The sequence below is a fragment of the Ranitomeya variabilis genome, chromosome 2 (assembly GCF_051348905.1).
Source record: "Ranitomeya variabilis isolate aRanVar5 chromosome 2, aRanVar5.hap1, whole genome shotgun sequence".
In the NCBI taxonomy this organism is placed as follows: Eukaryota; Metazoa; Chordata; class Amphibia; order Anura; family Dendrobatidae; genus Ranitomeya; species Ranitomeya variabilis.
In genome coordinates this window covers 1,068,394,177-1,068,682,534 of record NC_135233.1, presented here as the reverse complement: position 1 = coordinate 1,068,682,534, position 288,358 = coordinate 1,068,394,177, and the positions used below count along the sequence as shown (strand labels likewise).

At 46.9% G+C, this 288,358-nt stretch overlaps 3 protein-coding genes across 4 annotated transcripts; 2 read left to right on the top strand and 1 right to left on the bottom strand.

The window, feature by feature from the left end:
- The first annotated feature begins 2,859 nt into the window (after positions 1-2,859).
- Positions 2,860-34,825, top strand: ANKRD66 (ankyrin repeat domain 66). Of its 2 annotated transcripts, none has more exons than XM_077293077.1 (4): positions 2,860-3,021; positions 14,292-14,450; positions 27,322-27,550; positions 33,341-34,825. In XM_077293077.1, the coding sequence occupies exons 2-4, from the start codon at positions 14,303-14,305 to the stop codon at positions 33,585-33,587; spliced, it is 624 nt and encodes a 207-aa protein (XP_077149192.1). In that variant the 5' UTR covers positions 2,860-3,021; positions 14,292-14,302; the 3' UTR covers positions 33,588-34,825. The 2 variants fall into 2 exon arrangements, with proteins under 2 accessions (XP_077149192.1, XP_077149191.1); XM_077293076.1 differs by having other exon boundaries at positions 27,319-27,550.
- Positions 34,826-76,664: 41,839 nt separating this feature from the next.
- Positions 76,665-105,151, top strand: MEP1A (meprin A subunit alpha). Its single transcript, XM_077291550.1, has 14 exons — positions 76,665-76,781; positions 78,618-78,642; positions 81,146-81,196; positions 83,682-83,716; positions 86,488-86,566; positions 88,948-89,065; positions 94,003-94,178; positions 94,511-94,732; positions 97,150-97,299; positions 98,115-98,330; positions 98,412-98,885; positions 100,201-100,371; positions 102,043-102,247; positions 104,912-105,151. Exons 1-14 carry the CDS (start codon positions 76,713-76,715, stop codon positions 105,057-105,059), a joined length of 2,139 nt encoding a protein of 712 aa, XP_077147665.1. The 5' UTR covers positions 76,665-76,712; the 3' UTR covers positions 105,060-105,151.
- A 14,340-nt stretch (positions 105,152-119,491) lies between these two features.
- LOC143810203 (adhesion G-protein coupled receptor F3-like) lies at positions 119,492-277,427 on the bottom strand. The gene is made up of 14 exons (XM_077293074.1): positions 277,283-277,427; positions 201,849-202,028; positions 199,858-199,961; positions 177,438-177,496; positions 177,224-177,354; positions 174,864-175,091; positions 167,525-167,746; positions 166,491-166,622; positions 164,585-164,784; positions 163,152-163,334; positions 160,896-162,269; positions 139,654-139,692; positions 123,097-123,132; positions 119,492-119,907 (listed from the first exon to the last, which is right to left on the bottom strand). Exons 1-14 carry the CDS (start codon positions 277,362-277,364, stop codon positions 119,827-119,829), a joined length of 3,051 nt encoding a protein of 1,016 aa, XP_077149189.1. The 5' UTR covers positions 277,365-277,427; the 3' UTR covers positions 119,492-119,826.
- Positions 277,428-288,358: the final 10,931 nt, after the last annotated feature.

Below are 288,358 nucleotides of genomic sequence, written 5' to 3'. Positions count from 1 at the left end.
CACATGATGCTCCACACTGTATAATGACCCCACATGATGCTCAATACTGTATAATGGCCACACATGATGCTCCATACTGTATAATGGCCACACATGATGCTCAATACTGTATAATGGCCATTGGCCATACATGATGCTCCATACTGTATAATGGCCACACATGATGCTCCATACTGTATAATGACCCCACATGATGTTCAATACTGTATAATGGCCCTACATGATGCTCAATACTGTATAATGGCCACACATGATGCTCAATACTGTATAATGGCCCCACAGGATGCTCCATACTGTATAATGGCCACACATGATACTCCATACTGTATAATGGCCACACATGATGCTCCATACTGTATAATGGCCACACATGATGCTCCATACTGTAAAATGACCCCACATGATGTTCAATACTGTATAATGGCCACACATGATGCTCCATACTGTATAATGGCCACACATGATGCTCAATACTGTATAATGGCCACACATGATGCTCCATACTGTATAATTGCCACACATGATGCTCTATACTGTATAATGGCCACACATGATGCTCCATACTGTATAATGGGCACACATGATGCTCAATACTGTATAATGGCCATTGGCCACACATGATGCTCCATACTGTATAATGGCCACACATGATGCTCCATGCTGTATAATGGCCACACATGGTGCTCCATACTGTATAATGACCCCACATGATGTTCAATACTGTATTGTATTGTATTGTATGCATCGCTCATCTCCCTTCCATCCCATATGCATGGCTCATATTCCCCCCTGCTCCTGTATGCATGGCTCATATCCCCCCCTCCTGTATGCATGGCTCATCTCCCTCCCATCCCATATGCATGGCTCATATTCCCCCCTGCTCCTGTATGCATGGCTCATATTCCCCCCCTCCTGTATGCATGGCTCATCTCCCTCCCATCCCATATGCATGGCTCATATTCCCCCCTCCTCCTGTATGCATGGCTCATATTCCCCCCCTCCTGTATGCATGGCTCATATTCCCCCCTCCTGTATGCATGGCTCATATTCCCCCCTCCTGTATGCATGGCTCATATTCCCCCCCTCCTCCTGTATGCATGGCTCATATTCCCCTTCTCCTGTATGCATGGCTCATAATCCCCCCCCTGTATGCATGGCTCATAATTCCCGCCCACCTCTTGTATGCATGGCTCATATTCCACCCCCCCTCCTGTATGCATGGCTCATATTCCCCCCTGTATGCATGGCTCATCTCTCAACCCCCCCGCTCCTGCTCCCGCTCCCATCGTGCATGGCTTGGCTCCCCATCCTCCTTCATCCCCCCGTCCCCTGTTCCCCCGTCCCTCATACTCACCTTTCCCACACCGCACGGCCGCGCCGAACATCCCTCTAGCTCTGTCCCGACTCCCGGCGCAGCACCTTCTTCCTGCGTGAGCGGTCATGTGGTACTGCTCATTAAGGTCATGAATATGCCCATATTCATGACCTTAATGAGTGGTACCACGTGACCGCTCATTCAGGACGAGCTGTGCAGACGCTGAGACCAGGCATCGCTGGAGCAGGGTGAGTATGACGTCTTCAATGAGGGTGGGTGGTAGGCAGGCAGGCGGGCGGGCGGCCGGGGGGGGGCGGTCGGTCAGGAGGTGACCCAGGACTTAAATTAAAAAAACAAAAAAAAACAAACAAACCTTGCTCGGGTGCCCCCCCCCCCCGCATCGTCCCGCCCTAGGCACGTGCCCTCAGGTGCCTAGTGGCAAATACGGCCCTGCTTGTACTGAAGAACAGCTGTTTTAGTTTTTAGCTGTCAAGGTTATGACGGACAATAAACTTTATGCTGTTTTGATATAAAAACTCTGTGCTGGGTTCTATCCAAGCAGCTACCAAAGAGCTGAACCCATGCAATATGTTTTAAGTGAGGTTGACAACGTCTAGTTGGAATGTGGCTGGAAGCATGCAAATTGCAGACTTGCAGTCGCGTGACTGCCTGCTCTCACCGGTAACGCCGGCAAACCATGACATTGCATGGTGTGCACACTGTAAGAACTCAGAAGTCTACAGTCACATAGAGTGACTCCTTTAAGGCCGGGTCCAAATGAACCTATAAAAAAATGTTTTCATTTGTGTGGCAAGCATGTGTCCGTATTTTATATATGATCAGATGCCACTTTTTATGTTAATAATGGCAGTGTGCATGCTGTGATTTTTTTTCACATGGACAGTTGGTGCATGTGGAAGGACTGTCATCTTAACAGCTTTATTGGAGTTACATTGGTCCTAGTGCTAGAGCTTTATAAGGGCCCTTTGCAGTCTAATAGCTCATCATAATGCACAATTCCTCATGCTTTGCGGATGGTAGAGGCCCCCTTACCTTTTGGGCCCATGTTCTGCTGCACAGGTTGTACCAATGGTATATCCGCCCCTTTGGGGCTGTCCGATTTTTACACACAGCACTTGTCTGTATAATGCACTTTCATGACCGAGTCATAAAAAGCAGAATTAGAAAATCACGTCGCTATGCAAAGCAGAACTTGTGGCAATAAAGCCCTGCAGGAAATGCAGAACTGTCTCCATTTTTTTTCAAAGGAAACCCACTTGTGGAGGAGGCAAATAATTTCATAAATTTCCTGCCACTTACAGAATGTTGTCAACCCCCCCTGTCCAGTTACATTTATTAGAGAATTGGGACAGGGATATCATAGACAATATTATGTGAACTGCCAGGAAAAATGTATGCGGATGTATAGACATATTTTAAATGTTTGATCATCCAGGATAATTATCTGATAATCTAGCAATTACCATCTTTCCTTAACATGGAAGTTTATGCAATTGTTTACAGAGATTTCCACAAGAGCAGAGCAGCATTGAGAGGCGGCAGTCACACAATAGGGAGGAGAGAGTTTCCATGGTGGCCTCCAACAACAAAAGACGCCCTCCCTGAACTTCTGTACTGTTCTCCTCTCGTCACTCTGAAAATCTGTGTGGAAACATCATAATGCTTCTCTACAACTGCAGGACACAGTAAGGAACATCTTTCTTTGCAGGTTTTCTGAATCCCTATGCTGCTGTGTCTATAAGTGCTTCTCACTAAATTAGAATATCATCAACAAGTTAATTCATTTCAGTTCTTCAATACAAAAAGTGAAACTCCTATATTCTATAGAGTCATTTCACACAGAGTGATCTATTTCACCTGTTTATTTCTGTTAATGTTGATGATTATGGCTTACAGCCAATGAAAACCCAAAAGTCATTATCTCAGTAAATTAGAATACTTTATAACACCAGCTTGAAAAATGATTTCAAAATCCAAAATGTTGGTCTACTGAAATGTATGTTCAGTAAATGCACTCAATGCTTGGTCGGAGCTCCTTTTGCATCAATTACTGCATCAATGCGGGGTGGCATGGAGGCGATCAGCCTGTGGCACTGCTGAGAGGTTATGGAAGCCCAGGTTGCTTTGATAGCAGCCTTCGGCTCGTCTGCATTGTTGGGTCTGGTGTCTCTCATCTTCCTCTTGACAATACCCCTTACATTCTCTATGGGGTTAAGGTCAGGCGAGTTTGCTGCCAATCAACCACAACGATACTGTTTTTAAGCCAGGTATTGGTACTTTTGGCAGTGTAGACAGGGGCCAAGTCCTCCTGGAGAATGACATTTCCATCTCCAAAAAGCTTGTCGGCAGAGGGAAGCATGAAGTTCTCTAAAATAATGGCTACTCTCCAAAAACACCATGTTGTCCATTATAATTGTGTAGATGATTTTTAGTTATGTGTCCCCAGTGATCTTGTCAGTCAAGCAAGAAATAGGTCACAGCTCAGTCCATCAAATATAAAAAGGTCAGCACATCTTACTGTGTCAAAATGTTTGTATCCAGGTTGGGAACGACTGCTTAAGTGGCACTTAATTGGAAGATGTCAGTGTCAATTAATTCATAGCTAAATTAAAAGAATTCTCCCATGGATAAATATGACTGCAGTGCCCCAGAGTCTGGTGGTTGCAGTAACGTCGCTCTTCCACCAGGGGGAGTGATGGTACGTCTGATTGTACTAAAAGGGTTCACCTTGACAGGTATCACAGTCACACATTACACTTCACACTCCGGCCACCAGGGGGAGCAAAAGGTCCTATCTACTAGGCCACTCCTCACACTTGAGTAAAACTGGGGGTTAGATAGGAAGTTAGGGAGAAAGCAGCCTGGGAGAGTTCCAGGGAGGACCTGTCAGGTGTGGGATCCTGACAGAGGCCTAGCGAGAGAAAGATCGTTACGGAGCCGCGCCTGCACTTCATTGCGGCGGTATCTTAAGAAAGGACAAGAAGCAAAGTATATTGTGGAGAAGTGAGAAACGGGATCACAGCAACAAAGGAGATAATACCGGGAGGAGTCGTGCCCTAAGATCGTGGCAACATCCTTCTGAGGCGTGTAGCCGGTGGCCGAAACACCGAGGCAGTACTGGCTCTACGCGTTACTTCAATCACGGCAGGGCAGTTGACTTTAGGTTGGCTGTCTCACCTTTTCACCTAAGCAGGCAACGGAGGCAAATTGTGGGAGAGGGGTGTCTCTAGGGTCCCTATAAAATAGCTCCAGGCCTACCCCCGTCATACGGGTGCGTCCTATCCAAACTGGGGGACGGAGAGAGAGAACATCAGAAACAGATACAAGAGTTGTGAGGACTATCCCGTGGTGCTCAGCAGGGAGGTACTACAACACACAGGCGCAAGTAGGAAGGCTACTGATTTCCACCTGCAAAGGGAACTCTGGATGTGCCTTCGGACCAGCCGGTCTCAGCAAGCCCTGTTAGCAGTGCTCTGGATTGTGGATGCCGAAGTCTACAGTAAAAGGTAAAGAGACTGCAACCTTGTGTCCTCGTTATTTACCGCAACCTGAACCACCACCACCTACACCTTTAATTGGACGCCCCTTAGCAGGGCCACGGACCGGGTCGGGCCACCGTGACATCCCCAGAACCGAGACAGAGGGACCCGGGAACCGAGTACCCCATTGCCCTGCGTCTGGGGGCGCTCCAAACTTGGCGTCACGAACAGAATCTACTTAAGCCTGAGAATCAGGTCATGTGTGCCTTGGAACTGTGACTGAATTGTGCTTGGATCGTGATTTATTGCAAAGACTGTGTACTGCCATTTGCCGCCAAAATCCGCCATTGCCGCGCCGTGCGGAGCGCGAGGGGAGGGGCCACAGCTTCGTGGGCGGAACCGGCCGCAAAGAGCGCGAAGCGGGAAGACGGGTGCCGTGCTGCCACCTGGAAAGCTGGAAGTGGAAACACAGTGGAGTGCTGACCCCGAAGGGACCCCCTACTTCTACCAGGTTAGCAGAAGCGAGGAGCGGCCATGTCCGACCCGGGAGGGGAGGCAGCGGTGGTCGCAGCCGCAGATGCAGAAGCCCCTCTGGGCCCCGCGGTAGGCGCAGCCGCGGGCCTGGTACCGCCACCGGGTCCCGCAGGGCCTGCCGCTCCCATCAGCCAGCCGGACACTGCCGCAGCTACGTCGGCCATAATGCCCTTCTCCATGCCATACATACCTGGAGCAGCCTGGCTCCCGCGATACTCTGGAGAATCGCATACACTAACTGACTTTAAAGAAGGGATCTGCAGCCTGTTTGAGTTTTATCCCCTGACAGAGCATCAGAAAGTTCACATGATAACGGGCCAACTATTTGGAGCGGCCCTGAGAGAAGTAAAGTCCTGGCCCGCTGCAGATAAGGGAACTGCGCAGCAAGTCTTTGCAAAGCTTAAAACCACCTTTGACACCTGCACCGCCACAGAAATTAAATTGACGTTCTATGGGTGCAAGCAGAGATAGCTTACGGGACTATGCCCTTAATCTCCAAGAGGACTTTGCGGGCCATCAAGCAGAATGATCCAAACGGCATGCAAGATGAGGATAAACTCTTAAAGGAGCGGTTCATCGAGGGGCTCCTGTGCAGTCACCAAAGGGCCCAACTGCACCTCATGGCTATGCAGAACCCTGACCTGACCTTCGCGCAATTTAAAGACAGAGCCATCCAGATGCTCCAGGAGCGACAGCCCAGCCGTGCAGTACTTCCTAGGCGTCAAGCTCTCACGTACCACCAGGAGATGGCATCAGATGCTCCAGTTTCTGCCGAGGCCGATGCCCAGATCCTAGAAGACGATTCCCCTGCCGGACTACGCCTCCAGATGCAGGAGCTGACCAATAGCGTTACTGCCTTAGCCCGGACCGTCCAGTCCCTACAGGAGGCCCCCAAGGAGAAGATCAAGCTGGCTTCCGGGCCGGAGGATGTTCCCTGGCAACGACAGAGGAGAATTCCGCCAACCAGACGCGATCGCTTTCACCAGGACGGACGACCCATCTGCCGCCGCTGCAACCAGGTGGGCCATGTTGCAAGGTACTGTCATTTAAACGAACAACCCCTGGGGCAGAGGGCCAACCCCCAGGAGTAGGACGACCAGGCCCGCAAAATTGGAGAGCCAAATACATTGGAGGACGACCAGTTCTCCCCATTGTGATCGACGGTATCCCCATGAACGCTTTGTTGGACACCGGTTCTCAGGTGACAACTATGCCTTACATCCTTTATAGACATTATTGGGAGGACACCGACATCACTCGTGGCCCCGATGATGATTTCACCATAATAGCCAGTAATGGTCAGCCATTGCCACAAGTGGGGTACAAAGAGGTCACCATTAAAGTGGGATGGGTAGAATTGGAGGCCCAAGGGATTGTAATTGTTGATATTGACTGGCGTGAATGTAACCCCATGATGACCATTGGTACTAATGTCATAGAAAATTGCCTTGCAGAAGTTATTGTCTTGTTACAGCAGGTAGCAGAAACAGCTGGCTACAGTGAGCAACGTGCCCTGCAGAAGGAAATCCAGGCTCTAATGCGGAGACAACAGGTAGAGCTGACTGGTGGTGAAATTGGTCGTGTCACCGTGAGTGATTCAACCCCCATTGCAATACCCCCAGGAGTGAAATGTTAATATGGTGTCGAGCAGCAATAGGCCTCAGGGGTAAAGACTATCAGGCCCTGGTAGAACCCGTATATTCGGATAATAGGCCTACCCTCCTGACCGCCAGGGGAATGGTTGAAGTCCGCAAGGGGAGGGTGCCAGTACGTGTCCTTAACTGTGGAGAGGAAGAGGTCCACCTAACCAAATATGCCACACTTGCCAAACTGTTTACTGTTGGTAATAATGCAGTACAGGCACCAGAACCCTTGGTTCCGTCCAACCAGGCGGAGAACAATGGCTCTGCAGGGCCAACGGTAGATTGGTGTCGGGAATTGCACGTGGGCACTGATTCTACCCCATCACACCAGAAGCAGGGGGCCTACAGGGTGGTTCATGAGTATGAGCGGGTATTCAGCAAGCACCCCCTAGATTTTGGACAGGTAAAAGGGATTCAACATCATATCCCCACAGGAGACCATCCACCTATAAAAGAGAGATGCCGTCCTGTACCCCCAGCTCATTATCAGTGTGCCAAAGACATGAAGGAGGCTGGGGTAGTGAGAGACAATTGTAGCCCCTGGGCAGCTCCATTAGTCCTCGTTAGGAAGAAGGATGGCACAATGAGGATGTGTGTTGATTATAGGCAGCTAAATCGCATTACACATAAGGATGCATACCCGCTACCTAGGATAGAGGAGTCCTTGGCTGTTTTAAAATCTGCTAACTACTTCTCTACCTTGGATCTCACCAGTGGGTACTGGCAGGTTCCCGTGGCAGAGGCGGACAAGGAAAAGACGGCCTTCACGACGCCGATGGGTCTCTGCGAGTTCAACTACATGCCCTTCGGGCTGTGCAACGCCCCGGGAACGTTCCAGAGGATGATGGAGTGCTGTCTGGGACACAAGAACTTTGAAACCGTGCTGCTATATCTGGACGATGTCATTGTCTTCTCCAAGACCTATGAAGACCATCTGAAGCACCTGGCCGAGGTGTTTGAAGCCCTGTCCAACTTTGGCTTAAAGGTGAAACCGTCCAAATGCCATCTGCTAAAACCCAAAGTGCAGTACCTGGGCCATGTGGTGAGTGCTGAAGGAGTGGCCCCAGACCCCGACAAGGTTACTGTGATCAAGGACTGGCCGAAGCCCAGCAACCTCCATGAAGTCCGGCAGTTCCTCGGGTTGGTAGGCTACCACAGGAGATTTATAAAGGGCTTCACCAAGAAAGCCGCGCCATTGCAAGACCTGTTGGTGGGCCAGTCCAAGAAGACCAAGTGTAGGAATACCCCATTTGACTGGAACGATGGACTGGAGGGATCCTTTACTTGTTTAAAGTCGGCGCTAACGGTAGAAGAGGTACTGGCCTACCCTGAATATGACCAACCGTTTGTGCTGTACATGGATGCCAGCAACGTGGGATTGGGAGCCGTGTTGTCCCAGGTCCAGAAAGGCAAGGAGAGGGTAATTGCTTTCGCCAGCAGGAAGCTTCGTCCCACTGAAAGGAACCCTGACAACTATAGTTCCTTTAAGCTGGAGTTCCTCGCCATAGTTTGGGCAGTGACGGAGAGGTTCAAGCACTACCTGGCCTCAGCGAAATTCACCGTCTTCACGGACAATAACCCCCTAACACACCTGGACACAGCAAAACTTGGCGCCTTGGAACAGCGGTGGATGGCCCGGTTGTCCAATTTTGACTTCACCATCAAGTACCGGGCAGGGCACAAGAATGCATTGTCCAGGATGCCCAACTTGCCGGAAACGGGAGAAGACTCGGAAGCACTTGAAGAGATAGAGTTGCCCGCGTTCCATCGCCCCAAGGCCACCCAGTGTTCCCATCATGTGGAGAATAGGCGCAAGAACAAGCAGGACGCCACACTAAATCCCCCACCCCACCACGGATGGGCAGAGACCCAGGACGGTGACCCTGCGGTCCGTCGGGTGAAAGAGCTCCTGACGCAGGCAGGTTTGCATCCCGGCCCAGATGATCCACAAGAGACACGACAACTGTGGAAGGGGAGAGGCAAACTGTTTATTCACGATGGTAAGTTGTGCCGAAGAAGCATCGACCCACGCACTCATGAGTTGGTATGGCAGATAGTAGTCCCACAGCAAGATGCGCCAATGGTTCTGGGAGCGTACCACGATGGGGCAGGACACTTCGGATAGAGGAAGTTGGAGGGTCTACTCCGCGGGAGGTTCTACTGGATTGGTATGAAGAAAGCCATCGAGAAGTGGTGTCGAGAGTGTGACCCATGTTGCCTACGCTGGAAGGACCATGACAGCCAAAGGGCTCCCTTGCAGCCTATCATCACCAAACGGCCGCTTGAGCTGGTCGCGCTAGACCACGTGAAACTAACACCCAGCCGGTCAGGCTATGTCTACGTTCTTACCATCGTGGACCACTACTCTAGGTTCCTGGTAGTTGTGCCGGTCAAAGATCTGACAGCCCGAACGGCTGGCAAAGCCTCCCAGCAGTACTTTTGTAGGCCGCATGGGTCCACGGAGAAGGTGCTGACCGATCAAGGGCCAGCATTCGAGGCGGAGGTATTCCAGGAATTCTGCAGTTTATACGGGTGTAAGAAGATCAGAACAACGCCGTATCACCCACAGACTAACGGGATGTGCGAGAAGATGAACCAAGTGGTAATCGACTTACTGAAGACATTACCTGTGGAAGAACGGAACTTGTGGCCAACCAAGTTGCCTGACTTGGTAGATATGTACAACCACATCCCGGTGAATTCCACCAATTGTACTCCAGCCTACCTCATGCGAGGGAGATCTAGCAAATTACCTGTTGACCTAGACATGGGGGTCCTAATCCCCGAAGACACCTCGCCAAATGCAGATTGGGATACAGAAAGGCAGCAAAGGTACCGCAAAATACAGGAATGCGTGGAAAGAAGTTTAACCCAAGCCCGACAAAAACAAGAAAGGGACTACAACCAGCATGCTCCTGCAATTCCCTTGTCACCCGGTGAGCAAGTGTTCAAATGGAAGAGAAGATTACATAAGCTTGACGATCAATGGGAGGCGGAACCATATACCATCCTGCCATCCGATTTTGACAATACAAAGGTCTGTCTCATCAGCAAAGATGGGGGAGAGACTTCAACGGCAATATCCAGAGACCACCTCAAAATATGCCCTGATAAGTTGAGAGATAGGGAAACAGACCCAGGGACATCTCCGCCCGTGGAAGAGGAGAAGATGATACACACTGTTCTTGGCGATTTTCCCCAGTCTTGGACTCAAATCAATCAGGCCATCGTGGTACCTGTTTTAACGTTTCGCCAGCTGAAGCCGCCGGAACCAAATGTGATGCCGGATCATCCGGAGCCTCAGTCACAGCAGATTCCACCAGAGGATACCATGCCAATAGATGAGCCGGCTGGTTCCCCCTCCGCTATCGGTGAACCTGCCATGCCCACAATTAGTAGCAGCAGTCGTGAGAGCTCCAGTATACCAGTGCTACCCAGACTCACCAGAAGTGTAGCTAGAAGACAGTGCATCACACCAGCGATAGCAAGCACAGCGGGAACTGTTAGGTCATTAGCAACCCCTGCACTGCGGAGGTCTACACGTAGCACCAAGAATCAAACCCCAATTTGCTACAAAACTTGGAAATATTAACGGGTGCTGCTGTTTGGTTAAAAATGTTTGTGTATATATATCTTTGTTACAGATTTAAAATGGACAATGGAGTAATGGACAGTGAATTGCTCCAAAAACTTTCAAAAGGGATCCCTTTGTTTACCCGGGATCCCTGCTGTTTCAAAGTTTGCACCCACTGAACTGGGAATCATGAACTGTGCATGACCAAGATGTTCGCAACGTTCAAGTGTCCTCACCTCCCATAAAGGGAAGCACTGTTATATTTACTTGTTCATAGCATTTAAAAAAATTTGTATGTCTTTTACTAACATGTATTGTTGTTCTTCTTTTCCCAGTCCGGGAGTACTGGATTTAACGGGGGGGGGAGTGCAGCGCCCCAGAGTCTGGTGGTTGCAGTAACGTCGCTCTTCCACCAGGGGGAGTGATGGTACGTCTGATTGTACTAAAAGGGTTCACCTTGACAGGTATCACAGTCACACATTACACTTCACACTCCGGCCACCAGGGGGAGCAAAAGGTCCTATCTACTAGGCCACTCCTCACACTTGGGTAAAACTGGGGGTTAGATAGGAAGTTAGGGAGAAAGCAGCCTGGGAGAGTTCCAGGGAGGACCTGTCAGGTGTGGGATCCTGACAGAGGCCTAGCGAGAGACAGATCGTTACGGAGCCGCGCCTGCACTTCATTGCGGCGGTATCTTAAGAAAGGACAAGAAGCAAAGTATATTGTGGAGAAGTGAGAAACGGGATCACAGCAACAAAGGAGATAATACCGGGAGGAGTCATGCCCTAAGATCGTGGCAACATCCTTCTGAGGCGTGTAGCCGGTGGCCGGAACACCGAGGGAGTACTGGCTCTACGCTTTACTTCAATCACGGCAGGGCAGTTGACTTTAGGTTGGCTGTCTCACCTTTTCACCTAAGCAGGCAACGGAGGCAAATTGTGGGAGAGGGGTGTCTCTAGGGTCCCTATAAAATAGCTCCAGGCCTACCCCCATCATATGGGTGCGTCCTATCCAAACTGGGAGACGGAGAGAGAGAACATCAGAAACAGATACAAGAGTTGTGAGGACTATCCCGTGGTGCTCAGCAGGGAGGTACTACAACACACAGGCGCAAGTAGGAAGGCTACTGATTTCCACCTGCAAAGGGAACTCTGGATGTGACTTCAGACCGGCCGGTCTCAGCAAGCCCTGTTAGCAGTGCTCTGGATTGTGGATGCCGAAGTCTACAGTAAAAGGTAAAGAGACTGCAACCTTGTGTCCTCGTTATTTACCGCAACCTAAACCACCACCAACTACACCTTTAATTGGACGCCCCTTAGCAGGGCCACGGACCGGGTCGGGCCACCGTGACATCCCCAGAACCGAGACAGAGGGACCCGGTACCGAGTACCCCATTGCCCTGCGTCTGGGGGCGCTCCATGACCTTCCTCCTGTCATGACGCCCTCTGCTGTTCTTCTGATTCTGTCTCAGAACGTCCTCCTTATGTGCTTAGCGCAGGTGGTCACACATGCTCAGTATAGTTCAGTCCTAACTTCTAAATTAGCAAAACCTCCCAATCAAGACAGCAGATCTTCTTTTTTTAATTACTCTAGTTGAGAAGTTATCATGTTGTGCAAAATCTAACCGAGAAATATAATATTGATTTACTGTGTAATCCCTATAAGACTGATATTTATCGGCAGATCTCGCAGCCACTAACAATCTAATATGTATGGTTCATTCTTACCTTCCTTGCGCTTGTATTCTTCGGAAAACTCAATTCACTATTCTGGACTCGCTCTATGATGCTTTCTTGACCTCAGTGAAGGTTTTGATCAACCAAATATTTTCTGCTTTACAACCGAAATTCCTGACCATACGTCTGACGATCAGAACCAACAGCCTCATATACACCGGTAATTTAATGTAGACCCCCATGACATACTGTAGGTAATATCTTCTGAAATAGCGCACCGATACCACCGCGGTCCAGAAATTGGAGACATCGGGGTAAGAAGTCTGTACATTTCTTCCCTTGTAAATGTTCCCCGTCACCTGTGTTTAGGAAAGGGTTACCAGCTGTTCACGATTTCACAGGGGTCTGTAAAAATAGGGCGAGTCTATGAATTTTTTTAAACAATTTTGTACAGAATACCATGACTGCAATTTTTATCATTTTACAGATCACAGTAAATGCTCCCAAGGTATTCAGGTTAGTAGTATCAGCTGAAAACTTGTATGTACCAGTAACTTACAGGGAATCTGCCAGCAGGATTTCACCCCCAAACTATTTATATGAGCATGTAGATCTTCCAAAGACAAGTCCAGCAATACCTTTATATGACCAGTCTGTTCCTCTGTTACTGATAAATCAGGGTTTTTAAAGATATTCAAATGAGGTAGAAAAGCTATTTGTAGATCTGAAGCCTTTGTCACTCCAGCTCTATTACCCGCCCAGTGCCACCTTCTCCTGCTAAACTGATGGCTCCAGTTATGTTATTTTTGGACTAGTTGTCCTACAATATATAAAAAATCAAGTTGGAAATTCTGCTGCAGAAATCACAGCAACTCAACCATAAAGTGGAGACCACGTAACATTACAGAACGGGGTCACCGTGCGCTGAGGAGCAGAGGGCAGGAATGTCACTACCGCCCTGCTGACTCCATAACGGCAGAGTCCAGACCTCCTCTTGTATTAACATCAACACAAACGCTGCGCCCCGGCTGGGAACTTCATGGCCGAGCAGCTTCATGCAGCCTTACATTACCAAGCACAATGCCGAGCATCGGATGGAGTGGTGTAAAGCCGCCACCACTGGACTCTGGAGAAAACGTGTTCTGTGCAGTGACGGATCTCACTTCTCTATCTGGCGGCTGATGGAGGAGTCTGGGTTTTGTGAATGTCAGAACGTTACCCCCAACTGCATTGTGCCCACTGTACAGTTTGGTGGAGGAGGGATAATGCTATTGGCTTGTTTTTCAGGGGTCGGCCTCGGCCCTTTTCTTCCAGTGAAATTAAATCTTAATACTTCAGCACAAGACATTGTGGACAATTGTACCTTCTGGCTTTTTGGGAACAGTTTGGAGAAGACCCTTTTCTGTTCCCCAGGACTGTGCCCAGCACACAAGGTCGATAACAGCGTGGTTGGGGGAGTTTGACGGAAGAAGATGAGCGGCTGCACAGAGCCTGGACCTCAACACCACCCAAGGCATTTGGGATGAACTAGAAGGAGACTGTGAGCCCGGCCTCTCTGCAACATCAGGGTCTGACCTCTCAAATGCTCTTTTGGATGAAAGGGCAAAACTTCCCACAAACAAGTCCTAAATCTTGTAGAAATTCTTCCCAGATGAGTGGGACCTGTTATATCTGCAGAGGGGCCGACTACATGTTAATGTCTAAGTATGGGAGGTCAGAAAAGCTTCTGTAGGTGTAATATGGAGGGAGCAAAATTGTTTTGTCAATATAGTGTATTTCTATACATATGGGCAGCGCGGTGGCTCAGTGGTTAGCACTGGAGTCCTGAGTTCAAATCCCACCAAGGACACCATCTGCAGGGAGTTTGTATGTTCTCCCCGTATTTGTGTGGGTTTCCTTCCAGTCCCTGAGGTCATTTAGATTGCGAGTCCCATTGGAGACAGCAATAATAATGTATGTAAAGCGGTGCAGAATATGATAATGCTATATAAGCAATGCATAGTAAAATATAGTAATGTTTATATTAGATTTTTTTCTCTTTGAAACTAGAAATTTACAAGATGGCAGACGTCACTGAGCTCCACCAAGCGGCTGCTCTTGGGGATTATGATTTGGTCTCTGAGATCTTGAAGAAAGGTCTTCATGACCCAAATCACAAAGATATTGACTGGAACGACAGGACCGCACTTCATTGGGCAGCAGCCAAAGGTAGATCCACATTGTACAGCAATCCCAAGCACATTAAGGAAATGTTCCAACATGGAACTTTACCCTAAATCATCATAGGATCCCAATAAAGCCATTTAGGCAGGGCCGGATTTAGACACAGTGGGGCCCTGGATAAAAGTTTAAAGTGGATCCCCAAATGGTCACATATTGCACATCACACAGAAACGTTTCTGCTGTATTTACATGCGCTGAGTTCAGGCTGTTAAACGAGTGTGAGCGACAATATTGAAGTCGTTCAATGCTTGTTTCCTGGCCTCTTTACTCCGGCTGAGGAAAACGATGGGGACAGATAGTCCTCGATACAGTATACTGCAGGTCCCATATAGTACAGATAATATAATGCACTGACCATGGTCCTATATACTGCAGCCCCCCTCAGAGTATACTGTATTCCCCCTCATAGAGTATAATGCAGCCCACCTCAGAGAGTATAATGCAGACTCCCTCAGAGAGTATACTGCAGCCCCCCTCAGAGAGTATAATGCAGCCGCCTCATAAAGTATAATGCAACCCCCTCATAGAGTATAATGCAGCCCACACACAGTATAATGCAGCCCCACTCATAGAGTATAATGCAGCCCCCTCATAGAGGAAAATGCAGGCCCCTCAGAGTATAATGCAGCCCCACACACCCAGTATAATGCAGCACCTCCACACACACAGAATAGTGCAGTCACCTTACACACAGTATAATGCAGCCCTCACACACAGTATAATGCAGCCTCCCACAACCAGTATTGTGCAGCCCCCTCACTCCCACTATAATGCAGCCCCCCAAACACAGTATAGTGCAGCCCCACACACAGTATAATGCAGCCTCCACACATACACAGTATAGTGCAGTCCCCCCACACACAGTATAATGCAGCCCCCCACATGCAGTATAATGCAGCCCCCACACACAATATAGTGCAGTCCCCCTACACAAAGTATAATGAAGCCCCCCACACACAGTATAGTGCAGCCCCCACACAGTATAATGCAGCCTCCCTACATACACAGTATAATGCAGCCCCCACACAGTATAATGCAGCCTCGCCACATACACAGCATAGTTATGCCCCCCACCACACAGTATAATGCAGCCTCCCCACATATACACAGTATAATGTAGGCTCCCCACATACACAGTATAATGCAGCCTCCCCACACACAGTATAATGCAGCCCCACACACATAATGCAGCCTCCCCACATACACAGTATAGTGCAGTCCCTCCACTCACAGTATAATGCAGCCCCCCCACATACAGTATAATGCAGCCCCCCCACACCACACTATAATGCATACACACACATACAATACTTGTCTCTCCTCGTTCCAGTGCTGCTTTAGCTTCTGCAGAGGGTCTCATCAGCTCCACTGCTGGTACACGCTGTCTCAGGCAGAGTGATGGGAGAGGAAGCATCATCTGACGCTCTCTCTCCTCCATCACTGCTCTCAACTGTATCGGTATCTGTGATGCCGATGAGTTGAATGCACGATGTGGGGGCCGGCGCCAGGCCCCTCTTACTCACGAGCCCCATAGAGGCCGTGTGGCATGCCACTGGCTGGGGGCCCCTGAGAAGCTGGGGCCCTAGGCAGCTGCCTGGTCTGCCTGCCCTTCATGTCAGCCCTGCATTTAGGTGACCTCCCCTGATGTTCAGTAGTATGAAAGGAAACTGGTACATGCAATGAGTACAGTACATTGATAGAGAAACCCTCAAAAAATGAATCGCTAGAGGCGAAAAATAATCTGAGAGGGAAAATTATTCTTAATTTTAGCAGCACTAAAGACCCATTCCCTTTTTAACAAGTCATAAAAGTAATCTTTGTTAGGTGATAGTTAAGTAATACTTATTAAAGTAACAGATGTTATGTAGTATTATTACTGTAAGTACTATGTGTATATTTCTATTCTATCCTATTCTAACCTATTCTATTCTATACTGTACACAGAATCTGCCGGCTTTTAATCTATCTATCTATCTATCTATCTATCTATCTATCTATCTATCTATCTATCTATCTATATGTTTTGAAGATTATTTTGTATTAAAATGATGTGTACAATTGTATTTTACAATGCGATTTTAACATGAGCTTTTACATAGAGAGAACTGTTGTATGTAAAACCTCATGTTAAAATCGCATGTCATACGGATGTTCCTTGGAAAAATCGCACGGAAATCGCATTACACTCGCATGACACTCGCATAGCACTCGTCCGTTTTTTCAGTCCAGATATCGGACCGTTTTTTTTCTTGCAAATGGGTATGAGCCCTTAGGCCATGTGCATACGTTCAGGATTTCTTGCAGAAATTTCCTGAAGAAAACCGGAAATTTTCTGCAAGAAATCCGCATTTTTTTTTTGCGTTTTTTTTCGCGTTTTTCTTAGCATTCTGCAAGCGTAATTAGCTTGTAGAATGCTAAAGTTTTCCAAGCGATCTGTAGCATCGCTTGGAAAACTGACTGACAGGTTGGTCACACTTGTCAAACATACTGTTTGACAAGTGTGACCAACTTTTTACTATAGATGCAGCTTATGCAGCATCTATAGTAATAGATAGAATGTTTAAAAATAATTAAAAAAATAAAAAAAATGGTTATACTCACCCAGACATCTCCTCAGCGGCGTCCGTTCCTCTTCCTATAGCTGCTGTGCGCGCAGGACCTTCCATGACGTCGCGGTCATGTGAGCGGTCACGTGAGCGGTCACATGACCGCTCACGACCAATCACAAGACAGTGACGTCATCGGCAGGTCCTTCACCGCACACCAGCTACAGAAACCGAAGCGGCAGCATGCAGCTGAGAGGCGGGAAGACATCGAGGGTGAGTATAGGACTATTTTTTATTTTAATTCTTTTTTTTTTGACCAATTATATGGTGTCCAGTCCGTGGAGGAGAGTCTCCTCTCCTCCACCCTGGGTACCAACCGCACATAATCTACTTACTTCCCGCATGGTGTGCAAAGCCCCGTGCGGGAAGTAAGCAGATCAATGGACTCCTAGGTGTGCGGAATCCCCGCAATTCCGCATTTTTAATGAACATGTTTCTTTTTTTTTCGCGATGCGATTTTTTCGCGAAAAAAATCGCAACATTTGCACAAAAAATGCGGAATACACTGTAAATAATAGGAGGCATATGTTAGCGTTTTTGTTGCGTTTTTATCACGTTTTTATAGCGAAAAAACGCGAAAAAAACGCTAAAAATCCTGAACGTGTGCACATGGCCTTAGTCATAGGATAACTGATGCATAAGTATAACAATCCAACATAAACACATTGTCTAAACAAAAGGACAATTACAATAGGTTAGAACAAAGTCAACGCCTATAAGTTGGAACCTGTGGCTGGACAGGAGAGAGGAACACATGTGATGGTGATAAAATAAATGCAATGCATGCAGTGAAGTGCACATATGATCCATATTATAATGGCCAGGAGTCAAAAGACAAAAAGATTTAAGCAAAAGCATGAAACCATGGAAAGGCACAAAATGTGCACATAATAAAAGCACATCCTATTTTTAGACAAGGAAGAAAAAAAACACTATGACTGGTACTGTTGTAGAAGCTGACACTGTTATGGGTGTACTATGACTGGCACTGTTGTAGAAGCTGACACTGTTATGGGTGCACTATGACTGACACTGTTATAGAATATGACACTGTTATGGGTGCACTATGACTGGCACTGTTGTAGAAGCTGACACTGTTATGGGTGCACTATGACTGGCACTGTTGTAGAAGCTGACACTGTTATGGGTGCACTATGACTGGCACTGTTGTAGAAGCTGACACTGTTATGGGTGCATTATCACTGGCACTGTTGAAGCTGACACTGTTATGGGTGCACTATGACTGGCACTGTTATAGAAGCTGACACTGTTATGGGTGCATTATACTCTATGAGGGGGAATACAGTATACTCTGAGGGGGGCTGCAGTATATAGGACCATGGTCAGTGCATTATATTATCTGTACTATATGGGACCTGCAGTATACTGTATCGAGGACTATCTGTCCCCATCGTTTTCCTCAGCCGGAGTAAAGAGGCCAGGAAACAAGCATTGAACGACTTCAATATTGTCGCTCACACTCGTTTAACAGCCTGAACTCAGCGCATGTAAATACAGCAGAAACGTTTCTGTGTGATGTGCAATATGTGACCATTTGGGGATCCACTTTAAACTTTTATCCAGGGCCCCACTGTGTCTAAATCCGGCCCTGCCTAAATGGCTTTATTAGGATCCTATGATGATTTAGGGTAAAGTTCCATGTTCATAGTGCACCCATAACAGTGTCATATTCTATAACAGTGGCAGTCATAGTGCACCCATAACAGTGTCATATTCTATAACAGTGCCAGTCATAGTGCACCCAAAACAGTGTCAGCTTCTACAACAGTGCCAGTCATAGTGCACCCATAACAGTGTCAGCTTCTACAACAGTGCCAGTCATAGTGCACCCATAACAGTGTCATATTCTATAACAGTGCCAGTCATAGTGCACCCAAAACAGTGTCAGCTTCTACAACAGTGCCAGTCATAGTGCACCCATAAGTGTCATATTCTATAACAGTGCCAGTCATAGTGCACCCAAAACAGTGTCAGCTTCTACAACAGTGCCAGTCATAGTGCACCCATAACAGTGTCAGCTTCTACAACAGTGCCAGTCATAGTGCACCCATAACAGTGTCAGCTTCTACAACAGTGCCAGTCATAGTGCACCCATAACAGTGTCAGCTTCTACAACAGTGCCAGTCATAGTGCACCCATAACAGTGTCATATTCTATAACAGTGCCAGTCATAGTGCACCCATAACAGTGTCATATTCTATAACAGTGCCAGTCATAGTGCACCCATAACAGTGTCAGCTTCTACAACAGTGCCAGTCATAATGCACCCATAACAGTGTTAGCTTCTACAACAGTGCCAGTCATAGTGCATCCATAACAGTGTCAGCTTCTACAACAGTGCCAGTCATAGTGCACCCATAACAGTGTCATATTCTATAACAGTGCCAGTCATAGTGCACCCATAACAGTGTCAGCTTCTACAACAGTCAGTCATAGTGAACCCATAACAGTGTCATATTCTATAACAGTGCCAGTCATAGTGCACCCATAACAGTGTCAGCTTCTACAACAGTGCCAGTCATAGTGCACCCATAACAGTGTCATATTATATATCAGTGCCAGTCATAGTGCACCCATAACAGTGTCATATTCTATAACAGTGCCAGTCATAGTGAACCCATAACAGTGTCATATTCTATATCAGTGCCAGTCATAGTGCACCCATAACAGTGTCATCTTCTATAACAGTGCCAGTCATAGTGCACCCATAACAGTGTCAGCTTCTATATCAGTGCCAGTCATAGTGCACCCATAACAGTGTCATATTCTATAACAGTGCCAGTCATAGTGAACCCATAACAGTGTCATATTCTATATCAGTGCCAGTCATAGTGCACCCATAACAGTGTCATCTTCTATAACAGTGCCAGTCATAGTGCACCCATAACAGTGTCAGCTTCTACAACAGTGCCAGTCATAGTGCACCCATAACAGTGTCATATTCTATAACAGTGCCATTCATAGTGCACCCATAACAGTGTCAGCTTCTACAACAGTGCCAGTCATAGTGCACCCATAACAGTGTCAGCTTCTACAACAGTGCCAGTCATAGTGCACCCATAACAGTGTCAGCTTCTACAACAGTGCCAGTCATAGTGCACCCATAACAGTGTCATATTCTATAACAGTGCCATTCATAGTGCACCCATAACAGTGTCAGCTTCTACAACAGTGCCAGTCATAGTGCACCCATAACAGTGTCAGCTTCTACAACAGTGCCAGTCATAGTGCACCCATAACAGTGTCAGCTTCTACAACAGTGCCAGTCATAGTGCACCCATAACAGTGTCATATTCTATAACAGTTCCAGTCATAGTGCACCCATAACAGTGTCAGCTTCTACAACAGTGCCAGTCATAATGCACCCATAACAGTGTCAGCTTCTACAACAGTGCCAGTCATAGTGCACCCATAACAGTGTCAGCTTCTACAACAGTGCCAGTCATAGTGCACCCATAACAGTGTCATATTCTATAACAGTGCCAGTCATAGTGCACCCATAACAGTGTCAGCTTCTACAACAGTGCCAGTCATAGTGAACCCATAACAGTGTCATATTCTATAACAGTGTCAGTCATAGTGTCCCCATAACAGTGTCATATTCTATAACAGTGCCAGTCATAGTGCACCCATAACAGTGTAAGCTTCTACAACAGTGCCAGTCATAGTGCACACATAACAGTGTCATATTCTATAACAGTGCCATTCATAGTGCACCCATAACAGTGTCAGCTTCTACAACAGTGCCAGTCATAGTGCACCCATAACAGTGTCAGCTTCTACAACAGTGCCAGTCATAGTGCACCCATAACAGTGTCAGCTTCTACAACAGTGCCAGTCATAGTGCACCCATAACAGTGTCATATTCTATAACAGTGCCAGTCATAGTGCACCCATAACAGTGTCAGCTTCTACAACAGTGCCAGTCATAATGCACCCATAACAGTGTCAGCTTCTACAACAGTGCCAGTCATAGGGCACCCATAACAGTGTCAGCTTCTACAACAGTGGCAGTCATAGTGCACCCATAACAGTGTCATATTCTATAACAGTGCCAGTCATAGTGCACCCATAACAGTGTCAGCTTCTACAACAGTGCCAGTCATAGTGAACCCATAACAGTGTCATATTCTATAACAGTGTCAGTCATAGTGTCCCCATAACAGTGTCATATTCTATAACAGTGCCAGTCATAGTGCACCCATAACAGTGTCAGCTTCTACAACAGTGCCAGTCATAGTGCACCCATAACAGTGTCATATTCTATATCAGTGCCAGTCATAGTGCACCCATAACAGTGTCATATTCTATAACAGTGCCAGTCATAGTGAACCCATAACAGTGTCATATTCTATATCAGTGCCAGTCATAGTGCACCCATAACAGTGTCATCTTCTATAACAGTGCCAGTCATAGTGAACCCATAACAGTGTCATATTCTATATCAGTGCCAGTCATAGTGCACCCATAACAGTGTCATATTCTATAACAGTGCCAGTCATAGTGCACCCATAAGTGTCAGCTTCTATAACAGTGCCAGTCATAGTGCACCCATAACAGTGTCATCTTCTATAACAGTGCCAGTCATAGTGAACCCATAACAGTGTCATATTCTATATCAGTGCCAGTCATAGTGCACCCATAACAGTGTCATATTCTATAACAGTGCCAGTCATAGTGCACCCATAAGTGTCAGCTTCTATAACAGTGCCAGTCATAGTGCACCCATAACAGTGTCAGCTTCTATAACAGTGCCAGTCATAGTGCACCCATAACAGTGTCATATTCTATAACAGTGCCAGTCATAGTGCACCCATACCAGCGTCAGCTTCTACAACAGTGCCAGTCATAGTGCACCCATAACAGTGTCAGCTTCTACAACAGTGCCAGTCATAGTGCACCCATAAGTGTCAGCTTCTACAACAGTGCCAGTCATAGTGCACCCATAACAGTGTCAGCTTCTACAACAGTGCCAGTCATAGTGCACCCATAACAGTGTCATATTCTATAACAGTGCCATTCATAGTGCACCCATATCAGTGTCAGCTTCTACAACAGTGCCAGTCATAGTGCACCCATAACAGTGTCAGCTTCTACAACAGTGCCAGTCATAGTGCACCCATAACAGTGTCAGCTTCTACAACAGTGCCAGTCATAGTGCACCCATAACAGTGTCATATTCTATAACAGTGCCAGTCATAGTGCACCCATAACAGTGTCAGCTTCAACAGTGCCAGTCATAATGCACCCATAACAGTGTCAGCTTCTACAACAGTGCCAGTCATAGTGCACCCATAACAGTGTCAGCTTCTACAACAGTGCCAGTCATAGTGCACCCATAACAGTGTCATATTCTATAACAGTGCCAGTCATAGTGCACCCATAACAGTGTCAGCTTCTACAATAGTGCCAGTCATAGTGAACCCATAACAGTGTCATATTCTATAACAGTGTCAGTCATAGTGTCCCCATAACAGTGTCATATTCTATAACTATGACTGGCACTGTTGTAGAAGCTGACACTGTTATGGGTGCACTATGAATGGCACTGTTATAGAATATGACACTGTTATGGGTGCACTATGACTGGCACTGTTGTAGAAGCTGACACTGTTATGGGTGCACTATGACTGGCACTGTTGTAGAAGCTGACACTGTTATGGGTGCACTATGACTGGCACTGTTGTAGAAGCTGACACTGTTATGGGTGCACTATGACTGGCACTGTTGTAGAAGCTGACGCTGGTATGGGTGCACTATGACTGGCACTGTTATAGAATATGACACTGTTATGGGTGCACTATGACTGGCACTGTTATAGAATATGACACTGTTATGGGTGCACTATGACTGGCACTGTTATAGAAGCTGACACTGTTATGGGTGCACTATGACTGGCACTGTTATAGAAGCTGACACTTATGGGTGCACTATGACTGGCACTGTTGTAGAAGCTGACACTGTTATGGGTGCATTATCACTGGCACTGTTGAAGCTGACACTGTTATGGGTTCACTATGACTGGCACTGTTATAGAAGATGACACTGTTATGGGTGCACTATGACTGGCACTGATATAGAATATGACACTGTTATGGGTTCACTATGACTGGCACTGTTATAGAATATGACACTGTTATGGGTGCACTATGACTGGCACTGATATAGAATATGACACTGTTATGGGTGCACTATGACTGGCACTGTTGTAGAAGCTGACACTGTTATGGGTGCACTATGACTGGCACTGTTATAGAATATGACACTGTTATGGGGACACTATGACTGACACTGTTATAGAATATGACACTGTTATGGGTTCACTATGACTGGCACTGTTGTAGAAGCTGACACTGTTATGGGTGCACTATGACTGGCACTGTTATAGAATATGACACTGTTATGGGTGCACTATGACTGCCACTGTTGTAGAAGCTGACACTGTTATGGGTGCCCTATGACTGGCACTGTTGTAGAAGCTGACACTGTTATGGGTGCATTATGACTGGCACTGTTGTAGAAGCTGACACTGTTATGAGTGCACTATGACTGGCACTGTTATAGAATATGACACTGTTATGGGTGCACTATGACTGGCACTGTTGTAGAAGCTGACACTGTTATGGGTGCACTATGACTGGCACTGTTGTAGAAGCTGACACTGTTATGGGTGCACTATGACTGGCACTGTTGTAGAAGCTGACACTGTTATGGGTGCACTATGAATGGCACTGTTATAGAATATGACACTGTTATGTGTGCACTATGACTGGCACTGTTGTAGAAGCTTACACTGTTATGGGTGCACTATGACTGGCACTGTTATAGAATATGACACTGTTATGGGGACACTATGACTGACACTGTTATAGAATATGACACTGTTATGGGTTCACTATGACTGGCACTGTTGTAGAAGCTGACACTGTTATGGGTGCACTATGACTGGCACTGTTATAGAATATGACACTGTTATGGGTGCACTATGACTGGCACTGTTGTAGAAGCTGACACTGTTATGGGTGCACTATGACTGGCACTGTTGTAGAAGCTGACACTGTTATGGGTGCATTATGACTGGCACTGTTGTAGAAGCTGACACTGTTATGGGTGCACTATGACTGGAACTGTTATAGAATATGACACTGTTATGGGTGCACTATGACTGGCACTGTTGTAGAAGCTGACACTGTTATGGGTGCACTATGACTGGCACTGTTGTAGAAGCTGACACTGTTATGGGTGCACTATGAATGGCACTGTTATAGAATATGACACTGTTATGGGTGCACTATGACTGGCACTGTTGTAGAAGCTGACACTGTTATGGGTGCACTATGACTGGCACTGTTGTAGAAGCTGACGCTGGTATGGGTGCACTATGACTGGCACTGTTATAGAATATGACACTGTTATGGGTGCACTATGACTGGCACTGTTATAGAATATGACACTGTTATGGGTGCACTATGACTGGCACTGTTATAGAAGCTGACACTGTTATGGGTGCACTATGACTGGCACTGTTATAGAAGATGACACTGTTATGGGTGCACTATGACTGGCACTGATATAGAATATGACACTGTTATGGGTTCACTATGACTGGCACTGTTATAGAATATGACACTGTTATGGGTGCACTATGACTGGCACTGATATATAATATGACACTGTTATGGGTGCACTATGACTGTGACTGTTGTAGAAGCTGACACTGTTATGGGTGCACTATGACTGGCACTGTTATAGAATATGACACTGTTATGGGTGCACTATGACTGGCACTGTTGTAGAAGCTGACACTGTTATGGATGCACTATGACTGGCACTGTTGTAGAAGTTAACACTGTTATGGGTGCATTATGACTGGCACTGTTGTAGAAGCTGACACTGTTATGGGTGCATTATGACTGGCACTGTTATAGAATATGACACTGTTATGGGTGCACTATGACTGGCACTGTTGTAGAAGCTGACACTGTTATGGGTGCACTATGACTGGCACTGTTGTAGAAGCTGACACTGTTATGGGTGCACTATGACTGGCACTGTTGTAGAAGCTGACACTGTTATGGGTGCACTATGACTGGCACTGTTGTAGAAGCTGACACTGTTTTGGGTGCACTATGACTGGCACTGTTATAGAATATGACACTGTTATGGGTGCACTATGACTGGCACTGTTGTAGAAGCTGACACTGTTTTGGGTGCACTATGACTGGCACTGTTATAGAATATGACACTGTTATGGGTGCACTATGACTGGCACTGTTGTAGAAGCTGACACTGTTTTGGGTGCACTATGACTGGCACTGTTATAGAATATGACACTGTTATGGGTGCACTATGACTGGCACTGTTGTAGAAGCTGACACTGTTATGGGTGCACTATGACTGGCACTGTTGTAGAAGCTGACACTGGTATGGGTGCACTATGACTGGCACTGTTATAGAATATGACACTGTTATGGGTGCACTATGACTGCCACTGTTATAGAATATGACACTGTTATGGGTGCACTATGACTGGCACTGTTATAGAATATGACACTGTTATGGGTGCACTATGACTGCCACTGTTATAGAATATGACACTGTTATGGGTGCACTATGACTGGCACTGTTGTAGAAGCTGACACTGTTATGGGTGCACTGTGGCTGGCATTTGTATGGGGAATTCTGACTGTAATGTTATGGGTACCCCAAAACTGTCGCTGCCATAGGGTACTCTGGTTGGCATAATATTATAGACTGACCAGGAATTGTAGAGATATATCTCAGGTATTTAACCCCTTAACGACCAGAGGTATTTTTGTTTTGGCACTTTCAAATTTTGCTCCCCTTCTTTCCAGAGCCATAACTTTTTTACTTTTTGGTCAATATGGCCATACAATGACTTTTTTTTTTGCGGGACGAGTTATACGTTTGAATGACACCATTGATTTTACCATGTCGTGTACTGGAAAATGGGGAAAAAAATCCAAGTGTGGTAAAATTGCAAAAAAAGTGAAATCCCAGAGTTGTTTTCCAAAGTTTGTTAAAAAAAAGTGTTCCATTTTCCGATACCCATAGCGTCTCCATTTTTCGTGATCTCGGTTTGGTTGAGGGCTTATTTTTTTGCATACCGAGCTGACGTTTTTAATGTTTGTAATGATACCATTTTGGTGCAGATATGATCTTTTGATCGACCGTTATAGCATTTTAATGCAATGTTGCAGTCACTTTTTTTCTCGTTACGCCATTTAGTGATCGGGTTCATTCTTTTTTTATATTGCTAGATTGGGCGATTTTGAATGCGGCGATCACAAATATGTGTATGTTGTAGAAGCTGACACTGTTATGGGTGCACTACTTTTGTTTTATTGTATTATTTTGAATGGGGGGTGATTTTAAAGTTTGTATTATTTTAATATTTTTAAAAACATTTTTTTTTTACTTTTGACATGCTTCAATATTCTCCATAGGAGACTAGAAGCTGCCATAACCCGATTGGCTCTGCCACATACAGGTGGTGATCAGATCACCTGTATGTAGCGAATTGCTCTCTTGCTATGAGCGCCGTCCCCCGGGCGGCGCTCATAGCAATTCAGCAGTGACAACAATAGAGGTCTGCTGGAGACCTCTGGTTGTCATGCTAACACATTGGAGACCCACGGTCATGGTACATGGGCGCCGATGGGCGGGATTTTTGGCACGCTTGCCGGAAGCACGTGTTAAATGCATTTAACTAGTTAACAGCCGCGGGTGGATCACGATTCCACCCGCAGCTGTTAGAGGCAAATGACAGTTGTTCAAAACAGCTGACATGTGTCAGAAAAGATGTGGGCTCGCAGCCGGAGCCCACATCAAAGGGCTCATTTCCACATGCGAGGCTCACATCCGTATCTCGCATGTGGAAACCAAGCTGTGGAGCCGGCACTCCAGAGCGGAGCGTGCGGCCGCATAGGAACACATGGAGCTGCACAGCTCCGCTCCAAAGTGCCGGCGCCAGAGCTTGGTTTCCACATGCGAGATACGGATGTGTGCCTCGCATATGGAAATGAGCCCAAAGGGAGGGACTCCGACATTGGCGTACTATTCAGCCCGATGTCAGAAAGGGGTTCAGGTCAAGGCTGTATATAATTGTTGTGCATGCACCGATTCTACCTTCTCCATGTACCAATTTCTTTAAGGTCCAAGAATCATACATTACATTACCTCTGAATGCCCTTCCTTGCTTCCAGCAGGGCAGTCGGACACAGTGAAGCTATTAGTGGATTATGGGGCCCGGCCCTGTCTGAGGACGGACATCGGATGGACACCTGCACATTTTGCTGCAGAATCAGGAAAGCTAAGCGTCCTCCGTACCCTGCACTCCTTGCACGCACCTATTGATGCCACCGATTTTCATGGAGACTCGCCCAGGAGAATCGCAGAGATTTACGGCCACAAAGACTGTGTCAAGTTTCTGGAGATGTAAGTAAGCACGTCTCCCAGCATGTCTTGGAAACTTATGTTAAAAGGTGACACCTCCTGGACTCCTAGTAAAATAGGCAAGTGTCCTGGAGGCGGCTCTTCTTGCTGTCCTGCTGCTTTACCCATGTGCTTGGGCAGGCAATAATCTTGGGATTGGGTGAGCCCTGGGGTCAGGGGGCATCCTTGTCGGAGGTAACGGATGATGGTTTCTCAGGTAATCTGGGGTTTTGGGCGATGGGCACTACAAATGATGCCAAGGCCTTAGTTATGGGCCTGGCATACATACAGAGGAATGGTATATGAAGGTTTTGTACAAATCACCGTATATGCTGCCATTAACCGTTTGGAGACATCTGCTGTACATGTATGTCGCACCGCTTGTGGGTAACGGGCTCCAGAGCTGCATAACGCGAGTGCTGCCTGGGATACACAGCCGGCACCTGCTGGAATCACAATTGGCTCCATTCCCTTAACGTTTAAATACCACTCTTATGTATGACAGTGGCATTTAACATGTTTCCAAACAGTTATGTCTCCATCACGACCCCTGTCAGCGTATGCGAAGTGAACGCCCCCATGTCCTCCATTTTAGTACTCCAGTGAAGCCCAGCCTGTAGTTGGGCTTCATACGAGATCTTCTATTTTTCAGTACAGTGCAATACTACAGTATATCTGTGTATCATATGGGGCAACCAAGCCATTGCAGGTTTAAGTCCCCGAAGGGGACTAATTAAAAAGGTAAATAAGATTTAAAAAAAAAATATATATATATATATATATATATATATATATATATATATATATATATATATATATATATAAACTCTGCAAAATATAAAAGATGAAATAATCTATCTATCCAAAAACATAAATGTCAAATTGTAAAAAAATCTAAGAAAGTAATATATTTGCTATTGATATGATCTGTCTGGTGTCATATGCCTCCCAAACTGGGCGAAGTAACATGATTAGAGGGACAACTAGTCTGGGGAAACCAACGCCCCACTTATACTGTACAAAGGGCATGTCAGGCAGAGTGTTAACACATGGTGGCGCATTGGGGTAATTGGGGAACCTATCGGGTTCCCTTTAATTACCCGAACTAATAAAAAATCTAACTATTTATATGTCACGGGGAGACTAGGAGAGCGAGAGCTAATAACCCGGGCCCCTGCAGTTTCCCTCGGACTAGGGAAATCCTGACTGACCCTCTACCTAGAGTTTACACTGATGGTGTGCATGTCCAGGCCTCGAACCTCACCCTGTCTCCTGTTCCAACCCTAGGCTGATACCTCCGCCCACCACCCAGTGAAGAGGTAATATTCCAATACCCACAGTTAGCACAGACAAGGATAAAGGAAAATATACACCACGCTGCAGTCACTCAGGAATACACTATAAATGTGCAGGGCAAAATAAATACAAATATAGGAAGGAGTAAATAAGACAGAGGAAAATACACCACCAGCAACGAATCTCCAACAACCAGCTCTCCACTCCAGACCGAGATAACAACGCACAAGACAGAAGCTATAATCGGCGACACCCAATGATCAGGAGAACTATTTAAAGGCAATGGGAATGGCCCAGCTTCCAATCCGAGGATCAGGTAAATTAACCCCGGAACAGCTAGATAAAATCTAGCTGACGCCAATGAGCAAATAGTGGTCAAAAGTGGAATTACCGCTGTCTGTCAGACGACCTGGTCTGAACAGCGTCCGACATGACAGTACCCCGCCTTCTACGAGGGACCCCAGGGCCCTCACGGCTTATAGGACCTGGCTTGTCTGGATGGTGACGATGAAAAAACCTGACCAGCCAATCCGCATGAATGTCCGAGGCTGGTAGCCAGGACCTCTCCTGAGGCCCATAACCACGCCAGTGTACCAAGTACTGTAAAGTGCGAAGCGCTACACGAGAGTCAACCACCTTGGAGACTTCAAACTCCAAATTACCATCCACCAAGACTGGAGGTGGCATAGGCGCCGCGTCCACAGAACCCACCACCTTCTTTAGAAGAGACCTGTGGAACACGTTGTGTATCTTATACACCGTAGGGAGCTCCAATCGGTACGCTACTGGGTTAATGACGGCGGTGACCCTAAATGGACCAATAAACCGTGGACCCAATTTAAAGGACGGTATTTTGAGTCTTATGTTTTTTGTGGATAACCACACCCAGTCATCCACACTCAGGTCCGGACCTGGCACACGCCTACTGTCAGCCACACGTTTGTACCTAGCACCCACACTCAACAGGCGCTGTTTAACTCTCTTCCAGACTGACGACAATTGTGCTCCTAAGTGGTCCTCCTCCGGAACGCCGGAAGAGCCCCTCTGACTCAAAGTACAAAATTGGGGATGTAGCCCGTAAACACAAAAAAACGGAGACTCCCCAGATGACTCCTGACGGTGATTATTGATGGCAAACTCAGCCAAAGGAAGAAAGGTAGACCACTCCTCCTGGTTATCAGAGACAAAGCAGCGTAGGTACTGTTCCAAATTTTGGTTCATACGCTCAGTCTGACCATTTGACTGAGGATGAAGCACTGAAGAATGAGATAACTTGATCCCCAGCCGTGAGCAAAATGCTCTCCAAAATTTTGCCACAAACTGAGACCCCCTATCAGACACGATGTCAGACGGAACCCCATGAAGTCTGACCACCTCCTGCACAAATACCTGAGCCAGAGTCTTAGCGTTAGGCAACGAAGGCAAAGACACAAAGTGCGACATTTTAGAAAACCGATCAACAATCACCAAGATGACCGTGTTCCCAGCTGATGAGGGCAAATCAGTGATGAAATCCATGGAGATTTCCATCCATGGCTTACTAGGTACTTCAAGAGGAAGTAGTGTGCCAACAGGACGGGAGCGAGGCGTCTTAGCCCTAGCGCACGTGGTACAAGCTGACACGTATGAGACCACGTCCTGTCGGATCTTGGGCCACCAAAACCGACGTGACACCAACTCCAAGGTACCTCTAACCCCTGGGTGACCAGCCAGGACAGCATCATGATGCTCCGCCAAAACCTTTAGGCGGAGATGAAGTGGTACAAAAGATTTGTTGATGGGAAGCTCAGATGGTACCTCCTCCTGGGCCTCGGCAATCTCAGCCTCAACCTCGGTAGTGAGAGCCGAAACCACAACACCCTTTTGGAGGATGGGTACTGGATCCTCCCGAGGTTCTCCCCCCGGAAAACACCTGGACAGAGCATCGCCTTAGTGTTTTTAGACCCCGGTCTATAAGTGACAACAAAATTGAACCCCGTGAAAAACAATGCCCAGCGAGCCTGCCTGGGGGACAGACGCTTGGCTGACTCCAAATACAGCAGATTCTTATGATCGGTAATAACAGTTACCTGATGTAACGACCCCTCCAAGAAATGTCGCCATTCCTCAAAGGCCAACTTAATAGCCAACAACTCCCTGTTGCCGATATCGTAGTTACGTTCGGCGGACGACAGTTTCTTGGAGAAATAGGCGCACGGACGTAAATCACTCAAAGATGAGCCTTGAGATAGTACCGCCCCCACACCAACCTCAGACGCATCGACTTCCACAACAAAGGGTTTAGATACGTCTGGCTGCACAAGAATGGGGGCTGAAACAAAACTGTTCTTAAAGGGAACCTATCACCCCGTTTTTTTCGGTATGAGATAAAAATACTGTTAAATATGGCCTGAGCTGTGCATTACAATAGTGTAGTTTGTGGACCCCGATTCCCCACCTATGCTGCCGAAATACGTTACCAAAGTAGTCATTTTCGCCTGTCAATCAGGCTGGTCAGGTCGGATGGGCGTGGCTTCTTCCCCCAGATATTGCGTAGTTTTCCGTTGGTGGCGTAGTGGTGTGCGCATGTCCAACGTCCCCAATCCTGCACGGGGGGGTGAAAATAGCAGCGATGTCCGTTATTCCATTGGTGGTCGGTGGGCGCGGCCATCTTCCTTTGGCCGCGCGTGCGCAGAAGCGGCGCTCTGCTGGCCGCGGCTTCAGGAAAATGGCCGCCGCGATCTCCATCTGCGCACGCGCGGCATCCCGCGGCCATTTTCCTGAAGCCGCGGCCAGCAGAGCGCCGCTTCTGCGCACGCGCGGCCAAAGGAAGATGGCCGCGCCCACCGACCACCAATGGAATAACGGACATCGCTGCTATTTTCACCCCCCCGTGCAGGATTGGGGACCTTGGACATGCGCACACCACTACGCCACCAACGGAAAACTACGCAATATCTGGGGGAAGAAGCCACGCCCATCCGACCTGACCAGCCTGATTGACAGGCGAAAATGACTACTTTGGTAACGTATTTCGGCAGCATAGGTGGGGAATCGGGGTCCACAAACTACACTATTGTAATGCACAGCTCAGGCCCTATTTAACAGTATTTTTATCTCATACCGAAAAAAACGGGGTGATAGGTTCCCTTTAAGAAATTCAAATGCGCGCACAGCAGCCTCAGGCCAAACGGAGAAATTGGTACCATTTTTAGTCATGTCAGTTAGCGGTTTAGCAATGATGGAAAAATCCTTGATAAATTTCCTATAGTAGTTAGAAAACCCAAGGAACCGATGAAGTGCTTTCAGGTTATCAGGACGTTCCCAATGCAGCACCTCCTGCACCTTAGCGGCGTCCATTTTAAAACCAGAAGCGGACACAATATAACCCAAGAAAGGCAACTCTTGAACAGAAAATACACATTTCTCAAGTTTAGCATACATCTTATTCTCTCTGAGAAGCTGTAACACCTGCCTGACATGATCTAAATGAGCCTCACAGTCGCAAGAATATATGAGAATGTCATCTAGGTACACGATAACGAATTTCCCCAAAACATGCGAGAACACATCATTGATGAAATGTTGGAACACTGCAGGTGCGTTTGTCAACCCAAAAGGCATCACCAAATTTTCAAAATGACCCTCAGGGGTATTAAAAGCCGTCTTCCATTCATCACCTTGACGCCCCCCTGAGGTCAAGCTTGGTAAACCACTTAGCACCTGCCACCTGGTTGAACAAATCTGGTATCAGAGGCATAGGGTATGGATCACGAACCGTAATTTGGTTCAACTCCCTGAAATCAAAACACGGGCGTAATCCGCCATCTTTCTTCTTCACAAAGAAGAACCCTGCTGCCACCGGCGAGGATGAAGGCCTGATGTGCCCTTTGCTCAAGCTTATATTGTGCAGTTGAACACCAAAATGGACAACAACCAAAATTTCACCCTCCTGAATTAAAAACAAAAACAAAAGTCGTATGGATCTTAAGACTGACCTTCAACCCGTTGGATCTACTAAAAATTAAATAACCTTATAATGCTCAGAATATGGGACTAAAACTAATTTTTAAAGTCTAACATTTTGATATCACCAAATCCGTACTGACCTGTTTAAGTTACAAGAAGTTTTTTTTTACCCCAATGTTGAAGGTTAAAAACACCTAAATCTAAAAGAAAAAATATTTTTTTTTTCAATTCCATCCCACTTGGAATTTTTTTTTAAATTTTCGGCACCTTATTTGGTAAAATTAATAAATAAAAGGAAAGCTCTTGAAAGGAAAAAAAAAATTTCTGTGTAGCCAGGGGGTTAATATGTCCTGATATGGTAAGGGTAATGTAGCCTTTGGTGCTGTACATAGCTCAACACATCCCCCTGTTGGTGGTATTAGGGTATTGCAGTTTTCAAGTTTGTCTATTGTGTTGTAAATCCTCGCTGTATTTGGCCGATAAATCTAAAAATACATGCAATATTTTGTCTTTTGGAGGTATTTTAATGAATGTGATTTCATTTCGCAGGGCTGAAGTAGAATGCAGAGATTATCGTCTAGCGGCAGCACTGGAAGATAACCCTTTGGATGAGATAGATGAAGATTGGGAGGTTAAGAAGTCAGAGCTTCTAAACTCTCAGCTCAGGACAAAAAATAAACATTTCACAACGAATCAAGAAAAACTTTTCTTAAGGTCAATGATTATCCAGCAAGCGACAGCAAGAAAGTCATTACATTCCTCGTATGTGCGAAGGCAAAGGAAAGCAAAGTCATGAAGGCATCCATTATACTGATACTTGCTACTCTGCTCTTCTCCACCAGGTGGAGACATCGTACAGATATTGTGTCTCAGAACTGTATACATGTTCAGTAGAATCATATACATATAGGACCAGATATAACGGCAACCACTACTGTTATTGTCCTGCCTGCACACCACAGTACATGACGCTTTCTATACACCTTAACATGGATGAAACAGAATTCATCATCTTTCTCCCATCTCTCTCAACAGACCTACCCATCAAAATCAATGGCTGATCTCTCCCCAGTCCTGCAAGCTCTCTGCCTTGGGGTATCCCTTGACTAGGCTCTTTTCTTTAAACCACATTTTCAAGCCCTTTCCATCTCCTGCCGACTATAACTCAAAAATATCTCCCGGATTCATACATTCCTCAACCTAGAATCTGCAAAAACCCTGGTCCATGCCCTCATCATCTCCCGCATTGACTACTGTAACCTCCTGCTCTGTGGCCTCCCCTCTAACACTCTCGCACCCCTCCATTCTCTTCTAAACTCTGCTGCCCGACTAATCCACCTGTCCCCCCGCTATTCCCCGCCTATCAACTCTGTCAATCCCTTCACTGGCTCCCCATTGCCCAGAGACTCCAGTACAAAACCCTAACCATGACGTACAAAGCCATCCACAACCTGTCTCCTCCATACATCTGTGACCTCGTCTCCCGGTACTTTCCTACACGCAACCTCCGATCCTCACAAGTTCTCCTTCTCTACTCCCCTCTTATCTCCTCTTCCCACAATTGCATACAAGATTTCTCTCGCGCATCACCCCTACTCTGGAACTCTCTACCACAACACATCAGACTCTCGCCTACCATCGAAACCTTCAAAGAGAACTTGTACCCCAAGTGTCAGCGTCATTATCATGTACCCTGAGTGTCAGTATAATTATTTTATACCCCAAGTGACCCAGGAACAATGTTTCAACATTGCCATGCCACTCGTTGCTCATGCTTATATGAGCAGCCTGCATGGCCTAAACGTGATCCCATCGCTTGCAGCGTCTGCAGACTTGTCTCCAATCAACTACATGTAGAACTTCATTGGTCGGCAATTACAAAAGAAGCTGCCAGCAGCGGATCTTGATGATTTGCCCAAGTGTATGCAGCAGAACATTCCTCAGTCGACCATTAATAATCTCACTGATTGGAGTCAATGCTGTAAGTGGGCTCATACCCTACGCTGAATAAATCGAGTTGTTTTAAAAATGTTTCCATTTCCCGTTTTATCGTAGCTTCAAGTACATTGATTTTTCACTTATATCCCTAGTAGATGGCCTGTGTATGATGACCACAGAGAGGAGCACTGATATCATCATGTTCCGGGCTTATAAAGTCATAAATTCTCCCTGATGTGTAATTCCCTCAGATTGTGATCTCTCTCCTGCTGCATTATACAGGACACCGTATATTCGGGTCTTTTCTCGCTCATCATTCCCCCCTCCTTCCATGCTGCAATACAACCTGCTGAACTCATGGCTGCGGATCATAGTGCAAACGCCTGTAATAGACCTTAATTATTAACCCTTATGATTTCACACCGGAATTCCAGCTCTGTGTTTTGAACGTAGTGACCTCTCCGGTTTCCTCAGGACGTAAACAGAAAGATAGGTGAAGAACTATGCTTTATAGATTTGTGGGGGTCCTCACCATTCGGTAGCCTCCATGTCAGGCCAGGTTGTGTAGTGTTTCATGTTTAGGTGCAAGTGATGGCATACAATGTATGATGGCCTTCTAGATCAATGACATTCACTGCAGAAGCCGGAGGGCGATGTAAAACGGAATGCCATAAAATGAAGCGTTGGCTTCTAGGTGGTAGAGGTAGGGAGAATAAGCAAATGTAGGGTAAGAGGATGGAGAAGTTTTAGTACCTGCTACGTGTTTTCAGCAGTTTTCATGTTACACACTTGTCCCGGGTATCCCAGGCTCTGTATCCTTCCCCCAGGTCTCTTGCCCTCTGCTGTTCTCCACGTCAAGTTTTTCAAATTGCCCAGAGTGGATCAATGACATCATCTTCCTAAACCTGTTTAAAGAGGTTTTCACAAAGTGAAAGTAATTAATAGATCTTGGAATAATAATAAGTTCCATAATTGGATGCTTAAAAAAAAAATGTTCCTGTGCTGAGATAGTCTTATAAATATGTCCCTGCTGTGTACTGTGTAATGGATGTGTCTGACCGTACAGGAACATGGTCTGATCATATCACAGCTCCTGGGAGGGGAGGAAGCAATAGAGAATGCAGACATTACAGCAGGAGATCACAGCTGATTCTTTTTGTGAAGTTAAACATTCCACTGCCTGTTTTGAAGCAATGTTTTACCTCAAAGAAAGAATGAGTTGTGATCCCGTGCTGTAATGTCTGTATACTCTTTTGTGTCCTCCCCTGCCCAGGACCTGTGGTATGATCAGACCATGTTCCTGCACGGTCAGACGCAGCCATTACACAGTACACAGCAGGAGCACATTTATAAGATTATCTCAGCACAGGAACATTTTTTTTAAAAAAACATCCAATTGAAGAACTTATTATTCCAAGATCTATTGATTAAAATGTTGATTATCTTTGTTGGTGGGAAAACCTCTTGAAGGCTTATTTAGACACCCACCTGTGTCTTGGGATTGAGACTCTAGTCCTACGTTTGGGCTTCTCCACCATTTGTGGTTTTTGTGTTTGTGACTGCATTTATTTCTGCTGGGTTTCATGTTATCGTCCTGTTGCTCCTGAGATTCTGGTGTCTACCAAGTCCATACTGCTCATGTACCTGCCTGCTTTCTGCATAAACGCCCAGGGTTCGTGTGCCCACCCTTACCTAAGGCTTAGGTGAGCCACTTCGACTGGTGAGCCTATCATTTCTATTGTAAAAAAAGCCAATTTTAATACTTTTTCAGGAAAAAGCAGAGCAGGGAACTGTTGCAAAGAATGTCCTTTAGGCCTCTTGCACACTGCCGTCTGCTGTCCAGGGTTGTACTGCGTTGTTGTGACGTATCGACGGACGTCGTGGAAATAGTGAAAAACGAGTGTAACGCATCCAGTGTTTTGACGGATGCGTTACACACGTTGTTGCCTGAATTTCAATGGAGAAATTTCCGGGACGAGAGAGAGGGAGAACTTTTCCCCGGGTTGGAATATGCTTCCAGGCATGCTCAGAAGTAAAAACTGCATCCGTCACTGGATTCCTGCGTTTCACAGTGTGCGCAGGATCCAGTGTCCATAGGCTCCCATTCTGTGGAACGACGTATGCTGCAGGAGGCGTCGGGGAACGTTTTTCCACTGTAGACAAAAAAACGTTTCATGGTACGTTTTTTGGAAAAGACGGGCCGTCAAATTCCGCAGGATCCAGTGCACGACGGACGAAACGTGTGGTCATCCATCGCGATACGTCGCTAATACAAGTCTATGAGATCCTGGAAATTTTTTTGCGGGATCCTGTTTACTCAAAAAACGACGTATTTCGACGGGACTACAAAGACAGAAGTGTGAAAGAGGCCTAAACTTTGGAGGACCGAGCATTAAGAAGTTCCATGCAATGTCACATTTGTCCTGTGACAATGCTGTAGAGGAATTGAACACTTGCAGATAGATTCCAGCACAGATCACAAATGATTGCGGTGATTTTGGTAGTAGGACATCTTGTGATCCACCTTTTTGTTCAGAGACCTTTCAAACATAGTTTTAACTCAAAGCAAACAACAAATACAACTATATAATCATACGGACATCGGTGATCTGATATGTGCAGTGAAGGCTTTATGATGTGAAAGCTCAGATAATAAATGCCTAATTGTAATTTTTCTGATTATTTAGTTTCTTGAAAATATAATTCTCACTAATTACAAATAAAAAAATGTGCCTTGTCATAAACCTCCGCTGGCCAAAGTTCAGATGACGACCGGAAGAGAGAACAGTGATAACAGACTGAAATCAGGAGAGAACAAGACTTTGTCCTGGTCACAATCGTTCTTGGTTTCCTTGCATTAACAGAAGGAGTCTCTTATTCAAGATCTTCATCAATAAACTGGACCCGAGAGGCTGTCGTGAGTCTCTCTCCCTAGAAGATGTTACCAGTCCACGTAGTACACAAAAAGCCCATTAATTGCAATGGGTATCATGTAATACTTTAGTTCCCCGGTGGTGGCGCTATAATAGCATTGAACATTTGTTAAAAGCTGTCCTACAGATAACAGCTGGTCGCTGTAGATCTGATAGCAGCTTATTTTTGAGCGACCCTTGTAATAAAAATGGAATTGACCAATGTGGTCTAACTCTTTTGCATCTTCAAAATCTGGATCACCCCTTGTCCATTTGGATGTCAAAAATATGCTATACTACTCTAACGTCACCTAAAGAGCAGTTTCTGTTTGGATGGACTCGTCATGGAATCTCAAAAAAATCACCGTATGTCAAATAGAGAAGTACCAAAAATTATTGCTGAATCACAGAAAGTACCCAATTTTGGGGGAAATAAACCATATAAAACATATCCTTTAATATTAAATGTTAAAAGCATTGTGCACATATATGTCAAAATACATAATCATGACTCAGATAGCCCAATTAAATGTCTGTATTGTGGAGGGGAAGGAGAGAAAGATTCACCCTAATATTCTACTGTTGTCTCACTGCCTACCAGCGGAGGTTGGCACCCTATTCCGGTGCAGTGACGCACCCACTCGTCAGCAGCTATCCCTCTCTCTCCCTGCATAATCCTGCTGTAGAGTGATAGGGTGCAGAGGACTCAAACAGTATGTTACCATTTGTTATTATTATCAGGTCAACGTGGCACCCTGTTTCTGACATATACACTCACCGGCCACTTTATTAGGTACACCATGCTAGTAACGGGTTGGACCCCCTTTTGCCTTCAGAACTGCCTCAATTCTTCGTGGCATAGATTCAACAAGGTGCTGGAAGCATTCCTCAGAGATTTTGGTCCATATTGACATGATGGCATCACACAGTTGCCGCAGATTTGTCGGCTGCACATCCCAAAGATGCTCCATACAAAGCAGGATGGATCCATGCTTTCATGTTGTTTACGCCAAATTCTGACCCTACCATCCGAATGTCGCAGCAGAAATCGAGACTCATCAGACCAAGCAACGTTTTTCCAATCTTCTACTGTCCAATTTCGATGAGCTTGTACAAATTGTAGCCTCAGTTTCCTGTTCTTAGCTGAAAGGAGTGGTACCCGGTGTGGTCTTCTGCTGCTGTAGCCCATCTGCCTCAAAGTTCGACGCACTGTGCGTTCAGAGATGCTCTTAGGCCTACCTTGGTTGTAACGGGTGGCGATTTGAGTCACTGTTGCCTTTCTATCAGCTCGAACCAGTCTGCCCATTCTCCTCTGACCTCTGGCATCAACAAGGCATTTCCGCCCACAGAACTGCCGCTCACTGGATTTTTTTTCTTTTTCGGACCATTCTCTGTAAACCCTAGAGATGGTTGTGCGTGAAAATCCCAGTAGATCAGCAGTTTCTGAAATACTCAGACCAGCCCTTCTGGCACCAACAACCATGCCACGTTCAAAGGCACTCAAATCACCTTTCTTCCCCATACTGATGCTCGGTTTGAACTGCAGGAGATTGTCTTGACCATGTCTACATGCCTAAATGCACTGAGTTGCCGCCATGTGATTGGCTGATTAGAAATTAAGTGTTAACAAGAAGTTGGACAGGTGTACCTAATAAAGTGGCCAGTGAGTGTATTGTACATGCACTGTATCAGAGAGGGAAGGCTTATACAGCCGAGAAACAGACAAAAATAGTTTCAAAACAGTATAAAAATTGTGGTTATACTACACTCCCTGACTGAAGTTATGTAAATAAAAGCTTATAACCTGACATTAAATTTATCCATTGCTTGTATAAATTATTCTTTTGAATGCTGAAACCCTCCAAAATGTGGTTTAGGTTAAGAAAATAAATTGGCATCAATGCAGAAATACAACACAGAATGGTCAGATTTTGGCAAGACAAAAGTTTTGTCGCCTGGTCATATAATGCACCCAATCCTAGTTTACATCCTCACCTGTGCTCAGTAAATGATCGGTTAATTAGTGTGTGTGTATAAAAAGAAACCCAGTATTCTGCCACCGATATACGTGGATGAGATGTGTCTGAGGGATGTGATCACGAATCTCTGTATAAACAATGGCGGACAGCGTTACTCGCCAACCTGTGCTCCCAGTCTCTAACAGCTGCGCGTGGTGATCCGGAAGGATGATGCAGTGATAAATTCAACAGACTTTATTTACAGTACCTTGATGAGATGAGACGTCAGGGAAGATGAAGGAATGAAGATGAGGTAGGAGTGAGGACTGTAGGTTAGAGCTGTTATAGAAGCACCAGATTAGAGATAATAGAAGCTCCAGGTTAGAGATAATAGAAGCTCCAGGTTAGAGATAATAGAAGCTCCAGGTTGGAGGTAACAAGAGAATCCTTTCTCCAGCCCTGCAGCACATGTGTGTTCCAAGATGGCACAGAGTACAAAAACAGGAAGAGAAGGAAAAAGATAGGAGGAGCTATAGACAGATAGGTATTATGGGAATGTACGATAACAAAATATTACAGTGTAATACAGCAATAACCAGTAGATGGCAGCAAAGTATAACAAATACAATAGATGATAGAACTGAGTATATTACCATTACAAAAATGTCCATGTATGGCTGAAAGTCTATCAGGATAAACTGAACAACACACCCAGCACCCCAGACCTTCACTTGAACTGCAACTTGAGCTCTGACAACATGCCAAAAATCCACCCTGCGACCAAAGCCTGGATTATCAAGAGGCTGAAGACCAGATCCACTGCAGAGGTGGCTGGCACCTTTAATGTGTCTCAGCGTCAAGTACAAAGAATTAAAAAAAGATTTGAAGAGACTGGAGATGTGTTTGACAAGCGCAGGTCCGGCAGACCCCACAAGACAACTGCTCAGGAGGAACGTTTGTTGGTTAGAAAATCCAAAGCAAGCCCCTCTTGCACTGCAGCAGAGCTCCAACAGGCCTGGTCACATCAAGTCCCTATGTCAACTAGAACAGTTTGTAGGATTCTGTCTCAAAATGGCCTCCATGGTCAAATCAGTGTCCAGAAGCCAGTACTAAACAAAAGGCAATAAAAAACCATGTGGCATTTGCAAAGTCCCACAGCCTGCTAAACAGATGGATGCTGGAAAAGTGCCAGAAGTGTTGTGAATTGACCTTTTGGCTCCCTCTTGTGGTCACTAGTGATATTACACTTTGATATTCCTTCCCTTGCTTGGTACCCACCTGGCCTCGTTAGTCCAGGGGTGTCGCTATTTGAACTTCCTGGATTTTCAGTCTGGTGCCTGGCATCGTTGTAATCAGATCCTTCTGTTTGCTCCTATCTGCTGGTCCTGGTTCTATGCAAAATTAAGCTAAGTCCTGCTTTCTTGTTTTTGGTTATTTTCTGTGCTCTTATTTTTGTCCAGCTTGTACTAAATGTGATTCCTGATATTGCTGGAAGCTCTAGGGTGCGGATGTTCTCCCCCCGTGCCGTTAGACGGTTCTTGAATATTCCGCGTGGAGTTTTTTGTGAGGGTTTTCGCTGACCATATAAGTCATCTTCCTATATTCTGCTATTAGTTAGCGGGCCTCTCTTTGCTAAAACCTAGTTCATTTCTTGCGTTTGTCTTTTCTTCTTACCTCACCGTTATTATTTGTTGGGGGCTTGTATCCAACTTTTTGGGGTATTTCATCCGGAGGCAAGAAAGGTCTTTCTTTTCCTTGCTAGGGTTAGTTAGTTCTCCGGCTGGCGCGAGACGTCTAGAATCAACGTAGGTACGTTCCCCGGCTGCTGTTATTTGAGTGCTAGGTTCAGGTATATGGTCAGCCCAGTTACCACTGCCCTATGAGCTGGGTTTTATGTTTGCAGACTTCGCTATTGTCTCTGAGACCCCCTGCCATTGGGGTCATAACAGTATGCCAGGCCATAAGTGAATATTTAATGCATTGCAGAAGTGGGATTATAAGAAAGGAAATTCTGAGTTTTTTTTTTTTTTTCCTTTCTTTCCTCCCCTTTATCTCAGAGTGGCTGGAGCCTTGCTGCAGACATGAATGTCCAGACCTTGATTACTAGTGTGGATCAGCTTGCTGCTCGTGTGCAGAGTATTCAAGATTTTGTTACTAGCAGTCCAATGTCAGAACCTAAAATACCTATTCCGGAATTGTTCTCTGGAGACCGATTTAAATTTAGAAATTTCAGGAATAATTGTAAATTGTTTCTATCTCTGAGACCTCGTTCGTCTGGAGACTCAGCTCAGCAAGTAAAAATTGTTATCTCTTTCTTACGGGGCGACCCTCAGGATTGGGCTTTCTCGTTGGCGTCAGGCGATCCGGCTTTGGCAGATGTTGATGCGTTTTTTCTGGCGCTTGGGTTGCTATACGAGGAGCCCAATCTTGAAATTCAGGCAGAAAAAGCTTTGCTGGCTATCTCTCAGGGCCAGGATGAAGCTGAAGTTTATTGCCAAAAATTTCGGAAATGGTCCGTGCTTACTCAGTGGAATGAGTGTGCTCTGGCTGCAAATTTCAGAAATGGCCTTTCTGAAGCCATTAAGAATGTGATGGTGGGTTTCCCCATTCCTACAAGTCTGAATGATTCCATGGCGTTGGCTATTCAAATTGACCGGCGTTTACGGGAGCGCAAAGTCGCTAATTCCCTGGTGGTGTTGTCTGAACAGACACCTGAGTTATTGCAATGTGATAGAGTTCAGACTAGAATTGAACGGAAAAATCATAGACGTCAGAATGGGTTGTGTTTCTACTGTGGTGATTCTACACATGTTATATCAGCATGCTCTAAACGCTTAACAAAGGTGGTTAGTCCGGTCGCCATTGGTAATTTGCAACCTAAATTTATTTTGCCTGTGACTTTAATTTGCTCATTGTCTTCCTATCCTGTTATGGCGTTTGTGGATTCAGGTGCTGCCCTGAGTCTTATGGATCTGTCGTTTGCCAAGCGCTGTGGTTTTGTTCTGGAGCCTTTGGTTAATCCTATTCCTCTGAGAGGTATTGATGCTACGCCATTGGCGGAAAATAAGCTGCAGTTTTGGACACAGGTGACCATGTGCATGTCTCCTGAACATCGAGAGGTGATTCGTTTTCTTGTTTTGCATAAAATGCATGATTTGGTCGTTTTGGGTCTGCCATGGTTACAAACTCACAATCCAGTCTTGGATTGGAAGGCAATGTCTGTGTCAAGTTGGGGCTGTCAGGGAATTTATTGCGATTCCTCGTCGGTGTCTATTGCTTCCTCCACTCCTTCAGAAGTTCCTGAGTATTTGTCTGATTATCAGGATGTATTCAGCGAGTCCAGGTCCAGTGCTCTTCCTCCTCATAGGGACTGTGACTGCGCTATAGATTTGATTCCAGGTAGTAAGTTTCCTAAGGGAAGATTATTTAATCTGTCTGTACCTGAGCATACCGCAATGCGTTCGTATATTAAGGAGTCTCTGGAGAAGGGACATATTCGTCCATCCTCTTCCCCTCTTGGTGCGGGATTTTTCTTTGTGGCCAAGAAGGACGGATCTTTGAGACCTTGTATAGACTATCGACTTCTGAATAGTGTTGAGCGATACTTTCCGATATCGGAAAGTATCGGTATCGGAAAGTATCGGCCGATACCGTCAAAATATCGGATCTAATCCGATACCGATACCCGATCCCAATGCAAGTCAATGGGACGAAAATATCGGAATTAAAATAAACCCTTTATAAACTTGTAGGTTCATTCTACATGAAGGAAAACAACTAAGAATAATGTAGGATGTATTGGGGGACGTGGCGGAGACATTAAAGGCACAGAGGTTTAGCCCAATGTAATAGAATAGCAGGATTTTGTTTTTTTTATGACGTTCGGCGGTAGAAAGATTTTGACTATGTTATTTTTTTTTTTATTTTGTCAGATATTGATGTTTCACTACTTCCACGCCCTTCACCTTCTTTTTTACTTCTCCCACACTTTCTTCTTCATTATCCTCATCATCAGCTTCTTTGACATCAACTTCTTCACCTTATTCATCTTCTTCTTCATCTTCTACCTATTATTTTTTTGGTTACATTGTTCATATTCTTTTTATTTTACTTTTATCTTCATCATATTCTACTTCTTCATCATATTCTTATTTGTGACAGGCATTCCCGTAGTTGTTATCTATAAAAGTTTGAAGATTACACCTTCCGTTCTGCCTGTCACAAAAGAGTTACATTTGTCCGCGTTCAGTTTGGCCTGCAGCATCAGGCTTTATCCAGGGGCGCCACGAGGAGGAACGGACTCACCCCCATACACTGCTTAGTCTTCTTCTGCTTATAATTTAGATAATATTTTTTGCTCTGATATTTAGTGTTATGCTTAATGTTCTTCTGCTCTTTGTTCTGCAGCCTCTTGTTCTTCTGCTTCTCGGTCTTCCAGGTCATCGTCGTCTCCAGGGTCGTCGTCTCCGGGGTCGTCGTCATCGGGGTGGTCTTCAGGGTCGTCGTCTCCGGGGTCGTCGTCATCGGGGTGGTCTTCAGGGTCATCGTCTCCAGGGTCGTCGTCATCACGGTGGTTGTCGTCTCTGGTGTCGTCGTCATCTTAGGGGTGGTCTTCCGGGTCATCGTGTTTAGTCTCTTGAACTTGGAAATGTAGCAGAAGGTACAAGAAGGCTGAGAAAATGCCGAGAACCAGCTGATGGAACTGGAACTAGGATGGCTACCCGAAGGTCCAAGAGCCAATGGAACTACCGAGGACCAGCTGACGTTACTGGAACCCGGTTACTAAGCAGGAGGTACCCGTGCCTGAAAGCACTACCAAGGACCACCTGACGTTGGTGGAACTCGGATACCCAGAGGGAGGCACCTAAGCCAAAGGCTCTGCCCGGAACCAGCTGACGGTACTGGAACCAGGATGGGGAGCAGAAGGTACAAGAGCAAAAGACACTGCCGAGAACCAGCTGACGGTGCTGGAACCCGGATGGGTAGCCGAAGGTCCAAGAGCCAATGGAACTACCGAGGACCAGCTGACGTTACTGGAACCCGGTTACTAAGCAGGAGGTACCCGTGCCTGAAAGCACTACCAAGGACCACCTGACGTTGGTGGAACTCGGATACCCAGAGGGAGGCACCTAAGCCAAAGGCTCTGCCCAGAACCAGCTGACGGTACTGGAACCAGGATGGGGAGCAGAAGGTACAAGAGCAAGTGTCTGCGTGGCTTTTGCAGGACACGATGCCGGCTGCACAGCAGGGGAACAGCTGGCGGTGCTGAACCCCACTGACACATTGGCTGGTGTTTTTCTCTGTGCAGCAGCAGTACCGGGCCCCAACTGGCGGTGTTAGAGCCCGGGGTCAGCAGGAGGAGGAGATGGAGCAGAGTGTAGGCCGAAGCCTGCACTGGCGGCAGCTTTGGGTCTGTTGTGCCTGCGTGGCAGTTGCAGGACACGTTGCCGGCTGCACAGCAGGGGAACAGCTGGCGGTGCTGAACCCCACTGACACATTGGCTGGTGTTTGGCTCTGTGCAGCTAGCAGTACCGGGCCCCAACTGGCGGTGTTGGAGCCCGGGCTCTGCAGGGGGAGCAGAGTGTAGGCCGAAGCCTACTTGAACCAATTTCAAAGGTAACCTTTAACCCCCCCTCAGGGGTTACAAAGTAGAAGAGCCACAGCTTATGCAGCAGTAGTGCTGCACAAGTCAAAGGTTGCTCTTTTAATTTTGCTCCTTGCACACGCTGAATGAAACACGTATAACATTTAGCCCTTTATACAGTCAAACTGTGTTGAAGGCGCGAGTTCCCTTTGTAATGAGACGCAGCACAGATGTCAAGAATCCCACCTTGGTGCTGGGTGCAGCCTCCTGAGCGTTGTTATTTGCTGTACAGGAGTCTGCGCTGTCGTGTTATCCCCTGGCCTAGCGCTGTTAGCGCTGCCCATCTTCTGACCTCATTTAATGTCGGCCGGTGCGGTTCGCGATGACCATGAATCCCAGCCCCGCAGTGTCTTAACATTGTTAAAACACTGCAGGGCTGGGATTCATGGCCTGGCGCAGCACATATGTTCGCCTCTCGCACTCGGGTCCTTACACCCGCTTCAGACTGTGCGGCGTCAGCTGATCCCTTATCGCATGCCGCGGCCATGAAGCCGCACAGTCTGAAGAAGGCGGAAGGAGATGAGGGACAGGCGAAGTGATGCACCGCTCATGCCCATCAATCACACCCTCGCAGTCCCAAGAAATAAGACACCAAGGGGCGTTGTGTGGGTCAGGGCGGCCGCAGAGGCGCAGGCAGCCAAACAATGATGCCAGAAGACGGGCAGCACTACCAAGGGGGTTGCAGCGTGTCATTACAAAGGAAAGTCACACCACCGGGACGGTTAAATGGTCACACAGAGGACACATTTTAGACGTGTTTTCAGTTTCACATGTGCGAGGAGAATACGTTTATGAGCCACCTTGCACACATGCAGCATTACCGCTGTACAAGGTGGCCTTAAAAACGTACAAACGCCTGGGGGAGGGGGGACAGGTTCCCTTCAATTTCAGTTCTTGTGTCTGCGTGGCTTTTGCAGGACACGATGCCGGCTGCACAGCAGGGGAACAGCTGGCGGTGCTGAACCCCACTGACACATTGGCTGGTGTTTTACTCTGTGCAGCTAGCAGTACCGGGCCTCAACTGGCGGTGTTAGAGCCCGGGGTCAGCAGGAGGAGGAGATGGAGCAAAGTGTAGGCCGAAGCCTGCACTGGCGGCAGCTTTGGGTTTGTTGTGCCTGCGTGGCAGTTGCAGGACACGTTGCCGGCTGCACAGCAGGGGAACAGCTGGCGGTGCTGAACCCCACTGACACATTGGCTGGTGTTTGGCTCTGTGCAGCTAGCAGTACCGGGCCCCAACTGGCGGTGTTGGAGCCCGGGCTCTGCAGGGGGAGCAGAGTGTAGGCCGAAGCCTACTTGAACCATACCTCCCAACCGTCCCGATTTCAGCGTGACAGTCCCGCTTTGGCACCGGGGTCCCGCTGTCCCGCTTCGGGCATTTAAAATCCCGAATTTGCGGCCGCCGGTGAAGCCCCGCCCACTTCCGGGACGTAGAGAGAGCCCGATTAGTACCCGCTGTTCGTTCCGTTCCCTGGGACTGCGTTGTAGCCACGCCCCCTTGAGTTGCCTCACCGCCCGCCTCCGGCTTCCTCCTCAACTATAGACGTGGGCGGACTCTGAGGACAGAGCGGCAGCACCCGGACTGGTTTCTGGCACGGGGGCAGAGTTGTGAGACACTCCGTGTCTGTGTGACCGCGGGAGCAGCGAGCGGATCTCCAGACTGTAAGTGAATGTATGTGTCTCTCCCCCTCTCCATGCAGCGCTGCCCTGCTGCGGTTACAGCAGAGACTCTGACAGCATAGGAGGACTGACAAACTAAACTTTGTCTCCCCATGGTGCGCGCACCCCGCTCCCACTCTCCCCCTGGTACCTGGTGCAGCACCCCTTACATTCTATGGGGGCTGCCACCTGCCTGCGTTACATTCTATGGGGGCTGCCACCTGCCTGCGTTACATTCTATGGGGGCTGCCACCTGCCTGCGTTACATTCTATGGGGGCTGTGCAGCATTATATTCTATGGGGCTGTGCTGTATTACATTCTATGGGGACTGAGCTGTAATGCTGGATACAGCAGTCAGCGGCGCAGCTGGATGACACCATTCAGCGCCGTGGGAGTGGAAGCTGCCGGCTGCTGCGAGGGAGCGCGGTGAAAGGTGTTTGTGTGTACTGATGGAGAAGGCAATGATGGGGGTGGGGTAACCATGTGTGGCCATTATACTATACCCAGCATCGTGTGGGGCCATTATACTGTACAAAGCATCATGTGGCGCCATTATACTGTATGGACCATCACGTGGGGCAAGTATACTGTACGCAGCATCATGTGGGGCCATTATACAGTATGGAGCATAATGTGGCCAATGGCCATTGTACAGTATGGAGCGTCGTGTGTGGCCATATTTTTTTGTTCATAATTATTGTTAACGAAACATTGTGATCAGAAGTGCTAAATGGGTGTGGTTGGGGCGTGGCTAGTTGTGAAATGGGTGTGGCCTAAAATTTGCCGCCGCGCGCTACGCGCGCCGCTGACTTTGTCCCTCTTTCCCTTCCCCTAAAGTTGGGAGGTATGCTTGAACCAATTTCAAAGGTAACCTTTAACCCCCCCTCAGGGGTTACAAAGTAGAAGAGCCACAGCTTATGCAGCAGTAGTGCTGCACAAGTCAAAGGTTGCTCTTTTAATTTCGCTCCTTGCACACGCTGAATGAAACACGTATAACATTTAGCCCTTTATACAGTCAAACTGTGTTGGAGGCGCGAGTTCCCTTTGTAATGAGACGCAGCACAGATGTCAAGAATCCCACCTTGGTGCTGGGTGCAGCCTCCTGAGCGTTGTTATTTGCTGTACAGGAGTCTGCGCTGTCGTGTTATCCCCTGGCCTAGCGCTGTTAGCGCTGCCCATCTTCTGACCTCATTTAATGTCGGCCGGTGCGGTTCGCGATGACCATGAATCCCAGCCCCGCAGTGTCTTAACATTGTTAAAACACTGCGGGGCTGGGATTCATGGCCTGGCGCAGCACATATGTTCGCCTCTCGCACTCGGGTCCTTACACCCGCTTCAGACTGTGCGGCGTCAGCTGATCCCTTATCGCATGCCGCGGCCATGAAGCCGCACAGTCTGAAGAAGGCGGAAGGAGATGAGGGACAGGCGAAGTGATGCACCGCTCATGCCCATCAATCACACCCTCGCAGTCCCAAGAAATAAGACACCGAGGGGCGTTGTGTGGGTCAGGGCGGCCGCAGAGGCGCAGGCAGCCAAACAATGATGCCAGAAGACGGGCAGCGCTACCAAGGGGGTTGCAGCGTGTCATTACAAAGGAAAGTCACACCACCGGGACGGTTAAATGGTCACACAGAGGACACATTTTAGACGTGTTTTCAGTTCCACATGTGCGAGGAGAATACGTTTATGAGCCACCTTGCACACATGCAGCATTACCGCTGTACAAGGTGGCCTTAAAAACGTACAAACGCCTGGGGGAGGGGGGACAGGTTCCCTTCAATTTCAGTTCTTGTGTCTGCGTGGCTTTTGCAGGACACGATGCCGGCTGCACAGCAGGGGAACAGCTGGCGGTGCTGAACCCCACTGACACATTGGCTGGTGTTTTTCTCTGTGCAGCTAGCAGTACCGGGCCCCAACTGGCGGTGTTAGAGCCCGGGGTCAGCAGGAGGAGGAGATGGAGCAGAGTGTAGGCCGAAGCCTGCACTGGCGGCAGCTTTGGGTCTGTTGTGCCTGCGTGGCAGTTGCAGGACACGTTGCCGGCTGCACAGCTGGCGGTGCTGAACCCCACTGACACATTGGCTGGTGTTTGGCTCTGTGCAGCTAGCAGTACCGGGCCCCAACTGGCGGTGTTGGAGCCCGGGCTCTGCAGGGGGAGCAGAGTGTAGGCCGAAGCCTACTTGAACCAATTTCAAAGGTAACCTTTAACCCCCCCTCAGGGGTTACAAAGTAGAAGAGCCACAGCTTATGCAGCAGTAATGCTGCACAAGTCAAAGGTTGCTCTTTTAATTTTGCTCCTTGCACACGCTGAAAGGAACACGAATAACATTTAGGCCCTTACACAGTCAAACTGATTTTGAGGCGTGAGTTCCCTTCGTAAAGAGACGCAGTACAGCTGGCAAAAATGCCACCTTGGTGCTTGGCGCGGCCTCCTGGGCATCGTTATTTGTTGCACAGGAGTCTGCGCTGTCGTGTTATCCCTTAGCCTTGCGCTGTTAGCGCTGCCCATCCTCTGACATCATGTAATGTCGGCCGTTGCGGTTTGCGATGACCATGAATCCCAGCCCCGCAGTGTCTTAACATTGTTAAAACACTGCGGGGCTGGGATTCATGGCCTGGTGCAGTACATATGTTCGCCTCTCGCTTGGGTTCTTACACCCGCTTCAGACTATGCGGCGTCAGCTGATCCCTTATCGCATGCCGCGGCCATGAAGCCGCACAGTCCGAAGAAGGCGGAAGGAGATGAGGGACAGGCGAAGAAATGCACCGTTCATGCCCATCAATCACACCCTCGCAGTCCAAATAAATAAGACACCGAGGGGCGTTGTGTGGGGCAAGGCGGCCGCAGAGGCGCAGGCAGCCAAACAATGATGCCAGAAGACGGGCAGCGCTACCAAGGAGCTTGTTGCGTGTCAATACAAAGGAAAATCACACCTGAGGGACGTTTTAATGGTCGCAGAGGACTCATTTTAGACGTGTTCAGTTCAACATGGGCAAGGAGAATAAGTTTCTGAGCCACCTTGCACACATGCAGCATTACTGTCGTACAAGGTGGCTGTAAAACGTAGAAACACCTGGGGGAGGGGGGACAGGTTTCCTTCAATTCCAGTTCTTGTGTCTGCGTGGCTGTTGCAGGACACGTTGCTGGCTGCACAGCAGGGGAACAGCTGGCGGTGCTGAACCCCACTGACACATTGGCTGGTGTTTTTCTCTGTGCAGCTAGCACATCTGGGCCCCAACTGGCGGTGTTAGAGCCCAGGGTCAGCAGGAGGAGGAGAGGGAGCAGAGTGTAGGCCGAAGCCTGCACTGGAGCAAGTTGAAAGGGAAACTTTAACCCCCCCCCCAGGCGTTTGTAGCTGAAAGAGCCATCGTGTACAGCACTAATGCTGGAAAAGGTAAACTTAGCTCTTTTAATTATGGTCCTTGCACATGCTGAACCTAACACTTATAAAAAGTGTCCCCTCCTACCGTGATACCGTCCGGTAGGTGGAACTTTCCTTTGTGATGTGACGCAGCACAGCCGTCATTCTTACCCCCTTGGCGCCGTGCGCCGCCTCCTCAGCGTTGTTTGAATCAGTCCCGGAGCCTGCGCTGTTAGGTTAGCCCTTGGCCATGCACACATTTTGCGCTGCCCGTCTTCTGACATCATTTGGTGTCAGGCTGGCTGCGCCTGTGCGGCCGCGCTGGCCGAGATCCCACCTCGTACTGTCTTCTGATTTAATCCCACTGGGGGCCTGAGATCCGTGGCCATGCGCAGTGCATATCCTCGCCTCTCACTCCCCTCCCTACGGCTTCTTCAGACTGTGCGGTGTCACGGCCGTGGCATGCTATTAGGGACCAGCTGACACCGCACAGTTTGAAGAAGCCGTAGGGAGATGAGTGAGAGGTGGAGGTTCAGATATGCACTGCGCATGTCCATGGATCTCAGGCCCCCAGTGGGATGAAATCAGAAGACAGTACGAGGCGGGATCTCGGCCAGCGCGGCCGCACAGGCGCAGCCAGCCTGACACCAAATGATGTCAGAAGACGGGCAGCGCAAAATGTGTGCATGGCCAAGGGCTAACCTAACAGCGCAGGCTCCGGGACTGATTCAAACAACGCTGAGGAGGCGGCGCACGGCTCCAAGGGGGTAAGAATGACGGCTGTGCTGCGTCACATCACAAAGGAAAGTTCCACCAACCGTACGGTATCACGGTAGGAGGGGACACTTTTCATAAGTGTTAGGATCAGCATGTGCAAGGAGCACCACGAAAAGAGGCACTTTTTCCCTTTGCATCATTACTGCTGCACAAGGTGGCTCCTTCAGTAACAAACGCCTGGGGGGGGGGGGACAGGTTCCCTTAAATTTAACTTGTCGTGCCTGCGTGGCGGTCGCAGTACACGTTGCCGGCTGCACAGCAGGGGAACAGCTGGCGGTGCTGAACCCCACTAACACATTGGCGAGGTGTTTGGCTCTGTGCGGACAGCACTTCTGGACGGCAACTAGCGGTGTTGGAGCCCAGGGACAGGTGGAGGAGGAGGTGGAGGAGGTAGGAGGGATTGCCACACACACAGCAGGGGAACAGCTGACGTTACTGAACCCCAATAACAGAGGAGGGACTGTTGGGACTGTGCGTACAGCACTACCAGGCAACACTAGCGGTGTTGGAGCCCAGGGAGAGGTGGAGGAGGTGGAGGAGGTAGGAGGGATTGCCACACACACAGCAGGGGAACAGCTGACGTTACTGAACCCCAATAACAGAGGAGGGACTGTTGGGACTGTGCGTACAGCACTACCAGGCAACAACTAGCGGTGTTGGAGCCCAGGGACAGGTGGAGGAGGAGAAGGTGGAGGAGGTAGGAGGGATTGCCACACACACAGCAGGGGAACAGCTGACGTTACTGAACCCCAATAACAGAGGAGCGACTGTTGGGACTGTGCGTACAGCACTACCAGGCAACAACTAGCGGTGTTGGAGCCCAGGGACAGGTGGAGGAGGAGGAGGTGGAGGAGGTAGGAGGGATTGCCACACACACAGCAGGGGAACAGCTGACGTTACTGAACCCCAATAACAGAGGAGCGACTGTTGGGACTGTGCGTACAGCACTACCAGGCAACAACTAGCGGTGTTGGAGCCCAGGGACAGGTGGAGGAGGAGGAGGTGGAGGAGGTAGGAGGGATTGCCACACACACAGCAGGGGAACAGCTGACATTACTGAACCCCAATAACAGAGGAGGGACTGTTGACTGTGCGTACAGCACTACCAGGCAACAACTAGCGGTGTTGGAGCCCAGGGACAGGTGGAGGAGGAGGAGGTGGAGGAGGTAGGAGGGATTGCCACACACACAGCAGGGGAACAGCTGACGTTACTGAACCCCAATAACAGAGGAGGGACTGTTGGGACTGTGCGTACAGCACTACCAGGCAACAACTAGCGGTGTTGGAGCCCAGGGACAGGTGGAGGAGGAGGAGGTGGAGGAGGTAGGAGGGATTGCCACACACACAGCAGGGGAACAGCTGACGTTACTGAACCCCAATCACAGAGGAGCGACTGTTGGGACTGTGCGTACAGCACTACCAGGCAACAACTAGCGGTGTTGGAGCCCAGGGACCGGTGGAGGAGGAGGAGGTGGAGGAGGTAGGAGGGATTGCCACACACACAGCAGGGGAAAAGCTGACGTTACTGAACCCCAATAACAGAGGAGGGACTGTTGGGACTGTGCGTACAGCACTACCAGGCAACAACTAGCAGTGTTGGAGCCCAGGGACAGGTGGAGGAGGAGGAGGTGGAGGAGGTAGGAGGGATTGCCACACACACAGCAGGGGAACAGCTGACGTTACTGAACCCCAATAACAGAGGAGCGACTGTTGGGACTGTGCGTACAGCACTACCAGGCAACAACTAGCGGTGTTGGAGCCCAGGGACAGGTGGAGGAGGAGGAGGTGGAGGAGGTAGGAGGGATTGCCACACACACAGCAGGGGAACAGCTGACGTTACTGAACCCCAATAACAGAGGAGCGACTGTTGGGACTGTGCGTACAGCACTACCAGGCAACAACTAGCGGTGTTGGAGCCCAGGGACAGGTGGAGGAGGAGGAGGTGGAGGAGGTAGGAGGGATTGCCACACACACAGCAGGGGAACAGCTGACGTTACTGAACCCCAATAACAGAGGAGGGACTGTTGGGACTGTGCGTACAGCACTACCAGGCAACAACTAGCGGTGTTGGAGCCCAGGGACAGGTGGAGGAGGAGGAGGTGGAGGAGGTAGGAGGGATTGCCACACACACAGCAGGGGAACAGCTGACGTTACTGAACCCCAATAACAGAGGAGCGACTGTTGGGACTGTGCGTACAGCACTACCAGGCAACAACTAGCGGTGTTGGAGCCCAGGGACAGGTGGAGGAGGAGGAGGTGGAGGAGGTAGGAGGGATTGCCACACACACAGCAGGGGAACAGCTGACGTTACTGAACCCCAATAACAGAGGAGCGACTGTTGGGACTGTGCGTACAGCACTACCAGGCAACAAATAGCGGTGTTGGAGCCCAGGGACAGGTGGAGGAGGAGGAGGTGGAGGAGGTAGGAGGGATTGCCACACACACAGCAGGGGAACAGCTGACATTACTGAACCCCAATAACAGAGGAGGGACTGTTGACTGTGCGTACAGCACTACCAGGCAACAACTAGCGGTGTTGGAGCCCAGGGACAGGTGGAGGAGGAGGAGGTGGAGGAGGTAGGAGGGATTGCCACACACACAGCAGGGGAACAGCTGACATTACTGAACCCCAATAACAGAGGAGGGACTGTTGGGACTGTGCGTACAGCACTACCAGGCAACAACTAGCGGTGTTGGAGCCCAGGGACAGGTGGAGGAGGAGGAGGTGGAGGAGGTAGGAGGGATTGCCACACACACAGCAGGGGAACAGCTGACGTTACTGAACCCCAATAACAGAGGAGCGACTGTTGGGACTGTGCGTACAGCACTACCAGGCAACAACTAGCGGTGTTGGAGCCCAGGGACAGGTGGAGGAGGAGGAGGTGGAGGAGGTAGGAGGGATTGCCACACACACAGCAGGGGAACAGCTGACGTTACTGAACCCCAATAACAGAGGAGGGACTGTTGGGACTGTGCGTACAGCACTACCAGGCAACAACTAGCGGTGTTGGAGCCCAGGGACAGGTGGAGGAGGAGGAGGTGGAGGAGGTAGGAGGGATTGCCACACACACAGCAGGGGAACAGCTGACGTTACTGAACCCCAATAACAGAGGAGCGACTGTTGGGACTGTGCGTACAGCACTACCAGGCAACAACTAGCGGTGTTGGAGCCCAGGGACAGGTGGAGGAGGAGGAGGTGGAGGAGGTAGGAGGGATTGCCACACACACAGCAGGGGAACAGCTGACGTTACTGAACCCCAATAACAGAGGAGCGACTGTTGGGACTGTGCGTACAGCACTACCAGGCAACAACTAGCGGTGTTGGAGCCCAGGGACAGGTGGAGGAGGAGGAGGTGGAGGAGGAGGAGGTGGTGGAGGTAGGAGGGATTGCCACACACACAGCAGGGGAACAGCTGACGTTACTGAACCCCAATAACAGAGGAGCGACTGTTGGGACTGTGCGGACAGCACTTCTGGACGGCAACTAGCGGTGTTGGAGCCCAGGGACAGGTGGAAAAGCAGAGGAACACAATGTAGGCCGAAGCCTGAGAAAGTCGAAAGGGAACCTTTAACCCCCCCCCCAAGGCGTTTGTAGCTGAAAGAGCCAGCTTGTGCAGCACAAAAGATGCAAAAGGAAAAGGTGGCTCTTTTCATCATGCTCCTTGCAAACACAGAACTAAACACTTATAAAATGTGTCCCCTGAAACCGTGAAACCGTCCCGGAGGTGGGACTTTCCTTCGTAATATGACGCAGCACAGCCGTCATTCCTCCCCCCCGGGCGCCGCGCCCCGGCTCCTCAGCGTAGTTTGATTCCGTCCCGGAGCCTGCGCTGTTATGTTATCCCTTGGCCAGGCACACTTAGCGCTGCCCATCTTCTGACATCATTTGGTGTCAGGCTGGCTGCGCCTGTGCGGCCGCGCTGGCCGAGAGCCCGCCTCGCAGTGTCTTCTGATTTTATCCCACTGGGGGCCTGGGATCCATGGCCATGCGCAGTGCATATCCTCGCCTCTCACTCCCCTCCCTACGGCTTCTTAAGACTGTGCGGTGTCACGGCCGTGGCATGCTATTAGGGACCAGCTGACACCGAACAGTCTGAAGAAGCCATAGGGAGATGAGTGAGAGGTGGAGGTTCAGATATGCACTGCGCATGTCCATGGATCCCAGGCCCCCAGTGGGATTAAATCAGAAGACACTGCGAGGCGGGCTCTCGGCCAGCGCGGCCGCACAGGCGCAGCCATCCTGACACCAAATGATGCCAGAAGACGGGCAGCGCTAAGTGTGCCTGGCCACGGGATAACATAACAGCGCAGGCTCCGGGACGGAATCAAACAACGCTGAGGAGCCGGGGCGCGGCGCCGGGGGCGGAGGAATGACGGCTGTGCTGCGTCATATTACGAAGGAAAGTCCCACCTCCGGGACGGTTTTACGGTATCAGTGGACACATTTTATAAGTGTTAAGTTCTGCGTGTGCAAGGAGCTAAACCAAAATAGCTACCTTTTCCTTGTGCAGCATTACTGCTGCACAAGGAGGCTCTTTCAGTAACAAACGCCTTGGGGGGGGGGGGACAGATTCCCTTACATTTCAGTTGTTGTGTCAGCGTGGCGGTCGCATGACACATTGCCGGCTACACAGCTGGGGATCAGCTGACGTTACTGAAACCCAATAACACTGGGTCGTATGTTTTGACTGTGCAGACGGCACTTCTGAGCCTCAACTGGCGGTGTTGGAGCCCAGGAATTTAAGTTCAGGTGGTAGAAAGATGAACACAACAGGAGACCTGGATAACGTATACAGTGACCTAATTATTTAATCAGGAGGAGGAGTGGCAAATTCCTGCGAGATCCAGGCCTTGTTCATTTTCAGGAAAGTAAGCCGGTCAACGTTATCGGAGGATAGTCGCATGCGACGGTCAGTTAGTACACCACCTGCAGCACTAAAGACACGTTCCGATAATACACTGGCCGCAGGGCAAGACAGCACCTTCAATGCATACTGGCTTAGCTCTGGCCATGTATCCAGCTTTGAGACCCAAAACTTGAAAGGGGGAAGAGCCGTCTGGGAGTACAGCAAGAGGGCAAGACATGTAGTCTGTCACCATCTGACGGAACCGTTGCCTCCTGCTGACTGGAGCCGTCTGTGATGGTGTAGACTTTTGTGGGGGGCACAGAAAACTGTGCCACAGTTGGGCCATACTGGTCTTGCCTTGGGCAGAGGCACTGCTTCTGCTCCCTCTTTGTGCAGAGCCTCCACCACTGCCTGGACGCACTGAGCTGCTTTGGAATGCACTAGCAGCACTTCTCTCAGTTGGAATGGAGAAGATGATGGAATTGACCAGTGTGTCTTGGTACTCCCGCATTTTTTGCTCCCGGTTCAACGGTGTGATGAGGCTTTCTACGTTGTCCCGGTAGCGAGGATCGAGGAGGGTGAACACCCAATAATCAGACATGTTGAGAATGTGGGCGATGCGGCGGTCGTTTCTCAGGCACTGCAGCATGTAATCCACCATGTGCTGCAGACTGCCAACTGCCCAAGAAACGCTGTCCCCTGCTGGAGGCGTGATATCTGCCCACTCGTCATCACCCCACCCTCGCTGTACACACTGAGTACTGGACAATTCGGTAACTCCCTCCTCTGGACGGATGTCTTCCTCCTCCATTGACTCCTCCTCATCCTCCTCACAAACTGTCCCCTGCCTACGCGTTTGTGAGGAACCACGTGGCGCTGACTGTCCAGAAGATGATGGAAATGGTGAATCCTCATCCTCCACCTCTTCCACAACATCATCCCTTAGCGCTTGCAGTGATTTTTCAAGCAGGCAGATAAGGGGGACAGTCATGCTGACTAGTGCATCATCTGCACTCGCCATCCGCGTGGAATAATCAAAGGGACGCAAAACCTGGCAGACGTCATTCATAGTGGCCCACTCTGTGGTTGTGAAGTCTGTACGGCGCTGACTGCGACTTCTTTGCGCCTGAAGCAGCTGGTACTCCATTACAGCTTGCTGCTGCTCACACAACCGCTCCAACATATGTAACTTGGAATTCCACCTGGTAGGTAGGTCACATATGATGCGATGTTCCGGCAGGCGGTGTCGGCGCTGCAGAGCCGCAATGCGCGCTTTTGCCGTGCTGGAACGCCGCAAGTGAGCACACTCTAGGCGGACCTTGTGCAGCAGTGCATCAAGATCCGGATAGTCCCTCAAAAAGCTCTGCACGACCAAATTGAGCACATGTGCCAGACATGGGATGTGAGTGAGGTTGCCGAGGCCCAGAGCTGCCACCAGATTTCGGCCATTATCACACACTACCATGCCTGGCTGGAGATTCGCTGGCACAAACCACACATCGCTCTCCTGCTTGATGGCATTCCAGAGCTCCTGCGCTGTGTGGCTACGATTCCCCAAAAAAATTAATTTCAAGACGGCCTGTTGACGTTTGGCCACGGCTGTGCTCATGTCGGTCGTAACAGGTACACGTTCATCACGGGTCCATGTGGAGGTGGACTGTGACGGCTCCTGCAGCGATGATTCTGAGGAACTGGTGTAAGAGGAGGAGTCAATGCATACAGAATGGATTCCTGCAATCCTTGGAGTGGGCAGGACACATCCTGCGCCACTCGCACGGTCTGTACCCGGCTCAACGACATTAACCCAATGGGCAGTGAGGGAAAGGTATCGCCCCTGTCCATGTTGACTGGGCCACGCATCGGTGGTGAGGTGGACCTTGCTACTGACGGCGTTCAGTAGCGCGTGTTTTATGTGTCCCTCCACATGCTTGTGCAGGGCAGGGACGGCTTGCCTGCTGAAGTAAAAGCGGCTGGGCACATTGTACTGTGGGACTGCCAATGACATCAAGTCACGGAAGCTGTCAGTCTCCACCAGCCTGAATGACAGCATTTCCAGTGACAGAAGTTTGGCAATGCCTGCAGTCAGAGCCTGTGCTCGTGGGTGGTTTGACGAGAAAGGCCGCCTTTTCTCCCATGCCTGTACTACCGATGGCTGTAGACTGGGCTGGGAGTGTGTGGATGACTGGGAAAGTGGTGCTGCCGGTGGAATTACAGCGGGTCTCTGGACAACAGGGCCAGAGGTTCTTCCACGGCGATCCTGGGAGGAAGCCGAACCAGCTGCGTGTGAGCTAGAGGAAGAGGCAACACGAGCTGAAGAGGTGGTAGCTGCCGCTGTTGGTTGGCCTAGCTCTTCAGTGTGTTTTTCTAACTCCGCCGGGTGCCTGTTGCGCACATGTTTCCACATGTTGGAGGTATTGAGGTTGCTGACATTTCGACCTCTTTTGACTTTTTGATGACACACCTTGCATCTGACATAGCAAATGTCATCTGCAACTGTGTCAAAAAAGGACCAGGCACTGCAAGTCTTGGGAGCGCCCTTTTTGGCTTTTGGAAGAGACATGCTCCTAACGGGTGCCAAAGAGGAGGCTGCAGGATCCGCAGTCTTCCCCCTCTCTCTCCCTCTTTGGGCCGTACGGGGAATCTCTTCCTCAGAGCTGCTCCCACCACCTTCCTGTCCCTCACGCCAAGATGGGTCAAGGACCTCATCAACTACACTACCCTGTGCCCCCAACTGCTCCTCCTGGGTAGTCTCAGCAGCAGAGCACGCACCAGTAAGTGGCACCTGAGTGTCATCATCAGCTGATGCGGCCTGCGATGTGGTGACCGGAGCCACTGGCCCACCCGCCTCTTCAGAGGAAGAGAGAAAAAGCTGTTGGGCATCACTGCACCCTGCCTCTTCTTCCATTTCTCCAATGCTGCTTGGCTGGCCCCCTGTTTCCAAGCCAAGAGATTCAGAGAACAGAAGTAGAGACGGCTCCTGTCCTGGGCTCTCTGTCTGCCTGGGCAATTTGGCAGGTGGTGAAGAGACAGATGGCTGCTCTCCAGTGCTCTGTGTCTGAGAGGATGTGGCACTAATTGAAGTTGATGCATTAGCTGCCATCCATCCGACAACGGCTTCAATTTGTTCTTCACGCAGCAGCGGTGTACGGCGCTCTGACACAAAGCTGCGCATGAATGACTGTTGCCTGGTGAAAGTGGGTGCTGATGAGTCACCGGTGCCCGCAGCAGGCACAGAATCCCCACGTCCCCTCCCTGCTCCGCGCCCACGCCCACGCCCACGTGCCTTACTCACTGCCTTCTTCATCTTGGTTGACTGATAAAGATAAGCAGAAAAGTACTAACGGCTTTGTGTGCTTATTCCTGAGCAACTCCTCCTAACAGGTATAAGAAACACTAATTTTCTAAAGTGTGGACTAGACTTTAATATGAGCTAATGTGGCCTACACAAATGTAAAGTGGTGTAACTGGTGTGTTTGGTGAACTTTATTATTTATTTATTTTTTGGGGGCTGAACTGACAACGGATAGAGCTGCAGTCACACGGAGACCGTGCAGACAGACGTAAACGGCGCTGCAAGGCCCAAAAACCCTCCTCTACGTTATCCTATGTAGTGTTTTTCCACAAGTTAGCTGGAGACGGGTGGAAAGACACTAATAGGATTTTTTAAAAAAAATGTGCAGCAGCCTGCACTACTTAAAACAAAATGAAAATTGATTTGGCGGTATGACGCAGTGAAGAACCCTGAGCTGGAGACAACCAGGCTATGGCTGCTCACAGACTACAGGGCGAGCTGCAGATTCTCACAAAAGAACAGCGCTCCACCGGGTGTAATAATCCAAAGAAATCTTTATTCAGCCATAAAGCATCAAAGCGACGTTTCGACCATATGTTGGTCTCTTTCAAGCTGTCAGCCACCTTCATACTTTGCTTACAGGGCGAGCTGCAGTCACACGGAGACCGTGCAGACCGCCGTAAACGGCGCTGCAAGGCCCAAAAACCCTCCTCTACGTTATCCTATGTAGTGTTTCTCCACAAATTAGCTGGAGACGGGTGGAAAGACACTAATAGGAATTTTTTGAAAAAATGTGCAGCAGCCTGCACTACTTAAAACAAAATGAAAATTGATTTGGCGGTATGACGCAGTGAACAACCCTGAGCTGGAGACAACCAGGCTATGGCTGCTCACAGACTACAGGGCGAGCTGCAGTCACACGGAGACCGTGCAGACAGCCGTAAACGGCGCTGCAAGGCCCAAAAACCCTCCTCTACGTTATCCTATGTAGTGTTTTTCCACAAATTAGCTGGAGACGGGTGGAAAGACACTAATAGGAATTTTTTGAAAAAATGTGCAGCAGCCTGCACTACTTAAAACAAAATGAAAATTGATTTGGCGGTATGACGCAGTGAACAACCCTGAGCTAGAGACAACCAGGCTATGGCTGCTCACAGACTACAGGGCGAGCTGCAATCACACGGAGACCGTGCAGACAGCCGTAAACGGCGCTGCAAGGCCCAAAAACCCTCCTCTACGTTATCCTATGTAGTGTTTTTCCACAAATTAGCTGGAGACGGGTGGAAAGACACTAATAGGATTTTTTTGAATAAATTAGCAGCAGACTACACTACTTGGAAAAAAAAAAAAAAAAAAAAGAACAGTATGAGGCAATGAACCACCCTCCCTGAACTGAATACAACCAGCTATGGATGGCCTATGTGGCTGCACTCAGACTAGAGAGTGGGCTGCACTCACACACACACACACACACAGACCTTGCAGATCGCTGTGAAAACAGCGCTACAAGGCAAAAGCAAGGTGAATAGTAGGTGAACACAGCGGTTGCTAAATTAGCCTTTGGAAAGCACAAAGAAGCAAATCGCTATCTCTAAACTGTCCCTCAGTCAGCAAACAGCGTCCTGTCACTAACTGAATTCACAGCAGAGTGATCGCAAAATGGCGCCAGCGACTTTTAAACTGCATCATGACATCATTTCAGCAGCCAATCACAGCCTTGCCAGTAGTTTCATGCCCTCCATGCTAAACAGGATGTGCCCACACTTGGAATCATTCTCATTGGCTGAATTTCTGCATTTTGAATCTTGGAACTTCCGATTCCGGTATCCGATACGCGGCAAGTATCGGAATCCCGGTATCGGAATTCCGATACCGCAAGTATCGGCCGATACCCGATACTTGCGGTATCGGAATGCTCAACACTACTTCTGAATAAAATCACTGTTAAATTTCAGTATCCTTTGCCTCGGTTGTCAGACTTGTTTGCCCGGATTAAGGGTGCCAAGTGGTTCACCAAGATAGATCTTCGTGGTGCGTACAACCTTGTGCGCATTAAGCAGGGAGATGAATGGAAAACTGCATTTAATACGCCCGAAGGTCATTTTGAGTACTTGGTGATGCCTTTTGGGCTCTCTAATGCTCCTTCAGTGTTTCAGTCCTTTATGCATGACATCTTCCGGAAGTATCTGGATAAATTTATGATTGTTTATCTGGATGATATTCTGTTTTTTTCTGATGATTGGGACTCCCATGTAAGGCAGGTCAGGATGGTGTTTCAGGTTTTGCGTGAGAATGCTTTGTTTATTAAGGGCTCAAAGTGTCTCTTTGGAGTACAGAAGGTTCCCTTTTTGGGTTTTATCTTCTCCCCTTCTGCTGTGGAGATGGACCCAGTCAAGGTCCGAGCTATTCATGATTGGACTCAGCTCACGTCGGTTAAGAGTCTTCAGAAGTTCTTGGGTTTTGCTAACTTCTACCGTCGTTTTATCGCTAATTTTTCTAGCGTTGTTAAACCTTTGACGGATATGACCAAGAAAGGTTCTAATGTTGCTTACTGGGCTCCTGCAGCCATGGAGGCTTTTCAGGAGCTGAAGCGCCGGTTTACTTCGGCGCCTGTTTTGTGTCAGCCTGATGTCTCGCTTCCCTTTCAGGTTGAAGTGGATGCTTCTGAGATCGGTGCAGGGGCCGTTTTGTCGCAGAGAAGCCCTGGTTGCTCAGTAATGAGACCATGTGCTTTTTTTTCTAGGAAATTTTCGCCTGCTGAGCGGAATTATGATGTTGGCAATCGGGAGTTGTTGGCCATGAAGTGGGCATTTGAGGAGTGGCGTCATTGGCTCGAGGGTGCTAAGCATCGTGTGGTGGTTTTGACTGATCACAAAAATCTGATGTATCTCGAGTCTGCTAAACGCCTGAATCCTAGACAGGCCCGTTGGTCATTATTTTTCTCCCGTTTTGACTTCGTGGTCTCGTACCTGCCTGGTTCGAAGAATGTTAAGGCTGATGCTCTTTCTAGGAGCTTTGTGCCTGACTCTCCTGGAGCCTCAGAGCCAGTTGGTATTCTTAAAGAGGGAGTAATCTTGTCGGCCATTTCTCCGGATTTGCGACGTGTGTTGCAGAGATTTCAGGCTGATAGACCTGACTCTTGTCCACCTGACAGACTGTTTGTTCCTGATAAATGGACCAGTAGAGTCATTTCCGAGGTTCACTCCTCGGTGTTGTCAGGGCATCGGGTATTTCTGGCACCAGAGATTTGGTGGCTAGGTCCTTTTGGTGGCCTTCCTTGTCACGGGATGTGCGGTCATTTGTGCAGTCCTGTGGGACTTGTGCTCGGGCTAAGCCTTGCTGTTCTCGTGCCAGCGGGTTGCTTTTGCCCTTGCCTGTCCCGAAGAGGCCATGGACACACATTTCCATGGATTTCATTTCGGATCTTCCAGTGTCTCGGGGCATGTCTGTCATCTGGGTGGTATATGATCGCTTTTCCAAGATGGTCCATTTGGTGCCCTTGCCTAAGCTGCCTTCCTCTTCTGATCTGGTTCCGTTATTCTTTCAGAATGTGGTTCGTTTGCACGGCATTCCTGAGAATATCGTGTCTGACAGAGGATCCCAGTTTGTTTCCAGGTTCTGGCGATCCTTTTGTGCTAGGATGGGCATTGATTTGTCGTTTTCATCTGCCTTTCATCCTCAGACTAATGGCCAAACTGAGCGAACAAATCAGACTCTGGAGGCTTATTTGAGATGTTTTGTTTCTGCAGATCAGGATGATTGGGTGACCTTCTTGCCGTTGGCTGAGTTTGCCCTTAATAATCGGGCTAGTTCCGCTACCTTGGTTTCGCCATTTTTCTGCAACTCTGGTTTCCATCCTCGTTTTTCCTCGGGACATGTGGAGCCGTCTGACTGTCCTGGGGTGGATTCTGTGGTGGATAGGTTGCAGCGGATTTGGGATCATGTGGTGGACAACTTGAAGTTGTCACAGGAGAAGGCTCAGCGTTTTGCCAACCGCCGCCGCGGTGTGGGTCCCCGACTTCGCGTTGGGGATTTGGTGTGGCTGTCTTCTCGCTTTGTTCCTATGAAGGTCTCCTCTCCTAAATTTAAGCCTCGCTTCATCGGTCCTTATAAGATTTTGGAAATTCTTAATCCAGTGTCCTTTCGCTTGGAACTTCCTGTGTCGTTTGCCATTCACAACGTGTTCCATAGGTCCTTGTTGCGGCGGTACGTTGTGCCTGTGGTTCCTTCTGTTGAGCCTCCTGCTCCGGTGTTGGTTGGGGGCGAGTTGGAGTACGTGGTGGAAAAGATCTTGGATTCTCATCTCTCCAGGCGGAGGCTTCAGTATCTGGTCAAGTGGAAGGGCTATGGTCAGGAGGATAATTCCTGGGTGGTCGCCTCTGATGTGCATGCGGCCGATTTGGTTCGTGCCTTTCACGCTGCTCATCCTGATCGCCCTGGTGGTCCTGGTGAGGGTTCGGTGACCCCTCCTTAAGGGGGGGGGTACTGTTGTGAATTGACCTTTTGGCTCCCTCTTGTGGTCACTAGTGATATTACACTTTGATATTCCTTCCCTTGCTTGGTACCCACCTGGCCTCGTTAGTCCAGGGGTGTCGCTATTTGAACTTCCTGGATTTTCAGTCTGGTGCCTGGCATCGTTGTAATCAGATCCTTCTGTTTGCTCTTATCTGCTGGTCCTGGTTCTATGCAAAATTAAGCTAAGTCCTGCTTTCTTGTTTTTGGTTATTTTCTGTGCTCTTATTTTTGTCCAGCTTGTACTAAATGTGATTCCTGATATTGCTGGAAGCTCTAGGGTGCGGATGTTCTCCCCCTGTGCCGTTAGACGGTTCGGGGGTTCTTGAATATTCCGCGTGGAGTTTTTTGTGAGGGTTTTCGCTGACCATATAAGTCATCTTCCTATATTCTGCTATTAGTTAGCGGGCCTCTCTTTGCTAAAACCTAGTTCATTTCTTGCGTTTGTCTTTTCTTCTTACCTCACCGTTATTATTTGTTGGGGGCTTGTATCCAACTTTTTGGGGTATTTCCTCTGGAGGCAAGAAAGGTCTTTCTTTTCCCTGCTAGGGTTAGTTAGTTCTCTGGCTGGCGCGAGACGTCTAGAATCAACGTAGGTACGTTCCCCGGCTGCTGTTATTTGAGTGCTAGGTTCAGGTATATGGTCAGCCCAGTTACCACTGCCCTATGAGCTGGGTTTTATGTTTGCAGACTTCGCTATTGTCTCTGAGACCCCCTGCCATTGGGGTCATAACACAGAAGGTGGATTTCTCTGATGAATCTTCAGTAGAATTACTGCAAATACTGCAGGAGACCTATTGGAGCCCATATGGATCCAAAATACACCCAGAAAACAGTTAAATTTAGTGGTGGAAAGATCATGGTCTGGGGTTAATTCAGTATGGGGGTGTGCGAAACATTTGCAAGGTGCAAAGCAATATCAATAGCCTAAAATATCAAGAAGTATTAGCTACCTCTTATATTCCAAATCATAAAAGGGGTCAAATTCTGCAGCAGGATGGTGCTCCATCTCATACATCCATCTCTACAACAAAGTTCCTCCAGGCAAAAAAAGATCAAGGTGCTCAAGGACTGGCCAGCCCAGTCACCAGACATGAACATCATTGAGCATGTTTGGGGTAGGATAAAAGAGGAAGCTTGGAAGACAAAACCAAAGAATCTAGATGAACTCTGGGAGGCACGAAAGACTGCATTCTTTGCTATTCCTGATGACTTCATTAATAAATTGTATGAATCATTGTTGAACCGCATGGATGCAGTCCTTCAAGCTCATGGAAGTCACACAAAATATTAAATATGACACTAATAGCACCACAACTTCATTCACCAATGTTATGCAACACATATTTGTATTTTAAGTTAATTATTTGTTTGAATATCACATTACTTTCTGTGGGCGACAAAACTTTTGTCTTGCCAAAATCTGACCGTTCTGTGTCACATAGTTACATAGTTACATAGTTATTAAGGTTGAAGGAAGACTTTAAGTCCATCTAGTTCAACCCATAGCCTAACCTAACATGCCCTAACATGTTGATCCAGAGGAAGGCAAAAAAAACCCATGTGGCAAAGAGTAAGCTCCACAATGGGGAAACAAATTCCTTCCCGACTCCACATACGGCAATCAGACTAGTTCCCTGGATGAACGCCCTATCAAGGAATCTAGTGTATATACCCTGTAACATTATACTTTTCCAGAAAGGTATCCAGTCCCCTCTTAAATTTAAGTAACGAATCACTCATTACAACATCATACGGCAGAGAGTTCCATAGTCTCACTGCTCTTACAGTAAAGAATCCGCGTCTGTTATTATGCTTAAACCTTCTTTCCTCCAGACGTAGAGGATGCCCCCTTGTCCCTGTCACCGGTCTATGATTAAAAAGATCATCAGAAAGGTCTTTGTACTGTCCCCTCATATATTTATATATTAACATAAGATCACCCCTTAGCCTTCCTTTTTCCAAACTAAATAGCCCCAAGTGTAATAACCTATCTTGGTATTGCAGACCCCCCAGTCCTCTAATAACCTTGGTCGCTCTTCTCTGCACCCGCTCCAGTTCAGCTATGTCTTTCTTATACACCGGAGACCAGAACTGTGCACAGTATTCTAAGTGTGGTCGAACTAGTGACTTGTATAGAGGTAAAATTATGTTCTCCTCATGAGCATCTATGCCTCTTTTAATGCATCCCATTATTTTATTTGCCTTTGTAGCAGCTGCCTGACACTGGCCACTGAATATGAGTTTGTCATCCACCCATACACCCAGGTCTTTTTCATTAACGGTTTTGCCCAGAGTTTTAGAATTAAGCTAATAGTTATACATCTTATTACTTCTACCCAAGTGCATGACCTTACATTTATCCCCATTAAAGCTCATTTGCCATTTATCAGCCCAAGCTTCTAGTTTACATAAATCATCCTGTAATATAAAATTGTCCTCCCCTGTATTGATTACCCTGCAGAGTTTAGTGTCATCTGCAAATATTTAAATTCTACTCTGAAAGCCCCCTACAAGGTCATTAATAAATATGTTAAAAAGAAGAGGGCCCAATGCTGACCCCTGTGGTACCCCACTGCTAACCGCAACCCAGTCCGAGTATGCTCCATTAATAACCACCCTTTGTTTCCTATCCCTGAGCCAGCACTCAATCCACTTACACATATTTTCCCCTATCCCCATTATTCTCATTTTATGTAACAACCTTTTGTGTGGCACCGTATCAAAAGCTTTTGAAAAGTCCATATACACTACATCTACTGGGTTCCCTTGGTCCAGTCCGGAACTTACCTCTTCATAGAAGCTGATCAAATTAGTCTGACATGAACGGTCCCTAGTAAACCCGTGCTGATACTGGGTCATGAGGTTATTCCTCTTCAGATACTCCAGTATAGCATCCCTTAGAATGCCCTCCAGGATTTTACCCACAGTAGAGGTTAAACTTACTGGCCTATAATTACCGAGTTCAGTTTTTGTCCCCTTTTTGAATATTGGCACCACATTTGCTATACGCCAGTCCTGTGGTACAGACCCTGTTATTATGGACTCTTTAAAGATTAAAAATAATGGTCTATCAATGACTGTACTTAGTTCCTGCAGTACTCGGGGGTGTATCCCATCCGGGCCCAGAGATTTGTCAATTTTAGTAATTTTTAGACACCGCCATACTTTCTGCTGGGTTAAGCAGGTGACATTTAATGGGAAATTTTTGTTATCACTAGTCATATTGTCTGCCATGGGATTTTGTTTTGTAAATACTGATGAAAAAAGTCATTCAGCATATTGGCTATTTCCTCATCCTCATCCACCATTTCACCCAGACTTTTTTTAAGGGGGCCAACACTTTCATTTTTTAGTTTCTTACTATTTACGTAGAATATTTTGTGATTATTTTTGCTCTCTCTGGCAATGTGTCTCTCTGTCTCAATTTTTGCTGCCTTGATTTGCTTTTTACAGAATTTATTTAATTTTTTGTATTTATTTAATGCCTCCTCACTACCTACTTCCTTTAATTCTCTAAATGCTTTCTTTTTGTCCCTTTTGCGCCCCTTACATCTCTATTTAGCCATATTGGTTTCCTCCTATTTCTAGTATGTTTATTCCCATACGGTATATACTGTGCACAGGTCCTATCCAGGATGCTAATAAACGTCTCCCATTTACTTTGTGTAATTTTATGTCTCAGGATATCGTCCCAGTTAATTGCACCAAGATCCTCTCTCATCCGTTGGAAATTTGCCCTCCTGAAGTTTAGTGTCCTTGTCACCCCTCTACTACACATCTTATTAAAGAAGACATGAAAACTTATTATTTTGTGATCACTATTCCCCAAGTGACCCCCAACCCTTATATTTGATATGCGGTCTGGCCTGTTGGTTAATATTAGGTCTAGCAGTGCCCCCCTTGTTGGATCCTGAACCAGTTGTGAAAGGTAATTGTCTCTCATAGTTGTCAAAAACTGATTACCTTTACTGGAACTGCAGGTTTCTGTTCCCCAATCTATTTCAGGGTAGTTGAAGTCCCCATAATAATGACTTCTCCTTGAGTCGCAGCTTCATCTATTTGCTTTACGAGGATATTCTCCATTGCTTCCATTATTTTTGGAGATTTATAACAAACCCCTATCAGTAATTTATTATTTTTTCCCCCTCCCCTTATCTCCACCCACAGGGACTCTACATTTTCATTAAATTCACCTATATTATCACGCAGGATGGGTTTTAAGGACGATTTTACATATAGACACACCCCTCCCCCTCGCTTATCTGTACGGTCATTTCTGAACAGGCTATAGCCCTGCAAGTTAACAGCCCAGTCATGGCTCTCATCCAGCCACGTCTCAGATATCCCCACCATGTCATAATTATGCTCCAACAACATTAGTTCTAATTCATCCATTTTGTTGGCGAGGCTTCAGGCATTAGTATACATGCACTTGATGTTCCTCTCTGTACCTCTAATCTTTCTTAAATTACTAACTGTTCTAACCCCACCCCCCATGCCACCGCCACCCCCAACTTCCTTATTTGTGCCCAGGTCTCTATCTGCCCTATCTTCCCCTCCTATAAAATGAATACCCTCCCCCCCAGTTAATTGTCCATTAACTGATCAATATTTCTGCATTAATGCCAATTTATTTTCTTAACCTAAACCACATTTCGGATGGTTTCAGCTTTCCAAAGAATAATTTATACAACCAATGGATGAATTTACCGTCAGGTTATAAGCTTTTATTTACATACCATATATAAGCGACATAACTTCTGTCAGGGAGTGTAGGAGAAAAAAACATACTGTATGTATATAGAGATAATCATTTCCATAAATTGTGATTATATATTAATTTAAGAATAGCACAGAGAAAGTCATTTATAAGATACAGGCAGGTATCAATATTCAACATTGCACATAGTCCCAGATAGGGTGTTGGAATCCTAAGTCAAGAAGGCAATGTAATTAATATATGTAACCAAGGGGGTTTTGTGTATATTGGTAGCCTGGTTTCATACTCCTATTGCACCTATCCCCAAATTCCAAGCAATTATAGCATTATAGGATTCCCATTCCCCTATTACTGTCATTACATACATAGAGAGCCCAGTATGCATATTATCATTCTCGGCGCGTTTCGCCACCATTTGGTTCATCAGGAGGACATACTGGGATAGATCCATAAAAAGATCAGGACTTATCTTATGTCTTCATAGTACACAGAACAGAGACAGTGTAGAAATGGTGCCCATCCGCATGAGTCAAGTAATCAGTGTCCGCCATGCTCACATCTCACTGCTGCCCCTCCTTCATTTGAGGCATTAACACAAGGTACTTCCAGGTAATCCCGGCATCCATTTCCTGTGCTGGTGGAAGGCAACTGTGGTTCCGAGTATCGTTTTGCACATTTTCTGGGGAATTTCACTCCGTGCTGCTGTAACGCAGATGCGGTTACCCATGCGCCTGCGTCATGCTTGCTTCCATACCGGGTAGGTTTTATTGTAACCTCTCCCCAAATCCAAACACCCCAATGTAATTTGGCAATCAGCCGATGATTTTATAGCATCAGGAGGCTGTCCTGCATCAGCGGCTATATCTAAAAACATAGGGATATACTTGGGGCGTTCATTAAAGATTTCCCCTGACCCACTTCTATTTATCACAGGATGCTGACACTGCCCATGTGTAATGCTATAAGTCTCTATAGGTTAGGAGCCAATTTGCAACTCAGAACTGATAACGGTCTTGATTTTCCAGGTGCTGAAGTGGTGTGAGGTTTGATAATGGACCCAGTGGAATACAGAGCAGTCATTAGGTTCCTTTAATTCAAAGGCCACACACCAAAGAAGACGTTCGATGAGATGAAAGAGGTTTATGGTGATGATTCCTCATCATATGATGGAGTCAAGAACTGGCATCGTCAATTCAAATGTTGTCTGACTTCGGTGCAAACAGCTCCAATTCCAGGGCGACCCCACTCTGTCATTGATGAACACACCATCTAGTGGAGGTCGCCATTTTGGAAAATCGCTGCATAACCATTTGCCACCTAGCCCAAAATGTCAAGATTAGTGTGGGGTCTGTGGGAAAAATCATCCCAGACCATCTTCACATGCATAAGGCATCCGCTTGCTGGGTTCCCCGGCTGCTCACACCTTTCCAGAAGCAGGAACGAGTCGAAGGCTCTCAGGCTCTATTACGATATGCCATGGAGACCAGGAGGACTTCTCCAACAGACTGATCACACAGGATGAAAGCCGGGTCCATCACTGTGATCCTGAGACTAAAGTCCAGTCGATGCAATGGAAGCATCATGACTCACCGCCTCCAGAGAAGGCACGTGCCCAACCCTCGGCAGGCAAGGTCATGCTCACAGTATTTTGGTACCAGCACAGAGTATTGATTGATTTCCCAGCAAAGGTACCATGATCACTGGGGCATACTATGCTTTACTGCTGCAGAACTTGCTGGAGGCCATCAAAACCAAGAGACGTGGCATGCTCACCACACATGTCCGCCTAATGCAAGACAATGCATCAGTTCACAACTCACATTGCCCAAATGGAAGCATTCAGTGGCTCAGAAATTCTACCGCATCCCCCTTATTCACCCGACATCGCACCATCGGACATCCACCTCTTTCCAACAATGAAGTTATTTTTGATGAGCAAGCATTTTCCAGATGATGAGACTCTGATTTCCGAAGTCAAAATGTGGCTTTTGGAGCAGCCTGTCAACTTCTACAAGCGAGGTGTTTACAGATGGGAGAAGTGTGTGTCCCTAGGTGGCAAAAAGGACTAATAACTGTGATAATCTTCATTGCTCTCAGACCCTGTAATGAGGCAGCCCCCACAGGCAGACCCTGTAATAAGGCAGCACCCATTAAAAAAAACACAAAAACTCACCTCTCTTCATCCTGGTTCCTGCGCTGCTCCCGTTGATCTCCTGACAGCGGGCGCCGGGCAGTGACGTCATCATCAAGGGGATGATGGGAGAAGGAGCGCAGAGCTCCTTCTCCCATCAATGTGATCAGCTGTATCGGCTAAATGCCGGTACAGCCGATCTTCCGATGATGGCGGGCGGCCCACTGCTGGCACCGGGCCCCCTCGCCTGCTCAGGGGCCCCGTAGCGGCTGGGTGGTTACTACTGGTTAGAAGGTTGGCCACAGAGGAGGATGTTGCAGTAGTCGAGGTGGGAGATGATTAGGACATGCACAAGCATTTTGGTAGAGTGAGGGTTGAGGAAAGGACGGATTCTGGAAATATTTTTGAGCTGGAGGTGACAGGAGGTGGAGAGAGATTAGATGTGCGGTTTGAAGGACAGGGCAGAGTCAAAGGTTACTCGGAGGCAGGAAATTTCCGTGACAGGGGAAAATGTGATTTCATTTATTGCGATAGATAGGTCAGGTAGGGAAGATATGCGAGATGGAGGAAAGATAATTAGTTCAGATTTGTCCACATTGAGTTTGAGGAAGCGAGAGGAGAAGAAGGATATGGCTGATAGACACTCTGGGATTCTGGACAGCAGAGAGGTGACATCTGGGCCAGAGAGGTAGATCTGAGTGTCATCAGCATATAGATGGTACTGAAAGCCATAGGACTTTATGACTTGTCCCAGGCCAAGGGTATAGATTGAGAAGAGAAGGGGTCCTAGGACACCAGCAGATAGAAGGCAAAATGAGGAGGTAGTATGGGAGTGGGAAACGCTAAATGTGCCGTTGGTAAGGTATGAGGAGATCCAGGATAGGGTGAGGTCTTTGACACCAAAGGAAGAGAGGATCTGTAGTAGTAGCCAGTGGTCAACTGTGTCGAAGGCAGAGGACAGGTCAAGAAGGCGGAGAATAGAGAATTGTCTGTTAGCTTTGGCTGTAAGTAAGTCATTAGTAAGTTTGGTCAGGGCAGTCTCAGTGGCATGGTGGGGACGGAAGCCAGATTGTAGGCTGTGGAAGAGCTTATCTTATCTATCTTATCTATATATAGATAAGATATTTTCTATGTATAGTTCCGAGTTCTGAGTGATGGAGCCAATCCCGGCAACAATAGGATGACCTTTAAGTGGAGTCAAACCCTTATGCACTTTGGGTAACGCGACTCATCATGACCATGTTATTAGGAGACACATTACTTACCTACTGAGCTTTATGGGCACAGTGCAAGACTGCATTTACCCTCTAAAATTGGAAGTACATGACCGACTTCTCCCTCGACAATCAGTCACCCGATGCCCCATACACATTAGACTGTTGGCGGAACTAGCCAATATTGGCGAGTTTGACTAACATTAGTGTAATGTACATGGTGGCGTTAGGCTACATTCACACATTCAGTATTTGGTCAGTATTTCACATGAGTATTTGTCAGCCAATGCCAGGAGTGGGTGATAAATACAGAAGTGGTGACGTGATTCTATTATACTTTTCTTCTGATTGTTCCACTTCTGGTTTTGACTTAGAAATACTGAAGTAAAATACTGACCAAATACTGAATGTGTGGATGTGGCCTTAAGAATACAGAATCAACATACTGCATTCCATCCTATCTACTCTCAGACCGCGCAGTAAGCATGACACAGTTTTCCCCTTAATGTTCAGCGTTCAGCCCCTGATTTTTCTTTTCTTACGCATGCCAGAATTACTATAAAAGAATGTAAGTGGCTACCTTTCTTTTTCCCCTCCATTCCTCCTACGACATTGCCAGGAACTCACGCCAGTCTCTATATATCCATGCGACTCATGCAACCAATCCATAGACCCGTGTAAGACACAACTGCATCCAGTAATGGGCTGAAATGGTGGCATGCCTGTCCGGCCAGCTAAGGAGGCACAGACACTGGTGTAGGACCACAGTAGCACCGGAAAAGATAAAGGTAACAAAAATAAAATGACTTTAAAAAAAACTTTAAAAAAAACTTAAATTCGTGACATTTTGCTTTTAAAGTGTGATTTTATTACATTTTTAAATATATTTTGCTGGCATTTTTACATTAGTTATTAAAATCTTAGTGAACATGAAGAAGACATACATAAAGGCAAGAGTGAAAGAAACTTTCCGCGGCAATAGACACATAATATTTAGTGCGTCCACAAATTATAATAGAAAAATATATCTTTTTAAGATTGTGGTAACTGATAGGGTAAGGTAAGGAGTTAAGTTAGTAGGTTCCTTAAAGTAGAGAAAGCAGGGAAGTCCCTATATTCATATAGATGAATTCTGTCCAGCCATTTATGCTGCATTTAACGATAAAGAATCTCCCCTGATAACGCGGGATAAAGAATTGCATTGAGAGTAGATGCGAGCATGAGTATCATTATTTGGAGTAATTTGTGGTTGTCAATGGATTCCCCCCACCCAACCCCCCACATGTACTCATAAGGATCATTAATGGACATCCCCAGGACCTACATGGGCTACTATTTTGGGGGAGACTGTTACATTTTTTATTAATTCATTTTTGGTGTTGTTGCACCTTATTAGCACAGCACTTGCATAAAATACTGTGAAATTCTAGCTGTCCTGCCGGCTCAGGGTGCATCTGTGTCAGCGCAAACTATCCAATGACATTTGAATGAAATGAAACGCTATGGCAGGAGACTCAGGAAGATCCCACTGCTGACACAGAGACATAAAAAATCTAGACTGTGGTTTGCCAAAATGTACATGAGTAAACCAAAATACTTCTGGGAAAAGGTATTGTGCACAAATGAGACCAAGATAGAGCTTTTCAGTAAAGCACATCATTCTTCTGTTTACCAAAAACAGAATGACACATACAAAGAAAAGAACACAGTACCTACAGTCAAATATAGTGGGGGTTCAGACATGTTTTGGGATTGATTTGCTGCATCTGGCACTGGGTGCTTTGACTGTGTGCAAGGCATCGTGAAATCTAAACATTACCAAAGGATTTTGGATTGCAATGTAGTGCCCAGTGTCAGAAAGCTGGGTTTGTGTCCTAGGTCATGGATCTTCCAGCAGGACAATGACCCTCAACATACTTCAAGAAGCGCCCAGAAATGGATGGAAACAAGACGCTGGAGAGTTCTGAAGTGGTGGCAATGAGTCTGGATCTAAATCCCATTGAACACCTGTGGGGAGATCTTAAAATTGCTGTTGGGAGTCAACGCCTTCACATATGAGAGACCTGGAGCACTTTGCAAGAGAACAGTGGTACAAGATTCCAGTTGAGAGGTGTAAGAAGATTGTTGATGGTTAAAATAAGAGATTGATTTCAGTTTATTTATTCCAAACGGGGGGCAATCAAAGATTAAGTTGAGGGTGCCAACAATTTTGTCCGGCCCATTTTTGGGGTTTTGTGTGAAACTATGTCTAATTTGCCTTTTTTTCTCTGTTTTTTTTGTGTTGTTCCAATGCACCCCAAAAATTACTAATTTGTGGTAGGTTGGTTTTTCCAAAGACTGGATTTTGCTATAATTGAGTCGCAAAATTGAGACAACATAAACTAAGCGAAAAAGAAGAACCTACATGCGGCCAATCCAAAATACAAAGTACTTCCAAAAAACAAGAAATACCAAATAAATGAGAAGTCACAACTGCCCATGTAAGAAAAACATAAACTTTATTAGGATAAAAAGTAGACAATTACGATAAGATAAGTTAAGATCGTAAAGGCAGAATAACAAGCAGAAAACCCTTTACTACGTTATAGAAATGTTCAAATAAGTCAGAGGTAGACCAACATCCGACATTCTATGGTGGTAAAATCCACCTGATTAGGAAAGAAAGTGCAAGTGCATACATATAGTGGTCCAAGTAGACCTGGATTCACCAACAATGGGATATTGGGCAAGGAAGCAAAAATTAAATCAAACAAATAGAATGAAATTAATAGTAAAAACTGGTCCAAGTGGACTCAGATAAGTTCCCAATGAAGTGAACTTGTTCCTGGGTGTCAACATAAAATGGTGTTGGAGTTTCAGTCCCCCACTTTCCGGGCGTTATTACTCGTTATTATGCATCATTTCATTTATCATGTATGCTTATGTATATTGACCATCAGAGGTCATAATTTCTCATTATTTCTGTTTATTTGCCTCACACTTTGTTGTGAACTTATCTGAGTTAAGTTAAAAAGAACCCAGGTACTTAAGTCCATCGAGATCAATCTATAGGCTAACATGTTGATCCAGAGGAAGGCAAAAACCCCATGGGGTAGACACTAAGAGCTTCATAATAGGGGTAAAATTCCATCCTGACTCCACATATGGCAATCAGACCGGTTCCCTGGATCAATGCCCCATCACAGAATCTGGTGCCCATAACCTGTAATATTGCAATTATCACAAAAGGCAATTAGGCCCATGTTGAATTTTAGTAGTGAATCAACCATTACAACATCACGTGGCAGAGACCTCCATTAGCTCGCTGCTTTTACAGTAAAGAATCTGTGTATGTGATTATAATGAAACCTTTCCTCTAGAGGATGCACCACTGTCCCAACTCAGGATATGGTTGGAGAAAATGTCTACTTCCCTTTACTAGGGGTAATCTACCTGGTAGCCAGTACACAATATCTCAAATGCCCTCTTTAGTCTTTCAAATGGAACCATGAAAAATTAAAAGGGCTATCTCTGGCTTTATGTGTAACACAGGACCTCATAAAGTGAGAATACATCCTGCCACAATGCTGCTCTGCCTGGGCAATCCCACCAAGCTATGCAACATTGTACCTGGCGTTGAGAGGCACCTAAAGCATAGGAATTTTCGGTGTTTCTGGATGCAGTGATTGACAGTTCTGCTGTCCAATCTAGGATACGGGCATACTGAACTGTCAGTATGGTGATTGATAACTCGACCGTCCAATCGGATTCTGTGGCATGCTCAACTGTCAGTTTCTTGAGTGACAGTTCAGCTGTCCAATCAGGACCAGGGTGCTTCATTCATGTGTCTCCTGTTCAGCGTAATTACCTGGCTATTTAGCCAGCTCTCTGCCTTAGATTGCTGCCAATTGTAGCTTTGCTCAAAAGGTGTGTGTATTTGCTCTGTGCTCCTAGTTTTGTATTCTGATCTTTTCTGCTCGACCTTGGATTTAGCTTGACCATCCGTTTACCTAGCCCTTTTGTCGTGATCCGCTACCTTCTTGGAATTCTGACCTCGGATTGTTTCTTGACTCCACTTTTTTCTCACCCCTCTGTCTATAATGTACCCTTCTGGCTTTTGATCTTGGACCTCTTAACTGTCCAGCCTCACACTTCTCATCACATAAGGCATGCTGAAAAGTGAGGGAAAGGAAAAGTATTTGAGGCAGCAGGCATAGGCTGATGGGAGTAGTAGTCCCATCAGCCGATGTCTGTGACCGTGGGTAAACTTTTTACCTTCAGTCACAGCTGCTGGTTCACGCAGTCATCTGACAGCATAGGAGCCGCAGCACTCTGACTGCTGGGAATGATCTTACCGCCGATCAGAGCCGCCGGTGTTTCTAGCACTGTCATGCACATGACAGCGCGAGAAACACCCGCTGTTTGGGGTGGGGTGCCAAACCCAAACAGTAACATGGACTTCCTGGTGCAGTCTGTGTTTTGGGGTCCGTACCTGAACAGTAGGTGTGCGGTACGGACCCCAAACTTTACTGTTTGGGTTCACCCATCTCTATTTAGGAAGTTACAAAGCATGAGAAACAGGATAGTTTCTGAGCATGGGAGACACCATGAAAAAAGTGCAATTTTTCAACAAAACAAAAATTCTAAATGAAGTCCCACTGGTAGAATATCTACACCGCTGCTTTAAAACATAACGATAATGTGAGGGTTAATAAGGTAAATGGATACCCATGGAAAGAATAAAAGTTAATATTGCGCTCATTCCTGAGGATCTCTGAGCGTTAGTGATTAGTTTATGGCCAATTTGAAGATAAGGGTAAACTCATGATAAACTTCTTATGTTACTTGTAGCTGTGATAATATATGTGATAATAGTTATACTAGTTAACATGAACTTGGAAAATTGTGCAAAGTTCAAACATCGCATATAAGCCGTGCGGAGGGGCCGTTGTCAGCGAGCATTCTCCTCGTGTCCACCATGGTGTCCTGGGCACCTCTGGGGCTACTCTGCCTCGTAGCCATCATTACCCGCTCTAATGCCTACACAGTAAGTAATCCTGACTACAGCCCTTTACCGCCGCTTGTGGCTCTTCAATGCCAGAAAAACTACAAGTCTCAGCTTTTTCTTTAAGGCTATGTGCACACGTCAGGATAATTTGCAGAAATTTCCTGAACAAAACCGGACTTTTTCCGCAGGAAATCCGCATGCGTTTTTTTATGCGGATTTTTCATGCTTTTTTCTGGAGCTTCCAAATAGAGGGAAATCCGCAAAAAATACGCAAAATTAATGAACATGCTGCGTTTTTTTCCGCGATGCGTTTTATTCGCGGAAAAAAATGCAACATATGCACAAAAATTGCGGATTGCATTCTATTTAATAGGATGCTTAATGGATGCATTTTTTGCGCGTTTTTTCTCGTTCTTATAGCGAAAAAACTCGAAAAATCCGGAACGTGTGCACACAGCCTAACCTCTTAACCCCCGGAGGTATTTTCGCTTTTGCGTTTTCATATTTTGCTCCCCTTCTTCCCAGAGCCATAACATTTTTATTTGGTCAAAATAGCCATATGAGGGCTTATTTTTTGCAGGACGAGTTGTACTTTTGAGCAACACCATTTGTTTTAACATATCATGTACAATGGGAAAAAAATTCAAGTGCGGTGAAATTAAAAAAAAAAGTTCAATCCCACAATTGTTTTTTGTTTTGCTTTATTACTAGGTTCTCTAAATGCTAAAGCTGACCTGCCATTATGATTCTCCAGGTCATTACGAGTTCATAGACACCAAACATGTGTAGATTATTTTTTAACTAAGTGGTGAAAAATTTTTCCAAAGTTTGTTAAAAAAAATAAAAAATTGCGCTATTTTCCGATACCTGTAGCGTCTCCATTTTTCGTGATCCTGGGTCGGGTGAGGGCTTACTTTTTGCGTGCCGAGCTGGCGTTTTTAAAGATACCATTTTCATGCAGATACAATCTCTTGATCGCCTGTTATTGTATTTTAATGCAATGTTGCGGCGACCAAAGAAACGTAATTCTGGCGTTTTGACTTTTTTTCTTGTTAATCCGTTTAGCAATCGGGTTAATTATTTTTTTATATTGATAGATCGGGCGATTCTGAACGCTGCTATACCAAATATGTGTAGGTTTGATTTTTTTTTATTGTTTTATTTTGAATGGGGAAAAAGGGGGGTGATTTGGATTTTTTTATTTTTTTAATATTTTTTAAAACTATTTTTTTTACTTTTGGCATGCTTCAATAATCTCCATGGCAGACTAAAAGCTGTCATAACCCGATCAGCTCTGCTACCTACAGGAGGTGATCAGATCATCTGTATGTAGCAGAATTGCTGACTTGCTATGAACACTGATCACCGGGCGGCGCTCATAGCAATCCGGCAGTGACAACCATAGGGGTCTTCTGGAGACCTCTGGTTGTCATGCCAACACAGGTGCCGATGGGCGGGATTTCTGGTGCGCTTGCCGGAAGAGCATGTTAAATGCCACTGTCAGAGTTTGACAGCAGCATTTAACGGGTTAACAGCTGCGGGTGGATCGCGATTCCACCCACAGCTGTTAGAGGCACATGTCAGCTGTTCAAAACTGCTGACATGTGCCAGGAAAGATGCGGGCTCAGTGCTGGCGCCCACATCAAAGGGAGGGAGTCCGACATCGGTGTACTAATACGTCCAATGTTAAAAAGGGGTTAATTTGGAGTCTGTAAGGGCCTACTAAAACTTCAGTTTCCACCATACGTTGAGGTCTATATTACATGGAAGAGCAGTTGAAGGGTTTTCGGAATTAGTAGGATGTTGCGATTCATGGTACCACATGGTGTTCCCTTTACTGTAATCACATTTTGTTTCTGATTTTTTATTTTACAGATTCACTATCTGCCACAAGAAACTGGTAAGAGGAAACCTAAAAATATTTCTAATGTTCTGATGCACTCACGTAAAATTCTTCTTTATATGATTTACCCCAAATCTAATCATCTGTCAGTATTTAACCCCAGTTTTAACTTTTATACTTTAGTCTTTTTGTTCCCTTCTTCTAAGAGCCATAACATTTTTAATTCCTCAATTGACATAACCAACCATACGAGAGCTTGTTTTTTTTATAGGCCAAGTTGTAATTTTGAATGAGACCCTAATAGGCCAAGTTCACATTTTCAGTATTTGGTCACATCAGTATTTATAAGCCAAAACCAGGAGTGGGTGATAAATGCAGAAGTGGAGCATATGTTTCTATTATACTTTTCCTCTAATTGTTCCACTCCTGGTTTTGGCTTACAAATACTGATGTAACCAAATACTGATGATGTGAACGAGGCCTTAATTTGACAATACAATGTACCGTATATACTCGAGTATAAGCCAAGATTTGCAGCCCACTTTTTTGGGCTGAAAATGACCCTCTCGGCTTATACTCGAGTCAGTGTCTGCGGGGGGGTCGGCGGGTGAGGGGGAGCGGCGCGGTGACATACTCACCTGCTCCTAGCGCGGTCCCTGCATGTCCGATGGTCTCCGGGAGCCGGCGGTATCTTTCTGTGTTCAGCGGTCACGTGGTACCGCTCATTACTTTTAATGAGCGGTACGTGACCGCTGAACATAGGAAGACGCTGCTGGCTCCCGGAGACCATCTGACAGTGAGACGCTGCCAGGGACCGCGCCGGGAGCAGGTGAGTATGACGGGGGAGGGGGAGCATTGCGCGATAGTCACCTGTCCACCGTTCCATCGCTGCGCGCTGCTCTGTCTTCCGTCCTCTGGCTGTGACTGTTCAGGTCAGAGGGCGCGATGACGCGATTAGTGTGCGTGCCGCCCTCTGCCTGAACAGTCAGTGCGGAGGATGGAAGACAGAGTAGCGCGCAGCGATGGAACGGTGGACAGGTGACTATCGCAAGTGCCGGGGGCCTGAGCGAAGAGAGGTGAGTATGTGATTTTTTTATTTTAATCGCAGCAACAGCAAATGGGGCAAATGTATGGGGCATAATGTGTGGAGCATGTCATGGGGCCATATATGAGGAGCATGTCATGGGGCCATATATGTGGAGCATGTCATGGGGCCATATATGTGGAGCATGTCATGGGGCCATATATGAAAAGCATCTCATGGGGCCACAATGTGTGGAGCGTCTTATGGGGCCATTATTAACCTTTGTGCAGCATTGTATGGGGCATATTTTAATATGGAGCATCTTATGGGGCCCATCATGAACTGCATGGAGCATTATATGGGGCTCCTGATTCAATATGGATATTCAAAAACATTTAACCTACTGATGTCTCAATTAATTTTACTTTTATTGATATCTATTTTTATTTTTGACGTTACCCGGTAGCTGCTGCATTTCCCACCCTAGGCTTATACTCGAGTCAATAAGTTTTCCCAGTTTTTTGTGGCAAAATTAGGGGGGTCGGCTTATACTCGGGTCGGCTTATACTCGAGTATATACGATACTGGAAAATAGGAGAAAAAAAGGAAAACAGAAGCAAAATCAACACAATTTTTATGGTTTGCATTGTGCAAAATGATTCCCAGGTCAGTATGATTACGGCAACACCAAATTGATTTACAGTAGGCTATTTTTTATTTAAGTAATTAATTTTTAAAAAAATCAGAAATTTGGAAAATAACATTTTATGACGCCATTTTCTGAAACTTGTTTTGATGGAGCTGAAGTTTTTAGCGATATAATTCTGGGTTAAATAAATTTTAATCACCTTTGTTGTAGTTTTTTAGGGAGGTGTGGAGACCAGAAAACCTAATTTCCGACATTCAACATTTTTTTCTTTTTATTGTTTGGGAGTATTAATGTAATATTTTGATAGATCGTACTTTTGACACCAAATATGCTTATATGTTTAATTAATTTTTTTCTTTATTTTTTTAATGGAGTAAAAGTACATTTTTAGATTTCATTTTTATATCTTTTTTATTTAATTTTTAACTTTATTATTTTTGTTTAGGGAAAGTGAATCTGCAATCATTTCATCACTTATTCCATATAGTGTAATACAATGTTAGTGCAATATATAGACATCATTACATTATCCTATGAAGCCCAGGCACAGAGATGACAGCCAAGCGGATCTTGAGTATCTCCCCTGGCTACCCTGACAATTCATAGGCCCCCCGCAGTTGGGTTGTATAGGGGTGATGGGATCCGGTGCCCCCGTGCATCGACAACAGCATTTAAATGCATTTAAAAATTATAATAATCTGCCTAATTGGTACTAAAATCAATACATCCGTAGGTGCTATAGGGGCACAATGCTTGCAAAAGTGATTAGAGAACAGTGACTCTATTGTACACACCTGTGAAGTTACAAAACTTTATATGCAAAATTCTAATGAAATGTTGATAAATTTCCATTTATAAATGATGTAACTTTCTATTATCCACAACAGGAGACCACGGTGAGGCCGGAGGATTCATAGATATCCCTGAGATCAACAAGGGTACGTCATATGTAATGGGGTACATGTCTTATAATTGTCCTATGTATGCACAGCCTAAGACGGACAGGTAGAATGTGCGCCAAGTTTTTCACATTGGTGTATGAGAATAGTGCCACATCTTCCTAGATATGATAGACAATCTTCTATTCTTACTCTATCTATCTATCTATCTATCCCTCCCATGTCTATCTCTATATATATTGTCATTTAATTAAAATTACAAATTACCAAATGCAAAATGAGCTGATGTAAATGTTTGAGCACCCTGCATGGTTATTAAATAGTAGCACCCCCTTTTGAAAGTATCACAGCTTGTGAACACTTTTTGTAGGTAGTCAAGAGTCTTTCAATTCTTGTTTAATGGATTTTCAGCCATTCTTCCTTACACAATTCTTCCTGCTCTGTGAGATTCCTGATTTTCAAGAATGTTCAGATCAGGGGACTGTGAGGGCCATTATAAAACCTTCAGCTTGCGCCTTTTGAGGTCGTCTGTTGTGGATTTTGACGTGTGTTTCGGATCATTATCCATTTGTAGAAGCCTGTTGTGAACTCTGTTAGTGGGCTCCCTCTTGTGGTCACAACTGGTACTGTGTGAGTGTTGTCTTTGGGCTCCCTCTGGTGGTTTTGTTTATCTTCCTGTGGGTTTGAGGCAGGATCAGCTGTCTCGTTATCCACCAGTGAGGTTTTCTATTTAGCTCAGCTGCAACTTCACTTGTTGCCTGCTGTCAATGTGTTCAGACCTATTCTGATTTCATCTGACTACGTTTGGTCTCAGTCTTTCCAAGACAAGCTAAGTTTTGCTTTTCAGTTTTGTTTTCTCATCAGTTATCAATATGTGCTCTGTGTATGATGAGTTTAATCCAGCTTGCTAACATGTGATTTCCTGCTTGCTGGTAGCTCTGGGGTTCAGACTTGCTCCCCTCACACCGTTAGCTGGTGTGAGGGGCTCGCGCATTCTCTGAGTGGATTTTTTAGAGGTTTTTTTACTGACCGCATAGATCCCTTTCTATTTTCTGCTATCTAGTATTAGCGGGCCTCCTATGCTAAATCTGATTCATCTCTGTGTTTGTAATTTCCCCTTAACTCACCGTTATTATCTGTGGGGGGCTTTTCTATATCTTTGGGGATCATTTCCATTGAGGCAAGGGAGGTCTTGCTTTCTCTCTAGGAGTAGTCAGTTTCTCAGGCCGTGACGAGACGTCTAGGATTTTAGGCACGTTCCACGGCTACCTATAGTTGTGTGTGGTTAGGATCAGGTATGCGGTCAGTCCAGTTACCACCACCCCAGAGCTGGTCTATTGTTTAGTACTTAGCAGGTCAGGTTTTCGGATCCTCTGCCACTGGGATCATAACAGAAGCCATCCTCTTTTCAACTTCAGTTTTTTGCAAATGATGTTATCTTTTTATGAAGAATTTCTTGAAATTTAATTGAATCCGTTCTTCCTTCTACCTGTCAAATGTTCCCTATGCCACTCCTGTCAAATGTTCCCTATGCCACTGGCTGACACAACCCTAAAGCACGATTGATCTACCCCATGCTTATTGGTTGGCGAGATGTTCTTTTTCTGAAATTCTGTGCCTTTTTTTTTCTCCACACATAAATCTGAAGGTCTTTTGCAGTCATGAGAGGAGTTCTGATTTACCTCTGTAGCAATCCTACTAGAAGCTCTCATTGAAAATGTGCTTGGTCTTTCAGACCTTATCTTAACCTCTCTGTTTCTGTTAACTGCCATTTCTTAATTACATTTCGAACTGAGAAAAGGGCAATTTGAAAATGCTTTTTCTATCTTCTTATAGCCTTCTCCTGCTTTGTGGGCCACCACCATTTTCATTTTCAGGGTGCTATGCAGCTGCTTAGAAGCACCCATGGCTGCAGCTTTTTAGCACAAGGTTAGAGGAGGTCGGGTATCTATCAAGCTGGGAAATTTGCATTACCTTGCCTTTCCTAATGATGATAGTGAACAAGCCATAACCCTAACAGCCTAATTAAGGTGTGAAACCTTAGTCAAATTTATTTGAGAATACAAATCTCTTTAGATGCCCAAACTTTTGCATTGATCCATTTTCCTTTTTGTAATTTTTAAAATGTAAAAAATTACAATATATATATTTCTTTGGCTAAAATACTAAGGAAATAACTTTAGACACTTTAGAGATCATTTCATCTTCAACTTCCTTAACTGTTCACAATAACAGTAATTTTGACCAGGGGTGCCCAAACTTTTACATACCACTCTATCTATTTATGTATGTATCTATCTATCTATCTATCTATCTATCTATCTATCTATCTATCTATCTATCTATTATCTATTGTCCATCTATCTACTATCTATTATCTATCTATTATCTATCTATCTATTATCTATCTATCTATCTATCTATCTATCTATCTATCTATTATCTATCATCTATCTATTATCTATCTATCTATCTATCTATCTATCTATCTATAAACTAAAACTTTATCTTATATCATTTATAGACAAGGACCTGTTCCAAGGAGACATCAAGCTTTCGGTGAGAAACGCAATTTTTTATTAACGGGCAATGTGATTGGGATGGTAGTAAGTACAGTTTATAAAGACCATACTTACTCCTCCAACCTTCATGTATCTGAGCATTAGCCATGATCAACTTAAAGCTCAACTGATCTGTCAGCAGATGTAAAGTGGGCAGTTTCTGCTTTTATTTATTACCGTTACTCCCCGAGTATCCTTTTTTTTTTTAATTCACCATAAGGTTCAAAAGATTTTTAATGCTAATTTTTGCTGTCTTTCCAAGCAGGCTGTCTGACAGAATCTGCATAACTAATCACATGCTAGATAGTTGCAATTGAAATCTAGATGATTGTCTATAAATTGTTTTATGTTCGAAGTAGTAGTGGACGATGAGATATGGAGCCTGAAAGTTAAAAGTTCAAAACATTGTTACCCTTATGCTCGTCAGTGTAACTCAGTACCAGTCCCCTGGTAGCTCCAGCATTATACAGATAGACAGTGTGGACAGCAGTGTGAGCAGCCTCTTCTTACCTCAACATCCCTAGTACAGTGCCTTGCGAAAGTATTTGCCCCCCTGGAACTGTTCAACCTTTTCCCACATATCATGCTTCATACATAAAGATACCAAATGTAAATTTTTGGTGAAGAATCAACAACAACTGAAACAGAATTGTGAAGTTGAAGGAAATTTATTGGTTATTTTACATTTTTGTGGAAATTCAAAAACTGAAAAGTGGGGCGTGCAATATTATTCGGCCCCTTTACTTTCAGTGCAGCAAACTCACTCCAGAAGTTCATTGTGGATCTCTGAATGATCCAATGTTGTCCTAAATGCCTAATGATGATAAATATAATCCACCTCTGTGTAATCAAGTCTCCGTATAAATGCACCTGCTCTGTGATAGTCTCAGGATTCTGTTTGAAGCACAGAGAGCATCATGAAGACCAAGGAACACAACAGGCAGGTCCGTGATACTGTTGTGGAGAAGTTTAAAGCCGGATTTGGATACAAAATGATTTCCAAAACTTTAAACATCCCAAGGAGCACTGTGCAAGCGATCATATTGAAATGGAAGGAGAATCATACCACTGCAAATCTACCAATACCCGGCCGTCCCTCTAAACTTTCATCTCAGACAAGGAGAAGACTGATCAGAGATGCAGCCAAGAGGCCCATGATCACTCTGGATGAACTGCAAAGATCTACAGCTGAGGTGGGACAGTCTGTCCATAGGACAACAATCAGTCGTACACTGCACAAATCTGGCCTTTATGGAAGAGTGGCAAGAAGAAAGCCATTTCTCAAAGATATCCATAAAAAGTGTCATTTAAAGTTTGCAACAAGCCACCTGGGAGACACACCAAACATGTGGAAGAAGGTGCTCTAGTCAGATGAAACCAAAATCAAACTTTTTGGTAACAATGCCAAACAATGTGTTTGGCGTAAAGGCAACACAGCTCATCACCCTGAACACACCATCCCCACTGTCAAACATGGTGGTGGCAGCATTATGGTTTGGGCCTGCTTTTCTTCATCAGGGACAGGGAAGATGGATAAAATTGATGGGAAGATGGATGGAGCCAAATACAGGACCATTCTTGAAGAAAAATAGAAAAAATTGGAGTCCGGCTCAACAGGACTGGATTTTCCTTTCAAAAGAAAATATAGTGCATACAAAAGAAAAATTTACATGGTCGACAAATTCTCGATTGGTCGACGCGTTTCAACTGCACTAAGCAGTCTTACTCATGAATAAGACTGCCTCAATCATGAGTAAGACTGCCTAGTGCAGTCGAAACGCATTGACTGGGTCATGTCGACCTTGTAAATTTTTCTTTTGTATGCACTATATTTTTTTTTTGAAAAAGAAAAAGAAAAGGAAAATCCAGTCCTGTTGAGCTGGACTCCAATTTTTTCTATTTTCCTTGATGTGAAGCCAGGACGAGGCCGGTGTCTGAGACCCAGGTAATAAGCATAATGAGCAACTGGGTGAGCTGGAATCAAGTTTCTATAATTCTTGAAGAAAACCTGTTGGAGTCTGCAAAAGACCTGAGACTGGGACGGAGATTTGTCTTCTAACAAGACAATGATCCCAAACATAAAGCAAAATCTACAATGGAATGGTTCACAAATAAACGTATCCAGGTGTTAGAATGGTATTTATTTGGGCACTGTATAGTGTTAATATGAAAGCACAGAATGGCAGTATTAATTCGAACACTGTATTTTGATGATTCATGAGAATTGTATGGTTGTATTTATTTGAGCACTGTACAGTCACAATTGTAAATCGGTATTTATTTGGGCACTGTATAATGTTTATATGTGAGCGCTGTATGACAGTATTCATTTGGTCACTGTATTGGTGTATTGGTGTATTATTTGGTGTCAACACTGTATAGTTGTGTTTATTAAGCAGCTATTTTTTGGCTAAAGAACGGCACCGTTATGTGGGCACCATACTTTATTCCTTGTATAATTTACACTGTATAATATCTTATTTGTATATAAATTGTAGGAGGGGTGTAAAGGGAACAAACCTCACAGAGCACCGTGCATCCTTAGTCAAGCTCATGGCCCAAGTGCAACCTTATTCTCTACACCCCATGTATTACATGCCTGCTTATAGACCAACATATACTGCACCATGTATCACTCTCATCCCCCTGCCGAGACCATGGCACAGGGTTTGCACCTAAAAGCATTTATGGGGCATAGGAAATAACTAAGGGTCATGGTGCTTTCATAGCCGGGCACGTGTACTGAGCATTTGTGTTTTCTGTCTGCAGAAACGTGATCGAAATGCTCTGCGTGATGAAATCTACCGGTGGAAGTTTCCTATTCCGTATATATTGGCTGATAACTTGGGTAATATCAATGCACAGTCCGTCTATTTATTTATGTGTCTATCTATCCATCTATTATCTACAGTGCCTACAAGTAGTATTCAACCCCCTGCAGATTTAGCAGGTTTACACATTTGGAATTAACTTGGCATTGTGACATTTGGACTGTAGATCAGCCTGGAAGTGTGAAATGCACTGCAGCAAAAAAAAATGTTATTTCTTTGTTTATTTTTTTTTTAAATTGTGAAAAGTTTTTTCAGAGGGTCATTTATTACTCAACCCCTCAACCCACTAGAATTCTGTTTGGTTCCCCTAAAGTATTAAGAAGTAGTTCAGGCACAAAGAACAATGAGCTTCACATGTTTGGATTAATTATCTCTTTTTCCAGCCTTTTCTGACTATTTAAGACCCTCCCCAAACTTGTGAACAGCACTCATACATGGTCAACATGGGAAAGACAAAGGAGCATTCCAAGGCCATCAGAGACCGTGGAGGGTCACAAGGCTGGCAAGGGGTACAAAACCCTTTCCAAGGAGTTGGGCCTACCTGTCTCCACTGTTGGGAGCATCATCCGGAAGTGGAAGGCTTATGGAACTACTGTTAGCCTTCCACGGCCTGGACAGCCTTTGAAAGTTTCCTCCCGTGCCGAGGCCAGGCTTGTCCGAAGAGTCAAGGCTAACCCAAGGACAACAAGGAAGGAGCTCCGGGAAGATCTCATGGCAGTGGGGACATTGGTTTCAGTCAATACCATAAGTAATGTACTCCACCGCAATGGTCTCTGTTCCAGACGAGCCCGTAAGGTACCTTTACTTTCAAAGCGTCATGTCAAGGCTCGTCTACAGTTTGCTCATGATCACTTGGAGGACTCTGAGACTGACTGGTTCAAGGTTCTCTGGTCTGATGAGACCAAGATCGAGATCTTTGGTGCCAACCACACACGTGATGTTTGGAGACTGGATGGCACTGCATACGACCCCAAGAATACCATCCCTACAGTCAAGCATGGTGGTGGCAGCATCATGCTGTGGGGCTGTTTCTCAGCCAAGGGGCCTGGCCATCTGGTCCGCATCCATGGGAAGATGGATAGCACGGCCTACCTGGAGATTTTGGCCAAGAACCTCCGCTCCTCCATCAAGGATCCTAAGGTGGGTCGTCATTTCATCTTCCAACAAGACAACGACCGAAAGCACACAGCCAAGAAAACCAAGGCCTGGTTCAAGAGGCAAAAAATCAAGGTGTTGCAGTGGCCTAGTCAGTCTCCTGACCTTAACCCAATTGAAAACTTGTGGAAGGAGCTCAAGATTAAAGTCCACATGAGACACCCAAAGAACCTAGATAACTTGGAGAAGATCTGCAGGGAGGAGTGGGCCAAGATAACTCCAGAGACCTGTGCCGGCCTGATCAGGTCTTATAAAAGACGATTATTAGCTGTAATTGCAAACAAAGGTTATTCCACAAAATATTAAACCTAGGGGTTGAATAATAATTGACCCACACTTTTATGTTTAAAATTTATAAAAATTTAACTGAGCAACAAAACTTTTTGGTTTGTAAGATTTATGCATCTGTTAATAAATCCTGCTCTTGTTTGAAGTTTGAAGGCTCTAACTTATTTGCATCTTATTAAACCTGCTAAATCTGCAGGGGGTTGAATACTACTTGTAGGCACTGTATCTATTCTCTATTATCTATCTATCTATTATCTATCTATCTATTATCTATTCTCTATCTATTATCTATCTATCTATTATCTATTATCTATCCATCTATTATCTATCTATCTATCTATCTATCTATTATCTACAGTATCTATCTATTATATCTATCTATTATCTATCTATCCATCTATATATCTATTCTCTATCTATTATCTATCTATCTATTATCTACAGTATCTATGTATCTATCTATTATCTATCTATCTATTATCTATCTATCTATTATATCTATCTATTCTCTATCTATCTATTATATATTCTCTATATTATCTATCTATTCTCTATCTATCTATTATCTATCTATCTATCTATCTATCTATCTATTCTCTACCTATCTATTATCTATTCTCTATATATTATCTATCTATTATATATCATCTATTTATTATCTATCTATCTATTATCTATTTATTCTCTATCTATTATCTATCTATCTATTATCTATCTATCTATCTATCTATCTATCTATCTATCTATCTATCTATCTATCATAGTCTACCATTATCTATCTATCTATCTATCATCTATCTATCTATCTATCTATCTATCTATCTATCTATCTATCTATCTATCTATCTATTATCTATCTATCTATCTATCTATCTATCTATCTATCTATCTATCTATCTATCTTTTAACTTAATCTACTAACAGATTTGTATTTGATTTCCGTTGGTGATTTTAGACCTGAACGCTAAGGGGGTGATTCTTAAAGGATTTGAGATGTTCCGTCTGAAATCTTGTGTGGATTTTAAGCCTTATGCAGGAGATTCCACCTTTCTACATTTTCAGAAATTTGGAGGGTAAGTCACAAAACATATAGTTGTCTTTACAATTTGTATGGAATTTATAATTAACACTTGGTTTTTAAGAACATCATAGTTCCATACAATTCAGCCAGAGAATAGGCACAGATTGTGCTAAATTCTGCTGCATGCGACATTAAAATTTTCCAATATATTATCTGTATTATTAATGCAAATTGCGAGGAAGAGGCCTAGAAACTCTAGTGATACCTATTGGAAGTTGTGATCTTAAAAATCAATATCATCCTTTACCACATAATTTAGGATAAGAAGCCAAACCAAAATCTAAATTTACAGACACAGTGTTTCGAGGTGTTTACCTCCTCATGAGTGCATAGCAGGAGCTATGAAGGAGGGTCTGTGGGGAAACGTTTCTATTTGTGGAGATTGCTTAGATGGTGTAAGGAGACTTATAGGCCATGCGGTGCTTGTCTGGGTATTTGCAGTAAACATGCAATTAGCCTATTCAGAGAGAAAAAAGGATTGGGTTTCTGGCGCTACGTTTAACGTCTAATATTCCCCCTTACACACTTAAGGTACCTTCACACGAAACGACGCTGCAGCGATAGCGACAACGATGCCGATCGCTGCAGCGTCGCTGTTTGATCGCTGGGGAGCTGTCACACAGACCGCTCTCCAGCGACCAACGATGCCGAGGTCCCCGGGTAACCAGGGTAAACATCGGGTTGCTAAGCGCAGGGCCGCGCTTAGTAACCCGATGTTTACCCTGGTTACCAGCGTAAAATGTAAAAAAAACAAACAGTACATGCTCACCTGCGCGTCCCCCGGCGTCTGCTTCCTGCACTGACTGACTGACTGAGCGCCGGCAGTAGCAGGGCACAGCGGTGACGTCACCACTGTGCTGTGCTTTCACTTTCACTTTGCGGCGCTCAGTCAGTGTGGGAAGCAGACGGCGGGGCACGCGAATGTGAGTATGTACTGGTTGTTTTTTTTACATTTTACGCTGGTAACCAGGGTAAACATCGGGTTACTAAGCGCGGCCCTGCGCTTAGTAACCCGATGTTTACCCTGATTACCAGTATAAAATATCGCTGGTATCGTTGCTTTTGGTGTCAAACACAACGATACACGGCGATCGGACGACCAAATAAAGTTCTGAACTTTATTCAGCGACCAGCGACATCACAGCAGGATCCTGATCGCTGCTGCGTGTCAAACTAAACGATATCGCTAGCGAGGACGCTGCAACGTCACGGATCGCTAGCGATATCGTTACAAAGTCGTTTTGTGTGAAGGTACCTTTAGACAAGGTCTCTGACCTAGCCAAATCAGATCTGCTGCTTTGCACTGATGAGGGGTAAACACCCTGAAACATGTCTGCAAATGGAATGTTTGATTTAGGTTCTAATTCTAAGTCACGTGGCATCCTTGACTTTTAGGGTAGCTACATCCAATACGTGGCACTAATGTTCATTTCCTCTTCCAAACTTTTCCTGTTCAGCACTCTTAAGTCTAACTATGTATTGATGTGAGAACTTGGCACTATGCTCGGTTTGTAAACTCTCATTTTTGCCAGATGATCTGTATGAAACATTTAGCAGGAAGTTTATAAAAATCTGATTAGTAATGCCGAGTGGGATAGAAAATAGTCTCAAGCCTCCATGTCACTTCATTTTTGGGCAAATTGAGCTTATAGCTAAAAATTGAGGCAGACTTGTTGCTAGGGCCAGTTCTAAAAGAAGTGTATCCATAGCAACCAGTTTGAAACAAATGTATCAAATAAACTGCTTAACACAAAGTTGTGTTATTAATTTTTTTCTAATAATTTATGTAAGGATCCCATTTACAATGTTTTACTAAAATATACTAAATATTTTTTTCCTGTGCATGAAAACCTTAGCTGATTTTTGGTTTAATCCTCCGAAGTCCCATTGTAATGTGGTAGCCCATCCCAGGGTTCAGTTGTCTTTACAACCTCCGCCGTCCTCTGGAGGAGGCTGCCATTCTGAATCCTGGGCTAATAATTTAGTTAAAGCAATTTTCATTTGTAATCAACTTCATTGGAACCCCTAATTTTTCAATATGAAACAGACAATATCTTCAGAAACAAGTGGCTGTGGAATGGCTGGCTGTCTCTAGAGTATTTTAATAGCATGTCCAAATACATTCTGCAAGAAAGTTGACATGTTATCGTAAAGTCAGTCATTTCAAAAAAGAAATAAAAAAGATACCTAGTATATAACATTATAACATGTGTAACATGGCGCGGGGCGGTAGCCGTGGGCGCGGTACTCATCTCTTGCGCTCCGGCACGTTACATGAAGTTGTGGGTCCTGGCTGGGTGTGTTGGCTCGTGCTGTGGGGGCGCTACGCCCTTGCAGGCCGCATGTTCCCATGATGTTGGTTGGCCAGGACAATGTGTTCGACAGCTCAATGACGGAGACCACCGGTCAAAAATAAACTTCTTACTCAACGACAACTTGGTAGGGATTATAATCAGTAGATAGCGGGTACACAACTTGATGAATGTTTCCTCTACAATACGGAGCGTTTTCCACATACAATCTCAATTCCTTCCTCTTCGCTCACTTATCCTCTATCCTCAATGTTCCTCTTTACTAAACCACAAGGCAGCTCAGTACTATGGTCCTGTTTGTAAGAGTCCTATTCTCAACCTGCGGTTCCCTTTCTTCCTTCTTCCTTCTCCTCTAGGGAACTATACTGCCAGTATGGCCGGTACATATCTTTTCTGGAACTCTGTTCGTCTTACATATTCTGTTCCATTTAGGCCCATTACATCTGGGAGTTATAAACTCTAGGCTTACTGCTAGGTGTCCTGACCCAGGACCCATCTCCTCTTTATCACTCTGTTCTTCAGTCACTTCTTTTCTTAGTCTCTGCTAGGATCTTGCTATCCTCCTTTCTTGCTAGGGACAAGCACTTCATGCGGTGCTGCTCACATTAGACTTTAGGATTTTTCTCTACGCACACTAGGGCCTTTCTGACAGGAGGTGTCTCTTTACATCCAGTTTAGTCTATCCCACTCTGGGCTTGTCCCAATCACTAACTTTTGCTGTCCCTACTTGTTTTATTGAAAATAGTCTCTAATCTGCAGGCAGGATGTTATAGAGCAGGAGGAGCTGATCAGATCGATGTACATTTTTGCGGGAAAAGTTTCAGCAAACTTTATATTTTAATAATAAAAGTCCCTGGTGTTTGTATGAATGTGAGTCCAGTGGGCGGTCCTATTCAGTGATTGACAGTCTTTCCTGTGTGACTATGCATGCAATGAGTGAGCTGTGAATCCCCGAGAAGGATCGTCCATTGGACTCATTAGCATACAAACACCAGGGATTTCAATGAATACAGTGCAAGTTATACTCAGCTTCTCCTTCTCTATGCCATGCTGTCCACAGATCTGATTTCATGGACTACATGACAGGTTCACTACCCTGTTGGAGGACCCATTTTGTAGTTTTGTTGCACATCTTGCTCTATAATTCTCTGATAATCCTCAGTTTTCATTGTTCCTGTAACATGTTCAAGGCCCCCAGAGGCATCATAGAAACTACCCAACTTTACGGATCCTGTACCATCTATCACTGTAAGTAGGGGGCAATTTTCTTTTTAGGCTTCATGTCATCTATTAGCATGATGCTGGTATAGTTTGAGAAAGAACTTTAGTTGGGTGGAATTTGTCCAACAAATATTTTTCCAGAAAAATGAAGGTTTATCGATAACTTTTGTCAAAGTTTTCAATGCCTTTCTTTAAGCAGTTCGGTTGTTCTTGGCCTTTACACAAACAGCCCTGTTTTGTTCAATGCACGGCATGGTACAGGTTGAAACAATCACTCCAGATGTCTCCACCTCAGTTAGAAGTTGTATTTATGTTGTATTTTGTATTTTTTGTCACATTTCTAACCAACCTTAGTAGGGTTCGCTCATCACTTTTCCTGTTGACACCACATTCTGGAAGGGTTCTTGACCGTTAGATGAGAAGAAAACCTCTTGATAACATTTGAGTTCTCTCATCACTTTCCTTTTTCCACCTCATTCTGGAAGGATTCTTGTCCATTAGATGAATAGTAAACCTTTTGATAACATTTGAGTTCTCTCATCACTTTCCTTTTTCCACCTCGTTCTGGAAGGGTTCTTGACCATTAGATGAGTAGTAAACCTTTTGATAACGTTTGAGTTCTCTCATCACTTTCCTTTTTTCATCACATTCTGGAAGGTTCTTGACCTTTAGATGAGTAGAAAACATCTTGATAACATTTGAGTTCTCTCATCACTTTCCTTTCCACCTCGTTCGAAGGGTCCTTGACCGTTACATGAGTAGTAAACCTTTTGATAATATTTGAGGTCTTGCATCACTTTTCCTGTTTTCACCACATTCTGGAAAGGTTCTTGACCATTAGATGAGTAGTAAACCTTTTGATAATATTTGAGTTCTCTCATCACTTTCCTTTTTCCACCACATTCTGGAAGGTTCTTGACTTTACCACGAGTAGCAAACATCTTAATAACATTCTGAACTGTTGAAGCCAGTATGCCAAGTTCTTTGTACCCTTTAGACTGCTTGTGCTTGGAGATAACAATTCAGACCTGTACAGTTGTTCTCTTATTTTTGCCACTGTGAATAAGGGCAGGGAATAAAACTGTCCTGTCTGAGTTTCAAGGCCAATATTCATAGGAAAATTAGATTCATAGGATAATTAGAAATTAAGTCATATGAGCACTGACAAAGGACAAAGGATATCAAATTGTTTTCAGTTTGATATCCTTTCTCCCTGACAAGGTAGTTTGTAATTTTTTTTTTGTCTAGTTTTTCCATGTATCAATGAAGTTTCTATCTATCCGAGCAGGAGAGATTTTAAATGGTATTCATAATGTTCAGGGGTGCCAATAATGTTCACCTCAACTGTATTATGTCAATATATTTATATATACAGAGTTTATTTTGTTTCTTAAAGCTGCTGGTCCTATGTTGGAGACTTCGGCACAGGTCAGAACCTCTCCATAGATAGTGGCTGTGACCATAAAGCTATTGTGGAACATGAGATTCTTCACGCTCTGGGATTCTATCACGAACAGTCAAGAAGTGACCGAGATGACTACGTGCAAATCTGGTGGGATGAGATCACGGACGGTCAGTTTTTTGTCAGATCTTCTCTCCGGTGTTCAAACTATATTAGTGATTTTGAGGTAACTTGGGTTCTTAAATAAAGGAATCTTCTATCAATCAAACTATGGAGTCCAGATTGTAACCCAAAGGCCGATTGAAAGCAACAAATTATATTCTGTTGTCTGAACCTTTGCAAAAGAAGTTCTTCGTCAACTGCAACCTATGTTATATAGTACATGTCTTGTGCCATTTGCAGCAGAACCTCACAATGTATAATTGTCAACTTCTGTTCCTCTGTATATGTTTAGAGATCATCATACACACATAGATAGTTTCATGTTGAATACTTTTTACAGGCATGGCGCACAACTTCAACACTTATAGTGACAATGAAATAACCGATCTGAACACTCCTTATGACTACGAGTCTGTCATGCATTATGGTCCATACTCCTTCAACAAAGACGCCGGAGTCCCAACCATCACCGCTAAAATAACCGCGTTTAATGACATCATCGGACAGCGTTTTGACTTTTCTTCCATAGACTTGGAATGTCTGAACAGGATGTACAACTGCAGTATGTATAACCAGCAAACCATCACCTAAATATACTATGCATGCCTATCACTTTATAGCCAAGGGTTGCATTAGAGGGAGAACAGAAAGGCTATTTAGCCCTTGTCCACCTTATACAAGTTTCACCATTCCACCATCCTCACTGTATCAGCATAGATGGCAAGACAATCCTGACTTTTGGGAATCAATTCTGATAAACTTAGATATGTTCCAGTGTCATGCACAGTGTGGGAAAGACTAAGTGAAACACGAAGGGATGAGGGGAAGGAAGCCCAGACTCTAGGGAAAGGGTGAGTGGAGACTCCTATGCAGATCTAATCACACCCTTTCTGCCCTACCATCCCTAAATTGGTTCCTCAGCAATTGCTGAGCAGGAAACTTAAAAGGTAGACAAGGGTAATGAACTGCGCTTGAGCAGACTCAGAGCGGTAACACCAAACGTCCTCAAATGGCTCCAGAGAGGAAGTTAGCCGACTGCTATAGCTCCAAGCCTCACAAGGGAAAAATGTGAATATCACCAGCAACTCTCTGTAGCAGTCTGGGAATATATAAACCCCCAGGTTCAGGTGTGTCAACTAGAGCTGGAGGGAGGTTGCCACTGGGTCCAAGAGTCAGAAGGATTAAGGAGGGTCAGTAATGACCTTCTACAGCAAGATGCAGATCGACAGTCTGTTACATCTGACACACCTGTGACACCCAGTCTGAAAAAATGGTCCAAACTGGGTGTCCTTGTTCAGCTTGGAGCATGACCACAGCTGCTCTTGGGTAGGATTTAAATATCCCTTTCTTACTAAGCCATGGGTTGGTAAATATGTATGAGCCACGTAGAGACTGATCACTGGACCCAACTGAAGAAAGTGAGTAAATGCCCATTCTGCCCCATTATCAGCCACTTCCAAGAAGAGATATCTTGAACAGGCTGTGACAAACATATATCGCACATATTTTTTCTTGGTTGCCATTGATGGTTTCTTATTATGGGTTGCTCCTGCTCTGGAATAGTTGGATACTGATGATACAGTTACATATAGTTGCACTATTTAGGTATCACTGGGTTTGTTACTTTCTGAGGGAAAACTAATTTGCATTTTTTTTCCCATGGAGCATTGCCAACTAGACTCCATTCAGAACTTGCCTCCTTAATGAAAAGAAGTCCCAATCATAGATGATATGGTTGAAAAAAATCAATCGATTCTGATGTATAATCCTACATTTTTGATCCAAAGGAAGACAAAGACCCTGAGCAGACAGATACTAATTGCACATGTGAAAGTAGAAAAAGAAAAATTACACTGACTCGTCCAAAATTGTAATTTCCTACTAAGGCCAGACCTTTGACTCCGGTGGATAGTCGAAATAACGAAAGGATCTGATATGTCCAGCCTAAGGAAATATAAAAATCTATTATATACTGCTTATTTTATTCCTGCTTCTCCTCTGAGTTTTCCATTTTTTTTATAGTCCACCATACAGTTCCAGTGATATGGTACCTTTAGAATTCCATGATGGATTTGAAAAGAGAAAAACAAAAAAACAGAACACTCAGGATAACAGCGGAAATAAAGTAAAAGCAAAAAACGGATACTTTTCACCTGGCGACATGTAAATAGGGTCACAAAGGACGGCTGAAAAACTGCTGCATGATTCAAGCTTTGTTCACGTTCACACTCATGGACAGAGGTTGAAACTTAAGCAATTTTACAACCATCATTTATGATGCACTGAAGATTAGTGATGACCACAAGTGCTCGTTACTCGAGTTTCCCCTGGGTGCTCGGAATTGCACCGAGTATTGCGGGTGCTTGAGTGACATGTTTGAATCCCTGCAGATGCATGTTTCGCAACTGTTTGACAGGGACAAAACATGCGGGGGTTGTTCGTATTTGTCAGGCAATCTCCGCATGTTGTGTGAGTGTTTAACAGCCGCGAAACATGCTGCCGTGGGGAATTGAAAATGTCACTCAAGCACCCGCGATACTTGGTCCATACTCGAGCACCCAGGGGAAACTCGAGTAACAAGCACTTGCACTTATCACTACTGAGGATCCTTTTCTAAACTAAGCATTATAGGGAAAATCCTTCCTTATCGACTCCCTGTTGATATGACCAATCTCCAGAAATCTAGTGTACATAACCTGGTTACCGTATATTATATCTTTTTAGAAGGCATCCAGGCCTTTCCTGATCTTGGGTAATGATTGACCTATGACAGCATTGTATGGCACAAGGTTCCACGTCTCACTGCTCTTACAGTAAAGAAACCCAATGGCCTCATATTGAAGAGGTTGACTAGGTTAGGAGGTAAAATGGCTCACCAAAATTAAATGTTCAGTTTAAAGAATGAAACAATTGTTCCACCATTGGATGCATTTTTCTGAATATCATCAGTTTTAGCTGATTTCAGTGTTTCTTTCACAGCCGCACCGCTCATACTTCTGGATCAGTGTACCTTCGAGTTTATTAACATTTGTGGAATGGTGCAATCAACCACCGATGATGCGGACTGGAGCCACGAGTTGGGTTCTTCGGGTCCATTTAGCGATCACACTCTAAATGGTCGATGCAGAGGTACGATATTCCAACTGCTGAGTCTTCCATAATCAGGAGGTCAACCTTTATGTAAAAGCCACGTGTCCTGACTTATCAGCAGGTGTAAACACAAGTTGTACACTCATTGCTCATGTCAAGGGTCAATTACCTTGTTTACTGCTCAGATAATTAAAAGAAGAATGCAGAACATGAATTTTTACCGCTTCCAGACTATGGACGCAACATACTGGACATAAAAGTTTTGACAATATTGAATAGGAGACCATGTGATATAAATTAGCATTGAGCCCTGCGGTGACGCTCCTCTTTAGACAATAGAGGAGCCACCAAGTGACTTATGAAAAAGGTTTTTTTCTCAGGATGGGCCAAACCCAAAGCCGGATTCAGAAGACTAAAATTATCCGGTGTCTAAATCTATACTCATCCTATAGGACACTCCTTAAATAATTGTTTCCATCCAATGGGGTCCTACTGATGAGACCACCACCGATCTACATAATTGGCTATGACATGCCACATTATTTGTGTGCTCAGCTATGTCATAGTATTCTAACAGAGAAGGTTCCGAGACCTATTTTTCATTCTTCATTCAAGGTTACGAGATCCATTCTTGTGATCGGTGGAAGCCCCAGCAGTTGGACGGTCAGGAATAGCCTTGTGGAGTAACCCATTGCGTAAAAGGGCCTACATACTACATCAATGTATCATCAACGAAGGACTGACTTGACCTCTAAGACCCCTGGAATAAGCAAAACAATGAGGCTGAATCTTATAGTACTGAGTGCCCCTACACATATAACAGAGTTTTATTTTATTCATTTTTTTTTTGACAGATTCAGGTTATTTTATGTACTTCAATACCGACACTGGACCCATTGGCCGCACCGCAGTCCTGGAGTCCCGCATTCTGTATCCTAAAAGAACGGAGCAGTGTCTGCAGTTTTTTTACCGAATGGATGGAAGCCCCCAGGATAAACTGACCATCTGGCTCCGTCTAGATGATGGCACTGGAGAAGTTAGAAGGTTGAAGAAAATCCACACGATTTATGGTAAAGTATTATTTATGGGTAAGTTAGGTGGAGTTGGTTGTGGTCCGATGAATGAATGATCATATTTGTGTCCCACTCCAGGTGACAGTGACCAGAACTGGAAGATCGCACATGTGACCCTAAACGCAAATGTAAAATTCCGCTACTTGTTCCAAGGTGTTCAAGGTGATAATACAACCACCAGTGGCGGTATTCTTATCGATGACATCACACTATCAGAACTCCCGTGTCCCAATGCCGTATGGACCATCAGAAACTACAGCCAGGTCCTTACTGACACCGTCAAAGGACATCGGCTTGTCAGTCCTTGTTTCACTAGCCCCGAAGGCTACAGATATGGAATTGGTCTGTATCCCCATGGACAAAACGCATCCACTTACACCGGATACACCGGAATATCATTCCACCTGTGCAGTGGGGAAGATGATGCAGTTTTACATTGGCCGGTGTTAAACCATCAGGCTATTATCACAGTCTTGGATCAAGATCCAGATATCCGTCTAAGGATGTCTTCTAGCCGAAGCTTCACAACATTAGAAGATCAGATATTATCTCGTAAGTATAGTGCATTACAAACTGTACATAGACTCCGATGCTACATAACTGTTGTCACCGTTGCATTTCTAATCTAATGCTGTTACAGTGAAGAATCCTTTTGTGGTTCTTTGGTGAACCCTATTGTGGTTTATTCCTACTGTATCAAAACAAAAGAACCTTGGTCTTTATACTGGCAGATCTTTATATCTTTGACCATCGATAAAATTTACACAGTATTTAGGTCACCCATAAATCTAAACTACTTAAACCCTCCTAATACTGCAACCACTAATTCATAATGTCACAAGACTCTAAACCTAATATTGCTCTGTTATATAATTTATATCATTTTGGGCCTTAAACTTTACAAATTTATACCTGTGCTTCTGAATCCTTTTTTATACATCCAATCACTTTAAGGCCTTTACAGCAGCTTCCTGGCATTGGTTCTACAAATTGGTTTATAATGCGCTAACTCCATTTTCTTGTTTGCTTCCCTAAATTTTATCCAACTTTAAGGAATTGTCCAATTTATAAAACACATTCTACTATACCTTATTAGTGAATCCGGAGTTAAAGTGCTTTTCTCAGCTTTATTCTTCAGGAGCGCAGAGCTCCCCAGCCTCCTGATCCTTGCTTGCCGGGGAGCTGTTCGCTTCTGATTGACAGTTCATAGCAGTAGCTTGGTTGAGTTTCTAGTCCGAATTGTGTTCACTCCGATGCTGCAAGTAGGGTCACTGAAGCTGTCTGGATTCAGCTATGTGGCCACCATCTTCAGAGCAACGCTTGTAAGCGCTAAAGTAAAGAGCTTGTAAGTGCTGCACTCCTTGCCTAGGAGACCAGCAACCGCAGATTGACTGAAGAGGTGGCCGGTAACCTAGCCAACTAGCTACTATGATATTAAAAATCCCTCCAAACATTATTTTTAATAAAAGGTAATTTACAAAGTTGCTTGTTTTTTCAAGCACTTTGCAATTTTTTACCGTTTACCAAGAAGCTTCTTTAGTAGAGCGCGTCCACTATTCGGCATTCTCATGTCTTGGCCAGAATTGCGAGTGATTACAAAGACTGATTTTATTGCTCTGGAGGACCCGTCCTATCCTGCATTACAAAGCCATCCCACTGATATAAATGAAAACTGTGTAATGCTTAATATCTCCTGTGGGGGCACTGCAGGGAAAAGTAACACTTATTACTAGGTTCCTCACAAACCCCAGCTGATCGCTACGGATCTTTTGTGAAATAATAGCTGGAGTTTCGTTGATATTTGCAAGTGTGACAAATAAACCATCTACGATGGCAAGTCTTCTCTGACCGATTTCCTTCTCAATAGCATCGAACATTTCCCGATGGGAGAGACCTTCCACTATTGGCACTTGGGATTCGTCCTGCAACTGCTTCAGGACCACAGACTATGGCTGGTATACGTTCATCACTCACTTCAATTTACGGCGCAGGAGTTTTCTGAAAAATGATGATCTGATCGTGTTTGTGGATTTTGTGGGTATGTGAATATTATCCTATATTATCTGAGAAGTGAATCAGTATAAAATATAACTAATATGTACTAAGGCTCCAAGAAGAAGGGTGTCCAAGACTTGCCGTTCTCTAGAATACTATCGACAAACCAATAAGTGTAATATTCTCTTATCATCTTCTCTCTGTAGAAATTTTAAATTTTTCTTCGTTTTTTCAATTTTCATTTTTTTCGCTTTTTTTTCCCCTTCTTCCATTGACAAAACCTTCTAAGACCTTTTTTGGCAGGATTAGTTGTAATTTTGAATGACACCATTGCATTTACCATTTAATATACTGAAAAATAAGAAAAAAAAATATGTGGGGCGTCGAACAATAGTGAATATTGGAAAAAAAACACATTCAAAATTGTTCCATGTGGTTAAAAAAAAACTTGGTATCATGACTCTCCAGATCAGTACAATTGCAGCCATACCAAATTTATATGTATTTTTTTTGTTAATTTTTTTTTTTTTTAAATTTCAACATTTTTTTGAGACCCATAACTTATTTTTTTTTCTATCAATGAAGTGGTTTGAGAGGTCAATCTTTGTGGGGAGAGCTATAGACTGCACTGATAAAATCAATTTCAGAGTACATATCACTTTTCATTTGCCTTTTATTCATTTTTTTAGGGCAGCAAAGTGACAATTAACAGCAAAGCTGGATTTTTAGATACCAAATTTGTTTTTTTCTCATATACGCACTGGTAAATTGGGGGTGATTTGAACTTTTATGATTTTTGTAAATTTTTTAAAATAATTTTTTCAATCTTTTTTACATTTTTTTTAGCCCATCTGGTGGTTTTTTACCTGTAGTCATATGATGGATTTTATAACATTGCAATACTTTATAAAATCCAAGATTCCGGGGCACAAAGCGAAAATGCGGATAAAACATAACCTTTATTCCATTATTCCATCCTTAAAAATCACATGATGAAATACAATTGAGGTAGATGAGTGAAGGAACATTTCGGCCCAAAAGGGCCTTTTTCAAGCCAGAAGTACAATAAAAATTACAACCATTGCAATACTTTATTACAGCAATCAATTGCAAAATTAACACTGTGTAATAAAGAGGTTTCTTTGGTATGTACACGTTGATGGGGGCATCGGTGGCTTATACATGGTGATGGTGGTAACTGTTGTGTGTACAAAGTTATGATGGCATCTGGGGATCGTTCACAGTAATGGAGGTTTCGATGGGTTGTACATGGTGATGGAAACATCTGTGGCTTGTATACATTGATGGTGGTATTTGTGGCTTGTACACTGTGATGGTGGTATGTTTGGCTTGCATATAGTGATGGTGGTATTTGTGGCATGTACACTGTGATGATGGCATATGTGGCATATACACTGTGATGGTGGCATTTGTTGCAGGTACATGATGATGGTGGCATCTTTGGTATGTTCATGGTGATGGTGGCATCTGTGGCTTATGTGCAATGATGGTGGCGTCTGTGGCTTGTGCACAGTGATGGAGAAATCTGTGGCTTTTACTCACAGATGGTGGCATTTATAGCATGTATTCTTAGGCTTTTATACTGTGATGTTGGCATCTGTCTCTGATGGGTAAATGTAAGTTCTACTAGAACAAGTGCATCTGAGTAGTGGGGGTTTTATGTTACTAAGTATAATTCCATTCTGTTCTACAGATCTCACCCACCTTATAAAGACAGAAGTTCCCATCCAACCTTCTTCATCTAGGGCAGAGGAGGAGGAGATATATGGGAGGCAGAAGCGTTCTTTGGAGAAACCCTGGGATGATTACAAAGTCCAACCAATGGCCACCCAATGTGATGACAGCCTGTGTCTGAACGGAGGCGTCTGTGTGATGGAGGGAAGCAGAGCAAGCTGCAGGTGCAATATATTATGGATGTAGCATGTAAAAAACATAAACTTGCCACGCTTATAGATTGATATAGCTGCTAACGCCAGTAGCATGGATTTCAATGGTGATATCTCTGCAAGCAAAAATTCTCAAATTAAATAGATTGAGGAACTTACAAAGTAAAAACTCCTTATTTGAAGTCTTGTTGTATCTATTGCCCAGGAAGGTAGACAACCAAAACGAAAGGGTCTTGCAGCTGAACAATAATGGTCATCGGCCCCTTAGTAGCCTCAATAGCTCTAATAATAATGATCTGCTGAAGGCTCATTCTGATCAAAGAGACTTGGAGACTGAGGAGATGCCAAAAGTCCTGAAGATTGGAAAGCAAAATGGTTGGGCTTAGGCAAGATTAGGCACTTTGGAAGAGGGTGGCCGTTCCCTGCTGACGGTTTAAACTCTCCTGTGATTTAGGACTCAGATATTGGTAATTGTACCATGTGGTCAGTCCACATCTCCAGGGTCCCAGTACAGTTAAAATAAAACTCTACAGAGTCAGACTGTCCGACCAGAGTAATAGACTATCCTCTGGGAACTCAATACTAGCCCTAATATTAGGACCAAAAGGATCGAGTTGTTTGTAATGAGGTGATTTCCAAATAACCTCATGGACTTTTTATGATGTGTGCTCACCATTTTTTCCCAAAGAACGTCAGGAAAATGTTCAAATCTTAAAGTAGAGTTTCTCTTGTCTAAATATTCACCAGGGATTCCATCAGATTTGCTAACAAGTAATTTTTGGGCTAGTCTTATCCTCACAAGTCATCACCAAGATGGACAGTATGTGACATTACTTGGTTTCCTTAATATTGCCGAGACCTAGAGTTGGAGAGAAGGTGGCAGTTCGTTAGATGAATGTCTTTTGACACTGCTGATTATGGCGGGACCATACGGAAGATGATCCAATCTTTAACCCTGATTGATGGAAAATTTTGCCCATTTTGATTTTCAACCTTTAGTTCTTATGAGATCACGTGAAAGTCTTGAGTGGTCTAGAAGAAAATCTGTCAACGGAACGAGCGTGTACGGTCAATTCTGGTAACATGTTGAGTGATGTACTCAAAAGAGAAGAATGTGCTCCCTGAAATAAAATGGCACATCCAAAATGTCATAGATAATTATGTGGAAATAATTATCTGGACACATAATTAATGTATATGAGTCAAACATTTAAAAAAAACCCCCCAAAAGTACAACAAAAATCTACGTGGAAAACAACGTAGCTGTAACTCACAATACAGCCAGCATGTTGCAATTTTTATTTTTTTTTTAAATCGCTCCATTGTGTAAATCTTTGAGAAAGGACTTATCTGCCAACCGATTGAAGTGGTGCAAGTATAGGCACAACACTGAAGCCTGGGTGTTACGTCAGTCATTGGGCTGTCGCTCCACCTGCCAAATCAGAGTCGATTGAGGACAATGCGCACCAAAAAGGAAGGATTCAATGTAGTGCTGTCCACAAAGGCAAAGTAGGCAATTAAAAAGTATTTAAAGGGGTTGTCTTGGCGTTGAAGTCTGCAGATTTGTGAATACTCACAACGTTCACAACGTGCACTGTCAGGATTCTCCGGTGCAGGGACTGGGCAGTCAATGTACTGCAAGTATGCAATATGCATTCTTCCAGCCACATTCTGACTAGACGGTATCCGGCCTTGATCAATTCATTTGCATTGTTTAGTCGGCATGTGACCAGATGTATGCCGGCACCAGAGAATCCTGAAAGTGCGAACTGCGCAGGCTGTGAGGATCCACAAGTGTGCATCACATGGAGTGACTGTAGACTTGAACCCCAAGCCTGGACAACCCTTTTGATACATAGAAGCACACAACACGTTTCAGAGCTGGAGTAATATACTTGAGGTAGGAGCTAGTCCAGCTCTGAAATGCGTCATATATGTTTTTATCCTTTAAACGTTTTTTAATTACCCATTTTATGCTTCTGGGCAGAGTTTCGTTGAATCCTGCCTTGTTGGTGTGCATTGTGTTCTCAAAGCCATCATGGTACCACATGGACCAATACAACGTAAGCGGATAAACGGAACAGCAGTGTTTTTACACAGAGTTCTCCTACGACCCATAATTCATCCCAAAAGACCACCCTAATTATAAATACTAAAACAAATAGCAAATAAAAATATAGAAATAGAAGAAAAATTCTACAATAAAGAAGCGGTCAGGATGTGTAACATAGTATAGTAATAAAGTTAGACCACAGATGACGTTCCAAAAAATGAAGTCCATGTGGGTCAATTAACTCCTTTGGTTATTGCTGGTGGAGACCAGCTTCCTCAGGGGGTGGTGACCGATCCTGCAGTGATGTGTGCCTCTCTTTCATCTGCCTCCTATGTTTTGCTAGTGTATAAGGGGGCAGATGGATATGTATGTGACTGCAGGACCAGGCTACGTAGGCTATGTTTGTTGTCTGTTACCGTGGAGAGGACCAAAAATTCTGCTTAGGAACAGTAGAAACAAAACAAAAAATATTTGTAAAGTTGCATTTTTTAACAATTTTAGATTACTTAAAATAATAATAATAATAATAATAATAAAGTTGCAAAATGAACTGTGAGTTTCACAATTCTTGGAAACAGCTCTCTTTTTCCCATGTAGTATAATACTATTTTTTTATACGGTAGGTGCGCATCCAGCCGGGCCTTCATGTACATTGGAGAACGTTGTGAAACTGCACAGTTACACGGAAATGTTATTGGGATGATCATCGGAGGAGTGGCCGGGACCATGGCTATGACTGTAGCTGTCCTTGCCATAATCGGCAGAAAATAAATACTGTGTATGTAGGAAAATAAAGATCTCTATATACCCACACAGCAGTGTCTTCCTCTATATGTAAATAAAGGAATCCTCCATTAATGTTTCACCTATGTAATATGATCTGTTATGCGATGCTGCACCTAAAGGGCTGTAATCTTTTATAGTCTATTTTTAGGACCATTGAGCTTTTTTTAGGTTAAAAACAGCAAGAAAGGTTTGCCAGACCCAGTCAATGTGTTATATGGTTCCTGATTCTTTTAACTGGATGGATATGTGACAGATAGCAGCTGAACTGATTTAGAATCATCCAGCTACTATAGGGGTTAAAATGGTTATAGCAAATAGGGAATGACTAGCTCGGCCATAGAGGATATTGGGAAAGTTAGTATTATTGTGTCCTGGACATCCAAGAATAAGGCGTGTGCTAGAAACTCTCCTGTCAGACTGAAATCAGACGAGCTGTATAGACCAGTTCTTCCTGGGAGGTGATTGCTGTAATTTTAGAAGGAGTCAGGACAGCCAGGAGCACCTTTTTTACCTCAAGATATAAGTGAGAGAGCTACAGCACCGGACTCATCCCCTCACCCCACCTCACTGCATGAGTAAGGTACAGTTCTAGTCAGGTTAAGACACTGTGTGTGACGATAAGTTATCTGTGAAGAGAAGTTATCTGTGAATAGACTTTCATATATGTTGATGAAGCATTGCATGAAGAGAAGTGATTCTCTGTGATGAAAAGAAGCTTGAATAAAACCCCCGTGATCGACTTCAGCTCAGAACTGTGTCATAGCTGTGTGCCTCTAAACCGTTACCTCCCCTGTACTGTGAAGAATTATAATTAATGGTCGCCCTGAGTAACATTTCCTTAGGATTCCAACAAGAACTCATGTTTCCTTTGTATCGCCCTCATATCCTGAGTGGCGTGCATTGCATGCAACAGCTACTAAACGTCCTGCAACGTCTGCACATGAGGAAAGAGACATACTGTAGTTAATAAAAAAAAAGATACTATATTTCTAATTGGAGGTATTTGCTAATATGAGTACAGTATAGTAAAAACAGGGCCCAAGTCTGAAAGTGTGCAAATTTCTGTGCATGGGGATCATACTCGATACTGAATAAGTCGAGATGTTGTATCCATTTTTTCATCATTTGCAGATCAATAACATGGCTATCCATCCTGTGATTGCCATATCCCCACTTTTCCTTCTCAGTGTTGCAATTTCAATGTTGAGCTTTGCAGTTATGGTCAATGTTCTAGTAATAAAATAATTAATCCGACCTATGATTCAGCTTTATAGAATGGGAAGTATTCAATGTTAAATTCCAAAAAGCCTCCCTGAGGGCCGGACTGGGCCTGAAATCCACCCTTGCACTTGAAGGCCCATGTTGTTCTCCCACACCCACTCCCCAATATTTGGGTCTTTATTGCAAATATGACCCTGCCTGACAGAAAATCAATATATACTAATACCAATAATACAACTATATAAGGGTAAACAATCCTACCAAGCTAGGACCACCTAATACCACCACATAGTGCTAAAATAATGCCACCGTACTGATCATTACCATCCTGATTGTACGAAACCCAATATTACCATCAATACTACAATATGACATAAATAATACCGCCAGACCATAGCAACATATTACCAACATGTACTATTGTGATGATACACCATACTGATTATTAACAGTATAAGCACTGATATTATCACCATGTAGCGGTGTAATGCTAGATATCAGTTCCAGTACTCTACAGACTATAAATGTGCAGGTAATTACGTGTATGATGTTCTGCACATTCTCTCTGATCATAGTTGTTCACTTTCCCTTTTCTTTTTCATTCAGACCACACCACCATAACCACATCGTCCATCCGTCACTTGTCTCTGAAGAGGCAGACATATCGCCTGGGGAATGGGAATTTCATATGTATATGGGAGGTTTGCATGTATATAGGAGGCTATGTGGAGGCTCATGCTGTATTTAAGAGGCTATGTGGGAGTTCATACTGTACGCAGGAGGCTATGTGGGGGCTCATACTGTATACAGCAGGCCATGTAGGGCTGATAATGCATATAGGGGCTAATACTATATGTGGAGGGCTGTGTGGGGGCTCATACTGTATAAAGCTGGTTATATGAGGGCTCATGTTATATAAAGAGAGTCTATGTGGGAGTTCATACTGTATGTTTGGGTCTATGTGAGAGCTCATACTGTATATAGGAGGCTATGTGGGGCTCATCCTGTATGTAGGAGGTTATATGAGGGTTCATACTGTATATAGAGAGTCTATGGGAGGCCCATACTATATATAGAGGGGTTATGTGGGGCTCATACTGTATATAGAGGGGCTATGTGGGGGCTCATGCTATATGGAGGGGACTTTGTGGAGCTCATACTGTAAATAGGGGCTGTTTGCGGGCTCATACGGTGTATAGGGAGATATCAGCATACTTAATTCTGCTTAATATTTAGTGATATTGATATAAAATAATAATTATAATTAATATATTAATATTGAGCAGAATTAATTTCAGGCCGTTGGTTTGACCCTCTACCATAATCATTGTCTCCCACGTGGCCCATCGAGAAAATTAATTGCCACCCCCTGCCTTAGATAGTAATAATGCCCCCTCTGTGCGCTACACAGAAAAAGCTTCCTGCTTTTGTAGTCCATACAGTAATAGTGTCCCCTCCATGCCACTACAGAACAATATGCCTAATAATAATAGTGCACCAGAGGTTTCTTTCAATAATAATATTGCAGCTCAAGGTACACACGTGGTCAAAATTGTTGGTACCCCTTGTTTAATGACAGAAAAACCCACAATTGTCACAGAAAAATCTTGAATCTGACAAAAGTAATGATAAATAAAATATCTATGAAAATGAACAAATGAAAGTCAGACATTGCTTTTCAACCATGCTTCCACAGAATTAAAAAAATAAAATAAAACTCATGAAATAGGCCTGGACAGAAATGATGGTACACCTGAAAATAATGTGACAAAAGGGACATGTTAAATCACGGTGTGTCCACTAACTAGCATCACAGGTGTCTACAATCCTAGAATCGGTGCGTGGCCGGTATATAGGGCTACAGATACTCGCTGTGCTGTCTGGTGACATGGTGTGTATCACACTCAACATGGACCAGAGGAAGCGAAGGAAAGAGTCATCTAAGGAGATTAGAAAGAAAATTATAGACAAACATGTTAAAGGTAAAAGTTATGGGACCATCTCCAAGCAGCTTGATGTTCCTGTGACTACAGTTGCACTTATTATTCAGAAATGTAAGATCCATGGGACTGTCTCCAACCTCCCTGGACGTGGCCGCAGGAGGAACATTGATGACAAATCAAAGAGACGGATAATACGAATGGTAACAAAAGAGCCCAGAAAAACTTCTAAACAGATTAAAGGTGAACTTCAAGCTCATGGAACATCATTGTCAGATCGCACCATCCGTCATTGTATGAGCCAAAGTGGACTTCATAGGAGACAACCAAGGAGGACACCATTGTTGGAAAAAAAATCATAAAAAGCCAGACTGGAATTTGCCAAACTACATGTTGACAAGCCACAAAGCTTCTGGGATAATGTCCTTAAGACAGATGAGACAAAAATGGAACTTTTTTGCAAGACACATCAGCTCTATGTTCACAGATGGAAAAATGAAGCATATCAAGAAAAGAACACTGTCCCTACTGTGAAACATGGAGGAGGCTCTGTTATGTTCTGGGGCTGCTTTGCTGCATCTGGCACAGGGTGTCTAGAATCTGTGCAGGGTACAATGAAATCTCAAGACTATCAAGGGATTCTAGAGAGAAATATGCTGCCCAGTGTCACAAAGTTTGGTCTCAGTTGCAGGTCATGACTCATGAGTCTTGCAACAGAATAATGACCCAAAACACACAGCTAAAAACACCCAAGAATGGCTAAGAGGAAAACATTGGACTATTCTGAAGTGGCCTTCTGTGAGACCTGACCTAAATCCTATTGAGCATCTTTGGAAAGAGCTGAAACATGGCGTCTGGAAAAGGCAACCTTCAAACACAAGACAACTGGAGCAGTTGTTAGCACTACTCCAGGAGATCCTTACTACCTATGCCCCTGACATTGTGCCACCACTACCCAATGGCGTCCTCAGCTTCACTTACCAACCGGTTATGAAGCTAGTGAGAGATTGCTTGACCAAATACCACCAAGGTCTTATAAGCTCAGAATATCTTGAACATTTATAGCTTAATATCTGGAGATTAGTACAACAAGTAAGTAGCAGACAATCTGCACAAATCATATGAAAATAATAATAATAATCTATATATATAATTGTCTAAGGGTCACTTCTGTCTTTCTGTCTGTAACGGAAATCCCGTGTCGCTGATTGGTCACGGCCGCTAGTCTGGCTGAGAATTAGTCCCTCCCTACTTCCGTCCAGTCAGTGCCCGGCGCCCGCTCCATACTCCCCTCCAGTCAGCGCTCACACAGGGTTAATGGCAGCGTTAAAGGACCGCTTATGCCGCGGGAAACGCACTCCGTTAACGCTGCTATTAACCCTGTGTGACCATCTTTTTACTATTGATGCTGCCTATGCAGCATCAATAGTAAAAAGATCTAATGTTAAAAATAATAAAAAAAACCAAAAATCCTGCTATTCTCACCTTCCGTCGTCCGCCAATGCGCGCGCGGCTGCCACCGGCTTCCGTTCCCAGAGATGCATTGCGAAATTACCCAGAAGACTTAGCAGTCTTGCGAGACCGCTAAGTCATCTGGGTAATTTTGCAATGCATCACTGGATGCAGACACATAATACGTATTCCAACAGAAAAGGGGAGGAAAATGTAATTCCACTAATGATGTGTAAACCAATATATATTACACGTATTATTAATAGGAATAAATACCTGATGTCAATAATTATTGGCAAGAGATATAACAAATGTCAAGAATGTCTGCAATCCATGGTTAACATAATGAGATACATGGTTAACACAAAAGATGAATGTGAAGCTCATGTAATAGGCAGCCTAGACATGAAAGTAATTCCCAGTAAAGGAAGTAGTACTTAGCTTGAAGGTTTCTCCAAAACCATTTTTCTGATGCGTTTCCCTCCCTTGAGGTTCAGGGGTTCATCAGGGGAAGGATTTCATAGAAGACTGCAAAGATCCGCTCCCCCCGGTCTCAATCATAAAATGAAACCCTGCGTACTTTCCAGTGACTTCTTTTGTCACCGGATAGATGTGAATACTTTTATGCCCAATGATGACAAAAGTATTCTCGGGGTGATACCTTTTTGTCTAACCAGAAAATAATATATGTTTGCAGCTTTCAGAGCACAGAGGCTCCTTCTTCACGCAGGATTACAAATGAATTAATAAGAAAAGGGCACAACATTTAAGAGCTATTACAGCAGTGTGGCACCCCAGGAGTCCGGTTGCCACCAGCTGTCAGTAGGAGAGAAGTAAAGCAGAACCTGGGGAGTGGAGCTGTGATTAAACTCGCCCCAGAGCTGAGTGCTAGGAACCGGATACTGAAGTCTGTGGTTGCGTAGGCACTGAAGTTCCGGCAGCTAAATCCGGAGGGCAGGGGACTGCATGAGGAATGTTGGAATAGAGAGACTCTACATCCATAGTGGCTAGTATTGTGTCCTCCAGAAGTAGGCCCAGGGCTACCAATTTGCAGAGAATATCCATGGTGTCCTGGATATAGCTTGGTGTGCACCTCACCAAGGGTTTCAGAATGTTCTCCACCTAGCTTGAGATTTACAAAGGAAAGGGAAAGGCAACACCGAAGGGAGAAAAATCTCTGTTTTTATTGTGGAGCTCTGGGCCATTGGAGAAGAGACTGCTCCTCCTGTCTGCCGGTTTCCAAGGTCTCGGGAAATGCCTAAGTCTGGGTAGCTGCCGAGGAGGCTGCCCCGACCCTCAGGTACTGTCTTCCTCAATCTTCAAATTATTATTGAAAGTGGAACTTGGTGTGATGTCTTGCTGTTAGCCAAGTTTCCTTTTAATAACAATGTGAATCACTCCACAGGTATCTCCCCTTTCTTCTGCAACTACAGGTTCAATCCACACTTCGGGTAGTTCTCTCATTTGGACTCTGGGTGCCCTGGGGCTGATGTTGCTGTACAGCGGTTGAGGGATTTATGGCGGAGGTCCAAAGGAAGATTGAGGAGACTCAGAGGAAGTTTAAGGTTTTTGCAGACAGGAGACGGGCTGCGGTACCTTCTCTCCAGGTTGGGGATAATGTGTGGTTGACTACCAGGAACATTAAGCTTAGGGTTCCTTTGGCGAAATTGGGACCTAAGTTTATTAGCCTCTATGAAATCATGGAAGTGGTCAATCCTGTGGCTTTTCGTTTGCGCCTCCCTTCGTTCTATAAGATCTCCAATGTGTTCCATAGGTTCCTGCTGAAACCTTTGGGGGCCGTGGATGAGGGGTCATAGGGTCCCCCACCACCCGTGTTGGTCGATGGTCAGGAGGAGTACGAGGTGGAGCGCATCTTGGATTCTCAGATGGTCTGTCGCACTCTCCTGTATCTGGTGCACTAGAAAGGGTATAGGTCTGAGGATCATTCTTGGGTTCATGTCGACCATCTGGTTCGGTCTTTTCATGCACAGTTTCCTGAGGTATCTGGGGGTCCGGTGGCCCCCATTGAGAGGGGGGTATTGTCATGATGGGTTGTCATGATGGGTTGGTTCTGGCTCCTTCCTGGTTAGGTCTGGGTTAAATCAGTCCGCCTCTCTTTGGTTCTGGGGCAGCTATTTAATGCTGGTAGTTCCTGGGTTCTGAGTCGGTTATACTTCCGTCTACTTGGACTGAGATAGCTGACCCAGGTTATTCGTCTGTAATCGTTGTGCCTCTTTGCGTGTGTGCCTTGCTGTGTATGACCCAGTTTACCCCCTCACTACTGCCCCTGTTTTCTGCTTGGTACTTCTCTGTCTGTCCTGGCTTTCTGACCCCTTGGCTTGTCTCTGACTAATCTGCTGTTTTGCCCCTTGGTACCTTGCTCCCATCTGGCTCCCGACCCTCGGCTTGTACTTTGACTATTTCTCTGTCTTAGAACTCTGTGTCCTGCGTTTTTGATAGACCCTCCATTTTTGTGTGATAGCTCCACCCCCATCCCCCCTGCAGTGATCACGTGACCTGCCCAGTTCAGGTCCTGTGTGCACTGCGTGCCCCATTCCTCCCTCTCCCTGCGCTCCTGCTAGCGCCCCCTTAGGCTGCCTCTCTACTACACCAGGCAGCATATTACATCCCTGATCCATCCAGTCAGAGATTTCCTCACAGAAGGAAATTAGATTAGTCTGGCATGACTTGTTTGCTACAAACCCATGCTGGCTCTAGTTAATTACTGTATTCTTACATGCTGTTTAATAATTTGTTTAAAGATCTTTCCTGGTATAGAAGTAAGGTTCACTGGCCTGTAATTTCCTGCCTCTATCTTCTTTCCCTTTTTGAAGATAGGGACATTTCCCCTTCTCCAATTTTCTGGTACTTTTCCTGTTCTCCAGAATTTTTCAAAGATTCTGGCTAGTGGTTCTGCAATTTCCTCTGCTATCTCTTTCAGTACTCTAGGATGCTAATTATGCAAATTGTCTCTTTAGAGAGAAAGAGAGCTAGAACTCTAGTGCCACCTTTTGGAAGGTAGCAATCCTACAAGTCAATGTTGACCCTTTAACGAGCCTTGGCACATGACTTAGGATAATAGCCAAACCAGAATCTCAATTTGCAGACACTGTGTTTCGGGGTACTACCCCTCGTCAGTGCAAAGCGGAGATCTGGTTTGGCTGTGTGAGAGGCGTCAGACCGTTATCCAAGAAGTAGCATTTCTCCTTTCGGAGATCGACATGCTGTAATTCATCTGGACCAGGAGAATTAAATTCATTTAAATTAGCTATGTGTTCCCTCACCATCTCTCTGTCTATAGATAGTGTGGATTATTTTATTCCTTCGATGGCACCGTGAAAATTAGTTGATGTTACAATTGCTTTCTTTGAAAGCACAGATGCAAAATGGGAATTTAAAAGTTCTGTCTTCTGAACACAATTTTTGACCACTTCACCCTTTTCATCCTGTAAAAATCCTTTGATTTTTATTTTGCTTTTGATATACCTCCAAATCCTTTTTTGCTGCTTTTGGTCTCCCTTGCAAGTCTTACTTCATTACTGGCTTTAGATCTCTCAACGCTTGCCCTGCATTCCCTTCATTTGATATACATTTATTTTTTCCTTTTTAACAAGGGTTTAAATTATGTGTTAATCCACCTTGGTCTCTTTAAATGCTTCCAATTCCTTCTTCTTTTCGGGATTGTTATTGATTCTGCAGTGAGAATTTCGTTTAGCAAAATTTATCATCCTTCTTGGACATTTTTGTCCTTTAGAACATCCAGCCATTGGACCTTATGATTGCAGTGATGGAAGCAAGTAAACCACAGTATGCACAGAAGGTGGCGCAAACAAAACATATAGGTCTAGAGTCTCAATCCCAAGACACAGGTGCGTGAGTCAATGAGTCTAAATAGGTCTCATGGCAGATCATGTCATTGATCCACACCGAGCAACCTACAAAACCAGACATGAAGCACAACAGAGGGCAGCGAACCCAGGAGAAGAGCGTGAAGCCTGGTATACCTAGGGCAGGTTTTAACATCTTCTAGGAAAGCCCCTACACTAAGTAATTTACTTTCACCTCATTTAATTAAAAAGAATAATCGTAAAGTATACTGCTTAAAATGCAATGGTTTCCACTAAATGTGGCGGTCATAAATGTCCATGCTGAAGGTTTGTCGTTAAAACTACAGAAATCTGAGAAATTATTGACAATAACATTTATAAAATATATTAGTTCATAACCTGTAAGGCGGTTTATTCTGCAATCTGACTTTACGCTGTCGAAAGAGTTAAGAGACCAATGTGGGGAGGAAGTTTGAGAAGAGCCTTGATTCATAAAGAAGCTTTTTGGATTTTAATTTTGAATATCTCCCATCCCGTAGTTCTGATTTAACCCCTTGTCAATATATAACATATTGGTACGTCATAAGAAGGGTATATTTTTTTAATGCAGACTTAGGGGCTCATTTCTCATCTTTGCCGGCAGATGATGGCTGTGTTATTCAGCCATCATTTGTCTCTCTAACATGAGATGTTAAATGTGAATTTACAGTTGACATTAAAAATAAATAAAAATGTATAAAAAATAAACCTACTGTATGTAGCATCACTACATCCATTAAAGCCTGAGCTATCAAGATAAGAAATTAATCTGTAAAAAAATCTAAATGCCAGAATTGTCATTTTGCGGCACCACAATGAAGCACAATAATGAAAAAAGAAGCACTCATTCAAAATATCGTATCTATCCAAAATAGTATTAGTAAAAATATCAGCTCAGGACACAAAAAGCAAGCCCCCATCGACTGAAAATTGAAAACATTACTGGTCTCGGAAAATGACAACACAAACTGCCGAGCACCAAACAGGTGAGATGATTGATATTTCACATTCACTCGTCATATGAAAAGTGAGGTTCATGAACTAATATTTGCAGTGTTGGCCGAGATCGCAGCATTTCCATAAACTAACATCCAGCTCTGCAGGCAATAAAGGCTGATTTGCTTTATGCCAGGTAAAGCCAAAGCAAATTTACTTTATACAGAAGGAGGGAAAGTAAATCCTCAGTGTCACATACTGTACAGGCTGTCCAGCCACAGCACTGGAGAGGAGAGGGTAATAATGGTTAAAAAAGATATATATATATAGATAGATAGATAGATGATAGATAGATACATTAATAGATAGATGATAGATAGGAGATAGATAGATGATAGATACATTAATATATAGATGATAGATAGATAGATAGATAGATAGATAGATAGATAGATAGATAGATAGATAGATAGATAGATAGATAATAGATAGATAGTAATGCTACTCACTTGGGGCGGGATGAGGTATCACATGAACCATTTCTATGTAAAAGTTTGGTTGGTTTATTTCATTCCTCATAAACCGCATCACAAGAAAAGCTCAGATACAGCCCTTGTCCGGCATAAAGTGAAACATAATGAAAAATATCCATACAATACTGCAGGTTTGCAGGTACTTGCTTAGCGTTTTTTGACCAATAAGAGCTCCGTGCCCCCTGGACATTTGTGGTGATGGGTATCTTGGTCATGTTCGTTTAGCAAGACTATTCTCTTGCAACTTGGTAGCCTGGGTTTGTCTGTATCTTTCATTACTGGGCTTAGTTATCTCTGGGGCCCCTTCTCATAGGCACTTTAAGGCTTAAGGTACCTTCACACGAAACGACTCTACAACGAGAACGACAACGATCTGATCGCTGCAGCGTCGCTGTTTAGGTCGCTGTAGAGATGTCAAACACAGCAGCTCCAGAACGACGCAGGAGCGATCCTGTGACGTAGCGGTGACGCACTTATCGTTCTCACAGGTCGTTAGCTCCATGATGCTCCATACTGTATAATGACCCCACATGATGCTCCATACTGTATAATGACCGCACATGATGCTCCATACTGTATAATGGCCACACATGATGCTCCATACTGTATAATGACCGCACATGATGCTCCATACTGTATAATGACCACACATGATGCTCCATACTGTATATTGACCGCACATGATGCTCCATACTGTATATACTGTGCACTGTACTATGTGCCCATATATAGTGTTATATGCACTGAGCACTGACCAGGCTGCAGGAACTCACATTACAGTATACTATATTATAATGTGAGTTCCTGCAGCCTGGTCAGTGCTCAGTGCATATAACACTATATATGGGCACATAGTACAACAAATATATATCTGATATATAATGTGGGATGTCCTGTAGCCGGGCTCAGGGTCACACAGTGCAGGGTGAGGATCACTGTGACTTTTGCTGCAGCTTCAGCTTACATGCAGATCGGGTGACGCTGAGATGGTGCAATAAATCTCACAGTACAGAGAGATCCTCTACAGAAAGCAGATAAGAAAGCAGGAGTGAGATGAAGCCCGTCACATACCTCCTGCCCGGGACCCCATGGCTAAAGGTACCGTCACATTGTTTTCTGGGGTTTTTCTATAAAAACGCATGCGTTTTTAACGCAAACAAACGCATATGCTTAAAAACGCATGCGTTTACATAGACAGCAATGCATTTTTTTCCGCGAAAAAACGCATGCGTTTTTTTCGCGGCAAAAAAAACGCCGCTAGAAAATACTACAGGTTGCATTTCTGCAAATGAACGCACGCGTCAAAAACGCATGCGTTGCCGAAAACGCGTCAAGCATGCGAAAAAATGCATGTGTTTTTAATGTTAAGTATAGGGAAAAAACGCATGCGTTTTTTGCGTTTTTTAGTGCTAAAACGCAGCTTACAAAAACGCAAGTGTGAAACCACCCTAATACAGTGCGGGGCCTGCACCCGTGCACCGATCTACTGCAGCAGCAGACAGCCGGGCCCCTGTATGTCCCTGCCTGCAAGGGCCCCCCTCCACCTCCGGGCCCCGGTGCGGCTGCACCGCTTGAACCGGCGGTAGGTCCGCCCCTGATCCAGTCACTCACTCGCTCTTGTCTCCTGCATCTTAAAAACATCTCGAGAATCCAACTTTTTTTCACCTTTGAAGCTGCAAAACTATCGCTTTTGTGAAACTGTACTAATGCAACTCTCTTCTGATCGGTCTCCCTCTAACCAAACTTTCTCTTCTACAATCCATCCTGAATGCGGCAGCCAGGGTCACATTTTTGTCCAGTTGCTTCACCGATGCCTCCATCCTGTTCCAGTCATTGCACTGGTTACCCATTCGCTAAAGAATCCAATATAAACTCATCTCTCTGACCCACAAAGCTCTTCACAGTTCTGCACCTCCCTATATCTCCTCTTCCATTTCTTTCTATCACCCACACCCTTCATTCTGCAACTGATCTAAGACTAACAACCTCCATAATCTGAACCTCTCACCTCCATCTCCAAGGCCTCTCTCGTGCTGCCCCAGTCTACTAGAACGCACTACCCCAAACGATCCGACTGATATCTAGTTCCAATGTTTTTAAGCCTGCTTTAAAAACCCACATGTTTAGATGTCTATCACTTCTCCTCACTAACCTTACTCTCCCCTCTTTTTAAATGTTAATCATAATCTGCTCCCTCCTATTCATCTGTCTCCACATCCTCCATGCACCCAATAGAACAGGGTAACTGCACTGCTGGTTTCACACTTGCGTTTTTGTAAGCTGCGTTTTAGCGCTAAAAAAACGCAAAAAAACGCATGCCTTTTTTCCTATACTTAACATTAAAAACGCATGCGTTTTTTCGTATGCGTTTTGACGCGTTGTCGGCAACGCATGCGTTTTTTGATGCGTGCGTTCATTTGCAGAAATGCAACCTGTAGTATTTTCTAGCAGCGTTTTTTTGCGGCAAGAAAATACATTGCTGTCTATGTAAACGCATGCGTTTTTATAGAAAAAACCCAGAAAACAGACTGAAAAGCCACCCACAACCATCAAGGTGATAAAGGGATCCAAACCCTAACCCTAACTCTACCCCTAACCTCACCCCTAACCGTTTAATGAACATTTTCTGACAGTCATAGTGCCACATATTTAAGTGCCACGTATTTAAGTGCCACGTATCACTTATTTCAGTGCCACGTATTTCAGTGCCACGTATTTCAGTGCCACGTATCACGTATTTCAGTGCCACGTATTTCAGTGCCACGTATCACGTATTTCAGTGCCACGTATCACGTATTTCAGTGCCACATATTTAAGTGCCACGTATTTCAGTGCCACGTACCACGTATTCAGTGCCACGTACCACGTATTTCAGTGCCACGCATTTCAGTGCCACATATTTAAGTGCCACGTATTTCAGTGCCACGTACCACGTATTTCAGTGCCATGTTTAACATTGCTGGCATCGTTGCTTTTGCTGTCAAACACGACGATACACGCCGATCTGACGACCAAATAAAGTTCTGGACTTCTAGCTCCGACCAGCGATATCACAGCAGGATCCAGATCGCTGCTGCGTGTCAAACACAACGAGATCGCTATCCAGGACGCTGCAACGTCACGGATCGTTGTCGTTCTCGTTGTAAAGTCGTTTCGTGTGAAGGTAACTTTACTTAGTCTATGTACTTTACATTCTATTTAATTATGGTACATGTGTGTCTTAGGCGCGCTCTTGTGTGCTAAGGAGCTGGAGACAGTGTGGCCACATTATGGCACAGTGGGCTGCTCATATCTATTAACATCTTGGGAGGGCTATCTATTTCCCTTTTCAGGTGGCATATCTATACATTGCTACACCTGTGCAGCATAGGACATTCTCTCCTATTTGTGAGCATCACAATACATATATATATATATGTTTTTTTGCTACATATTATGTTATATATGTCTTAGCAGTTGCAGCCTGGATATGTTATTTGCAAATATTTATCACTGTCATCCCATTGTGCCACTGTTATTTGTAAATATTTATTATTGTCATCTTATTGTGCCACTCATATTGCAAATTGTGCCAATTTTGTATATCTTACGGTGGTATTCTCCTAGCTGCATCAGTGATTTATCCATCTAGGACAAACATATTATTGTTAACAATACGTGTACCATTAGAAGACCATCTGTACATTTGTTTATCTGCATACTCATTTAGTCCCATCACACATGTTCAGGGGGGTAGGTTCCTGATATGGAACCCACGGCTCACTTTGGTTTTGGTTTTAATTGTTTTTAATAGAGTGGTGTTTCTGCTTGTCTAGTTGTTGAATAAAATTTATATTATTATATTTAAGTGGTGGTCCTCTTTACATAGCTTGATGCCTTTTCTCTTCTGCATGTTTTGACCAATAAGAGCAAAAGCCTCCCACCACGTCAAGGTGACCTTTTAATATGGATAGTCCAAGCCACTAAATGACCTACTTCTCTATGTTCCAGACCAGTCTCATCTGAATGGGGAGTGAAAGATAAATAGATATGAGATATATGATAGATAGATAGATAGATAGATAGATAGATAGATAGATAGATAGATAGATGGATAGATAGATGGATAATGCATGGGCAACTTCTATTTAAAATGGTACAACTGGCTGTGAGTCCAAAACTCTACCCTCGGTCATTTAAACATAACATGATTTAGTTTTAGAATCACATGGCCAGTGTCCGCCCCGCGTGGGCAGATTTTCAAACGTGTGATCAGCCCAGTCAGGGTTTTCCATAATGACATCAGCCCCCGCTATCATGTCTTGGCCTTGATCAGCTGCAGATCAGAATGTATGATTCAACCACACACAATGTACGATGCAGATCTCATTGGAGTAAAATAATACTTTCTTTATTCACAGACTGAAGACTAATTAACACTTGTTTTGTGTTCCTACACTCTTCCTCTCTGGCCTCTAGGTGTGATTTTTATTTCGGCTAAGCTCCCACTGGTGACTACACACACATACACAAGTGGGTAGTGCCAATATAATAGTACATGAAGAAACAGAGACTTCCTCCCTTCCTCCATGGACTAGTACAAAAGTATTTCCTTTGATGAGTGATATCTGTCAACAACAGCTCGTTGTTGGCTTTCAGATAGAAATAGATTTTTTTTTATATACTGTATATTGCACTGATTTTATGAAAAACACTTAATGAAGACTTCTTGGGATGAGAATACACATTATATGTAATTTATTTCTAACTTTACTGTTTGAAGTTATTTAACAGATAAGGGAGAGAAGAGCTGCCATGCCGTTCATCATTTCTTCTTCTTTATTGAGGCCGTCATTTTGCTGGGGGCTTCAGATGTAGACATCGTGGTTGCGGTTGTGGATGTGGGCTGTTAAATAAAAATATTCATCAATTGCATATTAGTAGTCACATATACTATTAAGTTATAAGCTTGGTGTACTTATCCAACAGAATGAATTAATGTATGTTAGCGACTGGATAAAAATTAACCTTTATTAGGTACTCTTAAAAGCCAAATAATGGCACACTGAAAAATGGACAAGACGAAAAACTAAGTGATTGGTGCCCTATTAACTTCACAGAAAAGGGGGGACAACACACAACAAGTAACAAACAAACCAACACTGGTGGTATTGAAATGGCTTCCAATCTATAATCTATAATCGTGGCTATTGTTTCCACAGGCTAACTGCCATCAAGCCCGTAAATACGAGAGTTACTGCAATATTTCGTGCTCTAGAAAGCGTCTCCCGATGCGTTTCTTCTTTATAGAATCATCAGGGGAGAATGCTGCTGCCATGACGCTTTCTAGAGCACAATACCCATACACCAGGGTCGGATACGAGGTGGATGGTGATAGATGAAAGGCTGGAGATGATGAAAATGCGGTGAGATCCACCCATACATATGGGAATAATATATTTATGTGATCGCATACATCCCAGCATTTTTTATAACATCTCATCTATACTAACCCTTTAGGGTGCCATAAAGTTAACCCATCTGGGAACACTCATAGAAGTTTAAATGAGAAATACATGTATCCCATAGATTTATGGATGGGTTACCATGAGGATTTGGCAACTTCATAGGTTGGGTATTGGTGCTGCCAACTTATACTGACAAGGCTCCAATCTAATATATGGCACTTTCTAGTATGTATACATACATGAATGGTAATATGGTGTGTCTTTTATGGCAATATACTAAATATAATGTATCACTGTGATACATTATAGGGCACCAATCACTTAGTTTTTTGTCTTGTCCATTTCTCAGTGTGCCATTATTTGGCTTTTAAGAGTATCTAATAAAGGTTAATTTTTATCCATTCGCTAACATACATATACTATTAACCCTACCACATATGCTCTTTACAACAGTAACAGCACAATAGTCCAGAAGCCAAAGGATCAGTATCAGATTTTCTGGACTATTCGTCCATTGATTATCTGATATGTATAAGGTATTAGTCATGCGTTTTACAATTATTCCCAAAATAAGAAAAACATGGCTTTCTTACAAAGACACCTCCACTCTTTAGTGGTGTACCGTAGTTTGCCAGCGCTTTGAATTAAGGCAAACATTTTGCACCCTATAACCCAAGATCCTGTTTTCACTCTCTGAGTGCAGAACTGACTTCTTGGTCCCCCGATCTCATATATTGTATTTTTTATTATTTTAAGAAATTACTGATATAATAATAAATTTGTTTTGCTGAAATCCAACATAAAAGTCATACAATGAAGAGAACTGCACTGTCATATTGTTTTCACTTTTTATTACATTTTTTGTGTTTTATTACCTTAGCCCTAAACCTAACCCTAGCCTCTAACTCTTGGTCTACTCCTAATTCTAGCTTTAACAAGTGTAAAAAAAAAAGTAAAATGCATCATAATAAGTGCTTATTCTACTGGAGACACTTTTTTAAAATTTGGGACGGTTCTAGCAAGTTTATCCTCTCACATAGGAACTGGCTGTAGCAACCAAGACAACAAAGAAACATCTGACTGCTTTGCTTAGGCTACTTTCACACATCAGGTTTTTTGTTTCAGGCACAATCCAGCTAATTTAAAAAAAAACGGATCCGTCGCAAATAGTGAAAAACTGATGCGATGTATCCGTTTTTCTGCTGGATCCGGTTTTGTTTTTCACCTGGGAATACAGTGACTTCCTGATCCGGAGAGAGAGAGAGATTCAAAAAATGGAAAATGCATGACTTCTGTAAAACACTGGATCCGGTCGCCGGATTCGGCCATTTCTACCTGTGATTCATACGTTTTTGGCCGGATAAGTCACTGTGTGGTTTTCCGCCAGACAGAAAAAACATTCATCTGGACGTTTTCTCCGTCCGCCGGAAAACTAATTTGTGACGGATCCGGCAAAAAATGGATGAAACGTTGGGCAATCCGGCGCTAATACAATTCTATGAGAAATAATGGATCCGGTGGAAAAAAAAAAACAGATCCGTTTTTTTTTAAATTCGCCGGATTGTACCTGATACAAAAAACCTGATGTGTGAAAGTAGCCTTATTCAGTTCACCGGTCATTGGCTGAGCACTCAATGAACTCTCAAGCTGCCACTGGCAAGTTACCCAAGGAGATTCTCCAGCTCAGGTCTTCCTAAATCATTTGAGATTGGGTCTGGGGGCCTGAGGGTAAATTTTGAGCCATCTTAGAATTTGGCAGTCGGGGCGCGCCACACCATGCCATTTCCATCCCTGTCCAGAGGTTGAGTCTAATACTGCAACTTATCCCTATAAAGCTTAGCTGCATTACCAGATTCAACCAATATACAGGCACTGGTGCTTTTTGGAAGATCAATATTTCGAGTCTGCTGTTTTGGAAATATGCCCAGAATGTATTAGGGCACTTACATTCATACACCCACCCATGAACTTGTGGGCATGTGGCCATGCTCGCTTGTTAAGTGATCAATATCTAGAAACTGAAACTATCTCAGGATTTTGATAGACCGTCAAAGTAAGGGATTTTCTAGTTCAAATATTTTAAAAAAGATGACCCATAAACAACATTTATCACAGAATAGATCATAAAAGTACTATAGCCTGGCTGCTGAGAGCCCCACCTATCCCAAAATAAGGTGTTCATGTGAGAGTGCTACTGAGCATGTGCAAAAACTACCCCATTTCCTGACATCTATAAACAATTATTGGACAGATAATAGGGAAGTGGCTGCACATGCTCAGTAATGTTTAATTCAACCCTCAATCTCATGATTGGTGAAGATCAGACCCCCAGAGGTTACACATGTATCACCTGTGGACCCCTGTTGATAATTCACTCAGGTGATGGCTTAGTAAAATTATACCCTGTCCAGACGATTCTATGTGCACCAAGGAGATAAATCTATCTCTTGTCCAGCTTCACTGTAGGTAAAATATATAAATCTGGAATCCAGGAGATTGTCAATATCTGATACAACAATAGCAAAACCTCAACAAATCTCAAAATCATCTCCTTTAACCAATGAATATAATGGGTAATAATATGGGTAAATATCCCAATAACAATAGTAACAGAAAACGAGACTCACCGATGACGATCGCTTGTTGAAGAGCACCTCCCGCACCTAAATGTAGATTGCACAGTTACATTGCATTACTGATATCAGTAGAAGTTGCATCAAATAATATATATAGAATTACTCATCTCCATGTATAAGGCATTAAACAGTGTTACATTTTTAGTCATGTAGAATTCTCGCCAATCCCATGATTGATGTGACATTTAGGTTTCTGGAATGCTCATTTACCTCAATATGGAGTGATTTCACATAGGCATACAACAATCCACTAAGAAAAGGGAAGGGACCAATTGTTTAGTGGCATCCAGTTTAGACGTTGAAAAGATCAATTGCTGGAAGCTCGTTAAGAATTTGTTATATAAAAGGTCTAAGAGAAAATATTACCAGATGGGTCGAATGTTTGACACCCAACTATAGAGAATCATGGTATGGGGGTTGAGGAGGGTATGTTGGAGGCAACAGAGAAAGTTAGTTTCAGGGACTTTCCATCTTATAGCTATAAAGAACTGGTCCATGTACAATTTCATTGAATCATAAACTGTTATCATTATACACAACGATAAAATGACTGATAAATTATTTGATTTTAGGGTTGGACTGGCCCATTAGAAAACCACGTAATCCTTGAATGAGTCCATTCTGTGACACAATTATGAAGCCAAAAATTAAAGCAGAAGACATTTGAAAGCTGCCCACTAGAAAGAAAATGTTCGGAATGTGAAAGTTGTCAATCCACCCGCTGGAAGCTGATGTCATAAGTCCACTGGAGGCCACGGTACAGAGTGTAGAACAGTGGTGTTTTCTTAAACTGTCCTGGCCCATTAAGATTAACTTTAAAACTAATGGAGAACCCCTGTAATAGTGGATGTGTACATGTTCTGTTAACTATAGGTTGTCCTTCGGGAGCGTTGTCAGCTACTGGACCATATGAACTTCAACTTGTAGTCCACACCGTTAGACTCTTCAAATCCCTCTCTCTGCAAGTGGCCATTGTGTATCGCCCTCCACGCTCCTCCTGTCAGTTTCTGGATCACTTTACTACCTGACTTCCACACTTCCTATTGCAGCGCCCCAGAGTCCTGGTCGTTGCAGTGCTGTGGCTTCGCCGCTAAGGGGAGCCATGGTACGTTCGATGGCACCGAAGGAGTTCCTCCAATCAGGTATCACAGACACCAATATGTTTCACAGCTGGGCCTCCGGGGGGAGCTAAGGGTGCTATTCATTAGGCCACTCCCCACCATAGTGGGTAAACTGGGGGTCAGGCAGGAAGTTAGACAGAACGCTGACGGGATTGAACGGAGCAACACCCTGTGGCAGGGGGTGTTGTGAAGGGAGAGACTGTAGGGTCTCTGCCAGGGGTGGGATCCTGGCAGAGGCTTGGCATTGAAAGAACGTAACGGGTCCGCGCAGGCTCCTGGAAGCGGCGGGACTCAAGAAAGGACTAGAAGCGAGATAGATTGTGCTGAGTGAGAAACGAGATCAAGCAGAAGGAGAATACCAGCAGGGGTTTTGTTGAAAGAGGCAGCACCCTGCTGAGGCGCAATACCGGTGGCCGGAACGCCGAGGGAGTGGATTAGAATACAGCTTCAAGCCATACTCCAAACAGCGGCAGGACAGTCGGTCTCAGGCGGGCTGTCTACCACATATCACCTATGAAGTCTTGGGGGGCAATTGCGGGAGAGGGGCGACTCTAGGGTCCCGGAAGAACTCCAGGCCTACCTGACAAACGGGTGCCATTCCAACCTGAATACAGGGAAGGGGTGGATTACAGAGGAACATCAAATCGAGTTGTGAGGGAACTTAAGAAACAGACACAACCGTTGTGGGGTTACTTTCCGTGAGCACAGCAGGGAAGGACTACAACACATAGCGCTAGAAGGAAGGCACAGATTTCCACCTGAGAGGAGAACTCTGGAGGTGCCATTGGACCGGCCGGACTTGCGTAGCCTGGTGAACCGTGTTCTGGACTGAGGACTCAGAGATCTCCAGTAAAGAGGTAAAGAGACTGCAACCTGGTGTCCTCGTTATTTACCGCGACTTACACCCCACAACCGCACCGCTCCATCGCTACCATTACTACCACCTATTACACCGGACGTCCCCCACTGACGGACAGGGCCACGGACCGGGTCTAGCCACCGTGACAACCCCGAGACTGAGAACTAGAGGCCCGGCTCCGGGTACCCCTCGGCCCTGCGGCGGTGTGGGGGCGCGCCGCAGACTTGGCGTCACGAACAGGATCTACTTAAGCCTGAAGAATCAGGTCATGTGTGCCTAGAGACTGTGATTTGTTGTGCTTGGACTGTACTTTATTGTAAGACTGTGCTGCGCCATTAGCCGCCAAAAGTTCCCGCCAAAAGGCGCCGCCATTGCTACACCCAAGGGGAAGGAGGGCGTGTTATGGGCGGAGACTCCCAGTGTGGCGCGAGAAATGGCTACCGCCCCCTGCACTTCTGGCTGCAGAGGAATGACCTGCCCCAAAGCAGAAGAGAAACACCCCTTGATATGCAACGGCGAGAGGCTGGTGACGGAGAAGCCCGACCTCAGAGAAATGGCGGAGTTAGGTGCATGCACTGCCAGCGACTATCAGGTGGCGATGATGAACGGCGAGTGCCTGAGCGAGGAAGAAGCGGTTCAGGCCTGCCTTTCTTCACCGGAGATGGACCGGAAGCCTGCGGATCCGACAGCGAAGCTACGTCCACCAATCCCGACCTCGGAGTTAGAGGAGGAGGAACCACAGCAAGCGGAGCGGAGTCCGAGCATCCCATTGGAGGAGCCCCGGTCCGGGCTGCAGCCGACTCCAGCGTCCTCGTTAACGGACCAGAGCGACACCGATGGAACCACATTAGGCGCAGGTATGGCCGACGTCCCTGCTCCCCTTCACGAGCCCGCTTCTATGACCCACCTCCATCTCAGTAGGGAGCGACTTATCTCGGCAGGGCTAATGGTGCTATCCCCCGATGATCTGGGGAGGATGGTGCCACCGCTGTCGACCGGAGTGGGGAAGCCCGTGGATGTGAGCTTAGATGGAGTAGTTCTTCGGTGGGACACCCCCTGGTTTAGAGCAGATGGATCCCGGGAGAACGGGTCCACCCTTGCGGTGCTTACATGGGAGCAATATAGACAGTGCTTGATTCTGCAGTGGAAAGGACGGAAAGGAGCTGAGTCGATGGGCCCATCGAAAGTACAACAACCCCCCCCGGCATGGGATGACGGAGACGCGGTAAGGCGGGGCACTGTGTTGGCCTACCATGTAAAAAGGGGGTGGGGCCTCATACACGAGCCGGGACTGGATACTGATGTTTTCGTTGCGCATTGTAACGTGAGGGCTCCCTGTTGTGGCCGAAGCGGAGAACCGTTACAGAAGGGGGATCCTGTGACCTACAGCCGCCACTTGAACCCACTTGGGTGGTATGCACGGAATGTTCGGCGGTGTATGTCTGGACCTGCGGCACCTGCAGCCCCAGACCTGGTCCCGGGGGCACCCGAACTTGTCACCATCGCAACGGTACGCCTAGTAGCAGCCCCGGAATTGGCCAGTCGGGTTCATCTGCATGTTCGAACCGCGGATGCTGGCGCTGCAGTGACCGGGGCCCCAGAACCCAAGCCACCAGAAGAAGAATAAACCTCGATACCATGAAAATGTAAATAGTTACTGTTTGTTCTTTTAAGTTGCTGCTAAACCTGTCCAGGGTTAATGGATCCCTTTGTTGACCCGGGATCCCCTTTGTTTGTTTTTCTTTTTCTTGAAGTTTTTGCACCAAGTTACACAAACTGCAGAAATCATGGACTGTGCATGATTCGAACTTTCTTTTGTAAATAGTTTGCACCTTCTTAAAGGTGCTCCCTACTGGTTTTAGCCAAAGACACTTTGCGAAGATATTTGCCCTATTGGTTTGAGCCAAAGACACTTTGTGAAGATACCTTTCCTACCGGTTCTAGTTAAAGACACTTTGCGAAGATACCATACCGGAACCTTTGCGTGGGCTGGTAGGCTGAGAAGACGAGCTACCTCAGAAAGACTTGGTCCCCTCTTAAAGGGGATGTGTGAAATTGAACTTGAGAAAGATACTGTTGCAGAACAGTAATGTGATAATGAAGCTTGAAAAAGAAATGTAACGGTTTTACATGCTAAGTTATATGTGTTGAATTTGTTGAAATGTGAAATCTAAATAATGTTTTGCAGAAAAAAAAGATGCAGAGAGCCCGTAGGGGTAGAGATAGAGATCTGCATAGCTGAAAGTAAGGAAATAATGATGAAGGTGAGGATAGAAGGTCAACCCTGCGTCCCCATAGAAAGTTACTTTGTTACTAAGGACAGAAGGCGAACCCGTAGGGGTTAGAGAGTGAGTCCTTAAAGGAGCCGAGTAGAGCGGGCTCAGAGTTCTTTAAACGAAAGGAATGTTATGTCTATACTATGTATAGTAGCGAAAGGCAGTAGGCCCTGGCTGAACGGGGCGGTCCTGTAAAAGAAAGGAGAGGCAGTAGGTCTGGTGCCATAGGGACAGGCGGTCCTGCAGGTTCAAAGTAGGAGAATGTGAAGTTACCTTACCCTGTAATGTGATTATAGGAAGGCCTTTGGTAAACTAAGAGTGTATGTTTCTTAAAGGCAATGTTAATTTATTGTTCCAGAATTTGCACTAAGTAGAATACCCGGTTGGGTAACAGGAGTTATGCATAGCCTGTAATTTATAATGTTGACCATGTTTGTAACGTTAAAAGTGTCCTCACCTCCCATAAAGGGAAGCCTGTTCAAGTATACTTATCGTTTTGCACTCAACAAAATTGTATGTCTTTTTGCTAATCTGTATTGTTGTTTTCTTCCCAGTCCCGGAGTACTGTGTTTAACCAGGGGGGAGTGCAGCGCCCCAGAGTCCTGGTCGTTGCAGTGCTGTGGCTTCGCCGCTAAGGGGAGCCATGGTACGTTCGATGGCACCGAAGGAGTTCCTCCAATCAGGTATCACAGACACCAATATGTTTCACAGCTGGGCCTCCGGGGGGAGCTAAGGGTGCTATTCATTAGGCCACTCCCCACCATAGTGGGTAAACTGGGGGTCAGGCATGAAGTTAGACAGAACGCTGACGGGATTGAACGGAGCAACACCCTGTGGCAGGGGGTGTTGTGAAGGGAGAGACTGTAGGGTCTCTGCCAGGGGTGGGATCCTGGCAGAGGCTTGGCATTGAAAGAACGTAACGGGTCCGCGCAGGCTCCTGGAAGCGGCGGGACTCAAGAAAGGACTAGAAGCGAGATAGATTGTGCTGAGTGAGAAACGAGATCAAGCAGAAGGAGAATACCAGCAGGGGTTTTGTTGAAAGAGGCAGCACCCTGCTGAGGCGCAATACCGGTGGCCGGAACGCCGAGGGAGTGGATTAGAATACAGCTTCAAGCCATACTCCAAACAGCGGCAGGACAGTCGGTCTCAGGCGGGCTGTCTACCACATATCACCTATGAAGTCTTGGGGGGCAATTGCGGGAGAGGGGCGACTCTAGGGTCCCGGAAGAACTCCAGGCCTACCTGACAAACGGGTGCCATTCCAACCTGAATACAGGGAAGGGGTGGATTACAGAGGAACATCAAATCGAGTTGTGAGGGAACTTAAGAAACAGACACAACCGTTGTGGGGTTACTTTCCGTGAGCACAGCAGGGAAGGACTACAACACATAGCGCTAGAAGGAAGGCACAGATTTCCACCTGAGAGGAGAACTCTGGAGGTGCCATTGGACCGGCCGGACTTGCGTAGCCTGGTGAACCGTGTTCTGGACTGAGGACTCAGAGATCTCCAGTAAAGAGGTAAAGAGACTGCAACCTGGTGTCCTCGTTATTTACCGCGACTTACACCCCACAACCGCACCGCTCCATCGCTACCATTACTACCACCTATTACACCGGACGTCCCCCACTGACGGACAGGGCCACGGACCGGGTCTAGCCACCGTGACAACCCCGAGACTGAGAACTAGAGGCCCGGCTCCGGGTACCCCTCGGCCCTGCGGCGGTGTGGGGGCGCGCCGCACTATCCTGTGATATTCCCACTCTCTTCATGAGGAATTTTAACATCTCCATTGATGAGCCGCTCTTCCCATCTGCCTCTCATCTTTTGCCTCTAATGTCCTCCTTTGGCCTTTCACAGCTTTCCAACTTTCCTACACATGAAGATGGGAATACTTTGGACCTGGTCTTCTCCCAACTCTTCCTTACGTCTCCGTCGGGAACTGTCTCCACACCCAGGACACTCCTACTTACCGTAAATACAGAATCTACATGCCATCAATATCCAGCAGCTTATGAACAATGTACAGTTATCCTTAGCTCCCATCTCCTCCCGCACCTGTCTAGACTCAGCATTGTCACATTACAACAATACATTGCAGAGTGCTCCAGATGAAGCACCACCTATTACACACAGAATTACCCTCCATTTACAACAGCAGCCCTGGCACATGCTGCAAACACAATTTCTCCAGCGCTGCTCAAGGTGTGCCGAGCGTCTGTGTAGGAAATCACTTTCAACAGAAGACTTCATCCACTATAAGTACTTTGTGCTCAAAACTCTGTGCTCCATCTGGCTAAATAAGTATACTTCACCACTATCATCACATCACTAATCAGCAATCCAAAATAACTCTTTGAAACCTTTTACTCCCTCCTGAACCCTAAAATACAGGACCCCGTCACCAACCTCAGCACTGATGATCTGGCCACTTATTTCCTACAAAAACAATGAAGTGGATCCAATAAGACATTTTTGCACATTCCCATCAGAGCCTGGATCTTTTTTCCACCCGCACCTTTAGTTCACTTTCCATCTTTGAGCCTGTCGCAGAAGAACAAGTGACCAGGCTCCTCGCCCTATAACCTACACCAGTGACCTTATTGCCTCACAACTCCTTCAGTCCCTCTCCCCAGATGTCACTACCCACCTAACTAAAATATTTCACCACTCTTTTCCTTCAGGTACCCCTTTACTTAAAAAGCCATCCCTGGACCAGAACTTTGCTGCAAACTACAGACCAGTCTCTAATCTTCCTCTTATCTCCAAACTCCTGGAACGCTTGGTCTACTCCAGTCTCATCCACTATTGTTCAGAAAACTCTCTTCTCGACCCTTTACAATCTGTTACCGCCCTTCACACTCTACTGAAACTGCCCTTACTAAAGTCTCTAATGACCTATTGAAATCAAAATCCAAAGGTCACTACTCCCTGCTGTTTCTCTTGGATCTCTCTGCAACATACGATACTGTGGATCACCATCTGCTCCCCACCATGCACCGCTCTGTCGGCCTCAAGGACATCGTCCTCTATTGGTTCTCCTTCTATTTCTCTAACCTCTCCTTCACAGTATCTTTTGCCAGCTCTTCTTTCTCTACTCTTCCCCTTACTATTGAGGTTACTCAAGGCTCAGTCCTAGGCCCAGTCCTCTTCTCCTTATATACTGCTCCTATTGGTCAAAACATCAGTAGATTTGGTTTCCAGTATCATCTCTATGCTAATGACACACAATTATACACCTTTTAACCTGACATCACCCCTCTTTAACACAAAATAACAGGGATTGACTGTTGGCAATCTCTAGCATCTTGTCCTCCCTCTATCTGAAACTGAAACTCTCCAAAACTGAACTGTGTCTCTCTTCTTCTATTACCCTTCCGATACCCGACTTCTCATGTTGCTTGAGTAGTGCAACCATAGCTCCCAAGGAGCAAGTTTGCTGTCTTGGGGTCATATTTGACACAAAACTTTCCTTTATTCCCTATATCCAGTCCAGTGGCGGACACTGACAGCTTTGGGCCCCTGTGCAAGAAATGTGTCTGGGCCCCCCTCCCTGCCCAGCATCATACCTCCCAAATTTTGAAGATGGGAAAGAGGGGTAAAGCTTGCGGCGCACAACGCGCGCCGCGGCAAATTTTAGGCCACGCCTCTGGCCACACCCATTCATAACTAGTCACACCCATATGCACGTCCCAACCACACCCATTTAGCACTGCTGATCACACTTTCATAAAGAATAATTATAAACAAAAAAATATGGCCACACAGTGCTCCATACTGTATAATGGCCACATATGATGGTCAATACTGTATAATGGCCACACATGATGCTCCATACTGTATAATGACCGCAGATAATGCTCTATACTGTATAATGCCCGCACATGATGCTCCATACTGTATAATGACCGCACATGATGCTCCATACTGTATAATGACCCCACATGATGCCCCATACTGTATAATGACCCCACATGATGCCCCATACTGTATAATGACCGCAGATAATGCTCCATACTGTATAATGACCGCACATGATGCTCCATGCTGTATATTGACCGCACATGACGCTCCATACTGTATAATGACCGCACATGATGCTCCATACTGTATATTGACCGCACATGATGCTCCATACTGTATAATGACCCCACATGATGCTCTATACTGTATAATGACCGCACATGATGCTCCATGCTGTATATTGACCGCACATGATGCTCCATACTGTATAATGACCGCACATGATGCTCCATACTGTATAATGACCGCACATGATGCTCCATACTGTATAATGACCGCACATGATGCTCCATACTGTATAATGACCCCACATGATGCCCCATACTGTATAATGACCGCAGATAATGCTCCATACTGTATAATGACTGCACATGATGCTCCATGCTGTATATTGACCGCACATGACGCTCCATACTGTATAATGACCGCACATGATGCTCCATACTGTATATTGACCGCACATGATGCTCCATACTGTATAATGACCCCACATGATGCTCCATACTGTATAATGACCGCACATGATGCTCCATACTGTATAATGACCCCACATGATGCTCCATACTGTATAATGACCGCACATGATGCTCCATACTGTATAATGACCCCACATGATGCTCCATACTGTATAATGACCGCACATGATGCTCCATACTGTATATTGACCGCACATGATGCTCCATACTGTATAATGACCGCAGATAATGCTCCATACTGTATAATGACCGCACATGATGCTCCATACTGTATAATGACCACACATGATGCTCCATACTGTATATTGACCGCACATGATGCTCCATACTGTATATACTGTGCACTGTACTATGTGCCCATATATAGTGTTATATGCACTGAGCACTGACCAGGCTGCAGGAACTCACATTACAATATACTATATTATAATGTGAGTTCCTGCAGCCTGGTCAGTGCTCAGTGCATATAACACTATATATGTGCACATAGTACAACAAATATATATCTGATATATAATGTGGGATGTCCTGTAGCCGGGCTCAGGGTCACACAGTGCAGGGTGAGGATCACTGTGACTTTTGCTGCAGCTTCAGCTTACATGCAGATCGGGTGACGCTGGAGCCGGGACCTTATCTGTATGTAAACTTAAGGTACCGTCACACTAAACGATATCGCTAGCGATCCGTGACGTTGCAGCGTCCTCGCTAGCGATATCGTTTAGTTTGACACGCAGCAGCGATCAGGATCCTGCTGTGATGTCGCTGGTCGCTGAATAAATTTGGTCGTCCGATCGCCGTGTATCGTTGTGTTTGACACCAAAAGCAACGATACCAGCGATGTTTTACACTGGTAACCAGGGTAAACATCGGGTTACTAAGCGCGGCCCTGCACTTAGCAACCCGATGTTTACCCTGGTTACCCGGGGACCTCGGCATCCTTGGTCGCTGGAGAGCGGTCTGTGTGACAGCTCTCCAGCGATCAAACAGCGACGCTGCAGCGATCGGCATCGTTGTCGCTATCGCTGCAGCGTCGCTTAATGTGACGGTACCTTTATAAGGTGGTGCAATAAATCTCACAGTACAGAGAGATCCTCTACAGAAAGCAGATAAGAAAGCAGGAGTGAGATGAAGCCCGTCACATACCTCCTGCCCGGGACCCCATGGCTAAAACTTCATCTCTCCTCTCCGGCGCGCAGGTGACGTCAGATCAGCAGACACACAGGCTCCTGCTGTGTCTGCAATAGGAAGATGCCAGCCGGCACTTGTACAGTGCTAAGGGTATGTGCACACGTTCAGGATTTCTTGCAGAAATTTCCTGAAGAAAACTGGAAATTTTCTGCAAGAAATCCGCATTTTTTTTTTTGCGGTTTTTTTCCGTTTTTTTCGCGTTTTTTTAGCATTCTGCAAGCGTAATTAGCTTGCAGAATGCTAAAGTTTTCCAAGCGATCTGTAGCATCGCTTGGAAAACTGACTGACAGGTTGGTCACACTTGTCAAACATAGCGTTTGACAAGTGTGACCAACTTTTTACTATAGATGCAGCCTATGCAGCATCAATAGTAAAAGATAGAATGTTTAAAAATAATAAAAAAAATAAAAAAAAAGGTTATACTCACCCAGACATCTCCTCAGCGGCGTCCGTTCCTCTTCCTATAGCTGGTCTGTGCGCGCAGGACCTTCCGTGACGTCACGGTCACGTGAGCGGTCACGACCAATCACAGGACAGTGACGTCATCGGCAAGGTCTTTCACCGCACACCAGCTACAGGAACCGAAGCGACAGCGTGCAGTGGAGGCGGGAAGACATCGAGGGTGAGTATAGGACTATTTTTTATTTTAATTCTTATTTTTTGACCACTTATATGGTGCCCAGTGCATGGAGGAGAGTCTCCTCTCCTCCACCCTGGGTACCAACCGCACACAATCTGCTTACTTCCCGCATCGTGGGCACAGCCCCGTGCGGGAAGTAAGCAGATCAATGGACCCCTAGGTGTGCGGAATCCCCTGCAATCCCGCATTTTAATGAACATGTTGCTTTTTTTTCCGCGATGCGATTTTTTCGCGGAAAAAAAGGCTACATTTGCACAAAAAATGCGGAATAGACTTAAAATAATGGGAGGCATATGTAAGCGTTTTTTTCGCGTTTTTATCACGTTTTTATAGCGAAAAAACGCGAAAAAAACGCGAAAAATACTTAACGTGTGCACATGGCCTTAGGTTTCACACTTGCGTTTTGATCTGCATGCGTTTTTGAAAAAACGCATGTGGTGAAAAAATGCATGTAATCGCGGCAAAACGCCGCGTTTTTTAGACGCATGCGTTTTTTTTTTCCATGAAAAAATCAACTAGAAAATCCACTAATAGTAGAATTAGCTAGGGTTAGGGGTAGCTTTTTATTAGAAGAATGTCCTGGTCACCCTAGCCCTACCCCTAACCCTAACCCCTAAAATTAACTGAAATACATGGCACTGAAATACGTGGCACTGAAATACGTGGCACTGAAATACGTGGCACTTAAATACGTGGCACTGAAATACATGGCACTGAAATACGTGATACGTGGCACTGAAATACGTGACACTGAAATACGTGATACGTGGCACTGAAATACGTGGCACTGAAATACGTGGCACTGAAATACGTGGTACGTGGCACTGAAATACGTGGCACTGAAATACGTGGCACTGAAATACATGGCACTGAAATACGTGGCGCTGAAATACGTGGCACTGAAATACGTGGCACTGAAATAGTGGCACTGAAATACGTGGTACGTGGCACTGAAATACGTGGCACTGAAATACGTGGCACTGAAATACGTGGTACGTGGCACTGAAATACGTGGCACTGAAATACATGGCACTGAAATACGTGGCACTGAAATACGTGGCACTGAAATACGTGGCACTGAAATACGTGGTACGTGGCACTGAAATACGTGGCACTGAAATACGTGGCACTGAAATACGTGGCACTGAAATACGTGGTACGTGGCACTGAAATACGTGGCACTGAAATACGTGGCACTGAAATATGTGGCGCTTAAATACGTGGCACTGAAATACGTGGCACTGAAATACGTGGTACGTGGCACTGAAATACATGGCACTGAAATACGTGGCACTGAAATACGTGGCACTGAAATACGTGGCACTGAAATATGTGGTACGTGGCACTGAAATACGTGGCACTTAAATACGTGGCACTGAAATACATGGCACTGAAATACGTGGCACTTAAATTTGTGGCACTGAAATACGTGGTACGTGGCGCTGAAATACGTGGCACTGAAATACGTGGCACTGAAATACGTGGTACGTGGCACTGAATACGTGGTACGTGGCACTGAAATATGTGGCACTTAAATATGTGGCACTGAAATACGTGATACGTGGCACTGAAATACGTGGCACTGAAATACGTGATACGTGGCACTGAAATACGTGGCACTGAAATACGTGGCACTGAAATAAGTGATACGTGGCACTTAAATACGTGGCACTTAAATATGTGGCACTATGACTGAAAATGTTCATTAAACGGTTAGGGGTGAGGTTAGGGGTAGAGTTAGGGTTAGGGTTTGGATCCCTTTATCACCTTGATGGTGGTGGGTGGCTTTTCAGTCTGTTTTCTGGGGTTTTTCTATAAAAACGCATGCGTTTTTAACGCAAACAAACGCATATGCTTAAAAACGCATGCGTTTACATAGACAGCAATGCATTTTTTCCCGCGAAAAAACGCATGCGTTTTTTCGCGGCAAAAAAAACGCCGCTAGAAAATACTACAGGTTGCATTTCTGCAAATGAACGCACGCGTCAAAAACGCATGCGTTGCCGAAAACTCGTCAAGCATGCGAAAAAACGCATGTGTTTTTAATGTTAAGTATAGGGAAAAAACGCATGCGTTTTTTGCGTTTTTTAGTGCTAAAACGCAGCTTACAAAAACGCAAGTGTGAAACCACCCTAATACAGTGCGGGGCCTGCACCCGTGCACCGATCTACTGCAGCAGCAGACAGCCGGGCCCCTGTATGTCCCTGCCTGCAAGGGCCCCCCTCCACCTCCGGGCCCCGGTGCGGCTGCACCGCTTGAACCGGCGGTAGGTCCGCCCCTGATCCAGTCACTCACTCGCTCTTGTCTCCTGCATCTTAAAAACATCTCGAGAATCCAACTTTTTTTCACCTTTGAAGCTGCAAAACTATCGCTTTTGTGAAACTGTACTAATGCAACTCTCTTCTGATCGGTCTCCCTCTAACCAAACTTTCTCTTCTACAATCCATCCTGAATGCGGCAGCCAGGGTCACATTTTTGTCCAGTTGCTTCACCGATGCCTCCATCCTGTTCCAGTCATTGCACTGGTTACCCATTCGCTACAGAATCCAATATAAACTCATCTCTCTGACCCACAAAGCTCTTCACAGTTCTGCACCTCCCTATATCTCCTCTTCCATTTCTTTCTATCACCCACACCCATACTCTTCATTCTGCAACTGATCTAAGACTAACAACCTCCATAATCTGAACCTCTCACCTCCATCTCCAAGGCCTCTCTCGTGCTGCCCCAGTCTACTAGAACGCACTACCCCAAACGATCCGACTGATATCTAGTTCCAATGTTTTTAAGCCTGCTTTAAAAACCCACATGTTTAGATGTCTATCACTTCTCCTCACTAACCTTACTCTCCCCTCTTTTTAAATGTTAATCATAATCTGCTCCCTCCTATTCATCTGTCTCCACATCCTCCATGCACCCAATAGAACAGGGTAACTGCACTGCTGGTTTCACACTTGCGTTTTTGTAAGCTGCGTTTTAGCGCTAAAAAAACGCAAAAAAAGCATGCCTTTTTTCCTATACTTAACATTAAAAACGCATGCGTTTTTTCGCATGCGTTTTGACGCGTTGTCGGCAACGCATGCGTTTTTTGATGCGTGCGTTCATTTGCAGAAATGCAACCTGTAGTATTTTCTCGGAAAAAAAAGCGGCCAAAAAAGCCGCAGCCAGCTCACCAACCAGACCGTTGTAGACAGGGCACGGAGATTCGTCCTGACCTGGACGCCAAGCAGCAGCGAGTAGAAAAACGTGGTAACTCCAGCTCCGATAGAAACGGCACAAATCTTTATTCATCCAAAATTATTAAAAAAGGAGGATAATCCTTACATATGACGGACAATGGTGTACAAAGCAGAGGATAACGGCAACGCGTTTCGATCAGTAGATCTTACTCATGCCTATGACATATGCAAACTAAGAGATATACATATAGTATTATTCCTCCTATCACAGGATTGCAATTAGTCACATGTTTGATCTTAAGGTCCTGTTCAGACAAAATTTACCTGATTACATGATTGAACAGAAATAATAGAACATTCCTACTTATTGCATTACAATTACCGGCATCTCTAAGGTGTTCCGTGATTCTAGTTTTTAATTTTCTAGTTGTGCATCCTATGTATGAAATTTGGCATGCCTCACAGTCTATTTTGTAGACTACGTTTTTAGTATGGCAGTTAATAAAACTATTAATGTTATAGCTCTTATTTCTCTCCGAATTTTGAAATGTATTCCCAGGACGAGAGTGTGCGCACGTACTGCAAGCTGCAGTCCCGCACTTGAAAAAGCCCTTACACTCGAGCCAAGTGTTCGATTTAGATTTATGCATATATGTGCTAGGAGCAATGATGTCCCCAATTGTTTGGGCTCTTCTCGCCACTATATTCACTCCATCTTGTAAGATATTATTGAGCGTCTCATCTTCAAACAAAACAGGTAATCTTTTATTTATGATTTTTTTAATTTGATTATATTGTGGACTGAACTGCAAGCACACAAGGGAGGCGTTTTGGATATATAACCTTAATACCCGTTTCCCCGCAGGCTTAAATAAAAGAAATGAAATTTTATACCATTACTGCTGAATGCACACAGTTTTTTATGTATTTATATCTTATTTGTAAATATGTTGTTATAGGACCTTTCTGTTCAATCATGTAATCAGGTAAATTTTGTCTGAACAGGACCTTAAGATCAAACATGTGACTAATTGCAATCCTGTGATAGGAGGAATAATACTATATGTATATCTCTTAGTTTGCATATGTCATAGGCATGAGTAAGATCTACTGATCGAAACGCGTTGCCGTTATCCTCTGCTTTGTACACCATTGTCCGTCATATGTAAGGATTATCCTCCTTTTTTAATAATTTTGGATGAATAAAGATTTGTGCCGTTTCTATCGGAGCTGGAGTTACCACGTTTTTCTACTCGCTGTAGTATTTTCTAGCGGCGTTTTTTTGCGGCAAGAAAATGCATTGCTGTCTATGTAAACGCATGCGTTTTTATAGAAAAAACCCAGAAAACAGACTGAAAAGCCACCCACCACCATCAAGGTGATAAAGGGATCCAAACCCTAACCCTAACTCTACCCCTAACCTCACCCCTAACCGTTTAATGAACATTTTCTGACAGTCATAGTGCCACGTATTTAAGTGCCACGTATTTAAGTGCCACGTATCACTTATTTCAGTGCCACGTATTTCAGTGCCACGTATTTCAGTGCCACGTATCACGTATTTCAGTGCCACGTATTTCAGTGCCACGTATCACGTATTTCAGTGCCACGTATCACTTATTTCAGTGCCACGTATTTCAGTGCCACGTATTTCAGTGCCACGTATCACGTATTTCAGTGCCACGTATCACGTATTTCAGTGCCACATATTTAAGTGCCACGTATTTCAGTGCCACGTACCACGTATTCAGTGCCACGTACCACGTATTTCAGTGCCACGTATTTCAGTGCCACGCATTTCAGTGCCACATATTTAAGTGCCACGTATTTCAGTGCCACGTACCACGTATTTCAGTGCCACGTATTTCAGTGCCACATATTTAAGTGCCACGTATTTCAGTGCCACGTATTTCAGTGCCACGTACCACGTATTTCAGTGCCACGTATTTAAGTGCCACATATTTAAGTGCCACGTATTTAAGTGCCACGTATTTCAGTGCCACGTATTTCAGTGCCACGTATTTCAGTGCCACGTATTTCAGTGCCACATATTTAAGTGCCACGTATTTCAGTGCCACGTACCACGTATATCAGTTCCACATATTTCAGTGCCGCGTATTTCAGTGCCACGTATTTCAGTGCCACGTATTTCAGTGCCACGTATTTCAGTTACGTTTAGGGGTTAGGGGTAGGGTTAGGGTGACCAGGACATTCTTCTAATAAAAAGCTACCCCTAACCCTAGCTAATTCTACTATTAGTGGATTTTCTAGTTGATTTTTTCATGGAAAAAAAACAAACAAAAAAAACCGCATGCGTCTAAAAAACGCGGCGTTTTGCCGCGATTACATGCGTTTTTTCAACACATGCGTTTTTTCAAAAACGCATGCAGATCAAAACGCAAGTGTGAAACCAGCCTGATCCTGGTTGATGTTCAGATCCTGCAGCCTAATATGAAAACCCTTATTATGACAATGATGGCTGGACCACAACACCATGTTCTACCTTTTATGTCCCCATATTTCATTGAAGACTGTAAGCTTGCGAGCAGGACCCTCACTCCTCCTGTAACTGCTGAGATGTGTCACATTATATTTGTTTTATTGTCTGTACAAGTCCCCGCTTAATTGTAAAGTGCTGCGGAATATGTTGGCGCTATAGAAATAAAATTATTATAAATTATTATTATTATTATTACGGTATATGGGCTTTTATGACTGAACATAAGCCCACGCTAAATCTTTTCAAGACAATCCAATCTATAAAATTTAATAATGTAATAACTTACCTTTCTTTCTGTGATGCAAGTTAGAAGTATAAAGAAGCCCTGCAAAAATACATACAGATTAAACTATAACAGATGTATAAAATAATATAGTTAAAGCTCGGTTTACATCTGCATTGGATGTAAGTGAGAAACCGATGGTCCTCTAGAAATAAGACATTGGAGTCTGTCTGATGGTAGACATCATGTTATAGATCCGATACTGTGTTGTGATTTCCTTTATAAATAGAAACCATGATACAGATGTGAATAGAGGCCTAATAGAAAACAGAAAAAAATATGCTGCAGTACCAGACTAAACACAGCTAGTAGACAACAAGAGAACTGGGGAAAGAAGTCATACAATCCATTAAGGTCTTCCTTTCAATGCTAGGGAGATATATGCTCCTCAACAATGAAACTGTAACACCAAGAAATAAAGGTTGTGGAATGATGGAAATCACAAGGTGGATAGACATATTACTGATATGCTACTGATGAAAAAATGCAAACAAAGTTTTGAAAACTTCTCGATTTATTCAGTCTGGAGTATGAGCCACATGCAGAAATCCCGGCACTTACAGCCGATGCTGCTATTAATTAGGTTAATAATGGTTGTCTAAGGAATGCATCACTGCTCTGAATGTAATTGGGCAAATCATAAAGATCCACTACTGGCAGCACCATGCGTAATCACTGACCAATGTGCTTGATAGTAGACAAGTCTGGAGATGCTGCAGGCAATGGCATTACATTTAGGTCATGTAGGCTGCTCTCAGCATCACGAACATGATGCGGCCTGGCTTTCTTGTATTGAAAAATTGCTCCTGGGACATTTTTATGAAATGGTCATACCCTGGTTACACAACCAAATCAGTGTACCTGTAGTGAAGATGAATGAAGACTAGAAAGATCCAACTATCGTACATTATTCCACTCCACACCATAATCCCAGGGTTTAACCTGTGTGATGTTCCGTTGTGAAAGCCTCTTCCTGGCATTTCACAAGTGGTCTCCAGACTTGTCTCCTGCTATCATTGATGAGACTCATCACGGAAGAGGATAGACCTCCATTCCCATCATTCTCTGCACCATGATAGCCTTTAAGAGCGGTGGCATGAGGTCAATGTAATACCTCTGGCCGGATGTCTGGCTTGTAGCCCAATGTGGTGCAAACTCCTTATGCTTTCTGATGGTTTGTGTAGATATGGTATAATGCCTTAAGCTTGACTTTCAATTTCACTTGCGCTACAGAATCATGGAACCTGAGGTTTTGAGTTGTCTTCCATTGAGGACATCGGAGACGTCTTTGGTCGGTGCTTACACAGGAGCTGCCAGCAGTGGATCTTGATGATTTGCCCAATTGCATTCAGCACGCGTCATGAATGTGCTGCATTCTGCTGAGACCTGTGGTACATCTGCAGCGCCCCAGAGTCCTGGTCGTTGCAGTAATGTCGCTCTGCCACTAAGGGGAGTGATGTTACGTCTGATTGCACTAAAGGAGTTTCTCTGACCAGGTAACACTCACACTACACTTCACACTCCGGCCACCAGGGGGGGTGGTTCTATCTAGTAGGCCACTCCTCACACTCTGGTAAAACTGGGGGTTGGACAGGAAGACAGGGAGAGAAGTAACTGGGAAGAGCTAGTGAGAGGACCTGTCAGGGATGGGATCCTGGCAGACTCCTAAGAGCAGAACTAACCAGTGAACAACGGGAATACAGAAAAGAGGCATTAGGACCAGAAGGAGTCGTGCTGTTAGACCGAGGCAACATCCTTCTGAGGCGCAAACAGTCGGTGGCCGGAACGCCGAGCAAGTAAGAGACTCTAAGTACTACTGCAAACCACGGCCGGACAGTCAGTCATAGGTTGGCTGTCTCACACAAATCACCTAAGCAGACAACGGAGGCAGCTGTGGGAGAGGGGCGACTCTAGGGTCCCGGAAGAACTCCAGGCCTACCCCGTCATACGGGGGCGTCCTACCATATCATCTGGGGGACGGAGAGAACGAACATCAGAGACAGACAGACTCAGTTGTGAGGACTATCCCGGGAGCTCAGCAGGGAAGGACTACAACACACAGCGCTAGAAGGTAGACACTGATTCCCACCTGTAAAGAGAACTCCTGATGTGCCTTTGGACCGGCCGGTCTCTGACAGCCCTGTTGACAGCGCTATGGACTGAGGATTCTTAAACCTTCAGTAAAGAGGTAAAGAGACTGCAACCTGGTGTCCTCGTTATTTACTACGACCTACACTGCACCGCAATATCACCACCATTTACCACCACCTTTCACTGGACGCCCCTCAGCAGGGTCACGGACCGGGTCTAGCCACCATGACAACCCCAGAACAGAGACTCAGAGGCCCGGTACCGGGTACCCCTCGGCCCTGCGGCAGTGGGGGCGCTCCATTTTTGGCGTCACGAACAGGATTTACTTAAGCCTGAAGAATCAGGTCATGTGTGCATTGGAACTGTGATTTATTGTGCTTGGACTGTAACTTATTGCGAAGACTGTGCGTTGACAATTGCCGCCAGGAGTTCCCGCCACGATTCGCCATCGCAGTGTGCGGAGGGAGGAGCCTCAGCTTCGTGGGCGGGACCGGCCAAAAAGAAGCGCGGAACGAGAAAGCGCGGTAACGTGCCGATCCCGGAAGAGGAACTCCGATCTCCTGCAGGTTAGTGGAGGAAGGGCCAGCCATGTCCGAGTCGGGAGGAGCGGAGGAAGAGGCCGCAGCCGGGGACGCAGGGGCACCTCCGGGCCCCGCAGCGGGCGAAGCCGCGGCCCTAATACAACCACCGGTTGCCGCCGAACCCGCTGTTCCCCTCAGCCAATCAGACGCTGCCGCTAACACAAAAGCCATAATGCCCTTCTCTATGCCGTACCTGCCCGGACCGGCCTGGCTCCCACGATACTCTGAGGAGTCGCATACATTCACTGACTTTAAGGAAGGGCTCTGCAGCCTGCTCGAGTTCTATCCCCTGACAGAGCCTCAGAAGGTTCATATGATAACCGGCCAACTCTTTGGGGCGGCTCTGAGAGAATTGAAGTCCTGGCCCACCGAGGATAAGGGAACTGCACAGCAGATTTTTGCAAAGCTTAAAGCCACCTTCGATACTCGCACTGCTACAGAAATTAAACTGACTTTCTATGGATGCAAACAGAGACCGCAGGATAGCTTACGGGACTATGCCCTTAATCTCCAGGAGGCGATGCGGGCCATTAAGCAGAGTGACCCCGGCAGCATGCAGGATGAGGATAAACTCCTGAAGGAGCGGTTCATTGAGGGGCTCCTGTGCAGTCACCAGCGGGGCCAATTGCACTTCCTGGCCATGCAAAATCCAGACTTGACTTTTGTGCAATTCAAAGATAAAGCTATCCAGGCATTGCAGGAGCGACAGCCCAGCCGTGCAGCACCTCCCCGGCGTCCCGCTCTCACATACCACCAGGAGGTGGCGTCGGATGCCCCAGTCGCCGCCGAGGCCGATGCCCAGAGCCTAGAGGACGACTCCCCTGCAGGACTTCGCCTCCAGATGCAGGAGCTAACCAAGAGCGTTGCTGCCCTGGCCCGGACGGTGCAGTCCCTACAGGAGGCCCCCAAGGAGAAGATCCAGTTGGCCTCCAGACCAGAGGATGTCCCTTGGATGCGACAGAGGAGGACTCCGCCGACCAGAGGCCGGAACGACGATCGCTTCTGTAGCGCCCCCACTGCCGCAGGGCCGAGGGGTACCCGGTACCGGGCCTCTGAGTCTCTGCTCTGGGGTTGTCACGGTGGCTAGGCCCGGTCCGTGACCCTGCTGGTAGGGAGGCGACGTACAGTGAATGATAGATACGGATGGTGGTGGTGATGCAGTGTAGTGCCGGACGCAGCGAAATAACGAGGACACCAGGTTGCAGTCTCTTTACCTCTTTACTGAAGATCTCTGGGTCCTCAGTCTGGATTCCGGATCACCAGGCTGCGCAAGTCCGGCCGGTCCAATGGCACCTCCAGAGTTCTCTTTGCAGGGGGAAATCTGTGCCTTCCTGCTAGCGCTATGTGTTGCGGTCCTTCCCTGCTGTGCTTACGGAAAGTCCCCACAACTGTTGTGTCTGTTTCTCAAGTTCCCTCACAACTCGATTAGATGATGTCCTGCTAATCTTCCGTCCCTCCCTGATGTTGCGGTTAGGACGGCACCCATATGACGGGTAGGCTCGGAGCTCTTCCGGGACCCTAGAGTCGCCCCTCTCCACAAGTTGCCCCCTATGTCTTTTTAGGTGAGACAGCCCGCCTATGACTGACTGTCCTGCCGTTGGTTTGCAGTATTGCTTGAAGCTAGGTTTATAAATATTTCCTCGGCGTTCCGGCCGCCGGTTGTGCGCCTCAGTAGGATGTTGCCTCGGTCTCACAGCACGACTCCTACTGGTATTCTCCTCGTTGCTTTGATCTCGTTTCTCACTCAGCACAATCTATCTCGCTTCAAATCCTTCCTTGGGCACCGCCGCTATACTGAGCAGGCACGGTCCTGTTACGTTCTCTCCAATTGCCAGGCCTCTGTCAGGATCCCACCCCTGACAGAGACCCTACCGAATCTTTCCCCACAACACCCTCTGCCACAAGGTGTTGCCTGGTTCCAACCCAGTCAGCTCTCTCTCTAACTTCCTGCCTGACCCCCAGTTTTACCAGTATGTGAGGAGTGGCCTAATGAATAGAACCCTTAGCTCCCCCTGGAGGCCCGGCTGTGAAATGTATTGGTGTCTGTGATACCTGGTCAGAAGAACTCCTTCAGTGCCATCAGACGTACCATAGCTCCCCTTAGTGGCGGAGCCACAGTACTGCGACGACCAGGACTCTGGGGCGCTGCACTTCCACCAGGACGGACGACCCATCTGCCGCCGCTGTCACCAGGTGGGCCACCTTGCAAGGTACTGTCCTTTAAACGAGCAACCCCTGGGGCAAAGGGCCAACCCCCAGGAGTAGGACGGTCAGCCCCGCAGCATTGGAGAACCAAGTACATTGGAGGACGACCAGTTCTCCCTGTAGTGGTTGATGGAATCCCCTTGAACGCTTTGCTGGACACCGGTTCTCAGGTGACGACTATACCTTACGTGCTTTATAAACGGTATTGGGAGGACACCGATATTACTCGTGGCCCTGACGATGATTTCAGCATAATAGCCAGTAATGGTCAGCCATTGCCACAAGTGGGGTATAAGGAGGTCACCATCAAGATGGGGCGGGTGGAATTGAAAGCCGAAGGGATTGTGATTGTTGATATTGATCGTCGAGAATGTAATCCCATGATGACTCTTGGTACTAATGTTATAGAAAATTGTCTTGCAGAAGTTATTGTTTTGTTGCAACAGGTGGCAGAAACCGCTGGCCACAGTGAGCAACGTGCCCTGCAGAAGGAAATCAGAGCTCTGATGCAGAGACAGCAGGTAGAGCTGACTGGTGGTGAGATTGGTCGTGTCACCGTGAGTGATTCAAACCCCATCGCGATACCCCCCAGGAGTGAAATGTTAATATGGTGTCGGGCAGCCATAGGCCTCAGGGGAAAGGACTACCAGGCCTTGGTAGAACCCGTATATTCAGACAATAGGCCTACTATTCTGACAGCCCGGGGGGTGGTCGACGTTCGCCAGGGGAGAGTGCCCGTACGTGTCCTCAATTGTGGGGAGGAAGAGGTTCACCTCACCAAGTATGCCACGCTCGCCAAATTGTTCACTGTTAATAATAGTGTGATACAGACACCTGAACCCTTGGTCCCGTCAAACGTGGCGGAGGACAACGGTTCTGCAGAGCACTCGAAAGATTGGTGTCGGGAATTGCATGTGGGCACTGACTCTACCCCATCCCATCAAAAACAGGGGGCCTACAGGGTGGTACACGAGTACGAGCAGGTATTCAGCAAACACCCCTTAGATTTTGGGCAGGTGAAAGGGATCCAACATCATATCCCCACGGGAGATCACCGACCCATAAAAGAGAGATATCGCCCTGTACCCCCAGCTCATTACCAGTGTGCCAAGGACATGTTGCGGGAAATGAAGGAGGCTGGGGTGGTGAGAGACAGCTGTAGCCCCTGGGCAGCTCCCTTAGTCCTTGTTAAAAAGAAAGATGGTACAATGAGGATGTGTGTTGATTACAGGCAGTTGAATCGCATTACACATAAGGACGCATACACACTGCCCAGGATAGAGGAGTCTCTGGCTGCCTTAAAATCTGCTAACTACTTCTCTACCTTAGATCTCACCAGTGGGTACTGGCAGGTTCCTGTAGCGGAGGCGGACAAAGAGAAGATGGCCTTCACGACCCCAATGGGTCTCTGCGAATTCAATTACATGCCTTTCGGATTGTGCAATGCTCCCGGGACGTTCCAGAGGACGATGGAGTGCTGCCTGGGACACATGAACTTCGAAACCGTGCTGCTGTATTTGGATGATGTCATTGTCTTCTCTAAGACCTACGAAGACCATCTGAAGCACCTGGCCGAGGTGTTTGAAGCCCTGTCCAACTTCAGCTTAAAGGTGAAACCGTCCAAGTGTCATCTGCTGAAACCTAAAGTGCAGTACCTGGGCCATGTGGTGAGCGCTGAGGGAGTGGCCCCAGACCCCGACAAGGTCACGGTGATCAAGGACTGGCCAAGGCCCAGTGACCTTCACGAAGTCCGGCAGTTCCTCGGGCTGGTAGGCTATTACCGGAGGTTCATTAAGGACTTTACTAAGAAGGCCTCACCCTTGCAAAACCTGTTGGTGGGCCAACCAAAGAAGACCAAGGGGAGGAACACCCCCTTTGATTGGAACGAGGAGCTGGAGGAATCCTTCGCTTGTTTGAAGTCGGCACTGACGGGAGAAGAGGTACTGGCTTACCCCGAATACGACCAACCGTTTGTGCTGTACACAGATGCCAGCAATGTGGGATTGGGAGCCGTGCTGTCCCAGGTCCAGAAAGGCAAAGAAAGGGTGATCGCTTACGCCAGCAGGAAACTCCGTCCCACGGAAAGAAACCCTGACAACTACAGTTCCTTTAAGCTGGAATTCCTTGCCATCATCTGGGCAGTAACAGAGAGGTTCAAACACTACCTGGCCTCCGCGAAATTCACCGTCTTCACGGATAACAATCCGCTAACGCATCTGGATACTGCCAAACTCGGGGCCTTGGAACAGTGGTGGATGGCCCGGCTGTCTAACTACGATTTCACCATCAAGTACCGGGCAGGACACAAGAATGCCAATGCCGATGCCTTGTCCCGAATGCCCAATTTGCCAGAAACGGGAGAAGACCCGGAGGCACTTGAAGAGGTGGAGCTACCTGCATTCCATCGCCCAAAAGCCACTCAGAACTCTCATCATGTGAAGAACAGGCGCAGGAACCAACCGGATGCCACGCTGAATCCCCTGCCCCATCACGGGTGGGCAGAAACCCAGGATGGTGACCCCGCGGTCCGTCGGGTGAAAGAGCTCTTGACGCAGGCAGGGTTGCATCCCGGCCCAGATGATCCACAGGAAACCCAACAGCTGTGGAAGGGGAGAAGCAAACTGTTTATCCATGATGGCAAGCTGTGCAGGAGGAGCATCGACCCACGTACTCATGAATTGGTGTGGCAGATAGTGGTGCCAATGCGAGATGCGCCCATGGTTCTGGGAGCCTACCACGATGGAGCCGGACACTTCGGATGGAGGAAGCTAGAGAGGCTACTCCGAGGGAGGTTCTATTGGATTGGCATGAAGAGAGCCATTGAGAAGTGGTGTCGGGAGTGCGGTCCATGTAACCTACGCAGGAAGGACCGTGGCAGCCAACGGGCTCCCCTGCAGCCTATCATCACCAAACGGCCGCTCGAACTGGTCGCGCTGGATCATGTGAAGTTGACACCTAGCCGGTCAGGCTATATCTACGCTCTTACCATCGTAGATCACTACTCCAGATTTTTGGTGGTTGTACCTGTCAAGGATCTAATGGCCAGGACTGCCGCCAAGGCCTTCCAGCAGTACTTTTGTAGGCCCCATGCCTACCCGGAGAAGGTACTGACCGATCAGGGACCAGCATTCGAAGCAGAAGTGTTCCAAGAGTTCTGCCAACTGTACGGGTGTAAGAAGATCCGAACCACGCCGTACCATCCTCAAACCAATGGGATGTGCGAAAAGATGAACCAGGTGGTGATCGACTTATTGAAGACCTTGCCCGTAGAGGAACGGAACCTGTGGCCGACAAAATTGCCTGACTTGGTGGATATCTACAATCACATCCCAGTAAATTCCACCAACTGTACTCCAGCGTACCTAATGAGGGGAAGGCCTAGCCAGTTACCCGTTGATCTGGACATGGGGGTCCTAGTCCCCGAAGATACCTCGCCGGATGCAGATTGGGATACAGAAAGGCAGCGAAGGTACCGCAAAGTACAGGAGTGCGTGGAAAGAAGTCTCGCCCAGGCTAGGCAAAAACAAGAAAGGGACTACAACCAGCACGCTCCTGCCATTCCCCTGTCACCTGGTGAGCAAGTACTTAAATGAAAGAGGAGACTACACAAGCTCGATGACCAATGGGAAGCGGAACCGTATACCATCCTGCCATCCGATTTCGATAACACGAAAGTCTGTCTCATCAGCAAGGACAGAGGGGAGACCTCGACAGCGGTATCCAGGGATCACCTTAAGGTCTGCCCTGATAAGTTGAGAGAGAGGGACACGGCCCCAGGAATCTCCCCGCCGGTGGAAAAGGAGAAGATGATCCATACCGTCCTTGGTGACTTTCCCCAGTCCTGGACTCAGATAAATCAGGCCATCGTGGTACCTGTTCTAATGTTTCAACAGCCGGACCCACCAGAAGCAATGGTGGTACCAGATCATCCGGCCCCGCAACCTCAACAAGCCCTACCTGAAGATGCCATGCCAACCGTTGAACCGGCAAATCCTCCCTCTGCTATCAGTGAATCTGCTGTACCCACTGTTGATAGCAGTAGCTCTGAGAGCCCCAACCTGCCAGTGCTACCCAGACTCACTAGAAGTGTAGCTAGAAGACAGTGCACTACACCAGCGGTAGCAAGCATAGCGGGCCCTGTTAGGCCAATAGCAACCCCTGCGCTGCGAAGGTCCACACGCAGCACTCAGAACCAAACTCCCCTCCGCTACAAAACTTGGAGGTATTAATAAGGGCTGCTATTTAATTAAAAATGTTTGTGTGCATATCTTTTGTTACAGGTTTTAAAATGGACAATAGAGTAATGGACGGTGAATTGCTCAAAAACTTTCAAAAGGGGGACCCCTTTGTTTACCCGGGGTCCCCGCTGTTTCAACCACTGAACTGAGAGTCATAAACTGTGCATGACCTCACTTTCGCAACATTCAAGAGTCCTCACCTCCCATAAAGGGAAGCACTGTTATGTTTAATTGTTTATGCTATTTCAAAATTTTGTGTGTTTTCTGTTAACATGTATTGTTGTTCTTGTTTTCCCAGTCCGGGAGTACTGGATTTAACCGGGGGGGAGTGCAGCGCCCCAGAGTCCTGGTCGTTGCAGTAATGTCGCTCTGCCACTAAGGGGAGTGATGTTATGTCTGATTGCACTAAAGGAGTTTCATCGGAGACGTCTTTGGTCGGTGCTTACACAGGAGCTGCCAGCAGTGGATCTTGATGATTTGCCCAATTGCATTCAGCACGCGTCATGAATGTGCTGCATTCTGCTGAGACCTGTGGTACATCTGCAGCGCCCCAGAGTCCTGGTCGTTGCAGTAATGTCGCTCTGCCACTAAGGGGAGTGATGTTACGTCTGATTGCACTAAAGGAGTTTCTCTGACCAGGTAACACTCACACTACACTTCACACTCCGGCCACCAGGGGGGGTGGTTCTATCTAGTAGGCCACTCCTCACACTCTGGTAAAACTGGGGGTTGGACAGGAAGACAGGGAGAGAAGTAACTGGGAAGAGCTAGTGAGAGGACCTGTCGGATGGGATCCTGGCAGACTCCTAAGAGCAGAACTAACCAGTGAACAACGGGAAGTCAGAAAAGAGGCATTAGGACCAGAAGGAGTCATGCTGTTAGACCGAGGCAACATCCTTCTGAGGCACAAACAGTTGGTGGCCGGAACGCCGAGCAAGTAAGAGACTCTAAGTACTACTGCAAACCACGGCCGGACAGCCAATTATAGGTTGGCTGTCTCACACAAATCACCTAAGCAGACAACGGAGGCAGCTGTGGGAGAGGGGCGACTCTAGGGTCCCGGAAGAACTCCAGGCCTACCCCGTCATACGGGGGCGTCCTACCATATCATCTGGGGGACGGAGAGAACGAACATCAGAGACAGACAGACTCAGTTGTGAGGACTATCCCGGGAGCTCAGCAGGGAAGGACTACAACATACAGCGCTAGAAGGTAGACACTGATTCCCACCTGTAAAGAGAACTCCTGATGTGCCTTTGGACCGGCCGGTCTCTGACAGCCCTGTTGACAGCGCTCTGGACTGAGGATTCTTAAACCTTCAGTAAAGAGGTAAAGAGACTGCAACCTGGTGTCCTCGTTATTTACTACGACCTACACTGCACCGCAATATCACCACCATTTACCACCACCTTTCACTGGACGCCCCTCAGCAGGGTCACGGACCGGGTCTAGCCACCGTGACAACCCCAGAACAGAGACTCAGAGGCCCGGTACCGGGTACCCCTCGGCAGTGGGGGCGCTCCACATCTACGATTAGAAGATCGCCGCGAATAGCTGAGCATAGGCCTTCTTTATATTTACACAGCCATTTATGAGTTTAGAGTTCCTCGTGGTCTATCTGCTTTGCTGCGTATTGGAACCACACTCTTCCATTAAATAAACCTGTGTCTGGCTTCCCTCCATGCGAGCAATAAAATCTTCATTTTGTTCCTGGCTTCATTGGAGGAAATGTTCTGGAGAGTCACTCTTGTTGTCTTGAGATTGTTGCATGTTGTTTGTTTATATGAATACCTTCCCCTTCTGACATTCTACCCTGTTGCTTTTCTGTTTCTTTACTGTGTACCCATTTTCCCTTTGTATTTTATCCTGTGTGTCTGTTGTTTGATTGTGAATTGGTTTCCCCCTGTCTGTCCAGCTGGTGTTACCCTTTTACTCCTGTCCCTTTCCTCCCTGGGGGGAGGGTGAGAGCTGCGTAGGATTTTGTAGGAGTGTTGGAGTGGGCTGACAGCAAACCCTGTATAACACCCTGGCCTCCACTCACAATACAGTAATGTTCTTCCTTGTGCATACAGTCCAGCTCAACTTTAACAACAACAGCTTTACTTGGTTTGGTACGCAGCATATTCACATTTTTTCCAGCATCAACATCAGGTTTCACAATGTGTAACTCCTCTTCTGTCCCTGTCCTTCTCTCTCTGTCGCCAAGCTCGCTTCCGGGACGGACCATACCTTTCGATCCCTCAGCGTCCTCTCTGCTCAGCCTTACTCCGTTTGGGGACACCCTCAACCGTTTTGCACTGGTTCTGAAGGTGTTAGCCCACACAATAAGCTGCCACATGATGAGCGACCTGCTCGTACTGCTTAGCCTTTTCTAGCAACGGCAGTCCCACTAATACTGCACCACTAGCACCGTTGCTGTTGCTCCTTCTGTTGAGGTCCTGGCCAGGGATGCTATATGGCTGGGCCTTATACTTCTCCAATGTTTGCGTGGCACGGTGTTGCCCAGAGTTAGTTAGCCAGAGTGAGCTACACGGGTGCCCTGGCCCAACTCAGATCTACAAGGAAGGCTTTCCTGCCTTATGCACTGTGCCCCTCCTATTTAACTACCACAATGCTACAACTACACCTATGGTGTAACCCATCATGTGGCTAACTTTGGGTACTACACTCACCGTACCAGTACAATGGTATAACATAAATATATATATTACACAGACATACAATGTATATACATTCGGCAGCAATAAATACAACCGGGATGTCTCTTAAAGGGAACCTGTCAGCAGACTTTGCCGCTATAAGGTGTGGCCACTGCCTTTCAGGGCTTATCTACAGCATTCTATAATTCTGTAGATAAGACCCCAGTCCGACCTGCAAGTGAAGAAAAATAAGTTATATTATACTCGCCCGGGGGGGTTCTGGTCCGACAGGTGTCGCAGGTCCAGTTCCGGGGCCTCCCATCTTCTTGCGATGCTGCCCTCCCGCTTTTTCATTGCTCCCCAGCATCGCTGCTCCTGCGCAGGCGTTCTTCTCTGCCCTGTTGAGGGCAGCATAAAGTACTGCAGTGTGCAGGCATCGGGAAAGGTAGAGTGGCCCAGCGTCTGCGTACTGCAGTACTTTACTCTGCTCTCAACAGGGCAGAGAAGTATGCCTGCACAGGAGCGCGATGCCGGGGAGCGATGAAGAAGCAGGAGGGCGGCGGTGCAAGATGATGGGAGGCTCCAGACCCGTACCTGCGACACCCGGACCGCACAGGACCGGCTCCCGGGTGAGTATAATGAGTTTCCGGGTGTGATCATTATCAGAAGTTTATCTGAAACTTCTCAACCATTGTCAAACCACTCACGAACATAACCAAAAGGGTACAGATTTCTCTGTCTGGTCTGACCAGGCATTTAGTGCTCTAAAAAAAAGTTTTTCCTCAGCTCCAGTGCTCATTCAGCCCGATGTTTCATAGCAGTTTGTTGTGAAGGAGGGAGTTAGGGTCATCTTATCACAGGAATCATCTCCTGGGAAATGGTGCTGGTGCTTATTTTTCTCAAAGAAACTGTCACCAGCCGAAATAAATTATGACATAAGTAATAGAGAACTTTTGGCCATTTAGTTGGCCTCTGAGGAGTGGAGTCATTTTATGGAGGGGGCAACTCTCCCTGTCATGGTAATTACTGACCATAAAAATTTGTTATATTTAGAATCTGCAAAACGTCTCGCTCCGAGACAAGCGAGATGGTCTTTAATGTTTTTACTAGGTTAATTTTCTACGTTAGTTATCCTCCTGGGGTTAAAAATGAAAAGGCTAATGCCTTGTCCCAAAGTTTCCCTGGGGGAGGTAGTATTCAGGATTCTGCAAGAGGGAGTGGTTATTTCTGCCATATGTTCAGATCTTGAGGGTGAGGTATTGAAGGCTAAGGGGGATACTCCTGGTTCCTGTCCATCAGGGAAATTATTTGTGCCATTACATTTACATTTAAAAATGTTAGGAGAACATCATCACTCAGTTCTTTCGGGTCACCCAGGTACTGTGGATCTTGTTTCTCATCATTTCTGGTGGCCTAGGCTGGGTCAGGATGTTATTACTTTTGTGTCTACCTGTAATACTTCTGCGCTTTCTAAGATCCTGTATACTCATCTGTCCGGATCTCCCTTACCTTTAGTTATACCTATTAGACCATGGACTCATTTATCCATGGATTTTATTACCGACCTTTCACCATCAGCAGGTAAAATGGTGATTTTAGTGGTGGTGGATATGTTTAGCAAAATGGCACATTTTCTTCTTTTACTGGATCTACCGAATGCTGAAATGTTGGCTCAAGTGTTTATCAGTGAGACTGAGAAGCTTCACGAGTTCCCTCCGATGTGGTCTCAGATTGGGGGACCCAGTTTGTCTCTAAATTTTGGAGGGCTTTTTGTTCTTGCATAGGAGTGCATCTATCCTTTTCCTCATCATTTTGTACTACTGTATATCGAACAGTCAGACCAAATGTATGAACCAAAGCCTTGAAACATACCTTAAATATTTAATTTTGGAGAATCAGGAGGATTGGTCATCATTTTTCCTAGGTGCACACAGATTTCACCTGCAGTTCTGTACTTTTTAGTAGGCAAGAGGCTTCCGGGATTCCTGGGAAGAACATTTCTCTTCGTCACTCTCTGGCAAGGTGTACAGGAAAACTTGAAGGTGATAGGAGATAGATATGGAGCGCCCCCACGTAAGGGCAATGGGGTACTCGGTACCGGGTCCTTCGGTTTGGGGGATGTCACGGTGGCCGACCCGGTCCATGGCCCTTTGAGGGACATCCAATAAAGAAAAGAGTTTTTATGGTTTTGAGAAAAGGTCTTTAAAGGGGTAGTTCGGTCAGGGTGACCGATGCTGCTTAGCGGTCCGCTGGGGTGATGTAATGGCAGCTAGATGGTATACCTTCCCACAGGTGAAGTGTATCCCCAGGGCTTCCCAGAGTGTAGATAGTGGATGGTGAGAGGCGCAGTGAATAATGAGGACACAAGGTTGCAGTCTCTTTACCTTTACCGAAGGCTTCCGTGTCCACAGTCCAAGGTACAGACCACAGGGTAGGCAGAGTCTGGCCGGTCTGAAGGCAAATCCAGAGTCCCCTTATCCAGGTGGAAATCAGTAGCCTTCCTCTAGCGCCTGTGTGTTGTAGTACCTCCCTGCTGAGCTTGTAAGGTCCTCACAACTGTTGTAGATGTTCTAGATGTTATGTCTTCCTCTCTGTCCCCCAGATGGTATGGATAGGACAAACCCGTATGACTGGTGGCCTGCGGCTTTTTACAGGGACCCTAGAGATGCCCCAGCCCCCACAAGTTGCCACCGTGCCTCCTGGGTGTAGGTCGAGCAGCCAACGTGGAATTAACTGTCCTGCCAGTCTCTGAAGCAAGACTTGGAGATGATTGCTCCCTTGGTATGCTGGCTACCGGATTACTGCGCCTCAGAGGGAAGCAGCTTGTTGCTGGCTGATCTCCCTCTGATATTCCTCTCCTGTGCTCTGCTTTCCTGCACACTCTCTGCAATCTGTTCACTTTAGTGTCTTTTCCCAGGAGTTGCAGCACTTCATGCCAGCAGAGCTCCTCTCCCTCTGTCCTCCTGACAGGAACTGAACTCTGGACACCTTTTCCCTCCAGATCAGGATGTTATATAGGGGAGTTCAGCTTAAACAGGCTCGGAGCTCCCCCTTCTGGTCTGGAGTGTGAACATGTTGCATGCATTTTGTTACCTAATGAGAAGTTCTCCTTTATTGCCTTCAGACGTAACATCACTCCCCCTGGTGGAAGAATGACATTACTGCAATGACCAGAACTCTGGGGCGCTGCAGATACAAATGCATTGCTGATAAAAAAAATATGACAGGTCCTGACCTTTGTGTAAATGACTGTGTGTGGTTGCAACCAGGAACATTAAGTTGAAGGTTCCTTCCTGGAAACTTGGTCCCAGGTTTATTGGTCTGTATAAGCTAACTGCCATCATTAATCTGTGGCTTTTCTTCTTGAGTTGCCACTAGCACTTAAAATCCACAATGTTTTTCATAGGTCATTGCCCCAAAAATTTATGGTGTCGTCTGAAGCGGTGCCTCCACCTCTGGCTATGGTAAATGGCAAGTTAAAATTTCAAGTTGCTAGAATTGTCAACTCTCATCTTTTTCGACACTGTCTCCAGTTCCTGGTGCACTGGAAATGTTTTGGTCCGGAAGAGAGAACACGGGTATCCGCATTCGAAGTTAATGCTGGTAGATTAATTAGTGCTTTCCATATAGCACACCTGGATAAATCTGGTCCTGTAGGCCCTTGTAGAAGGGGGATACTGTCATGAGTGTGCCACATTCTGCTGGGACCTGTGGTAATCTGAGAATAGAAGATTGCAGCAATTAACGGAGCACAGGTCCCCTTTAAATGTACACGGCCATTCATGCGTTAGCAGGTTTCTTGTGGCATGGAAAGGGTTTGGAATTCCTTGTGGTCTGTTGGCTGTGCTGCTTATTGGAACAACACCTTTCTATTATATAAACCTGTGTCTGGCTTCCCTCCATGTGGGCAATAGAATCTTCATTCTGTTTCTGGCTTCATTGGATAAAGTGTTATGGAGATTTTCTCTTGTCGTCTTGAGATTGTTGCATGTGGTTTGTTGTGAATAACTCTACCTTCCCCATCTGGCATTCTTTCGTGTTGCTTTTCTGCCTTTTTACTGTGTACCCATTTTCCTTTTGTATTTTATCCTATGTGTCTGTTGTTTGATTGTGCCTTGGTTTCCCCCTGTCTGTCCAGCTGACGTTACCCTTTTACTCCTGTCCCTTTGCCCCCTGGGGGGAGGGTGAGAGCTGCATGTTTTTTTTAGGAGTGTCAGAGTGGGCCAGGGCGGTAGTCATGGCTGAGAGCAAACCCTGTATCACACCTTGGCCTCCACTCACAATACAGTAATGTCTTTCCTTCTGCATACCTGTGTTCTGGGTCTCCATGCCATCAGGGTCCACCCTGGGCCGCCGGAGGTTCTTTGTAGATGGTACCGCAGAAAGGGAGACACAGTCCAGCTCAACTTTAACAACAACAGCTTTACTTGGTTCGGTACGCAGCATATTCACATTTTTTCCAGCATCAACATCAGGTTTCACAATGTGCAACTCCTCTTCTGTCCCTGTCATTCTCTCTCTGTTGCTAAGCTCGCTTCTGGGATGGACCGTAACTTTCGATCCCTCAGCGTCCTCTCTCCTCAGCCTCACTCCGTTTGGGGACTCCCTCAGCCGTTTCGTACTGGTTCTGAAGGCGTTAGCCCACACAATAAGCTGGCACAAGATGAGCGACCTGCCCATACTGCTTAGCCTTTTCTAGCAACTGCAGTCCCACTAATACTGCACCGAGCTGCATAGGATTTCATAGGAACTAACAGAAGTATGGTATGAAACCTGGGCATCTCCACTGACAGGGGTAACCCTAGGTTTAGGGATAGCCTAGGGCCCACCCAGATTAAGGGACAGTATAGAGTGTCCCCTACCCGACTTTCCTATGATCACAGTGGGACAGCGTGGCTGAACATTCCTCAGATGAACATTAATAACCTCACTGTTAGTAGCCGAGGCTGTAAGTGCGGGGATTTCTGTACTTGGAACTCATACTCCAGACTGAATAAATCAAGAAGTTTTGAAAATTTTGTTTATTTCATCATTTGCAGATCAATAGCATGTCTTTTCATCCTGTAATTTCCATTATTCTACAACTATTCCTTCTTAGTGTTGCAATCTCAACTTTGAGGAGTGTATATTTTTTTGGCCTCTTTCACACATCCGTGTCTTTGGTATGTGTGGTGACCAGTTTTCACACATACCGGAGACACTGACACACGTAGACCCAGTCAAATTAATGGGTCTGTGCATATGCCAGTGTGTTTCCACGGACCTTGTGTCAGTTGGTAAAACACACTGACATGTCTGTTTTTTACCGTCAACACAGGCCGCAAAATGTCCCGCACATGTGCAAACGGAGAACACATATTGATGTCATCCGTGTGACACGCATCGGCACTGGGGAAGAAGCGCTACTGTAAGTACCGTAAGCGCTGTTCCACGACAGCAGATGCTGAAGACGCTCTCATCATACTCTCCTGCTCTGCCGGTGATCGGTGCGAGCAGGGGAGAATGATGAGAGTTATATTATAATTATTATTATATTTTGGGACTATTACTCTCATCAACCTAAATCTGCTGCTGCTAAGAACAGTGACAGCAGGAGCGGATGATGGGGGTATTCCTCACCTGCCGCCTGTGCTATAACTAAATAAATGAATGAAAAACCCGGCGTGGGTTACCCCTATTTTCTATAACCAGCCAGGCAAAACTCACAGCTGGGGGCTGCAACCCTCAGCTGTCAGCTTCAGCAAGATTGGTTATCAAGAATAGAGGGGTCCCCAAGCTGTTTTTTTTAAAAAAAATATTTAAATAATTTAAATAAAAAGGCGTGGAGTTCCCCCCATTTTTGACAACCAGCCTTGCTAAAGCTGACAGCTGGGGGCTGGTATCCTCAGGCTGGTAAGGGGCCATGGATATAGGCCTCCCCAGCCTAAAAATAGCAGCCTGCAGCTGCCCAGAAAAGGCGCATCTATTAGATGCACCAATTCTGGCGCTTTGCCCGGCTCTTCCCACTTGCCCTTTAGCGGTGGCAAGTGGGATTCATATTTGCGGGGTTGATGTCACCTTTGTATTGTAAGGTGACATCACACCAACAGCTTAGTAATGGAGAGGTGTCTATAAGACACCTCTCCATTGCTAATCCTATAGTTACATGGTAAATAAAGACATGGACAGAATAAAGTCTTTTATTAGAAGTAAAACAAAACACAGTTTTCCTTTTTTTATTTAAAAATAACAAACACAGTTATACTCACCAAATGGCTATTTCCACTGAAGCCCTCGTTCTTCTGTAATAAAAATAAAATAAGAAAACAACAATATACCATACCTGTCGGTCATTCTGTCCCACGTCGTAATCCATGTCTAGGGGCTAAATAGTTTTCAACCTGGACGGTGCCAAGATGCGACCATCCAGGCTGAGAACCACTAATGAATGAGCTGCTGTGAGCGCAGCATCATTGACCAGCGGTGACATCATTGAGGTTCCCAGCCGGGCTGAACTGCGGTGACCTCAGGACCGTGGGAAAAAGCCAGTGATGAGGTCACTGCAGTTCAAGCTCAGTGTCTTCACAGCAGATCACCGTGAGAATACTGAATACTTATGACAATGTGATATTTCAATTTTTCTTTTTTAATAAAATTTGCAAAAATTACTACATTTCTGTTTTTTTTTCAGTCAAGATGAGGTGCAGAGTGTACATTAATGAGAAAAAAATGAACTTTTTTGAATTTACCAAATGGCTGCAATGAAACCAAGAGTGAAAAATTTAAAGGGGTATGAATACTTTCCGTAACCACTATAAGTAAATGGTGAAAATAAATTTGAAAATTTGTAAAAAACATTTTTGCTTTTGTCATCATTTTCCGATATCCGAAATGCTTTAATTTTCCAGGCTCTGGTGCTCGGAGAGGGCTTATTTTTTTTGCCCTAAGCTGACTTTTTACGGATATCATTTTGGGGTAGATACGATGCTATGTATAGAAAAAATCACGGTACTCTATGAACAACAGCTAACCACTGGCTTTCACAGGAGAATCAGAATGACGCCCGACTGTCATGAGAGGCCATGGGCACCCTGCGATCATGTCACGGGTGCACCGCTAGGACCACAGAATGATGCGCTTCCTTCCGACGCTTGTTAAATGCCGCTGCTGTGGCTGTTAGAAACACAATGACTTATGAAATCAGCCATCATGCGCTGATATGTGAGCTCAGCGTGCAAGGACGCATTAAAGGCTGGGACGCAACAGATGACATAACTTTACGTCATATGTTGTGAAGGGGTTAAAAATGAAGATTTAAACATTTTTTAAAAAATACACAAATTTGGTATCACCCTGACCGGAAAAGTCTGATCTATCAAACTATAAAATTAATTAACCCGATCTGCAAACAATGTAAACAGAAGAAAAGAAAAACTCTAAAATTGCGGTTTTTTTGGTGACCGCAACACCACAAAAAATGCAATAAGAAGTGATCAAAATGTCATATCTATCTCAAAATGGTATCAATAAAAATAAGCCCTTGCATAACTCCATCGACCCAAAAAATGAGAACATTATTGGTCTGAGAAAATGTACATAAGTATTTTTTTTTTTTTACAAATATATAATTTTTTTTCACCACTAAATAATGAAAAATAATAAAAAAACTGGAAAAGTTTTGCGAGCGCCGTAATTGTACTGACAAGGAGAATCATACTGCCAGGTTATTTTTATCTCAAAATGTACGTCGTGAAAACAATTCCCAGAATATAAAATCCGAATTGCAGTTTTTTTCTCAATATCACTACACTTGGAATTTTTACCGTTTACCAGTACAGTATGTGGTAAAATGAATGGTATCATTGAAAAGTACAGCCCATCCCACAAAAAACAAGCCCTAATACTATACTTTTATAAGAATGGAAAAATAAAAAAGTTATGGTCCTTAGAAGAAGTATGGGAGGTAAAAAACGAAAATGCAAAAACAGTAATTGGCCACGTTGGGAAGGGGTTGCATTTGTATTTGTATATATCAGTCTTTTCTGGAAGTGACGATGCTAAATATGTTAATTTATTTTTTAATTTGAACAACGTGAATGATTGAAACTTTCTTATTTTTTTTATTTTGTAATATTTCTAAGACACTTTTTTATATAATTTTATTTTATTTTTTAGTTCTGAACTTATGAGTGTTTGTACTACAGTATATAGTTCTATACTTACAGCAGTTTATGGCAAAATTACTGTTCTCCTATGAAGCCCAGAAACCAACTGGTTAACCGCTTTGGGATTGTTCATAGACTTTAAATGTCCGGGCGGTCCTTCTTGTACTTTGCAGTGATGTTTTAAAACGTCACTGCACAGTAGCGCAGCGACATGGGCATCTGCATAGAGAAGGCACAATTTTTTACCGTCTGTGTCTTCTCTCTCATTGTAGGCACAGGATTAAACAAGTGCTCTGTATGCAGTAATAGGAAATGCTGGTGGCGTTTCCTCGTCCATACACAACGGTCAAGTGATCAGGGAACAGGAGCTGCTGGGTCATAGGAGATCCAGGCAGCTCTGTGAAGCAGTCAAGAGACTGCATTTCCCCTGTAACTGGGGCTAATGTGCCAGCCCCAGTTACAGGGGAAATCACAAGAAAATGAAACCATTTAAATACTGAAATGCCCCCCTTCCCCCCGCCCTACTCCCAAAGGTCTTTTATGACCTTATCGGGGACACAATGTGTAAAATAAATGAAAAACATAATGAATAGGTAATAAATAAAAATGCAACTGTCAAACTAAATCCCAGCTACTATCCCGACCAGCAAAGAAATAGTGTTTATTATTTAAAAATAATTATTACAAAATTGAAAATAATTTTTTAAATATGTTTTAGTGTTTTTTGTGGTCATTAAAAAAAGGAAAATAAGGACACTTATTTACTTTATTTTCCCCCTGATGTCGCCCAATATCAGAAAAAAGGGAATATAACAATGACATAAAAAATTAGCTCATGCATTACAAAAAAAAACCCCAAAACAAAACAAACAAAAACTACTTCAAAATAAGAATGAGAAAAAAATGTGGAACTCTTTAAACGGCACATATGAAATATCCTGAAAATGTGACTGGTCAGGAACTGGTTAAAGGAACCTTCTCACAAAATGTGTAGCTGAGCTGTAACTCTGTCAATTCCATGAACAGTGGCATGGTGGAGACACATGATCATTGCCTCTCCATTCACATAAAGCAACATTCACACTTCCATGTGTAGTGTCGGTGTGCCGCCTGTCCGATTTCTTTTTCAGACAGGTTGCTGATCCATTGAGTATCTTTTGAGTCTCACAGATCTCACACTTGGATCTGTGATTTTCATGGATGTGTGAAAATACCCATGAAACTCTTTTTTGGTCTGATGAGAAATTGGGCAGCACTTTGTATTCATAGATGGTAAACCATTTTATACTATATAAATATACTATTTAGTGTTATATATCTATATAAACTAGACATTAGTTTTGTTACCTGGAAAGCATTCATTGTAGCAAATCCATATGTGAATATCTGTTTGGTCAAGTCATCAAGATCAGTCAATAGTGCAAATCCAAAGGACCAAGTTAATCCAAAAACTGGGGTTAAAACCACTATGGCCTTCAAGATGCTCTTTGCTGTATCTCGGTCTTCGGGATGGTTCTTATCAGAAACAGAAGGACGAGATAACTTGGAGATGACAACCAGAAGAGTAAGAAAGTTGAATACGATGATAGATCCGGCTGGTATGGCGAATGCATAAATGGCACCGCTCCCTGGATTCAACCAACATAGTTGTTCATGCCTATATCTACCTTTAGGGTAGAAATATAAAAATGTGCCAGCAGCTATGATGGCTGGGATCAGATATCCAACGATAAATGACAGGGTAACGTAAACCCTCTTTCTTAAATGGTGGAAGACAAAAATTAATTGATGCAAGAGCATCACACTCTGGGCAAAGGTCCAGAAGAATAGGGCTAGGTAGAAGAAATGGTTTAAAAATGTTATCGAGAAGCAAATGAGCTTCTTGGTGATGACAGAAGGAAATGCTGAAGACAAGAAGCAGATGTCTGCACATAGTAGAGACATTGCAATGTTGACCAAGGAGATGTGTCGAAAGTACGAGATATTTGTCCTCACTACGGCTTTCCATACATACCACTCAATCAGGACACAGATACAGAGTGAAAATATGGAAACACCAAGTCCAACATAGGTTATCTCCTCGATTAGAGCCAAAGGTTCTGCCTTTATAGACATAAGAACAGCGAATGAGGTCAAGTGGCTGCAACTACAGTAGGTTACATTGTCTTCTTCCATTGACGTGCAGCCAACATCTGACCACGCCCCACCAGAACCTTGTAGAGAGAAATCCCAGAAAACACAATGTTGAGAATATCTATTATCCGACGTGTTTGTCTTGAAAGACATTAGGATATTACAAGAAGCTGAGGTAGAATCCGATAGTCGTATAGAAGTAGATTGCACATAGCTATTCAATTGTGAGTCATTAAACTTTTCAGTGGTACTTGGTAAGAGGCTTCCAATGGTGTTGAAGGCTACACTGGTGATCTTGACATTGCCTTTTTGCAGAAGTGAGGATATAGCTTGCTCATCAATTACCATGCTCACACCAAGTTTTCCAAAGGTCTTCTTATAGTCTTGCCCAACTTGGCCCATTTCATATACTTTGCCTTTTAACTGGATATATTCTAGATCAATTTCAAAGGAGCCATTGTCTGCACGAAGAAGCTGGCTAAACAGCTCAACAGATAGAAGCACTCTAGAAGCCGGAGGACTTTTGGAGTCTCTCCACAGAGATGTATAGCTGGGGTTTGTGAGGTTGCTGGCCAAAGTAAGAAAACCCTAGAAGCAAAAGAATGGGATAAATGAGGTTTTAACACTGAGGCACATGTAGAATTCACTTTATCTTATACAGTGATTCCCTTTATAGACAGACACCTAAAATTATCATGTAATGTAGTTCTCCTAGAGAGGTTGTCTTCTCGAAAAAGATGGTAGGCATGATATATAGGAGAATTGAAAATATGACAAGACTGTTGAGCCCAGTGATTGATTGTAGAGGTCGTGTGCTATCAATGGGATATCACTGCCGTAGTCCTGTCAAAAAAGACTGTCAGAGAACAGTGGAGAGGCAGTGTTGGAGCTCTAAGGGTTTTAGTAATTAATTTTTTTTTGGTCTTTAAAGCAGCCTTTGAAATATTTTACTGTGAAATCAAATATGCAAATTGTCTCTTCAGAGAGGAAGAGAACTTGAACTCTAGTGCCACCTATTGGAAGTAGCAATCCTACAAGTCATTATTGACCCTTTAATGAGCCTTGCAATATGATTTAGGATAAAAGCCTAATCAGAATCTCAATTTCCAGACACAATGTTTTGAAGTATTGGTCTTCATCAGTATTCAGTACAAAGTATGAGATCTGATTTGGCTGGGTGAGAGCCAAATCAGATCTCATATTTTGTACTGATGAGAGACTTTTATCCTAAGTCATATTGCAAGGCTCGTTAAAGGGTTGATAATGACTTTTAGGATTGCTACTTTCATTAGGGGCAAGCCAAACCTGGGCGTGAAGGTTCTCCCAGTGGTCCCTGACCCTTGCAGTGTCTTAAAATTAAGAGGGTTGAGGAATAGATTAGATTGAGTAATTGTTTTTTACAACAATTGGGGTGGGAAAGCATGATCTTAGGTGTTTAATGGACAAAAGAAAAATAGTTTCTGAACTTACAGTAACCACATCAGAATCAAATGTGTTGTTGAGAGCTGATGCTATTCTAGAGATGGTGCTCAGTATGTTGACCACTGCGGACACCTCTGCTGTATTGTTAATGAATGCTCCACTGCTGTTGGACATCTGTTGGATTATTTCTGGTACTTTTACATCCGAACTTCCTAGCCCTTCCTCCAGTGCCTGAAAAAAAAAACATTAAGCTTTAAGTATCACCAACTGTCATTCTGTGTAATCCAGAGATTCTTACATTCTTTCTTTTAACTCCTTTGATAGCTATGATCAGCGCAGGATGACTCGGGCATCGACTCTAAGAGTTGCAGCTCTAAGGCAGGTTAGCAAGAGTTAAATCTTTGCTAGACTGGGATTGTTAGTCTCCTTTAGTCACATGCTGTGGGTGAACCAGCCATGTCTGCTCTCCTTCTATAAATGATGGCTTTGTTATGCAGGTACTGCCAGCTATAGTTAGTCTAACCTTGTCTGGAGAGGTGGCCACATCCAGATTTACTGGTGGTTATTCCAAAGTTGTTGCCGGTGGAGTTTGGTGAAACCTTTCCTTTTTCCTTGGTGTCTTTATCTTACTTTGTTGCATCACAGGCTTTACACTTTTGTTCCTTAGTGTTTTTTCCTGTGAGGCTGCTGTGTGACTGTGCTTCTGTTTTGTCCTGTCTGTCTTGTTTGTGTTCTCCCCATACATTTAACAGATTAGTGCTACTCAGGAGTATAGTGAGAAATGAGACCCATGCATCCCCACTATCAGGGGTAATCCTGGAGATAGGGATAGCTAGGGAACCTCTAGCTTGAGGAACAATATAAGAGCCCATTTACTATTCCACAGTCACACCGTGACATCTATACATTCTAATAAATGTATCCCCATATGGATCATTGAAGCCTTTTGGGTACATACAATATGGGTACATACAATGCTTATTAAAATGTGATGCTTTTATAATGTATGGAAAATTTGAGTCCTCTAAATAATGGTTAGTGCCCTTATACACGTTAGATGATAGTCAGCTGAACCCGCCGTGCAGGATTAACTGACCATCTCATGTGTATGGGGGCCTTCCAACAGAAGATATGGGGGGTGAGAAGGATTGGGGAGTTTAATGCCCAACCCTTTTGTTTCCAGAAGTGTCTGGTAAAGGTTTTCTTCTCTCCACTCATTGAAGACACAAGAGTTGAGCGCTTATGTTTATGGAAGAGTCAGGAAAGATCTCTAGCTGACAGCTGTTTCATGTATGGTCAGCCTTTCACATTGGAGATTCTCATAGCTGACCTTCTCATTGACCCCGTCTATTAACTCAGAAATTCCTCAGAGGGTATTTGAAAATACATTTTCCAAACCAAATATCTAAAATTTTTACAACAGTTAGTAACATCGTTTTTTCCATACGTTCTGGTGTTTAAGGTAATGATGATGTTGGTACCTGAGCATTATCTAAAGCCATCTGCAAGATCTGGTTTATACAGTTGTCCTGTACCATCAGCCACACTCCATCTGCTGTACAATCCCGGGTCAGATATCCAAATTTCCCAGAAGGGCAGGTTGCAGTAGCGGACATGCCAGCTTTCGTAATATTCCAGGTCACCCCATAATTCATGTTAATACTGCAAAATTTATCTTGTTCTAAAGAATAAAAAAAGTTTACATTTCAAAACTTTACAGTAAATTCTAAATGACAACGAATAATCAGAATTGCACATAGCCTTTCATAAGACCCCTGAATTAAGTCAGACCCCACATTTTATTTTAACTCTAAAATCCCAAATAATTAAAGCTGAAGTCTTCACACCTCAAAATCAATTCAGAACCTACAGCTTCAATGTAAACCTAGTGCATTACCATGGTAGCAGACTACAAACAATTCCGCTGTAGTCTGATTCCACAGTCTTTCATCTGTTTCTTACGTTTTAGAAATCTAACCCATAAACTTATCTTCTGAATAGATGAAAGGGACAATAATTGCAGAAAAAGAATCAATCCAAGTTGTTGCCTGTTACGACAGCGATTTATGGGTCTGAGAAGATCTGTAGACACATTTGTTTTAACAGAAAAGGATAGTTCATCTGTCCTAGATGTTCTTCAGGACTGTCATGCCTTTCTTTGAAGAAAGGACTTTGTCATAGGAAATTCAAGCCGCAATATGAGGGTTAAGTAGGATGTGAAGACTAGGGTGGCCAACCGTCTAGAAATTTACAGACAATCCGTAAAAATAGGCCAATTTTTTTCTGTGTCAATAAAAAAATTTCAGACGTTCGTAATTTTTTTTGAAGCTGAAAAAATGTATACAGATTATTTTAACTTTTACATTTTAAATTTACAGTGAATACAGCTCATGTTACAATATCAGATTTACTAGCTAATGAAGTGGATCACTTCTAATCTTAATGATTTATTATAATTTTCCAATGTGTATGTAAAAAATATTTTCTGTCCGTGATTTTTTGATAAGCTGTCCAGAAAAAATAAAAAGTCAATTTGGCAACCCTGGTGGAGACAATCTTGGGCGTAATTATCCAGACCCGTGGTTCCATTTTTTTTTTTTTTGTTCTTTGTGTCCACGGTCATTGATTCCAAGTAAAGTATTTGGTTATGGAGACACTTTTGTTGGTACTAGGTAAAGTCCCCAGTTTTAATGTTTGGCCTCTGAAAGGTCTTAGTTACCACATAATAAAGGTTCCTTTATGTCAGAGTACCCAACCTGTAGCTCCAGAATCATATGTGGTTCATGGGCCCTTCATGTGTGGCTTTGCGGCTGTCTGCTCACTCATTGCCACTTTCTAATGGGCATTGAAAAGATATTATTACTTTATTAGCAGCACTGAGATCATTTCTACTTTTTAAGTTGGGACATAAAGTAATTATTACTCATAAGGGGCCATTCAGGACATCATTAATTTCAAAGAAGGCACTTGTGGCATTATTGCTTTTTGAGAAGTACTCATGGAATTTCTACCTTATAATGGGTCTCTTGGGCGATTATTACTTTATATGGGGACACTCGGTATTACTATTTCATAAAAGGGCACAAGTACTTTATAGGGGGGCTTAGGCCATTATTACTTTCTAAGACATCACTCGGGGCATTATTACTTTATACAAGGGCATTTGAAATATTATTACGTTATAAGGAGATATTCAAGAGGTTATAACTTTCAAAGATGCACAAAGGGGATTTCAACAGTTTCTCCACATACAGTATACTGTAGCTCCCAACGATCTTTCAAAGCTGTATATGACTTTCAAGAAAAGAAGCGTTATTGTCCCATCTGGTGAGGACCACCTCTCACTACAGCGCCCGTTCTACCTTTCCCATGATCCAGGGTACATACCTTGGATTATAGTCACTGGGATCATGGACTCTTTTTTCTGTCCAGCTTTATTTGTAAATGTACAGGTGTAGTTAGTGTCATTAGTTGGCCGTGGAGGAAACAACGAGTAACATATCAAGTCCGTTGTTCCACCTGTCGAGATAAAAGTTATTATTGTACATATCTAATGCCCATGAATTGATGACTGATTAGCAGGATTTCGAAACATCCATATATTCTATGATTTTACATTATACAATATTTCCATTTTTTAAGTTCTTGCCATCTTTGTAGATGACACTGACATTACCAACTCTCCATGACTTATGCCTTTAGGGTCTCCTTTAAAAGCTGTATGTAGAATCCATTGGCCACCAATTAATATTCCCACTTATGCCTTGCACATGAATGCTTGACTTTGATACGCCGTGATCAGGGGTGAATATTCCATTGATACATGGGTAGTAAGATGGCTTAGTGACTAGTACTGTCACATTACAGTGTTGGGGACCTGTGTTCAAATGCTAACAAGGACATCTTCAAAAAGTTTGCATTGGTTGCCGCTGGGTTCTCTGGTTTCCTCCCACAATCCAAAAACACACTGATAGGGAATTTAAACTGAGAACCCCAATGGGATAATTGATGATCAATTTATATAGCGCTGTGGATATTATTGATGCTATATAAGTGAGTAAAATAAATACCTACATCAAGCTATTGACAATTAGTTGGTGTATACGCCATAACAAAATCCAGTAGAAACTCAGTATTGCCTGTTCCTTTAAAAAATTTGGGGGAATGATAAATGGTCTCTCAAAGAGCTACTGATTGGATGAGGGAGACGATGCTCTATTTCATTATTGAAGTAGGAGACTTACCAAACTTTAACAAGAGATCACTTCAGATAACCATTTGGAAGATGAAGAACAACACCTTGTGCATCACAGACAGAGACATGTTCGTCCTACATCCACTACTTAACTTGTAGAATGGATATTTTGCCGGCTGAGACTCACTAACCTCAAATTAATGGACTGGTAATGTTGTTTACTCACCTGGCTGTACACCCAGTGTTATATTATCATAAGTCCAGGATATGTTGTACTCTTCACCATCGAATGCTACACAACATTCCAGCACCAACCTGGAAGTGTCCTGTGAGGTCAAAGTCTTCTGGATTGGGTTGACAATGATTTCACTTGGGAGTAAGATTACATTGACCAATGCTTTTGCTTCATATACCAGAGTGCCGTTGAAAAACTGGCAAATATAAATCCCTGGAACAAGCCAGAATCTTATGACTCATATGTTACAATTTTAAAGAACACAAAACCAATTTATGCAAGGGCAGAATTCAGAAGTTCAAATATTAAGTGACCATAGAGATTAGGTTGTGCTCATGCATAAGGGACTGGTGGAAGATCTTCCATTGAAAAAAGTAACTCCTTGAAGATTAGCTACATGAAAAATGAAGGATGAGGAAGAAAATTTTCTCAGTAGTCCAACCTTATAAGATAGTATCTAAGACTTAATGAGTTATCATGGCTATATACAGTATATTTTCCAAGCTAGAGTCTTTGCCAAAAGCAAAATACACCAACTAATAGATAGCTGTGTTAGGAATCTTTTCAGGGTCCAAGGGCCCTGGGTATCAGGGTACTCCTGGAGTAGTGCTAATTTGCATACCTTTTTCTCAAAGAGCATTGCCTAGATTATAAGACTTTCATTGTGAGATGGCCTCCTAGACCTCACCAAAGGCCTCTCATGCAGCCAACCAGTAAGTGCTAGGCTGTGCACTGACAAGGGACAAGAATCCTAAACAGCTGTCTCCAGATGGGTATCTTTTCCTACTGAAGAAGGCTTTGGTTTACCAATTATCCATAATCATTTTACAAGGGAAATTTTTGGAGACTCAAGCTGTCTGAACCACGGTAAAGATGGATTTTTGGTACTCACTGTAAATTCTCTTTCTTGGAGCCCTTATTGAGGGACACAGGTAACCATGGGTGTATGCTGCTGTCCCTAGGAGGCTGACACTATGCAAAAAAAGCAAAATAGCTCCTCCTCCACAATATACACCCACCGACTGGCACAAAGAAGCGGTTCTTGAAGGATAGAAACAAGGGGCTATGAACAAATCCAGCTTGAGAAGAGACTTCTCCAGGGATGGACTGAAAAAGACAGAGAGAAGGTGAAATGATCTTTACATTAATGTCTACCTTAGGCAGGGATGAAAGAACAGGTCTGAACAAAAAAAGAGAAAACAGGAAGCGGCAAGAAAGAGCTGCCTGCTCAGAGACTCTCATGATGGATCTGAATTATCAAAAAAAAGGCAACCTTTCAAGAAAAGAGGGAGAACATAATGTTCTGAATGGGTTTGAAAGATGGTTACTAAGGAACGCCTAGTATGACATTATGATCGCACGGCTCTACCGGGAGACGATATGGGGAATCCAGGTGAGCGACGCCCTGAAGGAAGTTCTTGACCTGGGGACCAGAGGCGAGATTACACTGGAAAGGAACTGAAAGCGTGGAGACCCGACCCTTAAGAGTATTGAGGGCGAGACTGCAATCAAGGCCAGACTATAGAAGAGACCGAAGACCTTCTAATACATGGTGGCTCAATGGTTTGCACTGCAGCCTTGCAGCGCTGGGGTCAAATCCCACCAAGGACAACATCTGCAAGGAGTTAGTATGCTGTCTCCGTGTTTGCGTGGGTTTACTCCGGGTAGTCTGGTTTCCTCCCACCTTCACATGTAAAGCGCCATGGAATAAATGGCGCTATAAAAATGTATAATAATAATAATAAATAATAATAATTCCAAAGACATACTGATAGGGATTCTAGATTGTGAGCAACAATGGGGACAGTTTCAATAATGTGTGTAAAGCGCAGTGACATTAATGGCGCTATATAAATGAGTAAACTAAATAAATAAAATAAAAAATATCTATGGAAAAAAATACGAGGACGTGGGCGTTTTTGATATATCTTGATCTGTATAGCCTGGGGAGAAACAACCTGGCTTCCCTCAGATTTGGTGACCTAAGTAGGCATACCATTAAAATTTTGAGACAAAGATATTCAGAGACCGAGAACTATGCTGAAAGGGAGGGTCCTGTGAGAGTAGGTCTTGACAGTCTGTAAGCCTCCAGGGGATGACCATGAGTAGGCATACCAACACTGTGTACCATACCCTTCTGGGCCAATCCGGAATTACCAGAATTACCGGAACCCCCTCCGCCCTGATTTCCTATATAACTGTCAGAATCAGGGAAAGAAGAAGGAAAAACAAATAACAGTTGAAAGTTGAGGTTCACGGGACCAGGCTACGAAACAAGACACCTTGTGATTTGTCCAAGATGCCTTCAGATTAATGCCAAGAAATCAATAAGGACAGCGCCTCACAAGTTGGTAAATTTGCATCACATTTATTCCGCCTCCAGTTGCGACGTTTCGATCAAAAGAGATCTTTATCAAGCACTTGGCATTTGCAAGTGTTCCGAAAATTTCTCCTTGGAGGTGATGTGCGCTTCAACCTTGAGTACTGTTGATCCTATTTTTCCATGAAGTGCTGTGCATTAATATCTGTATGATTAAGTGGCCATCAGACTGATGTCCGGGGTTCCTCATCACTGACAGATGATGGTGATGAGAGACCGCTTGCCCGAGGCGAGACCCTGACGACTCAGGAAGACGGCGGAGCAATTGTCCGCCTCCAAGAATATGGCTGGAATGTGGTGTCCAGCGGATAGTAAGGAAAATGATTTTCCAAGTAGGACGGAGGTGGAGAGGGTCTCCCATGTCAGAGACTGTCACACCCACAGTGGTCGCCGAATGGGATATTGCCTAGAAGGAAACCTCTTGTCCTAAGCTGACTGGAGAGACTGATGAAAGAAAAGGGCATGGAACTGGGCAAAATGTACGACTTCTATGGTGGCAATCATCTTTTTTCGTACTCTCATGCAGAGCCAAAAGGGATGTGGAGATGGACGTCTCAGGTAACAGATCCTTAGAAAAAGAGATGAGATCCTTTCTTCTGGAAGAAGGTCCTTGGCACAAGCTTTGTCTCAGAGCATGCCCAAAAGCACCAGATGGTGAGATGGGGTAAGGGAAGACTTTTCCTTATTGGCTATGCAGCTGAGACGGTCGATAGTATCCAGAGAAGACTGAAGATTCTGACTGGAATAAAACCCTGAAAGGTGTTCGTGAGAGGGAACAGTCACAATTACCCTTGTCTGAAGGAGGAAGGAAATAGCTTGAAGAAGCCTGTGACCTAAGTCGAGAATCTTGTGGACAAGACTGGAAAAGAACGTCTGCCTGGTGGGGAAGAAAATTTGATCTTGTAACCTGAGGTAACAATTCTTCTGACCAAGGCATTGTCATCCACCAACAACTAAGCATCCCGGAAAGAGAGAAAAAAATGGCCCCCCACTCAGGGATAATCCCAGGTGGGTGTGACCGATCATGTAGAGAATAAAACTGTTGGAAAGAGACCCTGAGGACTTCAAGGATCGACCTTTTGGATGCCAGTGAGGAGCTGGTATGCAGGACAGTCCTCTCCTCTCCCTGTGGGCTGAAGAAAGGTCCTGATGAAAGAAGGTTCCGGGAGGGAAAAAAGGGCGAAAGGAACAAAACTAGAGAGATTCTCCTGGTGAAGGGGCATCTTGGGTTAGGCTGAGGAAGGAAAGTGCCCATACCGCCGGTAGTGTTTGAGATTTTCTGGACCAACCTGCACCTGAAACAGCCTAAAATTTTGGAAAGGGAGATAGGTAAGGGACTTCTTGGAAGATGGATTCAGATTCAAGGCCCTCAACCAAAGAGAAAACCGCCAACTGGCGGTGACCAAAACCGCTGTCCGAAAATATTTGTCAGCATGCGTGACCTGTTCTGCAAGGTCAGTAAGCCCTCAGAAGGTGTTGCCAATAAATACCTTGCCATAGAAGTTTTACCCTGATAAATATCTAGATGTTTCCTACCGGAGAAAGGTTTCTCTGGATGTTTCCAATGTTTGACAAAGATTTCCTGAAATTCCTTTTGATTGGAAAAAACGTTCGGGAAGTACATCTTTCCTTGTTGAATGAGATGGAGAGGCCATGAGGGAGACCTCATCGTCCCTAATATTAAAGGTCTGTTTAACAGACAAAATGATACTTGTCATTGATATCCTGGAGTTTTGGAGTTATGGTCCCCTTTGAGATCGGACACTGACTGGGAATCAGGGTTGGACCCCAGAGCCACCTCGGATGAGGAGGCATGGGATAACAAAGGCATCCTGGAGGATCTAGAGGGACCCAGATCGCTGGATGAAGAGCTGGAGTGTGGCCAGCGTTCTGGACGTAGTCCTTGATCTGCCCTTCTGATTGTGATGGTAAGGTGCATGTGAATCACTGTGGGAGGTGTTTGGAGCACTGTTGGCAGTGGACGAGTTGAGCTGGAGTGTGGCCAGCATACTGGACATAGTCCCTGATCTGCCCTTTTGAGTGTGATGGTCAAGTGCATGCGAATCACCATAGGAGGCATTCTGAGCACTGGTAGTGGTGGTCGAGTTGAGCTGGAGTGTGACCAGCATACTGGACATGGTCCTTGATTTGTCCTTCTGGGTGTGATGGTCAAGTGCATGTGAATCACCATGGGAGGTGTTCGGAGCACTGGTGGCGGTGGGCGATTTGTTAAGTGTCCTAGAACCTGTATCAGGGACTGTGACACTGTGGTCAGGTCAGAAAGAACTGATTGTGACGTAGCAACAGCCCACTCGGGGGGGGGGGGGGAGGGGGTGTGCTCTCATCCTGAAAAGCAGGGATCTCCCGTGATGCAGAGATGATAGAAAATAGGCTGCAAGTCTGGCAGAACAAATTGAAGACTGGCTTAAAGGCACCAATTTATACAGAGGGCACAGGCGAAGAGTATTAAAATAGAAGCAGTGCAGGCAGGAGCTGCCTTTAAATGAAGGTGCTGCTGTAAATGGTTAATCTCCTGAGAAGAAAGAGAGGTGTAGGAACAGTTATGACAGGATCTACCCAATATCAGCAACAGTATAGTTATAGATCCGTCGCTGTGATGAGAAGCAGAACTGCGTGCAGGCTGTCTGATGAGAGCTGGAGCTGGGAAAAGAACCAGGGCCTGGCGCTTCCATCACACCTGGAGGTATAATGAGAGCTGGTGCTGGTAAGTCGGCAGTTGCACGGGCCGGGTAGTGTATGTGCGAGGCTACTGATTGGTCGTCCCGCTGAGGGAGTGGACTGGGATAAAGGAAGAGGCCCTGTGATAGACTTGAAAAGCGTGCGATAACAACTCGCACAAACAGTGATGAACATGGCAGGGGCATGACCCAGTGCAGAAGGAGACGAGGGAGAGAGATCTGTCTCACTGGATTAAAAACAGTGTGCTCATCGGAAGGCACACGTTGATTGACCAGCAAGCCGGGAAGGGGGCACAACATAAAAAAAGCAAGATGGTGGCTGTGCCGAGAGAAGGCCCGAGCCAGGGACTAAATTAGAAAAAGGAGGGCCGGAGGACATCGCAGTGCATCGGCGCCTGCCGCGACAGGATCTACACGGAGGTACCGTGGCAGAGCGTTGTAAAGGGGGCCCACGGGAGGACAAAGAAAGCTTGTGAAGGAGACCACGTGGAGGACAGGGACATACTTCAAAATGGGTTCCGAATTCTTCTTTACCCTTGAGGATGACGTCAGGTGCCCCCGGGTAGATGAGGGTCACTGGGATATGGCATCCTCCTTCCGTTTTGGGTCCGGACGGTGCAGAAGATAGTAACAACCCTTTACAAGAAGGGGGAAGGCCACCACCGGTGACCACCATCTTCCTCCCAGCCCACCCCAAGGAGAGGGTTGGGGTGAGGAAAAGGCTAGGTCCGGCCACCAGGAATCGCCCTGAAGCACTGTGAAGTGACAAGGGATCAGGTCCTGCCTTGTGGGTCTGAGAGTGGGCGATGTGGGTAACACCACACTTCTCTCTCAGTCACAAAATTGTGGGAAAACAGGGTGAGGATTACAACCTGTTACTCTGTAGAAGAAGAAACAACCTGGAAGATAAAGGGAAAAGATTAATAAAAACACAACAGGTGACCTGAAAAGGAAAAGACGGATCTGAGATCAGAACCAGGTCTGTCTCCTACTGACACTAAGCTAAAACTGACGAGCTTTGTGCCAGTTGGTGGGTGTATACTGTGGAGGAGGAGCTATTTTCGTTTTTTTTTGCCTAGTGACAGCCTCCTTGCAACAGCAGCATACACCCATGATTACCTGTGTCCCCCAGTGAAGCGATAAAGAAACACGAATTAGACCTTTTGAAGCCGTGGATGTTGTTTTCTGAAATGCTTCTGAGTTTTCTTTAAAAAGCCAGCGTGGGAATAGATGTCTTTAATGACTAGTCCAAGAAGTTTACGGTAGCTAATTTCAATAAATGGCACAAGATAGCCAACTTTTTTCTTCTTGGACATTTTGGGTGTAGGAAAAGGTGATTCCGCAATTTAAGTTGTGGGACTGTATTTAGGCACCGCCACATATTTAGTGAAATACACTTGTTAAATGACACCTAGAAAATCTAAGGGGAAGGACTTGGGTATTCTGGTTACAAGTCAGCTAAACAGCAGTACTCAATGTCAGACTGCAGCTGCTAAAGCAAACAAGATTTAAGGGTGTATTAGAAAACACAGAGAAAGTCCTGTTATTTAAATGTATTATTACCCCTCAAATAAAGAAATCGTTCAAGAGGTCCCTTGTGAATATAGAATCCAGTTTTGGACACATTTTAAAAACAACAATATTGGGAAGCTAGAGTCAATTCAAAAGGAGGCAGATTAGGGATGGAAAGCCTCTTCTATAATGAGAGGTTGGAAAAGCTGGACTTACGGTACTTAGCTTAGCGAAAAAGGATGCACAGAGGGAATCGCATTTATATGTATAAATACATGTATGGTCGATGCAAAGGACAACACATGATTTATTCCTTCTAAGGATCTTACACAGGACCAGGGGACATTCATTACATGTGGAGGAAAAGCTAATCTGGCTTCTAAATAGGAAAGGGTTCTTTACAGTTAGAGCAGTCAGAAGGTGGAATACCCTACCACAAGAGGTAGTAATGGTAGATACTATATCAGTATTTATAGAAGGGCTGGATGCTTTTCTCACGACAAATGGCATTGTGGGTTATAGATAATCTAGCATTGCTAGCAATAGAAATAGAAAAAACTTGTGATGAAAGGTTGATTGCGATGGACCTATGTCTTATATCAACCTATGTCAATTTGGTAGTCCTAATAAGCTTGCTGAACTTACCTTTGATGTTCACGTTTATGGTCAACCAGATGCTTTTTATACAGTATAATTGAAATTTGGGTCGGGAGTAAAAAAATGCAGTGAAGCCACTGACCTTCCCACGATTGATCCACCTTATTAATGATGAGAACAGAGACGGTCTTATCTATCTGGACCTGCATTGTGATGTTCACGTTCTTTCCACCACTATAAATTACATTGGTGATATTACTAGTGGTCAGAGACCAGTTCACGGCACTGATTGATTCATTAATTTGACAGATAAGCTGGATGGGGTCCCAGTATTTTACTTCCAGGTTACTAGTCTCCATATATGAAACTCCTGCAAAAAAAAATCAGAGCTTACCTTTAGTCAAGGATGTGATAGATCTTATCATAGGTACTTTATATTCCTGCACATGGGGGCAGTATTATAGTAGTTATATTCTTGTACACAGGAGCAGTATTATAGTAGTTATATTATTGTACATAGGAGCAGTATTATAGTAGTTATATTCTTGTACATAGGGGCAGTATTATAGTAGTTATATTATTGTACATAGGGGCAGTATTATAGTAGTTATATTCTTGTACATAGGGGCAGTATTATAGTAGTTATATTCTTGTACATAGGAGCAGTATTATAGTAGTTATATTCTTGTATATAGGAGCAGTATTATAATAGTTATATTCTTGTACATAGGAGCAATATTATAGTAGTTATATTATTGTACACAGGAGCAGTATTATAGTAGTTATATTATTGTACATAGGGGCAGTATTATAGTAGTTATATTATTGTACATAGGGGCAGTATTATAGTAGTTATATTCTTGTACATAGGAGCAGTATTATAGTAGTTATATTATTGTACATAAGGGCAGTATTATAGTAGTTATATTCTTGTACATAGGGGCAGTATTATAGTAGTTATGTTCTTGTACATAGGGGCAGTATTATAGTAGTTATATTCTTGTACATAGGAGCAGTATTATAGTAGTTATATTATTGTACATAGGGGCAGTATTATAGTAGTTATATTCTTGTACATAGGGGCAGTATTATAGTAGTTATGTTCTTGTACATAGGGGCAGTATTATAGTAGTTATATTCTTGTACATAGGAGCAGTATTATAGTAGTTATATTCTTGTACATATGGGCAGTATTATAGTAGTTATATTCTTGTACATAGGGGCAGTATTATAGTAGTTATATTCTTGTACATAGGGGGCAGTATTATAGTAGTTATATTCTTGTACACAGGAGCAGTATTATAGTAGTTATATTATTGTACATAGGGGCAGTATTATAGTAGTTATATTATTGTACATAGGGGCAGTATTATAGTACGGTAGTTATATTCTTGTACATAGGGGCAGTATTATAGTAGTTATGTTCTTGTACATAGGGGCAGTATTATAGTAGTTATATTCTTGTACATAGGAGCAGTATTATAGTAGTTATATTATTGTACATAGGGGCAGTATTATAGTAGTTATGTTCTTGTACATAGGGGCAGTATTATAGTAGTTATATTCTTGTACATAGGAGCAGTATTATAGTAGTTATATTCTTGTACATATGGGCAGTATTATAGTAGTTATATTCTTGTACATAGGGGCAGTATTATACTAGTTATATTCTTGTACCTAGGGGGCAGTATTATAGTAGTTATATTCTTGTACATAGGAGCAGTATTATAGTAGTTATATTCTTATACATAGGGGGCAGTATTATAGTAGTTATATTCTTGTACATAGGAGCAGTATTATAATAGTTATATTCTTGTACATAGGAGCAGTATTATAGTAGTTATATTCTTGTACATATGGGTAGTATTATAGTAGTTATATTCTTGTTTATAGGGGACACTATTATAGTAGTTATATTCCTGTACATAGGAGCAGTATTATAGTAGTTATATTCTTGTACATAGGAGCAGTATTATAGTAGGTATATTCTTGTACATAGGAGCAGTATTATAGTAGTTATATTCTTGTACATACGGGTAGTATTATAGTAGTTATATTCTTGTACATAGGAGCAGTATTATAGCAGTTATATTCTTGTACATATGGTAGTATTATGGTAGTTATATTCTTGTACATAGGAAGCATTATAGTAGTTACATTCTTGTACATAGGAGCAGTAATACAGTAGTTACTGTATATTCATGTACATAGGGGCAGTATTATAGTAGTTACAGTATAATCTTGTACATAGGGGCATTATTATAGTAGTTTTATGCTTGTACATAGGGACCAGTATTATATTAGTTATATTCCTGAACATAGGGGCAGTATTATAATAGATATATTCTTGCATATAGACACAGTATTGTAGTTCTATTTATGTACATACTAGGTAGTAATATATGAGTGATGTGAAGTAATATTATTTTTGAAAAGTGGTTAGTGAATTAGTTCATAGGAGAAATTGAAGCGTTATTAGTTCCTATGATCTGTGGTTTTTACCTTCTGTTAAGAGCTGTGATGAAATGGCACCTGGAATTGCTTGCATAACCATAGTGTTGCTTGATGACAACTGAGACGCGGACAGTGCACCTGAAACCAGCATCCAATAGTTTGCAACTACGCTTCCTGGACTTAGAACAGTAGAAGAATACATCTTTAAACAACAGCAATTAACTTTTTGTGAGGCATTTTTTATTTTTTTTATTTTTTTTACCTGAAGCCCAGCATGGACACATTTAGGGGATTGCATATCTTTGTATAGGCATTCAGAAGCTGTAAGAGAAGCCAGGGTCATGATTAATCAGTATTCGTGGACCACTGGTTAGGTGTTGCCTTTTATTTTTGCATTAACTTTTATTGATTTTAATAAGAAGCAGGAAACGAGGTGGGATTCAATTGTAGAAGGGGGATACGGTAGACAGAATAAGCAAAGAAATAGTAAGGTTCGGGTAAAGGTAACAGTAAAGTAAGGTCTGACGCCAATAATTACAATTCATTTGCTATGGATAACAGCATGCAACAGTTAACCCCTTTACCCCCGAGGGTGGTTTGCACGTTAATGACCGGGCCAATTTTTACAATTTTGACCACTGTCCCTTTATGAGGTTATAACTCTGGAACACTTCAACGGAAACCGTGATTCTGAGATTGTTTTTTCATGACATATTGTACTTCATGATAGTGGTAACATTTCTTTGATATGACTTGCATTAAAAATGCAAAAATTTAAATTTATCAAAAAAAAATTAAATTTCCCAATTTTCCAACTTTGAATTTTCATGCCCTTAAATCACACAAAATATGTCACACAAAATACTTAATAAGTAACATTTCCCACATGTCTTCTTTACATCAGAACCATTTTGGAACCATCATTTTTTTTGTTATGAAGTTATAAGGGTTAAAAGTTGACCAGCGATTTCTCATTTTTACAACAACGTAGAATATGATAGAATGGTGTCACTTTTGGGTATCTTCTAACAACTGCACCCCTCAAGGTGCTCAAAACCACATTCAAAAAGTTTATTAACCCTTCAGGTGCTTCACAGGAAGTTTGGGAATGTGGAAAATAAATGAACATTGAACTTTTTTTCACAAAAATTTTACTTCAGATCCAAATTTTTTTATTTTGACAAGGGTAACAGGAAAAAATGGACCCCAAAATTTGTTGTGCAATTTGTCCTGAGCACGTTGATACCCCATATGAGGGAGAAAACCACTGTTTGGATGCACGGCAGAGATCGGAAGGGAATGAGCGCCACTTGATTTTTTGAAAGCAAAATTTGCTGGAACAATTGTCGTGTTTGGAGAGCCTCTAATGTGCCTAAACAGTGAAAATCCCCCACAATTGACACTATTTTGGAAACTAGACCCCTCTGGGTACTGATCTAGATGTGTGTTGAGCACATCGAACCCTCAGGTGCTTCACAGAAGTTTATATCGTTGAGCTGTAAAGATAAAAAAAAATCAAATTTTCCCCACAAATATGCTTTTATGTTTTTAGCACAAAATATTGCATTTTCATAAGGGTAACAGGAGATATTGCACCATACAATTTGTTGTGCAATTTCTCTTGAGTATGCCGATACCCCATATGAGCGAGAAAACTACTGTTTGGGCGCACGGCAGGGCTCGGATGGGAAGGAGCGCCATTTGACTTTTTGAATGTAAAATTTCCTGAAATCATTAGCGAATGTCATGTCCCATTTGGAGAGCCCCTGATGTGCCTAAACAGTGGAAACTCCCCACAAGTGACCCCATTTTGGAAACTAGACACCTCAAGCAATGTATTTAGATGCATGGTAAGCACCTTCAACCCCCAGGTGCTTCACAGAAGTTTATAAGTTTGAGCTGTGAAAATAATAAAATCACATTTTCCTCACAAAAAAAGTTATTTTAGCCCCAAATTTTGTTTTTTCTTAAGGATATTAGGAGAAATTGCACCATGCAATTTGTTGTGCAATTTCTCCTGAGTACGCAGATACCCCATACATGGGGGAATACTACTTTTGAGGCACAGAGCAAAGCTGAGAAGGGAAGAGGCGCCATATTGGAGTTCAGCTTTTGCTGGAATGGTTTGAGGGTGCCATGTCACCTTGGCAGCCCCTGAGGTGCCACAACAACAGAAACCCCCTATATGGGATCTCATTTTACAAACAACACTCCCCAATGAATTCATCTAGGGGTGCAGTGATCACATTGACACCATGGGGGGGATCGCAGAATTTTATACCATTGGGCAGTGAAAACAAAATAACTAAATTTTTACCACCAACATTTTGTTTTATCCCCAGATTTTACATTTTCACAGACGAAGTGGGTAAAATGGCACCAAAATGTGTCCCACAATTTCTACTGAACGTGGCAATACCCCATATGTGGCTGTACAGTATTACTTAGCCATACGGAGAGTCTCGGGAGGAATGGAACACTGTCTCCTGGACGGCAGATTTTCCTAGAAAAGTTTGCGGACACCATATACAGAGCCCCTAATTGCTAGATGAGCAGAATCCCCTCTCAAGTGACCCCATTTTGGAAATTATACCCCTTGGGGAAGTTATCTACACCTGTAGTTACATGGTATTTTCCAGAAATAAGCAGCAATGAATGTTGCCGAGTGAAAATTGGAAATTGCCATTGTTGTGACCAGTACGCTGTAGTGATCAGTACATTGCAGTCACCAGTACGTTGCAGTCACCAGTACATTATGCCCAACCGGTGCTTCTAGAGGCATGCCCCATAAGTTTGGTAGGCTTTCAACACTTCAGAAATGCCAAACGTGGATGCAATAGGCAGTTTATTATTATTATTATTATTATTATACATTTTAATAGCGCCATTTATTCCATGGCACTTTACATGTGAAAGGGGCAGATATAGACAAGCCCAATAAGCATGAGCAAAACAAGGCACACACAAGTACAGAAGGAGAGAGGACCCTGCCCGCGAGGGATCACAGTCTACAAGGGATGGGTGAGGATACACTAGGAGAGGGTAGAGCTGGTTGTGTGGCGGTTCAGCAGACAAAGGAACACTGCAGCTTGTAGGCTTGTCAGAAGAGGTGGGTCTTCAGGTTTTTTTGAAGATTTCTATGGTAGGCGAGATTCTGATGTGTTGGGGTAGAGAGTTCCAGAGTATAGGGGAGGCACAGGAGAAGTCTTGCATGCGGTTGTGGAAAGAAGAAATAAGAGGGGAGTAGAGAAGGAGATCTTGAGAGGATCTCGAAGGCTGTGTGTGGGTAAGTACCGGGACACCATGTCACAGATGTATGGAGGAGACAGGTTGTGGATGGCTTTGTATGTCATAGTTAGGTGTTGTGAATTTGGATTCTGGGCTCCCCCGGTGGCTACTGGTGGAATTGAACTGTGTCTTCATCTTCTCTGTTCACCTGTTCCCATCAAGATGTGGGAGTCGCTATATAACCTTGCTGCTCTGTTAGTTGCTTGCCGGTCAACAATGTTATCAGAAGCCTCTCTGTGCTTGTTCCTGCTCCTAGACAACTACTAGATAAGTTGGACTCTTGTCCATGTTTGTTTTTGCATTTTTGTTCCAGTTCACAGCTGTAGTTTCGTTACTGTGTCTGGAAAGCTCTTGTGAACAGGAATTGCCACTCTGGTGTTATGAGTTAATGCCAGAGTTTTAAAGTAATTTCTGGATGGCGTTTTGATAGGGTTTTCAGCTGACCATGAAAGTGTCCTTTCTGTCTTCTGCTATTTAGTAAGTGGACCTCAAATTTGCTAAACCTATTTTCATACTACGTTTGTTATTTCATCTTAATTCACCGCCAATACATGTGGGGGGCCTCTGTCTCCTTTCGGGGTATTTCTCTAGAGGTGAGCTAGGACTAATATTTTCCTCTGCTAGCATTATTTAGTCCTCCGGCTGGTGCTGGGCATCTAGAATCAACGTAGGCATGCTACCCGGCCACTGCTAGTTGTGCGTTAGGTTTAGTTCATGGTCAGCTCAGTTCCCATCTTCCAAGAGCTAGTTCCTATATATATTGAAGCTATGTTCTCTTGCCATTGAGAACATGACAGTTTGACCGGCCCACTAAAGGGTTAAAATCCTTGGCTGAGAAAGGAGAGAAATAAGAAGTCTGCTGAGATTTTTTTTTTTTTTTTTTTTCTCCTTCTAATCTTTGAATGGCTCTGTGTCCACCTGTTTGTAATGGATCTTCAGAGTGTAACTGCAGGTTTGAATAATCTCGCCACGAAGGTACAAAATTTGCAAGACTTTGTTTGTCATGCACCTGTATCTGAGCCGAGAATTCCTTTGCCGGAATTTTTCTCGGGGAATAGATCTGGGTTTCAGAATTTTCGAAATAATTGCAAATTATTTTTGTCCCTGAAATTTCGCTCTGCCGGAGACCCTGCACAGCAGGTCAGGATTGTGATTTCCTTGCTCCGGGGCGACCCTCAAGACTGGGCTTTTTCATTGACACCAGGGGATCCTGCGTTGCTCAATGTGGATGCGTTTTTTCTGGCCTTGGGGTTGCTTTATGACGAACCTCATTTGGAGCTTCAGGCAGAAAAAACTTTGATGTCCCTATCTCAGGGGCAAGATGAAGCGGAAATTTACTGCCAAAGATTCCGTAAATGGTCTGTGCTTACTCAGTGGAATGAGTGCGCCCTGGCGGCGACTTTCAGAGAGGGTCTCTCTGATGCCATTAAGGATGTTATGGTGGGGTTCCCTGTGCCTGCGGGTCTGAATGAGTCCATGACAATGGCTATTCAGATCGATAGGCGTTTGCGGGAGCGCAAACCAGTGCACCATCTGGCGGTGTCCACTGAGAAGTCGCCAGAGAGTATGCAGTGTGATAGAATTCTGTCCCGAAGCGAGCGGCAGAATTTTAGACGGAAAAATGGGTTGTGTTTCTATTGTGGTGATTCTACTCATGTTATATCAGCATGCTCTAAACGCACTAAAAAGCTTGATAAATCTGTTTCCATTTGCACCTTACCGTCTAAGTTTATTCTATCTGTGACCCTGATTTGCTCTTTGTCATCTATTACCACGGACGCCTATGTCGACTCTGGCGCCGCTTTGAGTCTTATGGATTGGTCCTTTGCCAAACGCTGTGGGTATGATTTAGAGCCTTTGGAGACTTCTATTCCTCTGAAGGGGATTGACTCCACCCCATTGGCTAATAATAAACCACAATACTGGACACAAGTAACTATGCGTATTAATCCGGATCATCAGGAGATTATTCGCTTTCTGGTGCTGCATAATCTACATGATGATTTGGTGCTAGGATTGCCTTGGCTGCAATCTCACAACCCAGTCCTCGACTGGAGAGCTATGTCTGTGTTGAGCTGGGGATGTAAGGGGGCTCATGGGGATGTACCTGTGGTTTCCATTTCATCATCTATTCCCTCTGAAATTCCTGAGTTCCTGTCTGACTATCGTGACGTCTTTGAAGAATCCAAGCTTGGTTCGTTACCTCCGCACCGAGAGTGCGATTGTGCCATAGATTTAATCCCGGGTAGTAAATACCCAAAGGGTCGTTTGTTTAATCTGTCTGTGCCTGAACATGCTGCTATGCGAGAATATATAAAGGAGTCCTTGGAAAAGGGACATATTCGTCCATCGTCATCTCCCTTAGGAGCCGGTTTTTTCTTTGTGTCAAAAAAAGACGGCTCTTTGAGACCATGTATCGATTATCGGCTTTTGAACAAAATCACTGTTAAATATCAATACCCATTGCCGTTGCTGACTGATTTGTTTGCTCGCATAAAGGGGGCCAAGTGGTTCTCTAAGATTGACCTTCGTGGGGCGTATAATTTGGTGCGAATCAGGCAGGGGGATGAGTGGAAGACCGCATTTAATACGCCCGAGGGCCACTTTGAGTATTTAGTGATGCCTTTTGGTCTTTCAAATGCTCCGTCAGTTTTCCAGTCCTTTATGCATGATATTTTTCGCGATTATTTGGATAAATTTATGATTGTGTATCTGGATGATATTCTGATTTTTTCGGATGACTGGGACTCTCATGTCCAGCAAGTCAGGAGGGTTTTCCAGGTTTTGCGGTCTAATTCTTTGTGTGTGAAGGGTTCTAAGTGTGTTTTTGGGGTACAGAGGATTTCCTTTTTGGGATATATTTTTTCTCCCTCTTCCATTGAAATGGATCCTGTCAAGGTTCAAGCTATTTGTGATTGGACGCAGCCCTCTTCTCTTAAGAGTCTTCAGAAATTTTTGGGCTTTGCTAACTTTTATCGTCGATTTATTGCTGGTTTTTCGGATATTGCTAAGCCATTGACCGATTTGACTAAGAAGGGTGCTGATGTTGCTGATTGGTCCCCTGACGCTGTGGAGGCCTTTCGGGAGCTTAAGCGCCGTTTTTCCTCTGCCCCTGTGTTGCGTCAGCCTGATGTTGCTCTACCTTTTCAGGTTGAGGTCGACGCTTCTGAGATCGGAGCTGGGGCAGTGTTGTCGCAGAAAAGTTCTGACTGCTCCATGATGAGGCCTTGTGCCTTCTTTTCCCGTAAATTTTCGCCCGCTGAGCGGAATTATGATGTTGGGAATCGGGAGCTTTTGGCCATGAAGTGGGCTTTTGAGGAGTGGCGCCATTGGCTTGAGGGGGCCAGACATCAGGTGGTGGTATTGACTGACCACAAAAACTTGATTTATCTTGAGACCGCCAGGCGCCTGAATCCTAAACAGGCGCGCTGGTCATTATTTTTCTCTCGGTTTAATTTTGTGGTGTCATACCTACCGGGTTCTAAGAATGTTAAGGCGGATGCCCTTTCTAGGAGTTTTGAGCCTGACTCGCCTGGTAACTCTGAGCCCACAGGTATCCTTAAGGATGGAGTGGTATTGTCAGCCGTTTCTCCAGACCTGCGGCGGGCCTTGCAGGAGTTTCAGGCGGATAGACCGGATCGTTGCCCACCTGATAAACTGTTTGTTCCTGATGATTGGACCAGTAGAGTCATCTCTGAGGTGCATTCTTCTGCGTTGGCAGGTCATCCTGGCATTTTTGGTACCAGGGATTTGGTGGCAAGGTCCTTCTGGTGGCCTTCCCTGTCACGAGATGTGCGAGGCTTTGTGCAGTCTTGTGACGTTTGTGCTCGGGCCAAGCCTTGTTGTTCTCGGGCTAGTGGATTATTGTTGCCCTTGCCTATTCCTAAGAGGCCTTGGACGCACATCTCGATGCATTTTATTTCAGATCTGCCTGTTTCTCAGAAGATGTCTGTCATCTGGGTGGTGTGTGACCGTTTCTCTAAGATGGTCCATTTGGTTCCTCTGCCCAAGTTGCCTTCTTCTTCCGAGTTGGTTCCTCTGTTTTTTCAAAATGTTGTTCGTTTGCATGGTATTCCTGAGAATATCATTTCTGACAGAGGGACCCAATTCGTGTCTAGATTTTGGCGGGCATTCTGTGCTAGGATGGGCATAGATTTATCTTTTTCGTCCGCTTTCCATCCTCAGACGAATGGCCAGACCGAGCGGACTAATCAGACCCTGGAGACATATCTGAGGTGTTTTGTGTCTGCTGACCAGGATGATTGGGTTGCTTTTTTGCCATTGGCAGAGTTCGCTCTCAATAATCGGGCCAGCTCTGCCACTTTGGTGTCCCCGTTTTTCTGTAATTCGGGGTTTCATCCTCGATTTTCCTCTGGTCAGGTGGAATCTTCGGATTGTCCTGGAGTGGATGCTGTGGTGGAGAGATTGCATCAGATCTGGGGGCAGGTGGTGGACAATTTGAGGTTGTCCCAGGAGAAGACTCAGCTTTTTGCCAACCGTCACCGTCGTGTTGGTCCTCGGCTTTGTGTTGGGGATTTGGTGTGGTTGTCTTCTCGTTTTGTCCCTATGAGGGTCTCTTCTCCTAAGTTTAAGCCTCGGTTCATCGGCCCGTATAAGATATTGGAGATTCTTAACCCTGTTTCCTTCCGTTTGGACCTCCCTGCATCCTTTTCTATTCATAACGTTTTTCATCGGTCATTATTGCGCAGGTATGAGGTACCGGTTGTGCCTTCCGTTGAGCCTCCTGCTCCGGTGTTGGTTGAGGGTGAGTTGGAGTACGTTGTGGAGAAAATCTTAGACTCTCGTGTTTCCAGACGGAGACTCCAGTATCTGGTCAAGTGGAAGGGATACGGCCAGGAGGATAATTCTTGGGTGAATGCATCTGATGTTCATGCCTCTGATTTGGTTCGTGCCTTTCATAGGGCCCATCCTGATCGCCCTGGTGGTTCTGGTGAGGGTTCGGTGCCCCCTCCTTGAGGGGGGGGTACTGTTGTGAATTTGGATTCTGGGCTCCCCCGGTGGCTACTGGTGGAATTGAACTGTGTCTTCATCTTCTCTGTTCACCTGTTCCCATCAAGATGTGGGAGTCGCTATATAACCTTGCTGCTCTGTTAGTTGCTTGCCGGTCAACAATGTTATCAGAAGCCTCTCTGTGCTTGTTCCTGCTCCTAGACAACTACTAGATAAGTTGGACTCTTGTCCATGTTTGTTTTTGCATTTTTGTTCCAGTTCACAGCTGTAGTTTCGTTACTGTGTCTGGAAAGCTCTTGTGAACAGGAATTGCCACTCTGGTGTTATGAGTTAATGCCAGAGTTTTAAAGTAATTTCTGGATGGCGTTTTGATAGGGTTTTCAGCTGACCATGAAAGTGTCCTTTCTGTCTTCTGCTATTTAGTAAGTGGACCTCAAATTTGCTAAACCTATTTTCATACTACGTTTGTTATTTCATCTTAATTCACCGCCAATACATGTGGGGGGCCTCTGTCTCCTTTCGGGGTATTTCTCTAGAGGTGAGCTAGGACTAATATTTTCCTCTGCTAGCATTATTTAGTCCTCCGGCTGGTGCTGGGCATCTAGAATCAACGTAGGCATGCTACCCGGCCACTGCTAGTTGTGCGTTAGGTTTAGTTCATGGTCAGCTCAGTTCCCATCTTCCAAGAGCTAGTTCCTATATATATTGAAGCTATGTTCTCTTGCCATTGAGAACATGACAGTTAGGGTTTTGAACTGGAGCCTCTGGATAATTTGAAGCCAGTGAAGGGCATAGCAGAGAGGAGAGGCTGGGGAATAATGAGGAGACAGGTGGATCAGTCAGACAGCAGAGTGTAGGATGGATTGGAGTGGTGTCAGAATCCTAGAGGGGAGGCCAGAGAGTAGGAGGTTGCAGTAATCGAGGCGGGAGATGATAAGGATGTGCACTAGCGTTTTTGTGGTTCCATGGTCAAGGAATGCACAGATCCGACAAATATTTTTGAGTTTGAGATGGCAGGAGGAGGCAAGGGCTTGGATATGAGGCTTGAAAGAGAGGGCAGAGTGGAGGATCACCCCGAGGCACTGAGCATGCGGGACTGGGGAAAGTGAGCAGCCATTGACATTGATGGATAGATCTTGTGAAGGGGCAGAGTGAGATGGGGAAAGATGATGAATTCTGTTTTGTCCATGTTCAGTTTTACAAAGCAAGCAGAAAAGAAAGCTGTAATAGCAGACAGACATTGTGGAATTTTGGTCAGTAAGGACATGAGGATTCTATGAGCTGTCCCAGGCTGAAGGTGTAGATGGAGAAGAGCAGGGTCCCTGTTGTGAATTTGGATTCTGGGCTCCCCCGGTGGCTACTGGTGGAATTGAACTGGTGTCTTCATCTTCTCTGTTCACCTGTTCCCATCAAGATGTGGGAGTCGCTATATAACCTTGCTGCTTTGTTAGTTGCTTGCCGGTCAACAATGTTATCAGAAGCCTCTCTGTGCTTGTTCCTGCTCCTAGACAACTACTAGATAAGTTGGACTTTTGTCCATGTTTGTTTTTGCATTTTTGTTCCAGTTCACAGCTGTAGTTTCGTTACTGTGTCTGGAAAGCTCTTGTGAACAGGAATTGCCACTCTGGTGTTATGAGTTAATGCCAGAGTTTTAAAGTAATTTCTGGATGGTGTTTTGATAGGGTTTTTAGCTGACCATGAAAGTGTTCTTTCTGTCTTCTGCTATGTAGTAAGTGGACCTCAAATTTGCTAAACCTATTTTCATACTACGTTTTGTTATTTCATCTTAATTCACCGCCAATACATGTGGGGGGCCTCTGTCTCCTTTCGGGGTATTTCTCTAGAGGTGAGCTAGGACTTATTTTCCTCTGCTAGCATTATTTAGTCCTCCGGCTGGTGCTGGGCATCTAGAATCAACGTAGGCATGCTACCCGGCCACTGCTAGTTGTGTGTTAGGTTTAGTTCATGGTCAGCTCAGTTCCCATCTTCCAAGAGCTAGTTCCTATATATGCTGATGCTATGTTCTCTTGCCATTGAGATCATGACAGTTTGACCGGCCCACAAAGTGTTAATTGTTTGGGCTGAAGCAGGAGATAGAGAAGTGTTTAAGGGAAATTTTTTTTTTTTTTTTCCCTTCAGAGTTTTGCTGTCTAGCCCTTAATTGCTGTCTAGCTGCTTCTTACCTCCTCTTAACCCTTGAATGGCTCTGTGTCCACCTGTTTGTAATGGATCTTCAGAGTGTAACTGCAGGTTTGAATAATCTCGCCACGAGGGTACAAAATTTGCAAGATTTTGTTTGTCATGCACCTGTATCTGAGCCGAGAATTCCTTTGCCGGAATTTTTCTCGGGGAATAGATCTGGGTTTCAGAATTTTCGAAATAATTGCAAATTATTTTTGTCCCTGAAATCTCGCTCTGCCGGAGACCCTGCACAGCAGGTCAGGATTGTGATTTCCTTGCTCCGGGGCGACCCTCATGACTGGGCTTTTTCATTGACACCAGGGGATCCTGCGTTGCTCAATGTGGATGCGTTTTTTCTGGCCTTGGGGTTGCTTTATGACGAACCTCATTTGGAGCTTCAGGCAGAAAAAACTTTGATGTCCCTATCTCAGGGGCAAGATGAAGCGGAAATTTACTGCCAAAGATTCCGTAAATGGTCTGTGCTTACTCAGTGGAATGAGTGCGCCCTGGCGGCGACTTTCAGAGAGGGTCTCTCTGATGCCATTAAGGATGTTATGGTGGGGTTCCCTGTGCCTGCGGGTCTGAATGAGTCCATGACAATGGCTATTCAGATCGATAGGCGTTTGCGGGAGCGCAAACCAGTGCACCATCTGGCGGTGTCCACTGAGAAGTCGCCAGAGAGTATGCAGTGTGATAGAATTCTGTCCCGAAGCGAGCGGCAGAATTTTAGACGTAAAAATGGGTTGTGTTTCTATTGTGGTGATTCTACTCATGTTATATCAGCATGCTCTAAACGCACTAAAAAGCTTGGTAAATCTGTTTCCATTTGCACCTCACCGTCTAAGTTTATTCTATCTGTGACCCTGATTTGCTCTTTGTCATCTATTACCACGGACGCCTATGTCGACTCTGGCGCCGCTTTGAGTCTTATGGATTGGTCCTTTGCCAAACGCTGTGGGTATGATTTAGAGCCTTTGGAGACTCCTATTCCTCTGAAGGGGATTGACTCCACCCCATTGGCTAATAATAAACCACAATATTGGACACAAGTAACTATGCGTATTAATCCGGATCACCAGGAGATTATTCGCTTTCTGGTGCTGTATAATCTACATGATGATTTGGTGCTAGGATTGCCTTGGCTGCAATCTCACAACCCAGTCCTCGACTGGAGAGCTATGTCTGTGTTGAGCTGGGGATGTAAGGGGGCTCATGGGGATGTACCTGTGGTTTCCATTTCATCATCTATTCCCTCTGAAATTCCTGAGTTCCTGTCTGACTATCGTGACGTCTTTGAAGAATCCAAGCTTGGTTCGTTACCTCCGCACCGAGAGTGCGATTGTGCCATAGATTTAATCCCGGGTAGTAAATACCCAAAGGGTCGTTTATTTAATCTGTCTGTGCCTGAACATGCTGCTATGCGAGAATATATAAAGGAGTCCTTGGAAAAGGGACATATTCGTCCATCGTCATCTCCCTTAGGAGCCGGTTTTTTCTTTGTGTCAAAAAAAGACGGCTCTTTGAGACCATGTATTGATTATCGGCTTTTGAATAAAATCACTGTTAAATATCAATACCCATTGCCGTTGCTGACTGATTTGTTTGCTCGCATAAAGGGGGCCAAGTGGTTCTCTAAGATTGACCTTCGTGGGGCGTATAATTTGGTGCGAATCAGGCAGGGGGATGAGTGGAAAACCGCATTTAATACGCCCGAGGGCCACTTTGAGTATTTAGTGATGCCTTTTGGTCTTTCAAATGCTCCGTCAGTTTTCCAGTCCTTTATGCATGATATTTTTCGCGATTATTTGGATAAATTTATGATTGTGTATCTGGATGATATTCTGATTTTTTCGGATGACTGGGACTCTCATGTCCAGCAAGTCAGGAGAGTTTTTCAGGTTTTGCGGTCTAATTCTTTGTGTGTGAAGGGTTCTAAGTGTGTTTTTGGGGGACAGAGGATTTCCTTTTTGGGATATATTTTTTCCCCCTCTTCCATTGAAATGGATCCTGTCAAGGTTCAAGCTATTTGTGATTGGACGCAGCCCTCTTCTCTTAAGAGTCTTCAGAAATTTTTGGGCTTTGCTAACTTTTATCGTCGATTTATTGCTGGTTTTTCGGATATTGCTAAGCCATTGACCGATTTGACTAAGAAGGGTGCTGATGTTGCTGATTGGTCCCCTGATGCTGTGGAGGCCTTTCGGGAGCTTAAGCGCCGTTTTTCCTCTGCCCCTGTGTTGCGTCAGCCTGATGTTGCTCTACCTTTTCAGGTTGAGGTCGACGCTTCTGAGATCGGAGCTGGGGCAGTGTTGTCGCAGAAAAGTTCTGACTGCTCCGTGATGAGGCCTTGTGCCTTCTTTTCCCGTAAATTTTCGCCCGCTGAGCGGAATTACGATGTTGGGAATCGGGAGCTTTTGGCCATGAAGTGGGCTTTTGAGGAGTGGCGCCATTGGCTTGAGGGGGCCAGACATCAGGTGGTGGTATTGACGGACCACAAAAATTTGATTTATCTTGAGACCGCCAGGCGCCTGAATCCTAGACAGGCGCGCTGGTCATTATTTTTCTCTCGGTTTAATTTTGTGGTGTCATACCTACCGGGTTCTAAGAATGTTAAGGCGGATGCCCTTTCTAGGAGTTTTGAGCCTGACTCGCCTGGTAACTCTGAGCCCACAGGTATCCTTAAGGATGGAGTGGTATTGTCAGCCGTTTCTCCAGACCTGCGGCGGGCCTTGCAGGAGTTTCAGGCGGATAGACCTGATCGTTGCCCACCTGATAAACTGTTTGTTCCTGATGATTGGACCAGTAGAGTAATCTCTGAGGTTTATTCTTCTGCGTTGGCAGGTCATCCTGGCATTTTTGGTACCAGGGATTTGGTGGCAAGGTCCTTCTGGTGGCCTTCCCTGTCACGAGATGTGCGAGGCTTTGTGCAGTCTTGTGACGTTTGTGCTCGGGCCAAGCCTTGTTGTTCTCGGGCTAGTGGATTATTGTTGCCCTTGCCTATTCCTAAGAGGCCTTGGACGCACATCTCGATGGATTTTATTTCAGATCTGCCTGTTTCTCAGAAGATGTCTGTCATCTGGGTGGTGTGTGACCGTTTCTCTAAGATGGTCCATTTGGTTCCTCTGCCCAAGTTGCCTTCTTCTTCCGAGTTGGTTCCTCTGTTTTTTCAAAATGTTGTTCGTTTGCATGGTATTCCTGAGAATATCGTTTCTGACAGAGGGACTCAATTCGTGTCTAGATTTTGGCGGGCATTCTGTGCTAGGATGGGCATAGATTTATCTTTTTCGTCCGCTTTCCATCCTCAGACGAATGGCCAGACCGAGCGGATTAATCAGACCCTGGAGACATATCTGAGGTGTTTTGTGTCTGCTGACCAGGATGATTGGGTTGCTTTTTTGCCATTGGCGGAGTTCGCTCTCAATAATCGGGCCAGCTCTGCCACTTTGGTGTCCCCGTTTTTCTGTAATTCGGGGTTTCATCCTCGATTTTCCTCTGGTCAGGTGGAATCTTCGGATTGTCCTGGAGTGGATGCTGTGGTGGAGAGATTGCATCAGATCTGGGGGCAGGTGGTGGACAATTTGAGGTTGTCCCAGGAGAAGACTCAGCTTTTTGCCAACCGCCACCGTCGTGTTGGTCCTCGGCTTTGTGTTGGGGATTTGGTGTGGTTGTCTTCTCGTTTTGTCCCTATGAGGGTCTCTTCTCCTAAGTTTAAGCCTCGGTTCATCGGCCCGTATAAGATATTGGAGATTCTTAACCCTGTTTCCTTCCGTTTGGACCTCCCTGCATCCTTTTCTATTCATAACGTTTTTCATCGGTCATTATTGCGCAGGTATGAGGTACCGGTTGTGCCTTCCGTTGAGCCTCCTGCTCCGGTGTTGGTTGAGGGTGAGTTGGAGTACGTTGTGGAGAAAATCTTAGACTCTCGTGTTTCCAGACGGAGACTCCAGTATCTGGTCAAGTGGAAGGGATACGGCCAGGAGGATAATTCTTGGGTGAATGCATCTGATGTTCATGCCTCTGATCTGGTTCGTGCCTTTCATAGGGCCCATCCTGATCGCCCTGGTGGTTCTGGTGAGGGTTCGGTGCCCCCTCCTTGAGGGGGGGGTACTGTTGTGAATTTGGATTCTGGGCTCCCCCGGTGGCTACTGGTGGAATTGAACTGGTGTCTTCATCTTCTCTGTTCACCTGTTCCCATCAAGATGTGGGAGTCGCTATATAACCTTGCTGCTTTGTTAGTTGCTTGCCGGTCAACAATGTTATCAGAAGCCTCTCTGTGCTTGTTCCTGCTCCTAGACAACTACTAGATAAGTTGGACTTTTGTCCATGTTTGTTTTTGCATTTTTGTTCCAGTTCACAGCTGTAGTTTCGTTACTGTGTCTGGAAAGCTCTTGTGAACAGGAATTGCCACTCTGGTGTTATGAGTTAATGCCAGAGTTTTAAAGTAATTTCTGGATGGTGTTTTGATAGGGTTTTTAGCTGACCATGAAAGTGTTCTTTCTGTCTTCTGCTATGTAGTAAGTGGACCTCAAATTTGCTAAACCTATTTTCATACTACGTTTTGTTATTTCATCTTAATTCACCGCCAATACATGTGGGGGGCCTCTGTCTCCTTTCGGGGTATTTCTCTAGAGGTGAGCTAGGACTTATTTTCCTCTGCTAGCATTATTTAGTCCTCCGGCTGGTGCTGGGCATCTAGAATCAACGTAGGCATGCTACCCGGCCACTGCTAGTTGTGTGTTAGGTTTAGTTCATGGTCAGCTCAGTTCCCATCTTCCAAGAGCTAGTTCCTATATATGCTGATGCTATGTTCTCTTGCCATTGAGATCATGACAGGTCCCTAGGACTGAGCCTTGGGGAACACCGACACACAGGGGGTGAGGTGAGGAAGTGGTGTGGGAGAGGGAGACACTGAATGTTCGGTCTGTTAGACATGACGAGATCCAGGATAGGGCCAAATCTGTGATACCAAGAGATGAGAGAATCTGTAGCAGGAGGGAATGGTCGACAGTGTCGAAGGCAGAAGACAGGTCCAGGAGAAGGAGGATAGAGTGGTGTCGCTTGCTCTTGGCAGTTAGTAGGTCGTTGGTGACTTTAGTTAGGGCAGTTTCAGTTGAGTGATGCGGTCGGAAGCCAGATTGTAACTGGTCAAAGAGGGAGCAGGAGGAGAGGAAGGAGGACAATTCAAGATGGACATGCTGTTCCAGTAGTTTTGAGGCATACAGTAAAGGAGAAGAGATATTGGGCGATAGCTAGACACAGAGTATGGGTTGAGGGAGGGCTTTTTGAGGATGGGTGTGATCGAGGCATGCTTGAAGGATGAGGGGAAGACACCAGTTGTGAGTGAGAGGTTGAAGAGGTGTGTTAGGGTTGTGATGAAGACTGTGGCGAGGTTAGGGATGAGGTGGGACCGGAGCAGGTCAAGCGTGCAAGTGGTGAGAATTGATCTTGACAGGAGGGTGGAGAGCTCATCTTCTGTCATGGTGGAGAAGTTGGTTTTGGAGGGACAGGGTTGAGCAGCTAAGAGGGGCATTGGGGGCTGCGGGCCAAAGCTTTCTCTGATAGTATCAATATTCTGCTTAAAGAAAGAGGCGAAGTCTTCAGAAGAAATGAGAGGAGTGGGGGGAGGTGCTGGGGGACAGAGTAGAGAATTGAAACTGTTGAAAAGCTGTTTAGGCTTGTGAGACAGGGAGGATATGAGAGATGAGAAGTAAGTTTGTTTAGGCACACTGTGGGTTTCAGAAGGGAAAGGGCATGTAAGCCCCTATATTTCCATTAACAGATGACAGACCTGAGTGAGGGTTTGCTTTTTTGTGGATTGAGTTGAAGCTCTTATTGGGAACATTTCATATAACGTTTGGGATCACATTTATCCGGCGCTCTATGCTGAGCACTTACTTTGGGGTTTTCATCTAAATCTCTGAGTAACGTGATTCAGATGAAACCCCCGAGGGATCCATTCAGTATAATGAGGCAGCAGAGTTACTCTGGACTCCGTCTGGCCTCTGTTCAGCAGTGTCCTTTTTTTCAGAAGTGCACAGAACTGTGGCCAACGGCAGTTTTATGCAATCCTAAAAAGATAGACACCGCCGGATCACAGGTCAGACGGCATCCACAATGCCTCCATCTGCCTCACTTTAAGGAATCTTCTGCCTGGGGTTCCGTCTGATTTACATATTTCAGAGATTTGCATGGAAACCACAGTGTAAGTGGAAGCTCACATTTGGGTATATGTGCGCAGCATATCATCTACATGCACAAACGCATGCAAAAACGCTTGCAAGCGCATGCTTACGCAGCGTTTTTTATCCGCATCAGCTTACGCATGACGGAAAAAAACCCGCTGCATATGCATGTGCCTGTGTTTGCGTTTTCTATGCGCATGCGTTCAATATTTCCAGGATGACGTGTCTCAATGGGCGTGTCCTGGACATGCGCAGTCCGAAATACGCAAGCGCATCGAACGCATGCGCACCCAAGGACATGCGTACGCATGCGGTCCCATAGACAGTAATGCGTTTTTTTAACGCACTCATCTGCATGCCTGCACATATTTGACGGATTTTTGACTAATCCAAAAATGCAACCGAGAAACCGAGAAACGATGCATGTGTAAGCAGACGCATGCGAACTGATGCAAACGCATGTCCCTGCATACACCATGTTAAAGATAGGTACGCATGACGCATGCGGATCTGTGCGGATGATACGCTGTGCACAGAGACACAAATGTGAAACCACCCTAAGCCCTCAGCACAGAGAGCATGATAAATGTGCGTTGAGCCTTACTGCGATCTTTGGGAGGCAGAATGAAAAAATCAACAGCATGTGAACAAATGATTTTATTTATTTTTTATGCCATTTCTCATGCAGTATAAGTGATTAGGCAACTTTATTCTTGGGGTTGGTGCGATTACAGTGATACCAGATTTATCGGGTTTTTATGTTTGGCTGCTGTCACACACTAAAAGACACTTTTTATTGTAACAAATAGTTTTGTCATCACCACAGTTTGAGAGCCATAATTTTTCCATATTTCGGCCCACAGAGTCATGTGAGGTCTTGTTTTTTGCAGGACGATTTGACGTTTTTATTGGTATCATTTTCGGGCACATAATATTTTTGGATTGCTTTCTATTCCAATTTTTAGGAGACAAAATGAACAAAAACCAGGAAATTCAGGAATTTCTTTTGAGGCGGGGAGTGGGGTTATGCTGTTCCGTGTTTGATAAAATTGATAAGGCTGATTTCTTCTTTGGGTCAGTACGTTATAGCGATACCACATTTCTATCTTTTTTTAATGTTTTGGCGCTTTTATACAATAGAACCTATTTTATAGAAAAAATCATTATTTTTGCATCGCTTTATTCTGAGAGCTATAACTTTTTTATTTTTCCGTTGATAGAGAATTACGGCAGTTTGTTGAGGGTGGTGGTGGAGCGGCTGGCGAGGGCTTTGACGGCTGCCATGCAGCGTTGGGTGTGGCAAGGGGACCTGGACACTCTGGACCAGCTAATAAGTTGGATTGAGCGGTATACAGCCACTCAGGACTTTGTACAGGAGCATGGGAAAAGTCCACAAACCTCTGTTGGGGCTAACCAGGACCGAGCCTGTGATGAGGGGGTAACCCGAAGTGAGGGTGACAAAAGTCCCGTTTCCCCTTGAACGGCTTCAAAGTGTAGTCGTGCCACAGCGATTAAGTGTTGGCGGTGCCAAGGGCCTGGACATGTGGCTGCCAACTGCAACCAGAAATCTGAGTCCATGGACTGCAGGTATGCTTGCAGGGTGTCTATGTATGGCCAGTCAGCCTGTACCGCCACTACGAGCACTACAGACGGCGATGCCTAGCTGTGCCAGGTACTCGTGAACGGGTACCAAACGGAGGCTCTCCTGGACTCGGGGTGCATAGTGACTTTAGTCCATGGGTCCCTTGTTGTCGGGGATAACCCTAAAGGATGAAAAGTGGAGATGATGAGTATCCATGGGGAAATCCGAGAATACCCGACTGCGGAGGTTAATTTTTCCACACCATGTGGGGACTTTAAACATGTGAAGACCCTGCCAAGTTAAATGTTGTGTCGGGTATAGAACTCGAAGATCCCAAGTCAGGGATACCTGCCATAAGGGTCGCCAACCTAGGGACAGTGTGTAACCCCGATAGGTTCCCCCTAGAGGTTGTGGCAGGAGAAGTCAGGGAAACTCCACCGCACCCTGAGCTGGAAATGTCCTCTGGTAAGTTCGGGACAGCTCAGTTCCAGGGACCCACGCAGAAACGTGAGAATAAAAAAAAGCCCGAAGGAACCGGGAGTGCATGGTCACAGAGATGACTAGGGACATACGCATGAGGAACCCTCTGGCATTGGCCAAGGATGTGGCCGGGGGTCAGGGTAAAAAGAATTGACAGCTAGACAGCAGCATTGGGAGGCTCGGGTTCAGGTGCGACATGGTTTAAGCGTGACATAGTCACTGAGGCATGGAGGGTATGGAGGAAATGGTACTAAGTGCCCGAAGGCAGGTACTTAGGTCATGGGATGAGCTGTGGGGTTAGTGAACCCATAATAAATAAAGTCGAGACCACCCAAAACTGGCCCAAATCTACTGTTAGTCAGGAAAGAGGGCATGTAGTCTGCAATAGAGAACAGGGAGGTGGTTGGTTGGGTAAGGAAGTATGGAGGAGAAACGCAAAGGGGAGGGAGGCATGCGTCAACTGATGGTTCCGGTCCCTACTTTGGTTTCTCAGTACAGAGTTGGGCGGTGATGTCACAGGTTCATGCAGATGCCCTGTCACGTGCCCATGTGGAGTGACAAGTGTTCAACCCCACAGGTTTGAACAAAGGGGGGGATATGTGAGGCAGGGACCAGTGTTACATGTAGGGGTCGCTGTGAGTTCCCCCAGGAGGCGCATGGAGGTGTGTTACGGCCATGGGAATACATTGAAGTCACAGGTGTAGCTGTGATTGAAATGCAGAATAAAAGTGAGTATAGGTCTTGGACATGCTGTTTATCCAAGGCAGAGTCAGGGAAAACCTGCTCTGGGCTTTTGTGTTTTGAAATAGACTGCAGGATGGTAGTCATGCAGTCCGTTTCATTCCTGGCCGGGTTTTCCATGTGGCTGAAGATCACAGATTCCAGTTAAAAACCCTGCACTATAGGGTTTGGGTGTGTCAGGTTCAGAGTCATTGTCAGTCTGCTGTTTGGAGGGATACAGAGCAGAAGGCTCTGCAGAGCTCCAGCTGTGTAAGGCAACACAGGCAATGAAGCCAATCAGACAAGGCAGCTCAGGGGCCTGGTACCCACAGCATACACAGCGGTGCAGTCGCCCACGGCAACTGTTCTCAGAGGTGGACTGCCGTGTTTATCGGCTGCAGACTGGAGGATATGGTTCCCGACTGTGATCCGGAGGATATCGTGTACTGTGTAGTGCTGTGAGTTGGACATTAATGCTGTGAGTTGAACATTAAAGAGACTTTTGTGTTGGAAATTTGCTGGGTCACTGCCTCATCACTGCATAGGGTGCTACCGCTGCACTACAATGTACAGTGAATCATTTAGATATTTTTGGCAGGTGTTTAAGAATCATGTAGAGAAGAACCATTTGTCGAGAGAGTTTTATCATGTTTTTTGTTAGTCTCGTGATCAGTTTTGATATGGAGGGTATTGAGAGCTGGGCATTCCCAGAAAATGTGCAGTACTTAGTGTTGAGCATTCCGATACCGCAAGTATCGGGTATCGGCCGATATTTGCTGTATCGGAATTCCGATACCGAGATCCGATACTTTTGTGGTATCGGGAATCGGAATCGGAAGTTCCCAGTGTATGGTTCCCAGGGTCTGAAGGAGAGAAAACTCTCCTTCAGGCCCTGGGATCCATATCCATGTAAAAAATAAAGAATTAAAATAAAAAATAGGGATATACTCACCCTCGGACGTGCCCTGGTAGTAACCGGCAGCCTTCTTTGCTTAAAATGAGCGCGTTCAGCACCTTCCATGACGTCACGGCTTCTGATTGGTCGCGTGCCGCTCATGTGACCGCCACGCGACCAATCACAAGCCGCGACGTCATCCCTCAGGTCCTAAATTCCCTTCTAGGAATTTAGGACCTGAGGGATGACGTCGCGGCTTGTGAATGGTCGCGTGGCGGTCACATGAGCGGCACGCGACCAATCAGAAGCCGTGATGTCATGGAAGGTACTGAACGCGCTCATTTTAAGCAAAGAAGGCTTCCGGTTCACAGCGGTAAGGTCCAGGCTCCGTCGGAGAGGTGAGTATATCAATATTTTTTATTTTAATTCTTTATTTTACACATTAATATGGATCCCAGGGCCTGAAGGAGAGTTTCCTCTCCTTCAGACCCTGGGAACCATCAGGGATACCTTCCGATACTTGAGTCCCATTCACTTGTATTGGTATCGGGTATCGGTATCGGATCAGATCCGATACTTTGCCGGTATCGGCTGATACTTTCCGACGGTATCGCTCAACACGTACTCCTTTTTGATGGCCAAAACATCGGTAGAATTGATTTCAGAAGGTTTTATGGCCTTTAATAGGTATGAAGTATCACCTAGATGCTACTCTGTAATGAGTCTCGTGTAATAAATGGCAGGCAATTGATTTGTAGGGTATGAGGAAAGCTTTTTGACCATTCCTCATCTGTAAAGGTGGTCTTTACATACTTTTCCAAGTTTAAGATGTTGCTTCATTTTAGATGGCCTGTTGTTGTAGTAGTAGTGGTTTATTTTAATATTATGAATACATTTATCCATAGCATAGTGTGAACAGGGTAGAACGTTTTCCTTAGGAAAATGGTTTCTTCAGAAAGATCTTCCTAAACTCTAATCTTCTCAAATGGTGCTGTTGGATGGCCATTTTCGTTAATGTAAGAGCTGAGGAGTTCTTTTGTCTGGAAGAAGTTGAGTCTTAGCATCACGTTCCTAGGAATTTCCGTTAAAATTAAGTGCAATAGATTCTGTCAATTGTGGGATCCAGGTCTTTTATATCAAGGACAGCTTTTTTTAGTAAGTCCTTGACAAATTTCAACAAATTGCTCTGTGGTGCACTTTCAGGGATCTCCATCAGTTTGATGTTCTTACGCCTGTTGCGGTCCTCTAATTCCTCTGTCTTATACCTCAGGGTGTTGATCTGCTCTTTTTAGAGAGTATTGATCGATGGTGATATTGTCACTTGCCTTTAAGAGCTGGTTGACTTTGTTCTCATGTTTAAAATTCTTTTATTTTGTCCCATCTGGGACATTGCTTATTTGGGATTTTTGAGGGAGAGGGAGAGCCATTGTCTGACTTAGTTTCTGTGTCTCTTGCTTTCATGGAGCCATGGCGGGATTCATGTCCTTTTCATTTCTCTGTCATTCTATCACACGTCTTGCTTTGTGTCAGGTCCCTCTCTGCTGCCTCCTTTTTATCTCTGGCTGAGGACATCTTAAGATTCCTTAGAGATTCCCGAGCACTGTAGGTGTAATTTTTTCCTTCTTGGTGTTGGTACATCAGTCACTTTGAGGTTTGACATCAGGTGCTCTAGGTTATGCTGTCTACATGAGCAGTGTCCAAACCACACCCCAAGGATGTTGCCTTTTAGAATCTCTTCATTCCCTAATTTGTCTAAATTAAACTTTTTCCATATTGGAATGTCCAATAATTAACAAATATTGTAAAATAATAAAACTATTTAAGAATAACATTGCAAATTCTGGCCATTTTAATGAAAAGAATTTTGAGCAACCAGACTTTTATACGTGCGAAAAAACAAATCCCAACATTTCATGTCCATCCTCATGGAATGACCCCAAGAATGGACACTTTGAGGGTAGATTTGCATGAATCCTCCTAGCCAAATTGGTGAGATTCTTCAGGCAAAATCTATACTGTTGGACCGTTGGCATATGCCCTGGCTTTAGAGATATTGCTAAAAACAACTTGGCAGAAGTCATACATATGTTATACTTTTAAACAGATTTTTCTAAAAAATTCCTTTTGATGGAAAATCCCTTTAAGAAATGTGAACATGTCTACTATAGTATGTTAAACTCTTTAGTTTAGCAAAAGTATAATATTGTATGTTAAAAATTGTAGACAACTGATGAATTTACATCAACACCTCAGCCATCAAAACTTTCCCATGTCTGGTCCTCATGTCTGACTTTGCCTTGGTGATACTGTGAGAAGGCTACCTTGTAGGTGGCACAAATTTGGCGTTTTTGCACCAACAAGTCCTGGTATCAGAGTCGATACTTACGGAAAGAGTTATATTGGTTGATTTCCCTTGGTACTTTACCGAGGTTGGGTCTAGGAGATCTGTTGTGAAGGTTTCATTCAGGGTAATGGACCCCTTTATGTCAACTGGAGAAGTAAAAAAATACAAGTTGACGTATATGAAAAATGTAAAAAAAAATATTGCAAAGCAATCTGAACAAATGTTTATTGGAGGCTGTCGTTCCTTAGGTCGTCAGTAAATCTTATTTGCATGTATCGACATACAGACCTTGTGTTATACCAGGTACAATGGATGGTATCATAGTAGTCCTTTGTCAGGTATTCTAGAGACTGGATAGCAACTGAAGGGGGTAAGATGGTCCATAATCATTTTTGAGGTCTGACTTTGATACACTCTCTTATAGGAAACCCCCAGAACAAGTCTCCTATTTTATCCTATTGTACTTTTTTCCCCCAAGGCTTCTGATTTTATTTTTTTCAATTGTTGGTGGTCTAAAGTTTGACTTTAAATAAAGTCCTTGGGTTGTGTTATTTAGTATTAGCCATGCATTTACATTGACGAGCAAAAGGGTAACAACGTTTTGAACTTTTGACTTTCAAGCTCCATATCTCACCATCAACTGCTGCTTCGAACATCAGACTGCCATCATTTTATATACAATCATCTTGGCTAAAAAAATTTAGATGGCAAAATCCCTGTCTTTCTGTAGGGTTGTATGCCCCTAAAATTGGAATAAAAAGAGATCAGAAAGTCGTATGGACACCAAAATGGTTCCAATAAAAACTTCAGCTCTTTCTGCAAAAAAACAAAATTTAAAAAAATGACACATCACAAAATATCACGAATGCAGCCCAAATTTCTTTGGGAAAGTTTATTCTTTTTTTGGGAAAATTCCTGTCCCTTAGCTGCAGTGTGTTTTAAAAAGTCAAATTGTCTTCTACTCACCCTCCCCAGGTCCAGAGCTGGATTCCAGTTGTGGCTCCCGGTTTTCATAATTGTCTGCAGCACTGATGTCTTGTCAAGAGAGCTGCAGCCAATCAATGAGCCCAGCGGCTCCTGCCATCAGCTCAGGCAGAGCCGTTGAGCTCACTGATTGGCTGCTGCTCTGTCAACAGGACAGAACAGTTTTTATTTTTTTTTAGATTTTTAAAACTGCAGCAGGGGAACAGATTTTCCAAAACTAAAAAACACTTTTAAACTATTTGAAAAAGGGAGACTTTTCAGTTTTTCTTCAATTTCACGAGACATGGAAATTGTTCTCCCTATTTTTTAGTACCTTGAATGGCAAATTAACTGTGTCATTAAAAACTACAGCTTGTCATGCAAAAAAAAAAAAAGAGACCTCATATGGCTATGTCCATGGAAACATAAAAAAAAAGATATATATATATATATGCCTTTTGGAGGAAGGGGAAGATAGAAGGAAAAATGCAAAAATGAAAAATGGACCAGTCCATAAGAGTTTAAAGGGGTTGAAAACTATTCTGACAATTCTGTCTCAGCTTCTATGTTTCCCCCTTGTACAATACTACCACTAATACTCATTTGCGGTGCTGTTCCAGCGGAGGCGGCGCTGTTCCAGCGGTGTTGGCACTGGGTCTCCCGAGAATCGCTTGACATTGTTATGTCTTACAATCCTTGTTGCAGCCAACCAAAGACCGCTTCACTTACCCTGCCTTAAGAGAAATCAGGGCAGCCACAGCTCATACTTTCTCCAGATGTCAACTAAGTCCGTAGGAAGGGGAGAGTTAAGTGGCCACTTACTGGCCACTGGTGATCCACAAGAGATCCGGTGATGCCAACACTGCTGAATAATGCCAGCACCGGAGGTGATTGTAGGTTTTATTATTTTACAAGGAGGAAATATACTGATTGAGCAGGGGTTGTTCGAGTAGTGGACAACCCCTTTAAATCCACCTAAATCTAAGTTTACCTTCTCATAAACAATGAATCCTTTAGACAAAAAGTATAGTTTTATGCTCTGATGGTAGTTGTGCCATGTACTGACTTACCTCTGTAGTCGGAGATGTTTTTAGGACTCTCACAGTAGGGAATATTGTCATCCGGGACAATCAGACACGAACAGAAAGCGGAGGAATTGCTGCAGGGATGATAGGTGTAGCAGACAGTGATGTTCCATGTGTATCCGGTCTTACAGGCGCACGTCTTCCCCGTATCCGTCACATTACACTCTAGATCAAGAAACAGTCAGATCATTGAGGATTTCCTTTCCTGCGCCGTGGTACCGATTCCCCCACAATGTATAGATTCTAGTGAGGAGCGAACGGGCTGGGATAAGGCGTTATCTGAGCATGCTCCGGTGCTAACCGAGTGACTTCAGCGTGCTCGAATAATATGTCCAAGTCCCCGCGGCTGCATGTCTCCCCGCAGTTTGACAGCTGCAGCACATGCAGGGATTGCCTGTTTGTTAGCTGCGAGACATGCAAGCGCGTGATTAGAACATATTTTTCGAGCACGCCACAGTCACTCGGGTGATAAGACCTTAGCACGTTCACTCATCACTAATAGATACCTTCACTATTTCTGTAACTTTTACATCACTTTAGATATTTTTTAATATCTTTAAGATTTTAACATAAGTCATTCTTGGATCTCCGTTTGCTCTCAGTGAATAGAAAAACATGCTGGCCTATTTCTACCTACAGCTGAAGGTTTGCTACTATTGCATCCAGTTTAGGCAATCCTCTGTAAGCTAAAAGAGTGGGGACACCAAATGTAACCACACTGATACATTGTAACAAACAAACAGCACAGGAGAGAAGATTTAAAGGGTTGCTGTCGTCAGTAATATAATATATCTTAAGTGAGAAATATGTTTCTTTCTTCACTATAAGCCACTTCTTCTCCACCTTTCACCTTCTGAACTGATTATTAAGTATTCTTATTAAAAATAGTTGAAATCCATTTTTGGCAAAGCAAAATGTACCGACAGCTCACTAAGGAATCAGGTTATAGATGATTATTAAATTTTATGGAGTGGTGGGGAGAATAAGGAGCATTCAGCACTGTGAGAGGCCAGGTAGACGAAGGCAGATCTTCTGCAGCTTATGGCAAATGTGTATCTCACTTCAGTGCTGGACTCACAGTCACACAGCTTAGTGATGCTGCACATCGATGCTGCTTCTGAACAAGTTAAAAAAATGAGCCCGAGCATATGTTAGTATAAGTGCAATGCATAATTATGTGTTCACACTGTGGCCATTTAATAGACAGAACCTAACATAAAATGGAAAAAGCTCTCCTAACCCTTCACTTCAAATGCATAAAATAGCATTGCTTGGCCAGCACTTATCTTTTATGCTGGAATGGACCCCATAATTGACTGCTGTCAAGGGTTTACTGCGACAGAGAGAAGCCAGATTCTGATTTCTCCTACTCCTGCACAGATTAGAAGCACTTTACCTCCATATTAAATAGTGTAAGATTTTTTTTATTTTAGCAGTGCAGGGGTTAATCTGCTGAGTTGAGAGCTCCTGGAAGCTTTCCTGCATTAAGGTTCTCAGCTGTGCACTGTTTGCCACTCCTGTATAATCTGGGCCCTGGCTAGCACTCATTGTTAGAGTAGCTTATGCTGCATGGCTGGAGGTTGTTGGTGGTGGTTATTGGAGAAGGCGTTTGGTGGATTTAGCTGTGATTGTTGCTTGGTTTTGAGTTTGTGATATTTCCCTTTCTTATCCTACTTTGGTTTAACCCCATCCTCCACTGCCCGGTACATCCCTGTTATATGTGTGTGTATATTTGTATGTTTGTTATTTTTTGTTACCCCTGTTCGTATTACCTTGTTAGTCTGGTTGATGTATTATGGTACACTACTACTCCACTCTTCTCTGGGTGAGAGAAGGTTACAGACTGAGGGTGGATTCAGGAGCTAAGACATGGTACGTGGCCCCGGCGTCTTCACCATCAGAAGTAATCCAGGGAACATGGGACGAGCTAGGGCGCCCCTAGTGCTAGGGACAAGGAAGGAGACCCTGGTCCCAAGACACCTACAACTATGTGATTCTATTGTTGCAGGGTATTAGAGGAAAGCCCACATTGCCTCTTTAGATGTCATTAGCCCTCTGGCTGATGCTTCAGCGGGTTGTAAAATGGCATTGGGCATTCTTTTTTTGTGAATCGCAGTGTTCTAATTCCCTGGGACCTGCGATTCACAAGAAATTCAACTCACAGTTGATCCTTTCCTGATTGATCAGCTCATGTCGTAAAATAACCTATTTTAAAGATATGCCATTATTATCAAATGTCTGGACAATCCCTTTAAAAAAAGGTTTTGGTAAATTATTAGGGAAATATTTTAACTTTACTGAAAAAAAAAGACGTGACTTTTAATCATTTATGTACAGACTTAGTCCAGTTCAAGGTTTTTTTTATAATTAAGGGTGTGATCACTCGTGGCGTTTCTGCTGCATTTTTCTTTAATGCAAATTTTCAGCTGCGTTTTACAGTACCGGCAAAGTCAATGAGATTTCAGAAATTTCATGCACACAGCTTGTTCTTTTTTGTCCTCAGTATTTTGTGCTTTTTTTGCTTTTTTGCAGACTAGAGAGCTACTTCTTTCAGCTTTTTTTTCAGCATTTTTCACCCATTGAAAGTAATGGGTGGTGAAAAAACACTGAAAAAAGGCAGGCATCAGGTTTTGCTGTGTTTTTTGTGTGCCAAAGCCTTATGAAGAAGAATATGATTTTTTTGTTGCTACTGTGTATTTATCATCATGCACAAGAGACAAATGTACCATGGCAAAAAGACAGCAAACAATGCAAGAAAAATCAAGCAAAACCTGCTATTTTCTGCAGCTTCTTTACTGCCAAGAGAACAAGTTTCGCTGCAGAGACAAACCACAGCAAAAATGCCACATGTGAACATAGCCTTAGTGTGCAGACTAGGAGTGTAGACCAGGACAGCTCCTGATTTTTGAGCAAAACATGTTCATAGGTCTTCTCTGTGAGGCAGAGTCTCCAAAAAGGTGTCCTTTTAGCATTATTCAGGTCAGTATACAAATAATTAAAATAAAAACAGTATATTGCTTTGTTTGTTTGTTTTTTTCTTAGTATGAAAGCCTTTGATGTCACTTTTAGGCCGGCCTCACACTCAGCGTATAAAAATACGGTCCGTTTTTTACGGCCGTAATACGCAGAAAAGTCCCCAAAATTGTGGTCCGTATGTCATCCGTAGGCAGGGTGTGTCAGCGTATTTTGCGCATGGCATCCTCTGTATGTAATCCGTATGGCATCCGTACTGCGATATTTTCTCGCAGGCTTGCAAAACCGACATCTAATGGATTTATGTGCTCAAATGTTTGTTAAAAAATATATACAGTATATATATATATATATATATATATATATATATATATATATATATATATATATAATGTCATTGAGACACATATATATATATTCTGTATTTATATTTAATTATGCGCGATATAGGTGAATAGCCGGTAATTCAATTGCCAGCTTCTCATTTCTCCTTCACAAACCCGACAGGATATGAGACATGGTTACATACAGTAAACCATCTCATATCCCCTTTTTTTTTGCATATTCCACACTACTAATGTTAGTAGTGTGTATGGGCAAAATTTGGGCGCTGTAGCTGCTAAAATAAAGGGTTAAATGGCGGAAAAAATTGGCGCGGGCTCCCGCGCAATTTTCTCTGCCAGAGTGGTAAAGCCAGTGACTGAGGGCAGATATTAATAGCCTAGAGAGGGTCCATGGTTATTGGCCCCCCCCGGCTACAAACATCTGCCCCCAGCCACCCCAGAAAAGTTCCCACGCTCGAGTTCATGTGAGTTCATCCAGCAGAGGGCGCCTCACCGCGACTCAATGTAAGTACAGATCACCCAGCTTTCCTTTCAGCACCCGGGGTTTACAGGCATGAGCGAGTGCTTTAGCACAGCTCCTGCCTGTAAATTGATTTAACCCCTTCAGATGGATTTACTTCGTGGGACGTGACAGTTCATCAGAAGGTATGTATATTGTTGGTTTATTATTTTGCCAAGCGAGGGTCTTCGGGTGGATTGAGAGAGCAATAAAATATTAAAACAACCTGTGTGTTTATTTCATTAAAGGACTTTGTAATTATGTGTGTGTGTTTTTTTAACCCTTGCATACAATTGGATTAATAATGCATAGGTGACATAATTGACGCCTCTCCATTATTAATCTGGCTTAATGTCACCTTACAATAGCAAGGTGACATTAATCCTTCATTACCCCATATCCCACCGCTACACGGGAGTGGGAAGAGAGTGGCCAAGTGCCAGAATAGGCGCATCTTCCAGATGTGCCTTTTCTGGGGTGGCTGGGGGCAGATGTTTGTAGCCACGGGGGGGCCAATAACCATGGACCCTCTCCTGGCTATTAATATCTGCCCTCAGTCACTGGCTTTACCACTCTGGCGGAGAAAATTGAGCGGCAGCCCACGCCAATTTTTTCCGCCATTTAACCCTTTATTTCAGCAGCTACAGCGCCCAAATTTTGCACATACACACTACTAACATTAGTAGTGTGGAATATGCAAAAAAAAAGGGATATGACATGGTTTACTGTATGTAAACCATGTCTCATATCATGTCGGGTTTGGGAAGGAGAAATGAAAAGCCGGCAATTGAATTACCGACTTTTCACTAACACCGCTGCGTATTTCTCGCAAGTCACACTGCTGGTCCGTGTGGAATCCGTATTTTTCTCGCCCCCATAGACTTTCATTGGCGATTTTTTTGCACAATACGGTGACAAACGCAGCATGCTGCGATTTTCTACAGCCGTACAAGACCGTATATTACGTATGCGTAATATACGGCAGATAGGAGCTGGGCCATAGAGATTCATTGGGCCATGTGTAATGCGAATTTTACGGACGTAGTTTATGCGCTCATACGTCCGTAAAACTCGCTAGTGTGAGGCCGGCCTTACAGTGAGTTTTTTTCTGTGTTTTTGGACTTGAAACTCTCTAACTAATCAAAACTTGTGGTTTTTGAGCTCCTTGCGTATCTACGGAGTTTCTGCACCAAAACTAAGCAAAAACCGATACACACCCCTAGGTATCTGTCACAGTCGTCACAGTCTAGTTTAGGGTTTCCACTCCAAAAACTCTGCAAACAGTCTCCATGTGAACATAGCCTTAAAGGAGCTTTCCAGTATCATGAGATCCTTGCTTCCTGCCTTCAATTTGTTAAAAAACCCACAGTGATCTTTTCTCATCCTCCCCAGGTCCAGCTCTGAGTCTCTGCCGCTGCTCCTGGTATCCAATATTGTCTGCAGGGTTGCCATCACATTGACAGCACTGCAGGCAGAACCTGAGGTTATTTATTGGCTGCAGCGTTTTCGATATGACCTCGGTGCTTTTGATGTGACAATAACAGTCCTGGGACTCAGTGCTGGACCCAAGAAACGAGAACAACGAAAAAAAAATCTGTCAGCAGATTATTTTACCATATAATCTGACATCAGCATGATGTAGAGGCAGAGATTCTGATTCCAGCAATGTATCACTTAGTGTACTGGATGCAGGTGTTGTGATAAACACAATTTTCTTCAATGCAGAGCTCAAATGCTGAGCTGTGTATAACCCCGCCCACATCAATGATTGGCTGCTTTTTGTGTTCACTGTGTATTGACAGATAGATACTAATCACTAGTGTGGGTGGGGTTATACAGAGCAGGACTAGGAGGCACACTACACCTAGTCCTGTAGTGATAATCTCCTGCTAATAAAACACTGCTTGTATTTAGAGATGAGCAAATGTGGCACCGCAGGAGTTCAGGTACCACAGTAGTGCTGTCTTCCTCACGGGGAGGATAGTGCTATGTCTGGAGACAAGTGAGATTTCCTTTGGTAGGTTTACACACACACAACACCTTCCACTTCCAGGCCAGGAGGGGGAGCTCCAAGCCCTGTTTTAGGGCAGCTTCCCTCAATAAAGATCCTGGTTTGGAGGCGGAGACAGCTCAGTTTGTAGTAGAAGTCTGTGTGCGAGGACAGACAGGAGTGGAGCACAGAGGAAAGTGAAAGCTCCAGGAGGCTGTGAGCAGGCCTCTGAAGAGTATCAGCGCAAGAATCCGGGTACCGGGAGCCCGAGGCTTTTGTGGATTATAAAACACAGAGCAGAATCGGAGGGTATTGTTCTACAAGGACTTTGCCCATAATTACCTGTGGCACAGCAGCACCTAGGAGCCTGGAATCACCGAGAACAGACCCCGAGCTGCACCCATACAGGTACCTGTCCTAGGACAGCAGAACGATTACAGACCTTGTTGAGACACATAGTGGCAGCAGGGACTTAGAGACAGAAAGCGCAGAGTGGTAGGCTCCCACCTGACTTACCCAGGGGAACTTGCTTGTCTCTGGACTACCCGGACTCTGCCTGCCCTGTGGTCTGATGCCCTGGACTGTGGATGCTGAAGTTTTCAGTAAAGGTAAAGAGACTGCAACCTTATGTCCTCATCTTCTCTGCACCTCTCACCATACCACCATCTACACACTGGGAAGCCCTGGGGACATACTTCACCTGTGGGAAGGTATACCATCTAGCTGCCATAACATCACCCCAGAGGACCCCTTAAAGCAGCGTCGGTCACCCTGACCAAATACCACAGGTGGCGTCACGAACATAAACTCTATCCCTTTAAAGACCTTTCCCTTTTACATGGGTGCCCAGGGCAACGGACCAGGTTGCAGCCACCGCGACATCCCCCTGTGAACCGCAGGACCCGGTGCCGAGTACCCCTAGCCCACGGGGCGACTCACAAACCCAAATGCAAAAGTTCGGGGTTCGTACCAGACAGTTTGTTTGATGCCAATTGCCGAACACTGACGTCTCCCGGAAGTCTGTTGTAACATTTGGAGTTCTGGGGGGAGTCCGGGAAACGAGAGAGAGACACACAATGAGAGAAGAGAGAAAGCAAAGACACAGTAAGAGAGAAGAGAAAATTCTGAAAAAAAGACATTCATCAGCGATTCATCATATCATGGCAGATTGTATTACTTGAAGAAAAACGCTGGATCGGTTCTTTATTTCACCATTTGTTACTTATTATGGTGCTTGAACCTCCTAGGTTCAAGCAACATATTGTAATCCGATTTCTTATATTTATGGTGCTTGAACCTCCTAGGTTCAAGCAACATATTGTAATCCGATTTCTTATATTTATGGTGCTTGAACCTCCTAGGTTCAAGCAACATATTGTAATCCGATTTCTTATATTTTATTCTTCTTCTTCTCCGCGTTTTCCGCAATTAATGCGGCCCGAACCGCTCGGCGCAGAGACCCCGTTCAGGCGGCGTTTCGAAGGCCTCGGTGGGGACAGGTGTGCTATGACTTTTATAGTCGATCCGATATGTAGATTTTATTTAAATCGCATTTTTTAAAAAAAATTTCCCATAGGAAATAATGGCGAACTTTCCATTACCCCCCAACTTGACCTTCCAAAGATGGCAGCTATGCAAATGTACGGTGTCCATTTTAGGACATGATCATTTATCAAAGTCAAACATCAGAATAAAGTGACTATGACACCCTCTCGTCCCGTGTGTGAAAAGTAAGTGCTCCCCCCCCGGCCCCGTGTGCAAAAGTAAGTGCGCCCCCGGCCCCGTGTGTGAAAAGTAAGTGCCCCCCCGGCCCCGTGTGTGAAAAGTAAGTGCCCCCCCGCCCCCGTGTGTGAAAAGTAAGTGCCCCCCCCGCCCCCGTGTGTGAAAAGTAAGTGTGCCCCCCCCCCGTGTGCGAAAAGTAAGTGCGCCCCCGGCCCCGTGTGCAAAAGTAAGTGCGCCCCCGGCCCCGTGTGCAAAAGTAAGTGCGCCCCCGGCCCCGTGTGCAAAAGTAAGTGCGCCCCCGGCCCCGTGTGCAAAAGTAAGTGCGCCCCCGGCCCCGTGTGCAAAAGTAAGTGCGCCCCCGGCCCCGTGTGCAAAAGTAAGTGCGCCCCCGGCCCCGTGTGCAAAAGTAAGTGCGCGCCCGGCCCCGTGTGCAAAAGTAAGTGCGCCCCCGGCCCCGTGTGCAAAAGTAAGTGCGCCCCCGGCCCCGTGTGCAAAAGTAAGTGCGCCCCCGGCCCCGTGTGCAAAAGTAAGTGCGCCCCCGGCCCCGTGTGCAAAAGTAAGTGCGCCCCCGGCCCCGTGTGCAAAAGTAAGTGCGCCCCCGGCCCCGTGTGCAAAAGTAAGTGCGCCCCCGGCCCCGTGTGCAAAAGTAAGTGCGCCCCCGGCCCCGTGTGCAAAAGTAAGTGCGCCCCCGGCCCCATGTGCAAAAGTAAGTGCGCCCCCGGCCCCGTGTGCAAAAGTAAGTGCACCCCCGGCCCCGTGTGCAAAAGTAAGTGCGCCCCCGGCCCCGTGTGCAAAAGTAAGTGCGCCCCCGGCCCCGTGTGCAAAAGTAAGTGCGCCCCCGGCCCCGTGTGCAAAAGTAAGTGCGCCCCCCGGCCCCGTGTGCAAAAGTAAGTGCGCCCCCGGCCCCGTGTGCAAAAGTAAGTGCGCCCCCGGCCCCGTGTGCAAAAGTAAGTACGCCCCCGGCCCCGTGTGCAAAAGTAAGTGCGCCCCCGGCCCCGTGTGTGAAAAGTAAGTGCCCCCCCGGCCCCGTGTGTGAAAAGTAAGTGCCCCCCCGCCCCCGTGTGTGAAAAGTAAGTGCCCCCCCGCCCCGTGTGTGAAAAGTAAGTGCCCCCCCCGCCCCCGTGTGTGAAAAGTAAGTGTGCCCCCCCCCCGTGTGCGAAAAGTAAGTGCGCCCCCGGCCCCGTGTGCAAAAGTAAGTGCGCCCCCGGCCCCGTGTGCAAAAGTAAGTGCGCCCCCGGCCCCGTGTGCAAAAGTAAGTGCGCCCCCGGCCCCGTGTGCAAAAGTAAGTGCGCCCCCGGCCCCGTGTGCAAAAGTAAGTGCGCCCCCGGCCCCGTGTGCAAAAGTAAGTGCGCCCCCGGCCCCGTGTGCAAAAGTAAGTGCGCGCCCGGCCCCGTGTGCAAAAGTAAGTGCGCCCCCGGCCCCGTGTGCAAAAGTAAGTGCGCCCCCGGCCCCGTGTGCAAAAGTAAGTGCGCCCCCGGCCCCGTGTGCAAAAGTAAGTGCGCCCCCGGCCCCGTGTGCAAAAGTAAGTGCGCCCCCGGCCCCGTGTGCAAAAGTAAGTGCGCCCCCGGCCCCGTGTGCAAAAGTAAGTGCGCCCCCGGCCCCGTGTGCAAAAGTAAGTGCGCCCCCGGCCCCGTGTGCAAAAGTAAGTGCGCCCCCGGCCCCGTGTGCAAAAGTAAGTGCGCCCCCGGCCCCGTGTGCAAAAGTAAGTGCACCCCCGGCCCCGTGTGCAAAAGTAAGTGCGCCCCCGGCCCCATGTGCAAAAGTAAGTGCGCCCCCGGCCCCGTGTGCAAAAGTAAGTGCGCCCCCGGCCCCGTGTGCAAAAGTAAGTGCGCCCCCCGGCCCCGTGTGCAAAAGTAAGTGCGCCCCCGGCCCCGTGTGCAAAAGTAAGTGCGCCCCCGGCCCCGTGTGCAAAAGTAAGTACGCCCCCGGCCCCGTGTGCAAAAGTAAGTGCGCCCCCGGCCCCGTGTGCAAAAGTAAGTGCGCCCCCGGCCCCGTGTGCAAAAGTAAGTGCGCCCCCGGCCCCGTGTGCAAAAGTAAGTGCGCCCCCGACCCCGTGTGCAAAAGTAAGTGCGCCCCCGGCCCCGTGTGCAAAAGTAAGTGCGCCCCCGTCCCAGGTGTGGAAAAGTAAGTGCGCCCCGGTCCCGGGTGTGGAAAAGTAAGTGCTCCCCTGGTCCCGGGTGTGGAAAAGTAAGTGGCCCCCCTGGTCCCGTGTGTGAAAAGTGCTGCTGTAAAGCTGGCAGCGCTGTTCAAGCACCATGTATTTCCTTCAGGAAATGCCCATCTAGTTATTATTCTTCTCCGCGTTTTCCGCAATTAATGCGGCCCGAACCGCTCGGCGCAGAGACCCCGTTCAGGCGGCGTTTCGAAGGCCTCGGTGGGGACAGGTGTGCTATGACTTTTATAGTCGATCCGATATGTAGATTTTATTTAAATCGCATTTAAAAAAAAAAATTTCCCATAGGAAATAATGGCGAACTTTCCATTACCCCCAGCTTGACCTTCCAAAGATGGCAGCTATGCAAATGTACGGTGTCCATTTTAGGACATGATCATTTATCACAGTCAAACATCAGAATAAAGTGAATATGACACCCTCTCGTCCCGTGTGTGAAAAGTAAGTGCCCCCCCGGCCCCGTGTGTGAAAAGTAAGTGCCCCCCGGCCCCGTGTGTGAAAAGTAAGTGCCCCCCGGCCCCGTGTGTGAAAAGTAAGTGCCCCCCCGGCCCCGTGTGTGAAAAGTAAGTGCCCCCCGGCCCCGTGTGTGAAAAGTAAGTGCCCCCGGCCCCGTGTGTGAAAAGTAAGTGCCCCCCCGGCCCCGTGTGTGAAAAGTAAGTGCCCCCCCGGCCCCGCCCACCGAATCGGAGGCCGAGGGTCCCCGGCCTCCAAATCGGAGGCCGAGGGTCCCCGGCCACCAAATCGGAGGCCGAGGGTCCCCGGCCTCCAAATCGGAGGCCGAGGGTCCCCGGCCTCCAAATCGGAGGCCGAGGGTCCCCGGCCACCAAATCGGAGGCCGAGGGTCCCCGGCCTCCAAATCGGAGGCCGAGGGTCCCCGGCCTCCAAATCGGAGGCCGAGGGTCCCCGGCCTCCAAATCGGAGGCCGAGGGTCCCCGGCCTCCAAATCGGAGGCCGAGGGTCCCCGGCCACCAAATCGGAGGCCGAGGGTCCCCGGCCTCCAAATCGGAGGCCGAGGGTCCCCGGCCTCCAAATCGGAGGCCGAGGGTCCCCGGCCTCCAAATCGGAGGCCGAGGGTCCCCGGCCACCAAATCGGAGGCCGAGGGTCCCCGGCCTCCAAATCGGAGGCCGAGGGTCCCCGGCCTCCAAATCGGAGGCCGAGGGTCCCCGGCCTCCAAATCGGAGGCCGAGGGTCCCCGGCCTCCAAATCGGAGGCCGAGGGTCCCCGGCCTCCAAATCGGAGGCCGAGGGTCCCCGGCCTCCAAATCGGAGGCCGAGGGTCCCCGGCCTCCAAATCGGAGGCCGAGGGTCCCCGGCCACCAAATCGGAGGCCGAGGGTCCCCGGCCTCCAAATCGGAGGCCGAGGGTCCCCGGCCTCCAAATCGGAGGCCGAGGGTCCCCGGCCTCCAAATCGGAGGCCGAGGGTCCCCGGCCTCCAAATCGGAGGCCGAGGGTCCCCGGCCTCCGATTAAAGTGGCTACCGAGGATTCCTAAATGCCAAAATGGCTACCAAGGATTCCTGCATGCCAAAATGGCTACCAAGGGGCCAAAGTTGCTAACAAGGGGCCCCGCACATCAAAGTGGCTACCAAGGGGCCAAATTGGATACCCAGGGGCAGGGCCCTGCATGCCAGACTTGCTCCTGAGGTTCATTGGCAGCTGGCAGTGCTGTTCAAGCACCATGTATTTCCTTCAGGAAATGCCCATCTAGTTTATTATTATTATTCTTCTCCGCGTTTTCCGCAATTAATGTGGCCCGAACCGCTCGGCACAGAGACCCCGTTCAGGCGGCGTTTCGAAGGCGTCGGTGGGGACAGGTGTGCTATGACTTTTATAGTCAATCCGATATGTAGATTTTATTTAAATCGCATTTAAAAAAAAAAATTTCCCATAGGAAATAATGGCGAACTTTCCATTACCCCCAACTTGACCTTCCAAAGATGGCAGCTATGCAAATATACGGTGTCCATTTTAGGACATGATCATTTATCAAAGTCAAACATCAGAATAAAGTGACTATGACACCCTCTCGTCCCGTGTGTGAAAAGTAAGTGCACCCCCAGACCCGTGTGTGAAAAGTAAGTGCACCCCCGGTCCCCTGTGTGAAAAGTAAGTGCCCCCCCGGCCCCGTGTGTGAAAAGTAAGTGCCCCCCCGGCCCCGTGTGTGAAAAGTAAGTGCCCCCCGGCCCCGTGTGTGAAAAGTAAGTGCCCCCCGGCCCCGTGTGTGAAAAGTAAGTGCCCCCCCGGCCCCGTATGTGAAAAGTAAGTGCCCCCCGGCCCCGTGTGTGAAAAGTAAGTGCACCCCTGATCCCCTGTGTGAAAAGTAAGTGCCCCCCCGGTCCCTAAGTGCCCCCCGGCCCCGTGTGTGAAAAGTAAGTGCACCCCCGGTCCCGTGGGTGAAAAGTAAGTGCATCCCCGATCCCCTGTGTGAAAAGTAAGTGCCCCCCGGCCCCGTGCGTGAAAAGTAAGTGCACCCCCGGTCCCGTGGGTGAAAAGTAAGTGCACCCCCGGTCCCCTGTGTGAAAATTAAGTGCCCCCCCCGGCCCCGTATGTGAAAAGTAAGTGCCCCCCCGGCCCCGTGTGTGAAAAGTAAGTGCCCCCCGGCCCCGTGTGTGAAAAGTAAGTGCCCCCCGGCCCCGTGTGTGAAAAGTAAGTGCCCCCCCGGCCCCGTGTGTGAAAAGTAAGTGCACCCCCGGTCCCCTGTGTGAAAAGTAAGTGCACCCCCGGTCCCCTGTGTGAAAAGTAAGTGCAACCCCGGTCCCCTGTGTGAAAAGTAAGTGCACCCCTGGTCCTCTGTGTGAAAAGTAAGTGCCCCACGGCCCCGTGTGTGAAAAGTAAGTGCCCCCCGGCCCCGTGTGTGAAAAGTAAGTGCACCCCCGGTCCCCTGTGTGAAAAGTAAGTGCACCCCCGGTCCCCTGTGTGAAAAGTAAGTGCACCCCCGGTCCCCTGTGTGAAAGGTAAGTGCCCCCCCCCGGCCCCGTGTGCGAAAAGTAAGTGCCCCCCCGGCCCCGTGTGCGAAAAGTAAGTGCCCCCCCGGCCCCGTGTGTGAAAAGTAAGTGCACCCCCGGTCCCCTGTGTGAAAAGTAAGTGCACCCCCGGTTCCCTGTGTGAAAAGTAAGTGCCCCCCGGCCCCGTGTGTGAAAAGTAAGTGCCCCCCCGGCCCCGTGTGTGAAAAGTAAGTGCACCCCCGGTCCCGTGGGTGAAAAGTAAGTGCACCCCCGGTCCCGTGGGTGAAAAGTAAGTGCCCCCCCAACCCCGTGTGTGAAAAGTAAGTGCACCCCCGGTCCCCTGTGTGAAAAGTAAGTGCACCCCCGGTCCCCTGTGTGAAAAGTAAGTGCACCCCCGATCCCCTGTGTGAAAAGTAAGTGCACCCCCGGTCCCCTGTGTGAAAAGTAAGTGCCCCCCGGCCCCGTGTGTGAAAAGTAAGTGCACCCCCGGTCCCGTGGGTGAAAAGTAAGTGCACCCCCGATCCCCTGTGTGAAAAGTAAGTGCCCCCCCGGTCCCCTGTGTGAAAAGTAAGTGCACCCCCGGTCCCCTGTGTGAAAAGTAAGTGCACCCCCGGTCCCATGTGTGAAAAGTAAGTGCACCCCCGGTCCCCTGTGTGAAAAGTAAGTGCCCCCCGGCCCCGTGTGTGAAAAGTAAGTGCACCCCCGGTCCCGTGTGTGAAAAGTAAGTGCCCCCCGGCCCCGTGTGTGAAAAGTAAGTGCACCCCCGATCCCGTGGGTGAAAAGTAAGTGCACCCCCGGCCCCGTGTGTGAAAAGTAAGTGCACCCCCGGCCCCGTGTGAAAAGTAAGTGCACCCCCGGTCCCCTGTGTGAAAAGTAAGTGCACCCCCGGTCCCCTGTGTGAAAAGTAAGTGCCCCCCCCCCGGCCCCGTGTGTGAAAAGTAAGTGCACCCCCGGCCCCGTGTGAAAAGTAAGTGCACCCCCGGTCCCCTGTGTGAAAAGTAAGTGCACCCCCGGTCCCCTGTGTGAAAAGTAAGTGCACCCCCGGTCCCATGTGTGAAAAGTAAGTGCACCCCCGGTCCCCTGTGTGAAAAGTAAGTGCACCCCCGGTCCCCTGTGTGAAAAGTAAGTGCACCCCCGGTCCCCTGTGTGAAAAGTAAGTGCACCCCCGGTCCCATGTGTGAAAAGTAAGTGCACCCCCGGTCCCCTGTGTGAAAAGCAAGTGCCCCCCGGCCCCGTGTGTGAAAAGTAAGTGCACCCCCGGTCCCGTGTGTGAAAAGTAAGTGCACCCCCGGCCCCGTGTGTGAAAAGTGCACCCCCGGTCCCGTGGGTGAAAAGTAAGTGCACCCCCGGCCCCATGTGTGAAAAGTAAGTGCACCCCCGGCCCCATGTGAAAAGTAAGTGCACCCCCGGTCCCCTGTGTGAAAAGTAAGTGCACCCCCAGTCCCCTGTGTGAAAAGTAAGTGCCCCCCGGCCCCGTGTGTGAAAAGTAAGTGCACCCCCGGCCCCGTGTGAAAAGTAAGTGCACCCCCGGTCCCCTGTGTGAAAAGTAAGTGCACCCCCGGTCCCCTGTGTGAAAAGTAAGTGCACCCCCGGTCCCCTATGTGAAAAGTAAGTGCACCCCCGGTCCCATGTGTGAAAAGTAAGTGCACCCCCGGTCCCCTGTGTGAAAAGTAAGTGCCCCCCGGCCCCGTGTGTGAAAAGTAAGTGCACCCCCGGTCCCGTGTGTGGGGGGTGTCTGTTTATAGGGGGATGTCTGTATATAAGGGGGATGTCTGTATATAGAGGGATGTCTGTAAATAAGGGGGATGTCTGTATATAAGGGGATGTCTGTATATAGGGGATGTCTATAAATATGGGGGAAGTCTGTATATGAGGGGGATGTCTGTATATGAGGGGGATGTCTGTAAATAGGGGGATGTCTGTATATAAGGGGGATATCTGTAAATAGGAGGATGTCTGTATATAAGGGGGATGTCTGTAAATAGGGGGATGTCTGTATATAGTGGGGATGTCTGTATATAGGGGGATGTCTGTATATAAGGGGGGTGTCTGTATATAGGGGGATGTCTGTATATAAGGGGGATGTCTGTATATAGGGGGATGTCTGTATATAGGGGGATGTCTGTATATAGGGGGATGTCTGTATATAGGGGGATGTCTGTATATAGGGGGATGTCTATAAATATGGGGGATGTCTGTATATGAGGGGGATGTCTGTATATAGGGGATGTCTGTAAATATGGGGGATGTCTGTATATGAGGGGGATGTCTGTATATAAGGGAAATGTCTGTATATAGGGGGATGCCTGTATATAAGGGGGATGCCTGTATATAAGGGGGATGTCTGTATATAAGGGGGATGTCTGTATATAGAGGGATGTCTGTATATAAGGGGGATGCCTGTATATAGGGGGATGTCTGTATATAGGGGGATGTCTGTATATAGGGGGATGTCTATAAATATGGGGGATGTCTGTATATGAGGGGGATGTCTGTATATAGGGAATGTCTGTAAATAAGGGGGTGTCTGTATATAAGGGGGATGTCTGTATATAAGGGAGATGTCTGTATATAAGGGGATGTCTGTATATAAGGGGATGTCTGTATATAAGGGAGATGTCTGTATATAAGGGGGATGTCTGTATATAGAGGGATGTCTGTATATAAGGGGGACGTCTGTATATAAGGGGGATGTCTGTATATAAGGGAGATGATTGTATATAAGGGGATGTCTATATATAAGGGAGATGTCTGTATATAGGGGGATGTCTGTATATAAGGGGGAGGTCTGTATATAGGGGGATGTCTGTATATAAGGGGGCTGTCTATATATGAGGGAGATGACTGTATATAAGGGGATGTCTATATATAAGGGAGATGTCTGTATATAGGGGGATGTCTGTATATAAGGGGGATGTCTGTATATAAGGGGGATGTCTGAATATAAGGGGGATGTCTGAATATAAGGGGATATCTGTATATATGAGTGGTGTTTGTATATAGGGGGATGTGGCCAAAGTGGCTACCGAGAAGCTGTGTGCGCCAAAGTGGCTACCAAGGATTCCTGCATGCCAAAATGGCTACTCTGGGGCAGGACCCTGCATGCCAGAAATGCTCCTGAGGTTCATTGGTAGCTGGCAGCGCTGTTCAAGCACCATGTATTTCCTTCAGGAAATGCCCATCTAGTTTATTATTATGGTGCTTGAACCTCCTAGGTTCAAGCAACATATTGTAATCCGATTTCTTATATTTTATTATGGTGCTTGAACCTCCTAGGTTCAAGCAACATATTGTAATCCGATTTCTTATATTTATGGTGCTTGAACCTGCTAGGTTCAAGCAACATATTGTAATCCGATTTCTTATATTTTATTATTATTATTCTTCTCCGCGTTTTCCGCAATTAATGCGGCCCGAACCGCTCGGCGCAGAGACCCCGTTCAGGCGGCGTTTCGAAGGCCTCGGTGGGGACAGGTGTGCTATGACTTTTATAGTCGATCCGATATGTAGATTTTATTTAAATCGCATTTAAAAAAAAAAATTTCCCATAGGAAATAATGGCGAACTTTCCATTACCCCCAGCTTGACCTTCCAAAGATGGCAGCTATGCAAATGTACGGTGTCCATTTTAGGACATGATCATTTATCACAGTCAAACATCAGAATAAAGTCAATATGACACCCTCTCGTCCCGTGTGTGAAAAGTAAGTGCTCCCCCGGCCCCGTGTGTGAAAAGTAAGTGCCCCCCGGCCCCGTGTGTCAAAAGTAAGTGCCCCCCGGCCCCGTGTGTGAAAAGTAAGTGCCCCCCCGGCCCCGTGTGTGAAAAGTAAGTGCCCCCCAGCCCCGTGTGTGAAAAGTAAGTGCCCCCCCGGCCCCGTGTGTGAAAAGTAAGTGCCCCCCTGGCCCCGCCCACCGAATCGGAGGCCGAGGGACCCCGGCCACCGAATCGGAGGCCGAGGGTCTCCGGCCACCGAATCGGAGGCCGAGGGTCCCCGGCCACCGAATCGGAGGCCGAGGGTCCCCGGCCACCGAATCGGAGGCCGAGGGTCCCCGGCCACCGAATCGGAGGCCGAGGGTCCCCGGCTTCCAAATCGGAGGCCGAGGGTCCCCGGGCACCAAATCGGAGGCCGAGGGTCCCCGGCCTCCAAATCGGAGGCCGAGAGTCCCCGGCCTCCAAATCGGAGGCCGAGGGTCCGCGGCCACCAAATCGGAGGCCAAGGGTCCCCGGCCTCCAAATCGGAGGCCGAGGGTCCCCGGCCTCCAAATCGGAGGCCGAGGGTCCCCGGCCACCAAATCGGAGGCCGTGGGTCCCCGGCCTCCAAATCGGAGGCCGTGGGTCCCCGGCCTCCAAATCGGAGGCCGAGGGTCCCCGGCCTCCAAATCGGAGGCCGAGGGTCCCCGGCCACCAAATCGGAGGCCGAGGGTCCCCGGCCTCCAAATCGGAGGCCGAGGGTCCCCGGCTTCCAAATCGGAGGCCGAGAGTCCCCGGCCTCCAAATCGGAGGCCGAGGGTCCCCGGCCTCCAAATCGGAGGCCGAGGGTCCCCGGCCACCAAATCGGAGGCCGAGCGTCCCCGGCCTCCAAATCGGAGGCCGAGGGTCCCCGGCCTCCAAATCGGAGGCCGAGGGTCCCCGGCCTCCAAATCGGAGGCCGAGGGTCCCCGGCCACCAAATCGGAGGCCGAGGGTCCCCGGCCACCAAATCGGAGGCCGAGGGTCCCCGGCCTCCAAATCGGAGGCCGAGGGTCCCCGGCCTCCAAATCGGAGGCCGAGGGTCCCCGGCCACCAAATCGGAGGCCGAGGGTCCCCGGCCTCCAAATCGGAGGCCGAGGGTCCCCGGCCTCCAAATCGGAGGCCGAGGGTCCCCGGCCTCCAAATCGGAGGCCGAGGGTCCCCGGCCTCCAAATCGGAGGCCGAGGGTCCCCGGCCTCCAAATCGGGGGCCGAGGGTCCCCGGCCTCCAAATCGGAGGCCGAGGGTCCCCGGCCTCCAAATCGGAGGCCGAGGGTCCCCGGCCACCAAATCGGAGGCCGAGGGTCCCCGGCCTCCAAATCGGAGGCCGAGGGTCCCCGGCCTCCAAATCGGAGGCCGAGGGTCCCCGGCCTCCAAATCGGAGGCCGAGGGTCCCCGGCCACCAAATCGGAGGCCGAGGGTCCCCGGCCTCCAAATCGGAGGCCGAGGGTCCCCGGCCTCCGATTAAAGTGGCTACCGAGGATTCCTAAATGCCAAAATGGCTACCAAGGATTCCTGCATGCCAAAATGGCTACCAAGGGGCCAAAGTTGCTAACAAGGGGACCCGCACATCAAAGTTTCTACCAAGGGGTCAAAGTTGCTAACAAGGGGCCCCGCACATCAAAGTGGCTACCAAGGGGCCAAATTGGATACCCAGGGGCAGGGCCCTGCATGCCAGACTTGCTCCTGAGGTTCATTGGCAGCTGGCAGCGCTGTTCAAGCACCATGTATTTCCTTCAGGAAATGCCCATCTAGTTTATTATGGTGCTTGAACCCTCCTAGGTTCAAGCAACATATTGTAATCCGATTTCTTATATTTTATTCTTCTTCTTCTCCGCGTTTTCCGCAATTAATGCGGCCCGAACGGCTCGGCGCAGAGACCCCGTTCATGCGGCGTTTCGAAGGCCTCGGTGGGGACAGGTGTGCTATGACTTTTATAGTCGATCCGATATGTAGATTTTATTTAAATCGCATTTAAAAAAAAAAATTTCCCATAGGAAATAATGGCGAACTTTCCATTACCCCGAACTTGACCTTCCAAAGATGGCAGCTATGCAAATGTACGGTGTCCATTTTAGGACATGATCATTTATCAAAGTCAAACATCAGAATAAAGTGACTATGACACCCTCTCGTCCCGTGTGTGAAAAGTAAGTGCCCCCCGGCCCCGTGTGTGAAAACTAAGTGCCCCCCGGCCCCGTGTGTGAAAAGTAAGTGCCCCCCGGCCCCGTGTGTGAAAAGTAAGTGCCCCCCCGGCCCCGTGTGTCAAAAGTAAGTGCCCCCCCGGCCCCGTGTGTCAAAAGTAAGTGCCCTCCCGGCCCCGTGTGCAAAAGTAAGTGCGCCCCCGGCCCCGTGTGCAAAAGTAAGTGCGCCCCCAGCCCCGTGTGCAAAAGTAAGTGCGCCCCCGGCCCCGTGTGTGAAAAGTAAGTGCCCTCCCGGCCCCGTGTGCAAAAGTAAGTGCGCCCCCGTCCCCGTGTGCAAAAGTAAGTGCGCCCCCGGCCCCGTGTGTGAAAAGTAAGTTCCCTCCGGCCCCATGTGTGAAAAGTAAGTGCGCCCCCGGCCCCGTGTGCAAAAGTAAGTGCGCCCCCGGCCCCGTGTGCAAAAGTAAGTGCGCCCCCGGCCCCGTGTGCAAAAGTAATAGCGCCCCCGGCCCCGTGTGCAAAAGTAAGTGCGCCCCCGGCCCCGTGTGCAAAAGTAAGTGCGCCCCCGGCCCCGTGTGCAAAAGTAAGTGCGCCCCCGGCCCCGTGTGCAAAAGTAAGTGCGCCCCCGGCCCCGTGTGCAAAAGTAAATGCGCCCCCGGCCCCGTGTGCAAAAGTAAGTGCGCCCCCGGCCCCGTGTGCAAAAGTAAGTGCGCCACCGGCCCCGTGTGCAAAAGTAAGTGCGCCCCCGGCCCCGTGTGCAAAAGTAAGTGCGCCCCCGGCCCCGTGTGCAAAAGTAAGTGCGCCCCCGGCCCCGCGTGCAAAAGTAAGTGCGCCCCCGGCCCCGTGTGCAAAAGTAAGTGCGCCCCCGGCCCCGTGTGTGAAAAGTAAGTGCCCCCCGGCCCCGTGTGTGAAAAGTAAGTGCCCCCCGGCCCCGTGTGTGAAAAGTAAGTGCCCCCCGGCCCCGTGTGTGAAAAGTAAGTTCCGCCCCGTGTGTGAAAAGTAAGTGCCCCCCGGCCCCGTGTGTGAAAAGTAAGTGCCCCCCGGCCCCGTGTGTGAAAAGTAAGTGCCCCCCCGGCCCCGTGTGTGAAAAGTAAGTGACCCACAACTCTGACCTGTATATAGGAGTCTGTATATAGAGGGATGTCTGTATATAGGAGTGGTGTCTGTATATAAAGGGATGTCTGTATATAGGAGTGGTGTCTGTATATAGAGGGATGTCTGTATATAGGAGTGGTGTCTATATATATAGAGGGATGTCTGTATATAAGAGTGGTGTCTTTATATAGGGGGATGTCTGTATATAGGAGTGGTGTCTGTAAATAGAGGGATGTCTGTATATAGGAGAGATGTCTGTATATAGAGGGATGTCTGTATATAGGAGTGGTGTCTGTATATAAAGGGATGTCTGTATAAAGGAGTGGTGTCTGTATACAGAGGGATGTCTGTATATAGGAATGGTGTCTGTATATAGAGGGATGTCTGTATATAGGAGTGGTGTCTGTATATAGGGGGATGTCTGTATATAGGAGTGGTGTCTGTATAAAGAGGGATGTCTGTATATAGGAGTGGTGTCTGTATATAGGGGGATGTCTGTATATAGGAGTGGTGTCTGTATACAGAGGGATGTCTGTATATAGGAGTGGTGTCTGTATATAGGGGGATGTCTGTATATAGGAGTGGTGTCTGTATATAGGAGGATGTCTGTATATAGGAGTGGTGTCTGTATATAGAGGGATGTCTGTATATAGGAGATATGTCTGTATATAGAGGGATGTCTGTATATAGGAGTGGTGTCTCTATATAGAGGGATGTCTGTATATAGGAGTGGTGTCTGTATATAGGGGGATGTCTGAATATAGGAGATATGTCTGTATATATAGGGATGTCTGTGTATAGGAGTGGTGTCTGTATATAGGGGGATATCTGTATATAGGAGTGGTGTCTGTATATAGGGGGATTTCTGTATATAGGAGTGGTATCTGTATATAGAGGGATGTCTGTATATAGGAGTGGTGTCTGTATATAGAGGGATGTCTGTATATAGGAGTGGTGTCTGTATATAGAGGGATGTCTGTATATAGGAGTATTGTCTGTATATAGGGGGATGTCTGTATATTGGAGTGGTGTCTGTATATAGGGGGATGTCTGCATATAGGAGTGGTGTCTGTATATAGAGGGATGTCTGTATATAGGAGAGATGTCTGTATATAGAGGGATGTCTGTATATAGGAGTGGTGTCTGTATATAGAGGGATGTCTGTATATAGGAGTGGTGTCTGTATATAGGGGGATGTCTGAATATAGGAGAGATGTCTGTATATATAGGGATATTTGTGTATAGGAGTGGTGTCTGTATATAGGGGGATGTCTCTATATAGGAGTGGTGTCTGTATATATGGGGATGTCTGTATATAGGAGTGGTGTCTGTATATAGCGGGATGTCTGTATATAGGAGTGGTGTCTGTATATAGAGGGATGTCTGTATATAGGAGTGGTGTCTGTATATAGAGGGATGTCTGTATATAGGAGTGGTGTCTGTATATTGAGGGATGTCTGTATATAGGAGTGGTGTCTCTATATAGGGGATGTCTATATATAGGAGTGGTGTCTGTATATAGAGGGATGTCTGTATATAGGAGTGGTGTCTGTATATAGAGGGATGTCTGTATATAAGAGTGGTGTCTGTATATAGAGGGATGTCTGTATATAGGAGTGGTGTCTGTATTTAGAGGGATGTCTGTTTATAGGAGTGGTGTCTGTATATAGGGGAATGTCTGTATATAGGAGTGGTGTGTGTATATAGGGGGATGTCTGTATATAGGAGTGGTGTCTGTATATAGCGGGATGTCTGTATATAGGAGTGGTGTCTGTATATAGAGGTATGTCTGTATATATGAGTGGTGTCTGTATATAGAGGAATGTCTGTATATAGGAGTGATGTCTGTATATAGGGGGATGTCTGTATATAGGAGTGGTGTCTCTATACAGGGGGATGTCTGAATATAGGAGATATGTCTGTATAAAGAGGGATGTCTGTATATAGGAGTGGTGTCTGTATATAGAGGGATGTCTGTATATAGGAGTGGTGTCTGTATACAGAGGGATGTCTGTATATAGGAGTGGTGTCTGTATATAGAGGGATGTCTGTATAAAAGAGTGGTGTTTGTATATAGAGGGATGTCTGTATATAGGAGTGGTGTCTGTATATAGAGGGATGTCTGTATATAGGAGTGGTGTCTGTATATAGAGTGATGTCTGTATATAGGAGTGGTGTCTGTACATAGGGGGATGTCTCTATATAGGAGTGGTGTCTGTATATAGAGGGATGTCTGTATATAGGAGTGGTGTCTGTATATAGAGTGTTGTCTGTATATAGGAGTGGTGTCTGTATATAGGGGGATGTCTCTATATAGGAGAGATGTCTGTATATAGAGGGATGTCTATATATAGGAGTGGTGTCTGTATATAGAGGGATGTCTGTATATAGCAGTGGTGTCTGTATATAGAGGGATGTCTGCATAAAGGAGTGGTGTCTGTATACAGAGGGATGTCTGTATATAGGAGTGGTGTCTGTATATAGAGGGATGTCTGTTTATAGGAGTGGTGTCTGTATATAGGGGGATGTCTGTATATAGGAGTGGTGTCTGTATATAGAGGGAAGTCTGTATATAGGAGTGGTGTCTGTATATAGAGGGATGTCTGTATATAGGAGTGGTGTCTGTATACAGAGGGATGTCTGTATATAGGAGTGGTGTCTGTATATAGGGGGATGTCTGTATATAGGAGTGGTGTCTGTATATAGGGGGATGTCTGTTTATAGGAGTGGTGTATGTATATAGAGGGATGTCTGTATATAGGAGAGATGTCTGTATATAGAGGGATGTCTGTATATAGGAGTGGTGTCTGTATATAGAGGGATGTCTGTATATAGGAGTGGTGTCTGTATATAGGGGGATGTCTGAATATAGGAGATATGTCTGTATATATAGGGATGTCTGTATATAGGAGTGGTGTCTGTATATAAGGGGATGTCTGTATATAGGAGTGGTTTCTGTATATAGGAGGATTTCTGTATATAGCAGTGGTGTCTGTATATAGAGGGATGTCTGTATTTAGGAGAGATGTCTGTATATAGAGGGATGTCTGTATATAAGAGTGGTGTCTGTATATAGAGAGATGTCTGTATATAGGAGAGATGTCTGTATATAGAGGGATGTCTGTATATAGGAGTGGTGTCTGTATATAGAGGGATGTCTGTATAAAGGAGAGGTGTCTGTATACAGAGGGATGTCTGTATATAGGAATGGTGTCTGTATATAGAGGGATGTCTGTATATAGGAGTGGTGTCTGTATATAGAGGGAAGTCTGTATATAGGAGTGGTGTCTGTATATAGAGGGATGTCTGTATATAGGAGTGGTGTCTGTATACAGAGGGATGTCTGTATATAGGAGTGGTGTCTGTATATAGGGGGATGTCTGTATATAGGAGTGGTGTCTGTATACAGAGGGATGTCTGTATATAGGAGTGGTGTCTGAATATAGAGTGTTGTCTGTATATAGGAGTGGTGTCTGTATATAGGGGGATGTCTCTATATAGGAGAGATGTCTGTATATAGAGGGATGTCTATATATAGGAGTGGTGTCTGTATATAGAGGGATGTCTGTATATAGCAGTGGTGTCTGTATATAGAGGGATGTCTGCATAAAGGAGTGGTGTCTGTATACAGAGGGATGTCTGTATATAGGAGTGGTGTCTGTATATAGAGGGATGTCTGTTTATAGGAGTGGTGTCTGTATATAGGGGGATGTCTGTATATAGGAGTGGTGTCTGTATATAGAGGGAAGTCTGTATATAGGAGTGGTGTCTGTATATAGAGGGATGTCTGTATATAGGAGTGGTGTCTGTATACAGAGGGATGTCTGTTGTCATGAATCCCCAATGGCTAGGGATAGCACAGGACAAGCAAAGTATAACAAATATCGGATGAGCTCTAGGGTGATGGAACCTGGGCTGACCGCTGCCCTACGCCTGACAAACGCAAATAGAGATAGCCAGGGAGCGTTCCTACGTTGGTTCTAGACGCCACGCACCAGCCTAAGAGCTAACTAGTACTGCAGAGAAAACAAGACCTCACTTGCCTCCAGAGGAATTAACCCCAAAGGTATAGTTGCCCCCCACATATATTGACGGTGAAATGAGAGGAAGGCACACACATAGAGATGATGTATATAGCTTTAGCAAATAGAGGCCCGCTGAAAACTAGAAAGCAGAATGATACAAAAGGGGACTGAGCGGTCAGCAAAAAACCCTAATCAAAAAAACCATCCTGAGATTACAAGAACCCATGTGCCAACTCATGGCACATGGGGAGAACCTCAGTCCACTAGAGCAACCAGCTAGCATAGAGACATTCTAAGCAAGCTGGACCAAAAACCAAACAACTGAAAATCAGCACTTAGCTTATCCTGAAAGATCTGGGAGCAGGTAGGCAGGAACCAAACAGAGCACATCTGAACACATTGATAGCCGGCAAGGGAAATGACAGAAAGGCCAGGTAAAATAGGAAACACCCAGCCTCTGATGGACAGGTGGAAACCAAAGGCCGCAACCCACCAAAGTCACCCAGTACCAGCAGTAACCACCAGAGGGAGCCCACCAACAGAATCCACAACAGTACCCCACCCTTGAGGAGGGGTCACCGAACCCTCACGAGAACCCCCAGGGCGATCAGGGTGAGCTCTATGGAAGGCGCGGACCAAATTAGTCGCGTGAACATCGGAGGCGACCACCCAAGAATTATCCTCCTGACCATAACCCTTCCACTTAACCAAATACTGGAGTTTGCGTCTGGAAACACGAGAATCCAAGATCTTTTCAACAACATACTCCAATTCTCCCTCCACCAGCACCGGAGCAGGAGGCTCGACCGAAGGAACAACGGGCACCTCATACCTCCGCAACAACGACCGATGGAACACATTATGAATAGCAAACGATGCTGGGAGATCCAAACGAAAAGATACAGGGTTAAGAATCTCCGAGATCCTATAAGGACCGATGAACCGAGGCTTGAACTTAGGAGAAGAGACCTTCATAGGGACAAAACGAGAAGACAACCACACCAAGTCCCCAACAAGAAGTCGGGGACCCACGCGGCGACGGCGATTAGCAAACTGCTGAGTCTTCTCCTGGGATAACTTCAAATTGTCCACCACCTGATTCCAAATCTGATGTAGCCTGTCCACCACCACGTCCACTCCAGGACAATCCGAAGATTCCCCCTGACCAGAGGAAAAACGAGGATGAAACCCCGAATTACAAAAAAAAGGAGAGACCAACGTGGCAGAACTAGCCCGATTATTAAGAGCAAATTCGGCCAGTGGCAAAAAAGCAACCCAGTCATCCTGATCAGCAGAAACAAAACACCTCAAATAAGTTTCCAAGGTCTGATTAGTTCGCTCCGTCTGGCCATTCGTCTGAGGATGGAATGCAGACGAGAAAGACAAATCAATGCCCATCTTGGCACAAAACGTCCGCCAAAATCTAGACACAAACTGGGATCCCCTGTCAGAAACGATATTCTCCGGAATCCCATGCAAACGAACCACGTTCTGAAAAAACAAAGGAACCAACTCAGAGGAGGAGGGTAACTTAGGCAAGGGCACCAAATGAACCATCTTAGAAAAGCGGTCACACACAACCCAGATAACGGACATTTTCTGTGAAACCGGGAGATCAGAAATAAAATCCATGGAAATGTGCGTCCAAGGCCTCTTCGGGATGGGCAAAGATAACAACAACCCACTAGCCCGTGAACAGCAAGGCTTAGCTCGAGCACACACTTCACAAGACTACAAAGGTACGCACATCCCTAGACAAGGAAGGCCACCAAAAAGACCTGGCCACCAAATCTCTTGTACCAAATATTCCAGGATGACCAGCCAACACAGAAGAATGGACCTCGGAGATGACTCTACTGGTCCAATCATCCGGAACAAACAGTCTTTCTGGAGGACATCGATCCGGTTTATCCACCTGAAACTCCTGCAATGCGCGTCGCAAGTCTGGGGATACGGCGGACAATATTACCCCATCCCTAAGGATACCAGCAGGCCCAGTGTCTCCAGGAGAATCAGGCACAAAACTCCTGGAAAGAGCATCTGCCTTCACATTTTTTGAACCTGGCAGGTATGAAACCACGAAATTGAAACGAGAAAAAAATAATGACCAACGAGCCTGTCTAGGATTCAAACGCCTGGCAGACTCAAGGTAAATGAGATTCTTGTGATCAGTCAAGACCACCACGCGATGTTTAGCACCCTCAAGCCAATGACGCCACTCCTCAAATGCCCACTTCATGGCCAAAAGCTCCCGATTACCCACATCATAATTGCGCTCGGCGGGCGAGAATTTTCTAGAGAAGAAAGCACATGGCTTCGTCACCGAGCCATTAGAACTTCTCTGTGACAAAACCACCCCCGCTCCAATCTCGGAAGCATCAACCTCCACCTGAAAAGGAAGTGAAACATCTGGTTGACACAACACAGGAGCAGAAGAAAACCGGCGCTTAAGTTCCCGAAAGGCCTCCACGGCCGCAGGAGACCAATCAGCAACATCAGCACCCTTTTTAGTCAAATCAGTCAAAGGTTTAACAATACTGGAAAAATTAGCAATGAACCGACGATAAAAATTAGCAAACCCCAAGAACTTCTGAAGGCTCTTAACAGATGTAGGTTGTGTCCAGTCACAAATAGCCTGAACCTTAACGGGATCCATCTCAATAGTAGAAGGAGAAAAAATGTACCCCAAAAAAGAAATCTTCTGGACTCCGAAGAGACACTTTGAGCCCTTCACAAACAGAGAATTGGCCCGCAAAACCTGAAACACCTTCCTGACCTGTAGAACATGAGACTCCCAGTCATCAGAAAACACCAAAATATCATCCAAATACACAATCATAAACTTATCCAGATATTCACGGAAAATATTGTGCATAAAGGACTGAAAGACTGACGGAGCATTGGAGAGTCCAAAAGGTATTACCAAATACTCAAAATGGCCCTCAGGCGTATTAAATGCGGTTTTCCACTCATCACCCTGTTTTATCCGCACCAGATTATACGCACCACGAAGATCTATTTTAGTGAACCACCTAGCCCCCTTAATGCGAGCAAACAAATCAGTAAATAATGGCAATGGATACTGGTATTTGACTGTAATCTTATTCAGAAGGCGATAATCTATGCAAGGCCTCAGGGAACCATCTTTTTTTGCCACGAAAAAAAAACCTGCTCCCAGAGGGGACGAAGATGGACGAATATGTCCCTTTTCCAAGGACTCCTTAATATAATTCCGCATAGCAGTATGCTCTGGCAGTGACAGATTAAATAAACGACCCTTAGGGAACTTACTGCCAGGAATCAATTCTATAGCACAGTCACACTCTCTATGAGGAGGGAGCGAATTGAGCTTAGGCTCCTCAAAAACATCCTTATAATCTGACAAAAACGCAGGGATCTCCGAAGGAGTCGATGAAGCGATAGAAATCGGAGATGCATCATCATGAACCCCCTGACATCCCCAGCTTAGCACAGACATTGTTTTCCAGTCCAGGACAGGATTATGAGTTTGTAACCATGGCAGACCAAGCACTAATACATCATGTAAATTATACAGTACAAGGAAGCGAATCACCTCCTGATGAACGGGAGTCATGCGCATGGTCACTTGTGTCCAATACTGCGGTTTATTCATAGCCAATGGTGTAGAATCAATTCCTTTCAGAGGAATAGGAACTTCCAGAGGCTCTAGACTAAAACCGCAGCGTTTAGCAAATGACCAATCCATAAGACTCAGGGCAGCGCCTGAATCCACATAGGCATCGACGGAAATGGAAGACAGTGAAAAAATCAGAGTCACAGACAAAATGAACTTAGACTGCAGAGTATCAATGGCAAAAGATTTATCAACCCTCTTTGTGCGTTTAGAGCATGCTGATATAACATGAGCTGAATCACCACAATAAAAACACAAACCATTTTTCCGCCTATAACTTTGCCGTTCACTTCTGGACTGAATTCTATCACATTGCATAGTCTCAGGTGCCTGTTCAGAAGACACCGCCAACTGGTGCACGGGTTTGCGCTCCCGTAAACGCCGATCAATCTGAATGGCCATAGCCATAGACTCATTCAGACCTGTAGGCGCAGGGAACCCCACCATAACATCCTTAATGGCCTCAGAAAGACCATTTCTGAAGTTTGCAGCCAGGGCGCACTCATTCCACTGAGTAAGCACTGACCATTTCCGAAATTTCTGACAATTTCCGCTTCATCATGCCCCTGAGAGAGAGCTAATAAAGCCTTTTCAGCCTGAATCTCTAGGTTAGGTTCCTCATAGAGCAATCCCAATGCCAGAAAAAACGCATCCACACTGAGCAACGCAGGATCCCCTGGTGCCAATGCAAATGCCCAATTCTGAGGGTCGCCCCGTAGGAACGATATAACAATCTTGACCTGTTGAGCAGGGTCTCCAGAGGAGCGAGATTTCAAAGAGAGAAACAATTTACAATTGTTCCTGAAATTCAGGAAGGTAGATCTATCTCCAGAAAAAAACTCTGGAATAGGAATTCTAGGTTCAGACATGGGAGTGTGAACAACGAAATCCTGTATGTTTTGAACCTTTGCCGCGAGATTACTCAGGCTGGAAGCCAAACTCTGGACATCCATGATAAACAGTTAAGATCAGAGCCATTCAAGGGTTAAGAGGAGGTAAGAAGCAGCTAGACAGCAATTAAGGGCTAGGCAGCAAAACTCTGAAGGAAAAAAAAAAAATAAAAAATTTTCCTTGAACACTTCTTTTCCTCCTGCTTCAGCCCAAACAATTAACACTTTGTGGGCCGGCTATACTGTCATGAATCCCCAATGGCTAGGGATAGCACAGGACAAGCAAAGTATAACAAATATCGGACGAGCTCTAGGGTGATGGAACCTGGGCTGACCGCTGCCCTACGCCTGACAAACGCAAATAGAGATAGCCAGGGAGCGTTCCTACGTTGGTTCTAGACGCCACGCACCAGCCTAAGAGCTAACTAGTACTGCAGAGAAAACAAGACCTCACTTGCCTCCAGAGGAATTAACCCCAAAGGTATAGTTGCCCCCCACATATATTGACGGTGAAATGAGAGGAAGGCACACACATAGAGATGATGTATATAGCTTTAGCAAATAGAGGCCCTCTGAAAACTAGAAAGCAGAATGATACAAAAGGGGACTGAGCGGTCAGCAAAAAACCCTAATCAAAAAAACCATCCTGAGATTACAAGAACCCATGTGCCAACTCATGGCACATGGGGAGAACCTCAGTCCACTAGAGCAACCAGCTAGCATAGAGACATAATAAGCAAGCTGGACCAAAAACCAAACAACTGAAAATCAGCACTTAGCTTATCCTGAAAGATCTGGGAGCAGGTAGGCAGGAACCAAACAGAGCACATCTGAACACATTGATAGCCGGCAAGGGAAATGACAGAAAGGCCAGGTAAAATAGGAAACACCCAGCCTCTGATGGACAGGTGGAAACCAAAGACCGCAACCCACCAAAGTCACCCAGTACCAGCAGTAACCACCAGAGGGAGCCCACCAACAGAATCCACAACAGTCTGTATATAGGAGTGGTGTCTGTATATAGGGGGATGTCTGTATATAGGAGTGGTGTCTGTATATAGGGGGATGTCTGTTTATAGGAGTGGTGTCTGTATATAGAGGGATGTCTGTATATAGGAGAGATGTCTGTATATAGAGGGATGTCTGTATATAGGAGTGGTGTCTGTATATAGAGGGATGTCTGTATATAGGAGTGGTGTCTGTATATAGGGGGATGTCTGAATATAGGAGATATGTCTGTATATATAGGGATGTCTGTATATAGGAGTGGTGTCTGTATATAAGGGGATGTCTGTATATAGGAGTGGTTTCTGTATATAGGAGGATTTCTGTATATAGCAGTGGTGTCTGTATATAGAGAGATGTCTGTATATAGGAGAGATGTCTGTATATAGAGGGATGTCTGTATATAGGAGTGGTGTCTGTATATAGAGGGATGTCTGTATAAAGGAGTGGTGTCTGTATACAGAGGGATGTCTGTATATAGGAATGGTGTCTGTATATAGAGGGATGTCTGTATATAGGAGTGGTGTCTGTATATAGGGGGATGTCTGTATATAGGAGTGGTGTCTGTATATAGAGGGAAGTCTGTATATAGGAGTGGTGTCTGTATATAGAGGGATGTCTGTATATAGGAGTGGTGTCTTTATACAGAGGGATGTCTGTATATAGGAGTGGTGTCTGTATATAGGGGGGTGTCTGTATATAGGAGTGGTGTCTGTATACAGAGGGATGTCTGTATATAGGAGTGGTGTCTGTATATAGGGGGATGTCTGTATATAGGAGTAGTGTCTGTATATAGGGGGATGTTTGTATATAGGAGTGATGTCTGTATATAGAGGGATGTCTGTATATAGGAGTGGTGTCTGTATATAGGGGGATGTTTGTATATAGGAGTGGTGTCTGTATATAGGGGGATGTCTGTATATAGGAGTGGTGTCTGTATATAGGGGGATGTTTGTATATAGGAGTGATGTCTGTATATAGAGGGATGTCTGTATATAGGAGTGGTGTCTGTATATAGAGGGATGTCTGTATATAGGAGTGGTGTCTGTATATAGGGGGATGTCTTAATATAGGAGAGATGTCTGTATATATAGGGATATCTGTGTATAGGAGTGGTGTCTGTATATAGGGGGATATCTGTATATAGGAGTGGTGTCTGTATATAGGGGGATTTCTGTATATAGGAGTGGTGTCTGTATATAGAGGGATGTCTGTACATAGGAGCGGTGTCTGTATATAGAGGGATGTCTGTATATAGGAGTGGTGCCTGTATACAGAGGGATGTCTGTATATTGGAGTGGTGTGTGTATATAGGGGGATGTCTGTATATAGGAGTGCTGTCTGTATATAGGGGGATGTCTGTATATAGGAGTGGTGTCTGTATATAGGGGGATGTCTGAATATAGGAGAGATGTCTGTATATATAGGGATGTCTGTGTATAGGAGTGGTGTCTGTATATAGGGGTATGTCTGTATATAGGAGTGGTGTCTGCATATAGGGGGATGTCTGTATATAGGAGTGTTGTCTGTATATAGAGGGATGTCTGTTTATAGGAGTGGTGTCTCTATATAGGGGGATGTCTGAATATAGGAGATATGTCTGTATATAGAGGGATGTCTGTATATAGGAGTGGTGTCTGTATATAGAGGGATGTCTGTATATAGGAGTGGTGTCTGTATACAGAGGGATGTCTGTATATAAGAGTGGTGTCTTTATATAGGGGATGTCTGTATATAGGAGTGGTGTCTGTATATAGAGGGATGTCTGTATATAGGAGTGGTGTCTGTATATAGAGGGATGTCTGTACATAGGAGTGGTGTCTGTATATAGAGGGATGTCTGTGTATAGGAGTGGTGTCTGTATATAGAGGGATGTCTGTATATAGGAGTGGTGTCTGTATATAGAGGGATGTCTGTATATAGGAGTGGTGTCTGTATAAAGAGGGATGTCTGTATATAGGAGTGCTGTCTGTATAAAAAGGGATGTCTGTATATAGGAGTGGTGTCTGTATATAGAGGGATGTCTGTATATAGGAGAGGTGTCTGTATATAGAGGGATATCTGTATATAGGAGAGGTGCCTGCATATAAGAGTGGTGTCTGTATATAGGAGTGGTGTCTGTATATAGAGGGATGTCTTTATACAGAAGTGGTGTCTGTATATAGGGGGATGTCTGTATAAGGGAGAGATGTCTGTATATAGAGGGATGTCTGTATATAGGAGAGATGTCTGTATATAGGAGTGGTGTCTGTATATAGGGGGATGTCTGTATATTGGAGTGGTGTGTGTATATAGGGGGATGTCTGTATATAGGAGTGGTGTCTGTATATAGGGGGATGTTTGTATATAGGAGTGGTGTCTGTATATAGAGGGATGTCTGTATATAGGAGAGATGTCTGTATATAGAGGGATGTCTGTATATAGGAGTGGTGTCTGTATATAGAGGGATGTCTGTATATAGGAGTGGTGTCTGTATATAGGGGGATGTCTGAATATAGGAGAGATGTCTGTATATATAGGGATGTCTGTGTATAGGAGTGGTGTCTGTATATAGGGGGATATCTGTATATAGGAGTGGTGTCTGTATATAGGGGGATTTCTGTATATAGGAGTGGTGTCTGTATATAGAGGGATGTCTGTATATAGGAGTGGTGTCTGTATATAGAGGGATGTCTGTATATAGGAGTGGTGCCTGTATATAGAGGGATGTCTGTATATAGGAGTGGTGTCTGTATATAGGGGGATGTCTGTATATAGGAGTGGTGTCTGTATATAGGGGGATGTCTGTATATAGGAGTGGTGTCTGTATATAGAGGGATGTCTGTATATAGGAGAGATGTCTGTATATAGAGGGATGTCTGTATATAGGAGTGGTGTCTGTATATAGTGGGATGTCTGTATATAGGAGTGGTGTCTGTATATAGGGGGATGTCTGAATATAGGAGAGATGTCTGTATATATAGGGATGTCTGTGTATAGGAGTGGTGTCTGTATATAGTGGTATGTCTGTATATAGGAGTGGTGTCTGTATATAGGGGGATGTCTGTATATAGGAGTGGTGTCTGTATATAGAGGGATGTCTGTATATAGGAGTGGTGTCTGTATATAGAGGGATGTCTGTATATAGGAGTGGTGTCTGTATATAGAGGGATGTCTGTATATAGGAGTGTTGTCTGTATATAGAGGGATGTCTGTTTATAGGAGTGGTGTCTCTATATAGGGGGATGTCTGAATATAGGAGATATGTCTGTATATAGAGGGATGTCTGTATATAGGAGTGGTGTCTGTATATAGAGGGATGTCTGTATATAGGAGTGGTGTCTGTATACAGAGGGATGTCTGTATATAAGAGTGGTGTCTTTATATAGGGGATGTCTGTATATAGGAGTGGTGTCTGTATATAGAGGGATGTCTGTGTATAGGAGTGGTGTCTGTATATAGAGGGATGTCTGTACATAGGAGTGGTGTCTGTATATAGAGGGATGTCTGTGTATAGGAGTGGTGTCTGTATATAGAGGGATGTCTGTATATAGGAGTGGTGTCTGTATATAGGGGATGTCTGTATATAGGAGTGGTGTCTGTATATAGAGGGATGTCTGTATATAGGAGTGGTGTCTGTATAAAGAGGGATGTCTGTATATAGGAGTGCTGTCTGTATAAAAAGGGATGTCTGTATATAGGAGTGGTGTTTGTATATAGAGGGATGTCTGTATATAGGAGAGGTGTCTGTATATAGAGGGATATCTGTATATAGGAGAGGTGCCTGCATATAAGAGTGGTGTCTGTATATAGGAGTGGTGTCTGTATATAGAGGGATGACTTTATATAGAAGTGGTGTCTGTATATAGGGGGATGTCTGTATAAGGGAGAGATGTCTGTATATAGAGGGATGTCTGTATATAGGAGAGATGTCTGTATATAGGAGTGGTGTCTGTATATAGGGGGATGTCTGTATATAGTGGGATGTCTGTATATAGGAGTGGTGTCTGTATATAGAGGGATGTCTGTATATAGGAGTGGTGTCTGTATAAAAAGGGATGTCTGTATATAGGAGTGCTGTCTGTATAAAAAGGGATGTCTGTATATAGGAGTGGTGTCTGTATATAGAGGGATGTCTGTATATAGGAGAGGTGTCTGTATATAGAGGGATATCTGTATATAGGAGAGGTGCCTGCATATAAGAGTGGTGTCTGTATATAGGAGTGGTGTCTGTATATAGAGGGATGTCTTTATACAGAAGTGGTGTCTGTATATAGGGGGATGTCTGTATAAGGGAGAGATGTCTGTATATAGAGGGATGTCTGTATATAGGAGAGATGTCTGTATATAGGAGTGGTGTCTGTATATAGGGGGATGTCTGTATATTGGAGTGGTGTGTGTATATAGGGGGATGTCTGTATATAGGAGTGGTGTCTGTATATAGGGGGATGTTTGTATATAGGAGTGGTGTCTGTATATAGAGGGATGTCTGTATATAGGAGAGATGTCTGTATATAGAGGGATGTCTGTATATAGGAGTGGTGTCTGTATATAGAGGGATGTCTGTATATAGGAGTGGTGTCTGTATATAGGGGGATGTCTGAATATAGGAGAGATGTCTGTATATATAGGGATGTCTGTGTATAGGAGTGGTGTCTGTATATAGGGGGATATCTGTATATAGGAGTGGTGTCTGTATATAGGGGGATTTCTGTATATAGGAGTGGTGTCTGTATATAGAGGGATGTCTGTATATAGGAGTGGTGTCTGTATATAGAGGGATGTCTGTATATAGGAGTGGTGCCTGTATATAGAGGGATGTCTGTATATAGGAGTGGTGTCTGTATATAGGGGGATGTCTGTATATAGGAGTGGTGTCTGTATATAGGGGGATGTCTGTATATAGGAGTGGTGTCTGTATATAGAGGGATGTCTGTATATAGGAGAGATGTCTGTATATAGAGGGATGTCTGTATATAGGAGTGGTGTCTGTATATAGTGGGATGTCTGTATATAGGAGTGGTGTCTGTATATAGGGGGATGTCTGAATATAGGAGAGATGTCTGTATATATAGGGATGTCTGTGTATAGGAGTGGTGTCTGTATATAGGGGTATGTCTGTATATAGGAGTGGTGTCTGTATATAGGGGGATGTCTGTATATAGGAGTGGTGTCTGTATATAGAGGGATGTCTGTATATAGGAGTGGTGTCTGTATATAGAGGGATGTCTGTATATAGGAGTGGTGTCTGTATATAGAGGGATGTCTGTATATAGGAGTGTTGTCTGTATATAGAGGGATGTCTGTTTATAGGAGTGGTGTCTCTATATAGGGGGATGTCTGAATATAGGAGATATGTCTGTATATAGAGGGATGTCTGTATATAGGAGTGGTGTCTGTATATAGAGGGATGTCTGTATATAGGAGTGGTGTCTGTATACAGAGGGATGTCTGTATATAAGAGTGGTGTCTTTATATAGGGGATGTCTGTATATAGGAGTGGTGTCTGTATATAGAGGGATGTCTGTGTATAGGAGTGGTGTCTGTATATAGAGGGATGTCTGTACATAGGAGTGGTGTCTGTATATAGAGGGATGTCTGTGTATAGGAGTGGTGTCTGTATATAGAGGGATGTCTGTATATAGGAGTGGTGTCTGTATATAGGGGATGTCTGTATATAGGAGTGGTGTCTGTATATAGAGGGATGTCTGTATATAGGAGTGGTGTCTGTATAAAGAGGGATGTCTGTATATAGGAGTGCTGTCTGTATAAAAAGGGATGTCTGTATATAGGAGTGGTGTTTGTATATAGAGGGATGTCTGTATATAGGAGAGGTGTCTGTATATAGAGGGATATCTGTATATAGGAGAGGTGCCTGCATATAAGAGTGGTGTCTGTATATAGGAGTGGTGTCTGTATATAGAGGGATGACTTTATATAGAAGTGGTGTCTGTATATAGGGGGATGTCTGTATAAGGGAGAGATGTCTGTATATAGAGGGATGTCTGTATATAGGAGAGATGTCTGTATATAGGAGTGGTGTCTGTATATAGGGGGATGTCTGTATATAGTGGGATGTCTGTATATAGGAGTGGTGTCTGTATATAGAAGGATGTCTTCTATATTGTAGTGGTGTCTGTATATAGAGGGATGTCTGTATATAGGAGTGGTATCTGAATATAGAGGGATCTCTGTATATGGTAGTGGTGTCTGTATATAGAGGGATGTCTGTATGTAGGAGTTGTGTCTGTATATAGGAGTGGTGTCTGTATAGAGGAGTGATGTCTGTATATAAGAGGATGTGGCCAAAGTGGCTACCGAGAGACTGTGTGCTCCAAAGTGGCTACCAAGGATTCCTGCATGCCAAAATGGCTACCAAGGGGCCAAAGTTGCTAACAAGGGGCCCCGCACATCAAAGTGGCTACCAAGGGGCCAAATTGGATTCCCAGGGGCAGGGCCCTGCATGCCAGACTTGCTCCTGAGGTTCATTGGCAGCTGGCAGCGCTGTTCAAGCACCATGTATTTCCTTCAGGAAATGCTCATCTAGTTATTATTCTTCTTCTTCTCCGCGTTTTCCGCAATTAATGCGGCCCGAACCGCTCGGCGCAGAGACCCCGTTCAGGCGGCGTTTCGAAGGCCTCGGTGGGGACAGGTGTGCTATGACTTTTATAGTCGTTCCGATATGTAGATTTTATTTAAATCGCATTTAAAAAAAAAAATTTCCCATAGGAAATAATGGCGAACTTTCCATTACCCCCAGCTTGACCTTCCAAAGATGGCAGCTATGCAAATGTACGGTGTCCATTTTAGGACATGATCATTTATCACAGTCAAACATCAGAATAAAGTCAATATGACACCCTCTCGTCCCGTGTGTGAAAAGTAAGTGCTCCCCCGGCCCCGTGTGTGAAAAGTAAGTGCCCCCCGGCCCCGTGTGTCAAAAGTAAGTGCCCCCCGGCCCCGTGTGTGAAAAGTAAGTGCCCCCCCGGCCCCGTGTGTGAAAAGTAAGTGCCCCCCGGCCCTGTGTGTGAAAAGTAAGTGCCCCCCGGCCCCGTGTGTGAAAAGTAAGTGCCCCCCCGGCCCCGTGTGTGAAAAGTAAGTGCCCCCCCGGCCCCGCCCACCGAATCGGAGGCCGTGGGTCCCCGGCCACCGAATCGGAGGCCGAGGGTCCCCGGCCACCGAATCGGAGGCCGAGGGTCCCCGGCCTCCAAATCGGAGGCCGAGGGTCCCCGGGCACCGAATCGGAGGCCGAGGGTCCCCGGCCTCCAAATCGGAGGCCGAGGGTCCCCGGCCTCCAAATCGGAGGCCGAGGGTCCCCGGCCACCAAATCGGAGGCCGAGGGTCCCCGGCCTCCAAATCGGAGGCCGAGGGTCCCCGGCCTCCAAATCGGAGGCCGAGGGTCCCCGGCCACCAAATCGGAGGCCGAGGGTCCCCGGCCTCCAAATCGGAGGCCGAGGGTCCCCGGCCTCCAAATCGGAGGCCGAGGGTCCCCGGCCACCAAATCGGAGGCCGAGGGTCCCCGGCCTCCAAATCGGAGGCCGAGGGTCCCCGGCCTCCAAATCGGAGGCCGAGGGTCCCCGGCCACCAAATCGGAGGCCGAGGGTCCCCGGCCACCAAATCGGAGGCCGAGGGTCCCCGGCCTCCAAATCGGAGGCCGAGGGTCCCCGGCCACCAAATCGGAGGCCGAGGGTCCCCGGCCACCAAATCGGAGGCCGAGGGTCCCCGGCCTCCAAATCGGAGGCCGAGGGTCCCCGGCCTCCAAATCGGAGGCCGAGGGTCCCCGGCCACCAAATCGGAGGCCGAGGGTCCCCGGCCTCCAAATCGGAGGCCGAGGGTCCCCGGCCTCCAAATCGGGGGCCGAGGGTCCCCGGCCTCCAAATCGGAGGCCGAGGGTCCCCGGCCTCCAAATCGGGGGCCGAGGGTCCCCGGCCTCCAAATCGGAGGCCGAGGGTCCCCGGCCTCCAAATCGGAGGCCGAGGGTCCCCGGCCACCAAATCGGAGGCCGAGGGTCCCCGGCCTCCAAATCGGAGGCCGAGGGTCCCCGGCCTCCAAATCGGAGGCCGAGGGTCCCCGGCCACCAAATCGGAGGCCGAGGGTCCCCGGCCTCCAAATCGGAGGCCGAGGGTCCCCGGCCTCCAAATCGGAGGCCGAGGGTCCCCGGCCACCAAATCGGAGGCCGAGGGTCCCCGGCCACCAAATCGGAGGCCGAGGGTCCCCGGCCTCCAAATCGGAGGCCGAGGGTCCCCGGCCACCAAATCGGAGGCCGAGGGTCCCCGGCCTCCAAATCGGAGGCCGAGGGTCCCCGGCCACCAAATCGGAGGCCGAGGGTCCCCGGCCTCCAAATCGGAGGCCGAGGGTCCCCGGCCTCCAAATCGGAGGCCGAGGGTCCCCGGCCTCCAAATCGGAGGCCGAGGGTCCCCGGCCTCCAAATCGGAGGCCGAGGGTCCCCGGCCACCAAATCGGAGGCCGAGGGTCCCCGGCCTCCAAATCGGAGGCCGAGGGTCCCCGGCCTCCAAATCGGAGGCCGAGGGTCCCCGGCCTCCAAATCGGAGGCCGAGGGTCCCCGGCCTCCAAATCGGAGGCCGAGGGTCCCCGGCCTCCAAATCGGAGGCCGAGGGTCCCCGGCCTCCAAATCGGAGGCCGAGGGTCCCCGGCCTCCAAATCGGAGGCCGAGGGTCCCCGGCCTCCAAATCGGAGGCCGAGGGTCCCCGGCCTCCAAATCGGAGGCCGAGGGTCCCCGGCCTCCAAATCGGAGGCCGAGGGTCCCCGGCCTCCAAATCGGAGGCCGAGGGTCCCCGGCCACCAAATCGGAGGCCGAGGGTCCCCGGCCTCCAAATCGGAGGCCGAGGGTCCCCGGCCACCAAATCGGAGGCCGAGGGTCCCCGGCCTCCAAATCGGAGGCCGAGGGTCCCCGGCCTCCAAATCGGAGGCCGAGGGTCCCCGGCCTCCAAATCGGAGGCCGAGGGTCCCCGGCCTCCAAATCGGAGGCCGAGGGTCCCCGGCCTCCAAATCGGAGGCCGAGGGTCCCCGGCCTCCAAATCGGAGGCCGAGGGTCCCCGGCCTCCAAATCGGAGGCCGAGGGTCCCCGGCCTCCAAATCGGAGGCCGAGGGTCCCCGGCCTCCAAATCGGAGGCCGAGGGTCCCCGGCCACCAAATCGGAGGCCGAGGGTCCCCGGCCTCCAAATCGGAGGCCGAGGGTCCCCGGCCTCCAAATCGGAGGCCGAGGGTCCGGAGGCCGAGGGTCCCCGGCCTCCAAATCGGAGGCCGAGGGTCCCCGGCCACCAAATCGGAGGCCGAGGGTCCCCGGCCTCCGATTAAAGTGGCTACCGAGGATTCCTAAATGCCAAAATGGCTACCAAGGATTCCTGCATGCCAAAATGGCTACCAAGGGGCCAAAGTTGCTAACAAGGGGCCCCGCACATCAAAGTTTCTACCAAGGGGTCAAAGTTGCTAACAAGGGGCCCCGCACATCAAAGTGGCTACCAAGGGGCCAAATTGGATACCCAGGGGCAGGGCCCTGCATGCCAGACTTGCTCCTGAGGTTCATTGGCAGCTGGCAGCGCTGTTCAAGCTCCATGTATTTCCTTCAGGAAATGCCCATCTAGTTATGGTGCTTGAACCTCCTAGGTTCAAGCAACATATTGTAATCCGATTTCTTATATTTTCTTCTTATTATTATTATGGTGCTTGAACCCTCCTAGGTTCAAGCAACATATTGTAATCCGATTTCTTATATTTTATTCTTCTTCTTCTCCGCGTTTTCCGCAATTAATGCGGCCCGAACCGCTCGGCGCAGAGACCCCGTTCAGGCGGCGTTTCGAAGGCCTCGGTGGGGACAGGTGTGCTATGACTTTTATAGTCGATCCGATATGTAGATTTTATTTAAATCGCATTTAAAAAAAAAAATTTCCCATAGGAAATAATGGCGAACTTTCCATTACCCCGAACTTGACCTTCCAAAGATGGCAGCTATGCAAATGTACGGTGTCCATTTTAGGACATGATCATTTATCAAAGTCAAACATCAGAATAAAGTGACTATGACACCCTCTCGTCCCGTGTGTGAAAAGTAAGTGCCCCCCCGGCCCCGTGTGTGAAAAGTAAGTGCCCCCCGGCCCCGTGTGTGAAAAGTAAGTGCCCCCCCTGCCCCGTGTGTCAAAAGTAAGTGCCCCCCCGGCCCCGTGTGTGAAAAGTAAGTGCCCTCCTGGCCCCGTGTGCAAAAGTAAGTGCGCCCCCGGCCCCGTGTGCAAAAGTAAGTGCGCCCCCGGCCCCGTGTGCAAAAGTAAGTGCGCCCCCGGCCCCATGTGCAAAAGTAAGTGCGCCCCCGGCCCCGTGTGCAAAAGTACGTGCGCCCCCAGCCCCGTGTGCAAAAGTAAGTGCGCCCCCGGCCCCGTGTGCAAAAGTAAGTGCGCCCCCGGCCCCGTGTGCAAAAGTAAGTGCGCCCCCAGCCCCGTGTGCAAAAGTAAGTGCGCCCCCGGCCCCGTGTGCAAAAGTAAGTGCGCCCCCGGCCCCGTGTGCAAAAGTAAGAGCGCCCCCGGCCCCGTGTGCAAAAGTAAGTGCGCCCCCGGCCCCGTGTGCAAAAGTAAGTGCGCCCCCGGCCCCGTGTGCAAAAGTAAGTGCGCCCCCGGCCCCGTGTGCAAAAGTAAGTGCGCCCCCGGCCCCGTGTGCAAAAGTAAGTGCGCCCCCGGCCCCGTGTGCAAAAGTAAGTGCGCCCCCGGCCCCGTGTGCAAAAGTAAGTGCGCCCCCGGCCCCGTGTGCAAAAGTAAGTGCGCCCCCGGCCCCGTGTGCAAAAGTAAGTGCGCCCCCGGCCCCGTGTGCAAAAGTAAGTGCGCCCCCGGCCCCGTGTGCAAAAGTAAGTGCGGCCCCGTGTGTGAAAAGTAAGTGCCCCCCGGCCCCGTGTGTGAAAAGTAAGTGCCCCCCGGCCCCGTGTGTGAAAAGTAAGTGCCCCCCGGCCCCGTGTGTGAAAACTAAGTTCCGCCCCGTGTGTGAAAAGTAAGTGCCCCCCGGCCACGTGTGTGAAAAGTAAGTGCCCCCCGGCCCCGTGTGTGAAAAGTAAGTGCCCCCCCTGGCCCCGTGTGTGAAAAGTAAGTGACCCACAACTCTGACCTGTATATAGGAGTCTGTATATAGGGGGATGTCTGTATATAGGAGTGGTGTCTGTATTTAGAGGGATGTCTGTATATAGGAGTGGTGTCTGTATATAGGGGAATGTCTGTATATAGGAGTGGTGTCTGTATATAGGGGATTGTCTGTATATAGGAGTGGTGTCTGTATATAGAGGGATGTCTGTATATAGGAGTGGTGTCTGTATATAGAGGGATGTCTGTATATAGGAGTGATGTCTGTATATAGGGGGATGTCTGTATATAGGAGTGGTGTCTGTATATAGAGGGATGTCTGTATATAAGAGTGGTGTCTGTATATAGAGGGATGTCTGTATATAGGAGTGGTGTCTGTATATAGAGGGATGTCTGTATATAGGAGTGGTGTCTGTATATAGAGGGATGTCTGTATATAAGAGTGGTGTCTGTATATAGGGGGATGTCTGTATATAGGAGTGGTGTCTGTATATAGAGGGATATCTGTATAAAGGAGAGATGTCTGTATATAGAGGGATGTCTGTATATAGGAGTGGTGTCTGTAAATAGAGGGATGTCTGTATATAGGAGAGATGTCTGTATATAGAGGGATGTCTGTATATAGGAGTGGTGTCTGTATATAGAGGGATGTCTGTATAAAGGAGTGGTGTCTGTATACAGAGGGATGTCTGTATATAGGAATGGTGTCTGTATATAGAGGGATGTCTGTATATAGGAGTGGTGTCTGTATATAGGGGGATGTCTGTATATAGGAGTGGTGTCTGTATACAGAGGGATGTCTGTATATAGGAGTGGTGTCTGTATATAGGGGAATGTCTGTATATAGGAGTGGTGTCTGTATACAGAGGGATGTCTGTATATAGGAGTGGTGTCTGTATATAGGGGGATGTCTGTATATAGGAGTGGTGTCTGTATATAGAGGGAAGTCTGTATATAGGAGTGGTGTCTGTATATAGAGGGATGTCTGTATATAGGAGTGGTGTCTGTATACAGAGGGATGTCTGTATATAGGAGTGGTGTCTGTATATAGGGGGATGTCTGTATATAGGAGTGGTGTCTGTATATAGGAGGATGTCTGTATATAGGAGTGGTGTCTGTATATAGAGGGATGTCTGTATATATGAGATATGTCTGTATATAGAGGGATGTCTGTATATAGGAGTGGTGTCTGTATATAGAGGGATGTCTGTATATAGGAGTGGTGTCTGTATATAGGGGGATGTCTGAATATAGGAGAGATGTCTGTATATAGAGGGATGTCTGTATATAGGAGTGGTGTCTGTATATAGGGGGATGTCTGTATATAGGAGTGGTGTCTGTATATAGGGGGATGTCTGCATATAGGAGTGGTGTCTGTATATAGAGGGATGTCTGTATATAGGAGAGATGTCTGTATATAGAGGGATGTCTGTATATAGGAGTGGTGTCTGTATATAGAGGGATGTCTGTATATAGGAGTGGTGTCTGTATATAGGGGGATGTCTGAATATAGGAGAGATGTCTGTATATATAGGGATATCTGTGTATAGGAGTGGTGTCTGTATATAGGGGGATGTCTGTATATAGGAGTGGTGTCTGTATATATGGGGATGTCTGTATATAGGAGTGGTGTCTGTATATAGGGGGATGTCTGTATATAGGAGTGGTGTCTGTATATAGAGGGATGTCTGTATATAGGAGTGGTGTCTGTATATAGAGGGATGTCTGTATATAGGAGTGGTGTCTGTATATAGAGGGATGTCTGTATATAGGAGTGGTGTCTCTATATAGGGGATGTCTATATATAGGAGTGGTGTCTATATATAGAGGGATGTCTGTATATAGGAGTGGTGTCTATATAGAGGGATGTCTGTATATAAGAGTGGTGTCTGTATATAGAGGGATGTCTGTATATAGGAGTGGTGTCTGTATTTAGAGGGATGTCTGTATATAGGAGTGGTGTCTGTATATAGGGGAATGTCTGTATATAGGAGTGGTGTCTGTATATAGGGGGATGTCTGTATATAGGAGTGGTGTCTGTATATAGCGGGATGTCTGTATATAGGAGTGGTGTCTGTATATAGAGGTATGTCTGTATATATGAGTGGTGTCTGTATATAGAGGGATGTCTGTATATAGGAGTGATGTCTGTATATAGGGGGATGTCTGTATATAGGAGTGGTGTCTCTATACAGGGGGATGTCTGAATATAGGAGATATGTCTGTATAAAGAGGGATGTCTGTATATAGGAGTGGTGTCTGTATATAGAGGGATGTCTGTATATAGGAGTGGTGTCTGTATACAGAGGGATGTCTGTATATAGGAGTGGTGTCTGTATATAGAGGGATGTCTGTATATAAGAGTGGTGTTTGTATATAGAGGAATGTCTGTATATAGGAGTGGTGTCTGTATATAGAGGGATGTCTGTATATAGGAGTGGTGTCTGTATATAGAGTGATGTCTGTATATAGGAGTGGTGTCTGTACATAGGGGGATGTCTCTATATAGGAGTGGTGTCTGTATATAGAGGGATGTCTGTATATAGGAGTGGTGTCTGTATATAGAGTGTTGTCTGTATATAGGAGTGGTGTCTGTATATAGAGGGATGTCTGCATAAAGGAGTGGTGTCTGTATATAGAGGGATGTCTGTATATAGGAGTGGTGTCTGTATATAGAGGGATGTCTGTTTATAGGAGTGGTGTCTGTATATAGGGGGATGTCTGTATATAGGAGTGGTGTCTGTATATAGAGGGAAGTCTGTATATAGGAGTGGTGTCTGTATATAGAGGGATGTCTGTATATAGGAGTGGTGTCTGTATACAGAGGGATGTCTGTATATAGGAGTGGTGTCTGTATATAGGGGGATGTCTGTATATAGGAGTGGTGTCTGTATATAGGGGGATGTCTGTTTATAGGAGTGGTGTCTGTATATAGAGGGATGTCTGTATATAGGAGAGATGTCTGTATATAGAGGGATGTCTGTATATAGGAGTGGTGTCTGTATATAGAGGGATGTCTGTATATAGGAGTGGTGTCTGTATATAGGGGGATGTCTGAATATAGGAGATATGTCTGTATATATAGGGATGTCTGTATATAGGAGTGGTGTCTGTATATAAGGGGATGTCTGTATATAGGAGTGGTTTCTGTATATAGGAGGATTTCTGTATATAGCAGTGGTGTCTGTATATAGAGGGATGTCTGTATTTAGGAGAGATGTCTGTATATAGAGGGATGTCTGTATATAAGAGTGGTGTCTGTATATAGAGAGATGTCTGTATATAGGAGAGATGTCTGTATATAGAGGGATGTCTGTATATAGGAGTGGTGTCTGTATATAGAGGAATGTCTGTATAAAGGAGATGTGTCTGTATACAGAGGGATGTCTGTATATAGGAATGGTGTCTGTATATAGAGGGATGTCTGTATATAGGAGTGGTGTCTGTATATAGGGGGATGTCTGTATATAGGAGTGGTGTCTGTATATAGAGGGAAGTCTGTATATAGGAGTGGTGTCTGTATATAGAGGGATGTCTGTATATAGGAGTGGTGTCTGTATACAGAGGGATGTCTGCATATAGGAGTGGTGTCTGTATATAGGGGGATGTCTGTATATAGGAGTGGTGTCTGTATACAGAGGGATGTCTGTATATAGGAGTGGTGTCTGTATATAGAGTGTTGTCTGTATATAGGAGTGGTGTCTGTATATAGGGGGATGTCTCTATATAGGAGAGATGTCTGTATATAGAGGGATGTCTATATATAGGAGTGGTGTCTGTATATAGAGGGATGTCTGTATATAGCAGTGGTGTCTGTATATAGAGGGATGTCTGCATAAAGGAGTGGTGTCTGTATACAGAGGGATGTCTGTATATAGGAGTGGTGTCTGTATATAGAGGGATGTCTGTTTATAGGAGTGGTGTCTGTATATAGGGGGATGTCTGTATATAGGAGTGGTGTCTGTATATAGAGGGAAGTCTGTATATAGGAGTGGTGTCTGTATATAGAGGGATGTCTGTATATAGGAGTGGTGTCTGTATACAGAGGGATGTCTGTATATAGGAGTGATGTCTGTATATAGGGGGATGTCTGTATATAGGAGTGGTGTCTGTATATAGGGGGATGTCTGTTTATAGGAGTGGTGTCTGTATATAGAGGGATGTCTGTATATAGGAGAGATGTCTGTATATAGAGGGATGTCTGTATATAGGAGTGGTGTCTGTATATAGAGGGATGTCTGTATATAGGAGTGGTGTCTGTATATAGGGGGGATGTCTGAATATAGGAGATATGTCTGTATATATAGGGATGTCTGTATATAGGAGTGGTGTCTGTATATAAGGGGATGACTGTATATAGGAGTGGTTTCTGTATATAGGAGGATTTCTGTATATAGCAGTGGTGTCTGTATATAGAGGGATGTCTGTATTTAGGAGAGATGTCTGTATATAGAGGGATGTCTGTATATAAGAGTGGTGTCTGTATACAGAGGGATGTCTGTATATAGGAATGGTGTCTGTATATAGAGGGATGTCTGTATATAGGAGTGGTGTCTGTATATAGGGGGATGTCTGTATATAGGAGTGGTGTCTGTATATAGAGGGAAGTCTGTATATAGGAGTGGTGTCTGTATATAGAGGGATGTCTGTATATAGGAGTGGTGTCTGTATACAGAGGGATGTCTGTATATAGGAGTGGTGTCTGTATATAGGGGGATGTCTGTATATAGGAGTGGTGTCTGTATACAGAGGGATGTCTGTATATAGGAGTGGTGTCTGTATATAGGGGGATGTCTGTATATAGGAGTGGTGTCTGTATATAGGGGGATGTTTGTATATAGGAGTGGTGTCTGTATATAGAGGGATGTCTGTATATAGGAGAGATGTCTGTATATAGAGGGATGTCTGTATATAGGAGTGGTGTCTGTATATAGAGGGATGTCTGTATATAGGAGTGGTGTCTGTATATAGGGGGATGTCTTAATATAGGAGAGATGTCTGTATATATAGGGATATCTGTGTATAGGAGTGGTGTCTGTATATAGGGGGATATCTGTATATAGGAGTGGTGTCTGTATATAGGGGAATTTCTGTATACAGGAGTGGTGTCTGTATATAGAGGGATGTCTGTACATAGGAGCGGTGTCTGTATATAGAGGGATGTCTGTATATAGGAGTGGTGCCTGTATACAGAGGGATGTCTGTATATTGGAGTGGTGTGTGTATATAGGGGGATGTCTGTATATAGGAGTGGTGTCTGTATATAGGGGGATGTTTGTATATAGGAGTGGTGTCTGTATATAGAGGGATGTCTGTATATAGGAGAGATGTCTGTATATAGAGGGATGTCTGTATATAGGAGTGGTGTCTGTATACAGAGGGATGTCTGTATATTGGAGTGGTGTCTGTATATAGGGGGATGTCTGTATATAGGAGTGGTGTCTGTATACAGAGGGATGTCTGTATATAGGAGTGGTGTCTGTATATAGGGGGATGTCTGTATATAGGAGTGGTGTCTGTATATAGGGGGATGTTTGTATATAGGAGTGGTGTCTGTATATAGAGGGATGTCTGTATATAGGAGAGATGTCTGTATATAGAGGGATGTCTGTATATAGGAGTGGTGTCTGTATATAGAGGGATGTCTGTATATAGGAGTGGTGTCTGTATATAGGGGGATGTCTTAATATAGGAGAGATGTCTGTATATATAGGGATATCTGTGTATAGGAGTGGTGTCTGTATATAGGGGGATATCTGTATATAGGAGTGGTGTCTGTATATAGGGGAATTTCTGTATACAGGAGTGGTGTCTGTATATAGAGGGATGTCTGTACATAGGAGCGGTGTCTGTATATAGAGGGATGTCTGTATATAGGAGTGGTGCCTGTATACAGAGGGATGTCTGTATATTGGAGTGGTGTGTGTATATAGGGGGATGTCTGTATATAGGAGTGGTGTCTGTATATAGGGGGATGTTTGTATATAGGAGTGGTGTCTGTATATAGAGGGATGTCTGTATATAGGAGAGATGTCTGTATATAGAGGGATGTCTGTATATAGGAGTGGTGTCTGTATATAGAGGGATGTCTGTATATAGGAGTGGTGTCTGTATATAGGGGGATGTCTGTATATAGGAGTGGTGTCTGTATATAGGGGGATATCTGTATATAGGAGTGGTGTCTGTATATAGGGGGATTTTTGTATATAGGAGTGGTGTCTGTATATAGAGGGATGTCTGTATATAGGAGTGGTGTCTGTATATAGAGGGATGTCTGTATATAGGAGTGGTGCCTGTATATAGAGGGATGTCTGTATATAGGAGTGGTGTCTGTATATAGGGGGATGTCTGTATATAGGAGTGGTGTCTGTATATAGGGGGATGTCTGTATATAGAGGGATGTCTGTATATAGGAGAGATGTCTGTATATAGAGGGATGTCTGTATATAGGAGTGGTGTCTGTATATAGTGGGATGTCTGTATATAGGAGTGGTGTCTGTATATAGGGGGATGTCTGAATATAGGAGAGATGTCTGTATATATAGGGATGTCTGTGTATAGGAGTGGTGTCTGTATATAGGGGTATGTCTGTATATAGGAGTGGTGTCTGTATATAGGTGGATGTCTGTATATAGGAGTGGTGTCTGTATATAGAGGGATGTCTGTATATAGGAGTGGTGTCTGTATATAGAGGGATGTCTGTACATAGGAGTGGTGTCTGTATATAGAGGGATGTCTGTATATAGGAGTGTTGTCTGTATATAGAGGTATGTCTGTTTATAGGAGTGGTGTCTCTATATAGGGGGATGTCTGAATATAGGAGATATGTCTGTATATAGAGGGATGTCTGTATATAGGAGTGGTGTCTGTATATAGAGGGATGTCTGTATATAGGAGTGGTGTCTGTATACAGAGGGATGTCTGTATATAAGAGTGGTGTCTTTATATAGGGGATGTCTGTATATAGGAGTGGTGTCTGTATATAGAGGGATGTCTGTATATAGGAGTGGTGTCTGTATTTAGAGGGATGTCTGTACATAGGAGTGGTGTCTGTATATAGAGGGATGTCTGTGTATAGGAGTGGTGTCTGTATATAGAGGGATGTCTGTATATAGGAGTGGTGTCTGTATATAGGGGATGTCTGTATATAGGAGTGGTGTCTGTATATAGAGGGATGTCTGTATATAGGAGTGGTGTCTGTATAAAGAGGGATGTCTGTATATAGGAGTGCTGTCTGTATAAAAAGGGATGTCTGTATATAGGAGTGGTGTCTGTATATAGAGGGATGTCTGTATATAGGAGAGGTGTCTGTATATAGAGGGATATCTGTATATAGGAGAGGTGCCTGCATATAAGAGTGGTGTCTGTATATAGGAGTGGTGTCTGTATATAGAGGGATGTCTGTATATAGGAGAGATGTCTGTATATAGGAGTGGTGTCTGTATATAGGGGGATGTCTGTATATAGTGGGATGTCTGTATATAGGAGTGGTGTCTGTATATAGAAGGATGTCTTCTATATTGTAGTGGTGTCTGTATATAGAGGGATGTCTGTATATAGGAGTGGTATCTGAATATAGAGGGATCTCTGTATATGGTAGTGGTGTCTGTATATAGAGGGATGTCTGTATGTAGGAGTTGTGTCTGTATATAGGAGTGGTGTCTGTATAGAGGAGTGATGTCTGTATATAAGAGGATGTGGCCAAAGTGGCTACCGAGAGACTGTGTGCTCCAAAGTGGCTACCAAGGATTCCTGCATGCCAAAATGGCTACCAAGGGGCCAAAGTTGCTAACAAGGGGCCCCGCACATCAAAGTGGCTACCAAGGGGCCAAATTGGATTCCCAGGGGCAGGGCCCTGCATGCCAGACTTGCTCCTGAGGTTCATTGGCTGTTCAAGCACCATGTATTTCCTTCAGGAAATGCCCATCTAGTTATTATGGTGCTTGAACCTCCTAGGTTCAAGCAACATATTGTAATCCGATTTCTTATATTTTCTTATTATTATTATTATTCTTCTCCGCGTTTTCCGCAATTAATGCGGCCCGAACCGCTCGGCGCAGAGACCCCGTTCAGGCAGCGTTTCGAAGGCCTCGGTGGGGACAGGTGTGCTATGACTTTTATAGTCGATCCGATATGTAGATTTTATTTAAATCGCATTTAAAAAAAAAAAATTCCCATAGGAAATAATGGCGAACTTTCCATTACCCCCAACTTGACCTTCCAAAGATGGCAGCTATGCAAATGTACGGTGTCCATTTTAGGACATGATCATTTATCAAAGTCAAACATCAGAATAAAGTGACTATGACACCCTCTCGTCCCGTGTGTGAAAAGTAAGTGCGCCCCCGGCCCCGTGTGCAAAAGTAAGTGTGCCCCCAGCCCCGTGTGCAAAAGTAAGTGCGCCCCCGGCCCCGTGTGCAAAAGTAAGTGCCCCCCCGGCCCCGTGTGTGAAAAGTAAGTGCCCCCCGGCCCCGTGTGTGAAAAGTAAGTGCGCCCCCGGCCCCGTGTGTGAAAAGTAAGTGCGCCCCCGGCCCCGTGTGCAAAAGTAAGTGCGCCCCCGGCCCCGTGTGCAAAAGTAAGTGCGCCCCCGGCCCCGTGTGCAAAAGTAAGTGCGCCCCCGGCCCCGTGTGCAAAAGTAAGTGCGCCCCCGGCCCCGTGTGCAAAAGTAAGTGCGCCCCCGGCCCCGTGTGCAAAAGTAAGTGCGCCCCCGGCCCCGTGTGCAAAAGTAAGTGCGCCCCCGGCCCCGTGTGCAAAAGTAAGTGTGCCCCGGCCCCGTGTGCAAAAGTAAGAGCGCCCCCGGCCCCGTGTGCAAAAGTAAGCGCGCCCCCGGCCCCGTGTGCAAAAGTAAGCGCGCCCCCGGCCCCGTGTGCAAAAGTAAGCGCGCCCCCGGCCCCGTGTGCAAAAGTAAGCGCGCCCCCGGCCCCGTGTGCAAAAGTAAGCGCGCCCCCGGCCACGTGTGCAAAAGTAAGCGCGCCCCCGGCCCCGTGTGCAAAAGTGAGCGCGCCCCCGGCCCCGTGTGCAAAAGTAAGCGCGCCCCCGGCCCCGTGTGCAAAAGTAAGCGCGCCCCCGGCCCCGTGTGCAAAAGTAAGCGCGCCCCCGGCCCCGTGTGCAAAAGTAAGTGCGCCCCCGGCCCCGTGTGCAAAAGTAAGTGCGCCCCCGGCCCCGTGTGCAAAAGTAAGTGCGCCCCCGGCCCCGTGTGCAAAAGTAAGTGCGCCCCCGGCCCCGTGTGCAAAAGTAAGTGCGCCCCCGGCCCCGTGTGCAAAAGTAAGTGCGCCCCCGGCCCCGTGTGCAAAAGTAAGTGCGCCCCCGGCCCCGTGTGCAAAAGTAAGTGCGCCCCCGGCCCCGTGGGCAAAAGTAAGTGCGCCCCCGGCCCCATGTGCAAAAGTAAGTGCGCCCCCGGCCCCGTGTGCAAAAGTAAGTGCGCCCCCGGCCCTGTGTGCAAAAGTAAGTGCGCCCCCGGCCCCGTGTGCAAAAGTAAGTGCGCCCCCGGCCCCGTGTGCAAAAGTAAGTGCGCCCCCGGCCCCGTGTGCAAAAGTAAGTGCGCCCCTGGCCCCGTGTGCAAAAGTAAGTGCGCCCCCGGCCCCGTGTGCAAAAGTAAGTGCGCCCCCGGCCCCGTGTGCAAAAGTAAGTGCGCCCCCGGCCCCGTGTGCAAAGGTAAGTGCGCCCCCGGCCCCGTGTGCAAAAGTAAGTGCGCCCCGGTCCCGGGTGTGGAAAAGTAAGTGCTCCCCGGTCCCGGGTGTGGAAAAGTAAGTGGCCCCCCTGGTCCCGTGTGTGAAAAGTGCTGCTGTAAAGCTGGCAGCGCTGTTCAAGCACCATGTATTTCCTTCAGGAAATGCCCATCTAGTTATTATTATTCTTCTCCGCGTTTTCCGCAATTAATGCGGCCCGAACCGCTCGGCGCAGAGACCCCGTTCAGGCGGCGTTTCGAAGCCCTCGGTGGGGACAGGTGTGCTATGACTTTTATAGTCGATCCGATATGTAGATTTTATTTAAATCGCATTTAAAAAAAAAAAATTCCCATAGGAAATAATGGCGAACTTTCCATTACCCCAAACTTGACCTTCCAAAGATGGCAGCTATGCAAATGTACGGTATCCATTTTAGGACATGATCATTTATCACACGGCCCCGTGTGCAAAAGTAAGTGCGCCCCGGGCCCGTGTGCAAAAGTAAGTGCGCCCCCGGCCCCGTGTGCAAAAGTAAGTGCGCCCCCGGCCCCGTGTGCAAAAGTAAGTGCGCCCCCGGCCCCGTGTGCAAAAGTAATGGCGCCCCCGGCCCCGTGTGCAAAAGTAATGGCGCCCCCGGCCCCGTGTGCAAAAGTAATGGCGCCCCCGGCCCCGTGTGCAAAAGTAATGGCGCCTCCGGCCCCGTGTGCAAAAGTAATGGCGCCCCCGGCCCCGTGTGCAAAAGTAATGGCGCCCCCGGCCCCGTGTGCAAAAGTAATGGCGCCCCCGGCCCCGTGTGCAAAAGTAATGGCGCCCCCGGCCCCGTGTGCAAAAGTAATGGCGCCCCCGGCCCCGTGTGCAAAAGTAATGGCGCCCCCGGCCCCGTGTGCAAAAGTAATGGCGCCCCCGGCCCCGTGTGCAAAAGTAATGGCGCCCCCAGCCCCGTGTGCAAAAGTAATGGCGCCCCCGGCCCCGTGTGCAAAAGTAAGTGCGCCCCCGGCCCCGTGTGCAAAAGTAATGGCGCCCCCGGCCCCGTGTGCAAAAGTAATGGCGCCCCCGGCCCCGTGTGCAAAAGTAATGGCGCCCCCGGCCCCGTGTGCAAAAGTAATGGCGCCCCCGGCCCCATGTGCAAAAGTAATGGCGCCCCCGGCCCCGTGTGCAAAAGTAATGGCGCCCCCGGCCCCGTGTGCAAAAGTAATGGCGCCCCCGGTCCCGTGTGCAAAAGTAATGGCGCCCCCGGCCCCGTGTGCAAAAGTAATGGCGCCCCCGGCCCCGTGTGCAAAAGTAATGGCGCCCCCGGCCCCGTGTGCAAAAGCAATGGCGCCCCCGGCCCCGTGTGCAAAAGTAATGGCGCCCCCGGCCCCGTGTGCAAAAGTAATGGCGCCCCCGGCCCCGTGTGCAAAAGTAATGGCGCCCCCGTCCCCGTGTGCAAAAGTAATGGCGCCCCCGGCCCCGTGTGCAAAAGTAATGGCGCCCCCGGCCCCGTGTGCAAAAGTAATGGCACCCCCGGCCCCGTGTGCAAAAGTAAGCGCGCCCCCGGCCCCGTGTGCAAAAGTAAGCGCGCCCCCGGCCCCGTGTGCAAAAGTAATGGTGACCCCGGCCCCGTGTGCAAAAGTAATGGCGCCCCCGGCCCCGTGTGCAAAAGTAATGGCGGCCCCGTGTGCAAAAGTAATGGCGCCCTTGGCCCCGTGTGCAAAAGTAAGCGCGCCCCCGGCCCCGTGTGCAAAAGTAAGCGCGCCCCCGGCCCCGTGTGCAAAAGTAAGTGCGCCCCGGTCCCGGGTGTGCAAAAGTAAGTGCTCCCCTGGTGTGTGAAGTGCTGCTGTAAAGCTGGCAGCGCTGTTCAAGCACCATGTATTTCCTTCAGGAAATGCCCATCTAGTTATGGTGCTTGAACCTCCTAGGTTCAAGCAACATATTGTAATCCGATTTCTTATATTTTCTTATTATTATTATTATTCTTCTCCGCGTTTTCCGCAATTAATGCGGCCCGAACCGCTCGGCGCAGAGACCCCGTTCAGGCGGCGTTTCGAAGCCCTCGGTGGGGACAGGTGTGCTATGACTTTTATAGTCGATCCGATATGTAGATTTTATTTAAATCGCATTTTAAAAAAAAAAATTCCCATAGGAAATAATGGCGAACTTTCCATTACCCCAAACTTGACCTTCCAAAGATGGCAGCTATGCAAATGTACGGTATCCATTTTAGGACATGATCATTTATCACACGGCCCCGTGTGCAAAAGTAAGTGCGCCCCGGGCCCGTGTGCAAAAGTAAGTGCGCCCCCGGCCCCGTGTGCAAAAGTAAGTGCGCCCCCGGCCCCGTGTGCAAAAGTAAGTGCGCCCCCGGCCCCGTGTGCAAAAGTAAGTGCGCCCCCGGCCCCGTGTGCAAAAGTAAGTGCGCCCCCGGCCCCGTGTGCAAAAGTAAATGCGCCCCCGGCCCCGTGTGCAAAAGTAAGTGCGCCCCCGGCCCCGTGTGCAAAAGTAAGTGCGCCCCGGGCCCCGTGTGCAAAAGTAAGTGCGCCCCCGGCCCCGTGTGCAAAAGTAAGTGCGCCCCCGGCCCCGTGTGCAAAAGTAAGTGCGCCCCCGGCCCCGTGTGCAAAAGTAAGTGCGCCCCCGGCCCCGTGTGCAAAATTAAGAGCGCCCCCGGCCCCGTGTGCAAAAGTAAGTGCGCCCCCGGCCCCGTGTGCAAAAGTAAGGGCGCCCCCGGCCCCGTGTGCATAAGTAAGGGCGCCCCCGGCCCCGTGTGCAAAAGTAATGGCGCCCCCGGCCCCGTGTGTAAAAGTAATGGCGCCCCCGGCCCCGTGTGCAAAAGTAATGGCTCCCCCGGCCCCGTGTGCAAAAGTAATGGCGCCCCCGGCCCTGTGTGCAAAAGTAATGGCGCCCCCGGCCCCGTGTGCAAAAGTAATGGCGCCCCCGGCCCCGTGTGCAAAAGTAAGCGCGCCCCCGGCCCCGTGTGCAAAAGTAATGGCGCCCCCAGCCCAGTGTGCAAAAGTAATGGCGCCCCCGGCCCCGTGTGCAAAAGTAATGGCGCCCCCGGCCCCATGTGCAAAAGTAATGGCGCCCCCGGCCCCGTGTGCAAAAGTAATGGCGCCCCCGGCCCCGTGTGCAAAAGTAATGGCGCCCCTGGCCCCGTGTGCAAAAGTAATGGCGGCCCCGTGTGCAAAAGTAATGGCGCCCCCGGCCCCGTGTGCAAAAGTAATGGCGCCCCCGGCCCCGTGTGCAAAAGTAATGGCGCCCCCGGCCCCGTGTGCAAAAGTAATTGCGCCCCCGGCCCCGTGTGCAAAAGTAATGGCGCCCCCGGCCCCGTGTGCAAAAGTAATGGCGCCCCCGGCCCCGTGTGCAAAAGTAATGGCGCCCCCGGCCCCGTGTGCAAAAGTAATGGCGCCCCGTGTGCAAAAGTAATGGCGCCCCCGTCCCCGTGTGCAAAAGTAATGGCGCCCCCGTCCCCGTGTGCAAAAGTAATGGCGCCCCCGTCCCCGTGTGCAAAAGTAATGGCGCCCCCGTCCCCGTGTGCAAAAGTAATGGCGCCCCCGTCCCCGTGTGCAAAAGTAAGGGCGCCCCCGGCCCCGTGTGCATAAGTAAGGGCGCCCCCGGCCCCGTGTGCAAAAGTAATGGCGCCCCCGGCCCCGTGTGTAAAAGTAATGGCGCCCCCGGCCCCGTGTGCAAAAGTAATGGCTCCCCCGGCCCCGTGTGCAAAAGTAATGGCGCCCCCGGCCCTGTGTGCAAAAGTAATGGCGCCCCCGGCCCCGTGTGCAAAAGTAATGGCGCCCCCGGCCCCGTGTGCAAAAGTAAGCGCGCCCCCGGCCCCGTGTGCAAAAGTAATGGCGCCCCCGGCCCAGTGTGCAAAAGTAATGGCGCCCCCGGCCCCGTGTGCAAAAGTAATGGCGCCCCCGGCCCCATGTGCAAAAGTAATGGCGCCCCCGGCCCCGTGTGCAAAAGTAATGGCGCCCCCGGCCCCGTGTGCAAAAGTAATGGCGCCCCTGGCCCCGTGTGCAAAAGTAATGGCGGCCCCGTGTGCAAAAGTAATGGCGCCCCCGGCCCCGTGTGCAAAAGTAATGGCGCCCCCGGCCCCGTGTGCAAAAGTAATGGCGCCCCCGGCCCCGTGTGCAAAAGTAATTGCGCCCCCGGCCCCGTGTGCAAAAGTAATGGCGCCCCCGGCCCCGTGTGCAAAAGTAATGGCGCCCCCGGCCCCGTGTGCAAAAGTAATGGCGCCCCCGGCCCCGTGTGCAAAAGTAATGGCGCCCCCGGCCCCGTGTGCAAAAGTAATGGCGGCCCCGTGTGCAAAAGTAATGGCGCCCCCGTCCCCGTGTGCAAAAGTAATGGCGCCCCCGTCCCCGTGTGCAAAAGTAATGGCGCCCCCGTCCCCGTGTGCAAAAGTAATGGCGCCCCCGTCCCCGTGTGCAAAAGTAATGGCGCCCCCGTCCCCGTGTGCAAAAGTAATGGCGCCCCCGGCCCCGTGTGCAAAAGTAATGGCGCCCCCGGCCCCGTGTGCAAAAGTAATGGCGCCCCCGGCCCCGTGTGCAAAAGTAATGGCGCCCCCGGCCCCGTGTGCAAAAGTAATGGCGCCCCCGGCCCCGTGTGCAAAAGTAATGGCGCCCCCGTTTCCGTGTGCAAAAGTAATGGCGCCCCCGGCCCCGTGTGCAAAAGTAATGGCGCCCCCGTCCCCGTGTGCAAAAGTAATGGCGCCCCCGGCCCCGTGTGCAAAAGTAATGGCGCCCCCGGCCCCGTGTGCAAAAGTAATGGCGGCCCCGTGTGCAAAAGTAATGGCGCCCCCGGCCCCGTGTGCAAAAGTAATGGCGCCCCCGGCCCCGTGTGCAAAAGTAATGGCGCCCCCGGCCCCGTGTGCAAAAGTAATGGCGCCCCCGGCCCCGTGTGCAAAAGTAATGGCGCCCCCGGCCTCGTGTGCAAAAGTAAGCGCGCCCTTGGCCCCGTGTGCAAAAGTAAGCGCGCCCCCGGCCCCGTGTGCAAAAGTAAGCGCGCCCCCGGCCCCGTGTGCAAAAGTAATGGCGCCCCCGGCCCCCTGTGCAAAAGTAATGGTGCCCCCGGCCCCGTGTGCAAAAGTAATGGCGCCCCCGGTCCCGTGTGCAAAAGTAATGGCGCCCCGGCCCCGTGTGCAAAAGTAATGGCGCCCCCGGCCCCGTGTGCAAAAGTAATGGCGCCCCCGGCCCCGTGTGCAAAAGTAATGGCGCCCCCGGCCCCGTGTGCAAAAGTAATGGCGCCCCCGGCCCCGTGTGCAAAAGTAATGGCGCCCCCGGCCCCGTGTGCAAAAGTAATGGCGCCCCCGGCCCCGTGTGCAAAAGTAATGGCGCCCCCGGCCCCGTGTGCAAAAGTAATGGCGCCCCCGGCCCCGTGTGCAAAAGTAATGGCGCCCCCGGCCCCGTGTGCAAAAGTAATGGCGCCCCCGACCCCGTGTGCAAAAGTAATGGGGCCCCCGGCCCCGTGTGCAAAAGTAATGGCGCCCCCGGCCCCGTGTGCAAAAGTAATGGCGCCCCCGGCCCCGTGTGCAAAAGTAATGGCGCCCCCGGCCCCGTGTGCAAAAGTAATGGCGCCTCCGGCCCCGTGTGCAAAAGTAATGGCGCCCTTGGCCCCGTGTGCAAAAGTAAGCGCGCCCCCGGCCCCGTGTGCAAAAGTAATGGCGCCCCCGGCCCCGTGTGCAAAAGTAATGGCGCCCCCGGCCCCGTGTGCAAAAGTAATGGCGCCCCCGGCCCCGTGTGCAAAAGTAATGGCGCCCCCGGCCCCGTGTGCAAAAGTAATGGCGCCCCCGGCCCCGTGTGCAAAAGTAATGGCGCCCCCGGCCCAGTGTGCAAAAGTAATGGCGCCCCCGGCCCCGTGTGCAAAAGTAATGGCGCCCCCGGCCCCGTGTGCAAAAGTAATGGCGCCCCCGGCCCCGTGTGCAAAAGTAAGCGCGCCCTTGGCCCCGTGTGCAAAAGTTATCGCGCCCCCGGCCCCGTGTGCAAAAGTAAGCGCGCCCCCGGCCCCCTGTGCAAAAGTAAGCGCGCCCCCGGCCCCGTGTGCAAAAGTAAGCGCGCCCCCGGCCCCCTGTGCAAAAGTAATGGCGCCCCCGGTCCCGTGTGCAAAAGTAATGGCGCCCCGGCCCCGTGTGCAAAAGTAATGGCGCCCCCGGCCCCGTGTGCAAAAGTAATGGCGCCCCCGGCCCCGTGTGCAAAAGTAATGGCGCCCCCGGCCCCGTGTGCAAAAGTAATGGCGACCCCGGCCCCGTGTGCAAAAGTAATGGCGCCCCCGGCCCCGTGTGCAAAAGTAAGCGCGCCCCCGGCCCCGTGTGCAAAAGTAAGCGCGCCCCCGGCCCCGTGTGCAAAAGTAATGGCGCCCCCGGCCCCGTGTGCAAAAGTAATGGCGCCCCCGGCCCCGTGTGCAAAAGTAATCGCGCCCCCGGCCCCGTGTGCAAAAGTAAGCGCGCCCCCGGCCCCGTGTGCAAAAGTAATGGCGCCCCCGGCCCCGTGTGCAAAAGTAATGGCGCCCCCGGCCCCGTGTGCAAAAGTAATGGCGCCCCCAGCCCCGTGTGCAAAAGTAATGGCGCCCCCGTCCCCGTGTGCAAAAGTAATGGCGCCCCCGGCCCCGTGTGCAAAAGTAATGGCGCCCCCGGCCCCGTGTGCAAAAGTAATGGCGCCCCCGGCCCCGTGTGCAAAAGTAATGGCGCCCCCGGCCCCGTGTGCAAAAGTAAGCGCGCCCTTGGCCCCGTGTGCAAAAGTAAGCGCGCCCCCGGCCCCGTGTGCAAAAGTAAGCGCGCCCCCGGCCCCGTGTGCAAAAGTAAGCGCGCCCCCGGCCCCGTGTGCAAAAGTAAGCGCGCCCCCGGCCCCCTGTGCAAAAGTAAGCGCGCCCCCGGCCCCGTGTGCAAAAGTAAGCGTGCCCCCGGCCCCCTGTGCAAAAGTAATGGCGCCCCCGGTCCCGTGTGCAAAACTAATGGCGCCCCGGCCCCGTGTGCAAAAGTAATGGCGCCCCCGGCCCCGTGTGCAAAAGTAATGGCGCCCCCGGCCCCGTGTGCAAAAATAATGGCGGCCCCGTGTGCAAAAGTAAGCGCGCCCCCGGCCCCGTGTGCAAAAGTAAGCGCGCCCCTGGCCCCGTGTGCAAAAGTAATGGCGCCCCCGGCCCCGTGTGCAAAAGTAATGGCGCCCCCGGCCCCGTGTGCAAAAGTAATGGCGCCCCCGTCCCCGTGTGCAAAAGTAATGGCGCCCCCGGCCCCGTGTGCAAAAGTAATGGCGGCCCCGTGTGCAAAAGTAATGGCGCCCCCGGCCCCGTGTGCAAAAGTAATGGCGCCCCCGGCCCCGTGTGCAAAAGTAAGCGCGCCCTTGGCCCCGTGTGCAAAAGTAAGCGCGCCCCCGGCCCCGTGTGCAAAAGTAAGCGCGCCCCCGGCCCCGTGTGCAAAAGTAAGCGCGCCCCCGGCCCCGTGTGCAAAAGTAAGTGCGCCCCCGGCCCCCTGTGCAAAAGTAAGCGCGCCCCCGGCCCCGTGTGCAAAAGTAAGCGCGCCCCCGGCCCCCTGTGCAAAAGTAATGGCGCCCCCGGTCCCGTGTGCAAAAGTAATGGCGCCCCGGCCCCGTGTGCAAAAGTAATGGCGCCCCCGGCCCCGTGTGCAAAAGTAATGGCGCCCCCGGCCCCGTGTGCAAAAGTAATGGCGGCCCTGTGTGCAAAAGTAATGGCGCCCCCGGCCCCGTGTGCAAAAGTAATGGCGCCCCCGGCCCCGTGTGCAAAAGTAATGGCGCCCCCGGCCCCGTGTGCAAAAGTAATGGCACCCCCAGCCCCGTGTGCAAAAGTAATGGCGCCCCCGTCCCCGTGTGCAAAAGTAATGGCGCCCCCGGCCCCGTGTGCAAAAGTAATGGCGCCCCCGGCCCCGTGTGCAAAAGTAATGGCGGCCCCGTGTGCAAAAGTAATGGCGCCCCCGGCCCCGTGTGCAAAAGTAAGCGCGCCCTTGGCCCCGTGTGCAAAAGTAAGCGCGCCCCCGGCCCCGTGTGCAAAAGTAAGCGCGCCCCCGGCCCCGTGTGCAAAAGTAAGCGCGCCCCCGGCCCCGTGTGCAAAAGTAAGCGCGCCCCCGGCCCCCTGTGCAAAAGTAAGCGCGCCCCCGGCCCCGTGTGCAAAAGTAAGCGTGCCCCCGGCCCCCTATGCAAAAGTAATGGCGCCCCCGGTCCCGTGTGCACAAGTAATGGCGCCCCGGCCCCGTGTGCAAAAGTAATGGCGCCCCCGGCCCCGTGTGCAAAAGTAATGGCGCCCCCGGCCCCGTGTGCAAAAATAATGGCGGCCCCGTGTGCAAAAGTAATGGCGCCCCCGGCCCCGTGTACAAAAGTAATGGCGCCCCCGGCCCCGTGTGCAAAAGTAATGGCGCCCCCGGCCCCGTGTGCAAAAGTAATGGCGCCCCCGGCCCCGTGTGCAAAAGTAATGGCGCCCCCGGCCCCGTGTGCAAAAGTAATGGCGCCCCCGGCCCCGTGTGCAAAAGTAAGCGCGCCCCCGGCCCCGTGTGCAAAAGTAATCGCGCCCCCGGCCCCGTGTGCAAAAGTAAGCGCGCCCCCGGCCCCGTGTGCAAAAGTAAGCGCGCCCCTGGCCCCGTGTGCAAAAGTAATGGCGCCCCCGGCCCCGTGTGCAAAAGTAATGGCGCCCCCGGCCCCGTGTGCAAAAGTAATGGCGCCCCCGGCCCCGTGTGCAAAAGTAATGGCGCCCCCGGCCCCGTGTGCAAAAGTAAGCGCGCCCCCGGCCCTGTGTGCAAAAGTAATCGCGCCCCCGGCCCTGTGTGCAAAAGTAAGCGCGCCCCCGGCCCCGTGTGCAAAAGTAAGCGCGCCCCCGGCCCCGTGTGCAAAAGTAATGGCGCCCCCGGCCCCGTGTGCAAAAGTAATGGCGCCCCCGGCCCCGTGTGCAAAAGTAATGGCGCCCCCGGCCCCGTGTGCAAAAGTAATGGCGCCCCCGGCCCCGTGTGCAAAAGTAATGGCGCCCCCGGTCCCGTGTGCAAAAGTAATGGCGCCCCCGGCCCCGTGTGCAAAAGTAATGGCGCCCCCGGCCCCGTGTGCAAAAGTAATGGCGCCCCCGGCCCCGTGTGCAAATGTAATGGCGCCCCCGGCCCCGTGTGCAAAAGTAATGGCGCCCCCGGCCCTGTGTGCAAAAGTAATGGCGCCCACGGCCCCGTGTGCAAAAGTAATGGCGCCCCCGGCCCCGTGTGCAAAAGTAATGGCGGCCCCGTGTGCAAAAGTAATGGCGCCCCCGGCCCCGTGTGCAAAAGTAATGGCGCCCCCGGCCCCTTGTGCAATAGTAATGGCGCCCCCGGCCCCGTGTGCAAAAGTAATGGCGCCCCCGGTCCCGTGTGCAAAAGTAATGGCGCCCCCGGCCCCGTGTGCAAAAGTAATGGCGCCCCCGGCCCCGTGTGCAAAAGTAATAGCGCCCCCGGCCCCGTGTGCAAAAGTAATGGCGCCCCCGGCCCCGTGTGCAAAGGTAATGGCGCCCCCGGCCCCGTGTGCAAAAGTAATGGCGCCCCCGGCCCCGTGTGCAAAAGTAATGGCGCCCTTGGCCCCGTGTGCAAAAGTAAGCGCGCCCCCGGCCCCGTGTGCAAAAGTAAGCGCGCCCCCGGCCCCGTGTGCAAAAGTAAGTGCGCCCCGGTCCCGGGTGTGCAAAAGTAAGTGCTCCCCTGGTGTGTGAAGTGCAGCTGTAAAGCTGGCAGCGCTGTTCAAGCACCATGTATTTCCTTCAGGAAATGCCCATCTAGTTATTATTATTATTCTTCTCCGCGTTTTCCGCAATTAATGCGGCCCGAACCGCTCGGCGCAGAGACCCCGTTCAGGCGGCGTTTCGAAGGCCTCGGTGGGGACAGGTGTGCTATGACTTTTATAGTCGATCCGATATGTAGATTTTATTTAAATCGCATTTAAAAAAAAAAATTTCCCATAGGAAATAATGGCGAACTTTCCATTACCCCCAGCTTGACCTTCCAAAGATGGCAGCTATGCAAATGTACGGTGTCCATTTTAGGACATGATCATTTATCACAGTCAAACATCAGAATAAAGTCAATATGACACCCTCTCGTCCCGTGTGTGAAAAGTAAGTGCTCCCCCGGCCCCGTGTGTGAAAAGTAAGTGCCCCCCGGCCCCGTGTGTCAAAAGTAAGTGCCCCCCGGCCCCGTGTGTGAAAAGTAAGTGCCCCCCCGGCCCCGTGTGTGAAAAGTAAGTGCCCCCCCGGCCCCGTGTGTGAAAAGTAAGTGCCCCCCGGCCCCGTGTGTGAAAAGTAAGTGCCCCCCCGGCCCCGTGTGTGAAAAGTAAGTGCCCCCCCGGCCCCGCCCACCGAATCGGAGGCCGAGGGTCCCCGGCCACCGAATCGGAGGCCGAGGGTCCCCGGCCACCGAATCGGAGGCCGAGGGTCCCCGGCCTCCAAATCGGAGGCCGAGGGTCCCCGGGCACCGAATCGGAGGCCGAGGGTCCCCGGCCACCGAATCGGAGGCCGAGGGTCCCCGGCCTCCAAATCGGAGGCCGAGGGTCCCCGGGCACCAAATCGGAGGCCGAGGGTCCCCGGCCTCCAAATCGGAGGCCGAGGGTCCCCGGCCTCCAAATCGGAGGCCGAGGGTCCCCGGCCACCAAATCGGAGGCCGAGGGTCCCCGGCCTCCAAATCGGAGGCCGAGGGTCCCCGGCCTCCAAATCGGAGGCCGAGGGTCCCCGGCCTACAAATCGGAGGCCGAGGGTCCCCGGCCTCCAAATCGGAGGCTGAGGGTCCCCGGCCTCCAAATCGGAGGCCGAGGGTCCCCGGCCTCCAAATCGGAGGCCGAGGGTCCCCGGCCTCCAAATCGGAGGCCGAGGGTCCCCGGCCACCAAATCGGAGGCCGAGGGTCCCCGGCCTCCAAATCGGAGGCCGAGGGTCCCCGGCCTCCAAATCGGAGGCCGAGGGTCCCCGGCCACCAAATCGGAGGCCGAGCGTCCCCGGCCTCCAAATCGGAGGCCGAGCGTCCCCGGCCTCCAAATCGGAGGCCGAGGGTCCCCGGCCTCCAAATCGGAGGCCGAGGGTCCCCGGCCACCAAATCGGAGGCCGAGGGTCCCCGGCCTCCAAATCGGAGGCCGAGGGTCCCCGGCCTCCAAATCGGAGGCCGAGGGTCCCCGGCCTCCAAATCGGAGGCCGAGGGTCCCCGGCCTCCAAATCGGAGGCCGAGGGTCCCCGGCCTCCAAATCGGAGGCCGAGGGTCCCCGGCCTCCAAATCGGAGGCCGAGGGTCCCCGGCCTCCAAATCGGAGGCCGAGGGTCCCCGGCCACCAAATCGGAGGCCGAGGGTCCCCGGCCTCCAAATCGGAGGCCGAGGGTCCCCGGCCTCCAAATCGGAGGCCGAGGGTCCCCGGCCTCCAAATCGGAGGCCGAGGGTCCCCGGCCTCCAAATCGGAGGCCGAGGGTCCCCGGCCTCCAAATCGGAGGCCGAGGGTCCCCGGCCTCCAAATCGGAGGCCGAGGGTCCCCGGCCTCCAAATCGGTGGCCGAGGGTCCCCGGCCACCAAATCGGAGGCCGAGGGTCCCCGGCCTCCGATTAAAGTGGCTACCGAGGATTCCTAAATGCCAAAATGGCTACCAAGGATTCCTGCATGCCAAAATGGCTACCAAGGGGCCAAAGTTGCTAACAAGGGGCCCCGCACATCAAAGTTTCTACCAAGGGGTCAAAGTTGCTAACAAGGGGCCCCGCACATCAAAGTGGCTACCAAGGGGCCAAATTGGATACCCAGGGGCAGGGCCCTGCATGCCAGACTTGCTCCTGAGGTTCATTGGCAGCTGGCAGCGCTGTTCAAGCACCATGTATTTCCTTCAGGAAATGCCCATCTAGTTATTATTCTTCTCCGCGTTTTCCGCAATTAATGCGGCCCGAACCGCTCGGCGCAGAGACCCCGTTCAGGCGGCGTTTCGAAGGCGTCGGTGGGGACAGGTGTGCTATGACTTTTATAGTCAATCCGATATGTAGATTTTATTTAAATCGCATTTTAAAAAAAAAATTTCCCATAGGAAATAATGGCGAACTTTCCATTACCCCCAACTTGACCTTCCAAAGATGGCAGCTATGCAAATGTACGGTGTCCATTTTAGGACATGATCATTTATCAAAGTCAAACATCAGAATAAAGTGACTATGACACCCTCTCGTCCCGTGTGTGAAAAGTAAGTGCACCCCCAGACCCGTGTGTGAAAAGTAAGTGCACCCCCGGTCCCCTGTGTGAAAAGTAAGTGCCCCCCCGGCCCCGTGTGTGAAAAGTAAGTGCCCCCCCGGCCCCGTGTGTGAAAAGTAAGTGCCCCCCGGCCCCGTGTGTGAAAAGTAAGTGCCCCCCCGGCCCCGTGTGTGAAAAGTAAGTGCCCCCCGGCCCCGTGTGTGAAAAGTAAGTGCCCCATGGCCCCGTGTGTGAAAAGTAAGTGCACCCCTGATCCCCTGTGTGAAAAGTAAGTGCCCCCCCGGTCCCTAAGTGCCCCCCGGCCCCGTGTGTGAAAAGTAAGTGCACCCCCGGTCCCGTGGGTGAAAAGTAAGTGCATCCCCGATCCCCTGTGTGAAAAGTAAGTGCCCCCCGGCCCTGTGCGTGAAAAGTAAGTGCACCCCCGGTCCCGTGGGTGAAAAGTAAGTGCACCCCCGGTCCCCTGTGTGAAAAGTAAGTGCCCCCCGGCCCCGTATGTGAAAAGTAAGTGCCCCCCCGGCCCCGTGTGTGAAAAGTAAGTGCCCCCCCGGCCCCGTGTGTGAAAAGTAAGTGCCCCCCGGCCCCGTGTGTGAAAAGTAAGTGCCCCCCGGCCCCGTGTGTGAAAAGTAAGTGCACCCCCGGTCCCGTGTGTGAAAAGTAAGTGCACCCCCGGTCCCCTGTGTGAAAAGTAAGTGCACCCCCGGTCCCCTGTGTGAAAAGTAAGTGCACCCCCGGTCCCCTGTGTGAAAAGTAAGTGCACCCCCGGTCCTCTGTGTGAAAAGTAAGTGCCCCCCGGCCCCGTGTGTGAAAAGTAAGTGCCCCCCCGGCCCCGTGTGTGAAAAGTAAGTGCCCCCCCGGCCCCGTGTGTGAAAAGTAAGTGCCCCCCGGCCCCGTGTGTGAAAAGTAAGTGCACCCCCGGTCCCGTGGGTGAAAAGTAAGTGCACCCCCGGTCCCCTGTGTGAAAAGTAAGTGCCCCCCCAACCCCGTGTGTGAAAAGTAAGTGCACCCCCGGTCCCCTGTGTGAAAAGTAAGTGCACCCCAGGTCCCCTGTGTGAAAAGTAAGTGCACCCCCGGTCCCCTGTGTGAAAAGTAAGTGCCCCCCCGGCCCCGTGTGTGAAAAGTAAGTGCACCCCCGGTCCCATGGGTGAAAAGTAAGTGCACCCCCGATCCCCTGTGTGAAAAGTAAGTGCCCCCCCGGTCCCCTGTGTGAAAAGTAAGTGCACCCCCGGTCCCCTGTGTGAAAAGTAAGTGCCCCCCGGCCCCGTGTGTGAAAAGTAAGTGTCCCCCGGCCCCGTGTGTGAAAAGTAAGTGCACCCCCGGTCCCGTGGGTGAAAAGTAAGTGCACCCCCGGTCCCCTGTGTGAAAAGTAAGTGCCCCCCCGGCCCCGTGTGTGAAAAGTAAGTGCACCCCCGGTCCCGTGGGTGAAAAGTAAGTGCACCCCCGATCCCCTGTGTGAAAAGTATGTGCCCCCCCGGTCCCCTGTGTGAAAAGTAAGTACACCCCCGGTCCCCTGTGTGAAAAGTAAGTGCCCCCCGGCCCCATGTGTGAAAAGTAAGTGCCCCCCGGCCCCGTGTGTGAAAAGTAAGTGCACCCCCGGTCCCGTGGGTGAAAAGTAAGTGCACCCCCGATCCCCTGTGTGAAAAGTAAGTGCCCCCCCGGTCCCCTGTGTGAAAAGTAAGTGCACCCCCGGTCCCCTGTGTGAAAAGTAAGTGCACCCCCGGTCCCATGTGTGAAAAGTAAGTGCACCGCCGGTCCCCTGTGTGAAAAGTAAGTGCCCCCCGGCCTCGTGTGTGAAAAGTAAGTGCACCCCCGGTCCCCTGTGTGAAAAGTAAGTGCACCCCTGGTTCCCTGTGTGAAAAGTAAGTGCCCCCCGGCCCCGTGTGTGAAAAGTAAGTGCCCCCCGGCCCCGTGTGTGAAAAGTAAGTGCCCCCCCGGCCCCGTGTGTGAAAAGTAAGTGCCCCCCGGCCCCGTGTGTGAAAAGTAAGTGCACCCCCGGTCCCGTGGGTGAAAAGTAAGTGCACCCCCGGTCCCCTGTGTGAAAAGTAAGTGCCCCCCCAACCCCGTGTGTGAAAAGTAAGTGCACCCCCGGTCCCCTGTGTGAAAAGTAAGTGCACCCCCGGTCCCCTGTGTGAAAAGTAAGTGCACCCCCGGTCCCCTGTGTGAAAAGTAAGTGCACCCCCGGTCCCCTGTGTGAAAAGTAAGTGCACCCCCGGTCCCCTGTGTGAAAAGTAAGTGCACCCCCGGTCCTATGTGTGAAAAGTAAGTGCACCCCCGGTCCCCTGTGTGAAAAGTAAGTGCCCCCCGGCCCCGTTTGTGAAAAGTAAGTGCACCCCCGATCCCGTGGGTGAAAAGTAAGTGCACCCCCGGCCCCGTGTGTGAAAAGTAAGTGCACCCCCGGCCCCGTGTGAAAAGTAAGTGCACCCCCGGTCCCCTGTGTGAAAAGTAAGTGCACCTTCGGTCCCCTGTGTGAAAAGTAAGTGCCCCCCGGCCCCGTGTGTGAAAAGTAAGTGCACCCCCGGTCCCCTGTGTGAAAAGTAAGTGCACCCCGGTCCCCTGTGTGAAAAGTAAGTGCCCCCCCGGCCCCGTGTGTGAAAAGTAAGTGCCCCCCGGCCCCGTGTGTGAAAAGTAAGTGCCCCCCCCCGGCCCCGTGTGTGAAAAGTAAGTGCACCCCCGATCCCCTGTGTGAAAAGTAAGTGCCCCCCCGGCCCCGTGTGTGAAAAGTAAGTGCCCCCCGGCCCCGTGTGTGAAAAGTAAGTGCACCCCCGGTCCCGTGGGTGAAAAGTAAGTGCACCCCCGATCCCCTGTGTGAAAATTAAGTGCCCCCCCGGCCCCGTGTGTGAAAAGTAAGTGCACCCCCGGTCCCGTGGGTGAAAAGTAAGTGCACCCCCGGTCCCCTGTGTGAAAAGTAAGTGCCCCCCGGCCCCGTATGTGAAAAGTAAGTGCCCCCCCGGCCCCGTGTGTGAAAAGTAAGTGCCCCCCCGGCCTCATGTGTGAAAAGTAAGTGCCCCCCCGGCCCCGTGTGTGAAAAGTAAGTGCCCCCCGGCCCCGTGTGTGAAAAGTAAGTGCACCCCCGGTCCCATGTGTGAAAAGTAAGTGCCCCCTGGCCCCGTGTGTGAAAAGTAAGTGCCCCCCGGTCCCATGTGTGAAAAGTAAGTGCCCCCCGGTCCCCTGTGTGAAAAGTAAGTGCCCCCCGGTCCCCTGTGTGAAAAGTAAGTGCCCCCCGGTCCCCTGTGTGAAAAGTAAGTGCATCCCCCGGTCCCCTGTGTGAAAAGTAAGTGCACCCCCGGCCCCGTGTGTGCAAAAGTAAGTGCACCCCCATCCTGTGTGTGATAAGTAATGGGGGGATGTCTGTATATAGGGGGATGTCTGTATATAAGAAGGATATCTGTATATAGGGGGGATGTCTGTATATAAGGAAGATGTCTGTATATAAGGGGGATGTCTGTATATAAAGTGATGTCTGTGTATAAGGGGGATGTCTGTATATAGGGGGATGTCTGTATATAAGGGGGGTGTCTGTTTATAGGGGGATGTCTGTATATAGGGGGATGTCTGTATATAAGGGGGATGTCTGTATATAGAGGGATGTCTGTATATAGTGGGGATGTCTGTATATAGGGGGATGTCTGTATATAAGGGGGATGTCTGTAAATAGGGGGATGTCTGTATATAGTGGGGATGTCTGTATATAGGGGGATGTCTGTATATAAGGGGGGTGTCTGTATATAGGGGGATGTCTGTATATAAGGGGGATGTCTGTATATAGGGGGATGTCTATAAATATGGGGGATGTCTGTATATGAGGGGGATGTCTGTATATAGGGGATGTCTGTAAATAAGGGGGATGTCTGTATATGAGGGGGATGTCTGTATATAAGGGAAATGTCTGTATATAGGGGGATGTCTGTATATAAGGGGGATGTCTGTATATAAGAGGGATGTCTGTATATAGAGGGATGTCTGTATATAGAGGGATGTCTGTATATAAGGGGGATGCCTGTATATAGGGGGATGTCTGTATATAGGGGGATGTCTATAAATATGGGGGATGTCTGTATATGAGGGGGATGTCTGTATATAGGGAATGTCTGTAAATAAGGGGGTGTCTGTATATAAGGGGGATGTCTGTATATAGGAGATGTCTGTATATAGGAGATGTCTGTATATAGGGGGATATATGTATATAAGGGGATGTCTGTATATAAGGGGATGTCTGTATATAAGGGAGATGTCTGTATATAAGGGGGATGTCTGTATATAGAGGGATGTCTGTATATAAGGGGGACGTCTGTATATAAGGGGGATGTCTGTATATAAGGGAGATGATTGTATATAAGGGGATGTCTATATATAAGGGAGATGTCTGTATATAGGGGGATGTCTGTATATAAGGGGGAGGTCTGTATATAGGGGGATGTCTGTATATAAGGGGGATGTCTATATATGAGGGAGATGACTGTATATAAGGGGATGTCTATATATAAGGGAGATGTCTGTATATAGGGGGATGTCTGTATATAAGGGGGATGTCTGTATATAAGGGGGATGTCTGAATATAAGGGGGATGTCTGAATATAAGGGGATATCTGTATATATGAGTGGTGTTTGTATATAGGGGGATGTGGCCAAAGTGGCTACCGAGAAGCTGTGTGCGCCAAAGTGGCTACCAAGGATTCCTGCATGCCAAAATGGCTACTCTGGGGCAGGACCCTGCATGCCAGAAATGCTCCTGAGGTTCATTGGTAGCTGGCAGCGCTGTTCAAGCACCATGTATTTCCTTCAGGAAATGCCCATCTAGTTCTTCTTCTTCTCCGCGTTTTCCGCAATTAATGCGGCCCGAACCGCTCGGCGCAGAGACCCCGTTCAGGCGGCGTTTCGAAGGCCTCGGTGGGGACAGGTGTGCTATGACTTTTATAGTCGATCCGATATGTAGATTTTATTTAAATCGCATTTAAAAAAAAAAATTTCCCATAGGAAATAATGGCGAACTTTCCATTACCCCCAGCTTGACCTTCCAAAGATGGCAGCTATGCAAATGTACGGTGTCCATTTTAGGACATGATCATTTATCACAGTCAAACATCAGAATAAAGTGAATATGACACCCTCTCGTCCCGTGTGTGAAAAGTAAGTGCCCCCCCGGCCCCGTGTGTCAAAAGTAAGTGCCCCCCCGGCCCCGTGTGTGAAAAGTAAGTGCCCCCCCGGCCCCGTGTGTGAAAAGTAAGTGCCCCCCCGGCCCCGTGTGTGAAAAGTAAGTGCCCCCCCGGCCCCGCCCACCAAATCGGAGGCCGAGGGTCCCCGGCCACCGAATCGGAGGCCGAGGGTCCCCGGCCACCGAATCGGAGGCCGAGGGTCCCCGGCCACCGAATCGGAGGCCGAGGGTCCCCGGCCACCGAATCGGAGGCCGAGGGTCCCCGGCCACCATATCGGAGGCCGAGGGTCCCCGGCCACCGAATCGGAGGCCGAGGGTCCCCGGCCTCCAAATCGGAGGCCGAGGGTCCCCGGCCACCGAATCGGAGGCCGAGGGTCCCCGGCCTCCAAATCGGAGGCCGAGGGTCCCCGGCCACCAAATCGGAGGCCGAGGGTCCCCGGCCTCCAAATCGGAGGCCGAGGGTCCCCGGCCTCCAAATCGGAGGCCGAGGGTCCCCGGCCTCCAAATCGGAGGCCGAGGGTCCCCGGCCTCCAAATCGGAGGCCGAGGGTCCCCGGCCTCCAAATCGGAGGCCGAGGGTCCCCGGCCTCCAAATCGGAGGCCGAGGGTCCCCGGCCTCCAAATCGGAGGCCGAGGGTCCCCGGCCTCCAAATCGGAGGCCGAGGGTCCCCGGCCACCAAATCGGAGGCCGAGGGTCCCCGGCCTCCAAATCGGAGGCCGAGGGTCCCCGGCCACCAAATCGGAGGCCGAGGGTCCCCGGCCTCCAAATCGGAGGCCGAGGGTCCCCGGCCTCCAAATCGGAGGCCGAGGGTCCCCGGCCTCCAAATCGGAGGCCGAGGGTCCCCGGCCTCCAAATCGGAGGCCGAGGGTCCCCGGCCTCCAAATCGGAGGCCGAGGGTCCCCGGCCTCCAAATCGGAGGCCGAGGGTCCCCGGCCACCAAATCGGAGGCCGAGGGTCCCCGGCCTCCAAATCGGAGGCCGAGGGTCCCCGGCCTCCAAATCGGAGGCCGAGGGTCCCCGGCCACCAAATCGGAGGCCGAGGGTCCCCGGCCTCCAAATCGGAGGCCGAGGGTCCCCGGCCTCCAAATCGGAGGCCGAGGGTCCCCGGCCTCCAAATCGGAGGCCGAGGGTCCCCGGCCTCCAAATCGGAGGCCGAGGGTCCCCGGCCTCCAAATCGGAGGCCGAGGGTCCCCGGCCACCAAATCGGAGGCCGAGGGTCCCCGGCCTCCAAATCGGAGGCCGAGGGTCCCCGGCCTCCAAATCGGAGGCCGAGGGTCCCCGGCCTCCAAATCGGAGGCCGAGGGTCCCCGGCCTCCAAATCGGAGGCCGAGGGTCCCCGGCCTCCAAATCGGAGGCCGAGGGTCCCCGGCCTCCAAATCGGAGGCCGAGGGTCCCCGGCCTCCAAATCGGAGGCCGAGGGTCCCCGGCCTCCAAATCGGTGGCCGAGGGTCCCCGGCCACCAAATCGGAGGCCGAGGGTCCCCGGCCTCCGATTAAAGTGGCTACCGAGGATTCCTAAATGCCAAAATGGCTACCAAGGATTCCTGCATGCCAAAATGGCTACCAAGGGGCCAAAGTTGCTAACAAGGGGCCCCGCACATCAAAGTTTCTACCAAGGGGTCAAAGTTGCTAACAAGGGGCCCCGCACATCAAAGTGGCTACCAAGGGGCCAAATTGGATACCCAGGGGCAGGGCCCTGCATGCCAGACTTGCTCCTGAGGTTCATTGGCAGCTGGCAGCGCTGTTCAAGCACCATGTATTTCCTTCAGGAAATGCCCATCTAGTTATTATTCTTCTCCGCGTTTTCCGCAATTAATGCGGCCCGAACCGCTCGGCGCAGAGACCCCGTTCAGGCGGCGTTTCGAAGGCGTCGGTGGGGACAGGTGTGCTATGACTTTTATAGTCAATCCGATATGTAGATTTTATTTAAATCGCATTTTAAAAAAAAAATTTCCCATAGGAAATAATGGCGAACTTTCCATTACCCCCAACTTGACCTTCCAAAGATGGCAGCTATGCAAATGTACGGTGTCCATTTTAGGACATGATCATTTATCAAAGTCAAACATCAGAATAAAGTGACTATGACACCCTCTCGTCCCGTGTGTGAAAAGTAAGTGCACCCCCAGACCCGTGTGTGAAAAGTAAGTGCACCCCCGGTCCCCTGTGTGAAAAGTAAGTGCCCCCCCGGCCCCGTGTGTGAAAAGTAAGTGCCCCCCCGGCCCCGTGTGTGAAAAGTAAGTGCCCCCCGGCCCCGTGTGTGAAAAGTAAGTGCCCCCCCGGCCCCGTGTGTGAAAAGTAAGTGCCCCCCGGCCCCGTGTGTGAAAAGTAAGTGCCCCATGGCCCCGTGTGTGAAAAGTAAGTGCACCCCTGATCCCCTGTGTGAAAAGTAAGTGCCCCCCCGGTCCCTAAGTGCCCCCCGGCCCCGTGTGTGAAAAGTAAGTGCACCCCCGGTCCCGTGGGTGAAAAGTAAGTGCATCCCCGATCCCCTGTGTGAAAAGTAAGTGCCCCCCGGCCCTGTGCGTGAAAAGTAAGTGCACCCCCGGTCCCGTGGGTGAAAAGTAAGTGCACCCCCGGTCCCCTGTGTGAAAAGTAAGTGCCCCCCGGCCCCGTATGTGAAAAGTAAGTGCCCCCCCGGCCCCGTGTGTGAAAAGTAAGTGCCCCCCCGGCCCCGTGTGTGAAAAGTAAGTGCACCCCCGGTCCCATGGGTGAAAAGTAAGTGCACCCCCGATCCCCTGTGTGAAAAGTAAGTGCCCCCCCGGTCCCCTGTGTGAAAAGTAAGTGCACCCCCGGTCCCCTGTGTGAAAAGTAAGTGCCCCCCGGCCCCGTGTGTGAAAAGTAAGTGTCCCCCGGCCCCGTGTGTGAAAAGTAAGTGCACCCCCGGTCCCGTGGGTGAAAAGTAAGTGCACCCCCGGTCCCCTGTGTGAAAAGTAAGTGCCCCCCCGGCCCCGTGTGTGAAAAGTAAGTGCACCCCCGGTCCCGTGGGTGAAAAGTAAGTGCACCCCCGATCCCCTGTGTGAAAAGTATGTGCCCCCCCGGTCCCCTGTGTGAAAAGTAAGTACACCCCCGGTCCCCTGTGTGAAAAGTAAGTGCCCCCCGGCCCCATGTGTGAAAAGTAAGTGCCCCCCGGCCCCGTGTGTGAAAAGTAAGTGCACCCCCGGTCCCGTGGGTGAAAAGTAAGTGCACCCCCGATCCCCTGTGTGAAAAGTAAGTGCCCCCCGGTCCCCTGTGTGAAAAGTAAGTGCACCCCCGGTCCCCTGTGTGAAAAGTAAGTGCACCCCCGGTCCCATGTGTGAAAAGTAAGTGCACCGCCGGTCCCCTGTGTGAAAAGTAAGTGCCCCCCGGCCCCGTGTGTGAAAAGTAAGTGCACCCCCGGTCCCCTGTGTGAAAAGTAAGTGCACCCCTGGTTCCCTGTGTGAAAAGTAAGTGCCCCCCGGCCCCGTGTGTGAAAAGTAAGTGCCCCCCGGCCCCGTGTGTGAAAAGTAAGTGCCCCCCCGGCCCCGTGTGTGAAAAGTAAGTGCCCCCCGGCCCCGTGTGTGAAAAGTAAGTGCACCCCCGGTCCCGTGGGTGAAAAGTAAGTGCACCCCCGGTCCCCTGTGTGAAAAGTAAGTGCCCCCCCAACCCCGTGTGTGAAAAGTAAGTGCACCCCCGGTCCCCTGTGTGAAAAGTAAGTGCACCCCCGGTCCCCTGTGTGAAAAGTAAGTGCACCCCCGGTCCCCTGTGTGAAAAGTAAGTGCACCCCCGGTCCCCTGTGTGAAAAGTAAGTGCACCCCCGGTCCCCTGTGTGAAAAGTAAGTGCACCCCCGGTCCTATGTGTGAAAAGTAAGTGCACCCCCGGTCCCCTGTGTGAAAAGTAAGTGCCCCCCGGCCCCGTTTGTGAAAAGTAAGTGCACCCCCGATCCCGTGGGTGAAAAGTAAGTGCACCCCCGGCCCCGTGTGTGAAAAGTAAGTGCACCCCCGGCCCCGTGTGAAAAGTAAGTGCACCCCCGGTCCCCTGTGTGAAAAGTAAGTGCACCTTCGGTCCCCTGTGTGAAAAGTAAGTGCCCCCCGGCCCCGTGTGTGAAAAGTAAGTGCACCCCCGGTCCCCTGTGTGAAAAGTAAGTGCACCCCGGTCCCCTGTGTGAAAAGTAAGTGCCCCCCCGGCCCCGTGTGTGAAAAGTAAGTGCCCCCCGGCCCCGTGTGTGAAAAGTAAGTGCCCCCCCCCCGGCCCCGTGTGTGAAAAGTAAGTGCACCCCCGATCCCCTGTGTGAAAAGTAAGTGCCCCCCCGGCCCCGTGTGTGAAAAGTAAGTGCCCCCCGGCCCCGTGTGTGAAAAGTAAGTGCACCCCCGGTCCCGTGGGTGAAAAGTAAGTGCACCCCCGATCCCCTGTGTGAAAATTAAGTGCCCCCCCGGCCCCGTGTGTGAAAAGTAAGTGCACCCCCGGTCCCGTGGGTGAAAAGTAAGTGCACCCCCGGTCCCCTGTGTGAAAAGTAAGTGCCCCCCGGCCCCGTATGTGAAAAGTAAGTGCCCCCCCGGCCCCGTGTGTGAAAAGTAAGTGCCCCCCCGGCCTCATGTGTGAAAAGTAAGTGCCCCCCCGGCCCCGTGTGTGAAAAGTAAGTGCCCCCCGGCCCCGTGTGTGAAAAGTAAGTGCACCCCCGGTCCCATGTGTGAAAAGTAAGTGCCCCCTGGCCCCGTGTGTGAAAAGTAAGTGCCCCCCGGTCCCATGTGTGAAAAGTAAGTGCCCCCCGGTCCCCTGTGTGAAAAGTAAGTGCCCCCCGGTCCCCTGTGTGAAAAGTAAGTGCCCCCCGGTCCCCTGTGTGAAAAGTAAGTGCATCCCCCGGTCCCCTGTGTGAAAAGTAAGTGCACCCCCGGCCCCGTGTGTGCAAAAGTAAGTGCACCCCCATCCTGTGTGTGATAAGTAATGGGGGGATGTCTGTATATAGGGGGATGTCTGTATATAAGAAGGATATCTGTATATAGGGGGGATGTCTGTATATAAGGAAGATGTCTGTATATAAGGGGGATGTCTGTATATAAAGTGATGTCTGTGTATAAGGGGGATGTCTGTATATAGGGGGATGTCTGTATATAAGGGGGGTGTCTGTTTATAGGGGGATGTCTGTATATAGGGGGATGTCTGTATATAAGGGGGATGTCTGTATATAGAGGGATGTCTGTATATAGTGGGGATGTCTGTATATAGGGGGATGTCTGTATATAAGGGGGATGTCTGTAAATAGGGGGATGTCTGTATATAGTGGGGATGTCTGTATATAGGGGGATGTCTGTATATAAGGGGGGTGTCTGTATATAGGGGGATGTCTGTATATAAGGGGGATGTCTGTATATAGGGGGATGTCTATAAATATGGGGGATGTCTGTATATGAGGGGGATGTCTGTATATAGGGGATGTCTGTAAATAAGGGGGATGTCTGTATATGAGGGGGATGTCTGTATATAAGGGAAATGTCTGTATATAGGGGGATGTCTGTATATAAGGGGGATGTCTGTATATAAGAGGGATGTCTGTATATAGAGGGATGTCTGTATATAGAGGGATGTCTGTATATAAGGGGGATGCCTGTATATAGGGGGATGTCTGTATATAGGGGGATGTCTATAAATATGGGGGATGTCTGTATATGAGGGGGATGTCTGTATATAGGGAATGTCTGTAAATAAGGGGGTGTCTGTATATAAGGGGGATGTCTGTATATAGGAGATGTCTGTATATAGGAGATGTCTGTATATAGGGGGATATATGTATATAAGGGGATGTCTGTATATAAGGGGATGTCTGTATATAAGGGAGATGTCTGTATATAAGGGGGATGTCTGTATATAGAGGGATGTCTGTATATAAGGGGGACGTCTGTATATAAGGGGGATGTCTGTATATAAGGGAGATGATTGTATATAAGGGGATGTCTATATATAAGGGAGATGTCTGTATATAGGGGGATGTCTGTATATAAGGGGGAGGTCTGTATATAGGGGGATGTCTGTATATAAGGGGGATGTCTATATATGAGGGAGATGACTGTATATAAGGGGATGTCTATATATAAGGGAGATGTCTGTATATAGGGGGATGTCTGTATATAAGGGGGATGTCTGAATATAAGGGGGATGTCTGAATATAAGGGGATATCTGTATATATGAGTGGTGTTTGTATATAGGGGGATGTGGCCAAAGTGGCTACCGAGAAGCTGTGTGCGCCAAAGTGGCTACCAAGGATTCCTGCATGCCAAAATGGCTACTCTGGGGCAGGACCCTGCATGCCAGAAATGCTCCTGAGGTTCATTGGTAGCTGGCAGCGCTGTTCAAGCACCATGTATTTCCTTCAGGAAATGCCCATCTAGTTCTTCTTCTTCTCCGCGTTTTCCGCAATTAATGCGGCCCGAACCGCTCGGCGCAGAGACCCCGTTCAGGCGGCGTTTCGAAGGCCTCGGTGGGGACAGGTGTGCTATGACTTTTATAGTCGATCCGATATGTAGATTTTATTTAAATCGCATTTAAAAAAAAAAATTTCCCATAGGAAATAATGGCGAACTTTCCATTACCCCCAGCTTGACCTTCCAAAGATGGCAGCTATGCAAATGTACGGTGTCCATTTTAGGACATGATCATTTATCACAGTCAAACATCAGAATAAAGTGAATATGACACCCTCTCGTCCCGTGTGTGAAAAGTAAGTGCCCCCCCGGCCCCGTGTGTCAAAAGTAAGTGCCCCCCCGGCCCCGTGTGTGAAAAGTAAGTGCCCCCCCGGCCCCGTGTGTGAAAAGTAAGTGCCCCCCCGGCCCCGTGTGTGAAAAGTAAGTGCCCCCCCGGCCCCGCCCACCAAATCGGAGGCCGAGGGTCCCCGGCCACCGAATCGGAGGCCGAGGGTCCCCGGCCACCGAATCGGAGGCCGAGGGTCCCCGGCCTCCAAATCGGAGGCCGAGGGTCCCCGGCCACCAAATCGGAGGCCGAGGGTCCCCGGCCTCCAAATCGGAGGCCGAGGGTCCCCGGCCACCAAATCGGAGGCCGAGGGTCCCCGGCCACCAAATCGGAGGCCGAGGGTCCCCGGCCTCCAAATCGGAGGCCGAGGGTCCCCGGCCTCCAAATCGGAGGCCGAGGGTCCCCGGCCTCCAAATCGGAGGCCGAGGGTCCCCGGCCTCCAAATCGGAGGCCGAGGGTCCCCGGCCTCCAAATCGGAGGCCGAGGGTCCCCGGCCACCAAATCGGAGGCCGAGGGTCCCCGGCCTCCAAATCGGAGGCCGAGGGTCCCCGGCCTCCAAATCGGAGGCCGAGGGTCCCCGGCCACCAAATCGGAGGCCGAGGGTCCCCGGCCTCCAAATCGGAGGCCGAGGGTCCCCGGCCTCCAAATCGTAGGCCGAGGGTCCCCGGCCTCCAAATCGGAGGCCGAGGGTCCCCGGCCTCCGATTAAAGTGGCTACCGAGGATTCCTAAATGCCAAAATGGCTACCAAGGATTCCTGCATGCCAAAATGGCTACCAAGGGGCCAACGTTGCTAACAAGGGGCCCCGCACATCAAAGTTTCTACCAAGGGGCCAAAGTTGCTAACAAGGGGCCCCGCACATCAAAGTGGCTACCAAGGGGCCAAATTGGATACCCAGGGGCAGGGCCCTGCATGCCAGACTTGCTCCTGAGGTTCATTGGCAGCTGGCAGTGCTGTTCAAGCACCATGTATTTCCTTCAGGAAATGCCCATCTAGTTAGTATTATAGTTCCACTGTGTGAGACAGAAAGAGAGAAAGCGGCAATATTTTACAGGTCATAAGTTTGGGTCTCCATTTTTTTTAAAGGGGTTTGGGTTGTGGTTCAAGTTCTGGTACTCAAAATGAACTTTGGAATAAAGATTGGGTCAGATGCCAGAACCCGAACTTCCACCGGTCTGCTCAGCCCTAATCGTATTGAAACAAAAACATAGGACAGTGACACATCGGTGGAATCAGGGTCTCTGCCCCTACATCACGCTACTTCCAGATTTCATAGCAAAAACCTGCTGACAGATTCCCATGAAGCTTCTTAGACCTGATTTCCTTTTTTTTTTAACAAGAGCTATTACAGATATGACACACCCAATATAATCAATTCCATTTGTTCCTCCTTTATTGATTTATAAAGATCAGTTTTCTGCCCGGTACCAGTTTCCATTTCCACCATTCATGACTCCATCATTGTAGTAACCTTCTTTCGGATTACAGCTGATTTATATATTGACCGATTTATCATTTCAGATAAAGCATACAAGTTGTTACCGGTGGCGATGGCGAGCTTCGTCAGGCTCATGCTTAATGTAGAATTGAAGTAGACTGTGAGCGGTACTGTCGATGGGCTCATAAAAGAAGCTTCGGCCGCGGCGCTGGCGTATCCTTCCAGGGTGAGGTCCGTGTAATACACATACTGATATACAGTCTGCGCAGCTGCAATAAACATAAATGGGATAATACATGCTCAGTAATAGGTTAATCCCTTTATTCCCTTCTTCATAGACGCCTACTGTCGCATGCTACTTCTAAAAACAAGCAGTTTTACAATTTACCGTGTCTTAAAATTTGCAGCTGTTCTTGAGATATTAACACTTTTTTTTCCTTCTGTTTACATCTTATTGCCTTAGAAACCGACCACCGCTGCTATCTAGCGCGTAAACAAAACACTGCGATGAAGTTGGCCCAGATTAGGAGGTAACAGTGCGCTTCAGCTTCAAAACATGTGCTTACAAGCTCATTAGAAAAGAGCTTGTAAGCGCTGTGCGTATTTTAGCATCTGTGGTCGCTCTAGAAGACAATAGCTGTAAAAAAAGTGCTAATATCTCAAGAACGGTTGAAAATTTTAACAAGTGGTATTTTTACCAGCGCTATCCGACAATGTCCATTTATGAAGACACAATTAACCCTTTAAGGCCATGTTCACACGTTGCATTTTTGCTGCATTTTTTTTCTGTCCGGAGGCAGTAAAGAAGCTGCTTACAAAAAGCAGGTTTTGCTGCATTTTTTTGCTGAGTTTCGGCTGCATTTTTATTGCTGCATTTTTGTTGTCATTTGTGCATGTTGATAAAGTTTAGTGGCCCATAAAAGTCTGAATTAACTTCCTTTTTGTTTGTTTGTTTTTTTTGCACCAAAAATGTGCCAAAAGCTGATACCTGCGTTTTTTTTTTTTTGCTGGGTTTTTGCACTTACCCACTGTTTCTTATGGATGAAAAAAACGCAGAAAAAATGTTGAAATAAGTTACATGCTGCAGTTTGCAAAAACGCAGCATTTTTCCAAATCAGTCAGGAAAATAAAACCAATGTTTGTGCTTAAGATTTCTAAAGTCTCTTAGACTTTGCTTTGCTTTTAGTGTGAGGTTTGTGTGAAGTTCAGTGTTCAGTGGGCTGGAAGCAGGGTGAGTACATATCGTTCTAACAGCATGAGGTCGTATCAGGCTTCCTGCAGAAATTCCTGCAACATTCGGGGCCTATGGCCCGAACTAGGCACTGAGGAGTGTGCCTTAATTACTTCCATACAGAGGAAGCTGGACGGGGAAAAACGTGAAGGAAATGTAAGTGATCTCGTGAGTGCTATGGTGGCAGATGGGAAATCCCTGGGACTGACCAGATGGTGGTGGGTTCCCTTTAAAAGGTTTCCCTGCCTTCAACACTCTTTTTCTATATGTCCTATTAGGGGAAGGTGAGATCTCATGATTGAATCCACCTCTATTAGAGTAGTGAGCTGCTGCAGAGAACACAATACCCCCAAAAAATAGCTGCATGTCAGACATCTGGCTCATAGAAAGAGTCACGATCAGAAGACCCTCCACCCCATGCAAGGCCGGCATAAGCCCTAATAAGATATGTATACCTTTTAAAGGGAATCTGTCCAAGTTTTTGTTACCACAGTTGAGAGCATAGAGAATTTGCTAGAGCCATAGATAATAGTACAGACCATAGTCCATATGGGGAACTCCCAATGCAACTGAGACAATAATATAGAAAAATTGAGCCTATTTACCCCAATGATTGTATAGAAAAATGTCAAAACCTAATTTTTAAAAAATCTATACATTTTATTGAACATATTAAAAAATAAATGTCAATATCCCATGTTTGTAGAAATCAGTAAACGGTTTAAAAATTGGGAAAGACACAAGATGTAAGACAGCACAAAGGGGCGATCAGTAATTAATGGTACAAGAGAAACCTAATATGCATACTATACTTATCTTTCATACATGATCTCCGCTGGGTGCGCATGTGCATGAATGCTCCTGTTCGCCTCTGTTGTGAAGGCATCAGTATGCAGCGTTGCGTGTCACTGACGAGGATGGCGGTGGAAGCTCCACCCACATGCGCCCACATGATGTGGTGTTCACCTATTACACCTGTTGAACCAGGTATACCGTGCATATATACACTACCTCACACAACACATAGGCCCCCTGAGGAAGCCTATGCAAAACGCGAGTTGGGGCTTTTTGACTCGCACAGGCGTTTATGCACTTTATGGGTGAGCATCTACATTCTTGGCTTATGCCTATCACTTGTCCTACAGCAATTCTTGCCCTATGTATGTTATGACCCCAGTGGACAGGGTCTCAGAGGAACGTGTAAGTCTGCGAGATTCAAAAATCCAGCTCATAGGGCTGTGGTAACTGGGTTGACCAAATAGCTACTCCTAACGCCAACACTAGAAGTAGCCGGGGATCATGCCTACGGTGATCGCTAGATGACTCGCGCCAGCCGGAGAATCTAACTACCCCTAGGAGAAGAGAACAAAGACCTCTCTTGCCTCCAGAGAAAGGGACCCCAAAGCAAGATACAAGCCCCCCACAAATAATAACGGTGAGGTAAGAGGAAATGACAAACACAGAAATGAACCAGGTTCAGCAAAGAGAGGCCAGCTTACTAATAGCAGAATATAGCAAGATAACTTATCTGGTCAACAAAAACCCTATAAAAATCCACGCTGGAGATTCAAGAACCCCCGAACCGTCTAACGGTCCGGGGGGAGAACACCAGCCCCCTAGAGCTTCCAGCAAAGGTCAGGATACAGATTGGAACAAGCTGGACAAAAATACCAAACAAAACAAAAGCAAAAAGCAAGGAAGCAGACTTAGCTTGAAATACAGGAACCAGGATCATAGGACAAGAGCACAACAGATTAGCTCTGATTTCAACGATGCCAGGCATTGAACTGAAGGTCCAGGGAGCTTATATAGCAACGCCCCTGAACTAACGGCCCAGGTGAGGATATAGGAAAAGACAGAAGCTCCAGAGTCAAATCACTAATGACCACTAGAGGGAGCAAAAAGCAAAATCACAACAGTACCCCCCCCTTAATGAGGGGTCACCGAACCCTCACCACGACCACCAGGGCGATCAGGACGAGCGGCGTGAAAGGCACGAACTAAATCGGCCGCATGAACATCAGAGGCGACCACCCAGGAATTATCTTCCTGACCATAGCCCTTCCACTTGACCAGGTACTGAAGCCTCCGCCTGGAGAGACGAGAATCCAAGATCTTCTCCACCACGTACTCCAACTCGCCCTCAACCAACACCGGAGCAGGAGGCTCAGCAGAAGGAACCACAGGCACAACGTACCGCCGCAACAAGGACCTATGAAACACGTTGTGGATAGCAAACGACACAGGAAGATCCAGGCGAAAGGATACAGGATTAAGGATTTCCAATATCTTGTAAGGACCAATAAAACGAGGTTTAAATTTGGGAGAGGAAACCTTCATAGGAACAAAGCGGGAAGAAAGCCACACCAAATCCCCAACACGTAGTCGGGGACCCACACCGCGGCGGTTGGCAAAGCGCTGAGCCCTCTCCTGTGACAACTTCAAGTTGTCCACCACAAGATTCCAGATCCGCTGCAACCTATCCACCACAGAATCCACCCCAGGGCAGTCAGAAGGTTCCACATGACCCGAAGAAAAACGAGGGTGGAAACCAGAGTTGCAGAAAAACGGCGAAACCAAGGTGGCGGAACTAGCCCGATTATTAAGGGCAAACTCAGCCAACGGCAAGAAGGTCACCCAATCGTCCTGATCAGCAGAGACAAAACACCTCAAATAAGCCTCCAAAGTCTGATTAGTTCGCTCCGTCTGTCCATTAGTCTGAGGATGGAAAGCAGACGAAAACGACAAGTCAATGCCCATCCTACTACAAAAGGATCGCCAGAATCTGGAAACGAACTGGGATCCTCTGTCTGACACAATATTCTCAGGGATGCCGTGCAAACGAACCACGTTCTGGAAAAACACAGGAACCAGATCGGAAGAGGAAGGCAGCTTAGGCAAAGGAACCAAATGGACCATCTTGGAGAAGCGATCACATATCACCCAGATAACAGACATGCCTTGAGACACCGGAAGATCAGAAATGAAATCCATGGAGATATGTGTCCAAGGTCTCTTAGGGACAGGCAAGGGCAAGAGCAACCCGCTGGCACGAGAACAGCAAGGCTTAGCTCGAGCACAAGTCCCACAGGACTGTACAAATGACCGCACATCCCTAGACAAGGAAGGCCACCAAAAGGATCTGGCCACCAGATCTCTGGTGCCAAAAATTCCTGGGTGACCTGCCAACACCGAGGAATGAACCTCGGAAATGACTCTGCTGGTCCACTTATCAGGCACAAACAGTCTGTCAGGTGGACAAGAATCAGGCCTATCAGCCTGAAATCTCTGCAACACACGTCGCAGATCTGGAGAAATAGCTGACAAGATAATACCATCCTTAAGAATACCAACAGGTTCAGCGACTCCAGGAGCATCAGGCACAAAGCTCCTGGAAAGAGCATTGACCTTCACATTTTTTGAACCTGGTAAATACGAGACAACAAAGTCAAAACGGGAGAAAAACAATGACCAGCGGGCCTGTCTAGGATTCAGGCGTTTAGCAGACTCGAGATACATCAGATTTTTGTGATCAGTCAAGACCACCACACGATGCTTAGCACCCTCGAGCCAATGACGCCACTCCTCAAATGCCCATTTCATGGCCAACAACTCCCGATTGCCCACATCATAATTTCGCTCCGCAGGCGAAAACTTCCTAGAGAAAAAGGCGCAAGGTCTCATAACAGAGCAACCAGGGCCTCTCTGCGACAAAACGGCCCCTGCTCCAATCTCTGAAGCATCCACCTCAACCTGAAAGGGAAGCGAGACATCAGGCTGGCACAAAACAGGCGCCGAAGTAAACCGACGTTTCAACTCCTGGAAAGCCTCCACGGCAGCAGGAGCCCAATTAACCACATCGGAGCCCTTCTTGGTCATATCCGTCAAAGGTTTCACAATGCTAGAAAAGTTAGCGATAAAACGACGGTAGAAGTTAGCGAAACCCAAGAACTTCTGAAGACTCTTAACTGACGAGGGCTGAGTCCAATCAAGAATAGCTCGGACCTTGACTGGGTCCATCTCCACAGCAGAAGGGGAAAAAATGAACCCCAAAAAGGGAACCTTCTGTACACCAAAAAGACACTTTGAGCCCTTGACAAACAAAGAATTTTCACGCAAAATTTTAAAGACCATCCTGACCTGCTCCACATGCGAGTCCCAATTATCAGAAAAAAACAGAATATCATCCAGATAAACGATCAAAAATTTATCCAGATAGTTCCGGAAAATGTCATGCATAAAGGACTGAAAAACTGAAGGGGCATTAGAGAGCCCAAAAGGCATCACCAAGTACTCAAAATGACCTTCGGGCGTATTGAATGCGGTTTTCCATTCATCCCCTTGCTTAATGCGCACAAGGTTGTACGCACCACGAAGGTCTATCTTGGTAAACCACTTGGCACCTTTAATCCGGGCAAACAAGTCAGACAACAGCGGCAAAGGATACTGAAATTTGACAGTGATCTTATTTAAAAGCCGATAGTCAATACAAGGCCTCAAAGATCCGTCCTTTTTAGCCACAAAAAAGAATCCCGCACCAAGAGGGGAAGAAGACGGACGGATGTGTCCTTTCTCCAGAGACTCCTTGATATATGAACGCATAGCGGTATGTTCAGGTATCGACAGATTAAACAGTCTCCCCTTAGGAAATTTACTGCCTGGAATCAAATCTATTGCACAGTCACATTCCCTATGAGGAGGCAATGCACTGGACCTGGACTCGCTAAAGACATCCTGATAGTCAGACAAATACTCCGGAACTTCCAAAGGCGTAGAAGAAGCAATAGACACAGGCAGGGAATCCTCATGAATACCACGACAGCCCCAACTAGACACTGACATAGCCTTCCAGTCAAGGACTGGATTATGGGTCTGTAACCATGGCAGCCCCAAAACAACCAAATCATGCATTTTATGTAGAACGAGAAAACGTATCACCTCGCGGTGTTCAGGAGTCATGCACATGGTAACCTGTGTCCAATACTGCGGTTTATTTTCTGCTAATGGCGTAGCATCAATACCCCTAAGAGGGATAGGATTTTCTAATGGTTCAAGAATAAAACCACAGCGCTTAGCAAATGAGAGATCCATAAGACTCAGGGCAGCACCTGAATCTACAAACGCCATGACAGGATAAGATGACAGTGAGCAAATCAAAGTTACAGACAGAATAAACTTAGGATGCAAATTACCAACGGTGACAGGACTAACAACCTTAGATATACGTTTAGAGCATGCTGAGATAACATGTGTAGAATCACCACAGTAGTAGCACAAGCCATTCCGGCGTCTATGAATTTTCCTCTCATTTCTAGTCAGGATTCTATCACATTGCATCAAATCAGGTGTCCGTTCAGACAACACCATGAGGGAATTTGCGGTTTTTCTATCACATTGCATCACATCAGGTGTCTGTTCAGACAACAACATGAGGGAATTTGCGGTTTTGCGCTCCCGCAACCGCCGGTCAATTTGAATAGCCAGGGACATGGTATCATTCAGACCTGTGGGAATGGGAAAACCCACCATAACATTCTTAATGGCCTCAGAAAGGCCATTTCTAAAATTAGCGGCCAGTGCACACTCGTTCCAATGTGTCAGCACGGACCATTTCCGAAATTTTTGGCAATACACCTCAGCCTCGTCCTGGCCCTGAGACATAGCCAGCAAGGCTTTCTCTGCCTGAATCTCAAGATTGGGTTCCTCATAAAGTAAACCGAGCGCCAGAAAAAACGCATCAATATCAGCCAATGCCGGATCTCCTGGCGCCAACGAAAAAGCCCAATCTTGAGGGTCACCCCGTAAGAATGAAATAACAATTTTTACTTGTTGAGCAGAGTCTCCAGACGAACAAGGTTTCAGGGACAAAAACAATTTACAATTATTCCTGAAATTCCTAAACTTAAATCGGTCTCCTGAAAACAGTTCAGGAATCGGAATCTTGGGTTCAGACCTAGGATTTCTGGTAACATAATCTTGTATACCCTGCACACGAGCGGCAAGCTGATCCACACTTGTAATCAAGGTCTGGACATTCATGTCTGCAGCAAGCTTAAGCCACTCTGAGGTAAAGGGGAAAAGAAAAAAAAAAAAAAAAAAAATGAGAGAGGGAAAAAAAAAACTCAAAATTTTCTTTCTTATAATCCCACTTCTGCAATGCATTAAACATTTAATACTGGCCTGGCATACTGTTATGACCCCAGTGGACAGGGTCTCAGAGGAACGTGTAAGTCTGCGAGATTCAAAAATCCAGCTCATAGGGCTGTGGTAACTGGGTTGACCAAATAGCTACTCCTAACGCCAACACTAGAAGTAGCCGGGGATCATGCCTACGGTGATCGCTAGATGACTCGCGCCAGCCGGAGAATCTAACTACCCCTAGGAGAAGAGAACAAAGACCTCTCTTGCCTCCAGAGAAAGGGACCCCAAAGCAAGATACAAGCCCCCCACAAATAATAACGGTGAGGTAAGAGGAAATGACAAACACAGAAATGAACCAGGTTCAGCAAAGAGAGGCCAGCTTACTAATAGCAGAATATAGCAAGATAACTTATCTGGTCAACAAAAACCCTATAAAAATCCACGCTGGAGATTCAAGAACCCCCGAACCGTCTAACGGTCCGGGGGGAGAACACCAGCCCCCTAGAGCTTCCAGCAAAGGTCAGGATACAGATTGGAACAAGCTGGACAAAAATACCAAACAAAACAAAAGCAAAAAGCAAGGAAGCAGACTTAGCTTGAAATACAGGAACCAGGATCATAGGACAAGAGCACAACAGATTAGCTCTGATTTCAACGATGCCAGGCATTGAACTGAAGGTCCAGGGAGCTTATATAGCAACGCCCCTGAACTAACGGCCCAGGTGAGGATATAGGAAAAGACAGAAGCTCCAGAGTCAAATCACTAATGACCACTAGAGGGAGCAAAAAGCAAAATCACAACAATGTAGCAGTGTGGGTTTTATAGCAATGTATATGTCCATTCTTGCCACAGCATGTGATTCATTTGGCATTTCCTTTATGAGCATAAATATACTCTTTTACATGGGATTTCCCATTATTACACAATAATTACATCTATCTCACGTTTGGCATTTTCCCAGTGCTTTCTTTAGTATCCTCTATCCGGAATGATCACTGATTGTTACCCACTGCCACTACATTCGACTAGTGTGTTGCATATAATTATACATGTGAAGTTTCTCTTGTGCCATTAATTACTAAGGCTACGTTCACATTAGCGTTAAGCTAATGTGCGTCGGATTTGCGTCGGCGACGCAGCGGCGACGCATGCGTCATGCGCCCCCTATACTTAACATGGGGGACGCATGCGTTTTTTTTTGTTGCGTTGTGCCACACATGCGTCTTTTTTGCCGCAAGCGTCGGACCAAGAAAACGCAACAAGTTGCATTTTTCTTGCGTCCGATTTTCGGCAAAAACCGACGCATGCGTCGCAAAACGCAGCGTTTTTGCGTGCGTTTTGCCGCGTTTTTGCGTGCATTGTGCGTTGCGTCGCCGACGCAGCGGCGCACAACGCTAGTGTGAACGTAGCCTAATCGCCTATTTGTGCTGTCATTAACCCCCTTCAGGCCAATTTTTACAATTCTGACCACTGTCACTTTATGAGGTCATAACTCTGAAACGCTTCAACGGATCCTGGTGATTCTGAGATTGTTTTCTCGTGACATATTGTACTTTATGTTAGTGGTAAAACTTCTTTGATTTGACTTGCGTTTATTTGTGAAAAAAAATGGAAATTTGGCGAAAATTTTGAAAATTTAGCAATTTTTAAACTTTTAGTTTTTATGCCCTTAAATTAGACAGTAATACCTTATAAAAATAGTTAATAAATAACATTACCCACATGTCTGCTTTACATTACCACAATTTTGGAAACAATTTTTTTGTTAGGAAGTTATAAGGGTTAAAAATTTACCAGCGATTTCTAATTTTTACAACAAAATTATCAAAACCATTTTTTTTAGGGACCACCTCACACTTGAAGTGACTTTGAGGGGTCTGTATGATAGAAAATGCCCAAAAGTGACACCATTCTAAAAACTGCACCCCTCAAGGTGCTCAAAATCACATTCAAAACGTTTATTAACCCTTCAGGTGCTTCACAGGAATTTTTGGAATGTTTAAAAAAAAAATTGAACATTTAACTTTTTTTCACAAAATTTTTACTTCAGATCCAATTTGTTTTATTTTACCAAGGGTAACAGGAGAAATTGGACCACAAAAATCATTGCACAATTTGTCCTGAGTACGCTGATACCCCATATGTCGGGGTAAACCATTGCTTGGGCACATGGCAGAGCTCAGAAGGGAAGGAGCGCCATTTGACTTTTCAATGCAAAATTTGCTGGAATTGAGATCGGACACCATGTCGCGATTGGAGAGCCACTGATGTGCCTAAACATTGAACCCCCCACAAGTGACCCCATTTTGGAAAGTAGACCCCCTAAGGAACTAATCTAGATGTGTGGTGAGCACTTTGAACCTCCAAGTGCTTCACAGAAGTTTATAATGTAGAGCCATAAAAAAAAATCATATTTTTTTTCACAAAAAATGATCTTTTTGCACCAAATTTTTTATTTTCCCAAGGGTAACAGGACAAATTGGACTCCAAAAGTTGTTGTGCAATTTGTCCTGAGTACGCTGATCTTTTCAATGCAAAATTGGCTGGAATTGAGATCGGACACCATGTCGCGTTTGGAGAGCCCCTGATGTGCCTAAACATTAAAACCCCCCACAAGTGACACCATTTTGGAAAGTAGACCCGCTAGGGAACTAATCTAGATGTGTGGTGAGCACTTTGAACCCCCAAGTACTTCACAGAAGTTTAGAATGTAGAGCCGTGAAAATTAAAAAATAATTTTTTCTTTCCACAAAATGATCTTTTAGCCCGCAATTTTTTTTCCCAAAGGTAACAGGAGAAATTAGACCACTAAAGTTGTTGTCCAATTTCTCCTGAGTGCGGAGATGCCCAATATGTGGGGGGAACCACTGTTTGAGCGCACGGCAGAGCTCGGAAGGGAAGGAGCGCCGTTTGGAATACAGACTTAGATGGAATGGTCTGCAGGCGTCACGTTGCATTTGCAGAGCCCCTGATGTACCTAAACAGTAGAAACTCCCCACAAGTGACACCATGTTGGAAACTAGACCCCCCAAGGAACTTATCTAGATGTGATGTGAGAACTTTGAACCCCCACGTGTTTCACAACAGTTTATAACGCAGAGCCGTGAAAATAAAAAATCTTTTTTTTTTCCACAAAAATTATTTTTTAGCCCCCGGTTTTGTATCTTCCCAAGGGTAACAGGAGAAATTGGACACGAAAATTTGTTGAGTACGCTGATACCCCATATGTTGGGGTAAACCCCTGTTTGGGTGCACGGGAGAGCTCGGAAGGGAAGGAGCACTGTTTTACTTTTTCAACGCAGAATTGGCTGGAATTGAGATCGGACGCCATGTCGCGTTTGGAGAGCCCCTGATGTGCCTAAACAGTGGAAACCTCCCAATTCTAATTGAAACCCTAACCCAAGCACACCCCTAACCCTAATCCCAACCATAACCCTAACCACACCCCAATCCCTAATCCCAACCGTAAAAGTAATCCAAACCCTAACTTTAGCCCCAACCCTAACTTTAGACCCAACCCTAACTTTAGACCCAACCCTAACCCCAACCCTAACTTTAACCCCAACTCTAACCCTAACCCTAGCCCTAACCCTAACCCTAGCCCTAACCCTAATTGGAAAATGGAAATAAATACATTTTTTTAAATGTTATTACTTTTCCCTAACTAAGGGGGTGATGAAGGGGGGTTTGATTTACTTTTATAGTGGTTTTTTTGTTGATTTTTATGATTGGCAGCCGTCACACACTAAAAGACGCTTTTTATTGCAAAAAATAGTTTTTGCATCACCACATTTTGAGAGCTATAAT

Coding starts and splice junctions, on each gene's coding strand:
- ANKRD66 (XM_077293076.1), top strand. CDS start 14,303: ATGGCAGACGTCACTGAGCTCCACCAAGCGGCTGCTCTTGGGGATTAT. Junction 14,451..27,318: donor TCATTGGGCAGCAGCCAAAG/GTAGATCCACAT, acceptor CCTTGCTTCCAG/CAGGGCAGTCGGACACAGTG. Junction 27,551..33,340: donor TGTGTCAAGTTTCTGGAGAT/GTAAGTAAGCAC, acceptor TTCATTTCGCAG/GGCTGAAGTAGAATGCAGAG.
- MEP1A (XM_077291550.1), top strand. CDS start 76,713: ATGGTGTCCTGGGCACCTCTGGGGCTACTCTGCCTCGTAGCCATCATT. Junction 94,733..97,149: donor GAACAGGATGTACAACTGCA/GTATGTATAACC, acceptor TTTCTTTCACAG/CCGCACCGCTCATACTTCTG. Junction 102,248..104,911: donor GGAAGCAGAGCAAGCTGCAG/GTGCAATATATT, acceptor TTTATACGGTAG/GTGCGCATCCAGCCGGGCCT.
- LOC143810203 (XM_077293074.1), bottom strand. CDS start 277,364: ATGAGCCCATCGACAGTACCGCTCACAGTCTACTTCAATTCTACATTA. Junction 199,962..201,848: donor AAACATCTCCGACTACAGAG/GTAAGTCAGTAC, acceptor TTACTTCTCCAG/TTGACATAAAGGGGTCCATT. Junction 163,335..164,584: donor TGGCTTTAGATAATGCTCAG/GTACCAACATCA, acceptor TTTTTTTTTCAG/GCACTGGAGGAAGGGCTAGG.